Source organism: Hermetia illucens, chromosome 2 (genome assembly GCF_905115235.1).
Source record: "Hermetia illucens chromosome 2, iHerIll2.2.curated.20191125, whole genome shotgun sequence".
Taxonomy (NCBI): domain Eukaryota; kingdom Metazoa; phylum Arthropoda; class Insecta; order Diptera; family Stratiomyidae; genus Hermetia; species Hermetia illucens.
The window spans coordinates 145,891,359-146,094,902 of NC_051850.1; the positions used below are offsets into that span (position 1 = coordinate 145,891,359).

A 203,544-nucleotide genomic window follows, 5' to 3' on the forward strand; every position below is an offset into this window, starting at 1 on the left:
ATGATAATTTCACGAAGAAGTGAGCATAACTTCTGGCATTTTACCGTCTAATAAGGAGAAATATTCGTTTTAGGAATGACGGGGTCCTAAGTCCGCATCATAGAAGTGAATTTCTGTAAAAAAGGGATCCGTTCATACATGATACCCTATAAAAAAATCTAAAATGTTAAATCTTTTTGGATAAAATGACAATTGCAATACCTCAATACAAGCACTCATAGAAATTGCTTATTTGGCTATTAGTATCAAAAATCCAAAAGACAGTTCAATTGTTACACTCACGACGAAGGTTTTTATTTTGCATTTAAGGGAGTCATCCCCGGTGAAGGCCGTTTTTTTGGCCTTTTTTTGAAAAAAATATTTTGGAGGACTGGATAAAGATAGAAACGTGATTTTTTCACCATATGTTTGTTGGTATCTCTAGTATATGTGATAAATTTTCCAGCTTGATATAGCTAATTTTCGGAATACGTGTCAATTTATGCACCCATCTCCAAAAAAAGGTGTTTTTCTGCTGCCACGCTGGAGGGCGCTGTGTTCAGTTGAGGAAAAAAAACTAAACGGCATTTTAATGTGGACAGTATTCCACGGTCCGCAAACTAGGATAATTAGAAAATATTAAAAGGTAAATTTTTGGTGGGCTTTTGAACTTAATTTTTTGGATTTTGGTGTTTTTTTACGGCTTTTTTTATGAATAAAAAAAACGACCCGTCCGATTGCAATTATCCTAGTTTGCGGACCGTAGAAATATGTATTAAAAAAGTCGTGAAAATTTCAAAGAATTTGGTTGGATAGATTTTGAGCTATGGTGGCAGCCGATTTTCAAGATGCAGTTTCGGGAAAAACGCATTTGAAAATTTAAATGTGATTATCAACAGTAAAATTTTAATTCACCATTAATCTACTATACCTGGTCCCTCCGTTTCTTCAGAAAAGTCTTCTAAGGCCGATTGTTGCTCTCTGGTTTCAATTCTGCCTCTTTTAGCGAGGTCAGTCGATCGTCGTTCGGACCGCCAAATTCGCGCTTCATTACGGCGGTCGGCGTAAACCTGACATATGTGTCCAACTTGACATCCCATTGTCACTAGGATTTTGAGAATGCCATTGAATCCATCATTGAAAATAATTGCAACCAGAAAAGTGGCTATTTCTACGACCTTGGCCCCAGAATGAAGGTGTTTAGAAGCGAAAGTCCGGATCAATGCATTTAATGACTTATTGTTATTCTGGGTCTCTGCTCCTAAACATCTGTTCAAGAGATCATCTCGTGACAAATCTTCGTAGATTGGTATGATGACTGTTTGAACTTCTTCAGTCAAAGGTGCCTTCTTGTGGTGGAAACTATCCAGTTCTCCTTTAGCTTCCGCTTTGCGCCATTTGCACCAATTGTCCTCGCCTGCTGGACAATTTTGATGCTGAGGATTTTCGTCTCTAGAACATTTATGGAAGAAAGTTGCCCAAATTTCTTGCTTCATTCCTTCTATCGAATTTGCGTGTCGACGAATAGCTAGCCCAAAAAATGTAGTGAGGTCGGTAATAACCTTATTAGCAAGTTTTCCAGCCCCTTTTCAACCAATGCCTTTGTGATTCTTCTTTGCATTTCTAAGCCGCATTCCCATTCTTTTCCCGACATGTCCTACGCATTCCTTTTTTACTACTACGTATATTTTATTATTTGCAGAAACACCGGAGAAAACTCCAGCAAAATCCAATATACAATATACAGAACTTGTCGCAATTGGAACATCCATGTTCATGCTTGCTAAAACTTTATTTGCTGATGTTGATGCGAAGTCGTTTTTCTTCTCTGATAAGTATCGATTCCCATGAAATACTCGTTTTTTAGTGCGAGCATAACGTTGAACGTTAAAGCGATCTCCCTTCGTACGATCCATTTAAAAAAATCACTGAACACACAAACAACACAATACTTACAACAAAATATAACTGAGTATAGCTTAAAAGCCTTTCAGTGCTCACTCTAGACTGGATTACCCTTTTTATTCCAAACAGCAAATAAATTTAGACAATTGATTGGTTTTCCATCTTTTTATATTTATACCTGTGTTCGAATTTAAAAGGCTCAGGTAAAAAACTAGCAGGTAAAAAAAGATTTGATGCTCTTTCTCATCGAGTACTCTAGCCGCGGCTGCAAACTCCTTACCTGTTTAACCCTGTAATTTTTGAACGACTCGGCATATCGGAAAATCCGTTTGCTGTGACCGGTGACCCCCTTAACGGGGTAGGTTTGACTATTCAAACTTTACCATGATGATATAGAAAAATCGCACTTTTTATGGGAGGTTTTCGTCAGGTCTGAAAAGAAAGCCCTCCACCCTCCCCCACCTTAACTTCCCACCTCCTCCGGGGATGAGGTTGAAAATTCCACCTTTTTCCAGTAATAGTTAACATCTGATAATTTTGCTTTTAGTGGGAATGAAACTATCCAGTTTATGTTGCCATGTTTTCGAAATCTTGTTTTAAGACTAAAAACCGATAAGGTTTGAACTCGGCGTCCGTTACAAATTCTCGTTTTGCGCCACCTGAAGCAAATTTGTACAATTACCACGAATGCTCCACTGACAGCGTCTGACAGCGCATATAAAGAGTGTCACCTGATAAAAGACATTCAGTGGAACTTCTGTCACACAACTTTTTGATTAATATTCGGTCCGGTCGCATCAAATTTTGTGTGTACAAGTTTTTCTAGTGTTTACTGATGTGTTTTATTGTTTACTAAATAATAACGAAAAACAACTGTGTTCTACAAATATCTGCCATGAAATTATAATGAAACCCCACTCGAGACGACGCGATATTACCAATGGTTATCATCTAGTCCATAGTCCTTCAGTTGCTCTTCACGACAATAATGTCTGAGATTCTGGCCATACGCCTTTTGAGACGCTACAAGCCCTTCTTTCTCGTGGGCTTCCTCATACTCTGCATTCAAATATTTCTTGCCTACAAGTCGTTACGGATACCTCAGCTTGCCCGGCAGCATGACGGCAAGTCAAAAAGTCTAATGGATATCGGATCGAAGAATTCCAGGAACTACAATTCGGTGGCGGATGACGAGGATGCGAATAATAGTAATTTGAACGCCGTTGCCAGGGGTAGACAGAAATCTGGGGCGCCAGTTGCACTTGATGCGAATGCCCTTGGCTTCCAAGCAAGCTGCGAAATCACCGACAATCAAGCGGTTTCCGCGTTGCAACGTGCAAAAACTAAGGATTGTAGGAGGCGAATAGCGGACATAAGATGCAGCATACAACGCGGAGAATTTTATGCAAGTCGACTGCCAAACTATTGCCCGGCGGGGAATCATGTAGCCGGCCGATCGCTGGGTTGCTATAAAGATGAGAAGGAGTTCCGACTGCTCACTGGATACTACATAAATTTCAAGACCAATAACTCGCCTCGGAAGTGTATATATTTGTGCCTTCAGTCAGGATTTCCTTATGCTGGAGTACAACATGGGTAAGTACCACTTCTGATTTTAGATGTTAGATGACTGTGCTGATGTATGGTGTATGTATGATTTTCACTTTTTCTTTTAAAAGACGGAAATACTACATAGAAAACGCCAGAAACAAATATAACTCTGCAGATTACAGTCTAGCATGAATTCTACTTCTAAGTTCTTCTCTATAAAAAAGTATGCACTCAGTCCTCCATAACAGCCAAATAAGACTGCATTAATGAAAAAGCTTGACGGCAGCTTTGAGTAAATATGGTCTAATTGGTAATTGGTTCGCACGATTGACACTGTTTTGGGTTTGAAAGTTGGTTCAAGGCCGGGAAATGATATGATTTTATGTGTTTGTTTATTTATATAGCATCAAGTAAGGAATAAAGAATACACCCAACTGTTTTCGTTATTTTTTCTGGAGGATACACGTAAATTGCACTGCACCCTTTAGATACAGTGCCGTTCAAATACTTTGCAACTGAACTTCCTATTCGTGAAACATCAAATTTGAAACATCAATCAACTTTCCATCTAGTATTAAGTGTTCTCCCAGATGCCTCGACCTACTCTGTGCAAGTGCCGGACACTGTCCCAGGATGTGTGTAGAGGTTTCATCACACTCCGCACAAAACCTGCAGGTAGTGTCCGTAAATATCCCTGGCTTCCCTAGGTGATAGTTTAGCCAACAGTGAGAATTCGCACTATGATTCGGAGGTTTTTTTTGATGAGGTTTAAGCAATCCTTTGTGTGCATGGGTTCGTACCATCCAATAAGCACCCTGAATTGCTCCATTCCTGGTAGGCTCGCCCAGTATAGTTCCCTTAATCGTTCCTCTTCATTTCTTAATGACATAGCCATATACTCGTTGTAATCGGGGAGAGCCACAGGACCTGACGACATCGCATCTGAGCTCTGGAAAGCGAAGAGCTGCTACCCAACACTGTGGCTCAGTGAATTCTTTGATACGGGTATTCAGGAAGGAAGAACATCATTTGATTGATAAGAAAGTACAATTGTTCCTGTATGAAAAAAGAAAGGTAATCCAGCAGAATGTTCAAATTACTGTCCGATCCAGTTACTTTCCCATACCATGAAGATTTTTGAACGCATTATTGACAACCTTATTCGCGAAATCGTTGAAATAACCGTGAATCAAGCCGGATTTGTCAAGAACTGCGGAACTACTAACGCAATACACGCTGCGCGGTTACTCATGGAGAAACACCGTGAGAAGCATCACCATCTTTACATTGCATTTCTGGACCCAGAGAAAGCGTTTGACCGTGTGCCACACGAACTCATCTGGTATGCTTTACGACAACACTTCGTGCCAGAAAACCTCGTGCGCTAGGTTCAATTGTTCTACCAAGATCCGAAAAGTAAAGTTCGAAGTATGGCGGGTGTATCAAAACCGCTTCGTGTCTCTATTGGTGTTCATCAAGGAAGCGCCCTCTCATCACACCTCTTTGTTTTTCTTATGGACACCGTCAAACGGGACATGGAACGTCTAGCAACTTAGACATTGCTTTATGCAGATGATGTTTTCCTAGCATCTAATAGCAAAAATAATCTCGAGCAATAATAATAATAATCGTTGGCACAACAATCCATGTTGGATCAGGGCCTTGAAGTGTGTTAGAGCACTTCATTCAAGACCGTACCGGTACACTAGGAGACAATAAGGTCAGCAACTTGTCCGAAAATGGAATGATGAACTCATGCAACACGGTCTCAGATTGAATCTAAACAAAACTGAATTTTTGCCGACCGATCCCCATGAAACAGACACAATCACTGTCAGCGGCAGTGATCTGCCCCGAACCGAGTGATTTAAATGTTGCCCGCAGTATCGCGTGGTGTTGTTCCCATAGGCTCTTGGCCACCAGCTTCCCCGATAACCTTGAGTCGAACACGCTTTTAGATGATAGCCTGATTGGTGGCACTGAGAGTATTAAAATGGTGCTGATCTGCAAACACCTGCACAATCATATTCGCGTTTTGTGGGAAACGCTTGACGAATCATTAGCGCAACAAGGGACAGTATGTTCTACACACTCCTGTCGATGTAAGTTCGTATTAGGAGTGGACGATAAAGAGGTTCATTTCCTCAGTCCACTTTGTCCGCTGCTGGTCATCACACATTGTAGTGAAACAGCTTGAGCAGGCGGAGCTATGCCTCTGGTCATAATTGTGCCTAGACGTTAGCCCATCCTAACCCAATTCATCAGAGGACTCCCGCTGGTTATCCGTACTGAACCAATTTTTTCTTGTTCACTCAAATAGAAATCAGGCTAGTTTTCCCTCTGGAGTCTTCTGAATTGATCACATCAACACCTTACGAATCATTTTGGAATAGTGTGCGGACTTTAGATTTTCGCTCCAAGTGTTTCGACTTTGAGTAAGTTTTCGATAATGTGAACAGAGAATGTATCTGAAGAAACTGAAAGGTATTCTGAGAGCGACATATGATGGCGCAAAGTATGAGTGCGCCACGGAGGTAAAATCTCAAAGCATTTTGGTCCAAAGCGGAGTCCGCCAGGGTTGCATCTTGTCACCAATATTATTGCTTCTTGTTATTGATAACGTTCTTCATGCTGCCTTTTTCGGAGGACGTGAATGGGTTCAATGGACTGTGGCATCTTTCCTCAACCACGCTGATGACATCTGTTTGCTCTCTTATCGGGACATTGGCAGATAGATTTGAAGGCAGGTAGGCAAATTTGGAGTGAAGATAAACACTAACAAAACCAAGTTTCTCAGTCCGATAAGTCATCGCCTTCTTTCTATCTGTAGTAATGGTCAGAGCCTCGAAGGCGTCGATCAATTTGTATATCTAGAAAGCATGGTTTCGCCGACGGTGGTATCCAACTGTATGTTGCCTTATACATTAACAGCACTAGATCCGCTTACGCTGCTCTGGAAATGCAGTTATCTCGACACCAAGATCAAGTTGTTGTGTGCTTGTGTTCTTCCTGTGATCAGGAAGGTACTGCCTCCAGGCTTTAATTAGTATCTGTCTGCCTCATACTACTGATACTGATACTATTCCAAACGAAGAACTTAGTCGGCGCACAGGCCTGGTATTCGTATGCACTGTGATCGAACGGCGGAAGTTGCAGTGGATATGTGAGACATTAAGGAGAGACGTCAATTGAATTGCGGGTTACGTCATGTAGTGGAATCTAATATCTCAAGATGATCGAAGATTGGGTTGAGAGTTGAGAGGAGTGCAGGGATCACAGGAAATCGTACGGGGAGCTGAAGCGTAGGTGTTGTTGATGCGATTTATTCCACCAAGACGTAAAGGGCAAATATACATATTTGTCGGCATGTAAAAAATTCAGTGCGGATTCGGCAGTTTCATAGCCTTAAATACACCGAAATTTTCTCAGAGATTCTGAATAAATATTTGATAAAAATGAGGTTTCTTTGATATTTCTTTCTACAGCCCTGTTCTACATAAAAAAACCTTATTGAAGGTACATAGATGAGGTTGGCGATACAGTAGTTGATGATCTGGTGGTATGATTTTTCAAGTCTAGCGAACCAGGGTGGGAGAAGACCTAGACGGAGGATTTTTTGTTCCGGTTGTTCTCTGGTATTCTTCTGTTTACGCATCCATGATTTTTTTCGTGATTATCTTGAAGCCATGATTCGAAGTTGGTTAAAAGCTTGTATGGATATCAACTACAGACGCTTTTTGGCAGCTATCCTATTTTTAAGGTTTTGTGTAAAACAAAACCTTATTAAAGTTGGAAATGACTGAACTAATTGTCGCGAAATTTAGTAGCATTTAGTTCAATTGAAAAATGTGGTATATTTTGTTTCTTGTCGAAAGCAGGTAGCTGAAACGTCTATAAAATTACTTTTGAAAAGTTTTTTTGTAATTAAAAGGTGTGACGTGAAATTTTGTAGTGTTCTACGTAAAACAGTGCTCAAATTTAATTTTTTTAACCTAGATTATAGCGATGCCTTGTGAAAAAGTGTTAACCAAAGAAGGAAAAGGCCAACTTGCCAGAATAGAAAATTCGGGAAATTCTGAAATAATAAAAAAACTTGTTGTTTCTTTTTCGTTGTTGGAAAATTGATAAATCTGACGGAGTTGTGCGGAATCTCTTTAGATTAAAGGGAAAATACGGTACAAAAAAGCATCCGCTTGGAAATAAAAAAATCGGGAAAAGAGAAATCGCCCTGGTTAAGAAGGAAGCTACTAGAAAAAAAACTCAGTTCTTTCCAGATCGTGTCAAGATTATTTCTTCCTATTAAGGAGAGGCGGGTGCAGCAGATTTTGCATGCTGATAACAGCATTAAATATAAAAAGCCTGCTAAAGCACCTCATTTAACACCGACATATTATTATTATTCTGTTAAGGGAAAGTCGCACCGAACACCGACATATAAAGAGAGTCCTCTCAAATTGGCTAGATCGTGGATGAAATGGGAAGAAGAATGAAAGGCAGTATTTTTTTCGGATGAGAAGAAATTCAACCTTTACGGCCTAGGTGGATTTAGCGCATTTTGGCACTATCTAAAAAAATAAAACTCCTCGAATGAGTCGCAACTTTGGAGGCGGCAGTGTTATGGTTTGGGGGCATTTTCTTTTCTCGGTAAGCTTCGACAGTGAATCGTACCAACCAAAATGAACTCAGTAATTTATACTGAGCTTCTCGAAGCCATTTTGATGCTGGACTTAGATGAGAATAATAACATTGACAGGACTTTTCAAAATGACAACGCCGCGGTACACGTTTCTGCATACACGAAATCATTTTTAAATGACAAACAAATAAAAATTTTTGCAGTGGCCACATCGACGTCCTGACCTTAACCCCATAGAATATCTATGGGGGATGCAAATGACCTACGCCATCGCTCCATTTCAGGCAGGGTCTGCCTCGTCTTCTTTTTCTATCATAGATATTGCCCTTATAGACTTTTCGGGCTGGATCATCCTCATCCATACGGATTAGGTGACCCGCTCACCGTAACCTATTGAGCCGGATTTTTTCCAAAATCTGACGGTCATGGTATCGCTCATAGATTTCGTCGTTATGTAGGCTACGGAATCGTCCATCCTCATGTAGGGGGCCAAAAATTCTTCGGAGGATTCTTCTCTGGAACGCGGCTAAGAGTTCGCAATTCTCCACTCTACCCAAGTCTCCGAGCAATACATGAGGACTGGCAAGATCATTGTCTTGTACAGTAAGAGCATTGACACTATGGTGAGACGTTTCGAGCGAAACAGTTTTTGTGAGCTGAAATAAGCTCTGTTGGCTGCCGACAACCGTCCGCGATTTTCATCGTCATCGCTGTTATCGGTTGTGATTTTCGACCCTAGATAGGAGAAATTATCAACGGTTTCAAAGTTGTAGTCTCTTATCTTTATTCTTTCCGTTTGACCAGTGAGATTTGATGTTCTTGGTTGGTTGGTTTTTGGTGCTGACGTGGCTACCATATATTTTGCCTTGCCTTGTTGATGTGCATCCCAAGATCTCGCGCCTGCTCGATCTGGATGAAGGCAGTTTGTACGTCTCGGGTGGTTCTTCCCATAATGTCGATATCGTCAGCATAAGCCAATAGTTGGGTGGACTTAAAGAGGATCGTACCCCTCGCATTTACCTCAGCATCAGGGATCACTTTCTCGAGGGCCAGGTTAAAGAGGACACATGATAGGGCATTCCTTGTCGTAGATCGTTGTTGATGTCGAATGGTCTTGAGAGTGATCCTGCTGCTTTTATCTGGCCTCGCACAATGGTCAGGTTCAGCCTAGTCAGCCAATGATGTTCTGGGCATATAGGGCTATCCGACCTAGCAAGATAGCGGAGAATATCTTATAGATGGTACTCAGCAACGTGATACCTGGGTTTATTTATTTCAATAGGCTTAAAAGTGCAAGTGCGTATATAGAAATTGCGCAAGAAAAATATAATTTTTGTCAATTTAAAAAAAAAGATGTATTTTGCTAATTTGTTTTTGTTATTCTAAACTCAAATAAAGATACATTTACTATCATGTAAGCTTTCTCTAGGCTTCTATATAGTCACAACGAGCAATATATGGAGTGCGTATATAGAAATTGTAGTTAGTATCATTTTCCAACTCTTAAACGAAAATCCGCTTTCTAAAATGTTTTGTGTTGAACTTCAGGTGTCCAAACTTTGATTTTTGATAAGTAAGGTGATACTGGAATCAACTATGGCAGCCGATTACGATTACTATCTAAAAAAAAATAAAACTAGGTAGCTTTCTCCTACTACAATATATTTTAATAGTTAGTAAATACGTATTTCGAGAGCTACTTACTCTCTTCCTCAGTACTTAAGCTACCCTGAGTAGCTATTTTAAGATTGCTATCTCCTTTCCAAGTATCATGACGATGTTCATAGAAAATGCTTCCTTCGCCTGCATCAATGTATAATATCGTACAAGTATCAAAAATCTTCTACATCTAAGTCCTCCCCTTGTCTCTTGCCTGAGAGGCCTTCGAATCATCTCTCAAAGAACTTCAATTAGTTTTAACGGGGCGCCGCCTCTGCTCGTCTATACTATGGCCCCAAAAAGCATGGCTTTGGGCTTTTTTGACAAAGAGATATGTGCTGTAGTAGGTTTATAATCATTGATTATTTTTTACAAATGAAATAGTTATTTGACTCATTTTAAATTGAAATTTTCAATATTACGCGCGAAAGTGTGTATTTGCATATTTTATTATATTTCTGTTCAGAACAGCATTGTTAAATGCAGCTTCTCTGCCTGGCGATATACGTTTATGCGTTAATGACTTCATCTTTATTTTTTATTACTATATAATGTACACTTGGCAAATATTTGCATATTTTATTTTCTCTTATCATTCATTCGGAACTTATGTAAACGTCTCAAGGGTATAAATTATTAATATCATTGTTTTCTGTGATTGGTTAGAATGTTATGCTTCAATAAGTTGGAAATAATGTATATATGTATAATATTTGCTTGCAGAACTGAATGCTTTTGCGGCAATGATGAGCCCAAGTCATCTGCAAAATTACCAGATCCGAGTTGTAATATGAAATGTTCAGGAGATTCGAAGGAGTCTTGTGGTGGATATTTCACAATGAACGTTTTTGAGACTGGAATAGCAAGTGAGTAATCCTCTGTTGCATTTGTATTTCATTATAACTTTCCCAATGAATATTGATGACTGATTCAACTGATTCTACTTGCAGGATTTCGGCCTCAACCTGCAGAAACCGTTGCTCCAATGGGTGCCGAGCCCGTGCGCGTTGCATTTTTGCTTACACTAAATGGTCGTGCCTTGCGTCAAGTTCACCGACTAATCAAAGCACTTTATTCGCCTAATCATTTCTTCTATATACACGTTGATTCGGTAAGTTGATCTCTTGCTGTCTTGTTTCAATATCTCCCCCTGTGATATCAGCTCTAGCTTGCGTGAATTGTCGTATGACGGCGAGGTAACTTAATAGCGCTTAATTGGTCTGTCTTGGTATCATATATTTACACGAGGCATGAATTGAGCTTCAAATGTCCGATGTGGTTTTAAATTTTTTAAGTTGTAAGGTTTCTGAATGAAGTGTATTGCTTTCGTTTTGGCTATTTAAAGTATCAATAGCAGCAAAATGATTCCCCTTTTTGGATAAAAAATTGTATTCAGTGTCATCATCGCATCGACTATTGACTCAAATGGTGCAAAATTTAACTGAATTGGCAAAAATGAATTTGTTTGAATATATTTACCTTACTTGGATCTTATGTTGCTAAGGGACTTATGAATACCAATAAAGTTTAAATATTCCCCAGCTGAATTTTCCTGTTTAGTGGCACAGAAACATTTGTATATATAATACGCAAGTATTGACATTTATTGTATAAAATCAAATTCATTGCACTTGTTCTTACGGGGTGCTTCACGCTGTCCAATTTCAATTCAATTTATTCTACCTAATTCAGACCGATTGTAGTCATTGATTTTTCAGATAGAATGTTATGTGGTGTTAATTTTTCACATCAAATATGAAATTGATCTTAATGGACCTGAATATTGCAGTGTGTCTCGCGATAACATTATTCAAATGTCTGCTCCAGTTAAAATATGAATAAGCAATACTATGATCGAGCTTATTTATTCTTCGCTAGATTAACAATAAAATTATCATTCCTCCCAATCATTCTCCCCCTTTGTAGTGTTAATCATTGTAGAATGATGCGAGATGTAGAGTAGATCTAATTGACAATAGAAATGTATTTTGACTCTATATTTTCTGCGGAACAGAGTGCTGTGTGTGCGTCAAGGTCATTTGTTGCTGGAGCAGCGCCCCCATATCTTAATTTTTTCTACTTTAGTCAAAATTGGTTCAACCAAATGAATTATAGCTTCGCTGTCGAATGCATTGTTGGGTTTTGATTTTTTTGTTTTGTTTTCTTGCTGAGCCTTGGGATGGATTTTTGATCTTCATCTTCTCACTAATTTATCTACAATACAGTAGTTGTATCATCAGACAACAATCGTTTTAAGAACGAATTTCGATGCAGTTTTGAATTGGAATGTAATTTTTTTGAATGCACCATGCGTTCACCATAATTAGGTCTTCAGGAAAACTAAGGGATATATATCAAAGTTGTTAATTTCAAAGATTTGAAGATTGTATTTGCCGCAAGAGTTTGTCGGTAAGTTTTGCTGAATCACCCTAAATAATGTGGCAAACGTGGCGTGATTACGTTATATATTAGAGCCACCGTATGCATTTAACTATTTTTGAAAATACGTCGCGGTCATGCGAAAATACCAAATACGATATTGTAAACTAAGATATTCGGTATTTTAGAAAAACCAAAATAGTAACAATGCTGGGTCAGGTGTTCTTATTTAGTCCTGCCATGTCCTATAACTCTCTCTTGTGTACGATTTTCATTATTTTGTATATTATAAATTCCTAGATGCACAATTTCATAATCGATTTAATTTCCTCGATTGAATTATCATCATTAAATTTGATGTAAAGGGGCTATGAATATATCAACATTTTGGGCGTATGGGGATATCCGGCCTAGCATTATATTTATGAAGTTTTAATTACAGGTAACAGTCTGCCTCGTAATCATAGCGCAGTTCTCATTACAAAGTATTATTTGGAGTGGAGGTTTTATTAAGTCTTATTTAATTAGTTAATTTAGCTCGGCGGGAAGTCGTAGCTCTAAACACTCATTCCTTTTATTAGGCCCAATATACTATGGACTAGAACCGCCTATTCAATTTCAGCACACTTGACAGTGGATGGTCATATGCCGAATGCTAGCTCTGGTCTCTGTCAGCCTGATGACCAGAGATTGTCGAGGGCCCTGGCACCCACATAAGGAATGCTTTGTTTAGTTGGTCAAGTTTCATCAGCTACTAATGACAACCCTACACCTGCTGTTTTGCTGTGCTGTTGCTGTTTAGTGCTGACGATGCTGCTCGCAAACATCTTCTGCTGCTGATAGATAGAGAGGTCGGGTCCATAATCAATCCATAAAGGTCCATAATCCGGCTTTCCGAAAACAACCCTGAGCTCGATTCACCTTCAATGGGCTATGAAGAATCCAACTGATTACCAGCGGATCGATTCCATGCCTTCACTAGGAAATTTGATCACCTACTGCTCAATTTTGCCGTAGTATAACGACTTAAATTATGTGCCTCAATATAATATTTGGTTCATACATTTTCGATCCTAAACAAACTCAGAACGCAGTTTCGCATTTGGTTTATGCCATTTGCCTCTATGAGAAATCGCTTCCCAGTTTGCTGGTCTCGATCCCAGTATGGAAGGAATTGAACCATTTTTTGCTAAAGTGTCCGAAATCTCATTTCCCTTTATGCCGCTCATCACATTAAATTGAGTTACGAGTTTTATATTCTTGAACGATAAAGATTTTTGGGATGATCAAGCGACAGCTCAGCTTTCTCAAGCCGCCTCTGCTATCGCAGCAGATTCTGTTGCGCCTGTTCTTCAATGGCTTATTAAACAGCCAAGCTCTCATTGTTAGGACTGCACATACTACAGATGAAAGATCATTGTATATTGTGCTCTGTATCTGAAAGGGTTTGAATCTAAGCACTGAAAATGACGACAAATAGTCGCCGAAATATGATTATTTGCTGAAAATAAAAATTTAGTAAAGTGGAAACGATTTTTGAGTTTTTATTTTCTAGTAATGTGGACCTGATTATGGGAAGTTCTCTAAGGTTAAATAATCATTCCCTCCCTCCCTTCTGTCAAGACGTGGCTATTTAACCTAGAAGTCGGTCTAGATGTCAAAGGCTAGTGTAGCAGCGCGTTCTTTTTTACTCGTAACTACCATCCTCGTAGTGTTCCAGTTCCTTTTGCAGCCTTTTTATCTGAGTGAAATTATGCCGTGTTTCCAACGATTAAATAATTGAAATAATAAAAACTTGTTGTTTCTTTTTCGTCTTGCAAATACCGATATTTCGGAACCACTTCTTCCCTTCATCAGTGCTAACAAGTTAGCAATCTTGTTCTAACTTGTTAGCACTGATGAAGGGAACAAGTGGTTCCCGAAATATCGGCATTTGCAAGGATAAATATCCACACCAACGAAAAAGAAACAACAAATTTTTATTATTTCAAGCCTTTTTATATTGAAACGTTTTCAGTCCAAATCAATCGGTACATCGAAACAAAAATTAAACATTCGCTCCCTTCTTTAGATGACATGGTTTCTAAAGGGTAAGGGAAGAAAACGATGACAAAAGCAGAGTGGACAAACTGACAATGGAATATTTAAGAGGATGCGGGGGAGGTAAAATTAGAGTATGGACACGCACGAAGAGGCCCACATAGGTTTAGATCCATATAGTTGAGAATAATGTACTTTACTCAAAAATAGATTTTTGACATGTAATTACAGGCTCCAATATGCCGTGGTTCTAGCAAAATTCGACGAGGGAGACAGGGAAAAAATCTTCTGGAGAATATTGTAATATTCTATATGAAGCAGCGGATACATCGCTGTTATGACATCAAAAACCTCCGATTACATCCCTGGAATACTTCGTATGCATTAGCGATTGGGAACACTTTCACGAGAAGTTTAGTTTAATGGGGGCCTTTGTTAGGTTCATTGTACTATCCCCGGGGATCGCCTATTCAACGGCCTCTCGCCTATGGCGGCTCTGTGAACATTCACAAGAGACAGAATGCGCAGATTCTTCGTAGAAGAAAGCCTTACCAAGGTATCTTCGTCTGAGGTCTGAGGGGATCGGGCAGTTGTATACGAACTGCAGGGCCGTGTCTTCCTCCTCACATCATTGGCTGAATATAGAGGAGACCACCACTCGCATTTTTTTCCATGCGGTAATTTAAGGAGCAGTGTTTCGTTAAAAACCCTACCAAGGTTTTCATGTCTCACTTCTATCGGCCCCGGGTTCCTTCACAAAGTTTTTCGCCTGCCGGCAGAAGTTCGAATTTCTGCATTCCGTCGGGTGAATCCTTGCAATTTCCCCATTCAGAGTGTGCTTGGCAGTAGATGGCCGAGTATCATCATTGCGGGTTCAGAACCTTGGAAAACCAGTCTTTCAGCTTCCTCATTACCAGTGATGTTTGAGTACCCTGGGACCCATATCAGGATTGTTTTGTTCGGTCGGCAAAGTCGGCTGCCCGACTGTTGGAGAAAGTGCTACTAATTTTTTATCGTAAACATTCTTCTGTTGCCTGTAAAATGGTATATAAGTCTGACTGAAAGATTATCGTCATTTTTCTGAGGAATCGAGCCAGGTCAATAAAAGGGTTTCCCGACAACAACAATGCGCCCGATGCGTCTTTCATGACTGACCCGTCGCTGAAGATTATTAAACCTGTAATCCGAAAAGACTCGTGACCATTTATCGACTATTCTTCCTTTTTATGACTACGACGGAGTAAGTTTTTTCAAGCGGTCATCAGAGTCACTTGATGCTTGGCAGGAGGTTCCAGGTGGATGCATAACCGTATGATTGACCGGTTTTCCACGCGCCAATATTACCTAGCCTATAAGGCTCGTTAGCTGCTTTCCGTTTCACTTCAAAATGAATAGGGGTATATTCAGGACAGCTTCGAATGCGGCGATCGGCGTACTACTCATTGCTCCAGTAATACTTAGGCAACCGAGCCTCTGAATGTGCGTCAGCAGCTTCCTGCTGTTAGCAAAGTTCAATCTTGATCACCGTTTGGCGAAAGTCTCCAGGTCTTACCTATCGCAGTCCTGCCGGAACAGAGCAATCTGCAAGATTGGTATTGTTTGTGGATATGGTGCTTCCACGCTAACTTGTTAGTCGAAATGTATTCCTAAATATTTGACTGTTTATCCCAGCTGGATTTCCGCCCCTGCTAAGTTGGGTAGCATGTAGTTGCCCCACCTGACTTTAGAGCTCGGTTGAGGAGCACTCTTGTCGTTTTCCTCTCTTTCTTCAAATCCGAGTTCGATCATGATGTTTTACCCGTCATTGGCGTCTTGGGTTATTTGAATGAATTGTGATCATCTGGATTGTTATCTCAATTCCGGCAATGGATTTGATTTGTCCCCAGGGATCGTGGCTCAGACAATCAGTTCTAATTTGTACGTCGTCCGATCTGTCCTTTGTAAATTCCGAAATGGGATGGGTGGAGGTAGATCCATGCCTATTACGAAATCAATGCGCCTGTGATCCGAGCGTGATATCGTTTGAAACTCTCCAATCTCCGATAAGAGATGCATTGTCCGGGGATGCCACCGTGATGTCGATGAACTCTTGCTTGACCATTTTGAAGAAACCCAAATCGAGGATCTGCAATTCGGTTCCAACCAGATATTCCTGTAGTCTCGATCCTCTCGCGTTAATGTTGGAATTTCCCCAGTATATATGGTGGGCGTTAACATCACATCCTGCTATTATCTCCGTGCCTTTACTTTTTTCATATTGGTTAGCTTTGATATATGTTCCACTGGGAACTTCGTTTATGTCATAAGGGAAACAAGAGCATCATAGAATCTCCTTATCGAACCCTGTTGACTTTTTATGGACAGTTTGGTCGTTGGGGTGTCGCTATTACATAGGTCGTTAACCAAGATAGCTTGGAGGTCTTTTGAGACCATCTTGCAGGAGCGGGGTCTATCATTTCCATTGGCATATAACAAATCAGCACCTCGGAAGTTTAAGCCCTTAGTTTTCCCACCAACAAGCCATGGTTTTTATATGCGGTATATACACCACGTCTTACAGGTATTGGTCCGGCGACTAACAAATGCAGTCGCCGCTTTACAATGCTGCAAATTTATTTGAGAGGTATAGCACCTCATCTACAATCCAGATGAAGATGTTGTAATGTGATGGTCCCAAGTCCGCAGTAGGGCCGGCAGCTCGTTTGTTCCTGATCCTTCTTCATATCCGGTTTACGGCCGTAGATAATGAGGAAAGTTTTCGGCAGATCGACTCTTTCTCCTGTTTTGCTGCCTAATAGCATCCAGGTGGAGGTGTTGAGGTTATTTTGGACACCAACATGGTGTCCAAAATAACCCTTCCAAGACTTCAGCCCCATTACGCTCCTGTTCTGGAAGCCAGAAAAAGCACTTTTTAAACAATGACAGCGCGGAAACCCTCTTTAGGGTCAGTCGCGCACCCTCCCACACATCGTTGAAGGAGGAGCAGTACTGTCTGAGCCACTCTTTCGTATTTTTGTCGGCAAACTTTATCCGTAAAATTTAACGGTACCTGCCGTAACATTTAACTGTACCTACTGAAAACATAGTTTAAGCGCTTGCGAGGATTCAGTGACGACAAAGTATTCCTACCTTTTTTGTAGGAATAAGAATGTTTCTGTTAAACGAAGATTTTGTAGCTTCAATTGTGATTCGTTTTAAACAACCCCCCGACTCCATCCTTCAGCCACCTGGACACAGTTTTGTGAAATTATGAAAATCTTTACTCTTTTTGTTAGTAAATTACAACTAAGCAGATCTTGAATTCCTGAATTTTATTCTAATCAATTATGCTTCTTTTCAGCGTCAGGATTATCTTTATCGCGAGCTGCTCAATCTGGAGGCTAGTTTCCCAAATATCCGCCTTGCTCGCCGTCGTTTCTCGACGATTTGGGGTGGCGCTTCTTTGCTCACAATGCTTTTACAGTGCATGCGCGATTTATTTGCCTCAGATTGGCAGTGGGACTTTGTCATTAACCTGAGCGAAAGTGATTTCCCAGTGAAAACAACCGAGCGTCTCATTAAATTTCTAACAGCCAACCGTGGTCGCAATTTTGTCAAGTGTCACGGTAAGGAAACACAAAGATTCATTCAAAAACAAGGATTAGACAAGACATTCGTTGAATGTGAAAATCATATGTGGCGAATTTCGGATCGTGAATTGCCAGACGGGATTCAATTTGACGGAGGAAGTGATTGGGTTGGATTATCACGCAACTTTGTTGAGTATTTAACAAAGCCTGATCAGGATGAGATGTTGGCTGGATTGCTGAAAGTTTATCAACACACTTTACTGCCAGCAGAGTCTTTTTTTCATACCGTTTTACGAAATTCAAAATTTTGCGGAACGTATGTAGACAATAATTTGCATATAACGAATTGGAATAGACGTTTAGGATGTAAATGCCAATATAAGCACATCGTCGATTGGTGTGGATGCAGCCCAAATGATTTTAAATCTGAAGACTGGTCGAGAATTATGGGAACCGAACATAAATATCTTTTTTTCGCTCGAAAGTTCGAAGCAATAATTAACCAAGCAATAATACTACAAATAGAAGAATGGCTTTTTGGACCATACACAAGCGATTATGCAAATTTGAATGCATATTGGCAAAATGTATATCACCATCAAGACCGAAGCCCACCTCCGGATGATGTTGCTTTGACGATATCAAACAGTTTGATGAGACTGATAGGCAACTCCAATAATTTCGAACCTCTGGATTTGAAGGAAATTACTAACTTCAAGCTCAATGACGAATACGAAGGATTTATCTTACGTTACACAGCATTTTATGAAAACACAACGATCGAATTAGAGACTCGGATACGTCCAAACCACACATGGCAGGCTTCTCGGAGTTCAGCTATATCAAAACGTATTATCAACTTCGAAGTGAGCACGGATTTCGATCAGAAAGAACAGATTACGCGCAACTTTCCGAAATTTATGGGTCCAACATCAGAGCCGGTACTGACCTTCCGTTTCACTGGGCTGCAGCAAAACCATTCATATAATTTGTCCGTACTTTGGGTAGATCCAAACGGACAACTTCAAGATTTCAACGAGTTGCACATTGAAGACAGCCAATCGGAGACTATTAATTTTTCGAAATCAAATCTTAAACGTCCCCTGACACCGGGAATGTGGACTGTGAAACTTATCAGCAAAACTCAGATTCATGCACAAACGAAATTTCTCGTGACACCGTTGAGTGTTGACGGCAACAAACCAATTCGCAGGAATCGCGCGAAAGTTCTAAATGCCGGATCACGGAATGACATCTCCTATCCGAAAAGCTGGCGGCAATATTTACTATCGGACAAGGATACGGAGCGTCTGAAAGAACTTGCTAGTTCTAACTCTAAGAAATACGATGAGAGTCTTTTCGAGTGGATAGATAGTCTGGTTTCGAAATTCTTTTTAATCCGCGGGACGTGCAGTATCCATGGACTCGATGACAGGAGCAATAGGTTTGCAAATTGTAGAGACACATATTGGAGCTCTTTGGCTCCAGATCCGAAGAGTGATGTTTATTCTTTATTGAGTGTGCGACGGAGGTGAAATTTGTATATTTTATAGATATTTTCCGGAAATTTTGAATATTTCTTGTATATAATTTTTTGCATACACGAATTCAGAGCTGCTTTCTGTTACTCGTAAAAACTTCATCTTCCATTCTTGCATTTCTTTATATTGGCATAAGCACATTACTTGTAAGTAGATATTGATAAGACTCATTATCCAAAGATTATGAAAGCATTCGAGTCATGTGTAAATAATGATATAATTTCAATAATAGTAATTTGTAATAAAGTGTGGCATTTACCCTCAAAGCAAGGGTACCTTATTGTATTTAATGTGAACGAAAAGCTTAAGTCTGACGACATAATAAAACGAAAAATGCATGTTAATAGGCAGAGTTTATTGTAGCATTTTACGGCAGGACACCTAATCAGGAATGCATTTTGTGATCTGTTTTGTGTTTTTATATTTCCGAAGAAATAATGTTGTACTTTTACATGTACGTTTAATTGGCTGTAAGGAAAATTGGCAAAATTTTGATGTTTTGAAATTTAAATTTTAGAAAAATGAAAAATCTAATCAAAATATTTCGTAAGGAAGCAGGGTCAAAATTTAAACCTATTTTAGACTTGGTAAACCGTAGCAACATTTCTGTCAGGTACAGTACACCTAGTTAACCTTAAATTAGAACTTAATTGAGAATCTATTGGGCTTTTTTCATGAATATATTCTAAAATATTTGCTATTTCTGCTTCGATATTGTTTTAATGCTTCCACCTAAAACTGAATTGCGAAATCCTTTCTTCACCTGTTTGGATCATTTTGCACACAGATTCATCTAATACTAATTCTAGTGGACTTGCTCACTTCTACCAGAAACTCTACTCTCTGTCTTAATGCTTTCGCAACACAGCGCAGAAAACGTGTTTTTGATGTTATATGTTTTGATAATAACTGAATGTGATGTACTAAATTTAATTATAATACACCTTTAATGTATTCTCTACACTGTCCAGTATATTCATCTTAAAATACTTTAATCTACTTCTAACGAATTTGAACTAGTAATACTTCAAAGTGTTTCAATAAATAATAACGCTTCATGCTGCTGCGGAGATAAAATTTAAAGATAAATTGGAAATTCTATTATATTTTGAATATGTATTTATAGGCTTAGGGAGAACATAAGAAACCATGTATTGCCATAATGCGTATTGTATGAAGAAAAGATTGTTATGTAAATAATGTAATATATAAACATTTGAAAAAGAAAATAAATATTTATTTTGTAAGAACTGATTTTTGTTTCGATTAATTATTGATTGTCATAAATACCTATGCTCCATCGATGTTGGTTCCTGGCAATGTACTTATATCTACCCCCGATTTGCACAACCCACCCGTTTTTCGATCACTAACTAATGGTTCAGGCCAGGGTTTGTGGTTCTGAAGTTGCCATCATCTATTTCGTCTTGTCTTCTGTAATGTATAGTCCAAGCCCCACATATTCAATTTGAATGAAGGCTGTTGCTACATCTCGGGCTGTTCTTCCCTTATGAAAATATCGTCAGCATAGGCTAGCAGTTGGGTGAACTTGAAAAAGACAGTGCTTTTGGCATTTACATCAGGATCACGGATCGCTTTTCCAGGACCAGGTTGAAAATGATGCCCTTAGACTAGGCGAAAGACTAGACACTAGACCCTTCTACGTCTGGTCAAGGTTAGCCTAATCAGTCTTATCAATTTAGTCGGGAAACCGAATTTTCTCATGTCTGTGTACAGTTTTATCCTGGTTATGCTATCATAGGTCGTCTTGAAGTCAATGAAGAGATGGTCTAACCGATGTCCAGTTTTTCCGTCGCCCTTGCTGACTGCCCCCGAGTGAGTTGCCTTTAGTGGGACCTCCAACTCACTGATATTCTGATTGGCTTTTCAATCATCGTCGAAATAGTCGTACCGACTTTTTTTACAACTTGAGCCAAATATGTTTGTGACCGTACAAATAACGTTCTTCAGGTGGCTGTGAAGATTGTTTGTTGCTGCCTCATTCCCAGGGCCTCTATTAACTGCGGTTATTGTGGCATCAATTTCCCCTTTATAAGCGTTACGGAGAAGTTTGTTATGGATGGCTTCAATGTTCACTCTTATCTGATTGTTAGAAGAGATTCGAAATGGTGTGGTTATTTGAGTCCGGAGCACCATGGACGAGGTGATAGTGATTCGAGTCTATTTTGGCCGCGGTAGCAAATGTGCGCAGAATGCTCGCTTTTTCCAACTTGAGCGGTAATTCCAGCGATATAAGCTGGACATTCTGGGCCTAAGCGAAGTGAGATGGTGGGACTTTGGAGAGTACTCCCCTCCCGCTTGCCGCACTAATAGTAGTAGTGGTAGCCGGTTTCTGTCAGACTTCTAACTGCAAGATTCTGGTCCAAGTTAAGGAACATCACGATTGTACAATGCTACGCATCAGCAGAAACTTTAGATATAGTGGAGAATGATGCTTTCTACGAGTAATTAAAAGCAGTTCAGGGTGACATTGTAAATGTGATAGGTGTTCTGAATGCTAAGGTAGACTCTGACAACACCTCGCTCGGACATGTGATGGGAAAACACGGTCTTGGTGACCGCAACGATAATGGTGGGAGGTTCGTGGATTTTTGCAACTTCCACCGCCTCGTCATTGGTGGTCCAACTAAATAACGCCGTGCGGACAATCAGCTCGACCACTGCGCGATTAGCAGTAGATTTAGGAGTTATCTGCTGGGAATGCGTAACAAGAAAGCGTTGACATCAACCTCGAAAGGGATCACCATCTGATGGTCATTTAGGTTCACTTGGGTGTTGCGTTCGCAACTTCTCGTAAGGTTGGGGAGCTGCCACCACTTAAGTTCAACATCGACTGCTTGTATGACTAGTTGTCGCTCGACAATGGTAGAGCTATCTTGCTGATTGGGCGGCAGATATACTGAGTAATCCGCCTGACAATTGGGCCGCCATCAAAAACACTCTTTTTTCGGGTGCTACACATACGTCATCGAATCTGGCTGGCTGCGAAATCGTGAAAGCGGATCACTGAACGGAAGGAGTAGAAAGCTTTCTTGACTGTTTTGAGTGGCGGCGGACATGACACGATCGAACTCCGATACTGAGCGAAATCCTGAGAAATTCAGTTTGGTGTATGTCATGAAAAGAGAGAAGTTGCTATTGTGCTGGTCAAGGAAGCGGAAGATTCTGCAGATCGCAATGATTTCAGAAATGTATACCATATTACGAAAAATTGCATGTGGTCGCAAATCTTTTGATGATTCTGTGAACGACGTCAACGATCGACGATTATGACCAACTGAAGAGGTGGAAAGAAAACTTCACCATGGTTCTTGATCGTATCACATTCGTGTGGGTTTCCTCCTCTGGTGAATGAAAGGGCTAGTCACCGTGACATGTGGATGTGGACTGTTCCTCCAAACAGAAGAGAAATCATTTCGGCTATCAATGGCCTCAAACGGAGTAAAGCCTCCTGGCTTGACGGTCTCCCCGCAGAGTTATTTATCGTTGCAACTGGAGTTGCTGCAGATTTTTTGCTTTCACTCGTACATAAATCTTGTGAATCCGAGACCTTCTCAGAGAGTGGAAGAAGGGGATTATAGTTACGATACTAAAGAGATGGACTCAGTTTGAGTGCGATAATTATCCCCCTCGCACTCGCGTGCTCCCTGTCGACGCAATGCTAACAGCTAAAATAATCCTGGAACGCATTAAAGAACAACTCGAAGGCTTGATCGACAGTGAGCAGGCTGGTTTCCGTTCCGGATCCTCCTGTATTGACCACATCAACACCCTATAGATCATTTTGGAACAATACGCGGAGTTTAGATCTTCGCTGCACCTGCTCTTCATCGATTTCGAAAGCTTTCGAAGTGTGAACAGGGAGTGTATCTGAGGTGTTCTACGCAGGAAGGGCATTCCGGGGAAACTAATAGCTATTTTCAGGGTAACATATGATGACGCAAAATGTCATGTGCTGCACCGAGGTAAAATCTTGGAAGATTTTGAGGTTGAAATCAACTCTGCCACGGTTGTATCCTGTCATCGATATTACTTCTTTTTATTACCGGTGATGTTTTTTATGCTATCATGTCCAGATGGCGTGGAGGAATCCAATGGAAGGCGACATCTTTCCTCAAATACCTCGATGTATATATTATGTGAGAATACCCGCTTTGGCGTGATATTGACATTCAAAGTCTTGAATTTGCACAGAAGCGACAACTTTGAGCTATTATAACTTTGTTAGTGATTGTACGATTTCCACCAAACTTGGTACGATTGTACTCTATTTTATGGTGTATATTTTTTGGTTTGATCGTTTCTGAGTGTGGGTCCGTGAAAGAAATGATCACTTCGGCCCCCACATTACCCACCTTTCCAACAGATATCAAAATTAAGACTGTCATAGCCGTTCGTTTATATTTTGAAAGCCGATAATAGCAGGTTTCATTTTTTGGCAATAAATAACAGTGGTGGTAACTTTCTCTGTGGCGCCGCCATATAACAAAAAAAAAGAATTTTGACCAAACTCAACTTGATGTTGGTGTTGAAGTAATTGGATTTCCAGATTTTAGGCAAAACAGTTAATGCGTATTGCAGGTGTTTGAGGAAACATGGCATGATCTATTGTACGCCCTTACGCCACCGATAACAAAAGGTAGTAGGCAACAGAATGCAAATTTGTTGAGGCGGTGAAAGCTGCAGAGAGCCGCAAACTTTTCACAATTTTCATTTCGGCTACCAAGATGGTGCGTAACATTGCACTGTTGAGATGTTCTTCATCGTGTACGGGACCTCGTAGTTAATATTTTGTCTAATATCGGATCTAAACATATTAGGAGGCGCCTGGTGGATGCGGTAAGTATTAATCCCATACCGGATCTTTACTTCTGGCAGGCTTAGCAGAATACACTAGTATAGTGTAGAGGAGTGCTTTCCAGAGTCCCATCATCTTATTTCGTTACCAAAAGTGTCCAGCCAATATGACTTAAATTCTCACTGGAGCTAGAGCAAGCGAGTATTTAGGGAGCCTCGATACCGCTGCCGAGAAGTCAAGAATTCACACATACCAGAATCCAATCATAAACTGTTGATGAAAGCAAAATATCGCAGCCGAATCTGATTTCAAGGCGAAGTAGCCATTTCGAAAGCATAGGGATTGGGAGAATTGCAGGTTCCTGGTCAACAAATCTCTATCCCTTTTAGTCGTCTGCGGCAATCAGCGAATATTTCAAGTGAATTCTAAACACTTAAACTGACAGCTACTCCATGAGACACCAAAGTGTTACAAGGCCATTCAAATTACAGTGACTTTTCCTTCCTCCTCCCTAGACCGAACTTGGAACGTCTGTGGCGGCGTTGTCAGAGCCCAGCTTGGCATTCATATTATCTATTGCCTTTGCACGTGATTGCTCATAACAAACCTTTTGCTCCTCTAACATATGTATGTATATTGGAAATCTCTGCGGATGCGCACAATTATGCAATCAGAGTACATCATCACCAAATATCTGCTGTCTGATGCGTCCAAAGGCGGGGCACTCATATAGAAAATGTTTGTAGATCCCGCTCACTTATTACAGGATGGACACGTTTCATCTTGAAGAATTCCAATTCTGAATTATAGCTTTTCAGGATGGCCATAATAGCTCTGTAAGTCCTTTTGCATAGGATAAATTTTGCCGTATGCTTGTTCTGACTGGAAACGATTAGTGTATCTATAAGAATCTAGGCTCTACCACCTACCCAGGTACCCAGAGTAGGTCCACCGTATTGAATTTAGAAACAGTTCAATTTGAACAAGAATGATTTCAAATTGATCTGTCTGAAATTCTTTGGGTTTGAATAGTCATCTTGCCCAGGGTTCGGTATGAATACTACCTCTGCCAAGAAATAGACACGTAGCCTGGTTGGTTTTCTAAAAGAGTCCAACTGGACCAACTCATCCCTTTTAAAGACTCTGCACAGCCCTCTTTCGATTTCAGTTCCTCACAGTGCCCTCTAAAGCAGTATTGTTTCGAACACTTAACGAGCCTCTCATATTCACGCTGTGAGTTTCGGAACCAACCAGTCTCCATTCTTATTGGTTTTATAAGTACTATTCAGAAATCGTTTGGTTGGTTTATTGCCAAGAAGTTCATTGAACTTTATCCAATCCGCCTTACAGACTGTTCGCCTATAATAATGAATTGCAGGTATCGGTGATATGAAAATGGGACTTCGTCTAGCATCCATCGGTGTGTAAACAACTCTAACCACTTTGCAGTGTAGATTGTTACGTCAATTACTTCATTTGTTTTCAATTCCACAAACATAGGGGCGCACGCTAGGTTTGCAGTGATAAGACCAGCAGAAGTGATGAAATCAAGTAGCTTCTCTTCTCTAGGAGTGTAGTCGCCACTGCCCCAACAAAAAAGTTTAGCGTTCGTATCGCAACCTATTAAGAGTTCGAGAACACTTGATTCTGTATACGCTACCCAATCCTTTCGTTCTTATATCGGCGAAGGAGACAAAGAATTACATGGTAGGTAAGCAGAATCAACTATGATGTTTTTCTTTCCCCATTAATTTGGTGTTGTAAGATGACTGTAACTAGATCTTGGGAACAGTATGGTTGCTTCTAACCGTCTTGACATCAGCACATGAGCTCTCGGTCTTATGGATTTTCATCGTAAAAATCCTAGCCCCTTAACTGACCCCAATGCCACAGATTCTATTAAATCGAACCCATAGCTCTCGCACCCGAAAAACATAGGGCGATCCTGCAATTTTTTCAGTATCGCTGCCAGCAGATAGGAGGAGACTTTGGCATGATGCAGGCTTCTTAACTTGGACCAGAATCTCCCAATGTAAAGATCTTGTCAGAAACCGGCTTTTAGATCGAGAATTCATGTGTAGTTTTACTAGCAGGAGTACTTCCCAAAACTCCTCCATCTCACTTCGCTTAGGCCCAGAATATGCTACCTACAGATATCGTCGCAATTCTCGCTCAAGTTGGAGGAAACAAGCATTCGGAAGCCCTCCATAATGTTGTTGAGGAGTGTGTGCACATTCAAGAAACCAATGATAAACTGTTTTTGAAATTCCAAGGTCATAACCGTGCGGTCAGCCCTTATCCAAGGCGATTTTGACGATTTGTTAGCAAGATAGTTACGGAATTTGCAACTTTGCCTGGCACAAAAGTGTATTAGAGCACTTTCTGCTGAGACAGTAGCGCTATTGAGTGGTCAATTAGTACAATTAGTGAGGTGAATATCGACCATCCCTTACGACAAATTAGTGCTCTACGCTGAAATCATATTAGAGATTTGTTAAATCTTCTTTTTCTTCAGCCTTTGTCCTGTTCACAAGCGGGGTCTGCTTGTCGTGATTGGTTTCTCCATTTAGCTCTATCGAGTGCCTGATCTGGGTGCGATCTCGGGACTTTTAAATCCCCATCGTTTACCATCGACTTCGATGTTCAGACCAATCTTGGCAAGTGATTTCTAGTTGGCGAGAATTGCGTGACCATAACATCGAAGACGCCTTTCTCGCAATTTTTCCATGATCGGTGCAACTCCATAACGAGCGGATATCCGTATTTCGGAAGTGATCAAATCGTGTCATGCCACTAGTCCAACGCAACATGTTCGTCTCCATTACCGCAAGACGCCGTTCATTGCCTGTTATAGTTGGCCAGCACTCAGAACCATAGAGGGCGATTAGAGATTTGTTAAATGAATACAATTTTGAATGATTTGATAATTTCGTATACTTGGCTGTTTTATAAAGTGCATTAGAGAAACATTAGATCAATCAAATGATAGGAAACCTCGAAAAATGAACGATTAATAAGGACAAATTTCGATAGTTGAGTTCTGAGAGCAGTTTTAAATCAAGTGGGAGGGAACGGCAGAGGGCAAATTAGATGTGACTGGGAGTTGCAGAGAAGCTACGAATGTAGCATTCAAAATCTACAGTGGGTAATCTATGTATAATGTAATGGGTAGACTAAAGTAGGAATTCCAGACGACTCCTCAAAGTTAGTACCGAACAGAAGAGATAGGCGAATGGATATTTAGCAATCCCAAGAACAGATACGGGTAGGGTTCAGCGGATCTCACAAACTGAAGGATAGGATCGTTTGATTGAGAAGAATAGCGCCAAATTTTGAAGACTAAGGACCGACGGCAAGTTGTAGTACCGAATCCAAGGGCTTATATAGTCAGTATTTCACGAAGATTACCTTTTGTAATTAATGTCAGACGAAAAAATTATTAAAACTGGACAATCAGAAGGATATACATTAACCCCACGACCGGATTGTGTCGATAGTTGGTTATGTGAATTCGGAAGCTGATTTTTTTATACATCATTAGTTCTTTTCTTTTTCCGGTAATGCGTATCATTTAACTACTCCAATTCATTAGGAAATTATCATTCTATTCCTCTAACTCGATCGCGTAACTTTCTTTGTTTGCGCAAATTTTTCCTTTGTTTGCTGATCTATTTCTTATTTGGCAAGAAAATATAAAACAACTGTGCTCTGCAAATGCTTCCAATGAGACTTATCGAAAAGTCGCGATATATATTTTTGATAATTAAAAACTACTTCATAGTCCTTCTGTTGTTCGCCGCGTTAGTAATGTCTGAAGTTTCCGCCGTACGTTATTTGAAACGGTATAAGCTACTTTTTCTCCTGGGTTTCCTGCTAATTTGCATTCAAACGTTCCTTGCGTACCGATCATTGCAAATAGTGCAGCTTAAATCGAAGAATCTTGGAAATGTCCGTCCGAAGGTTACCAAAAAATATAACTCCGTTGCGAAGGGAGAAACCGCGAAACTTGATAATTTAAACACTCACGTCAACCGAACACTGCAACCCGGTGTACCACCCCCAATAGATCCGAATACGATTGGTTTTCAACCAAGCTGCCCAATAAGCGAGATTCAAGCTATCTCGGCACTGAAACGTGCGAAAACCCTGGAGTGCCGAAAAAAAATTGCAGATATACGATGTCGCTTACAACGTGGCGAATTATATCCATCCAAACTGCCAACCCATTGTCCAACAGGGAATTACGTAGCCGGCAGACACCTCGGCTGCTATAGGGATGAAAAGCAGTCTCGAGTACTTCGAGGACATTATGTTATTCTGAAGACGGATAACACCCCGGAGAAATGTATGCAGTTGTGCCTACACTCAAGGTTCCCGTATGCTGGGGTGCAGTTCGGGTAAGTCTAATTGTTTATTCGACGACACTGTCTTTAAATAGTTATTTGATACATTCGTGTATGGTTTGAAATAGCCGAAGCGTATCTAAAGATATTAGTGGTTAATTAAAGTGCCTGTTTGTTTCACTACCCGATACCCTCTTTTTGACGATCCTAAATAAGTGATTATAAAACTCAAAATTACCGAATTGTGTTCAAAAGATAATTTCGACTACAAATAAAAAATCCAAACCGATTCCGGTTTGTAGACGAAATAAAAATGTTTAGTAAAGGAAATGCAAACGGTTCGGATTTTTTATTTATAGTTACAAAACTTTACTTACATGCAGGCTTCTGCGCTGATGATAATTTCGAATAAGATTTCAATACAAAATTGTCCATTATTGCGCGGTTATTATACTATAGTAAGTCTATATATGAACCCCATTGAATTTTGTCTTTATAAAAGCGTCTCATGGTCTTTTGATTGTCCTGTTTCCCCCATGACCATAACACCACGTTGACCAATGCGTCTCTTATCGTTGGTGTATGCTACGAGAAAGTAACCGAATTTGAGGCCTTTAAAGCGTTTCTTCAAAAACGTTTGATACTGCTATTGGCAAGCTACCGGGTAAATGAAACAAAAACGATTTAATTTTCAGGCAAATTTATTTTATCTTCTTCAAAACTACATCCTACTGAATCAACATATGTATGCATTATTTCACTCAGCCGTTCATGCACCGCTAGAAGGGGGCCAAAGGGATGGCCTTTAGCTCCCTCGTCGTATTCTGCTTGTTTGGCTTCGCCTCGCCTTCGAAGCGTCATTCGGACGTTTATTGACTTGTCTCCATGTCAAACTGTGTGTTTAATGAAGGCCGGGTGATTATTCGTTTCAAAAATCACGTCCTAAGTAACCATTTGTCGATGTTATTTTGACGAGTCGGGATGCAACACGCAATGCAGTGTCAAGTTCACTAGCAATCTCTCTTGGGCTGGTATGACGATTTTTGAACATTTTTAAAGTTTTATGTAAAAGAAATCCTTATTAAAATCGGTTTACTGTCTGTTCGTCACACGCATTTTTCTCGGAGACTGTAGCAGCGCTTGACACCAAATTTGGTGGAAAGGTAGGAACTGTGAACGCCACGCATACAGTGAGAAGCATCCTTTTACGGCGAATTTAGGGCGAGGTCCCCATACATGCAAAATGGGGTGTACACTTTTTTTCACTAAATGTAGTCATTTGATACCCACGAAAGGTCCCAGTTAGTACTTTCCAAAGCTGATCTAAGTTTTGACATTTGTTGGGAAGGTGGGGAGTTCGGGGGGTCGAAAATGATCATTTATTTAACAGGGCCATTCTCAGAAACTGTCCAACCGAAAAATCTGAAAAAATCAAGAGGCTGCCACTATATGGTGGCTAGGCTCCGAAATACCTTTCATCCACGATATCTCTTCAAATAAAGTTAACAATATTATATTCCTATAATTTTTAGTAATTGGTTGCAGAACTCCCCTCAAGTTCATCATAGCGCCACCAAATTTTACAGCAATGTAGGCTATACTATAGAGCTTAATCTATAAAGTTTGATAGAAACCACACTATTACTAACAAAGTTATAATATGTCAAAGTTCTCACTTCTTTGGAAATTCAAGATTTTGAATGTCAATATCACCCGAAAGTGAATATTCTCATATAATATATGCGCATATTACGTTTTACCTATTAATGGAACAAATTCACGCCTTTATAGTCTTTATAGGAAAAAATACACCAAACGTTTCATACTTGAAGCGTCCAGCTTCCGCTTTAACGACTTATTTCCTTTTGTTGATATGCATGGGCATCCGGAACGAGACCAATCTTGTTCTATTGTATGGTGTATGGCCGGTTTCAAAGTCTATAACGTTGGTATGGCTGAACATTTGACTGAGCAGACTCTGCAGAGTTTTTGCAACCATTTAAATGCATCAGCATACGAAATTTCGTTAGCAAGACAAAATTTCATACAAACTCTTCGCTCATCAAAATTTTCTATATTAAAATACGACAAAAGATAAAATGTTGACTTATGTAAAAAGAAATGTTGAAAATAACCGGTTGTGCTATGCATGGTTCGTTTAAATTAAAATTTCCGGTACTTTTTGATTATATTTAAACCCTTGCGGGTATTCCGGATGTCACGCTCCTACCTCAGTTTGTCGGCCTAACACCTATTAGATTTTATTGTGTAAACTGGCAGTTACCTTTTACTGATTTTTTTCAATTCTCAGTTGAATACAAAAAGAACATCTTTTCGTGTTTACCTGATATGGCCCACATTACCACCCAAATTCGTCCGTTCTGGATCATCATCATCATCAACAGTGCAACAACCGGTATCCGGTCTAGGCCTGCCTTAATAAGGAACTCCAAACATCCCGGTTTTGCGCCGAGGTCCACCAATTCGATATCCCTAAAAGCTGTCTGGCGTCTTGACCTACGCCATCGCTCCATCTTAGGCAGGGTCAGCCTCGTCTTCTTTTTCTACCATAGATATTGCCCTTATAGACTTTCCGGGTGGGATCATTCTCATCCATACGGATTAAGTGACCCGCCCACCGTAACCTATTGAGCGGGATTTTAGCCACAACCGAACGGTCATGGTATTGCTCATAGATTTCGTCATTGTGTAGGCTACGGAATCGTCCATCCTCATGTAGGGGGCCGAAAATTCTTCGGAGGATTCTTCTCTCGAACGCGGCCAAGAGTTCGCAATTTTTCTTCTTAAGAACCCAAGTTTCCGAGGAATACATGAGGACTGGCAAGATCATAGTCTTGTACAGTAAGAGCTACAGAGACTTTTCGAGCGGAACAGTCTTTGTAAGTTGAAATAGGCGCTGCTGGTTGACGACAACCGTGCGCGGATTTCATCATCGTAGCTGTTATCGGTTGTGATTTTCGACCCTAGATAGGAGAAATTATCAACGGTCTTAAAGTTGCATTCTCCTATCCTTATTCTTCTTCGTGTTTGACCAGCGCGGTTTGATGTTGTTGGTTGATTCGTCTTCGGTGCTGACGTTGCCACCATATATTTTGTCTTGCCTTCATTGATGTGCAGCCCAAGATCTCGCGCCAAAGTCCGCCTGCTCGATCTGGATGAATGCAGTTTGTACGTCTCGGGTGGTTCTTCCCATGATGTCGATATCGTCAGCATAGGCCAGTAGTTGGGTGGACTTAAAGAGGAGCGTACCTCTTGCATTTACCTCAGCATCACGGATCACTTTCTCGAGGGCCAGGTTAAAGAGGACGCATGATAGGGCATCCCCTTGTCGTAGACCGTTGTTGATGTCGAATGGTCTTGAGAGTGATCCGGCTGCTTTTATCTGGCCTCGCACATTGGTCAAGGTCAGCCTAGTCAGTCTTATTAATTTCGTCAGGATACCGAATTCTCCCATGGCCGTGTACAGTTTTACGCTGGCTATGCTATCATAGGCGGCTTTAAAGTCGATGAACAGATGGGGCAACTGTTGTCCATATTCCAACAGTTTTTCCATCGCTTGCCGCAGAGAGAAAATCCGATCTGTTGCTGATTTGCCTGGAGTGAAGCCTCTTTCGTATGGGCCAATGATGTTCTGGGCGTATGGGGCTATCCGGCCTAGCAAGATAGTGGAGAATATCTTATAGATGGTACTCGGCAACGTGATATCTTGCTGCACTGTGTGATATCTCCCTTTTTATGTAGGAGACAGATAATGCCTCGTTGCCAATCGTCAGGCATTGATTTGCTGTCCCATACCTTGAGCACAAGTTGACGAACCACTTGGTGTAACTGGTTGCCTCCATGTCGATGTCAGGTCGATGTTCTGGTTGTTCAGTAGCTCATCAAAGTACTCGACCCATCGCTCTAATATGCCCATTCTGTCGGAAATCAGATTTCCCTCTTTGTCTCGGCAGGATGAGCATTGAGGTGTATAAGGCTTCATCCTGCTGACTTGTTGGTAAAACTTGCGCGCTTTGTGCGGTTGCTCCCTGTACTTTTCTAGTTCACAGACTTGTTGGTTCTGCCAGGCTTCCTTTTTCCGTCTGTGAAGTCGCTTCTCCGCTCGACGGAGTTCGTGATAGGTCTCTGCGCGTGCCCGCGTTCTTTGAGAATGCAACATTACTCGGTATGCGGCATTCTTCCGTTCCGTTGGTAGCTTACATTCATCGTCAAACCAGCTGTTCCGACTCCTTTTGCGGCTGGGGCCAAGTATGTTTGTGGCCGTATCCATGATAACGTTCTTCAGGTGATTGTGAAAATAATTTGTTGATGCTTAATCTCCAGGTCCTCTGTTGACTGCGGTTATTGCGGCATCCATTTCCCTCTTATAGGTGTTGCGGAGAGCTGTGTTGTGGATGGCATCAGTGTTCACTCTCACCTGATTGTCAGAGGGGATTCTAGGTGGTATTGTTATTCGAGCTCGGAGCACCATGCCAACGAGATAGTGATCCGAGTCTATATTGGCCCCCCTATATATTCTGACATTCATCAAGGTTGAGAGGTGGCGGCGTTCGATCAACACGTGGTCAATTTGGTTGAAAGTGGCCCCGTCTGGAGAGGCCCACGTATGTTTGTGGACCGCTTGGGAGCCAACGTATCGCCTGAATACGGACTCCTTCCCTGCATGGCTGTTAAAATCCCCAAGTATGATTTTGATATCATATCTGGGACAGGCTTCGAGGGTTCGTTCTACTGCCTCGTAGAAGGCATCCTTCTCCGACTCTGTAGTCTCCTCTGTAGGGGCGTGAACGTTTATGAGGCTTATATTTCTAAACTTGCCTCGTAAGCGCAGAGTGCATAGCCGTTCGCTTATGTTTTCAAAGCCGATAACAGTAGGTTTCATTTTTTTGCTGACTAAAAAACCTACTCCGAGCACATAGTTTACTGGATGACCCCTATAATATATGGTGTAGTAGCTCTTCTCCAGGAAACCGGTCCCTGTCCATCGCATCTCTTGTAACGCTGTTATATCAGCCCTATATTGGGACAGAGTATCGGCTACCTGCTCATCAGCTTCATCTCTGTACAGGGAGCGCACGTTCCATGAGAAAATGCGCAAATCGTTGATCCGTTGTCGTTGCCGGGTCCGTCGTTTTAAAGTCCGTCCTGTCGGAGGCTCCTGTTGTGGCTTCGTAACAAGTTGTTTTCCGTGTAGGGTTGTCAGCCCTACCCAACCCCCAACCTGGAGGACCAGTTGGTACAATTTGTCCCGTTTTTAGGCGCGGGAGACTCGCCTTCATCCTTCTCCGTCTGCAGCTTTTCGTTAAGAAAGAGTTCCCAGCGGTCACCACGTGGAGGTGGAGATAGGGTTTGGTAGTAGAGCTGTTGGTGTTGCTTCAGCAGGCATTTCCCAAGTTTTATGCTCCATCGTGGGTACCAATCCACGTTTCGACCTGGGACCTATACTACCCTTTGACCACCTCTGGATCGGTTTTAATTTTTTTAAGTGATGTCATCCCATTTCTCGAAATCATTTATAATCTTTTCTGTTGTTAATTTTGGCTTTTCAATTGCAGGATTGTTCTATTCCTGTCAATATGATAGCTATCGTCTATATGTTACCGATTTTTTTGGACATTTTCAAAAGTAACGTTTTTCCCGGTATTTTTACCTTGGCCTTTGACTTCTACTTCTTGCACCAAGTTTGCTTTTTAAGGTTTTCTGTAAAACAAAACCTTATTCAAAAACGGCTTACTGTCTATCTGTTTGTCTGTCTGTCTGTCCGTCACACGGATTTTTCTCGGAGGCGGCTATAGCGATTGACACCAAATTTGGTATGAAGGTAGAAATTGTAAATGCTCACGCATACAGTGAGTTACACCCTTCTATGTGGGATTTAAAGAGGGGTCCCATACATGCAAAAGGAGGGTATATATGTTTTTTTCACCAAATAGCGTCATCAGCGTATCAAATGAAAGGTCTTGGTTAGTACTTTCCGAAACCGGGTCTAGTTATGACATTAGCTGGAAAGGTGTGGAGTGCGAGGGGTCGAAAGTGATCATTTCTTTAACGGATCCATTTCCAGAAATTATCCAACCCAAAAGTCTGAAAAAAATCAAGAGGCTGCCACTATATGGTGCCTAGGCTCCGAAATACCTTCCATACCGATATCTGTTCAAATAAACTTAATAATAGCATATTACTATAATTTTTAGTAATTAACTTCAAACCCCCTTAAGTTCGTCCTAGAATCATGAAATGCAGCAATGTAGGCTACAGTATAGAGCATGATTCTACCAAGTTTGGTGGAAATCGCTCTATTACTTACAACTGTGCAAATTTAAGACTTTGAATGTCATTATCACGCGAAAGTAGATATTTTCACATAATATATGCATATATTACGTGCTAGGTTCTAATGGGACAAATGCACAATGCACAAATGGCTTTATAAAAGAAATACACAAAACCTTTCATACCTGAAGGGTCCAGCTTCCGGTTTCCCGACTTGTTATACACTCATATCACTGCTCGGATCTTTTGGTCTCTGGTTTAGGCACTAGTAATATGGCCGGATGAAAATTTTTTCAATAATAGGCTTCAAATCTAAGTCGATAGTTGATATTGTCGCTTCAGGGATATTTGTTTGTTGAACTAAGATATTGTTTGAGAGCCGTGCTATGTAAGCTTTTTAAGTTTCTGAGATCGACTTATGTGATTACCATGTTTTGGCTGTGGATCTACCTCAACCTTTTTGATAATATCAATAGATAACCCTTACTCATTTGGAGATGATAATTGCCTCTAGTTCCCCGTAGTAACAAGCTATTCTTTTGGGATTCCAGTTTACTTAACAAACACTGCACACAAGTGCAGTTCGTCGATAATTTTAGCCTTTTTCTATCTTTGTTCTTCTTATTTGAAAGAGCCGATATTGTCTTCCGGGTTTTCATTGTCCGATTGATTCGTTCAACTCTTTTTGTTGAGTACCGCTTCCGTATTTTGAAAGGGTGTAACATGTTTTGCTACCCCAATTTTCCTTGGCCGATTTCTTGCCACACCCCAGCCTTATTCTTTCTATCCAGTCAGTATATTTCAGAGGGTACTATTACCCTCCTTTATGAAATCGAAGAGCTCTTATCTTATCATGGAATGTGCTGAAGGCCGCTTCAAATTGATAAATGCCTGACACATCGCTGCGGTAATTGACATGGGAACTATGTCCTTCCAAATGCATTCCGCTACCATCCTCTCCATTTTGGATGTAGTTAGATAGTTTTTTTTAATCCCGGAGCTACTCCCACTTTTGCAGCACTACTTCCGTTTAATGTTATAGGTTTGACAATAGTGGATTATTTGATGATAAAGCTAAATTGGGAAGTGGCAGTAAATAAGTTGTCACGCGCCTAATTTCCCTTGTTATCCATGATAAGCAGCGGTAGAACTTACTTCCCAAACGAAAATTTGCCTCGGAGTTATTTGGTACATAACATTTGAAAAGGAATGCAGACTCCTAAAGATGCTTGATTCGGGACGAAGCGGAACCAGAAGTCAACAGCGTTGCTGTTAAGATGAAGGATTGACGGAATGGTCCTCACATCGTCTATAAACCATATTGTCTCTGCTGCAGGTAGAATGAATCAATTTTCATGAAACGGGTATTGAGAGACGTGATTCATAATAGTGCAATTCCTTCACATACTATTCGAGCTTATGCTGCCTAACCAGCGTGCTCTTTGGTGGCCTTTTCGAGCTGACATTAACCGCAAAGTTCATTTGGAATCGAAACTATTCTATGTTATCATTCGATGTTGTTTAAAATAGTGTCCTTTCAACGATAAATTTAAAGGCTTTAATGGAAATATATTTACAGGATTGAATGTTTCTGCGGTGAAGATGAGCCCAAGGAAAGAAGGAAGGTGCCAGATGCGGACTGTAATGTACCATGCTCTGGTAATCCAAATGTGGCATGCGGTGGCCATTATGCTTTGGACGTTTTTGAGACAGGCATCGAAAGTAATATTTTATGAATCCTTCCATTATCAGCGTAAAACCCAAATTTTGACTTGTCTTACAGAATTTCGGTCAGTCCGTGCCGAAAGGGTTCCTCCTGAGGATGCTGTGCCTGTCCGTGTTGCATTCTTGCTTACACTCAATGGACGCGCTTTACGTCAAGTTCAGCGATTAATTAAAGCAATTTATTCACCTAAACATTTTTACTATATACATGTTGATGCGGTAAGTTTATATTATATCTTCCTATAATATTTATTTTACAGGACAGTTGATGTGAGGCTAGAGAAACTAAAAATTTCGTTCCTGCATGAGCACATTGATTTTCTTGATAAGTTTGAATATTGTTCTCTAGATTGTGGACAAACAAACAAGTGAGCGAAAAAAATTCCGTAGTAGACCATAATTCTCGAAGTTTTAAGCAAAGTGAACTGAAAAGTCAACCAAAAGCAGATCATATACTTCGACCGGACTTTCATCATCATCAACGGCGCAACAACCGGTGTCCGGTCTAGGCCTACCTTAATAAAGAACAACTCCAAAGAACTTCAGACATTCCGGTTTCGCGCCGAGATCCACCAATTCGTATCCCTAAAAGCTGTCTAGCGTCCTAACCTACGCCATCGCTTCATTTCAGGCAGGGTCTGCCACGTCTTCTTTTCCTTCCATAGATATTGCCCTTATAGACTTTCCGGGCTGGATCATCCTCATCCATACAGATTAAATGACTCGCCCACGGTAACCTATTGTGTCGGATTTTATCTACAACTTGACGGTCATGGTATCGCTAATAGATTTCGTCGTTATGTAGGCTATGGAATTGTCCATCCTCATGTAAGGGGCCAAAAATTTTTCGGAGGATTCTTCTCTTGGACGCGGCCAAGAGTTCGCAATTTTTCTTGCTGAGAACCCCATATTCCCCGCCGGGGAGGAATACGTAAGGACTGGCAAGATCATAGTCTTGTACAGTAAGACCTTTGAGCCTATGGTGAGACGTTTTGAGCGAAACAGTTTTGTGCGCTGAAATGGGCTTTATTGGCTGACAACAACCGTGCGCGGATTTCATCATCGTAGCTGTTATCGGTTGTGATTTTTGACCTTGGTAGGGTCGTAGACCGTTGTTGCTGTCGAATGGTCTTGAGAATGATCCTGCTGCTTTTATCTGGTCTCGCACATTGGTCAGAGTCAGCTTAGTCAGTCTTATCAATTTCGTCGGCATACCCTAATTCTCTCATGGTCGTGTACAGTTTTACCCTGGCTATGCTATCATAGGTGGCTTTAAAGTCGACCGACCGGACTTTACTTCTGTTTTATAAGCGTGATTTATAACGGTTAGTTCGTGGGATGAACGCGGCTCCTGTTATTCCCTCTTTTTCATTCGCAACAAGTTATTAGACAGGGTACAAAAGCTAGACAAAAGAGCAAACTAAGATGAAATTAGCCTTAAGAAGGGGGATGACTGTAGTACAATTTGGATACATAAGTGTATGGGTCGAAGGGCGAGGTCGCACATGATTCTCCTTCGGCGACTGCTTGCAATTTCAGTACACTTGATAACCAGACCAAGTAGTTGTGGCAGACTCTCCACTTCTTATTCGAATAAGTAGCTTAATTTTTGATAGTATTTGTTTTCTCTGGGCGGATATCGAAATATTTTTTCTCTTTGATTCTAAGACTTAGCTGCTGCCAGTTTCATCTTTTACGATTTCGTCCAGAGTAAAGGCACTTATCAGACACTGACCCATCTCCACAATGGAAGCAATGACACTTTATGTTCAATTCGTGTAGTGCGATATCAACTGGATGTGAAATCAAGATTTCTCAGTCAGTTAAATGGTACAAAAATGAACCATTTAAAAGCAACGACACATGTCATTCATTCTCATACAAGATCCCCTTTCTCGGTGGCAGGATTCTTTCGAAGAGTTTAGATTACTAAGGCACAGATTTGGAATGCGCATTCAGACTTGTTTTTCGACTGGCTTTACCACCCTAAACCTGAGAAAATTAGGGGTTCTTGCAATGTTCTACAGCAGTTGATATTCCATGAATATCTCGAGACCAGTATTAAAATGTGGAAGGTGCACCAATAATAGGTTTCACGAGTTAAGTTTCAGGTCTACTGAGTTTTGGTGGTTCATTCCTGCTTCTCGAATTGTGGCCAGAATGCCAGTCAAAATACTTCACTGGAGGCTTAATCCTTGCTCTAAAATGGGAGTGTCATGTCAACTCATTCTGAAAAATGTTCTTTTAATTTATGAACCTTATGGTTTGTGAATAGTAATTTGCTTCTAGTATAAAATAAAAAGTAATTTTCGAGCATCGTAGTTGAAGTCTGGAGTAACTTAATAGTGCTTTCTTTATGGTGATTTTCACTGCAAAATAATTTCAAAATAACACTTAATTGAATTTTGTCGCCTTGACTACAAACATAGAGGTTTGAATTTCACCTGAATTGACACAAGTGGTGTGAGTTGAATGTTCTCTAATTGGCTCTTATCTGAAAGAAACGCTTTTTGGAAAATTAATCGAACTCTGTTTATGTTAATTAGATATAAAGAGTACAATTGGGAGTTTTATATTTGATTAAATTTTAAAATAAGTTTCCGCAATTTGTTCATACATTTCTATCTGCGCAAATAGAGTAGAAAATGGATGATCCGTGTTTTTGAAATTCAAATGTTTACTTGAACGTGTGTCTGGTGACATAATAATGTAACTTGAAGTAGGTCGTGGATGTTTTCCGGAGGAAAAATTATTTATATTATATTGGGACTATGAAGATTGAGTTTACAAGTAATAAGCAGGAAAATGTAAACTGTTGAAGCATGAACAGTTTTGTATTAGTTTTACTTGGAAATTGTGTACTATGGAGGGTGTCCCGTTTATGATGGTAGAAAATTTAATGGTGGATACTGCCGCTTGTTTGAGGAAAATTGGTCCATGGATGGCCACTCTATTTTTCACCATTACAGAGTTATAGGGTTTTTGTAAATAGTTTCAAAAGGCTTGACCTTTTCAAAATATCACAATTCCGCACTCCCTCAATCATTTAATCCCAGATTTCATACCATTTTCGGAAACTGGGAGAAAACATAGTCTTGGTATGGAGCAAATTTACATAAATATGGTGGTTCTAGTGTTTTGGTGCATTAATTTTCCATCGTTCGCATTTAAAACACAATTCGACTCATTGTTAGTTGGATAATTATAACAAAATTTGCACTATGTTCGTAGATCGGGGGTTTTCCAGTAAATTTTCAAAATAAAAATCTTTTATTTACTTCTTCGTAAAGTATTAAGCATCCATACGGTATAATCAATGTGTATTCGTGGTGTTTCTAGCGAAAAGATTTAAGGATGTTGATGGTTGTGGCGGCGGCTAAGGCGGTGACGCTGGTCTTGACGGCGGGGTCTGCAGTGACGGCGGCGGCTTCGAACTCTGCGGCGATGGTGGAGACGATTCCGGCCGCAAAAGAGGCTGCGGCAATGATGGTTGCTGGTGCTTCGGTGATGGCGTCTGGGGCTGCGGTGCCTGTGACGACAGCGGTGGTAGCTGCTGCGACCGTAACAAGAGACGTGGCGGCGACGGCGACAGCGGGGATGCCGTGACGACGGCGACGAGTCTATTTTAAAACGGCAGCGATAAAATGCACATCACACACTCAGGATTTGCATCACGGAATCTTGCTGGCACCGCGAAAGGCTTCTCAAGATCTCCTCAATTTCCCCGATTATTCTGTGGTACGGTGGCTGAGCTGGTGCTTTGACTCCTGCGGCGATGTTCGCTCCGGGGTCACCAATTTAGGAGCTTGTATTCTTTTATAATTCGAAATAGGTTTCTGACATGTTTTTCGTATTTAACAAAGTTCTCGTATTTAACAAAGTTCAATACACAATTTCAAAAAAGTACTCTTATTATAACTCCGAGATATTAGAAATTATACTGATTATACTGCTTTCCGTCCGTAACTATTTTCTTTCTGCACAAAACTCGTTCTTCTCACAATGACTGCCAACTGTCTTTTTTCTTATTATTATTATTTTTCTATCTGACGTTTCTCGTCACCTACTCTGTTCATCACTCTTGTAGCGTAGTCTCAACTGAGTGGAGAGCGCCGGTGACGTCATCTGTCCGCTGGTATTCGCGACATTCGAAATAAATTTCGAATGCCGCGAATCCTGCCGCGCCACAAGGAATTAAAACGTAACACCGTCTCCGTCGATAGCAGTGATTATTTTATTCGACAGGGTGTATGCACCCGTGCAGTGAAGAAGGAAACAAGTTGTTCTCGAAATATCGATATATGCTGAATAAAATAATCACTACTAGCGATGGAAACGGCGTTACGTTTTAATTCTTTATCGATACGGTATATTCCATCTAATTGCTACTATAGGCAGGAAAGAATCATTAGACATCTTTAAGAGCTGTGGGAGTGCGTCAAAAATGAGGTCCCTGAAAGAGCACTTTTTTATGATCTGCTATCGGAAAAACTCTTTTCCATAAATCATGCTACCAGGATGAGTAGATTAAAAATCCACAAATTCACCATGTGTAACATGCCTCAATAGTAAATAGACCTGAGCAATCCCAGGAAAACTTGAAAAGCGGCGAAAGTTAGGCAAGCACATCAGTCAATACCTACGTTCGTCGCATTGGATGCCATTTTCATTAGCGCAGATGCCGAAGATTGCCAGAATGGGTATATGGATTGATAATATATATTCTTTATAAATATTCACTTCTCTCCCTTTAATCGTCTCCAATTGATTACATCTAACAATGTTGCACCGTCGGTATCGAGCAGATAGAAATCATATCATATAAAAGTTGTTGGCCCATGTTACTAGCGTGTGGGATTTTCACATACTACCTACTACGCTTGGGCTTGTAGTTGCGCCTTCATAGCCTCTTTCCCTTTTCCCTGTTAACATTAAATGCACCCTATTATTTCGTTAAGAACATTCAAGTTTTCCTGGTTTATCAGCATTTGCTCCACTGTTTTTTCGGCATTGTCATCTCACCTATTGCCCTCTCTAGACTTTACTGTACCCCCAAGTATCTACAGTATGTTTCATGCCTATTGAAAAATTTGACTAGATTGTAGTTAATCATTCCGCGTATTCTCTGTGTCCAAACCTTAATATTGGGATTCAATCTGACGGCCTTAAATCAAACGTTTCCATCGATGTTCCCATCTACTTAGCGATTCCTTCTTGTCAGCGTTCCTCACGTGCTGATTAGTGACATTTCGTGGCTAAAAATGTCGATCGCCATCTTTCTAGCAATGGCATGGGTAGTATCGTCAAAGGCGAATCTGAAGACACTAAATACCCTTAATGTATTGGGACACGAAGCGTTTCTCCCGCTGCAGCTCTTCCAATGGCTTTTCAGTCTGTATATACATGTCTGTTTTGTTGAGCGCCACTCTGTTGCGTACGTCTGGCAACGCCCTGATGCAATGCACCAGCACTTAAGACAAGACTATTGACAGCCGACCCCTATGTGAGGTAGCACCCATTTGCAGCAATGCACCTAGCCGTCGAGCATATTTCCGGCGTATCACAGCGAGCGGAGCCGATTCTCACAACCCCTCTTCTATTAAAGAATTCTCTAGTCGATGGGTTAAGTGATGTATAGCCTTTTGCTTTAGAAATTCTTATATGGACCTTGCTTAATCATTTGCTTTGCCCTTAAGCTACTGGCGAAGAGTCCAAGGAAAAGAGGTCAATTCAATTACTCCGACAGATTTGTTGCAATCTCAGTACCAATCTTAGTAATCCCAGTACCAATCTCTGAAAAGGGTGTATGTATCAGTAAACAGTAGCTCGAAACCAACTGCAGGTCCGAATTGTCGAATGCTTGCACGTTGAAGAGGAACTGGTTGCTTTGAAAAGATCTAGTAGTGCAATAAAAAATCAGATCTCAGGACGCAATGGTGTAACAGATACGATCGGCGAAGATAGAACTGGTGCCTTGTCGGATCTAAATATCTCGTCCAGTACGTAATAAGAAATACGTCATGTAACTTTAAGACCGACCGCCAAGTTGAAGTAGATTGAGCTAAAACAAACTAAGAAAAAATGATTTGTAAGATCTTGGGGGATAACAGTAGGAATCGGAAGGACGAAAAAGTTTAGTGAGAGAAGGACTGAAGACTTTTGTAACCAAGATGAACATTTTATTGGAAAGTATGCACCGATGAGAGCTTAAAGTCATGTAATGAAAGGACAAGGCTGTTGTACGGAAGGTCGCGGTTCAAATCTCGCTGGCGGCAGTGGGATTTGTATCGTGATTTGACGTCGGATACCAGTTGACTCAGCTGTGAATAAGTACCTGAGTCAAATCAGGGTAATAATCTCGGGCGAGCGCAATGCTGACCACATTGCCTCCTACAGTGTACTGTAGTGTACCGTTACGGTCTTGAATGAAGTGCTCTAACACACTTTAAGGCCTTGATCCAATATGGATTGTTGTGCCAACGATTATTATTGAAAGGAAATACAGCAGGCAAGATTGTAGGTAAAGAAATGCAGACCAGGAAGACCCCCGGCAAATGGATATTCGATCTAATTTTGTTTCTCTAGTATGAGCCCCGAGCCCCTCATTTCTACCAATTACTCGACGGACCACGATTTTCACTGCAATTCACCGACTACTCTTCACAGAGATGGTGAGATGTTTCGATCGAAACAGTTTTTGTAAGCTGAAATAGGATTTATTGTTCTTCAGTTCGGGACAACCCTAGTGTATTTACTCGCAGATACCGATGTTTCGAGAGCCAGTTGTTCCTTTCCTCAGTGCTTATAATCTCTTGGCTGCTAAGGATTTCGTCGTCGTAGCTGTTATCGGTTGCGATTTTTAACCCTAGATAAGAGAGATAATAGACGTAGTCTGCTATCTTAATTGTTCTCATTTGACCATTGATGTTGTTGCTTCTTTTTTTTGGTGCAGAAGTTGGCACCATTTATCATCTAGGAATTGCAAGCGCAAATTTCCATATTACACGTTTCTCCAGGGAATGTTGGCAATAATGTATGGGTGATTGATTCGAAAAGTAGAAGGGCCTTAATGACGAGCTGTTCGTATGGGTAAAATGCGCGATATACCCATCGTCATGTCTGTCAGTCTGGAGGCCTGAAGTTAATTGGAGGTTGAAGATTGAAACAAAACCAAACAATATAGGTCTCTGTCGCTCCTGTATCCTGAGTGGAAGGACAATTCCAACCAACAATATTTTTTTCCTGGCTTCGTGCTACTATCAATTGTTGCAGACTCATTGGGTCGGACCCAGTGGGAGTGGGCAAAATTAATGTCCGAGTCGACTACGGCCAATCGAGAACGTAAAGCCATGAAAAAAGCCAATAGGAAAAGTGGTAAAAGTCGCAGTTTCGCCTGTTGAACTATGCTTCCAAGTGTCCAATCCTCCCGATTACACCGCTGAGTTTAGCTTGCATTGATGCGTGCAAGGGCGTGTCGACACCTATGTGCTGGTGGTCCTGCACAGTCAACTTTCACAAATTTGTCATTCAGTTTTTGCGATACTTCTACTCCTGTGACCATAGTCAATCGGGATAGATGTTCCGTCTATCAATACATCTCCGTTCAGGGTAAACCCCTTCCGCCAAAAATCAGTGGGTGTCATTACCACTTCCATTGCCTTTGTTCCAGGTGTTCTGACAGTGGTGTACTTTCTTTAAAAACCTTCTTTTCTAAATTGTTTTCTGCATTGAATGCCAGGGTGGTAGTCTAAATTTTGCGAGAACCCCTGGAAAAGCTTGTCAGCTAAATACCAAGGACTCAATCTTTAGCCCGACTCAATCTTTTGCTGCGTGCGACCAAAGTTTCTTGCAAAAAGAAAGCCATACAATCTTTCATATCTTAAGGGTCTAATTTTCAGTGGTTAAAAACTTTATTAACATATAACGCTAACCAAGCTTTTAGTACTTTTTAAAATTAACTACTTTTGACAAAGTGGGATTGATAATTTTTCATAAATTTTAATGCTAATTATTTTATGATTATTTCAGCGTCGTGACTATCTATACCGCGAGCTACTCAAACTGGAGGATACTTTCCCCAATATTCGTCTTGCCCGTCACCGCTTTTCCTCTATTTGGGGTGGTGCCTCTTTGGTCTCGATGCTGTTACACTGCATGGGCGACTTGTATCGTTCAGAGTGGAAATGGGATTTTGTGATGAATCTGAGCGAAAGTGACTTTCCGTTGAAAGTAATTGATCGTATCGTTGAATTCCTAACCGCCAACCGTGATCGTAACTTTCTCAGGGGCCATAAAAAGGAAACATTCAATTTTATTTCAAGGCAAGGTATGGAGAAGGCGTTCGTTGAGTGTGAAAATCGCATGTGGCGAATAGGAGATCGTGTCTTACCGGACGGGATTCAAATTTATGGAGGAAGTGATTGGATTGTCTTATCTCGAAGTTTCGTCGAATATTTAGTGAAACCAGAAGATGATGTAATGTTGGCCGGAATGATAAACTACTGGCAATACAGTTTAATGCCAGGGGAGTCATTCTTCCACTCGGTCTTACGAAACTCAAAGTTTTGTGGAACCCACGTAGACGATAATATGCATGTAGTTAACTGGAATAGGCCAATGGGCTGCAAATGCCAGCATAGGCACATTGTAGACTGGTGCGGATGCAGCCCGAATGATTTAAAACCTGAAGATTGGCCAATGATCAAGGCAACCAAAAACAAAGCCTTGTTCTTTGCTCGGAAGTTTGAAGCCATAATAAGCCAAGGTTTAATACTTAAAATAGAAGAATGGCTTTTTGGACCATATTCTAGTCACTATCTTAATTTGGATGCATATTGGGAAAGTTTATATCATCACCAAGATCAGAGTCCTCCAGATGAAACTGCATTAGCAATCTCAAAGAGCTTAATGAGGTTAGTAGGTGACGAAAATGATTTTGATCCTTTGGATCTGAAGGAAATCACCCATTTTAAGCGTAATGACGTATACAAGGGATTCATTTTAAGATACACAGCACTCTTCAGGAACACAACGATTGAGTTAGAGACTCGGATACAGCCGAGGCACAACTGGAGAGTTGCTCGTAACTCAGTTTTATCCAAATGTATTACCAACTTTGAAGTTAGCACTGATTTCGACCAAAAAGAGCAGGTAGGACGCAACTTCGCTAAATTTTTGGGGCCTACATCAGAACCGGTGCTGGTCATTCATTACAGCGATTTACCCCTGAATCAGTCATATAAGCTGTCTGTCCTTTGGGCAGACCCGGACGGAGAAGTGAAAGACTCTGATGATCTGAATATTGAATACAATGAATTGGAGACTATACAATTTTCGAAATCAAGCTTGAAGCGCCCTTTAGAACCGGGAATTTGGACTGTTAGCCTTGTAAATGACACTCATATATGTGCTCAAAGCGAATTTCTTGTGGTACCTCTGGGTACTGAGCGTGGGAAGCGAAGCCGAAAGCATCGAAGAAAAACTAGGACTGCCACTACACAGAATAATGTTTCGTTCCCAAAAGACTGGCGGCAATACTTTTTTGTGAGCAAGAGCACGAAGCGACCGAAAGTAGCTGCTCGACTTAAATCAAGGAAGCATGATGAAGATTTCTACGATTCGGTAGATACCCTTGTTTCGGAATTCTTTTCTATTCGCAGCACGTGTAGTGTCCAAGGTGCGGATGATGAGTTTGAAAACTGTAAAGAGACGGACTGGAGTACACTGGCTCCAGATCCAAAGAGCGATATCTATTCGTTATCGAATTCCCAGCAAAAGTGAAACATATATTTTATAGATAACCTTTTTGTTTACTTTTGTACTAGCATGATATTTGTTAGTAGATATTGTTACGACTCTTGACCTAAATATAAAAATTAAGACTAGAAAAAATTATGGATTCTTACGAAAACACAACTCTCGTTGAAATCTGACTTCTGTTCCAAGCGATACGATACTGTATGGAATAGAATCTTGGGATTTTTTTCATATCAATTGATAAAACTGTAAAATTAAACAAATTATGAAATAGGCTCCGTTGATTTTTAATGTGTATTGACGGTGTTTCCCCCTAAGAAAGAAAAGAAATTCAATTACAGACGCCGCTTCCGTCGTTAGTAAAGTTTTTTTTATTATGGCATAGACTGATATTTCGCTAGCAGCTTCTTTCCCTCATCAGTGGAAGGTGTAGCTGCCCCATACGTGGCAGCAACTATCCATGAACTACTCCGATTTAGTAGCACAGAGAGAACAATGGTGTGGAACAGAAGCTTGATAGCTGGTACTAAGTTAGTTGCATTTCCAAATTTTGCACAAAACAACGAAGGCAGATTTAATATTGTTAATACGTCGAACCACACCACCTTTGCGGACATCCACAGAGGGACAACGCTACTTGGATATATAAACTAATTCCCTCCTTTTTCAGATCCAAATCCATTTATTCAAGGTCCATGACCTGATGAGAGAGCATGCAAATGTCATTAGCGTAGTCGAGATGCTTGAGGAAGGATGTCACGACCTTCCACGTCCTCCAACCAAGGCAGCATGAAGGGTGTATAATAAAACAGAACGCTAAGAAAAAGTATTCGTGCCAGAATGCAACCGTGGTGCACTTTGTCTTTTACTGCAGATTTCCAATCCTAATGAGAAAAGTATGCATTACTTGTACCTTCATCTAGAGACATTTAAATCGTCTAGTTGTCGACAGGTCACTGCCACTGTTACGTCAAAAGTTCTGTTTCATACAAATTCAGTCTTCACTTTTGGGCAAGTTGTTCGAGATCGGCTTTACCGCGAAGTGCTAGGAAAACATCATCTGTATAGGATAGCATGTAGGACGGTGGACGCTAGATGTTCTGTATGATATTCAAAATAAAAATAAGAAATTATTAACGAAAATACATAATGGTGGTTCGGATCAGAATTACTGATGTGTACAATATAAAGTAGTGTATAAAAATCTCAGCTCATCGGTCCAACAGAAATTTAATTGTGCTTCCTACCAGTTGAACAAATGTGGTTTCGAGAAAAACATGACAACATTTGTTGGAAAGGCGGGTAGTGTGGGGGATCGAAGGTGATAGTTTTTTTTCACGGACCAATTCCCAGAAACTACCCAACCGAAAAATTTGAAAAAAATCAACAGGCTGCCACTATATAGTGCCTAGGCTCCGAAATATCCCCGTACCAATATCTGCTCAAATAAAGTTAATAATAGTATTACTATAATTTTTAGCAATTGACTGCAAACCCTCCTTAAGTTCATCTTAGAATCACCAAATTTTGCAGCAATGTAGGCTATAGCAGAGCATGATTCTATCAAGTTTGGGGGAAGTCGCACTATTACTATAATAACAAAGTTATAGTCGGTCAAGGGTGACACCATATAATTGCAGCCTCTTGATTTTTCAAATTTTTCGGTGGGGTAATTTCTGTGAATGGGGCCGTGACTGAAATGATCACTTCCGACCTCCGCACTCCCGATCTTTCCAGCAAATGTCAAAACAGCATCGGAAAGTATTAATCGAGACCTTTAATTTGATGTCCCATATGACTATATTTGGTAAAAAAGAGTGTACACACCCCGACATAGAATGGTATAACTCACTGTATGTGTGGACTTTTCCACCAAATTTGTTGTCAATCGCTATAATCGTTTCTGAGAAAAATACGTGTGACAGACAGACAGCTGTGGGAAGCTGTCAGGTCTTCCACCAGGCGCGACCTCAGTTGGCGGATATGGGCATACCTATTGATGTGTAAATATGCGTTCAAGCACTTCTTTTGCTCATTTCTGGTTGGCTATGGGAAGGATACCCAGGACATAAAACCACCATAAAAGACGAGAGGAAGGAAATTTACGGTGCAGGGGCTCGAAATTCCATTACCGGCGATTTCTGGGAGTGAGCAACCGGACTCCCGATGATCGATTTTCATCGACTACAATGCTTTGGTGGTAGACAACTTGGCCACCGTGGCACATAATGCGACAAATGATTTGGATTTGGAGAAGGAAGTGTTCAAGCGTAGTATCACCTTACCGAGAACACCGGTAAGAAGACTAAACAAAAATGGACTGAAGGCGGATCGCTGGACGACAAAAACGGTGATAACGTCCACCGCGTATATTCAAAAGGCGCGACAGCAGGAGGTACTCCAGAATCAAAAAGGAGACCCATTCGGAAGAAGTTCGCCAACTACGAGATCTCCACCAATGTTAAAGATGGTAAAGGATAAGGTACTGGCAACGTCAATAACCGCCAAAAGTGAAGGAGCAGAGCCCCCTTGGGGAGCAGAGTCCCGATTCAGATGAATTCCCCTTCACCCAGCTTGGGGCAAAAATAGTTGAGCTGTCTGAGTTTATTAAGGCCAAGCACAACGTGCATTATGCTGTAAAGAATATGGTGAGGGTTGTTAGTCTTTTATAATAGATGACACATGGAGGAAAAAAATACTAAGGAGACGCCGAACCCTGAAAAAAGGCGGACAGGCAACTCCGAAAACCAGCGCTAATAGTTCAGAAGCGGGAAAGCATAGAACGAATGTACGAACGTCGGTCAGCGCCAGTTTGCAAGACGAATGAAAACAACGAATGGACTAAAGTTACCAACAAAAAAGCGAAAAGAAAAGTAAAAGTGTGACTTCGTCCAGAGGCGATTGTTATCTCCAGGAGATACTTAAAAAGGTCGAAGTTGATACCGACCTAAACTGATGACTTTTGTACTCAAGTTAAAAACTCACTTGGGGAAAATGTCGCAGTGCGTGTTCAAAAACACGAGATTTACATATAATGTAAGGATCCCGACGAAGTGACATCGAAAGAAAAAATTTCCTTTGAAGGAGCCATTCAAGTTGGAGAACTTGTGGAGGAATCTATTGCGGGTTTACGAAATCCCTATGGCTTACCAGCGGAAGCAATGTGGAAGTTGTTGACGGTCGGAAAAGTTCGGATTGGATGGGTAAGCTGCCGTTTGAGAGAACCAACTTCACTAAAGAGGTACTTTAAATGCCCCATGTTTGGGCACTTTGCGAAGGCATACACCATCTGCATTGATCGACTCTTTCGATGCAAGTGTGGGGACAAAGGTCATATTGCCAGAGAGTGCAATAAGGATACCAAATGCTTGTTGTGCGAAGTAAAGGAGAGGCAGGATAACTGGCATATTGCCGGAAGTGGTAAATGTCCGGAATTTAGGAAGGCGCTGACTGCAATGAGAAAATGAGATTTGTTCAGATAAACTTCAATCATTGCCGGGTCGCTCAGGTTTTACTTGAGCAGACCACTTAGATGGGAATTGACATCATAAATTAACTGTGTAGAAACCGTGACGGTGGTATATGGGTCACAGATTCGACTGGTGGAGCGGCGATATGATATGGGTTTGCGGTCGACAGGCCATGTGTGGGCGAAAATAAATGGTGTATATGTATACAGCTGCTACGACCGACCAAGTTTGACACTGTCTATTCGTGCAAATGCTTGACAATCTTGTTCTCGATGAAAGGGGACGACGTCCAAAGGTGATTGCTGGTGATTTCAATGCTTCGACCCTGAGTGGAGTAGCAGAGAATCAAATGCAAGGGGGCGCAGTTTATTAGAAGCTTTTGCGTAGATGGACATAGTTCTGACTAACGAAGGTGTTGTAAAGTCTTTCAGAAAGGGTGTCGGGCTTGGTTGTAGACCTGACCTTTGTCAGCCCTGCACTGGCGCGTGGTATTTCTTTGAGGTATATGTGGAGCCACAGGGCAAAGAACCATCCTGTTCGTAACCGCGACAGATTTCAGGCTGGTCTGCAAAAGCTTTGGATGAGCAGACCTTCATAGAGGTGTGGTTAGACCAACCTGATAGAGCAGGTGCCTGTCCGTGTAGCCCAATGCATTACCAAAGCAAGTGACTACACTGGAGGAATGGTGAACTGGCCAGCATTCGATCAGCCTGCCGTTGAGCCAGAAGAGCAGCTCAGGAGGCGGTTGGTAGAATTGACCAGGGGCAAAAAGAGTGCTACGACGCTACCTTGTCGTAGTGGAAGGTCGCGTTTCAAATCTCACTGGTGGCAGAGGGATTTGTTATCATGATTGAATGTCAGATAATAGTTGATTTGGCTGCGAATGAGTACATAGAGAGTAAATCAAGGTAATAATCTCGGGCTAGCGCAATGCTGACCACATTACCTCCTACAGTATACTGTAGTGTACCGTTATGGTCTTGAATGAATGCTTTAACACACTTCAAGGCTCTGATCCAATATGGATTATTGACCCAAAGATTATTAAAAAGAGTGCGCCTATAAGGCAACCCGCAAAACCCTCATGCTCGCCAGCCAGCGAAGAGGAAATGCTTTAAGGAGCTCTGCTCAGAAGTGGATGTAAACCCATGGGGAGTGCTTATAGAATTGTGATAGGACGATTCAAAGACAGTTCTTCCTACCCTCTTGCTGAAGATCATCCAGGGGTTATTCCCCCGGCAGGAGAAGGGCACCGACAGATTCCAGTGACCTGAACAATTCTGTCAGTCACCAGGGATGAGCTGCTGGGTATTTGCGGTAGAATAGGAGACAACAAAGCCTCTAGCCTAGATGGAGAACCGAATAAGGCCCTTAAACTTGCCGTAAAACCCAGACCGGACATGTTCGCTTAGTTATTCAAGGCATTCTTGCCAGAGGGGATATTTCCAGGTTCATGGAGGCAGCAGAAGTTGATACTTTTGTCTAAGCCTGCTAAGTCTCCTCCTGCTTTTTTGCGGGAACATCCAAATTTCCGAACGATCTTTCCAATATTTCACGAAATTTCCCTTAGTTTTCCAATGATCGAAATTTGTCCTATTTCTTCGGCCTTTGTATAATAATGAAAAAGAAGAGGGAGTTTGGATATTTATCGGTAACTGCGCGATAATATGTATTTGGTCTAGGCTGCCTTAGTAAGGAACTTGAGACATCCCGGTTTTGCCCTGAGGTTCACCAATTCCATATCCCTAAAAGCTGTTTAGCGGCTTTGGCTTACGCTACCGCTTCATCTAAGACAGAATCTGTTACGTCTTCTTTTCTACCATAGGAGTAGGAGGTTTCTTCTCTTGAGCGCGGCTAAGGGTTTGCAATTTTTCGGATGTTGCCGAAGTTAAAAAGTCCGCTGAAAATTGAAACAGGATACTTCCTCGTGAAGACAATTCCAGAACGTTTTACAGTCAAAAAAATTTATTGTGCTAAATATCCTAAATACATAGATCATCGTCAGGATCTTCCTCGTCGAAATCGTCGTCGACATCAGGCGTATACAAGATCTGGCCTACATCCGCGTCAGTTGTCCTGTAATCGCAACTTTGCTATTTATCTCAACATACTAAATATAATTGCAACTTTATACCTTTCGTAAGGTAATTTAAGTGCGTTTCGGGCTACCATTTCCTCTTCCTCCAAATCGATTTTGAATGAGGCCTCTGGCTTCGGTTCAGGCTCTGCCGGTTTCTGAACTGATTTCTTAACTTCTCTGACTGTGAAATCCCCATTTCCCAATTGATATTGATAATACTAGAAATTAATTTCAGTTGTTATAATTTCGTGTAATCGCAGTACAAATTCCAGTACCTTATTCGTTACTACGCCTCCAGTCTTTCTTGTTATGATTGTGAGGTGGTTCCGGTCAAGCAACGTCACGATTTGGTCAGACAAATGTTCCAGAAATGGAACTACGAAGTGCTCGGCGATGTTTTTGGTTGTTGCCCAGAGAAACACTTGTTGCACATTAGAATTCTTCTTTAATTTGTTAACGAGTTGAAAGATTGATTTGGGGGTGTAGACGTTCAGCAGCTTTGCAAGTGGTTGGAGGACGATGTTGGTTCTGACAGGCAGATCTAGTGGTTCGTCAGTAATATCATGCAAAACTTTGTCTAGATGGTAAATGGGATTCGCTGGAATGCTTTGCACTGAGTTTTGCCCCTGCTGTTTCAGAAGCGCCTGAATGAGTTGATCCGAGAAGCGTTCCATGCCCACATTATCTGGGGATGTGCTCAAATGATAAGTTTGAAAATGAGAACATCATCCACTTACCGACGAAAAGGGTGAATTTTTGCTGATTGATCAGCAAGTTGGAAATCATTGCGTTTTCTAATTGGACCGCGTCTACCTGCTAAAATGTTTATTTACTACACAAAGTGACATTACTTTGTTTATGAAAATACACGTGAATTGTAATTGACAATCGGCACTTCGTAAGTAGAGGTATCTGGCGGAAATATTCGTCATAACATCACTTCACGATGACAGAAGAACATCTTGGTTGGAATCTTTGCTCTTTGTTAGAGTTGCAGTTAACGATTTAAATCTTGTTTGAAAACAAAATTTGAGGAGAATATCTTATAAATACAGGAGTTACTCTTCGTAGTGTAAGATTCAGCTGTGAGTCAATTCTTTTCTTTTTGTCTGAGTGTAATTACACGGTGTTTCTAGCGATTCATTATTTGAAATAATAAAACTTGTTTTTTTGTTCGCCAGTGTTGAATTTTATTTTCCAAAAACCGATATTTCGGGAACTACTTGTTCCCTTCATCTACCACACTGAAGGCATATAATGAACACTTGCAATTAGCAGCAATAGAAAACTGTATGGAATCTACCTTCGTTAAAATTTAACGGGGTTACGAATGTGAAAAGGAACGCAAACGTTGTTGATACTCGCTGCACTAGAGAGGAAAAACCAACGGTAAGAACTATTCCTAATCAAGTCATCTATTAGTTTCAACAATGAGGAAATAGATTTCCTAAACAAGGGTTGGAACTACGCCGTAAAGACCGACCTGCCAGTTGAACACGTTGTTGTAGATGTGGAAGGAGCTATAAAATTCATGGGTAACGAAGCGAAGGAGGAAATCCGGCACGGACTATCCAAAGCCATCGCTTACTAAACTAAGATTCAAAAGACTGTTAATTAGCGGAAAACCAATACCGTACGAGGACTGCAGAAGAAGTCGGTATACTACCTAAAAGCAGGCAAAAGTAATGCGATCGTAATTATGGATAAGCAACACTACGCCAATGGAAAAGTTGACTGGAGGAAACTGCTTTGAATTGAGGAATGACCCGCTACCAGGATCCATAAAACGAATAGAGAAGGCCCTAAAAGAATGCTCTCCAGTGGTTGATAAGCCAGCCCGGTTCAGGATGCCAAATCTCTCTTTACCCAGAATCCGATGCCAACCAAAAATACACAAACCAGGCAATGAGATGAAGGAAATTACTGCACATTCTAACTCCCCTACTTACAACATTGCAAAGTGGTTGACTGAGGAATGCCAAAAACTGGGGTCAACTAACGGGAAACAATCTGCCAAAAATTCGAAAGAATTGATTGAAAGATTGAGTGTAGTGGAGACTTTGGCGGATAATGAACGCCTAGTGTCATTTGATGTCAAAGCATTATGTAAAAAAGGCAATAGCAAAATTTGAAGAGTGGCTACTACGGTTTGGTTCGATACCAGAATGGAGGAGAAAGGCAAATATATGTTTGAGATACGTGGATGATATTTTGGCAGTGATCCCGGAAACAAGTATCCAGAATACGTTGGATAACATCAACACGCTATACCCTAAAATAACCTCCACTCATGAGATTGAAGTTAATAACCAATTGCCTTTCTTAATCAAACGTCAAAACGGACAATTTTCCTTTTCTATTTACAGGAAACCCACCAGCACCCAGCGGACAATCTCGTTCACTTCGCTCCATAGTTACCAGCATAAAATGGTAGCTTATGGCACGATGATCCACCGCCTTCTAACAATCCCACTCACAGAGGAAGACTCCCGGACGAAAAACTCTACATTATGGACACTGCAAGGAAGAACGGATACACCAGCACCACCATAGACACGATGATCAGGAGACACGCACGAAGGATAGAACGTAGTAATCTCACTACACTGTACTCTCAACAATCGACTTCTACCGCATTAAAAAGATCAAGTGTCACCTTCTCAATTCTGTCCAACCATATAAAACGGACATTGAAAAAGTTCGATATACAACTTGTAGGATCAAGTCGTATCTACCAGCTAAAATTCTAGCTGGCTAGAGAAAAGGACCGAAAAAAGGAAGAGGAGATGAGCGGTATATATAAAATGGCCTGCTCAGATTGTCCGAAGGTGTATATCGGACAAACGAAAAGGCTGGTTAGTACTAGATTTAGGGAGCATAAGAAGGAAGCAGTGTTGGCTATTAAGTACTCCCGAAAACCTACAAGATCTATGGTAACTAAACATATGGTGGAATGCGGCCATAAAATAAGCGCCGACGATTTGAAAGTGTTAAAACAGGTAAGGATGGTTAATTTTCCTTACCTGCTTTAACACTTTCAAATCGTCGGCGCTTATTTTGTGGTCGCATTCCACCATATGTTTAGTTACCATAGATCTTGTAGGTTTTCGGGAGTACTGGACGCCAATGAAAGCTTATTCATTAGCAAACAGCCGTTAGACATTAGACTGTATTCAGATTTAGGTAATTGCTATTCACCATTATTTCAAAAAATTTTAAAAAACTACTTAAAAGCCTCTTCTCCTTTCAGGATAGACAAATAAGTCTTCAAAATTTAATTAAATATTTCTTCTTTTTCAGGATTTAGATATAAGTCTTTAAAAACTAATTTAGCCATAATTAGAATAGTATTATAGATTTAGATTAGTAAATATAGCTAATAAATCCGCTGATGAGCAGACTTAGCATGAAGGAAACAAGTGGTTCCCGAAATATTGGTATTTGCAAAATAGAATTCAATACTAGTGAATAGTTTTATTATTTCAAATTTTCTTTTTGGTTATAACAGCGCTCAGATCCACGCAGCAGTTTAGTAATCATACATGTTATTGGGTCAAAATAAACTGAAATTCTCGATAGAATCCCGCAAAAGTCGCAGTAGGGGCATCGGCAAAAATTTTCTCAGCACTACTTCACTCATAAAATATGGTAAAAATAGAAAGGCCATTGATTGTTGTACGTCTCTTATTCACTCCTTTATGGAATACAGAGTATCCACACAATCCTTATCTCATCCCAGCTATGGTTGGAACATACTTCTATAAGTACCTAGGAATTTTGCAAGGAACCTATGCTCGAGTTGGTGATTTGAAGGAAGCTTTGCTCTCAAAATTTCTGCGACGTGTGAAATTGGTGCTGAAATCGCATCTCTCGGGACAAAATAAAATAAGGGCATTGAGCATATTATTATAGTTCGATGTTCAGACCAATCTTGGCAAGTGAATTCGCGTTAGCGCGAATTAGGTGACCATACCATCAAAGACGCCTCTCTTCCAATTCCATATCGATCGCGGATATCCTCATTTCGGATGTGATCAGAACGTGTCACGTCACTAGTCCAACACAGCATCTTTGTTTCCATTATCGCAAGACTTCATTCATTGTCGCTTATAGTCGATCAACACTCAGAACCATAGGGAGCGACAGGACGGACGGCATTGCGGTAAATTTTAGATTTGAGGCGTTCGTTGATATGTCGTTCGCAAAGAACACAAGTTGTCGAACGCCACTTCATCTAGGTTGTGCTAATGCGTGAAGCAATTTCATAACGCAGTTCTCCATTGGTTGATAGCGTTGACCCAAGGTATTTAAATTGCTCATTTCTGTGCAAATTACTGCCGCTGACAGTGATTGTGCCTGTTTCATGGGGATCGGTCGTCAAAAATTCAGTTTCAAGTTTTTATTATTTCAGATATTTCAGAATTCAGTTTTGTTTAGATTCAATCTGAGACTGTGTTGAATGAGGCGATTGTTCCATTTTTGGACAAGTTGGTCGAGATCATTTTTGCTATTAGATGTTAGGGAAACATTATCTGCATCAATGTTAGATGTCCATAGCAAGAACAAAGAGAAGTGCTGAGAAGGCGTTTCCTTCCACCAACACAGATACGAAGCGGTTTTGATACACCCACTATACTTCGAACTTTACTTTTTGGATCGTGGTAGAGTAGTTGAACCTAGCGCATGAGTTTTTCTGCCACTAAATGTTGTCGTAAAGCATACCAAATGAGTTCGTGTGGTACACGGTCAAACGCTTTCTCTAGATCCAGAAAAGCAATGTAAAGAGCGCGATGCTTCTCACGGTGTTTCTCCATGAGTAACCGCGCAGCGTGTATTGCGTCAGTAGTTCCGCAGTTCTTGACAAATCCGACTTGATTCACGGTTATTTCAATGATTTCGCGAATACGGTTGTCAAGAATGCGTTAAAAAGTCTTCATGGTATGGGAAAGTAACCGGATCGGACGGTAATTTGAACATTCTGCTGGGCTACCTTTCTTTTTCCATATTGGAACTGTGGTACTTTCTTACCTGTCAGATAGTGTTCTTCTTCCTGAATAACCCGATTAAAGAATTCATTGAGCCACAGTGTTCGGTTCCAGCTCTTCGCTTTCCAGAGTTCAGATCAGATATCGTCAGGACTTGTGGCTTCCCTCGATTTCATTTGTTTTATTGCCTTCTCAACTTCAGTTGCGCTGACAGTTATGTCACCGGGCTTAACGTAAGTACCTGTCTCGTGGACTTAATCCCACGGTGTTCTTAAGACACGGACTGATTATGTGACCACAATCAGAGCCCCGCCGCAGCAAGATACGATGGTACCAGTCTATACCGAGTGCATGGCTCATTCATATTGGTGGATGCAAGACCTACCTAAATCTCCACCGAATTAAGGCGTACGGCACCCGTGTTGAAACGCAACACTACGCCGAGGCCCGAAGGTCTCTTCTCGCTTGAGCACAACCACTTGGTTTTGGTTTGACCGATAGGGTCTTCCTCACCGCCACCTCTGAGCACCAAGTGTTGCGCTGGCAGTTGGAACTGCTCCAAATGTCGGCAATGATTGTAGTGGTGAAGGATGAGCAAATTCTTCAGTTAAAATCTGCTGGAAATATTCTCGCCATCTATCCGTTCCAGCTGGACGGTTGGTAAGTAAAGTACCGTTCTTGTCATTAACGCAACAGAAGTTTTCGATATCCTGTGTGCGTTCATTACGGCTTTTGGTAAGTCGATACAGATCTTTCTCGCTATCCCGAGTGTCCAGTTTATCGTTACGATTTTTGTAAAAGACAGCTCGGGTGACAGCGACCGCTTTTTTGCTTCCCGGTTGTTATAACTTTGCCAATTGTATTATTAGATGGAGTTTATTGGTAGATAGGTAGATTAGTATCCATTATCATGCCAAGTGGTTCTTTGGGAGATAACGAAGTCATATTATTTCTTAAAAAAGTTTTTACCACGACGAACACATTTAGCTCATTTTTCTTCGATTCTGTCGCACATTGTTCTAAGATTATTCTTCGAACCTTAAAATTTCTTCATGAAAAAAAACCTCATTGAATCAGCCACTTCGTGTGTTAACATGTCAAACATAAAAAATTTTGCAATTTGATTTTCTCGAAAGCCATTCCATTGGTGAAACTTAGTTTAAGTGCAGCTATGCTATGTTCATCCAGAGATCGCTGTGTACTGAACTGAGTCTTGGCTCCCACTTAAAAACGGAAGCGATGAAAGGCTGCCCGTAAGGAGGAGTGGTATCGTCATTTCTGTGTAGTATGCCACACTGCAAACAACTGTGTGTCTGGGTATTACCGGTGCCATGAGCACCACAGCAAAGGATAGGTGGTAGTATAGGTCCGAGGGTGAAACGTGGATTGGTACCCACAATGGATTATGAAACGCGCCTAAAAACGGGACAAATTGTACCAACTGGTTCTACAGGTTGGGAGTTGGGTAGGGCTGACAAAATAGCCTCGAACTCGATTGACAACACAACGACGTACCCGGCAGCGAAAACGGAATAACGATTTGAACATTTTCTCGTGGAAGGTGTGCTCCCGACGATGAATGTAAGCTAGCAAGAGATCGGGGTGTTGGAGGTCCTGCCAATGACAGACAAATGCTGCCACCACCAAGCATGGGAGTAAAAGTCCGTGCAATCCATCGGGTTAAAAACCATTAATCGCCATGAACCAATGGAATTACAGCGAATTGGTTAAATATAGAGGCGGTGAACTATACCAAGCGGTCCATCAACTGATGCTCAAGGTGTGGAACAGCGAATTAATTCCTGACGACTAACAACGAGTCATTATCTGTCCCGTACATAAAAATTGGGATATCGATGAGTATTATCTATAAGATATTCTCTGCTATCTTGCTACTTCGCCCAGAACATCATCGGCCCATACCAAAGAGGCTTCACTCCAGGCGAATCAATAGCAGAATAGGAAAAATTTGTCTCTGTGGCATGCGATGGAAAAACCCATGGAGTACGGACATCAATCGATCTTAAGGCCGCATAACCAGGGTAAAACTGTACACGGCCTTGGGAGAATTCGGTATCCCAACGAAATTGATAAAACTGACTAGGCTGACCCTGACCAATGTGCGAGGCCAGATAAAAGCAGCAGGATCACCCTCGAGAATATTTAACATCAACAACGGTCTTAGACAAGGGGATGCCCTATCATGCGCCCTCATTAACCTGGAAAATGTTAATTCAAGAGGCACCATTCTCATCAAGTCTACCGAGGTACTGGCCTATGCTGACGATAGTGACATTATGGGAAGCACGGCCCGCGATGTACAGTCTACCTTTGTCTAGATTGAGCAGGCGGCGCGGGATCTTGATAATTTCTTCTATCTACGGTACAAAATCACAACCGATAACAGCTATGACGATGAAACCCGCCCACGGTTGTTGGACTTATTCCTCGGAGATTTGGGTTCTTAACAAGAAAAATTGCGAACTCTTGGCTGCGTTGGAGAGAAGAATCCTCCGAAGAATTTTTGGCGCTCTACATGTGAATGGACTATTCCGCGCCTAGATAATGACGAAATTAACGAGCGATACGACGACAGTGTGTGGATGAAATCTGGCTCAATAGGTTGCGGCGGGCGGGTCATCTAATCCCTATGGATGACGATGATCCAGCCCGGAAATTCTATAAGGAAGACGTAGCAGACCTTGCTTACGATGGAGCGATGGCGTAGGCCAGGATGCCAGACAACTTTTAGGGATATCGAATCGGTGCACTGGGGTGTCTGGAGCTAAGGCAAACCTAGACTGGATATCGGTTGTCGCGGCGCAGCTCTAAACGCATTAATCAATTTGCAGCCCTTGGATTTGTTGACTCAGAGCACAACAATAAGAGCAGCTCATAGACTAATTTGACGTCAATTGTTTTCCCATAAATCTAGGAAAACAATTGACGTGGGGGTCACAGAGCATTGCAAGAGTGATTGGCAGAACTGAATCTAGTTTTCGCAATGATTTCTGATCTTTGGATCCCCATACATCTGTTTGATAGAAGATGTAAGTTATCGTGAAATGTAGAGAAAACTGGGACAAACTAGAAGAATGCGTGTCAGGATATACTGACATCTTCTACACCGACGGCTCAAAAATAGAACAGAAAAAGCAATCCTAATGGCGGCAACTTGGATGATTGACGAGCGGTTGGAAGGCTGGCGCATCGCAATCTGTCACGATAGTCAAGCTGCATTGCAAGGGTGGTGATTGATTCCTTCTGGGCGCGGAACTTTCCTTGGGAGCCCCGAAAGAGTTAGACTCAAAACTAGGATGGTTCTGTAATTTCGAGAAGGGTCTACATGATTTGCATCATGCATCTAGATTTTTTCTATACGTCAGTGGGGAAGTTTGTTAACGGTATAAGAAAAAGTTATGTCTTCTGAGCAGTGATAGCCTCCTCGCATAAACCTTACTATTAAATTATAGTGAAAACACTATTCACTTGTACCGCGATTGCAGACCCGCTTTTAATTTTTTGGTCGTATCAATAAGAAAAGAAAGCATATTACATTTTAGTATATTCTCTAAACATTTATTTACATTTCATTAGCTTTGTATAAAGTGTTTTGAATCTAGTCTCGGACTAGATCATTTGTATATTTTACATTGAAACATTTGTGTTACAGCTTCGCTTACAATTATTAATTTTTTATTACACACATAACATTTGTTTATGCTCTTTCGTTAGAAATATTGTTAATTCGACTTGGATTATTTTATTTTTCAGCTTTTCGTCGTGTTCTCTCATTTTCACATTTTGTTGGAATTGTTCATAACTTATGAATGGTTATTTCTGTGAACTGTGGAGATTTTTGTAGCTCGCAGTTTCATGTTTAGTATCTATTGCTCTCTCGATCGGAATATTTGCCGCTCATTTTGCTCACTGAATACCGATCTGAGTATCCATCATATTTGTCTGCTTTGTAGTTGATCTCTTGAGGTGTGTAACCGATATTCTTTTGCCAATGTTTGGTCCAGTAGAGATCCTCGTTTCGTATTTGCGATGGTGTCTTAACGTCTCGGCAGACGTAGACACAATAGACCATGCTTCCAATGAGGGTAAGGAAACCGAAAATCAGGAAGATAATACCAAGGACCCTGGAAACATAAGTGGTTAATTTTGATCAATGTAAGCTAATTGTATCTTTTACCAAACAAATAGTGGTTCGAAAAACTGTATGACAATAACAAAGCCAAGTGTAACTAGGATTAAACCTAAATTGAGTAGAAGCATCAGACAGCAAACCCCTTTCACATTCGGGCAGAAGGGATTTGGAGCTGACATCGCTTCAACTTTGGCACCTCGTAACCTTTGCGATCGATTGCTACGACCTGTTTTCGCGGATGACGCTACTGAGTAGATACTTCTCGGTCCACCTCGTGACTGTGATCGATGAGCACTATATCGGCTGAAAGTTGGGAAGAAACGCAAAATCAATGTCTGTTATCAAAGAATGGGGAACGACATGTTTTTGGTCATTTGACTCAGTTACCTTATTTCCGATGGAGCTTTATATGCTGCACTTGTGACATAAATATCGCTTCCATTATCTCCCCCATGATCGTAGCTGAGGGCTGATGGAGCTCGAGGTGGTATTCGTGTAGGTGGCGATCCTAAGGATCTAGGCCCTCCGTTGTCTACTCCATTAGCTCTTGATTTTCTGGATGTGTGATGAGGTGAGGAGGTTCGTTCGTTTGCTACTGTATATTCTGAAAGTGTCCTTTCAGATGGTGCTCTATGACTTTCCTCTCCGTCTGTTGAGTATCCTCGGTTTGAGTGAACATAAGGAGGATCAGGCGTCAAACGACCATGTGTTGCAACATAGTGTCCGCTTTTGACCCTAATTTTGAAAGAGATTAATATCTATGATTTGAAATTCTAGTGGATGAAATACTTCTTGACTCGTCGTTCATGCATTGTAAAGCTTTCGTTGTTTTTTCCTAGAATTCCTTATCTATTCAACAATATCCTATTATGGTATACTCTAGTTGTGGCACTTCGCTGCAGTGGGAGTGGTGGGTTTACTGTGGGATAGTTTTTATATCAAATGATAATTGCTTGGGCTGTTAAACTCCATTTCGTCTGGAAACAAAATAAAAAGTTTCATTGTAATTTTTTTGTTGATTAATGTGGCTAAAGGTTAAAAAGAGAGGGAGGGTGTCACTTTTTTAAAGATGATAAAGGATTCTACCGGAATATATTGGAAAACTGCGGATGTTCTAATTAAACACAGGTTGACCTTTGGCAACTAAAAAAGGAATAAAAGGAGAAAGTAAAAAGTAAACGCCTCTCCCGCGTGTGGGGCCAAAAATTCACAACGGATTGGATTCTTATCTGATATCTTCTCTCTTTCAGGTGTTATTAACACATAGGCTATGGGATCCTATTCTGCTGTGATATCTTTGGCCTAATATCGGAGTCGATAGAAATAGGCTTGAAGCTTGAAATTTTTGACAAACTCGTCTTGACTTATGATGAACGCACGATGTCACAAATTTGGTTGAACAATGTCGCAAATACGGTAGTCAAAAATGCGCTCAAAAATCTTCATGGTGTTGGACAGTAACCGGATTGGTCGGTAATTTGAACATTCGATTGGATTGCCTTTCTTTTAAAGGTTTTGTGTGAAACAGAACGTTATTAAAATCGATTCACTGTCGGTCTGCCTGTCTATCTGTCTGTCACATGCACTTTTCTCCAAAGCGGCCAAACCGATCCGAACGAAATTTGGTGGACAGATGGGAACTATGAAATTCCACGCATAAAGCGTGTGACATAAATTTAGGTGGAGTTTAAACGGCGGCTCCCCATCCATGCAAAGGGGAGTTTTCACCGGATATATTCGTGTGGGGTATCAAATGAAAGGTTGCACTGAACACTTTCCGAAAACGATATTAGTTTTGACACGAATTGTAAAATGCGCGAGTAAGGAGTCAAAAGGTATACACTTAAAGTGAGGCAGGACTCATTTTCGGAAACTACCCATCCCAAAAATCCGAAATAAATCGGGGTGGTGCGCTTAGATGAAATCTAGGCCTTAAAATATGTGCCATTTCGATATCTGCTCAAATAAAGTACCAATAGTATATTACCAAATTTTAGAAATTGATTGAAAAACCCCTTTAAGTTTACCTCAGAAATATCAATTTTGCAGCAGCATAGAGGATAATATCTTGCAAACACATGCCAAATTTCATGGAAATTGGGCCATTAAGTTATAGTAGTTCAAACTTAACAATTTGCGCTTCTAGAATCATGCAAATAAGATGCTGGCGTCATAATTAACGAGAATAATTGACATTCGCATGAAATATGGAAGTCGCATTGATGAGGAATCTACTAATCCCCAGCACTTTTTAAGGTTTTATGTAAAACAGTTATGTGAAATTTAAGCCTCGAAAGATGTCCCATTCTGATATCTGCTCAAATGAATTTACTAATAGTAAATTACCAACTTTTAGAAAATGACTGAAGAAAACCCGTGTAACTTCATCCAAGGAGTACGCGTGGTGGCAATTGTCAACGTTCACCTTGTATGCGTGAACATTCACAATTCCTACCATCGTTAGAATGTCACATTCATGCAAAAGAGGGGTGTACACTTTGTTTTCACAGAATATAGTCATGTGGGGTATCAAATGAAAGGTTTCGTTCAGTACTTTTCAATGCGCAAGCGGGAAGGTCGAGGGCTGAAAAGTGGTCATTTCTTTCATGAATCCATTCACAGAACCTACCCAACCGAAAACTACCTCCATACCGACATCTATTCAAATGAAGTTGGCATAGTGGCCGTCTTCTCTATAATCGCCGTTGAGGGTGCCCCGAAGTACTTTCTATTACCTCTTCCTTGATTTTTACTCATGATTTCTAATATTGGGCAACTTGACGTCACAGTGTCATTGATCGCTACTGTTTGCATTGTCTGCTGCATTTCCTCTGGTCTGTGGTTACTAGATGCGACTGGGAATCGCGTTACCCTTCGCTGTAGATGGCATTTTCCCAGCACTTATCCAGAGAGGCCTAGGAATTATCTTAGAGTCTCTCTGAGGGTGGTAAGGGGGAGCATAGCACTGGGTTACATACCAAGGGCATGGAGAAGGCGGGTAAAAAGGATCCTTTTCACCCTAAATCTTTCAGACCAATCTGCCTAACATCGTTCGTACTCAAAACGGTGGAGAAGGTCATAGACAACTATATTAGAACTAACGTTCTAAAGCGTAATCCCTTACATCACTGTCAACACGCTTACCGGGCAGGAAGGTCAACTGAAACTGCTCTGTATCAGCTGACAGAGGTACTACGGGACGCCATAGAAACAAAAGAAATTGCACTGTGCGCGTTTTTGGATATCGAAGGAGCATTCGACAACACATCGCACACTGAGATACAGGATGCCCTGAGCCGCAAAGGAGTGGGAAACACCCTGGCACTCTGGATGGGCAAAATGCTAGAAAGCAGACAAATAGAGGTATAAACAGGTACAAATTCTATTATCATGAACACCACTCAAGGCTGTCCACAGGGTGGGGTACTATCGCCGCTGATGTGGAGTATGGTAGTGGATGAACTCCTGGACGTGTTAACTAATACTGGAATACAAGTCCAGGGCTACGCGGACGACATTGTTCTAATCTGTAGGGGCAAATATGAAGATACCCTATGTGATAGAATCCAAACTGGATTAAGGGTTACTAGTGCCTGGTGCAGGAAGGTGGGACTGCGGATCAACCCAACCAAAACCACCATAGTACCATTCACTAGGAGGCGTAAGCTGGATCACCTGAAAGCCATAACATTACATGATATGGAGGTGAAACGAGAAGCAGAGGTCAAATATTTGGGAATCACGCTAGACCAAAAATTACTCTGGAAGACACATGTCGGAAACACTTGTCGAAAAGCCACGAGGCTCTGATGACTTGCAGATCCATAGCAGGAAAAAAATGGGGTTGCAGCCTGAAGATACTACTTTGGATGTATACTGCAATAGTAAGACCAATGATTACCTATGGAGCGGTAATCTGGGCAGAAAGAACCCAACTCAGCACACAAGCCAGGGAATTACATAAGCTCCAAAGGCTGACTTGCGTGTGTATCAGTGGGGCAATGAGGACATGCCCAACGGCATCCCTGGAGGTCCTTCTGGGATTAACCCCTCTCCATCTGCACATACAGATGCAGGCAAGGAGATCAATATTCAGGATGGCCGGTAGCATGAGTGAGGCGGGGAGCTGCCTAAATCGAAGGAAGATTGATATCCTTTCTAGGCGGTATCCCGAATTACTGATACCGAGGGACAACATGACAACGAGGTTTCACTTCGATAAGAAGTTTGAAACACGTTGAAGTAACAAGGCAAACTGGGAGAGCGTGGCTGCGACATACGGCTTAAACCAGCAACTGATTACTTGGTACACTGACGGATCCCTCATAGCAGAGTCAGCGGGTGCCGGTGTCATTGGTCCAAGGAAAATGTACTTTGAGCCAATGGGCAGGTACACTAGCATATTCCAGGTGGAAATTTACGCCATAGACAAATGTGCCTCCTTTAATCTGCAAAGGAACTACAGGGGGCAGAACATAGCTATTCTCACCGATAGCCAAGCAGCGATCAAGGCACTTAGGTCCAACCAGGTGAACTCTAAACTGGTATGGGAATGCCTTGAGAGGCTGAATACACTCGGCTCGTCCAACAAGGTCTGGATACTTTGGGTTCCAGGCCATGCTTGGCTGGAAGGCAATGAGGCAGCTGATGAACTAGCCAAGAAGGGAGCAGGGATGCCTTTACACGGGCCAGAACCCTTCTGTGGAATCGGAAACGGTTTCATGGCTATGAATGTAAGAAACGAAGAGAAACGGTTGAGGGAACTATATTGGGCGGGCCTACCAGGGATGGAGCAGTCCAGGGTGCTTATTGGGGGATACCAACCCATGCGCACAAAGGATTGCTTAAACCTCACCAAAAAGAACCTCCGAATCATAGTGGGAATTCTCACTGGTCATTGTCGACTGAACTACCACCTAGGGAAGCTAGGGATATCCACGGACACTGCCTGCAGGTTCTGAGAGGAGGAGGACGAAACCTCTATGCACGTCCTGGGACAGTGTCCGGCACTTGTGCAAAGTAGGTCGATACATCTGGGAGAACACTTAATACCAGATGCAAAGCTGAAACTTCTGGAAGTGGGGAACATACTAAAGTCCCTAACGGTTACAGGCCTGCTTGAGATACTATGATCAACAGGTACACTATAACCAGTAAAAGGGGCACAATAGTTCTTCAAGGACGCGGTGTGACTTTCCCTTAACAGAATAATAATAATTTAGTGTCAAAAAGTACTGGGAATTTTCAATTTAAATGAAGCACGCATGGCAGAACTGATTTCACCGGTAACGCATCATTAGTATCTGCCTGCCATCTTTTTAAGTCAGTCAATTTTTAACCTTGTCACATTTTAATATGAATAGTTTTTTTTAGCAAATTGATTGTTTGACCTCCCCCCGGGCACCACCTTGTCGTGGTAGGAGAGCCTGTAGTAGTTTAATACTACAGTAAGGGTGTCCAAACATGAAAATGGAAACAAGGAATTTAAACTCTTCAAGTGGTAAGAAGTCACAGAGTTTGAATCCCTCCCGGCCTTACCACATTCATGCTCCCTATGGATAAATCTGCAGAAAGCATGCTTTCCGACTCAATGGAAAGTTTACATTTAGTGTCTTCGCCAGAAAGGAAAATACGGGAACTCTCATCTTGGGAGAAACCGGAAATTCGGCTACAGCTCATCCGTCTGCGGTACTACAAACCAAACCTATCCGCAAACGGAAGAGAAAGGTTGGACAGAAGGGAACTTCAGCCACTAAGGAGGGGTGACTACAGGCTGAACCCTGCCTGTCAGAAGCTTCTTCTTTATCCTTACCGGGAGCAGCGGAAGAAAGGGAAGCTGGTGACGTGGACCCTACTTGTTTAACGCGAGGATGTGGAAATTTATCCAAGCGGCCCGGACACCGTGAATCTCGAAAGGACTCAAGCCTGCGGCAGAAGAAGGCACTGCGCAATCTGCACTGACAGCGAGGCTGTATTGATGGCGTTGAGTAGTTCTTTGAAGACCTCGAAAGTCGTTCAGGAATGCAGAGACTGTTTGAACTCTTTCTCTAGATTCAATACGGTGGAACTATTCTGGTGACTGTGGTGTAGAGGGAAATAAAATTCACACAGGTGGCAGAGCCTAAATGCTGGCAGACAACCAAACTTTTCCTGTCAGAATCGAACATGCGTCACGCAAAGTTTACCCTGTTGAGAAGGACGAGGACTTGCAGGAGTATTGTAGGCATTCTGACAGACTATAATTCACTAGCTGGGCATATGATGAGGATGATGCGTACCTCTCTAGTATTGAAAAAGCGGAATCCACGGAGTATTTCTTATGTGAATGCCTCGCCTATGGACGCATCAGGCATCAGATTTTTGGTGCCGATGTTCACCAGTTGTGACGGCTAGCATGACATCCACTAACGGAAATCCTGCGATACGTCAACGAATCCGGAATATTCCGTTAGATGGAGGAGGCGAGTACAATAGGACAACACGGCCTGAGTGTTCAAAAGCTATGGCTTGCAATAGCAATAATTATGTCCTTTCTGCGATAATTTCTAGGAAATGCTTTTTGATTGTGGGGGGAAATTCCATATACTTTAACGCTAATTTGAAAATTTCGACCTTTGAATGCTAAAAGTAATAACCAAAAATAATCCCTAAAGTGTGGGCTCTTCTCGTGATCAATAGAACCCACCTTGTTTTACATCCCCATCCTCCCTCTGATATAGCCCGTGGAAGTTACGTAATACCAATTACTTGATGTGAGCACATTTAATTTGCTATAGACAATGCAAGGGGACGAAAACGGCAAAAGGAAAGATACAAAAGGTTCCAGAAAATCAATAAACCCAATAAAAACATTCTTAATTGGAAAAGTTTTTGATACAATAATGTGCCGTCTTTCACGTTTTAGATTCCGAACATCTTTTAAATTTTTAACTTCTTTCCAAATAGTTTTTAAATATATTGACTTCTTGTTTTTCCATTGGGACCGAATGAATTTTCCCTCTCAGCATATGTATGTATGTAGGTAGATCCGGAGATCGAGGGGCCAAACAGTTTTAAATGCCAAATTCCAAATTCGCTTGGGATATTCGCTTTCAAAGTATCTGTTAACATATCAGGATGGATACCTAGTGTATCTTGAAGTAAATAGGATGCAGACAAGTAGCAGAAAAAATGCGAACTATGCGACTTTCTTTCGACTTTATATTTCGACTTGTCCTTTCTTTTTCTCGGCTATTAAAAGGACGAACTTCATTTTATTCTCGTTTTATGCAAAACGATGATTTGAAAATTCCGTCGTAATTATTTCCAGCAAGGACGAAAGAACTATCTGAAATAGGGCGTGAGGTAGGTGGCATGTTGAGTGAAAAGCATTCGGAAAATTCGTAAGATTTCTTCCTCCATTAATAGTTGGAAATTTTATGATTTCCATGAAGGGTAGTTTCTTCGCAGAGTTGTTATGATGTAGGTACTTCATTAGTTTGAAAACATGGTTCGTTAGCTACGGATTCGTTGTGATGGAAACGTGAATAGTTCAGAGTAAAGAGGTACTTAGTGTCTTTCGTTTTGTTTTCTTATTTTTAAGACGAAGGATGAATGTTCATAGAAGATAACGGAAGCACAGCGTTTGTATATTATTGTTGCTGCATATTTTGCTTTCGTGGATGGTTGCCCAATTTTCGTAGAGTATGAATAATGGCCAAACATGGGAATATGATTTCATGATTAACAAAATCTGCTTGTCTGTATTTCGATGCTGCTCATAAATTCATAGTAAGTAGTATTCATCGGTTTCGCAATCACCAAAGTAGATTTCCAAAGACCATTAGAAAGTTTATCCTATTGTACCGCGTAATATGAGGGTAACCTAATTTTCAACCAACTAATCCGATCCAATCGCAGCATCATTGTGAGCATGGTCCATAGTAAGTACATTCCTGCTAATCACCGAGAAATAAACAGTTTCACTGCAAATCCTCAGATAAGCAGTTGTTAATATCTGGGTAATCATATTTGAGTTTAAAAAATTAGCACTCATTATGAGATCGCTATCGGCACAAGTACCACTAGTTACATTCAGCGAATCCAAGGTATGTTGCGGAATCCATGATTTATCGAGAAATGGGAGAAAGCCGCCGTGGTCCACGGCTGAAGTATCTCTTCAATAAAAGATATGTATGTGAAGTAAAAGACAGGGAATTTATCTTATTGTTAACGTTGTACAATGATTGATTGAGAGGTGAATGATCTGCAGACGTCTTACAGATGTATTTACTCTTCATAATTGCATTATGATTTGCTAGACGTCCGGAGACCAACGTGTACAAATTAAATTCGAATTATTGTGTATGCTCTGTCAGTAAGCAAGCATGGTATTTCACCTTCATCTTTTTATAAGTTGAACTTTTTGCCTTTATTGTATTTATAAGACTTTCTCGCTTTGTATATATCATAATAATAGGACGCTACTTGGAGAATGTAGGTCAATGGGACTTTTCTCGGAAATTAATTGATTGAAATGGAATCTATGTCTAAAATAGATTTATGAGAAGGAAAAGGTTTTCGGAATTCCTATGACTAATGTATAGGGTAAAATCCCCGCTAGGTAATGGAAAAGACGGTTTTTGAACTGGGAGGCTCAGTTTTTCAATACGGAAACGAAGATTGCTTTATGCATTCCATAATTTTTCTGGAGGTCAGGATTAGAAGTCGGCTAGGTTTCGTACTATGGCAGACGAAACTCATCAGACGCTGCCTCACCTCTGCCCTGGGAGCAGCGTGACCGAAGCGGCTCGCAGGTGTTGCATGCTCCTTTTTATAATTCATAAAACACAACCAGGGTACAAATTATATTCAGCGTAAATCCCTCTATAGTTCGGACCAAAGCTTGGCCGCAGCTAGACAATTTGTTTTAGTGTTGAGGGGTCCCAAATCCTTACGAAACCATAGCCATATTCGTCCCTCTTTTGTTGTTTAATTGGTTCAGTTAAGCATTGCCAGAAGTGGGTAGTATTTGGATGGGGGCCCTTTAAGGAGTGTTTTGCTTTTTTATGATATTTTACCAAATTGTATAACAGATCCTGTCACCCGAGAACACATAAGAGGACACGTATTTGAATAATGAATTAAGTAGTTATTTCTTTCGCTCGACTTTAATTATTAGTTTCTAAACGCTGTTTGAATAATGCATAACCCTAGTCCAGTAAGTCGACTTTACTGGTTACTTCCGATGTGGTGATGGTCATACATATGGATCGTCAAAATTGTGTGCAATTGTATTCTTAGTAGGCAGCGGTTTGGTTATGCTTCAGGTTAAAGTTGCATAATTCGGAAAGACTTCACATAACCTTCGTGCGGTGGCCGCTAGAAACCGTCTTCGGACGTGTCAAGAGTGTGTAAGGCCGATCTGCGAATAAGTTCATCTAACTGACGATGATCTGCTTGCCTCTTGGTCATGTGTTAGGGGAAACAGTGCAATCGGTGCCAGCCGCAGCACCGCTGTGCTGAAACTAATCGTAGGGATTTTCCAGAGTGAGGCGGCAGATAGACTAGTGGTTTCTAGCCTGAAATCCATTGCCGCAAGCTGGGTATTGCGAGTACTCCTAACCCGGAACCTCCGATGTCGAGGAATCCCTCAAAACTAAAGACCGATAAGAACGTCGGTCACCGGAAACCGACTAAGAAGCGAAGGTCTGCTGGTGTCCTGCTCAAAAACCGGTACCAGAAAACCGTGCATATTCTCAGCAAGATTGCTAAGAATAAGAAGACCGGTACTATCGATGAGCGGGATGAAAAGGATCTTGCTAAAGATCAGGCGATTGTTAAGGAATATAACAGCAAACGCCTGGCAGACGAGTATAAGGCGTCCACAGCTTTCAAACGCAATGAATGTCAAGATGAGGTCGAACAAAAACACAAGCAGAGCAGGGTGTCCAAGAGCTCGGACGCTAAGCAACTTGTGGAGAAAAGTAAGCAGCAATGGTCAGCCGACGAGTCATGAACTACTACGTGGCCAGGAGCCACTCACGTGTGGGGCTGGCGAATAGCGCTTCCGCTAGCGGCAAACTAGCGCCGGAGGTGTGGAGATCGTACCTTCTGGGCGACAAAGGCGAATACGCGGGATCGATCTCTTGCTTTAATTCCATTCAGATAGTCCGTGGGTTCCACGGTATAGTTTGCGAGGACCAATTCTTCAGGGACTTTCTCGGTTCGTGCGTCGCTAAGATCGAGGCCTGGTAGGGTGTAAAGCTCAACATCATCCTCTATGACGAGATTCCCAGAGAGAGAGAGAGAGAGGTCGCTTGGGTAGTTATCAAGGAGAAAGAACCACAGACAAACACCTAATCTTTTCTGCTCCAAACGGAGAGTGCGGTTCAGAGTCAGGAATGCAAAGGCGAAAGTGCTCCTCTCTGCAAAACCGGACGATGACCTGGATCCAATCGATACCGCCGACGAGCTGTTGGAGGGGATGAGGATCGACGTTCCGACGGAAACTCACCAACCCACACAAGCAGATTATGCTGAGAGTAACACAAATAAATCTGCAGCAATTGAAGTGCGTTTCGGCTAATCTGTATGTCTTCCTCCTAGGAGAAGACATCGACATTGCACTAATAAGTCAGAGGCGACCGAACCATCAAAGGGCTCCAAACCAAATATTATAATTTATTCCACAGCACAGGAGGCGCTGATCAGGGTAGATCTAGAGCATGTATTCTCTAGAGGAAGAGTCTGCACGCTTTTCTGTGTCCGGATCTGAGTGCCAGCGTCCTAGTCGTGGTCAAACTGGAGCAGGCGGGGGCAAAGATCATGTATATTTACTTGGCTTACATGGCTTACGATCGATCAGCTCCGTCAGAAGAACTATAACATTTGACGAGCACCATAGAAACAAAAAAGGCCAACGTGTTGATAGGCTGCGGTGCCTTTGCAAGGCATACGCTTTGGGACAGCTCGGATATCAACCAGAGGATCTATCGGTGTGTAACAGGAGTAGTACAAAAACCTTCCGAGCTGGGGACAATGGGATTCCTAAGGTGGAGAATTGGAAAGGGTCTGACCAGAGATCCTAATTGGATACTTTTCGGTCTAGATCTCATGGCAGAGGTTTCGAAACCCTTCATAGACCCCAGGAGGATCGACTACAGGAAGTTTGGTCAAGTAGTCAAGAACAAACTCCGGTGCGCAAATTGGCAATATTGGCATGAGAGACGAACTGGAGTCAAAGGTCGAACCTGGAAAAGGCATTCGATACCGCCTTTAAAGTCTTGTGCCCTGCTAAATATAGCACTGAAATGTTCTGATAATATTGAAATCTTCCAATATGCGGCCAATTTCCTAATTTTGCACCCGGAGACGATTGGATTTCGACGATTCTAAATGCCTGCAGAGATAAGTCAATCTCTTTGTTGATGAATTCCGTTGATTGAGCCTACCAATTCACACAATCAAATCCCAACCTATATCCTCTAAGAGAAGCAGGGTCACACCCCTGCTCATTAAAGTTAGTTATCACATCCTTGCTCATGCAAGTCCACCAATTTCTTAGACAGGGAAATAAAGAGGACTTTTCGGTCAGAGATCATTTGAACTCTATTCTCCCGAAAACCTTAAAGGCCGCCAGGCTAATTAATTTTGCAACTGGTTTTTCTTGGGACTTCACACTCCAGAAGGCCCTCAATCTCTATAGATCGGTAGTAAAGTACTTTGAAAACAAGCTCTATATCTACTTGTATTTTGAGAGGATGCCTAGGGCTGACCAGAACCACCCCCTCGCAACAGATATTTGCTTTGGCTAAGGAGTCGCCGTCCCGTTTCAGGACGTCCCTCTTCGCGGTCAAAGAGCTTCTTAAACTAGAGGAAAGGAATATCAAAACGTGTAATTTTGTGGCACGAAATCCGGATGCTAACAATTGTTTATCCTCGATCTTTAGGTCGTTCCGGAGCTTGTTTGACACTGTAATTCGCAATAAAATTCAAATAAGGTTCACGTCATCTTGTCTTACGGTTTGGGAGGAACCTGTGGCGGAACCCAAGTGGTGGCTGCTTACCGCAAGCCAATGTCTTAAATCTAAAGGTTTTCTGGTCCTGATGTTGGATGCTGCCTTCAGGCGTGATGGTTCGGGCTGTGTGGTGGTTGGTCCCGACGAGATCCTGATCTTATGCTTTTCCTAAAACGTTAGTTCGGCTTTTGCGGCTGAACCTTTTGCTATCCTTCAGGCCATTAAGGCAACTTTCAGGATGGGCGAGGAGAAGGTTGCCATCATTACAGACTCTCTCCAGACTTATAAATTACTCAAACAAACTTCGCGGTCTCACTATCTAGTGGGTAAAAGACATGTCCTGGTTTCTAACCCCTGTTATAATTCACTGAAAATTCTCTAGCGTCCGGCTCATTTGGGACACCCATTAAATGAACTTGCCTATGTGGAGGCCCACAAGCCTCTGGGTTCGTATCCCACGAGCGGATGATTTGTTGCAGTGCCACGGGTGAAAGGACATTATGCGACTTTAACTATAATTAAACCGGAGGCCACGAACTGTCTTCAAACCAATCACACATACAATGATGTCTTTTTCAAGAGGTTTGGAAACTTAGCTTTGGACACTGTAACACTTTTAAAGTTAGGGAAACCAATGACCACCACATAATCTTTTGGTCTAAGGAGTATACTAGGTTCCGGTAGATAGTATAACAAGTAAAACCTTCAACAAATCGCTTCTGCTACCATCTTTGATTCTTGGCATTGATATATGAGAGAGAGTGCCCTCTGCGCTCCAATGGTTTGTTGTCGTGAGTAGAGTCATGGTGAACTTCCTTCCCACGGTCGTGCGTCAAGATTCACCGGCCTTCTGGTCTGTTCTGGGCCTTTCCGGATGGAGATTTAATATCATCAATTTATTTTCATAAACGCAACAACGACTAAACTCTCACAATCCTAAAGCATTATTGACTAATATTAGAATACATCCTGTGTTCCGGATCTCATCAACTATACACTATAACCTAAAATAAATCTTAACATGCAGCATCACTTAAATTAACATTATCTATTTAACGATTGCAACTCATTAGCGGCTAAACGCTCATAATCCCAAAAGATTAACGGCTAATATTGACAAGCTTGCAACATATTTCCAGTCTGTTCCGGTAAGCTCTGACACTCCTGTGTTTGTAAGTGTATCGGCTAATTTAATAAATTTGGCCTTTTGGGCCTAAACGAAAGTGTGTTTTTGGCAACATAGACTAAGTGCCTGCCATCAGGCCTATTAGTGTACTTCGTGGGTAGTATCAGGTCCTTTTTACTGTTAGCCTGCCGGGTCCAAGGGGAAAACAAAACCGAGTAACAACAATAACGTGTCTCTTCCCTTATTAGGCCGTTTGGCAGTTTAGCTCCCTTGGGATTGAAATTTTCGGTGGTGTCGACCCGCTTTGAAACTTCATGTCTTTATTGAAGTAGTTTATCCTGGGTGGGTATAATTTTTTTTACTATTGGGTGAAGGCACGTGATAAAATCTGTGTGCCCTTTCAGGGAGAAGAGCCCAGAACCCCGGTTTTGACCTTTTCGGGCTACTACCATTAGGGTAAGCTCCAGCACATGTCGTCCGGTTCCATATATTATCTCGTGCAGTTGGTGTTCAAGACTGGCAAACTTCTTACGGGTGTTTGCTTTGTTTGCAGCCTTGGTGCCAAGGTGCTGCAAAGCTGGACTCCCACCTAAAAAGTCCATAAATCATTTCCGTCTGAAGCTAGTTTCTCCAGGGCTTTCATTTTATCAAAATGTAGTGAACATATGCAGTAGCGGTTCCATTAGTTTAAAGGGCACGTGTCCATCAGTATGCTTTTTTTCAGAAAGAACGAGTTGAAACATGAGGTTTTTGGTTTAATAAGGTGAGGGAGGAACATAAACCTCTGTCACGTTTTCAAACTGGCAGTTGGAACTTCTGTAGAACCGCATTTAAGTTTGGTGAAAATACGTAGACTGTTTTCGGCCCTTTTTAGATTGTGAGGAATAGCTTACCACTTGTGGTTAACAGCAGTCAGTTCTAGGATATGTTGGGACTATATCGTGGTTCCGAACATTAAGAGCCTTATGATTTCAGGATATATTATTTTAGTGGTATACACCGATGATGTTATTCGTATTGCGTTCGGGTTGCTATAAATTCAAGCATTAGGTGCACGCTGTTTTGTTCATCTGTGATTGAGTCCATACACGCGGCGCTTGTTGCTGTTCGACAGTCCAACAGGCGCAAAGTAGACTCGGCATATTGATGCAACGGGTAAGCGGATGGATGATTGCTCATGGTTTCAACCTTGCACTGGAAAAAACCGAAATAGCCATCCTGATTAAAAAGTGAATTCCGACACTATCGTTCGACGAGTCAAAACCAACGGTAAAGTACCAGGGACTGACTCTTGACTCAAAGATGAGCTTTTTTGAGCAAATCAAAGTAGCAGCGACAAGGCTACAGCTGGCGTTTTGGCCTTAAGTCGGCTAATGGCAAATATTAGGGATCCTACGTCTAGAAGGCGACGTCTCCTGATGAGTCCTGCTCTTCGGCACAAAGGTGTGGCTGACGCTCTTGGCAAGGAGGTATATCGTAAGCGCCCGCGCAAGTACTGAAACGGGAGCTTTTCAGGTGGCATCTACGTACCGCGCTGTCTCTGAGCTGGCCGTGATGGTGATCGAGGGAGTGATCCCCGTTGCCCTTCTTGCTAAGGAGCGTCAAGACATTTACAAGTGCGAGGGAGAAGAGCCAACGGAATTACCTCCATTGGCTCTTCTCCCTTGCGCTTGTGAACGGCAACGCACCCTAGATGAGTTTTGGCAAAATGAAATTAGAGGCAGTTGGACTGCGCGGCTGAATTGCAACTTAAGTGCGTGGCTGAATCGGAGGCATGGTCAGACTGACTATTTTCTTACCCTGTTAAGAAAGATTGGAAAGGCACGATTTCCGGATTGTGTGTTTTGCAATGGAGTTATGGACGATCCCAGCACAATTTATTTTCTTGTGGAAGGTAGGATGGGATTCGTCAACAGCTCTATTTAAACACAGGGGATCCTTCTTCAGACAAAATTGTCGAGGAGATGCAGAGGAGCGCTGACGTCACTGAACTTTGTTATCCTATAAGTCCTGTCAGGTTTGATGTTCATGAAGGTCTTATGAAATCGTGTTGAAAATAGATGAGATCGTCCTCTTGCGAGTTTACTTCTATCGAAGTCTAGTATTACTTACGTTGCGTAGTATCTGATACATAAGTTAAATACGATGTAACGATTGAAATACAATTTCGAAAAAAGCAGAAAGTAAAAATGAGGTTTATTAATTACTTACTTTAGAATTTCAGGACAAGTGAAGAATGGTGCATTGCATCTGAAATATAAAGGAAAACTGGTTAGATAGTGAAATAAGCCTGAATAGACGGTAAATTTCAAATGTAATATTTCTATTCTATCGTTCTTATTTTAAGATGTGAATTTTCGACTTTCTATTTCTGATTTGTGTTTATCTAGATTCAGAAATTAAATGAACTTAATAAGTGAACCGGCGTTTCTTAAGGTATCCATCGCATATGGTTGAAAGCCCTGGTACCTCACGCTATATTCAAACAAAGAATCTGATTGCGTAATGAAACTCAACAGGTACCTGAAGAATGCCTAGTGAGTACGCACTATTGCATGCGGAGAGCAAAATTAACAGAAACAAGAAAATCACCATCAAAATGAAAGATTAATCATAAGAATAAATCAGAAACGATTCCATGCTCTAAAGTGCGCCATTATTCAACTTGTTGCCTTTGCCGATTGAACCTTGATGTAAATTATTGTAGACGAGCTGATTAACCACATCATTTGCTGATAATAATGGGCCACAATGACTTGACTCGTTCTAAGCTTGCAAGATTTCTAGATTACAAACGCCAAGACGATGATGACCACGACTGGCGATGTGAAGGACCAACAGAAAGAATTGGGAACAAAGACTCTTAACACTTGAATGGTTGCATTTCAATTGACTGGAACGTACGTGGATTCATGTGTGCTGTGAAATTTGCTGTTTTTCCATTTTGAAATAAAGTAGTTCATTTTTCATGCTATAATCATGGACTTCATTAGAAAACTGGAACGTAAGTTAGCGATTTGCACTGCTGGGGTATTAAATTTGGATTCGCCTAAATAAAATATAATGCCTGCAGATGATCCCTTGTAATCTTAGAACGACCGGCACTACGTTAATAAGGTCGGCTCGGAAAGAACCTCAAGGAGGAAAATTTCTTGAATGGCTAATCCAGTGAGTTTCTATAGAAGTCTAAGAGGTCTGTAGGTCTCTAGATAAATCTTGAGTGCCGTGGAAAATCGAGCAAAGCGCTTATAGGCATGGCGCGGTATCCTCTTATTTATAGTGATAGAATTGTTGAGAACTAAATGCTGTTCAAGTATTTGTTATTTCGCTCGGTAGTGCAGCATATAATTTATCCAGTTTCCACTTCACTTGCCGATACAATTTGTGATTCGTCTTTTGATTTTCTGTTTTTTGCTTTGGATTATTGCTTGTTACAAGTTGTAAATTACGGAGGCCATACCTTATGCTCATGCTGCGTTTCAAGATGAATCCATATTTACATTGCACATTGATTGGCCTGATTCAGTGTTTAATCTCCCATGCTTTGCACAATTGTTGATATAAACGGCATACGCATGTATTCGTATCTAAAGATAGAATGTAATTCGAGGTATTAACCGTTTTTTCACACTAAACCTATGCCGTACCTACATATTATATTGCAAGTCAAAACCTAAGGTATTCCTTGTAAATCACAACAAAGCAAGTAGCGCCAATTATGGAATATTATTAGATATATCATGCACTCGTAATTCTCAGAATAATTTGAAATATTTGAGAAGGATTCAGATGCTTGAATGGTTTTCAAATTATTACGCATATGCGTAAATAGTTGCAAAGAAAAATCCTGTGGTTGGGTAGTTTGCCAGAATGAGTCCGTGAAAGAAATGATCACTTTCGATCCCCTGCACTCCCCACCCTTTCAACATATGTCAAAACTAAGACCGGCTTCCGAATGTACTAACCAAGATCTTTCATTTGATACCCCACTTGACTATATTTGATGAAAAAAAATTTACAGCTCACTTTTGCCTGTATGGGACTCCCCCTTAAATTGAACATAAATGGATATAACTCGCTGTATGCATGAGTGTTCACACTTCCCACATTTTCACCAAATTTGGTGTCAATCGCTATAACCGTCTCCGAGAAAAATGCGTGTGACGGACAGTCAGAGAGACAGACAGGCGGGCGGGCAGAGAAACAGAGAGACAGATAGACAACGCAAAAGTCTGCGAACAAAAACCCAATTGCCTATTCTGCAGGCAAATAAACGACATTAACAGCGCCCATATCACAGGCAGCAGCACATGTCCGGTGTATAGGAAGCCGACCAACACAATGCGCGAATGAGGTTCCTACAGCTAAACCTGAACCATTGCCAAGCGGTTTAGGACCTGCACTCCTAGGTGGTATTGGAAAACAAAATCGACGTTTCTATTATCTGTGAGCGGCACAAAAATCTAGACAGTGGGGTTTGGGTCGCGGATAAGAGCGGAAAAACAGCAATATGGACATGCGGAAATCGAGCCATAGAAGGCACCACGAAGATTCTGGAGTGAGTGGCTCGATTGGCTTCACTAGAGGAAAAATAGGCGGAATATCTATTTACAGCTGTTATGCGGCTCCAAGCGTTACGTTACAGGAATTTCATTCTTTGGTGGAGAGGCTAGCAATGGATGCAAACAACCATAGCCCTAAGATAGTGGCTGCGATTTAGAACCATGGACTGAAGAATGAGGCAGCCGAGAAACGAACGCAAAAGAACGCATATTACTTGAAGTTCGTTTCTTTCTCGTCTGAATATTGCAGTTGCTAACACTGAATGCGTGAACATTTTCCAAAAGAGAGAAATGGGGTCCGTGATAGATGTCATTTTTGTTAGCAATGTTTTAGCTAAGGATTTCCAGTGAAGGAAGCGCAGAAGATAAAGCTTTACAAATCGGTGAAAAGTTCCGGCGAGCATGTGATGCTTCCAAGCCAAGGTGTGTTGTATCCCAGGAGTGAGTTCCGAACTTATGGAAGAGCTCTGAAATCGGAGAATGCCGCAAGGCCTGCCTATAGGCCAGAGGGCGTAGCCAGCGAAATATAAACCGATCTGGATACGAGCAGTTACAGTTAAGTCCTTGAGGGTTTTACATGAGCACCTGTCTGGATCACTTAATCCCATGGTCTTCTTAAGACACGGATTGATTTTGTGACCACAATCAGAGCCCCACTGAGACAAGCAACAACGGTACCAGTCCATACCAAGTGCATGGCTTAGCATTCATACTGGTGGATGCAAAACCTACCTAAATCTCTACCGAACTAAGGAGTATGGCACCCGTGTTGAATTGCAACACCACGCCGAGGCCCGAAGGTCTCTTCTCGCTTGAGCATAACCAACAGCCCCCATGAAGCTTCCACTAGGGGGCCAATTGCAAATAACCGAGCTGTACTCACATACAATGGAAGTTCACCCGAAGTATGAGAGCCCAAGAGCTATCTCGGTTTCCATGGTACCAGTATACCCCTATTAAGGTTTCGTGGCCAATTACCACTTCAGATGAGTCCCCGTGCAGACTCGGGTCTGATCGCCCTGATTAGGCCTTTGGAGCATTCACCTACTGCATCAGGGCCGGCAAGTCAAAGTGAGTACAGCGTCTCCCGGTGCCACCACTATGGAGGTTCTCCTTGGCCACTTGGTTTTAGTTTGGCCGACAGGGTTGTCGCCCTGTCTTCCTCATCGCACTTCTGAGCACCACGAGCAGTTACATGAAGAATACAAAAACGCTCGGAAGAAATTACATGTGGCCATAATAAAAAGTAAAAGCGAACATTTTAAGTGACTGTGTAAGGTGGCCTACAGTGGCGCCTATAAAACAATAATATTGTAAGTCAAAAGCAAGCGCTCTCCACCAATTTCTTGCCCAACTCTGCTTAATGGAATAGTAACGGATCTTTTCCCACAGAACGCGGGTACCGCTAACTTTCCCACTGTCGAAATAGAAACCGCCGAAGTTCCCATGGTGAGTGAAAAGGAGGTCCTCGAAGCTGCGAAAAAATTGTTGGAAATAAAGTACCTGGCTTGGATGGCATATTATGACTCTTAAGGCACCAGTGAAAATAGCTCCAAATATGTTTTCCGAGGCGTTTACCACATACCTTAAGCAAGGAGCATTTCCTACACAATGGAAGAAGCAGAAATTAATACTAATCCCCAGGCCAAACAAACCTTTGGTTGAAGTTTCGACCTACAGGCCGATATGCCTTCCTAATAATACTGGCAAACTATTCGAACGAGTAATATATAACAGATTACTTCCAATTGCCGAAAAGGATGGCGGTCTCTCCGAGAATTAGTTAGGTTTCCAAAAGGGGAGGTCTACAACGGATGCAGTTGTCCTAGTAGCTAACTCAGCTAAGACCGCACTGGACGAGGGCAAATGTTGTGCAGTGATCACACTCGATGTGAAGAACGCCTTCAATTCCGCTAGATGGGACAATATACTGAGTCCCTCATCAACTTAGGCGTGGCGAAGTACTTGGTGCGTATCGTTGTCGACTTCCTAATCGATAGGGTTCTGTGCTGCGAATCAGATGAAAGAATGAAATTATATCGAGTCGAGCTTTATGGAAATGAAGCAGTCTATGAGATTAAATCCTGGTTAGAAAATGCTGGTCTACAGCTCGCAGAGCATAAGACGGAAGTAGTACTTATTATCAAGCGGAGAAAGTGCACTTCCATGATGATCAAAGTTGGAACACAAACAATTTACTCCAAGCCTGCGCTTAAGTACTTAGGCGTTATGATTGACTAGATGTTAATCTTCAGATTGCATGTGGAGGGTACAGCAACCAAGGCATATAACATTGAAGGGCTGGTTGCGAGAATGGTACCAAATATAGGTGGCCCAAGGCCGAGTCGTCGACTACTTATTTCGAAAGTGGTCAGTTCGATCCTACTGTATGCAGCCCTACTATGGGCAGATGCACTGAAAAACATAACAAATAAGAGAAAGATTGGAACTGCGTATCGCATAAGTGTACTCCGAACATATTGCGCGTACAGAACAATATCCAATGAAGCAGCTTGCGCAATAACAGGAATGGTCTCGATTGAGACTCTGGCAAAAGAAAGACAACGACTTTACGATCGAGCGTATCTCACCGGAGAATCTCTTGCCCGTCGGCGACAGCTCGCACGAACTGAAACTGTCGCGGAATGGCAGGAGAAGTGGGACGAGCGAGAAAAAGGCCACTGGACTCACAAAATTATATGGCATGTCCGGAAATGGATCGAGCGACCTCACGGCGAGATAGGTTTCGGCCTAACTCAAGTCTTGACCGGACACGGAGGCTATCGAGCATATCTGTATCGATTTGGGCGTGATGATTCGCCATATTGCCCAAAGTCCCCAATTATTACAAAGGACGCAGAACATGTTTTTTTCTTTGCTCAAGATTCATTGGAAGCTACAACCGGGAAGCATTTTACACTCAAAAATATAATGGAACACATGGTGAAAGCAAAGTGGATATGGACTGAAGGCGAAAAGGTAATTGCAGCCATCGGTAAGAAGCTTAGGCAGCAAGAAGGCACCTGAAAGAATGAACCAGAGAGAAACACGAATATTATACGAGCGCAGAATAAATTCTGATCCAGCCCCGCGACGTAATACCAAATGGGAGTGCCGCAGGGAGAGTGGTAGGAGAAGGAGGTGGTTTTAGTGGGTAAGAGTCCCACATAACCGTGTGGCAGGAACCTGCGGTAGCTTTTGAAGCATTCCATCTTCCACCGGCAAAAAAGAAAGACAGATAGACAGGCAGACAGACACTAAACCGATTTTATTAGGTTGTTGCAAATGAAATGGCCGTTTTTGTACTAAAATTTGAAACGACTGTAAAGCATACAAAAATTTATTTATTTAATCAAAATAGGTGCCAGTCGATTCAGCGAGATTCAAGAGGATTTATGCCAGTTTTGTAGAAGTCCAACTGTCGGGTGTTGATAAATTCATCGAAGGCAATTTTGATGGCCTCTTCGTTCCTAAATTGTTTTTTCGCCAAAGTGGTAGTCGGTTGGCGAAAGGTCCGGTGAATATGGGGGATGAGGCACAGTCTCATATTGCAATTCGTTCAACTTTTGAACCGTTGTTTTGGAAACATGAGGTCGTGCATTGCCGTGAAGGAGTATCACACCATCTCTGTTGACCAATCTCGGCCGTTGAATACTCAATTTTTGGTGCATTTCCTCGAGTTGGGCACAGTATTTCTGTGCATTTATCGTTTCTCCAGGTGCCAAAAAAGAATAGTGGATAACTTCAGCTGTAGACTACCAAACAGTCAACAATACCTTCTTTGGATGGAGGCTCGATTTCGGCATATGCTTTGGTGGCTAATCAGCATATAGCCATTGTGCTGATTGGCGACGATTGTCTTATAATATTCACCTTTTATTACATGTCACTATTCTGTGCAAAAAGGGATCGGTTCTGTTGCGGGTGAGTAGAGAACTGCAAATTTTAATTCGAAGCGCCATGTTTTGCTCCTTAAGGGAATGCGGAACCCATTTGTCGAGCTTTTCCACCTTTCCAAGTTGTTGCAAGTGCCGAGAAACTGTCGAATAGTGTAAGCCCAGTTTCTCTGCAATGGCTCTCACAGACTGACGTGTCTCGGATTCGACTAGCAAACGCAACTCGTCGTTGTCAATCAATGGTCCTGATGTCCACGTGGCTCACTTTGAAGGTTTACGTCGCCTGACCGGAATTTTTCGAACCACCGCCATGTGGTTCGTTCGGTTACCATACCAACTCTAAATGCGCTGTTAATGTTGTTGATCGCCTCCGTCGTTTTATGACCGAGTTTGAACTCATACAGAAAAAGTATACGTTCTTGGCTCTTTTCCATCCTTTTTTTCCTTTCTATTCCCTGTTATCCCAAAGATAGTTTTACACAAAACCTTAAAAAAGGCTGGGGAGAAGTAAATTCTTCATAAATGGAATTTTAATGTTTTTCTAGAATGTCAATTATTCTCGTTAACTATTACGTCCCATTTGCCTGGTTTAGGATGCAGTAAATTGCTCTATGTGCTCTATGCCGGTGCAAAATTTAGTACACCTAAGGGGGTTCTTCAGTCAATTTTTAAAAATTGTTAATAAACTATTAATAAGTTTACATTTTGACTTCTTACTTGTGCACTCTATAATCTACTTCAAAACTAATACCAGTTCACTAATCGAGACTTTTGATTCGATATCTTACATTCGAATATCTAATGAAAAAGATTTGTAGCTCCCTCTTTGCATGAATGGGGAGCCCCCTTTATACTCCACATAAATTAATGTCACTCACTGCATGTATGGGATTTAATAGTTCCCATCTATTCAGCAAATTTCGTTCGGATCGGTTTAGCCCTTTTGGAGGAAAGCGCGTGTGACAAACAGACAGACAATGAATCGATTTTAATAAGGTTTTGTTTTACACGGAGCCTTAATAAGGAGCTTCTCAGAACTTGCATTGTACACCATAATCTTTTTGTTGCCATTCGATTTTTCTAATGTCCGAATCCTTTGAGTTGAATTTTGCCCCTCAAACAAAGTAGTGATTCATGGGGAGAGAGTCTAAGAGAGTTTCCATTAATTAGTTTGCATTTGTGGTTACTATCTAAGTAAATCTAAGGACAATTCTGCAATTTAGATCCATTTAATTATTCAAACCAAAGATATTTCCACTATACACATAATCCTGGCAAACAAAGGGAGAGTCACTCTGGTCATAATTTTCAATATTTCATCATCAAATATGCTCAGACGATGCCAACAAACCACAATGGGACTCCTTGAAAACAGCTCCAAGGTAAATGGAGCGCATGAGTTCCAGTATGTAATTGCACCCATTAGTCTATAAAATCGAACGCGTATTAAATCATTTAATTCCCAACATAATTCAACAATTATCCGACAAACACTCTATGCCTGGGCACAGAGCCATGAATCCTGCAGTGGTAGTTGTGGCGTAGTTGCAAGAGCACTATTGATTCCAACCATGTTAAGTTTGCCTTTTGCGAAGTACCTAATGGTCCTCGGTGAGCTTTCTGGTAGACATGTGATGTGGTAATACAATGAGTGGTCGTAGAGATTCCCTTTTGATGGGGTGGTGAAATATGGGATTTTGGTCGTTATCGTTAAAGAAGGGAAAGCATTCTCTAATTAAATGAATGCTATTTGATTATTAGGCCAACAAAAAGTAGATTTATGGAAGGCTAACCACTGGTATGTGAATTATTGTGTGAATTATTGAATTATTTGCCATTTTTTGGGCGGTAGTTTAGAAGTGAAAGGTAAATGAAATCGGTAAAAGTGCATTCTGATCCCTGGATTATTACCTCTTCCTTTCAAGTATCTTCTCACTCCAGGGAGTTCACATGCTTGCTATCAAAGTACCGGCATGTGCAGTGTTCGCTATACTATTCCTATCCAGTTTCACTGTACACCCCTAACGACGTCTCGTTAAAACTATGCTGCTGCTGTTAATTGTTCATTACTCCCAGATAAATTTTTAATGCACTCGAGACATTATTACACGGTACGCAGTACGAATTTATGTGATGCAATGGGAATAATCGACGACACAAGAAAGACGACATGACGGTGGTATGTTGTCACGGTCGGATATTGATAAGGAATGCCACCATGAAATGACATTAAAAGCCTTTAGCGTCCTGACGCGTGCAAATAAAACATGGCGTCCTTCAAGAGCGCTTCTTGCAACCGCCATACTTTCCTGTTGCACTGCACCGAGCATGTATGTGCGGAACGTAATGTCGTTATTTTTAGCGCGACAACTTTCATAAAAGCGGGAATGTTTCTCATGCTTGCTGCCTTGACAAGATGTTATGACAATTTCAAATCTTAATGATGCACCGAAGAGATAAAGCACTGAATGTCGTGAAGTTCACTGCGGAGGTTACGTGGTAGTATGTGGTGACTGCGTTCGTGCGCTCCTTGTTTGTACCTAGAATTTGTTGGGAACAAATTTGAATTCCTTCTGGAATAATTTTATCGTTTGCAATGACTTGGTTGCAAGTGGCTTAGGGAATTCATTATGACATTTTTCATTTTTCAGTTGAGTTTTTCGAACGATAAGATTTCAACAGTTCGGTGAGTTTGATCTTTTATGAAATTGTAATTTGCAGAGATTTATGATGTAATCAAAATATATGGGTTTGGTTTATGACCCCTCGGTGTATAATGTCTAACATCTGCAACATTGGCTTCTATGATGATTCTCAAGATTCTGCATTTCAAAAGGGTCTAACGGGCATGTAGACTAAGTTTATGGCCTTGAGAACTTGCCAAGTTCTAGTAATATTATAGAATTCAAACCCGTCATCTCTCTGAAACTTCCCTTTTCTTCATATACGGCAAACAGCAAATTTAGGGAAGAAGTTGCTTGTAGTAAATTTGATGGCAACATACAGGAACCCAACGCCAGCCATTTTCAAAGCCAAGGCGGCAGGAAGTCCGAATTATGCACCGCTTTTGTCATCACCTACTCACTGCAAAAGGAACCAAACTTCGAGTAAAATATGGTCATCACAAATAAGGAAGAAGAAGGAATAGTCGAGGGAACCATACTGGCCGAAATTACCAGGAACTGAATAGTCCAAGGAGTTCCTCAGGAAATATGAATCAAAGCGTTCCCAAGAGTGTTCAAACCACTTCAGGAAGAGCCTCAAGAACATAGTAGGAATACTCACGCGTTGCTAAAATTGTTACTTGGGGAAGCTAGGGATATCTGTTGACACTGCCTGCAGATTCGGTGAGGAGAACGATGAAACTTCCATACAAACTCTGGGTTAAGGTTCACTTGCGTGAAGTATATCAACCCATCTGGGAGAATACTTAATACTAAATGCAAGACTGAAACACTTTGAAAAAAGAAACATGCTAGAACTTCAGTTGGTTATAAGATAGTTCAATACTCTTTAATTAATAGGTAGGAAAAATAGTCCTTCAGGACACAGTGAAACCTCTCTGGATCTTATTATTAATTTTTGAGCAGGTTTTCCTGTCGATAAACCTATCGGTTAAAATCGTTACATATAATACTGGCCTTACGATCACGGTTAGAGAATCTAAAGTTTCCACTTTTGAACTTCAATAGATCGATAGCGAGCGTCAATCTAATTGACTACGGGGTCCATAACAGTAAATACATATATAAATATATAGATGTGGTTGCCAATCACCCCTTGGTGGGGTATAGCGCATCAACCATGTCCACACGCCTGGTTCAAATTCAAGATAGGCATCGGGCAATATCCAGTTCGGTGACATCGTCGACGGAAACCACGCTTCCCGGTATATAAATTGATTGACGTTGCATGAATTACGTTACCGATAGCAAGAAGAAATAATCTCGGTGACAGGATGCAACCCAGGCGGACTCCCCTTTGGACTTCAAAATCCACCGACATTTTACCTCGCCGCAGCACGTGACGTTTTCCATTGATCGGCATCACATATCGCCCTCATAATAACTATGTATTTGTTTCTCCTGAATGCCCCTCACGCGTAGAGCACTCCAGGTACAGTCCATGTTCAGCTTTCTCGAAATCGATGAAGATGCCGCGAAGATTTAAACTCCGCGTACTGCTCCAAACCAGCCTGCTCTCTGTCCATCAAGTTTTCTAGATATTCTTTGATACGTTCCAGATTATTTTAGCTATTATCTTTGCAACGGCATGGAGCACGGAAATAGCCCTCCAAGATTTCCGTATTAGTGGAAGCAGCAGATCGGCAGTAATTGCAGGTAGAGCGATAAAGAACGATGCGAGAAGATCAACAAACTAAGCAGTTTTACTCCGTTTGATTGCGTTGATGGCCAAACTGATTTCTCTTCTGTTAAAAAGAACATTCCGTGTCCGGGTGCTACGGTGCTGGACCATTTTTTCCGCAAGAGGAGGAATCTTCCCGGATATGGTACGGTTAAGAAACGTGCTAAAGTGTTCTTTCCGCCTCTTCAGTTGTTCATCATCGTGGATGAGAAGTCTGTAATGGAATAAAATGGATTCCTATGGTCAGAAGTGTGTGAGGAGTGCCCGAAAGCGACCTAGAGGGAAGAGCTATCTGAAAAACCTAGCAAAACGAAAGTTGGCGGAATTGACTGTGAAGGTCCGCCTGTCACGCGAGCACCTAACGATATATCCACACGTGAGCTAAATTTGGAAATAGAAATAAAAAGAGACGGCTTGTTCGCGGATGGGGGGCCCTAAATCTGCGGACCAGAGCACCGCGATCGAAAGGAAGGATCTGCAATCGATCACATCCTTCATCATTATTCCTCCTGCCGATGTTTAGTGAGGCGTGTCCACTGAGGTTCCCACACATCCCCGACATCCCCGACATCCCCAGGCTATTATTTTCGGGGATGTTCTTTTCCTTAAATGTTCAACTTCTTGTTCACAACTCCCGCAAACCTTATGGATGGCTGCAAAAGGCCATCCCAATCTCATGAAATTGTTGTAACTTGTGTGCAGAAAACTTTCGCCCACAGTGGTTATTAGCGAAGAAACAACAATCGAGTTGCTGCTCGTTGCAGAGCATTGGATAATAAAATTAAGAAAAAGGGATCGCGAGAATTTAATTTTTTCGTTTGTATTCAGAAATCAAAGGGAGGATGAATAATTGAGGACGGAACAGCACAACATGTAGCCGACTACCTCCGGATTCAAGAATTCATCTCACCCGTCACTTCATCCCTACAAAAAGAGAGGATATTAAGTTTTCCAAGAGATAGCCGTTTAACATAAAGGTAGAAAAGGAACTCCACAGAATCACGGACGGTAATACCTTTCAGCACAAAGCCGCAAAAGCCCGTAGATTCAAAGGCTTCTGGAAGGTAACCACCTACCAGACGTCAAGTCTCCAAGCCAAACACAACAAACGACTAGCTCTTGTGGTATACTGTCAAGGATGGGTGGGAACTTCAGAGGTCGAGCTTCACTAAACATCTGAAGCTGGAGGAACAAGGATTGAGGATATGATCCGCCGTGGATCCCTCCCTTTCGTTCGCGGCACTCGGATCCGAAGATTTACGATGCCACGCGCGCGGTTGTGTCGTCTTTTTAAGGTTGAGGTGAAACAAAATCTTATTAAAATCGGTTTACTGTCTGTCTGTCCGTTACACATATTTTTCTCGGAGACGGTTATAGCGATTGACACCAAATTTGGTAGAAAGGTGGGAACTGTGAACGGTCACTCATACAGTGAGTTACATCCTTTTACGTTGAATTTAAGGGGAGGGGGGTCCCCATACATGCAAAAGGGGGGTGTAAATTATTTGACCATCTATTATAGTCATGTGGGTTATCAAATTAAAGATCTCGGTTAGTACTTTTCGAACACGGACTTAGTTTTGACATTTGTTAAAAAGGTGGGGAGTGCGGGGGGCTGAATGGGATCATTTCTTTAAGGGGGCCATTCTCAGACACTACCCAACCGAAAAATCTGAAAAAAATCAGGAGGCTGCCACGGCAAAATACCTTCCACACCGATATCTGTTCAAATAAAGTTAACAATAGTATATTATTATAATTTTTTTTAATTGATTGGGGACCGGCCTTAGATTCATCCTAGCATCAATTGTGATTGTGATGTATAATACAGAGCATAATCCTACCAAATTTGGTGAAAATCGCACTATTACTAACAAAGTTATTAGGCCTACAAATAAGTTCTGTCGGTTTTCATAATAGATGGCGTAGCTTGTTTTTTATTCAATTGATCGACATTTCCAAACATTCATCGGAAAGCTACTGTCAATAGGCACAAACGTCAGTATAAATTATTTAATTGAAGTGTAAACAACAATACTTTTTTCATCAACGAAAATGGCCAATTTTGTACCAAATAATGTGTTTTTGCGGGGAGTTCTATTTCATTATTTTAATATGAAGAAAAAAGCAACCGAAAGTCATCGCATTTTGGTGAAAGTTTATGGTGACCATGCTCTATCTGAGCGAACGTGCCAGAGGTGGTTTGGACGGTTTAAAAGTGGCAATTTTGACTTGGAAGACGAAGAGCGCGCCGGACGGCCAACAATTTTTGAAGATGAAGAATTAAAGGCATTGGGCGGCCAAGATCCATCGCAAACGCAAGAAGAACTTGGAAAAACACTTGGAGTCACTCAGCAAGCCATTTCCCACCGTTTAAAAGCAATGGGAATGATCGGAAAGGTCGGAAATTGGGTTCCGTATGAACTGAAGCCAAGAGACGTCGAACGCCGTTTTTTCACGTGCGAACAACTGCTTCAACGACAAAAAAGGAAGGGTTTTCTGCATCGAATAGTTACTGGCGATGAAAAGTGGATCCATTACGATAATCCCGAGCATCGGGCAACGTGGGGATACCCCGGCCTTGCCTCATCATCGACGGCCAAAGCAAATATTCATGGGGAGAAGATCATGTTGTCTATATGGTGGGACCAGCTGGGTGTGTTATACTATGAGCTGTTAAAACCGAACGAAACGGTCACAGGCGAACTCTACCGACGTCAAATGATGCGTTTGAGCCGCGAACTCAAGAAAAAACGGCCGCAATACCAGCAAAGGCATGATAAAGTTATTTTGCAACATGACAATGCTCATCCACATGTTACGCAGCCCGTTAAAACATATCTAGAAACGTTGAAATGGGAACTCCTACCCCACCCGCCATACTCTCCAGACATTGCTCCTTCTGATTACTATTTGTTCCGGTCGATGCAGCATGGCCTGGCTGACTAGCACTTCTCCAATTACGACGAACTCAAAAAATGGCTCGATGAGTGGATAGCAGCCAAGCCGACCAATTTTTGGCGCGATGGTATCTATGAATTGCCTGAAAGATGGAAGAAAGTTGTGGCTAGCGATGGGCAATACTTTGAATAATGAATGTATAACCAATTTTTCACAATAAAGCTTCAAATTTAAACAAAAAACCGACAGAACTTATTTGTAGGCCTTATATATTACGTCAAAGTCAAATTCAAGACTATGAATGTCAATTTCACCCGAAAGTGGATGCTTTCACATATTATATGCATATATTATGTGCTACGTACTAAGGTATACACTAAACCTTTCATACCTGAAGCGTACAGCTTCCGGTTTTCCGACTTGTTTTATTTTCACTTCCAGTTGTAGCTTACGTGTGTTTATATCGTTAGCTGCACGTGAATCTCCGCGTTTCTGCATGTCTTTTTCAGAATCCGGTGCGGACCCGCCAAGTGTTGGAAGAATCGCATCACATTCCCGAGGCTGGCTAGCACGTGTCGAGGGAACACTCCGATAGATCTTCAGTACTTCCGGGTGGATCTTCACGGCCAATTTCGCCAACTTTTTCTTGTTCTGTTTTTGCTTTTGGAGAGACTTTGATTATCACAATTCATTTTAGTCATTATAAGTGGAGCCGCTGACATCCTTCACATACCAAAGATTTCATGATGCGGTATACATTTCTGAAATTATTACGATCTGTGGCATCTTCTGCATCCCTGACTAAGGCAATAGCATATTCTTGCTTGTCAGGGTGTGCACTATGCAGAACCTCGCGGGATCAGAGTTTGAGCGGTCAATAGAGCCTTCAACCCCTTCACAGTCAGCTAGATCTTATGACACCTCTTCGGGACATGGCCGACAGCCTGTGTAGTACCCGAGAAAAAAACATTTTTGATGACGGCCCAGTGCTTATCGATATTCTCAAGCGGATTGCTCAGTATATCTGAAATCCGATTAGCAAGATAATTCTCCCACTGTCGAGTGACTGCTCGATCATATAAGCGGTCGATGTTGAACTTAGGGGCTCGCAGCTTCCCAACCCTCTCGTAGGGTAGTGGCGAATGAAACACACAAGCGAACGTGAGCGATGATCAGATGGTGATCCCTTTCAAGGCCTCTGTTGTAACACACATTGAAGATCTAAATCTAATGCTGATCGCGAAGTTGAAATCCACTAGCCTCATGGCAGGCTCTGTGCTCGAACAATGTGCCACCGATGATGCAAATACGAGGCATTGGAAGTTGTATAAATATACAAACCTTTTACGGTGCTTCCCGATCACATGTCTGAGTAAAGTGTAAAGTTAACCTTGCCATTCAGATAGCCCTTTGTGATCACAATGCCATCATTAGGAAACCTCTTTTGAATTGCGTGTAATCGTTCTTCTTCGCTATATTGGAAGACTCCGTTGGTGCACAGGACTGACGAAAGGGTGACGCTTTTTAACCTGGACCGGAATCTCACAGTCAGAAGTGTTAGAAATCGGCTCAAGCTGGAGGAAGTGTGCATTTAGAGGACACTCACTACCGTTGTCGAAGAGCGTGCGAGCATTCCAGAAACCAATCATACCCCGTTTTCGATAGCCAATGGTCTTCGGCGTGAGGTCAGTCTCTGTCCGAGGCGTCGTTAACGATTCGGTAGCAATAAAGTTTCAAAATTTGCATGTTGCTGGCCCACAAACTATTGTCCCTTTTAGTCGATTCTTGCGACAAGCAGGGAAAACTTTGAGTGTATTCTTAAGTCTTAACTTACAGAGCAAGACTTTGGTACATACCACCATATTATGTAGGTGTTCTTCATTCTAGAGCGGAATCTAGAATCATTATTTCGGCTCCCAGGACCTTGCGGATGCATTCCACGCTGGTAAAGCTAGAGAAAGCAAAGAAAACCTGCTTTGCTATCTCCAGTTTTACCAAGATACAATAATACAGTCACTGGTTAAACTGATTAACGTCCGGCCTGTGTTGCTGGAATTTTCAATAAAGTTGGACCAACTAAGCTCTCTGGAGAGTTGCTAATGAAGGTAAAAGGTCGCAGTCAGGAATTAGTCCTCCTGAGAAGCACGGGGGCCATTTCTGAAGCTGTGTAAAAAATTTTCAGGTTGCTTCTATACAAATCTCTATCCTTTTTAAGCGGGACTTACGACAAATAGGGAGTACTTTGAGCGAATTTTCAACCTCCAAATCATTATCTCAGATAAGCATAAGCATCCCGGCCTGACAGTAAGTACTATTCGCCCGAATGCGACTTGTTCCATCTTAACTTTGAGACGTTGCCATTTAGACTATAGTGACTTTTCTCTCCCCATCTCTCAAATGGGATTGGTGCCGCCTATGGTGGAGTCAAGTAATAAGAGCTGTTGAATTGTTTTCCTACCGCCTCATATATGTATGCATGTATTAATTAACTTTCCTGCACTAAACTGGAGATGGCTGTAATTGCTAGCGACAATTTTGCTGCTATGAAGCTGATTCTGATTGGACTACCACAACCTCCTGCCTCCATAAAAACCCATGGTTCAAGTCGGAAATTGCAACATTAAACTTACAATCTAAGGAAATTTATTTTCCATATACATTTGTAATTTGAAATTCTTGGGGGTATCCACATATGGAATTAGCATATCTGGCTTCGGTCTGAACGGAAGGGTGTATTTAAAAGCCTAGTGCGACATTTTATTCTGTGGATTAGAGCCAACCAAAAAAATATGAATTTCATACGAATTCCTTTTAACCCTCCGTACGTGTGTAACCAACAATGTTTGCATATCAAAGAAATTGCCGTAGAACGGGAGACATTTCAAAAGCGTGTGTATCTATTCCATATTCGTTTCGTTCTCTGGTTTGTGTATTTTTGTACAATATATTTGTGTACCCACATGCATATAATATTATTTATCTGAAAGTTGTAAGGTGAATGGAAAAAGTTTACTTTTTCGAGTGAGGCTCTTAAAAATCCTATATCCACAGGAGAGCGTATCTTTATGTGTACTCCACAAGGTAATATTGTAATGGTATGTAGTGGTGTACGGATGTGTGTGCTAAGTCGTACGTTGGAGTACTTTACATCAACCTGAAATTCAACTCAAGTTGAAAAATATGATATTACGTATTCTTCTGGAAGAGGTTTTTGTAATCGTTATGCAACATTCGGTTTCAGCTGTAACCTCTTTCTCCCCAACCTTTTTCGAATGTGTAGGTAAAAGGCTAATATCCTGTCCATTGAAATTCGCTTGGCATACGAAGGGTTGCCTGCTGGGTCAATTACATTAAGATCCTGCTTGTCTTCGCATTATTTATGAACTAAAAAGTTAACAATTTAAATATCAAGATAAGGTTTTGTTGTACACAAAGTTAATCGAACTTAGTTTTAAGACGAATCTAGATGACATTCTACGACTAAAATTACTACCTGGGGAAGCTTACGATAGAGATATCTACAAGGCTGCTGCTGCTGGCGAACGATAAGAAAGTTGAAGCTAGCCCATTCATTCCGTGAGATGTATCCAATACAAGATTGATCAAAGTATCTTGTGGGTACCCTTTGTTTGTCATTAAATCAATTTTCAGCTCAATGTTAAATTAGCCGCAGGTTGTGGGGCATCGTGTATTCTAAATATGTGATAATGAGCTATTGAGTAGATACAAACGTGCTGGAAGACTACAAACGGCAGAAAAGATAAGACAGCCTTGACATCGGTTGAATGTCGAATCGATGGCAATGTGGGTTATCGGAAAATCTCTCATGCATAGTAATTTACTTAATTAGGCTCCTTTAGCGGAACGTTCTCTGCAATTCTGTACAACGAGCACGAGCTGTATTTATCGAAATCCGAGACTGGCTGCACTCCTAAACCCCAAGCCATAATATATCTGTTACTGAAATCCTGGGATTGTTCTGAATGTTTCAAGTAATGGCATTTGGTAAAACAACATATACGTAGATGCAGACCTACCGGTTCAATTATATCGTGCAGCCATTACTATCGGTTATTTATTGGAGCTATTCAGTGAAGTGTGCACAGATATTTCCAGTTGCCTACGTATCCGTAGTACATAGTCTAGGATTGAATTTCATTATTATCTGTGATGCTGAATCGATTGGGAATGCCAATATAATGGGTGGTATTTGCATGAGATTTTTTTTGCTCCGATTCTATGTTATTTCTGCATTCATTGTTAGATATTATGGGTACCGTCTCGTCCGTTTTATTTGTTGTTGATGGACAGTACGGACAGTACTATCAATAGAGTAATAACAATTTGCATTGCAAAAAATTCAACGGCATTCGGAGATATGCATTCTGATAAAATGTTTATTTTAGATTGTTTTGAATCGTTATGTTTTCAGTTTGAGTTTTTTTAATTGTCTAGAGTAGAATATCCCACCATTGTTCCAAACAGAAATCAATATATTTTTGTATTTTGGTTTCTATAGTTGGGTGGAGATATGCATATAGTAGCGTACCAGGGGAGGTTTGCGTGAGACCGCTTTCACTCCTCGAAACTTTTGCAAAAGATGATCCTTATGTAGAATTCATCATTCAACATTTTGTTAATTCAAAACAAGTTGAATAGAATGCGCGTTTGGGGGCGGTTCAGCTTCAGTGAAAATAGTAGTCATTTTACAATGCAAATCATATTGTAGTTAACAGCAAACTATCAAAGTTCGACCAGTTTTCCTCTATCTTCCAGACGAAATTGGAGCATGTTTTCGAAGTTTCGAAAGCATACAATTCAAAACACAGGAGCGTAGACAGGAAATTCGCTCTTGGCTTGGAAATTATGCGGAAAACAAGCGCTGGGGCAAAACTATGCTAACCTCCCTATTGTTCCTATTTTCTATTGAAATTTCTGTTTCGAACACTGAGAACAACTCCCGTCGCAGGGAAACTCCCCTTCCCCATTTTCGTCAGACCTGCCGTGGCAGAGGCGATCAAAGGGTAGTATAGGTCCCAGGGCGAAACATGTATTACCCACGATGAAGCATAAAACTTGGGAAGTGCCTGCTGAACCTTCACGTGGTGATCGCTGCGAGTTCTTTCTTAATGAAAAACTACAGACAGAGGAGGATGAAGACGATTCTTTCGCGCTCAAAAACGGGACAAATTGTATCAACTGACCCTCCAGATTGGGGGTTTGATAGGGCGGACAACCCTACATGGAAAACCAATATAACGATTTGCGCATTTTCTCATGAAACGTGCGCTCCCTATACAAACCGAATGCTGCCCAGCAGCTAGCCGATACCCTGATGAGGCTGATGCACTGGATAGGGACTGGTTTAATGGAGAAGAGCCACTACACCATATATTATAGCGGCCGTCCAGTAAAACATGTGCTCGGAGTAGGTTTCTTAGTCAGCCAAAAAATTAAACCTGCTGGTGTCGACATTGAAAATATAAGCGGAAGGCTATACAATCTGCGTTGGCGGAGAACAATTTAGAAATATAAGCTTCATAAACGTTCACGCCTCATAGAGGAGACTGCAGAGTTAGAGAAGGATGCCTTCTACGAGGTAGTTGAGCGGACCCTCGAAGCCTGTCCCAAGTATGATATCAAAGTCATACTTGGAGATTTCAACAGTCAAGTAGGGATGGAGCCCGTACCCAGTTGATACGTTAGCTCCCATAGCTTACATAAGGATACCAATGATAACGAACTGCGGATTATTCAGTTAGCAGTATCGTACGAAATGGTTCGACCATGAATGTAAGCTAGCAACGGAATCGAAGAATGCTGCATACCGAGTAATGCTGCATTCTCAAAGGATGCGGGCACCCGCGGAGACTTATCACGAACTCCATTGGAGAAGCGACATCACAAGCGGAAAAGGAAACCAGGGAGAACCAACAGATCTGTAAACTCGGAAAGTGCAGAGAGCAACTGCACCAGGCGCGGAAGTTTTACCAACAAGTCAGCAGGATGAAACCTTATACAACTCGGCTCATCCTGCCGAGACAAAGTGGGAAATCTGATTTCCGACAGAATGGGCATATTGGAGTGATGGGTTGAGTACTTTGATGAACTGCTCAGCAACCAAAATATCGGCGAGTTGGAGATCCCTCCAATTAAATACTACGGAACAATGCTGCCACCAAGAAGCATGCAAGGAACAGTCATCAAGAGACAATGAAATTACAGCCAAATTAGTTAAATATGGGGGCGGCCATATCTTCGTGCCGCAACGAAGCATGCAAGGAACAGGAGTCGTCAAGAGACAATGGAATTACAGCCGAATTGTTTAAATATGGAGGCGACCAACTATACCAAGCGGTTCATCCATTGATGCTCAAAGTGTAGAACAGCGAATTAATGCCTGACGATTAGCAACGAGGCATTATTTTACCCATACATAAAAATGGGGATATTGTTGAGTACTAGCTATTAAATATTCTTCGCTGTCTTACTAGGTCGGATAGTTCCACACGCCCAGAACATCATAGGCCCATACCAAAGAACAGATAAGATTTTGTCTCTGCAGGGTGCGATGGAAAAGCTGTTGGAATATGACCATCAGTTGCACCATCTTTTCATTGGCTTCAAAACGGCATATGATAGCATAACCAGGGTAAAACTGTACACGGCCATGAGAGAATTCGGTATCTCGACGAAATTGATAAGACTGACTAGACTGACCCTGACCAACGTTTGAGGCCAGATAACTCTTGATACCATTCAACATCACTCTTGATACCATTCAACATCAACAAGGGTCTACGGCAAGGGGATGCTCTATCATGCGTCCTTTTTAATGCTAATGCACGAGGTACCATCCTATTCAAGTCCATCCAACTACTGGTCTACGCTGACGATATTGAGATTATGGGAAGTACATCCCAAGGTGTTCAGTCTACCTTCAATCACATCGAGCAGGTTGCACGAGATTTCGGACTGCACATTAATGAAGGCAAGACGAAGTATATGGTGGCAACGTTAGCGCCGAAAACCAAAAAATGAACAACATCGAAACCATTGAAAATCTCTCCTATCTAGGGTCGAAAACCACAACAGGTAACAGCTATAATTCAAATCCGTGCACGGTTTTTGCAGCCAACAGAGTCTATTTTTCCTTACAAGACTACGATCTTGCCTAATGTATTCCTCGGAAACCTGGGCTCTTAGCAAAAAAACTTGGCAATGGCATCCTAGGAACCTTAATCTTCAACTTCCCATAATATACACATATTTCACATTTCGTTGTGATTTGTTGGGCCGTCGCAAGCTATTGCTAACGTCATATGTAACTAGATGGATGGTGAATATACTTAGTAGTCTGGTGGTTGGCTAGCATATAAAGTTGTTGAGAAGGATCTTGGTATCTGTGGGCTACTGAAATATTTCATTTTTTCTAGAGTGGATAATCCATACCTACATATATTAGGGACCAGCTATTTCTTTGAGAAATGAAACTCGAACGAATGATTTGATACTTTAGTCTCTCATGTGTCATTTTACAGTATTTCATGTGTATTTCAACCGATGCCAGGAAATTGAAAATGAAACAAAGACTGGCCATATCGTGCGAACTTATTGCAAGTGCACTCGTCAAATCATTTAATTTCCGATAGTGCAACATCTCTGGGGTATTTGGTTTTAGCTACTTTTGAACATAAAAGGATTTCCGAAATCTCAATGGAAATGTTTTACGAAAAATATTCAAGCCAAGTCTGTCAGGTCATAAGCTCAAATTAAACTATACCAGTTACAACTCGATTCTCTTCCATGGCCAATAAACCATTCGTTTTTTGCCTCGCTAAATATGGTATATGAATGTTCGACCCTATAATGGACTATCGTGGGGATCGGTAAGTTCGCTTTCAGCAAGCGACTCTTTCATCGAATAAAACGGAGGGGGCACTATGGAAAGATTCTTCCCCAGTGAGACCGTTCTTTTCAGAGTTCCAGTGGAGTCCCGTTTCAACGTGAGTTTTGGTGAGTTCAGATTACTGTTCGCCCATCATAATATTGTTGTCATTATTTGTTTTAGAACCAATTTAATTATTTCTTCTGTTATGTATGTCGCCTTTTTTGGCATATTTTATAGTAAAAAAAAAGACTACATATTGTTTTTTAAATGCCGAATAAAAAATTTTTATTGCTCATATACCGATATTTCGAGGATCAGTTGTCGTCTTACTCAGTGAATTGTTGTCTGACAAAAACAAAATTTAGTCTTTTTCCCCCCACTAGAAGTTAGCTATTTATGTGCAAATCAAACCGAATAGTGGGTTTTTCACCGCTTACACAAATTGCCAAGTTCACGTGCAGAAATATATCCAAAGTAATTCGATCCCGCTACTGCCTACGGCCGCCAAGACGGGGTCGCAAATTTAGGCCATGTTTTTGGTTCCTTTCAAGTCATTATTATTAAAAAAACATAAGCGTTTTGTAACACGTTTCTAACAAAAACTTTTAAAATATATGAATGAACGACCACTTATAGTGTTACTAAAATGCTACCATGTTAAAATTTCAATCAATTTCTGCCACAAACCGCCAGCTCCTGCGTCCTTGCGAGAGCCCGTATGTATCGGATAGAAATCCTCCTAGCATTCCCATTTGCATGTATAAAATTTCGGTTTAACCAGAAACAAGCGTTAAGAATGCATTCAAAATATGCAATATATAATAACAACAACAAAAATGGTTAATGATCATTCTTGAAATCCTCGAATTTTTTTATATTAACTTTGTAAATATTTAAATAGATTTTAGAGTTTGGAAGGCAAGTTAAAAAGTGGGCGGGTTTTGTAAATAAAATTATAGAAAAGAAAGTATAAATGATCATTATTCAATTTTCACTTTGGGTGGGAAATAGGGAATTTAAAGGACGGTAATAAAGGTGTTGAAGGAAGATAAGTTGGAGAAAAGCTAAATTGCTGGTTCTAAGTAAATAAGTCTGTCGTCCCCTTGTCACAGGACAAAATGAATCCCAGGATCCCAGAATCAGTGGAATGGTAAGTTCATGTTTGCCGTGGTAGACACTAAATTCTATATTTAGGCTTTACTACGGTATCAGATTTCTAGAGCTTCACACTCGCTCCTATTTGTAGTGTGCGGTGGAGTTCATTGGATAAATCGCTGTTCTCACTTCCTTTCTACTTCAAGTTGTTTTGAAATTTTTCGAAAGATATCGTTAATGTGTTTCGGGTGTTGTGATGACCATCTCGTATTTTTTTATCCATGTGGATAGTCGGAGAAGAGTGCTGACTTTTCCAGAAACTGAAGAGAAAACTGAAGCACGAGTTATATCGTACGAAAATAAGGACGCAATATACGTTCAATAATCAATGTGAAGGCATGGAAAATTATAAACGTTGTAGAATAATATGAATTTGAGACTCAATAATCAACTATCTAGTAATGAAAAATGAACAAAGTATTGGTGTTTTAATCAAGATAGATAAATAAGGAAGGACTGCATTTTGAGACGACTTCAGTGGATCACTCTCTCTTATCGTAGATTGCTATCTTCCGAAAAAGTTTAGTTTGTGGTATTCTAATCATATCTTTTGTTTCCGCATCCTGATTTCGTCTTCTCTATTTTTATTTTATACAATTTGATTCACTTTTTCATTTAGAATAGACAAATGATTTTTTTCGTTTACGAAGTACAGTTGTGGTAGTAAGACTAAAGATTTCCCAGTCTGACCAGCAACGGGAAGTATTTCTGGTTCTTATTCGCTTGGCGCTTGGTCGACGTAAGCACTGCTTTCCTTCTTTTCTGCTCTGACTTTTACTGCACTATTTTGATTTTATTTTATTATTCATTAGATACGTGGATGAACTTCAAGTGACTACCATCTGTTTATAGTACGCGACTGGAATTCTGATGCTTTCACCTTCCCTACATAAATTCCTTTGTAGCGTTGGGTGTGGTGAATATGCTGGTTGGAGGAAAACTGACAAAGTACACTCAGACCTAGAAACTAGGTTACTTTAATTTGAGAAAAATCTTTCTATTTATATTTTCAGGCAATCTTTTTATTCCCATTTCAGGGCAGAACATTACATCTGTTATAAACTCGTCTACTATTGATTACCTGAAAATAGCACCTGAGAAAAACAAAAGTAAAGTAATTTCTCCAATTTTGAAGCACAACATCTATCCATCAACATTTCGCAGCAACTTCTCATTCTCATACCATTCCAAAAATGGCTGGCTGACCTTCCAATTAGCCTCGGTATCGTCTTGCGAAGGCGTGCAATGTTATTATTTATTCGCAACGCTCCATGAAAATAAAAAGATTCACTGGGCGGTAGCAACTCTTGATTTTCGTAGTAACGCCGCAAAACAACGTGGGGTATTGTTTAACTATTTTAGGAGCGATAAGTAGGCAATAATTTAAGAAAATCACTTTCGTTTTCCGTTAGCCAGTATTACTTAATATGAGGTTGTAATGAACTTGCCACGATATCTTAACTTTGGTTGGTAAAGCCTAATTAGTGTCTTCGTGCAGTGAGGAAAGAGTGCTTGAGTAAGATGTTGATTATTTATGTCAACTGAAATTGATAGGCGTGGGACGACATAATAAGAGTAGTCTTGTTTAATCCGAAGTGGATTGAAATGGGCTTGTGGATTCAAGGGTTTAGTTGAAAAATTGGGATGCGAATATGTGTGTCAGCCGGTTCTCTTGGTGAAGACTCCAATGGAGATAACCATTCTGAAGGTGATAAAATTCGATTCGTTGAACTAATTTTCCTATTTTTTAACCAAAATAATTAGAGTCTTAAGGCAAGCAGCTTAAGGGAACTTTGCTCTCGAGCAGTTATTCTCCATTGACCTGGTCAGTTCCTAAGCTTCTAGAGAAGAAAAGATAACAAAGCCAAGAACCTACACCCTTTGGGATTTGCAACAAACAAGTGTACATAACTGTTCCGTAAAGATATGGAATGAAAGCCAAGTTGATTATTGGTGAAAGTAAGCACTGAACCATTGAAATCTTTGTGGGCGATTATATTGATGAATATCATCCGAGGAAAGCAGCGAGTCTGATGGATGTGCACGTCCGCAGATAATGGACTATGTAGACGGTTCCTTTGATAATGTACCAACACATTAGGCGGAAGAGCTGTTTTCTAGGACAGAATTTTTAGGAAATTTAAAAACTATTCCGGGCAGTTAGTTTAGGAAAATAATATATTGAAAGATTTATAACTCAATAGAGTTTAAAAGCCCCATTATAAATACTGATTGTCTGGCAAGTATTGTTCTTTAAAAAACTAATTTCTAGAATAAAATTTCCTTATTTTTGCCTCGTCTATATCTCAACATTAATGGATAATTTTATATTGTAACTCAAGTGGTTACAACAGTTTTTAAGGGAATTTAATTAAATAGTTGCTCAGCTGGTTTAAAAATTAGTCGAATGGGCTGACCCGTTTTGTAGTAATATTTTCTGGTAAATGAAGGCCAAGTAATCAACAAACTTCAGCGTTCAATCTTAGTTTTTTTCAAGATGTAAATGATTCCCCATTAACTGGCGTTTTATATTAATTGGTCCTTTTTTAAGGTTTTGTGTAAAATAAAACCTTATAAAAATGAGTTTACTGTCTGTCTGTCTGCCTGTCTATCTGTCCGTCAAACGTATTTTTCTCGGAGACTGTAGCAGTGATTGACAGCAAATTTGGTAGAAAGGTGGGAACTGTGAACACTCACGCAAACAGTGGGTTACATTCTTTTGCTTTGAATTTAAGGGGAGGTCCCACATGCAAAAGGGGAGTGTACATTTTTTTCACCAAATATAGTCTTGTGGAGTATCAAATGAAAAGTCTCGATTTGTACTTTCCGAAGTTGGTCTTATTTTTGACATTTATTGGAAAGGTGATCAGTTATTTAACGCCACCATTCTCAGAAACCGCCCAACCGAAAAATCTGGAAAAAATGAAGAGGTTGCCACTATATGGTGGCTACGTTCCGGAATATCTTCCATACCGATATCCTTTCAAATGAAGTTAATAATAGTATATTACTATAATTTTGCAGCAATGTAGGCTATAATATAGAGCTTGATCCTACTAAGTTTGGTGGAAATCGCACTATTACTAACAAAGTTTATAACTAGATTAAAGTTGTCATTTCTTTAGAAATTCAAGATTTTGAATGTCAATATTACCCGAGAGTGGATATTCTCACATAATATATGCGTATATTACGTGTTACGTACTAATGGCACAAATTCACACTCAAATGTCTTTATAAAGGAAATACACAAAACCTTTCATACTTGAAGCATCCAGCTTTCGGTTTCCCGACTTGTTTTTATTTATTCCGCATAACTAATTAATGTTTCTACGCTTTAAAGAAGTCATTAACTAATGAAAGAAGTGAAGAAACAACTCGCCTAATACAAGTCGTATCCTCGCAATGTACAGTACAATGCTGGAACCAATAATTGAACGATTCTTCCTCAGAATATCATGGTAATCAGTGGCTTTATTCGATATACTGCAGAAGCTTTGTCAAGAGGAGGAGTAAAAATATTACATCAGGGGAAGCATAAAACATAATCTTATTATCATGCATTTCCGTATTACATGAAATTCTTGGAAATCGGTTCTATGTAGCCTGTGGCACTTCGCTCAGTAAAGGAGATAACCTCTTTCTTTCCCAGATAGTTCGAGGAGTAATTATATTCTGAGAGTGTATCCTGAAGAGGCCGCCGAATACGAACTTTGTGATGCAGAATGATCGGGGTAGGGGCTTTCTGAGTAGGTCTGCAGTGAGATGAAATATACATGTTTTGAGGCATCATGACAATTTTTTCAGATTGTACTGCAGAGTAGTTTCTGAGAATAGGTGTTTGATTTGAATGTGCATTTAATAACTCCACTTCTCTTCCTTTACAATTAAAGCCAGAAAAAAACAAACTACTAGTCAGAATCTTTGATTCGTGGGATACATGCTGATATTTGAACAAAAAAAAATCTCGAACAATTAAGTATGGATTGATGTCATTACATGTATGGGAATTCCAACGCTTTTACCAAATTTTATGTATGTCAATAAATGAAAATAGTCCTTGAAGCTATTATCACCTCAATTTTATACTTGTAAATACTGGAAACGTCAATACTTTCTGAGAAGGGACTGGTAATAGATGTCACATTTGCTAGCGACACTTAGTTAAGGATCGCCAGTAGCACATCACCGAAAACTATATACGAAATGATGATTGAACCAAAGTCAAACAATGTAGCAGAATGAATTGGTCCTGAAAAAAAGCTGTGAGATGAGCACTCCAGAGATGTATCGAGAAAACGTCCCAAGAAGTTTTGCTATAAAATACAACGCGGCAACGAAATACAAATGAGAAGGCTTCACACATCGCGAAAAGTTACGGCGAGCATTTGAGTCATGCATGCTAAGGTGTAATTTCCAGAAACGTGTACCGAACTTTTGGTGGAACTCTGAAATCGAGGCATATTCCGATCTGCCTCAATAGTAGAAGGTATTCCAGAGAAACAGAAACAAATCTGGATACGAGAAGCTACATGAGTAATACAAATAAGAGCTGTCAAAAAACTAAAAAAACTAAACTAGCCAAACCCTATCTCCACCTACACGTCGGGATCGCTGGTAGTTCTTTCTTAACGAAAAGCTACCGTCGAAGAAGGATCAAGGCGACTCTTCCGCGCCTAAAAATGGGGCAAATTGTACGAATTGGACCTCCAGGTTGGGGGTTGGGTAGAGCTGACAACCCTACACGGAACACCGATGTTACCACTACACCATATATTATAGTGGCCATCCAGTAAAGCATGTGCTCGGAGTAGACTTGTTAGTCAGCCAAAAAATGAAATCTACTGTTATCGGCTTCGAAAACATAAGCGAAACACTATGTACTCTATTTTTTTTGAGAATCGTAGGGTCCTAAGTCCGCATCAACTTAATGCTGGACCGGACCAAATGGGGAACAACTTACTCCCTCTTTTTTTGGTCCACGGACCCTTCGCTTAGGGCTTGCACCCAAACTTTACAAAAATGTCAGGCGATGACGGCTTTACGGTTTCTTACCAAGGCAGAGGCAAATCGTCAGACACTGCCTCACCTCTGCCTTGGGAGCAGAGTGACCGAAGCTCTACATACTATATTTGCAGCTCTGGCCAAGCTCTGGTCAATAAGGCGAATTTGCACTCAATATAATTCGTAGTCATGTCTAGATCTGCAAATTATATAAAGGAGCACTCAACATCTGCGAGCCGCTTCGGTCACGCTGCTCCCAGGGCAGAGGTGAGGCAGCGTCTGACGATTTGCCTCTGCCTTGGTAAGAAACCGTAAAGCCGTCATCGTCCGACTATGCACTCTGTTCTTACATGCCAAATTTCGAAATATAGGCCTCATTAACGTTCATGCCCCTACAGAGATTTCACAATCGAAGGAGAATACCTTCTATGATTCAGTAGAACGGACCCTCGAAGCCTGCCCCAGGTATGATATTAAAATACTATTTGGATATTTTAACCGCTAAGTAGACACATAGCTCGTATTCAGGCCATATGTTGGCTTGCATAAGGATACCAAAGAGAATGGACTGTGGATTATTAAATTAGCGGCGTCGCACGAAATGGTTGTTGGAAGTATCTGGTTCTGGTCATAGACAGAAAAAGGAAGCCTGGGAGAATCAACAGGTCTGTGAACTCAAAAAGTGCAAGGAGTAATTGCACCAGGGCAAACACTGCCACCACCAAGCATAGAAGAAACAGTTCGTGCAATTTATCGGTTTAAAAATCATCATCAACAGGAGCCGATTTAATTACAGTCGAACTGGTTAAAGATCGAGGCGACTAATTACACCAAGCATTTCATTAACTTCTATTCATGGTATGGAACAGCGAATTAATGTCTGATGACTAGCAACCAGACAATTATCTGTCTCATACATAAAAAGGGAGACTTCACGAAGTGCAGCAATTATAGAGGTGCCACGTTGCTGAGTACTATCTATAAAATATTCTTCACTATATTGGATCAGATAGCCCCATACGTCCAGAATATCATGGCCTGTACTAAAAAGATTTCACTCCAGGCAAATTAGCAATAGATCAGATTTTCTCTCTGCGGCAAACGATGTAAAAACTGTTGAAATATGGTCATTAGTTGCACCATCTTTCCATCGATTTCAAGGTTGCCAATGATAGCATAGCCAAGCTAAATGTGTATCCGGCCATGAGGAAATTTGGAACCCTAACGATACTGACTAGGCGACCCTGACCAACATGCGAGCCCAGATAAAAGTACGGCAGGTTTACTCTCCAGACCATTCATCATCAACAATGGTCTAAGACAAGAGTATACCCAATTGTGCACCCTGTTTAACTTGGCCCTGGAAAAAGTGATCCGTTATGCGAGAGGGACCGTCTTAAGCATATCTCCTTAGTGCAAGCCGAAAATATTGAGCATTCTAAGCAGTATCTAGCAAGGCTGCATGGATGGTAGTAGGGAAGATCTCAATTGATATTCTGATGAAAGATGGACGACTTTTTTGTGATCGGACATATGCTTGCTGAGAGAATACCAGATAAAAGGCCCCGCGGGAATATTGGGAGAAGCGGTTTTTATGAGTAAGAGACTCATTTAACGCGGATAATTTTGAAGCACATTGGGTGATTTCAAATATCCAGTTTCGGATTATGCGTAGTCAGGGAGATGTCCATTTCCACTTTACACAATTTCTAGCTAGTACCGCGGATACCGTTAGTATTTACATCGTTTTGGATATGTTGTGCAGAAGCTCTTCCCCTATTCTTTCTCCATTGTCCTGGGTACGGCGTAGTCCAAAATAGAGATGTCGCCCTTCATCAATGTGTGATCAATCCACTGCCTCTTTCGTTTTTCCATCAAGACGTCTGCGGGTATCTGGCTGCTACGCCGACAAAGTATATTTCATATGACCTTCATATGGCGGTCACATTCCATGTACTGTTCCCATATAGTAGCACGACGGAAATATTGGCGCAGAACTGCTTCAACTATATGTTGGTGTTGAGGTAACTGTAATTAGATTTGGCGCCGTTAGTGCACCGTACTACCGCCGGAAGAAACAAATGCTTTGTGGATAAAGAAAGTGTTCAACATCCTCATTATCCTGTCTGTTAATGCAAATAGGAAGAGGGTGATGACCAGTCAGACTTAGAAATGGTTTGCCTCGTTTTTCAGAGCCATTAGGACTCGGTGAGAGAAACAGCAATTATCACCAGCGTGGATGAGATATATGAGTAAAGACGAGATCGTCCATGTTCACGTCACGATAACGAAAAGAAAAAGTATCCGAGAGTGCAAACCTTTCACATTCCGCTGTCGACTTCTGATTACTCTGGAAGGGTGAGTGATTCATGCCGGACACGAGGCTGTTTTCTGTTTTCTGTCTGCATTCCAGGATTATTTTGCTTATTATCTTGGTGATAGTAAGAAGTCCGCAAGTAGCTTTTCAACTGTTGTATTCAAAGCGGGTGTCCCTTTTTATTGATAGATAGGGGGAGTTGACTTTTACTTGAAGAAGCATTGTAGGTTATATCTTCATGCCTCTTCGACCAGCCATTTCTCACGAACTTCACCAGATCGTGATGAAGTAATCTTAAGCTCCGTGTAATCGATGGTGAGGGGCTAACTGTAAAATCCTTAAACGAATGATAGGAAGATTTGTGACCCCTAGTAAACCCGTTCTTGATGCGGTTTAAAATCGTTGCTGTTTGCAATATTTTTTCTCTAACTGAAAATCTTGGTGGTACTCGCAGGTACTGGATTAAGCATAACACCAACGCTTCTTGATTTGGGGACTACAGTCAGAGCAACCGGTATTACTGGTAGCGGAGGGTGCATCTACCTCCACTGATCCCAGGCCACAAATTGAGCCCACCAGCAGTTCTGTCCGTGATATGTGCATAACCACAGTGACTATGAAAACCTACAAGAGGCTAACCACAAATAATTGGGGCGAAAGTCATGAGGAATATTGCCGAGCAAGGTGTTATGAAAACCTACCTTTGCATTCAGATTATGCACCACGACTTTAGTTTTACATTTAAGACTTTATTAGGACTCCTCGACTGAATTTAGTTGTTCAAAAGAAGCCTCCTACTTCCGCGTATCGAAAGGTTGTTCTTAACACTATACTGTTAAAATATTGCCAATCCTGGACCGAAATCTCGGAGTCAGTATTTTGTCTGATATCGGTTCTCAGGATATGCAGATGTTCCTTGTGGACGGGGTTGGTATTATTAAACCGAAACCTCAGGGGTCGTCAGCGATCCTTAACGGGTCGCTTACGATACGGGCAGTGGCGTCCCCGAGGTGCTCGAGCACGTAGCTTTGACCCCCTAGCTAGCGTAACACCTGCGTCTTGGGTAGTAGCCCCGGAAAAGTTTTTCGGTCAACTGCTAATGATCGATACACGCGGGAACACACTGGGAGTCCGTGGAGCCGTCGACAACTCCTTGTCAATGTCGATGGGGTGATGTGAGCTTAGCTCTGCCAAGGTGGTAGTTGTGGCGTGTATCAGGACCCAGCCCCTTCGGGACCCTGGTTGGGTGGTGTGCACTGAACCGGTATTAGTAGGCCACGTTGCCCGAGCGGGCGCTGATCCGTCCGTTAGTTCCGGGATCAGCTAATCGTAGGTTAGGCCTCAGGGAACTGGGGCTTTGTCCTCGAGGGTATACCCGTTGCTGACAATTGTGGCCCGCACTCTTGTCTTGCACACGATGCGTTGGTAAACAACTTAAATGGCAAACAAACAAAAGAAGAGATAATGGAAGTGGAGAGTCAGCTGGCTTTGTTTATTCGCAGCTCGAAAATGAGCGCTTGCATCAAGGGTTGAAATACCCGACGAGGCATCGGGATGCGGACACGAAGAGAAGGACTCGCAAAGTGATGCGGCATCTGCAACGGAGACAGGAACCTAGAGCATACCACGCAGTGCTATAATTGCATTCCAGACGTAACCTTCGCGTCGGAATTACTGGTATCGCTGGTGGACGGGTGGCGAGTTCTGGAAGAATACATTGCCTTCGAAGTGGTGGACACTAACTCTCCCTGTGCGCTCTTTCTGTGCATGAAACCTCGCGAAAGTGAACACCGGGCGGTTTGCCGAAACTCTTGGAACAGGTGGGGCCGCGCAGGAGGGTACTTCTGGGGGCGGGGACGCTGCAGCCGACACTTTCGTAAATTCAGTTATGAACCTGATAACGACAGCCTGCGGAACCTCCATGCCCAGGATGGCATCGAGACGTGGCAAACCTTCTATGTATTGGTGGGCAGTGGTAATCGCAAAGCTCCGGAAGGAGTGCCACAGGCTCTACCGCTTAACACAATGGCTAAGCGACACAGAGGAGGCATGTACCATAGTGACGGAGTACTAATTAGCCAAAAGGAGACTCCGCAGCGCAATAAACAAAAGCAAAGTTCGCTACTGGCAGGATCTGGTCGACTAGGTGAATGGGGACTTAATTACAAACTGGTAACCCGAAAAATCGGAGCTGTGCGGAAACCCTGTTCACTTAAGGCCGAGCAGATGGACCGCATTGTAAGGGCACTATTCCCTACGCATCCCGTATGGGATGATGACGTCGGCGCGAAAGCCCAGAGGACTATCCACTTTTCTCTATAAAAGAGCTGGGACAGGTAGTCCTCTCTATGAAAAGCTAGAAGGCGTCACAGTACAATAATATAATACCGCAAAAGGGAGAAGTGTTCCCCAGGGAACCACCATCTTATTTCACAGGACTGCAGAATGAGCAATGCGTACAGCCGAAATTCCCCATCGGCGTTGGTAAATGAGTTCACATCTTTCAGACTGATTCTTGTCCTCCTTTCGTAAAGCGGGTTGGGACAATCTATCAGGAAGAGCCATGAATACAGCAGTCACGGGGTAAAACTAAAGCTTCAGTGAAACAAATTAGTTATTTCATTTGCAGACAGATAAATTGAATCAACTGTACGTGTTGATTTTTGCAAATTGCTTAAACATTTTTCGAATATTAACAACAAAGAAAATTAAATTTGAAATCATTGTACAGTTTTTCTCAATCATTGCTTTTATCTCCAATCATTGTGATCCAGTGAATGACTTCATACGAGGGCATTTACACTGGTGTTAACTCGATAACAAAACCAACTAAACTATTACAAGTTCAATCCGCTACTTCGTCTCTGCAAAAATCTGATAAAAACTTTTCCGAAAGCTGCAGATACTTCGAGTTCATTGCCGTACCGTGAACGTATGAACGTAGAAGTGCCAATGTACGAATAAAGACCATGTACACTACTGCACTGAAACGCAGATATAAAAGCCACTTAAATTTACCCACGTTATAAACAGATAAAAGTACGCTTCTTTGGCCTGTGAAGTTATTTTCTCTTGTCACGCTTGTTTGGCATCGCCATCTAACATTTAACGGGATTTGTTGTAAAGATACAAGTCGCAAGAAGCCGCCGCTGGACGAAGTGAAAATCGGTCTTGATGGTTTAATGTTGAGTGCAAAATGTTCCTAACTATTAAAAATGTTGTTACCATTATTCCAGTTAGCGGCAAACTATATGATGTCGATGACTGGATACCCCTTGGACGTTTACTGTTTCTTAATATCATTATTGTAGGGGAAGTTTAGGTTTACCAATTTCGAATTCCCATTGAAGTGAAAATTCAGTATCTCTAACAAAACTGACCTAAGATAAATCTTTTTTTGAGTCGAAGAAGCCGACATCTAATATAATAGTTCTTGGAGGCTACTTATCAGTACTGACATTCCGTTCTAAAGTTTTACGCTGGGGTTGCACGTCTTCGAATGTCTCCCAGGTGAGTGCTGTTTTCTAGGAAGCTAGAGTACAGTTACATCTTTCAAAGCCAGCAACGACTTTGTACATCTCCTTTGAAGCATACAATTAAAAAAAATATATTCTCAGATCAAATCAGCAACATGACAAACTGCAGCAAAGACTCTACTATTTCCCCCTTTCCCAGTGTCTTCCGTAAGAAGCTGCAATTTCAGGAAAAGTCAACAAAACGACGTGTAATAAACGTAACGTGCACGTCCATCTGATTGCAGTGAAAATTGCATTCAAAGTGCATTTCCCATTCTGAACTTGTTATATTACTTTTGTTGCTGCTATTTTTTGTGTATTGTCGTAGTTGGCTAGCAACGTTGCTGAGCATTTTAATGCCTGCATTCATCTTCAATCTAAAATCGCCCAAAGCACAACTGACTTTGCCTTTCTGCAATTGTTGGTTTTCTGTAACCAGGAAAATCGTATGCCACGTTATGGTTGAGAACGTGTTTTAATTGTCCAAGTTTGGCGTTCATTTAGATGTCAGCCTACGGGACATTGTACTCTGTTCGCAGTTGTACTCAATTTTGTAGGATTCCTTGTAAAGTACGTTCTTCAAGAAATTCCAATCATATGTCATTATCTGTAGGATGAGGCCAAATGTAGGCACTCATGGATACTCAAAGCTTAGTTCGATTTTTGAGGTCGTCCTAATTTATATGAAAACGCCTCCACGGATTCTATTTGTACTCGATTTTCGAAAAAATGAGATAAATGTCCTCCTGAACTACTTCTGTGTCCATTTTAGCAAGAATCTTCCACTTGACCTATTGTCTATTAATTGCATTGACACAAAAAAGCAACCTCAGCCCGAGTTTTAACACTCTCCAACTACAAGCACTCTCGCCAAGATACAACTTCAAAGATAAATTGTTAAAAGTGAACTTTTAAATGCGTTTCACAGAGACCACAGTGGTATCTTGTTTTCATTTCCGCTGTTGGTTTATTTATCCATTTTGATCATAGTTTCCCAGCAGAGTAATTAAGCATGTTAACCGCTAGATGGTAACATAAATATTTCTTGAAATGAACACCTTTCTGGAAAATTTAGATGGGAAATTTGATACTTAATGATTGCACTTTCAAAAAAAGTCAGGTTTTGATGGTAGTGATTTTTCAGGTCATTTGAATAAAAGTACAATTGGAATGGAAATTTTGTTTGTATTTCGTACAATTAGTTTTATAGCTGCATAATTGAACAAGTTGTAATCGGCACGTAATTTAATCACATGATTAGCTAAAAATAGAGAGATAAGGATTTAATATGGATAGTAATCTTTTATTGAGGAAGTTGAAAAGGAAATCACTTTTATCTGATGATATTCAAATGACCGAAAATATTTGGTATAAAGGAAAATTATCCCAGTTGACCACGCCGGTTTACTATAAAATTTCACTTCTGCAATATCAATTCAGTTTCAATAATTGCAACTTTCTACCCTCGGAAAGTCCTGGTAAAAGTGAAAACAATGCTACATGCTACATGACTGACACGCTACGCTGAAACCAGGGTTTCACAGCCCGAAGTCTGCTATCACAGATCATTCGTGAATCTAGTGCTGAAGTGTCTTTAATTTGTGAACCGTATGAAACATATAGTATGACAGCGCTTGTTGTGTCGAGTTGAAGAAATTATGACATTTATGGGACTGGGTTCGTAAGAGCAAGAATAGAGCAAGCGATGACAGTACAACCACGAAATAATAAATAATAATACCTGGTTCCGCATACCTGGCTAATCGACATCCTACATCTGTATCACATTGATTCGAAACTAATAAAGTTTTTGGCGACAGTCATGGAAGTGTGGCATACCACCTTATCAGTGCGTACATCTAAGGGTGCTAATACCTCAGAGCCCATCCGTATACGGAGGGGCATCTTCCAGGGGGATTCATTGAGTCCTCTTTGGTTTTGTATGGCACTGAACCCCCTTTCATGGCTACTGAATGATGCTAGAGGGCATGGTTTTGCAATAAAATATGGCCTACGTGCTAAGTGTGAATTAACACGCTTGATGTACCTAGATGACATCAAGTTGTATGCTGGTACTGACAACCATCTTAGAAGTCTGTTGCGAATAATAGACATGTTCAGCCGTGATATTCGGATGGAGTTTGGATTAGACAAATGCCGAATCCAAGCCATCCGCAAAGGTTATCACGAGCCGGACATAGCATTGGTGACTTCCACATTGAAGCTATGATCGAGACAGACTTCTGCAAGTACCTAGGAATTCTGCAAGGAACCCATGCTCGAGTTGGTGATCTGAAGGAAGCTCTGCTGTCCGAATTCCTGCGACGTGTAAAGCTGGTGCTGAAATCGCATCTCTCGGGAAGAATAAAATAAGCGCGTTGAATGTATTCGCTATCCTTTCACTGGCCTATGCATTCGTAATATTGCCGTGGACGAAGACCGACCTGGAAAATGTCCAGCGGTGCATACGGACAACGATGTCTAAATTCCGAATGCATCACCCAAAGTCTGCCGTGGAGCAGATTAACCTGCTTCGTGACATCGGAGGTAGGAGCGTGGTTGACGTGGCGGCACAACATCATCGCCAAGTGGACTCGCTGCGTGCTTATTTTTACAGCAAAGAGCAGGCGGGTCTCTTGCAAGCGGCTGTCTGTAAGGGAGACTGTGGACTGACTCCACTTAACTTGAAGGATCGATCTTTCAATCCTCTGAGTGGGGTGAAGTCGGACCAAGAGCGGATCAATGAATAGAAGTCGAAGGCAATGCACGGTAAACACGTGAATTGTTTTTGGCAGCCATTTGTCGATTTGCATTTGTCGAACAGATGGCTGTGTGCTGGGGAGCTCTTTGCTGAGACGAAGGGGTTCATGTGTGCCATTCAGGATGGCGTGGTCGCCACCCGAGCTTATAAAAAGCTCATCAGTGCAGAATGTGTGGTTCAGTGTTAGAGACGTTGGACCATCTCATTTCTGGCTGTACTGTTATGGCACCGGTGCAATACATCACCAGGCATAATGCTGTATGTCCATCAAAACCTTGCATACAAGCATGGGCTGATCATGGGGACATGTCCGGTTTACCGATATGAGCCGCAAGCAGTACTTGATAGTTCTGCTTACAGCATGTATTGGGACCGGCATGTTCTGACTGATCGCCACACTCTACACAACTAGCCTGACGTACTGTTAGTTGACAAGACGGGTCACTCCGCGTATATTTTTGATGTTGCTATCCCCCATAATAGCAACATTGAACGGAAATACGTGGAGAAGAAGGTGAACTATGAGCCATTGGCTCGGGAAATCAAAGAAATTTGGCGTCTCGAGCGGGTGGTTGTAGTTCCCATAATATTGTCAGCTACAGGTATTGTACCTAAATCTCTGACGGCTTCCCTTGATGTCCTGGGACTTTCGCACAGTCTGGTTCAAACCATGCAGAAGTACACCATTCTGCATACGTGCTCGATGTTGCGGGGAGTACTCGACGGATTCTCCCACTGACCTACCACCGGCCACCACCACCAGTGCCGCTTTAGTTTTTAAGTAGGTAGGATCGTCCGAGCCTAAATGCTTGGCACTTAGTGCTAGTATTAGGTGAAATCCGGCATCTGCCGAGATTGTGATAACTCGGAAATAAATAATAAAATAATTGCTGCCGATTTGAATGCGAGAAGTTGAAGAACACTAAGAGACGAATATTCCTTAAGAAAGCCTTTTCCGTGATTACCTTTCAAGGAGATGGGTAACCTCGAATGTAGCGATAATACATATATATCAGTGCCTGCGTGGCGAGTGAGATGATCCAGGACGATAATTCAAAGTATGCAGCTGTGGAGAAGGCGAGCCAATTGCATCGATTAGTAACCAAGGTGGCACCTGCAGTCCAAACCTAATTCGTAGTGATTTCCATAGGCAAATCGGGCTATAGACTGCTTGATTGTGTCAATTTTATTCGTTCTACTGTCTGTGGCCTTCGTAACTTCATCTTTCTGACTTCTTCCGTTTTTCACGTCTATCCTGGATTTTTGCCTTCATGGAGCTGATCGCATCCCAATCTTCCTAGCATGCAAACAGTCTCCGGACAAAATTTTCCCCATTAAAGTATTTAGAGTTAGAACTTTAATATCCGGAGTTTTGAAGTAAATCCTTGAGAATGAAAATAAGTTAGAGGACTTCGATAATTTGATCGGTAAAGCAGCTTCTGTTGAAAAGTTTGTTCGATTTTGAAATTGTTTACTATGCGGATAAAATTCAGGATATTTGCAGTGCGAGTGTAATTACAAAATATATTATATATATAGCCCCATACGCCCAGAACATCATTGGCCCATACCAAAGAGGCCTTACTCCAGGCAAATCAACAGATCAGATTTTCTCTGTGCGGCAAGCAATGGAAAAACTGTTGGAATATGGACAACAGTTGCACCATCTATTCATCGACTTTAAAGCCCCCTATGATAGCATAGCCAGGGTAAAACTGTACACGGCCATGAGAGATTTCGGTATCCCGACGAAACTAATAAGACTGACTAGGCTGACCTTGACCAATGTGCGAGGCCAGATAAAAGCAGCAGGATCACTCTCAAGACCATTCGACATCAACAACGGTCTACGACAAGGGGATGCCCTATCATGCGTCCTCTTTAACCTGGCCCTCGAGAAAGAGATCCGTGATGCTGAGGTAAATGCAAGAGGTACGATCCTCTTCAAGTTCACCCAACTACTGGCCTATGCTGACGATATCGACATCATGGGAAGAACCACCCGAGACGTACAAACTGCCTTCATCCAGATCGAGCAGGCGGACTTTGGCGCGAGATCTTGGGCTGCACATCAATGAAGGTAAGACAAAATATATGGTGGCAACATCAGCACCGAAGACGAACCAACCAACAACATCAAATCGCACTGGTCAAGCAGGAAGAATAAGGATAGGAGAATACAAGTTTGAGACCGCTGACAATTTCTCCTATCTAGGGTTGAAAATCACAACAGACAACAGCTACGATGATGAAATCCGCGCACGGTTGTTGCCAGCCAACAGAGCCTATTTCAGCTTACAAAAACTGTTTCGCTCGAAACGTCTCACCATAGGGTCAATGCTCTTACTGTACAAGACCATGATCTTGCCAGTCCTTATGTATTCCTCGGAGGAGAATATGGGGTTCTTAGCAAGAAAAATTGGCCGCGTTCGAAAGAAGAATCCTCCGAAAAATGTTTGGCTCCCTACATGAGGATGGATGATTCCGTAGCCTACACAATGACGAAATCTATTAGCGATACCATGACCGCCCATGAGGAGGGGAAAAAATTGCACAACTGATTTAATTTAGTTCTAAGTCTTTCTACTCCGAACCATTGACAGAATTTCGAGCTGGAGGGAATCACCCCTCCCTTCCCATATGGTTAAAGCTCTTACTATACAAGTAAATGATCTTTCCAATTCTCATGTATTCCTCGGAGACTTTTCTTTCTAGCAGGAAAAATTGTAAACTCTTGGCCATGTTCGAGAAAAATTGTTGTAGACAAAATCCGGTTCAATAGATTACGGTGGGCGGATCACTTAGTCCGTATGGGGAAGTCTAAAAGCACAACACCTACGGTAGAAAAGAAGACGTGGCAGACCCCGCCTCAAATGGAACCATGGCGTAGGTCAGAATATTGGGTATACCAAATTGTTGAACCTCGGCACAAAGTTCCTTATTAAGGCGGGTCTAGACCGGATACCGACTGTGCGCCGTTGATGATAAATGATGATCCAGACAAGCCGCCTTTGCAACCGAACAAGACAACGGTTAGGATGGAAAGAAAAGCCAAGCTCGCTAAGCTGATTATCTCCAGGCAGTAGTTTACAAGGAGGGGATTTTTGTTCTCCCTTTGGAATGACAATAATTATGCCGCTCTAACGGTCAGAAGTTTTGATTCTAGTTCCACTATTTGAAAACTACGTTCCTTACATATATCGTTATCATCCGTGGATTGTGTCTGGTTCTTCCACTGTAACAAAACATGTTTCTTCGAGGGAGTAATTGAAAAAAAAAATCAAATTTTAAAACCACTATATTTCTTATAATATTTGTAATGCAAAAAAATTAAATTCAAATCCAATTTGAAAAGATCTCCCTCAAAATATTCTCGGAGAAAAAAGAATTACAATTCAACAGTTTAAACGATTGTACAAATACATATCCGTATTTGGCTGAGAAAAGATGCCACTAGAAATGAAATGTACATAATCTGAGTGCATAAAGATATCCTTTCGTATGGTATTCATTTCACTCCAAATTTCCACTGTAAATATTTAAAAAGCATTCAAAGGAAACAGAGATATGAAAGTTTGCAGTTAACAAAATTAAAAATTCAAGTCTGAGCCCCACTCTGTTTGCATGCAGTGCATTGTATATCCGACTAGCGGGGATGCTGCACTCCATTGCATGCTATGCATTAACTTGGCACCATTCAATTGTAAGACATTGCAAGTATACATATAACATCTTAGAATAGCAGATAGCACGTACGCTGCAGAATGTTGAACAAGTTCTCTTTTTGTTATGGGGAATCCCATTTCGCTCTATATATTTGGTAAGAGTTGGATGATGCTTAAAATGGTGTTGCTGGGTCTTAAGATGTTCTTGGAGTTTCTGTGCAATTTCTGATAATTTTTTAGGGGAATTTTTTATTACGTAGTTTAGGTGATTTTTGTTTCATAGAATAGAGTTTCAGATGGTTCTTATTATTATATAACGCCAAACGTCAAAAGCCATGCATGCCGATGACTACCATCATTACGGGTGGTGGTGATCTAAAAGATAGATGTTGTTGCCATGAGGGTAAGGGCTTTGGAGGAGGGATTTGTGGCGAGTGTATTGTCACGACAATTACATGGTTTATTAAACGCCTATCGAATATTTCGCTTTTTTTCATCCCCACTGCCAATGACTATTACGAACCTCCAAGACACTAGAATCGAGTCAAAATCACGATCAACAAAGCGAGCTAGTTGGTTTTGGAATGTCTAAGTGCAAATGGAGATTCTCGAATGCATTACAAAGATCTTCATGATAAACTGGATACTCGGGATTGCGAGAGAGCTCTCTCTACTCGGGATTGCGAGAGAGCTCTGTAACGACCCCTAAGCAAACAGGGTATCGAATATTTTTTTCGGTTTAATGACAAGAATGTAGTTTGCTTTCCGTTTAACCTTGTGCCTCACAGACTCATCTGGTATGCTTCGTGCTAACATCTAGTACTAGAGGAACTCATGTGTTAGGTTAAATAGTTTTATTGAGGTCCCATGAATTAAGTTCATAGTGTGGCCGATATTAGAACCACTTCATGGCTCGGTTGCTGTTCATCAAAGAAGCATCCACTTCGTTCTCGTCATGGACACTGTCACGCAGGCCATCCAGCGTCATACACATTGATGAAGATGATGCTTTTTAGTCTGTAACTTGTCCAAATCCAATCACTTCATGCCACACGCTTGCCAAATGAATCTAAACATTTGTTAGTACCGAGAACTTAGTTTTTAAGGTTCTTGCAGCAATACTAGCAGTCAGCGGTGAACTGCCCTGTACATCAAATGAGGATATTCGACATCAATTTAGAGTGGCATCATCCTGGAAAAATTCTGAAAGAAGCCGTTTCGCTAGGGTCATGTAATTCGCGGTAGTGAGAATGGTCTGAGCATCAAAGTCAATATGAAACGACCAAGGGCTAAAAAAAAGAGGAAGAATTTTATTTGGGCGGTTATCAGTATCCACGGAAGAGGAGTAGTTTCAGGCCTAGATGTCATATAGCCTCCCTCGAAAAGTACCAATCAAGATTTTTCATTTGGAACCTATATGTCATGTATAGGAACCCCGTACCCTTAAACTCAACTCGCTTTCCTTCCAGAAAAATTTCGTGTCAGTAGGTATGATCGTCTTTGAGTGAAGTGCTTGTGAAGTATGTACGGACAGATGGAAACACAATAAAGCAATTTTAATAAGGTTTTATTTTCCTCAAAACAAGACGAATTGACTATTCATACAATAAATGGTTAATTTCATCCTAAGATCACACGATGTTCCAGCGATTCTAACTATAATAAAGGATACGATACTAGAAAGTTTGATGGACGTCTTAATATTATTAACCAAGTTATTGTAGGTCATTATTGTGTTTCATATAGGATTTTACTTCACGCTTGGATATCATAGAATGTCAGTATAACATATTATTGGCATACTAAATGCCAGTAGACCGGGCCAGAATATTATAACTGTAAACTACTTGAGATGCACTCAAACATCCTGTGATGGGTACTTAGATGCAGGATATTAAAGTATAGGTTTATATTAAGTTTCCTTTTAAGCTTTTGAAATTCATTTATGGAACGGGGCTGACGGAAAAAAACAAAGACTCACCGAAGTTGGGCGTTACAGAAAATGCTTAGTGTATAGATGGGGAAGTCTATGAACTTTCATCCACTATAACTGTTGTTGTTAATAACAGTGCGACTTCTGCAAAACTTGGCGCTGTCATGATCTATATTATAGAATAACATATATTACTTAAAATTTTATTATTCTAGGATGAATATATTTGCAGTCACTTTCTAAAAAATATAGCACAATGATATTATTAAATTTATTCAAACAGGTATAGGGGTGGATATATTTTGAGGCCTAAAGAAGCCGACGGAATAGAGGCGGAACTCCACTGGATGTGAGAAGGGCCTTCTACCCCTTCAGCTGCTTGTCTTCATGAACGAAGAGTCGACAGTTAACGTCTAGTCGATGACCGAACTGGACCCGAGCAAAAGGACAATTTTAATGACTGCCTAGCACTCATCAATACCCTCAAGCGCATTTCTTAGTGTATCTTCAGTCTGATCCACTTCCGAATGATGACTGGTTCGCGCAAGCAGTCGGTGTTGAACTTGAGGGGTCGTAACACTTCAACTCTATGAGAAGTGGTGGACGCCACACGCCTGTGACAGCAACAATCTCATTGCGCACATTCGGAAAATAACTCCAAATTCTATTGCTGACCGCATGGTGCTCAATCTGATTGCCGTACGGCGTTGGCCAGTTAAAGCTCAACCTCGTTGAAAGCTCTGTGCGCGAATGATATGTCACCAATGACAAGAAGGTGAAACCTACACTATTATCGCTGCCGTCACCAAGATAATGTGATTTGCTTCCCCTTCACATGTCCGAGCAAGGTATCGTCTGAGCCGACTTTGACATTCAGATCAGCCACCACGATCACAATACCATATTTAGGAAGTATCCTCCTCCACTATATCGAAATTTCCGTTGGTGCAAAACACTGTATATTTGTGATGCTCCTTAATCTAAACCGGAATCTTATAGTGAAAATTCTGTTAGAAAATGACTCCCGGGTTAAGAGAGTGCGTTTTCCACCAGAAATACACCGAATTCATGTCCTGCTACCACTTATCTTCCTAAAGTACACAAGTACATTGTCGCAAGAGGGAGAGGAGTACTCTCCAGAGGTCCGCCATCTCATTTTGCTTAGACCGGGAATGTCCAACGTATATCTCTGAAATTATCCCTAGAGTTGGAGAAGGCAAGGATTTTGGAACCCCTCGACGCCTCGATTCCAGTCCGTCTTCAATAGTCAAAGATCGTAGCCGTAAGGTCAGTCCCTATTTGAGGTGCAATTGACTTTGTGTTACCCGTAAAGTTTTGAAATGTGTATGTTCTTGGGCTAGAGATTTTCATCCTTTTACTCGTCTTTTACTACAAGCAGGGAAGAGTTGAGAGTATTCTAAAATCCAACTCATGGTATTTCATTATTCTTAATTTTATCCAGCCGGCTTTTTTCTTGGATGCAAACATATGCTTCCTTTTGATTCGGTTGTTTTCAATAATGAATTACGTTGAAGTCTCTATTAATGGCAAGTTTTTCTGCTCTTCGTTCTCTCCTCTTCTAGGCCCCCGAGAAAACTCCGGGTTTAGGGCATTTTTTGGCGTCATAATAGCGCTTGCTTTTTTATAAAGGGGTGATTTCTATTTCACCATGTGGGAGGGGTAGGGAGGGGATATTATAAATCGAGCTTCAAAAATAATTGAGGTAAAAGCGGCTTCCATATGAAGTTGTGCAACTGTTTTTTTTTCTTCATTTTAATTTTGCGTTCTAATTATCATATCATCTTTGGGGTTTAAGACCGATTCTGATGTAAGTATTAAATGTAAATTAGCAAAGCCAGGAGAGCGAATAAATAACCAATAACCCGACCTCACTCCGCGATCAGATACTGGCTTCCTTTCCTTTCCTTTTTACTGGCTTTTACTGAGTGCAGGTTCAATATTCATACCAGTGGATGTGATTGCTATCTAACACCTCTACCACAACTAAGGGGTACGGCGCTCGAGTTGTACAGTGCAACTCTACGCTTGAGCCATGAAACTCCTACAAGGGAGCCAACCAGAAATAATCGAGCCAGCACATTTTCCTGGAATCCTCCCGGAGTATATGTTTTCAGGTTGTCATCCCACTTCCCATTGTAACAAGCTACCTCCGATGCGGCTTCATAGCAGCAGATGAGTCCAATGCGGAATCCGATCTGAATGCCCTGCTTGAGTACGTGGAGACGACCATCCCCAACGGGTTGAGTGGAATCAAATGGGTGCGAAAAGTTGCAACGAAATTTGTCCACTAGTCAACTAACGCTCTGCGTACAACACAACACATAGGACTTCACAAGGCAACATTAACAGAAAACACAGGAGACTGGCGGCTGTGCATCCGGACCCTTTGCGGCCATTTGCCCATCATACTGTAGATGAAGCAGCGGCGAGGAACTTCCTCCGTCGTAGGAAAGCAGCAAGCGCGTACGCATTAGCGCATCGAAGTGTATCACTGCTAACAGGGCATTGGCTAAAATCAGAGATATCATTCACTACGTGAACACCTATGTCGTCTAGATTAATAATGTCACAGTACGCTAGATAGACACAGCGGGCGTGGAAACTGTCCCATGGGTCTGCGCCGCACTAAACTGCACTAAATTCCATGGATACCCTGCTGTGGCTCCTGGAGGACAAAAAAGTCTTCGCGCAAGCATTTGCGGACGACCTAGCCGTAATAATTATCGGCAAGTTTGCGGACACAGTATGTGATCGCTTGAATGCAACTCTGCATGTAATCCACAGCTGGTGCCTCCGCAATGGACTCACGGTGAACGCTAGGAAGACTGGACTAGTTATGTTCACTAGGAACGTCAGGGGGACAGCTATACGCTACCCCGCTTAGCAGGGGCGGAAATCCAGCTGGCACAAACAGTCAAGTACTTAGGAGTACATTTCGATTCCAAGTTAACGTGGAAGCATCATATCCAGGAACAATACCAGAAATCCTGCAGATTGCTCTGGTGCTGTAGGAATGCGATAGGTAAGACCTGGGGACTTTCACCTAAACGGATATATTGGATGTATACATCCATAATAAAACCCATTTTGATGTATGCATGCATCGTCTGGTGGCCAAGACTGAACTTTGCTAACAGCAGGAAGCTACTAACGCAGATTCAGAGACTTGGTTGCCTAAGTATTACTGGAGCAATGAGTACTACGCCGACTGCGGCACTTGAAGCTATCCTAAATTTATCCCCCATTCACTTGGAGGTGAAACGGAAAGCAGCCAACGACGCATATGGGCTCCATACCATTGGGGCGTGGAAAGGCGGCCAATCCAACGGGCATGGGTCTATCTGGAAATTCCTTGAAAAACATCCGGTAGCCCTGATGCCGACCGATCATATGGTTTCCAGATTCGTCTTTGAAAAGACGTACACTGTCGTAATCACCGAAAGAGAAGAATGGTCGACAAGTGGCCATGAGTCTTTTCAGATTGCAGACCTAATAATCTTCACCGACGGGTCAGTCACGGAGGATGGATCGGGTGCAGGTATGTTCTCGGAGAATCCGATTATAGAACTGGCCCAACCCTTCAGAAAAATGACGACCATATTCCAGGCGGAGATATATGCCATTTCATTGGCAGCAGAAGAATGTCTGCGACAAAAATGGAGGTGTCGCACCATTCGAATCTGTTCCGACAGTCGGGCGGCATTATCAGCACTAAATGGTAACAACATATCAAGCCAGTTGGTATGGAGTTGTCATCAGGTGCTGCTGAAACTTGGCCGACTGAACGAAACATTCCTGATGTGGGTGCCGGGGCACTCTAACATCGCCGGTAATGAGGGGGCTGATAGACTGGCTCGCCGAGGGTCTGGATCCACAATGGTGAGGCCAGAACCTGCTCTTGGAATCCGACCATCTACTGTCAAGTCTACTCTGAAGGGTGAAATTGCAAGGATTCACGCAACCGAGTGGAGAAATTTGGACTCTTGCCGGCAAGCGAAAATCCTTGTGAAGGAGCCTAGGGCCACTAGAGCGGCATTTTTGTTGTCCCTGAAGAAGTGGGATATGAAAACCCTAGTAGGGCTTTTGAGGGGACACTGCCCCTTAAACTACCATATGGAAAAGATTGGGGTAGTGGTTTCGGCTGTGTGCAGCCAATGTGAGGAGGAGGAGGAGACAGCCTTGCACTTTTTATGCAGCTGCCCGGCATCCTCAGATCTCAGACGAAGAATGAAGAATGAATGAAGAATGAAGAATCTGCACACTCTCTGCCTGTTCAGAATGTTCTCAGATTCGCTAAAGCCTGCGAACACTGTAGGCGGGAAGCTATTGAATAGGCAACTTACGGGGATAGTACAATGGGCCTAATAATGGCCTGAGTGCTCGGAGCTGCGGCTCCCCCCTTTTAACTAAACTAACTAACTAACTAAATTTGATTGTAGACTAGGTACGTCTCTCCTGATCCCGTCAGTCGTAGCAAGCCAGACTACCTCCACATCATGAGGAGGAACACCCAACAAGACCTGCATGGTGTCGGTTGAAACCGCACGACGTACAGGAAGACACGGCAACAACGCTACTCGCTAATAAGCATAGAGCAGTTTCCTGTCTTGCGGCGTCATCGCCAACTCATACAACTGCGAGGGCTCGTACGTAGGACATGCAAGGAAGAATCTAACATATATGGATCTAGCAACTATCCTACTTATACCCCGTTCGCACCGATTTTACTACGGGCAGGCGACGTAGGTTGCCTTTCAGCAACATCGACTTTAAGAGATCACGCGTTTACTTAGCACCCCGCTGCTCTAGCTCCAGCCGGCTGTTCCTCTAAGCAAGAGGGAAGATATCATCCGCGTAAGTAACGCATTCAACCACCAAATTAAGCTCACCCAACAGTTCTTTCATCATCAGATTCCATATCAATGGAGATGCCATAGATTTCTGTGGGCTCCAGCGCTCTACATTCACCCACACACGCTCTTTCATGTCCTGGACGAATGCTTTCCCACCATGGAAGTAACTCTTCCAAAGAGCTAATTCCCGTTAGAAGATCCGACAACACAGATGACCACCTCAGGTAGTCGCCTTTGAAATCTATAAGGATTCATAGGACGTATTTGCTATCAATAAGTACAACAAAGTTTTACACATGCAGCGCCATCGATGGACCTGTCAGTTTAGAAGCCATACTGCCTTTCAGACATCAGATTGGATGTTTTCAGTCACAATCACTGGACTATAATCCTTTCCAGGATCAGCTGCTGATGATATTTAATAACCGAAATTTCCTTTATGCAACTAATTCGCATTCTCCATAACATAGCCCGACATTACATCCTAGCTATCAACTTCACTCTTTCTAGCTGTGGCTTTCATTTCGAATACTCTCGGCCTATAAATGGTAATCAATCAATATGGATTCGAAGAACCAATTCGAACTGCATATGTATGTTAAGTCCAAATCTTTTTGACTCCCCAATTTAGGAGGCGGGGGCCGGGAAATATTCATGAGAGATTCCATTAACAGATGCAGATAGATGAGTAAATTTATGCAGATTTTTGGGTTTTGAAAATATTGGAGAAGGGATTCATGATTTAGACAAATTGTCGTTCGAAAATTATAGCCAGTGCTCTAGGTTGTTGGTTCCTAGATTCGTATTGACTTTTAATCACTATGCGCATAGTAATTAGCTTGTGTGAGGATGCATTACCGATACTTGTTGTAAAAAATAGTTCAGTTTTGCTAGCGATAATTGGCACAGATACTGGAAGTGTACTGAGGTGGTGCATTTTCATAATTTCCTTTCATACCCGGACGGCCATACTGGCTAAAACAACGATTTTCTTGATTCCACTTACTAGTTGCTGCAAATATTGGATTTGCATCTTAAGCGAAGCTCATTCAGACATCGTCGGCTTCTTTACAATACAAAGACTAAACACTTCCAGCATATTCGTACATATATATGTGTGTAGGGGTTTAAGACTCCATTTCTGAGATTTACAATGGTATTTCGAATTTTGTATTCTCTGCGCTGAAATGCTAGACTGGCGTAAAGTACAAAAGTACGAGGAGGAAAAAGTAGTGACTTAGGAGTTTTGCTTGTTTCTTATCTTTTAGTCGCCTGGCTCCATTCATCACTAGGCAAGAAAGACATGAACGACCCACCCGACACCAACATTTCTTCTGCATTAAGCCCAGAATGCTGAAAGGGTAGTGATAGTGGCAGGGCAACAAGTTATTGTAACTACAGTCACTACTTCTTGTCGACCCTTCCTTTTGTTGGCGAGAGGAGACAGTGATGGCTTCCATAGCAGTTTCGGTTTTTAGGACTTGAAGCATTACAGTGATTTTCTCTTTTATTGTAAACAAATTTTCTTGAACAATTGCTTCGAGAGCATTGGAAATGACAAGTTATAGGGCCATCATGTATAATTTTATGTTGTCGATGGAATATCAATTGATGGTGGCAGAGTTTGGACTGATTGTGTGTGGTATATATGCTTGGAGAAAAATATGATAATGGCGAGTGAAAGTTATTATAGGATATATATTTGGTTGCACGCAGTTGTCATATGTTGTCGGAGGTAATTGATATTGAGAGCACAAAGCGATCACTCAAAGCGATAACTATAAAAGCTTATTCTTCTGGTTTTACATGAGTATAAGATTTCATATACTCACATATCTTCCAGGAAATCTTAATAAATTTTGTGTGTTCAGTCACTTCAAGTGATATTGGGATATGATATTGCATGATAATGCATGAGTATCAAGTTCCATTGTACATAGAAAAATTTCATTAAAGGAATATACTTACAGCAGGGGTATATATCATAATTTGTTCGGATCCGTACCTAAAAAAGAGAAAAGGATATTATTCGGTATTACTTGATATTTTGCTTAACAACTTAACATCTTAGGCAATTTGCAATAAATTCTTTAAGTAGTCAATATAATTTATTTTATTTATATATGCTAAAGTATCCTTGTGGTGTACTATACTTTTAGTCATATAGCTAATAGGATAGATCCCATGATTTAGCTTTAAAAACCAAAAATCATAATGAAAAAAATTACAGAAGATAAAAAGTTGAGGGAGGAGACATACATACATAATACATATTTGTGCATATCTATTTCACACAATTTTTAGCCAATAAACGAAACTATCTTTCAAATCATTCTTTTATTTAAAAATTTGGCTAATTAACCATCTCCTAATTCACACCATCAACAGGACGACCAAAATAAATACGGAATTCAATAATCTTCTGAAATGCAAGAAAGCAATAGCAAGTATCAGCGAGGACATTAAGGTCCTGTGGTGTATCAACTGGAGCGTAACCCCTAAAAGCCATACAATCAAAATTTCATTAGCCCTAGACAACGTTAAACTCCCAAGAAAAAAGGTGGAATGGATGGTCACAATAAAGCCTTAAGTCACCTTACACGAGACTGGAACGAAACACACTCCATGGTTATTTCGACTACTTGAAAATTAGCATGAATATCCATGGAAGAAAATCAAAAACGCCTACACCTGAGAAAACACCAAAAAATGGAAGCATTTCGGAAAACACGGGCCAGGAGACCATAGAGAAATCAAAGGAAGAATTCATATTCAATTACTCAATATACCCCGCAAGCCGAAAAAGCCGACATTCGAAATAAATCCGGCGGCTACTAGCCCTCACTAAACGAATGGCCACAAGCAAAAAGTGTCGTTCTACTACTACAAAATCATTAAGGAGTTGAAATAGAAACCCGTTTTCTACTTACCAGCAAATACAGGAAACGCATGGGCAAAGAAGCATACGACGACTGAGCACGAAAAAAGTAAGAAGAAGGTAAGTTTCATATGATCAGGAAAATCCCTTCCCAGACTCCGCTAAAAGAGTGCAAAAGGCTCTGGCAGAATGCAAACCCATCATTAAGAAAGCCTCCGAACTGAAAGTCCCTAACCCATCTCTGACTAGAATCAAATCATCATCATTAATGGCGCAATCACCGATATCCGGTCTGTCTTATTAAGGACCGCCAAATATCCTCGTTTTGCGCCTAGGTCCATCAATTCGATATCCGTAATAATTATCTGGCGTTCTGACCTGTGTCATCGCTCCATCTCAGGCATCTCAGGTGGGGGGCCAAACATTTTTCGAGGATTCTTCTCTCGAACGCGGCCAAGAGTTCGCAATTTTTCTTGCTAAGAACCCAAGTCTTCGAGGAATACATGAAGAAGGGAAAGATCATTGGCTTTCTCGAGCGGAACAGCTTTTATAAGCTGAAATAGGCTCTGTTGACTGCTGACAACCGTGGGTAAATATCATCACCGTAGCTGTTATCGGTTGTAATTTTCGACCCTAGATTGGAGAAATTCTCCTATCTGTATTCTTCCCGTTTGATCAGTGCGGTTTGTTGTTTGGTTTTTGGTGTTGACGTTGCAACCATATGTTTCGTTTTTCATTCATTGATGCGCAGCCCAAGATCTCTTGCCACCTGATCGATTTAGATAAAGGCAGTTTGTATCATACATCTCGGGTTGTTCTTACCATGATGTGGATATCGTCAGAGTAGGCCGGTAGTTGCGTTTACTTAGGGTGCTCCTCGAATTTAACTCAATATCAACGATCGCTTCTCGAGGGCTAGGTTAAACAAGTCGGAATACCGGAAGCTCGCGCTTCGGGTATAAAGGTTTTGTGTTCATCTTATCTAAGAAATTTCAACGCACATTTTTCTATCCGTTTTAGTTACAAATCCAACATACTCCTTCATATTTTTCCAAACTACGAGACATACGTCCATATTACAGCCGTAGATATTACGCTCACCCTAAACAAACAAACTGCCTATTTGCGAATACTGTACACATATATGCACGTATATAAATTGATCGTACCCATCTTTCCGATTTACTTCTTATATCTATCTGAATTAGGCACTACCCGCAAAGTTCATTAGCACGCATATACTATATACCTATATACACACATGTCTGGTTGGAGTAATTGATATTCATATACAAATGACTAGAAACTAAAACAAAATAATTCTTTCCGCTCCCATCCATAAGAACTCATTTCGTTGTGGTATTGACGAATTGACATGTGATGATGACGTCATGCAGGTTGTAGAGTGCACGAAATTCACAAAAAATTGTAAAGTTTCACCCCCTATAACTTTGTTAATAATATTCGGATTTTCTTCAAACTTGACCAAATTATGCACCATGTTCTTCATTATACCTATGGTAAATTTTGTACTTCTGCGATGAACATAAGGGGGGTGCCGGGTAAATTTCTAAAATATGGAAATATACTATTATTAACTTTATTTGTGCAGATATCGGAACCGGATATATTTTGAGGCCTAGATTTCATAGAGATGCACTACTATGATTTTTTTCGGATTTTTCGGTTGGATAGGTTCTGAGAACGAGACCTGTTACACTTTTTGGGGGTCACATTTTGAGCCCTCACTCCCCTATGTTTCACCCAATATCAAATATTGAACCAGTTTCGAAAAGTACTAATTGAGACTTTTCATTTGATACCCCACATGGCTACATTCTGTGAAAAAAAAATTTGCAGCCTCCTTTCACCTGTATGGGGAGCCCCCCTTATACTTAACACAAAATGGCGCCAGTTGCTGCATGTAAAGGGAACGCCAGATCACATACTCTTACCAATTTTCGTGACAATCGGTCCAGCCGTTTCCGAATAAATCGGGTGTGACAGACAGACAGACAGACAGACAGACAGACGGACAGACAGACAGACAGACCTGTGCGGAGTTGCCAAATCTCCCATCAGGCGCGTCCCTTCGTGCGGATAAGGGAATGCTCGGCGGATGCGTAGGAATATATACATATACGCATCTGGAGGTGTGCGTGTATGGGCATGCTTATGCGCAGGCCGGGTAGGTGGGAAGTAAACGCCCGCCCGTGGATAAAAATTGGCTATGGGAAGGATACCCAGAAATAAAACCAAACATGGAGGAACAGAAGGAGAATAAAGTTACGGTGCAGGGCTTCGCAAACCCAGTACCGGCGGCTTTTGGGAGTGGGCAAGCAGGCTCCCGGCCGTCGATATCCCTCGACTGCAGTGCCTCGGTGGTGGATTACTTGGCCACCGTTGCATCAAATACTACAAGTAGCCTGGAGAAAGAGGCATTTAAAAGGAGTACATCACTCCCGAGAACGCCTGTTCAAAACCCAAGAAAAGATGGGGCACAAACTGGTCAGTTATTAGCCCATAGCGGGGTAACTACACCTGGTCGAAACATGTCGCAGGACTTAGTGGTTGATCCATTTAAGAGAAGCTCGACGATAGTGCGATCTCCTCCGAAATCAACCTTGATGAAGGAAGGAAATCAGGGAAGCTCTCGGAAGGCTAATAAGTACGTAAGCGCCCAATGTGAAAACCAAGCGGAGGAGCTATGTCAGAGTCCGGAAGAATCATCGTTTGCCCTACTCGGAGGTAAAATAGTAGAGTTGTCTGAATTTATTAAGGACAAACACAACGTGCACCAGGCCATCAAAAACATGGTCCGTACCATTCGGGTACTATACAATGGTGCCAAGGAAGAAAAAAACGCCTCGAAGAAATCAAGCGTCACCCAGGCAACACAAGTGACACCCCCTCAAAATCCAAAGGGCGGTAAACTTGAAAAGAGGAGTAGAGAATGCGCGAACGATTCTTTCGGATCCTCACAGGACGCGAAAAGGCAAAAAGGCCTCTCACCGGCAAAAGGCAAGGGAAACAAAGTTACCAACATCGTGGAAACTGCGGCGCCGGCTCCAATTGACCCAAGGGAGGCAAAGCCTTCAAAAGGGACCAAGGAAGCATGGACCAAGGTTGGCGGACGGAAAAATACGACGCAGAAAAGGAGATTACGGCCCGAATTAATCATCATCTCCAAAAAAGGGGATATGACTTACGCCGATATCCTTAGGAAGGTCAAATCCGTTCCTGAGCTGATGGACCTTGGAGAAAACGTCAGCCGAATCAGACGCTCCCAGAAAGGAGACTTGATGCCGGAGCTGAAGAAGTCTCCGGGCAAAACGGTGGAAAATTTCCTCGGCAAGGTGGAGAAGTCCTTAGGAGAAGAAGCTCAAGTACGGGCCAGAAAGCAGGAGCTTGTCATAGAATGTAAGGACATTGACGAAATCACGACCGAGGAGGATATCCGTGACGCCTTAGAAAAGCAGTTCGGACCACTTGGCTTGCAAGATTCCGCAATCAGGGGACTGAGGAAGGCATACGGAGGCACGCAAACGGCAACCATAAGCTTACCAACTGAAGCAGCGTTCAAACTGCTGGCGGCTGGGAAAGTAAAAATAGGTTGGGTCGTTTGCCGATTCAGGGAGCAGGTATCTCTTAAGCGCTGCTTTAGATGCCTGGAATTCGGCCACATAGCGGCGAAATGCACCGGTGACTGTGACAGGTCAAAATGTTGCAGAAAATGTGGTGGAGAAGGCCATATGTTCAGGGAATGCAAGGCTGAGCCTGAATGCATGTTCTGCAAGGAAAAAAAGGGCGTCGACTGTCGGCACGTTGCAGTCAGCAGCAAATGCCCAGTGTTTAGGCGAGCCTTGAATGCAGTAAAAAAATGAGGTTGATACAATTCAACCTCAACCACTGCGAGGCAGCGCAAGACCTTCTCTCGCAGACCATCTATGAGAAGGAAATCGAAGCTGCCATAATCAGCGAGCCCTATCGCAACAATAAGAGCGGTGCCTGGACTGCAGATGAAACTGGCAAGGCGGCAATATGGGCGTGTGGAAATCAGGCCATTCAAGAAGTGATGGAGTTTCCAGAAGTTGGATTCGTCAGGGCAAAAATAGCTGGTATCTATATATATAGTTGCTATGCTCCACCAAGCGCGACGATAACAGAATTCGAAGGAATGCTAGGTATGCTAGTCTCGGATGCAAGAAGTTGAAACCCCAAGATCATAGCTGGTGATTTCAACGCGTGGGCCGTTGATTGGGGCAGTCGCACTACGAACGCCAGGGGCCGTATCCTGCTCGAGGCTTTCGCGGAACTAGATTTGGTGCTTGCCAACACGGGAAACGTTTCCACTTTTCGTGGGACAGGGTCGGGCTCAATAGTCGATCTGACATATGTGAGTACCACATTGGCGAGGAGAATGACATGGTTTGTCAGTGAGCATTATACTCACAGCGACCACCAGGCGATTTTCCTCCAGATCGAATATGGGCCATGCGTCGATACGTGTTCCCGTGAGGCTGGAAACCGGGGCTGGTCCGTGAAAGGGCTTGAGGAGGATGCATTCATAGAGATGCTATTGGGAGGCCAAAGTCCCGGTGGTGCGGCTACGGAAAAGGTAGAGCAAATGATGGGACGCATAACAAGAGCATGCGACGCTGCTATGCCGAGGCGACGAGTTCTCGCAAAAAGGCGCTCAAACTTTTGGTGGAATGAAGAGATCGCGGTGTTACGGGATGCATGTTTTCGTGCTAGAAGGATCTGCCAACGATCTAGAGCAAGACCAGACTTCGACGAAAAACGGCTAGCATATGTGAACCTTCGAGGTAAGCTTAAGCAGGCTATACGGACCAGCAAGCGAGAATGCTTCAAGGAGCTTTGCACAGAGGCAGGCCAAAGCCCCTGGGGAACAGCGTACAGGATAGTTATGAAGAAGATGAGAGGGCGAACACCACAATTGACCTGCCCGCATCTTCTTCTCGATATCGTGACGGCGCTCTTCCCCCCGGATAAAGGGGAGCGCAAACAACACAAGCGAGCACTCGACGTCTACACCATACCTGCGGTAACTGAGGAGGAACTTACGCAAATTTGCCGGAGAATTGGTGATAACAAAGCACCCGGTCTGGATGCTGTTCCAAATAGAGCCCTTAAACTCGCTGTTAAGACCAGACCCGACTGGTTTATCAGCGTGTTTGAAACATGCATAATAGAAGGAGTTTTCCCCGACCGGTGGAAGAGGCAAAAACTAGTTTTGCTCCCGAAGCCGAATAAACACCTAGGACACCCATCATCATATCGACCGATTTGCCTTATCGACACGGCAGGAAAGATGCTCGAAAGGGTCATCTACAACAGACTGCTCCTTATCATCGAATACAAGGATGGACTATCGGAGCGACAATTTGGATTTCGTCAAGCCCACTCAACGATCGACGCCGTAGACGTTGATTTGAAGCTGGCTCGAGATGCAATGTCGTCTAAAAAATGCTGTGCCGTAGTGACGTTGGACATCAAAAATGCGTTCAATTCCGCAAGCTGGGAGTGGATAAAAAGTTCACTGGCTAAAACGGGTGTCCCTAGTTACTTGACTAAGCTCCTCAACAGTTACCTTTCGGAGAGGACACTGTGGTACGACACGGATGAGGGATCCAAGCAGTACACCGTCACCGCAGGAGTACCACAGGGCTCAGTCTTGGGTCCTCTCCTGCGGAACGTCATGTACAATGGGGTCCTTGTCCTTCCCGTGCCAAAGGAGGCCACGATAATCGGTTTCGCAGATGATCTAGCTGTGGTTGTCGTCGCGAAAGAACCTGAAGACGTGGAAATGTACGCTAACGAAACCATTAGCGCCATAAAAGCGTGGCTGGAGATGGTTCAGCTTGACCTTGCGGAACAAAAGACGGATTACCAATCGTAGGAAGAGGAATGCGATTAATATTCGCGTTGGTGGTCACGTCACCACTTCGAAGCCGGTTATCAAATACCTAGGGGTGATGATTGATGCTAAAATCAATTTCAAGGGACATCTGGACTATGCCTGTGAGAAAGCGGCAAATACCAGCGTATCATTAGCGCGGATGATGCCTAACATTGGAGGTCCAAGGTACAGTCGCAGATTATTTGTGGCCGGAGTGGTTCGCTCCACACTATTATACGCGTCACCAGTCTGGGAGGAAGCATTAGCGTTTGAGAGTAATCGTAGGAGAGTGAATATGACTTACCGCTTAGTGGCGCTAAGGGTGTGCAGCGCCTTCAGAACAATATCAGGCGAGGCAGCGTGTGTTATTGCGGGAATGATCCCGATAGACATTCTGGCAAGTGAGACACGCTGCCTGTACGAGACAAGGAAAATGAATCCTCTTGAAAAGGATGCAGAATGCCGAAAGACGGCAAGGCGAGAGTCGCTGGAGAAGTGGCAGAAACGGTGGGATGACTCGCAGAGGGGTCGCTGGACCCACACTTTGATTCCCCGTATTGAAGAATGGATCCAGCGACGACACAGTGAGATTAACTACCATCTGACGCAATTCCTGTCAGGACATGGCGGTTACAGGAAGTACCTGCACCAATTCAGGCTGGATGATTCTCCCTTGTGTCCTGAATGTGGTTGCACACCTGAGGACCCGGAGCATGTTATGTTCCACTGTCCACGATTTCTCTCAGAAAGGAGGAGTCTGGAAGACTCCCTGGGAACCACTCTAAGCCCGCAGAACATCGTCGGGGAAATGATGAAATCGGAGGGAAACTTGTGTGCGGTGAACACCGCCATCAAACGAATACAAGAGGAACTGGCAAGAGCAGAGCGCGCAAGGAGGACGCGAAGAACGGAAGGCGTGGTGGCGTAAAGCGCAGTCCACCCCGCGAAGTAATGCTTTGCGGCGGTCCCCCGGGGAAGGAAAAAGGAGAAAGTGGGGTGGTTTTAGTGGGTGAGAATCCCACACGCTGCTGCAACCTGGCGCAGCAGTGTCTTTCTAAGATTTTCACCTCCATCCAAAAAAAAAAAAAAGAAAGGCAGACAGACAGACAGACAGACAGACGGACAGACAGACATCGAATCGATTCTAATAAGGTTTTGTTTCACACAAAACCTTAAAAAGGTGCACCATAGGGCATCACCTTGTCTTAAACCGCTGGTGATGTCGAATGGTCTCGAGAGTGATCGCATATTGGTCAGCATCACTCTAGTAAGTCCTACTAATTTCATCGGGATACCGAATTCTCTCATCGCCATGTACAGTTTTACCCTGGCTATGCTATCATGGGCGACCTTAAAGTCGATGAAAAGATGGTGTAACTGATGGCCATATTTCAACAGTTTTTCCATCGGTTGCCGCAGAAAGAAAATCTGATCTGTTGCTGATTTGCCTGGAGTGAAGCCTCTTTGGTATGGGCCAACCTCGTTCCGAGTCGCCAGACATTGATTCCCTGCCTCAATATTTAACTAGTTCGACTGTAATTCCATCGGCTCCTAGCGACTTATGGTTTTTAAGTTGTGAAGTTACGGTGTTACGATTGGCTATGTTGTGGATAGCTTTAGTGTAAACTCTCACCTGGTCGTCAGAGAGGAGGTTGGTTGAGTTGTTATTCGAGTCCATATTGACCGCCCTATATGTTCTGACATTCATCAAGACTGAAATGTGGTGGTGTTTGATGAATACATGGTCAAATTGGCTGAAAGTTGTCCCATCTAAAGAGGCCCACGTATGTTTGTGGACCGCTTTCCGCGCAAACCAGATACTTCTAACAACCATTTCGTGTGACACTGCTAATTGAATAATCAGCAGTCCGTTATCATTGCTATTCTCATGCAAGCTATGGGAGCCAACGTATCGCCTGAATACGTAGTATGATTTTGATATCATACTTGAGACAGGTTTCCAGCGTTCGTTCTACTGCTTTGTAGAATGTATCTTTCTCTGACTGCAGTCTCCTCTGTAGGAGCCTGAACGCAAGTGCAGAGTGCATAGCCTTTCGCTTATATTATCAATTCAATCCATGTTTCGTTTTAAGACTTATACTGCCCTTTGGCCACTTTATTATTGAATAAAATGCCTCCCGGAAAAATGTAAAGGAGGCAGTGGGGTCAGGGAAATAATAGCAGAAACTAACCCAGCGACCCGAAATATTACGAAATGACTCCTGGAAGAACTCGAAAGATTATGCCTAAAAATAGGAAAACGGGTAGTGGGAAGCAGCAACGAAATTATCGTCAGACTCAGCGAGGCCAGTGGGATACAAAATCACGAAATACTGGTATTGTTCGACATAAAACCGTGCCGATGAAGGAAGCCCTACATTTCGTATTATGACACTGGAAAACTCAACCGAAGAAGGCCAAACTGTGTAGAAAACCAGCTTTCACATGCATAAGGGAGTTTTATTTCTCATTCAGAAATGAGTTCCATTAAACAACCTCCGGGGCAACAATGGGAAGAAGATGAAGAATCTGGAGAATGAATCCGAGGGAGGCATTTGGTTGGCTACGTAATGCTTACTGTTGGAGGGCTTTAGGATATTACACGTATTTAGATAATTAGTAGCTAGAGCTATTTTCCTAAAGTTTCCTAAAAGCGGATTCAGTTCATAGCTCAGCCGTTAAGGTGAAGACAACACTACTTTGGAAGCCAATACTAAGTTTGTCGAGGATTAGCACTGCTGTAAAGTCAATGTTTCCCATAGGGCCTAATGCATCTTATCCAATAAGGTGGAAACTTTGAGTGGCAAGTTATTGAGCAAAATGGTAGCGTTTATTAGCTATATGGGATTCTCAGTGCTACTACTGTTAGTGATTGGAATTTTTATAGAGGGGCCTTGTGCCAATTTGCTTGTTGAATTAGAGGCTAAACTTTTTGTATTTGGGATAATATCAGTGAAAATTTTCGGTCAGTGTAGTTTGACTTTAATGTTTTCTTCTGGCAGTAGTATAGGCACTACCACTTCTTCTCGGCTGCGATGACAACGCCCACCAGCGACATTAATCGAAGAGGTGAGCACCTTTGGGAATTCTTTCTCACTCATAAATCAGAAATACATAATATAGGGAACACACCAACATTCATGGCTAGCACCAGGTAAGAGTTACTAGACATATGAGACTCTTCGGAACACTTTGATGAGTGGCTTGGACGAGAATTGTCGGTTCACAGAATAATCAGATTCGACACTGAGGGCAACTTGGAAGTAAAAAGAATAAAAGCAATCCTCGGGAAACAGACTGGCACTCTCTACATAAGACACCTGAGAGACCACATAGGTTATTTACAGGTGAGCGGTGACATGAGGAGCAAAGTAGAGCAGAACAGGGGCGGAAGGCCTCAAAAGAGGAATCATTAACACATATGATGCCATTTGTGCGGCTAACACAGTTAAGCTATCAAGGGAGGTACTCCGGTGGAGCAGGAACCTCGCCAAAATGCGAAAGGAGATGTGAAAATGTTTCAGCCGGGTGGCAGATGTACAAAAGCGCACTGACGGCGCATATCAATGCGATCAGGGGAGCAGAACGAAATAGCATCAGGGAATTCTGTGAAGGGATAGAGCAATACATAAAAGCGTCCAGGTTATATAAAGCAAAAGCCAAAGACAGTGCAATGTCCCCTGTCTGTTTGAAGAAGGTAGATGGGACGTTTACCGAAAATGAGGAGAACAGGATACATCTATACATACATACATACGGCGGAAGGCAATACCATTGTGTCTAACACCCAAACAACTGAAAAAAAGGGGAAAGGTGAATGGGAAACTAGCGAAAGACTTATGCTTGAAAGCTAGGGTAAGATGGGCAGTAGAAACCTTTAAACCACTGAAATCACCACAGCACTATTTCAAACACGCCTAGAAATCATCTTGGGATCTCTCCTAAGAGTGGTAAGAGCTAGCATAGCCTTGGGATATATACGAAGGGCATGGGGGTGGGTCAGAGTGGTCTTTATTTCGAAAGAGGACAAAAACGATCTTTTCATCCTAAATCTTTCAGACCAATCCGCATGACATCATTCGTACTTAAAACAGCGGAGAAAGGCATTGACAACTATCTTAGAACTTGCTTTCTAACGCGGAGTCCCCTACTCGATGTTAGCTCGCTTACCGAACAGGACGGTCAACGGATGTATTACGGACGGATGTATTACGAGATGCCACGATCACTTGCCCAAGCAAAACGCATTTTGAATCAATAAGTAAAGGGACCAGCATATTTCAGGCGGAAATATACGCCATAGACAGATGTGCCTCCTTCAACCCCGAAAGAAACTATAGTGGCAGAACATTACTATTTTAACCGATAGCAATGCGACTATTAAGGCACTTAGGTCCTATTAGGTAAATTCCAAACTGGTAAAGGAATGCCTTAACAGACAGAAGACGCTCGGAACGCTTAATAAGGTCTGGATACTTTGGGTTCCAGGCACATTGGGTTAGAAGGCAATAAAGCAGCGATACCTTAGATTGGTCAGAGCCATTCTGTGGAATCGGAAATGGGCTCATGGCTACGACTTTGAAAAATGAAGAGGAATAGCTGGCAGAACTTTACTATGCGAACTTGCCCAAGCGTTCGAAAGATTGTTTAAATCTCACCAAGAGGAGCTTCCACATCATAGTGGTCATTGCAGGCTAAACTATCTTTTGGGAAAGTTGGGCAAATCTATGTACACTGTCTGTAGAATCTGTGAGGAGAGAAAGATGAAATCCCCACATATGTTCCGGGGCACATGTTCTGGGAAGCCAAGTATTTGAGGATGACTGTGGCTAGACTTGTGCGAATACCTCGTTTGAGGTGAAGCTCCCCTTTGCAACCAGGCAGCAGTCTGATGTCTTTAGCTTTCAAGATGGCTGAAAGTATCTGATTTTTCAGTCCTAAATTTGCGGTTAGGATTCTGCCTAAGAAAGTGATTTCAGAGTTCTGAGTTAGGGGCTGATCGTCAATTATTAATCTTCTGTTGTTTTTGAATTTATTTGAAAACATGATCTCATTGGATCCCGCAAAATTGATCGGTAAGTGCACATTGTCAAATTTCCTTCAGTTCGTGAAGGCGTAGAGTTTCAATGACTTTTTCTCTTGACAAGGTTTCATGGTAGTATCATTAATGGTTGGAACCACAGCCGTGTAAATGTTTAAAAGAGTAGAGCAGGAACAATCATCTTGGGAAGACATCTTTAAGGATTAGCGTCTTGTGTATTTACATTATTATTTCAGTGGGTACACTGGGATTGACTAATGTGTAATGATTCATATGCTATACGCTGGATAGAAATTTTCAAAAAATTATAATGTAAGTGGCTTCAGAAGGTATTTTGTGTGGGGTACTTGAAGTCCTTTCAACTGTCATGTGGATATCTACTAAATACGCTGCATATTGAAAACATCTTTCAGCTAAATAGAAGCATGTATTGGAAGCACTGCAATCAGTGTGGAAATTGCTACAAGCTCTGAAAACCTGAGTAAAAGTTCACAGAGGTAATAATTTCGACATTAACCCTCCTCTTTTTGTATATGTACACAAAGGCAGCATCTCAACTTTTTGATAGTTGGTGGTTATTGAAACGACTTGAAGTCCATGAGAAACCAATATTGTCTACAGTTTAGAATGAAGAGTGACGTCCGGTTGTACTGAGTGGACGAAAATATCTGGGCGAAAGGTGGAGAGGAGCTAAAATCGCACAGTTAATCTTAGAGGGAGGGATTATGAAAATCTTACAGATGTCAAGACTAAATGTAGAGCAGATTGGGTACATTCAACTATTAATGGATTCTCTGTCGGCAGAATGGTATCGAAGATATATAGTATTGCTTTCTCAGAGATTCAAGCATCGGGCGCTTAATTGAAAAATTACCTCCACATTGATTTTGTGGCATTAACAAATGGGTTCTGCTCGCCAATTTCTAGAGAAAGTAAACTTATTCAAAGGTGCGACTTTGAACTTGCGTTGCTGCTGATAGATATGTAGATAGATATACGATATACGATTTCTGAACATCGACTATTTATTCGGAACAATGATGTTAAATATTCAGCATGATGGACATTTAAGAAATTCTCTTTTCATTGCACTAATATCCTTGAATGAAGTTACAAACTTGCTTCATCGAGAAAGCTGAATTGGAGCGAAGATGGAGGCAATGTTTAGAGAACGAGAAAGCAAAACTGCTTCATGAAATACTCGTATTAGAGCAAAAAGGATATTTTATATGCACGTACTAAAAAGTTTGATGCAATAACTCTGCAGTTTTAAACATTTTGCACTGATGAAAGTTGACCTAGTTTCGTTCTTTTAAGTGCTCTTACCTTTCTCATATCCACACAAGTCAAAGGTTTAATTAAACAACATTTAAATTTGACCCCAAAGCGCAACATCCATTTAACATTTCATAGCAATTTCTACTCCACATTCTTATCTCACAACATGTCTATCATTTGCATTCAATTTATTTCTCTTACTTGGGACGAAGATCAAGTTTTCCTGTTAAATTGTTATTATTGTTGTTAGAATAAGTAGATTTGTATCTGGGTTCGTTGTGTGACTTTTGCATGACTGCTGTGATTGCTGGCTGGCGTGTGAAATAACTACCTTCGTGTGATTGCGTATCTGGATCTGGGATAAATTGTATCTGGCAGAAATTAGAAATCGGTCACACATTGCTTTTTACTTACTTATCGAGAACTTTCTAGGGAATTTATGGTATTAGACATAGTTAGTCTTTTCAAAGGTAGATCGCTATTAAATCATGAAACAACCTCAAAGTTTTTTGTGTCAATGATAGTCACTTTAGAATTCAGTTTCGATGAAAGTAAGCCAATGAGCTTTTCCATCATTTTGCACTTTATATTAACAACATTCGGAAAAAACATTCTAAAATTCAAGAAACGATAATAATAAAAATAGTAAAGAATGTACACAAAACATAAGGATATCAGCGTTACCAATGTATAAAGAGCTTCTCTCTCTACATAAATTTAAATATTCCAAATTATAGATCCAAACACAAAATATTCACAAGCTGGAAAGCAAAAGGAGATATTCATGTCGGTCCTGTAAATGTCCTGATTATTATTCTCGCACATTTACCGATTTGTTTGTTTATTCTTCAATACTAGGAGCATATATGTAAGTAGCATTTACACATTCTTTTATCGAATCTTCTGCCACGAATATTGGAGTGTCATTTTCATTCTTAGTTCATGTAAGAATTCCATACTATATAAAATAGATGTATCTCCATAGCATTCGTGGGTTGCTTTGTCCAAAAACCTACATACGAGTAGTATATGGCTCAGTCAAAGCAAAGATATTCCAGACAGCAATTAGATAGTATAAAATAGAATAGCAGGCTGCGAGCGGATTCCTTCCATTAGAGACTGGCTATCGAAGTGGACGGTGGCATGCAAGTCGAAAGATTGCCGGAAGATTTTATTGGACTACAATCAAAAATGAATTATGACAACGCGACGGGGGAGCGTAGCTATAGCACAATAAATATCAAAATACCTAAACTCGAGTTTGGAGATATGAACGCAAAAGAGGCAGCATGGTAACGAAACTGCCAATCTAAAAAGTTCAATTATAAGTCACGAACGGCAGCAAATCATTTTGACTATAACTGCGGCCAACCTGAACCTTAAAAGATGGATACTAGCGTATTGAGCGAGATGAGTTACCATTCTCAAAATGAGATTTACTTTCACGTGGTTTACTGTGCATTCCAGTTTTTTATGGATGTATGTATAAACAGTTATCTAGTTCCAACTCTTGTGGAATTCAAAAATCACGAAAGGTAGTTCAGGGTTTTCTCTCAGTCGCAATATACTTGACACTTCTCAAAACTCACTACGACCATGCGCCACATTTGCGATTACTAGTTTTAAATTTGTTGGCCAATATTTAAAAAACTGGCATCACCACTGTCTAAAGCGTCCTTTACATACATATGTGTGCATGCTGTCAAAGTCATGCCTCATGTTTAACAATGAGGATGAGCCTCAAAGAGGTCAATCCATTGTGTTGTCATTCTGTTCAGGACGAGGATGAGCCTTCGAATAGAAAGAATTCGTTACGGTAGCAGTTTATGAGAGGATGTAGGTTCTCCTAACATTATTACAGAACCGAAGCCTACCTAGATCTTTACTGTGTCAAGTACAAGGTAATCCTTTTGGGAAACGTAACAGCACGCATTTGTTCGTTTGGAGTCAACCAGAACCCTCATAAGTTCAACCTCAATAGCCTAGGTTACCTGGTAGTCTAGGCCACATATGGTGTGTACTCCCTCCCTATCCCTCTAGCTCATGTGACTTGGTACACCGATTAAGGAACTTGCCTAAAGTTATACCTTCGCACTTATCATTCAATGGATGGTGAAAGTTATACAGAGTGTCATATCAACATTATGCTTAGAATAATGCAGCATTTCCGTCATGTGAGTGTGCTACAAAGATTTCGCATACTCATCGTGGTGATCATACCATGTGGTTAATTGGTTGTTGGTCACCACTTGGCCTTTGAAATCCAAGATGCTGCCTCACAGTTAATAGATTTAGATCAAGCATCAACTGATATTATGAACATTGATCAAGGTGAACTAAAGGTACAATTGGGCATGAAGGGAAGAGGGATGCTAGCGTCAGAAAGAACGGTGACAAGATTAGAAAAGCTGGTGAAAACCAACACCAATATGAGGCAACAGCTAGGGTTTCAACAGTTGCAAATTAATTAACTTGGGAGAAGAATGAACTCCTCAACGGAACCCTAAACGGAACGAAACAATAAAACAATAAATAATAAAATAAAGTTAATATCTTGTTTGTCTTTCCTTACGACGAATAACTTCCCGCAATCGTCGTGGCATCGATTGGACCAAATTTTTTGTCGTTTCTGCGTCAGAACTCCTCCTTTGGGTCGATATCCTGATACAATTTAGCTTCGTTCGATTCCGAGTTTCCTGGCACTGGCATGCAAATATTAATATAGTATCGGTGGTCCATAGTCCAAAGTCCAAAGAGGTTGTATTTGTTTTCGTCTGCAAAAATAAAATCAAACCAAAACCTTGGGGGCCAGTTTATGTATTCCCGAGCAAATTGAAACCTTTCCTTGCGGTTCTTTTTGGGTATATATGGCTTTTTTCGAGCTGACCTGGCCTCATAGCTATTTGAAAATAGGTAATTTTTGATGGTTTGGGGAGTAACCTCTATGTCTAAATGTTCCTTGGTAGCTTTTGCCAATTTTGCGGCATTCGTCTTTGGTCCCTTTTTAATTTCCCTTACCAGCCAATTTTTTTGGTCGACTAGATCTGGGTTTGTTGCTAACTGAATTTCCTTCTTTAAACTTTTTAATTATAAAATGCACATTTGTTCTGAGTCTCTTCACTATTTCCGATATTTTGCTGTAGCTATCGTAGGTTCTGAGTTATTATGATTTTAGTGGTGTAAAGACGGCGATTTTTCAGGTTTTGTGTAAAACAAAACCTTATTAAAATCGATTCACTGTCTGTCTGTCTGTCACACGCATTTTTCTCCAAAACGGCTAAACCGATCCGAACTTGGTGGACAGTTGGGAACTATAAAATCCCTCGCATACAGCGAGTGACATAAATTTAGGTGGAGTTTAAAGGGGGTTCCTCTTAGATGCAAAGGGTAAATTTACAATTTTTTTTCATCGGATATAGTCGTGTGGGGTATCAAATGAAAGGTCTCAATTATTACTCTCCAAATCTGATAGTAGTTTTGGCATGAATTGCAAAGTGCAAGGTGTCAAAATATACGCGCTTAATGGAGGACTCATTTTGGTAACCACTCATCCCAAAAATCCAAAAAATCAGGAAAGTGCGCTTTGATGAAATGTAGCCCTCAAAATATGCCCCATTACGGTACCTGCTCAAATAAACTTAACAAATTGTATTTTACTAACTTTTAGAAATTTATTGGAAAACCCCCTTTAAATCATCCTTGGACTACCACTGCACCGGCATAGACGACTATATTTCGCATGTAAATGCCAAATTTCATGGAAATCTGATCAATAACGTCAGAGTTATAGCAGTTGACAATTTCGCTCGAATTTACTGCTTCAAAAACCATGCATATACGATGCTCATGTCATAATTAAAGAGAATAATTGATATTCGCGTGAAATATTAGAGTCACATGTATGAAGAATCTACTTCTCCCAATTTTTAAGGTTTTCTGTAAAACATTTACGTGAAATTTAAGTCTCGAAAGATGTCCCATTCCGATATCTGCTCCAATAAATTTACTAATAGTGTAGCGCGGCAGGATTCGCGGCATTCGAACTCTGCGGCGATGGTGGAGAACATTTCTTCCAGCTCGAGATCGGTGGACACAAAAAGGCGGTCTCCCTGTCTAGGCTGAAGCCCGTGTGCATCCCTAAACAACGGCGCGTTCGCTTCAAGGACTGATGGGGAACACAGTTCCGGATTCGGTCGCTGAAACCCCTCGGTTTCATCTGGGGGCGGAGTGATGTGGCGCGGTAGGATTCGCGGCATTCGAAATTTATTTCGAATGTCGCGAATACCAGCAGACAGATGACGCCACCGGCGCTCTCCACTCAGTTCAGACCTCGCTACAAGAACAGAGTAGGTGACGAGAAACGTCAGATGAAAAAATAATTGTAATAAGAAAAAAGACAGTTGGCAGTCATTGTGAGAAGAACGAGTTTTGTGCAGAAAGAAAATAGTTACGGACGGAAATCAGTATAATTTCTAATATCTCCGAGTTATAATAGGAGTACTTTTTTGAAATTGTGTATTGAACTTTGTTAAATACCAGAAATTTGTTAAATACGAAAAACATGTCAGAAACCTATTTCGAATTATAAAAGAATACAAGCTCCTAAAATTGTATACCTACCAACTTTTTTGCCTGACCTCTCCCCCCACCCTTAAGTTCATTCTAGGAGTACTAAATTTTTCACTGGTATAGAGGATGGTATTGTGAATACGCATGCCAAGTTTCATGAACATTCGACTTTTAGTGTCAAAGTTATAGCAGTTCAAACTTATCAATTTACTGCATCCTTGGCCATACAAATAAGATGCTGACGTCATAATTAACGAGAATGATTGATATTCGAATGAAATATTAAAATTTCATTCATGAAAAATCTACTTCTCCCCTGCCCTTTTTTGTATCTGTTGTTCGTTAAGTGCTTCACATTCGCTAATAATATTAAACTCCGAATTTGAACCGTGTAAACTTGAAATATAGTGCTTTCCATCAATTGATTTATTTAAATTGCTTTCTAAAAAAAATAGAGGGCAATGGAATTTTTAACTATATGACACGGAACTGTCATGCACTCGTCGCTCCTCACATCGTCTTCTTTTTCTTCAGTTTTCGTTCCGTTTACAAGCAGGGTCAGTTCGTCGTGATCGGTTTCACCATTTGGTTCTATCAAATGCCTGATCTGGATGTATCGCTTTAAACCCCATCCAGCGTATCAAGCCACCGTTGTTTCGGCCGGTCTTTTGGTTGCTCACCATCGTCTTTGATGTGCAGACCAATCTTGGCAAGTGAATTCTCGATAGCGCGCATTACGTGACCATACCATCGAAGACGCCTCTCTCGCAGTTTTCCCACGATCGGTGCAACCCCATATCGATCGCGGATATTCTCATTTCGGACGTCCCGCCACCAGTGCAATGCAACATCTTCGTCTCCATTACCGCAAGACGCCGTTCATTGTCTTTTATAGTCGGCCAAAACTCAGAACCATAGAGAGCGACAAGACGCACGACATTGCGGTAAATTTTAGATTTGAGACGTTCGTTGATACATCGATCACAAAGAACACTAGTTGTGGAACACTACTTCATTCAGGTTGCGTTAATGCGTGCAGCAATTTCATTATGCAGTTCTCCATTGGCTGATTGCATTGACCCGAGATATTTAAAACACTCAGTTCTGAGCAGGTTACTGCCGCTGACAGCACTGAGCTATTTAAATATTTCGTGTCAATGTTATCAGCCAATGGAGAACTGCGTTATGCTCCTCACATAGGGAAACACAAAACCTTTTATTCCTGAAGTGTCAAGCTTCCGGCTTCCTGACTTGTTTAGAAATTAATGTGCCTAAACCAGCTAAAGGGCTAAAGGAATTGTTGAATGCTTACAGTTGGGTGAGGAATCGCTTGGCATACAGTTTGTTCGTTGAAACATGCTGTATACCCTGTATACGCGAAGGATATAAATGCAAATTGTCTAATTACTTTTCTTACTTTCTGACAGCCTTTTATCTTCCACCTAACCTTCTGACGATATTTGTTCTCTATTTGTGGGTCTTTCCTGAATAGCTATGCAAAAATTCAACCGTGTAAGAGTCAGTTTGTTTTCGACAAAAATTTGACAGATTTGACAGCTCGCCCACGCCTTAGTCTTCCAGTAAGCCTTCTGACTGTCCAGCTATTGGTTCGCCGACAACAATCCAACTATTTCCAGCTAAACTTTTCCTTCTCTTAATATCTTCAGAATAATGTTTTCTCCACTCAAATTCGAATTGACAACACTCGTGTTCATTGGCACGTTCATGCTCTGATGGAATATTAATAAGTCAGCGTTGGCAACTGAAGGCGTAAAGCTGCAAGGAACCTAACAAGTTGTCAAAAAAGTTCTCCAATTTTCTAATGAGCTTTTAATAGCGCCACAACTACACTCCTTCTCAATATTGGCCCAATATACCAAGAATTCGGCTTCGAAGCTGCCTGTCGACTGTCAGCTATGTTTGTTGCAAATCAATTTCCCATCACCCTCGTATCGACATGGTCAGGCTAATTAGCACATATGGATGTGATATCAAGCGCAAATGCTAACATTGGACATTGGGTCATGTGAACAGGGACAGGTTGCGAGGAATGTTAGGAGGAAAGTAGAGACAGGCTGGAGGACTGTTAGAAGGTAAGTAGGCCTGGTTGATAGGGAACAGTTCTGCTGGAAAATTTTATCTGTTCGATTTTCTGTTTGTGTAATCCTATTTAGGGATTCATTGGAAATTTAGTCCTTTTTGAATAAATTTGATCACTAATTCCTTCGTATATATATAGGTATCGAACTCTAGTTTAGATTCGTAGACAATGAAATTTCTTAAAGAAGGAAAATCTCATTATTAGGAATTATGTCCAAGAAAAGTGGAATCATTTCTGGGTACCTACTGTGCTTAGCAGATCAGTAGCTACGTCCCCTAATGAAGCAAGTAACGTAACGATTCCTTCTGATAGTAGAACTGTTAGCAAACCATGTGATTTATTGCCAAATGGGCTTATTAAATTCCCATTTGAGCTAAGACAGTAACGGAGAGCACTGAAGCGATATTATGACAGGAGCGTTTGAGTAATTGTAATTCCTTTAACGCAAAGTAAACATGTTCGATTACCTACTGAGCCTTGTAATTCGATAGGCAATGCCATTTTAGGATTTCAGTGTTCTGTTCAATGGTTTATGTGTTGAATGGAAGGTAATAGTTTTTATACAACAACAGAAGATATAAGGAAACATCGGGTGGAATTCAATGTGATTGAGGAATGCGGTTTTTGGGTGATGTTGGATGTTCTTTAATTAATACATACATTTCAATGTCAGTTTCAACTGAATCAGAAAAGCTGCTTCCAATCTGATTGATTTCCGGTTTGCAAAAGGCTGCGAGAGTGCTTCGTTATTCTTTAACATTGGGTGCTACTCGATTCTGTATTCAGAAACCCCATTTACTGCCAGAACTACACGCTCCTCATTAACTCGGTTCATTCTGAGCTAACAATGCACGCTAGCTCATCTCGAAATTCTAGAAATCCCATTCCTTTGGCAAAAGCAAATCGAACGGATGCATTGTTGCTTCAGCATGATTACTCCGAATCTTTGGATCATCTTCAGCAAATTATCAATTAGTGAGCCAATGCCGAGTATTCACTTAAGAAACTCAAGGCTCCCAGCCATTGCAAAGTTTCCATTATAAATTAGCAACATCATTCCATGCTGTCTCAATGTAAGAACCAATGGCCATTTCCGCTTGTAACGTTTAGCTTTGCCTCATCTCCGCCATCCTCATTATATCTCGCCACCATCGCTAGCTCTATTAATTCCTTCTGATATTGACCATGTGCATTGAAGGAACTGTTAGATGCAAGTATCTGAGTATGATTTAGGTGGATGTTCATTAAATTTGAAAAGTCATTTCTTTTAAAACGATTCGGGAGATACAGATAGCAATAAGTGTACTGAGTATACAGTTACGACGCGGCCATTCGAAATCTATGATGACCAATGACTTGAATGTTGCGGTGTCCATCATAATTACGGGAAAATGGGGTACAAAAGTGGTTTCATTCAAACTTGATTGGAAGTTTAGTTAGTAGGTCATTTAACCACAAATTTAGGTTATTTGTGGGAAATTAAGGTCTGTTTGGTGACCATGCAAATTGGAGTTGGAATGTGGAATACTTTGGCGCAGTCAAGTTGAATGTTTCTTTGTTAGACGGAGGTGATTTGAGCTTTTTTGAAAATCATGTGAAAATCATGCTTTTCGTTTCTCTTGAGTTCAATTTTACTTTTAATTTGCATTTATAAATTGTGAATCAGTTTCATTCATTGTTTTCGTTACTGAATTCGAACACTTTTCAGTGTCCAGTGAACGGAACGGAAATGGGGATTTCGTTGTAGATTCAGAATCTCCATAAAATGGATGCAATAGTTTTAATTTTACCTGAGAATCATCTCTGTTGCTACCGAGGATATGCATATGCAATTTATGATAAGAATGCACAATTGAACGCTAAAGCAAGTAAGCGATGCTGACTAAGTAAATCATTTACTAAGTAACTAGCCTGGTGGTGGGGCAAAGAGCTAGCCACATTTTTTTTGTCGTCAGCTTTTATTAAATTCTGGGGTATCTATGGAAACGTTGTGACTATTTGCTGAATCTTGGGAGCGGCGTAGTTGTGGAGCCATTTATGCAAAGTCTAAGGGTGAGAGGCCCGCCATTTACCATTATGTAAAAGTAATAATAAAGTAATATTTCTTACATACAAGGAAAGAAAATCAAGTTGAAAAGCTGGACGCTTTAGGTTTTGTGTACTTCTAAAATATGTATATGAGTGGAAATTTGTCGTTAGCTCGCAAAGTTCGTGCATTTAGTATGTCAGGTGTGTCAAGCAGTGCCCTGCAGGATACTGATGCTCCGAGAGTAATATATCTCTCTTCGAGGTTGATATTTGGCTCTGCAGGAGCCAAGCCTCTCGTCTGCCTAGATCGTTAAGTAGTGGGGATAGTCACCCCGTGTACGAGGTGACTCTCCTATTAACAGGAGTCAAAAAACACATCCCCCAATCTAGGGTGTCATGCCAACCATGCTCATTGGATAGTTGCAGTCGGAATGGAGCCTTGCTGATAACTGGTTACCTCAGTAAGTAAGTTTGACCTTACCGTGCTATGGGGGGCTATGGCAAGGGGGATCTCCTAATTCCCATACTCGTGGGAACCAAATGAGTACACGAATGAGAAGTAAAAAGGATAAAACCAAACAAGCGGGACCTCATAAGGAACACAAACTTGCCCACCTGGCGGAGGCACATCTCCGAACCACTGAGAGCCAGGTGTTTACACCCAATAAGAGGGAAGTTTGGTCGTCAAGCAGTGCAATCAATCAATATTGGCACACTGCGAGGACTATAACCAACAAAGGCCGCTTCTTAAAAATTAGGGGCAAGCAAAGAGAGATCAGATCAGTATCTCAGACATTAGGAAGGAGACAGGTCACAGTGTCGCAGGTGCTAAATGATACCTGAATTATTTGAAGAAAGGTCTGAAGCCAGTAGAGGTCCTTAGGAAAGGTCAGGGCAGCCCTAAGCCATCTCAATTGGAGCCAAGAAAGTGGGGAACAGTGAAGATTCGGCCACATGAGAAGAATGCTCCCAAAAACAAAAACCTGCACTCAAGAGAAGGGAACTCCCGGGTAGGCCAGGCATGAAAGCAGGAGTCAGGAAATCTGTCATTAGCTATGTTAGTGCAGTCAAGGGCATTCGACTGGCCATACTACCAAAAACGTTTCCCGAACAAATAGTCATTCATGAGAAGCAGGAAACTATCGAAAACCTTGTCGTCGTAGATGTGCAAGGGATGGATTGCGAAGCTTGTGTTCACCGGGATACGCTTTGACATACAATGAGGCGGGGAGTTGCCTAAATCGAGGGAAAATTTATATTCTTTCTTGGCAGTGCTCCGAATTATTGATACCAAGGGATAACATAACAACCAAGATCCACTTCGACACGAACTTGGAAACACGTTGGAGTAACAGGGCAAACTGGAAGAGTGTGGCATTGACATATGGCTCAAACGAGCAACTGATTACTTGGTACGCTGATGGATCTCTCACAGCATAGGTAGCGAGCACCAGGGTCATCGTTCCAAGAAAAATGTACATTGATCCAATGGGTAAGTACATTAGCATATTTCAGGCAGAAATATACGCCATAGACAGATGTGCATCCTTCAACTTGCAAAGGAACTATAGGGGCAGAACATTCCCATTCTGACCGACAGCCAAGCGGCGATCAAGGCACTTATGTTAGGTCCAATTAGGTAAACTATAACCTGGTATGGAAATGCCTTGAGAGATTGAATACGCTCGTTTCTCACAATAAGGTGTGAATACTCTAAGTTGCAGGCCTTGTTGGGGTGGAAGGCAGCGGATGAACTGGCCAGGACGGAAGCAGGGACGCATCTACACGAGCCAGAAACCTTTTGTGGAATGGAAAATGGGTTCCTGGAAGAATGGCTGAGGGAACTATACTGGAAGAGCTTTTCAGGAATGGAGCAGTTCAGGGTGTTTATAGGGGGATACGAGCCTAAGTGCACAAAGGACTGTTTAAACTTCTCCAAGAAGAACCTCCGGATTATAGCGGAATACTCATTGGTCTCTGCCGATTAAATTATCCCTTGGGAAAGCTAGGAATATGTACCGACGGTTCTCTGCGAACGGTGTTGAAACCTCTATACATGTTCTGGGACAGTGTCCGGCTCTTGTGTAAAGTAGGTCGCGGCACCGGGGAGAATTCTTGATACCAGATGGCAAATAGAAATACTTGGAAGTAGGGAATTTATCAAAATTCCTGACGGTAATAGGCTTGCTTTACATACTATATTTAATAGGTTCACTGTAACCAGAAAAAGGGGCAGAATAGTTCTTTAAAAACGTAGTGCAATAGAATAATAATAACGCGCTCCCGTTATTTGGGAGCCGCTTTCGGATAATGTAGTAGCGACGAGATTCCGCTCTAGGATAAGGAACATTTCCACCTTTACTGGGCTTCAGTTGCAGCTTTATTACATTGTGATCAGCAGCAGATTTTAAAATAGTCATTTAGATGTGCGTAACGAGAGAGGCGTTGACATTGATCTCGAAAGGAATTATCGTTGCTTGGCGGGTCTCCTCGCTTATATGATGTAGCTGTCCTTCAATAGCTATCTTGTGTTCGCGTGGTATTTCCCTTGAACAATCCAGCTGAGGATATTGATGAGCATCAGGTCGCCGCTACTCAGGTGATCACAAGATCTGGTTGACTGCTAAGCGGTGATAGATGTTGATGAAAGGACCCTCTAATTTCATTGTGGCAGACTCTGTTGATCGCTGCGAACTGTTGTGAGCATTATGTTTTCGAGCTCGTTAGAACTGGAAAATGAGGCAAACAGAGTTGGACTGTGGCACCAGCAAAACCAGGATCCTGTCTTTTAACGGAGGCACCGAACTTGTTGTCGCGCGGCACATTAACAGCGCTAAATTCGCTAACGCTTCGCTTAACGGAATAACGATTTGCGCATTTTCTCATGGAACGTGCGCTCCCTGTACAGAGATGAAGCTGATGAGCAGCTAGCCGATACCCTGTCCCAATATAGGGCTGATGTAACAGCGTTGCAAGAAATGCGATGGACCGGTTCCTGGAGAAGAGCCACTACACCATATATTATAGCGGTCATCCAGTAAACCATGTGCTCGGAGTAGGTTTTTTACTCAGCCAAAAAATGAAACCTGCTGTTACCGGCTTTGAAAACACAAGCGAACGGCTATGCATTCTGCGCTTGCGAGGCAAGTTTAGAAATATAAGCATCATTAACGTTCACGCCCCTACAGAGGAGACTGCAGAGTCGGAGAAGGATACCTTCTACGAGGCAGTAGAACGAACTCTCGAAGCCTGTCCCAGATATGATATCAAAATCATACTTGGGGATTTTAACAGCCAAATAGGGACGGAGCCCGTATTCAGGCGATACGTTGGCTCCCATAGCTTATACGAAAAAACAAATGATAACGGACTGCGGACTATTCAATTAGCAGGGTCACATGAAATGGTTGTTGGAAGTATCTGGTTTGCGCGGAAAGCGGTCCACAAACATACATGGGCTTCTTCAGACGGGACCACTTTCCCCCCTCTGACAATCAGGTGAGAGTGAACACTGAAGCCATCCACAACACAACCCTCCGCGATACCTATAAGAGGGAAATGGATGCCGCAATAACCGCAGTCAACAGAGGACCTGGAGATGAAGCATCAACAGATGATCTTCACAATCACCTGAAGAACGTTATCATGAGTACGGCCACAAACATACTTGGCCCCAGCCGCAAAAGAAGTCGGAACGGCTGGTTTGACGATGAATGTAAGCTATCAACGGAACGGAAGAATGAGTAATGTTGCATTCTCAAAAAACTGGGGCACGCGCGGAGACTTATCACGAACTCCGCCGAGCGGAGAAGCGACTTCACAGACGGAAAAAGGAAGCCTGGGAGAACCAACAAGTCTTTGAACTAGAAAAGTACAGGTAGCAACCGCACCAGGCGCGGAAGTTTTACCAACAAGTCAGCAGGATGAGGCCTTATACACCTCGATGCTCATCCTGCCGAGACAAAGAGGGAAATCTAATTTCCGACAAAATGGGCATATTAGAGCGATGGGTTGAGTACTTTGATGAGCTACTGAACAACCAGAATATCGGCGAGTTGGAGGTCCCGCCAACTGAAGACGACGGACAAATACTGCCACCACCAAGTTTAGGAGAAACAGTCCGTGCAATTCATCGGCTAAAAATCATAAGTCGCCAGGAGCCGATGGAATTACAGCCGAATTGGTTAAATATGGAGGCGACCAGTTACACCAAGTGGTTCATCAATTAGTGCTGAAGGTATGGGACAGCGAATCAATACCAGACGATTCGCAACGAGGCATTATCTGTCTCATACATAAAAAGGGAGATATCACACAGTACAGCAATTATAGAGGTATCACGTTGCTAAATACCATCAATAAGATATTCTCCGCTATGTTCCCAGGCCGGATAGCTCCATATTATCAGAACATCATTGGCCCATACCAAAGAGGCTTCACTCCAGGCAAATTAGCAACAGATCAGATTTTCTTTCTGCGGCAAGCGATGGAAAAACTGTTGGAATATGGACAACAGTTGCACCATCTGTTCATCGACTTTAAAGCCGCCTATAATAGCATAGCCAGGGTAAAACTGTACACGGCCATGAGGGAATTCGGTATCCCGACGAAATTAATAAGACTGACTAGGCTGACCCTGACCAATGTGCGAGGCCAGATAAAAGCAGCAGGATCACTCTCAAGACCATTCGACATCAACAACGGTCTACGACAAGGGGATGCACTATCATGCGTCCTCTTTAACCTGGCCCTCGAGAAAGTGATCCGTGATTCTGATGTAAATGCAAGAGGTACGATCCTCTTCAAGTGCACCCAACTACTGGCCTATGCTGACGATATCGACATCATGGGAAGAATCACCCGAGACGTACAAACTGCCTTCATCCAGATCGAGCAGGCGGCGCGATATCTTGGGCTGTACATCAATGAAGGCAAGACAAAATATATGGTGGCAACGTCAGCACCGAAGACGAATCAACCAACAACATCAAACCGCATTGGTCAAACACGAAGAAGAATAAGGATAGGAGAATACAACTTTGAGACCGTTGACAATTTCTCCTATCTAGGGTCGAAAATCACAACCGATAACAGTTACGACGATGAAATCCGCGCACGGTTGTTTGCAGCCAACAGAGCCTATGTCACCTTACAAAAACTGTTCCACTCAAAACGTCTCACCATGGGGTCAAAGCTCTTACTGTACAAGACAATGATCTTACCAGTCCTTATGTATTCCTCGGAGGGGAATATGGAGTTCGTAGTAAGAAAAAGTGCAAACTCTTGGCCGCGTTCGAGAGAAGAATCCTCCGAAAAATATTTGGCCCACTACATGAGGATGGACGATTTCGTAGCCTACATAGCGACGAAATCTATGAGCGATACCATGACCGTCAAGTTGTGGATAAAATCCGGCTCAATAGGTTACGGTGAGCGGGTCACTTAATCCTTATGGATGAGTGTGATCCAGCCCGGAAAGTCTATAAGGGGAATATCTATAGTAGAAAGAGAAGACGAGGCAGACCTTGCCTAAGATGGAGCGATGGCGTAGGTCAGGACGCCAGACAGCTTTTAGGGATCGAATTGGTGGACCTCAGCGCAGGCCTAGACCGGATATTCGTTGTTGGGCCGTTGATGGTGATGATGATGAAGCATACCTACTAATTTGTACACCATATCTCCAAAAACCACTAGCCCCTGTAACTTGTGGAGCGCCACTTCCTTAAGAGAGAGTGTGTATCGACTTTCCCGACTATGTTGGGAATTTGTGTTTTTTGCAAATCAAATCTCATAACTGGGGAAAGAGCGTTAGAAAACGTAATTTAATGCAGATTTATTTTGTCCTGGTAAATTCAGGAATTGCAAACAAATTCAGGTATTATCACGATATAAAACAGTCGTCAGCGTAGCTTCGCATATGTTTTCGAAAAGCCAGTCAATTTGCTGATAATCCCCGTGAACTCATTTATATATGTGCAACCAATAGGTGAAATGTAATACAATTTATGTAAATTTAATCGAAAATCCGTCAGCATGTTTGCTTTTTTCCTCAAAACTTTACTCAGGCCAAGATGAAATTCATAAAAAGATTCACATGTTCACACGAGCGGTCTGTTTAAAACCAATCTATTATGAATACACTGCTTAATTTTAAATCATGCTCAAGATATCATAATTGGAGAACGTGAATTCGACAAGGCCATTTCACATGTGGAGGCGCCACAATAGAGCGGCTATGGCCCGATGCAGCCTATTCACCTCCGTCTTAGCCACCATAATCCATCAAGTAATAAATAATTTAATGTAGGTGGATTACTTCACTGAAGCAATTAAGAACACCGACTCAGATACAGTTCACAGATTTCACTTATACATGCAAAGCCAAGTGGGAATTTAGTTCATGAACCTGTTGAAGGCTGTTCATAAATAAATTTCATTAGCAATTAGGAGCCAATAATACGTACAAAGACATGCAACCGAGCTTCTGCGATAAATAAAATTATTAACTTTGTAGTGTAATGGGCGATTGTTTGGTTTCGAATAGATACCTCCTGTTCAATTATTAGTTATTATGTAATTATGCGTGAAATGGAAGACAAAAAACTTAAATTTTTTGAGCATTTCTATTAATTGTTATTGTGATGCTTTTTAACAGCAAACAACTCAACCTCGAAAGGTCAAGTGTTAGCTCCGATGTAATTTTCAATAATTCAACTCGACCAGACGATACTTCGGTTTGTAAGTTTAGGTTTTCAAATGCTTGGGAAATTATTTGAATTCTCCAATTTCACAATTAATTCGAGACAGACGGAGTGATGGAGAACGGTAGGTCATTTGGCGAATCAATTAGATCTTCCAAGTGGGAATTTCCGGAGCATAATAGTCCCAAGATGTTGAGCAGGATGTGAAATGTATTCCAATCCTTGAACATTGTTTGTTTGTATTGAATTATTACACGTTTAATTAATACCCTAATTACCAGTATTAATTTATTTAAATGCTGAGAAAGTTAAGGAATGGATTGAGGTTATTATTCTCCGGTTATGATTTACATAAATGCATTTGAAAACTGTATTGGTAGAGCGTTGATTTAAAAGCAACTTTGCTTGCCTACCGTAGTGTTTTTACGTAACGACATAAATAAGTTGTCTGATTTTGCTTCACCATCTCACTACAAACGGTATGAATACAATAGTGTCGTCCCAGGAGATTTATATATTTTTATTTTTTGGGAGCAAAGTATGTAAGTGAGTTTACGCACAGAGAGAGCAATGGTACGCCGTCGGACTACCAACTACACACCTCCCCGTCATTAGAAAACTAGCCTGAAACTGTTTGACATATTACTTCGGGCAAGCCCGAAGGAGAGAAGGGAGGAAGTTGTTGGTTCAACCTTTTGCTATCCGATCCTCCATTCGTCGAGCTCAATATTCTTCGCAACAAAAAGAACCCGAGCATAATGCACAACACGGATCCATCTGCCAGCGCTCCTCAGTGTTTCTCTGGTAAGGTTGCCTAAACAGAGTTCGGCCGTGTCTGCAAAAATTGGCGAAACCCATCCCACCGTTCACTCCATTGCAGAATACATAATCAGGAGATTGGGCCTTCCTAATCTTATGAGAGAGACTGAAAACTTCCGTGCGCACTTCGAAGTTTGGTAAGAAAACAGTCAATCTCACAATGCTTTCATTTCAGCCGCGAATCGAAATTGTCAAATGAGCCGCGCAGTCCATCTGCTTCGTGAGTTATTTTGCCAACAGAGTTGCCACTCGATAAGCGTAAAGGTAACGGGATCACTCCCGAGATTACAAACACCAGTGGCAAAACTCCCCGTCTCTGAACTTGGACAAAGCGCTTGCAGTACACCTGCTTGCCAAGGGCACCACGATCAGTCTCTATTTCCGTGTGGTAAAACCGAACAGACTAAGCTACTCCCATGATCCTAGTAGATATAAAGAGCACTCAAGATCGAGATTCCAGCTGCAGCCCTGTTCGCTGCTTTGATTTTTTCTAAGAAGCTCAATCCAGTATTAAACCAAGGTATTCAAACGTCGGATTTGACTCCATAGTCAACTCACCTCACTCATCAAGTTTTTTCCACAGCAAGGCGTAAGCAGTCAAGCATCCACTTGCCCGTCTAGCGTCTCATTGAGCAGGGGGCAATCTTTCAGATAATCCGTCAAAATTCATAAGAAATAGCTCGGTATGTGGGATGAGTTTTGTAATGCGCCTAGTATATCTGACTATACAACGGAATCGAAGTAATTTCTGACATCAAGCATTATGAGAAGCACTATACGTGGAGATCAGCGGCTGTGTGCCTCGGCTCGTTAGACCATAGCCACGACTTCCTTAACAGCAGCCACTTTAGGTCTCCCTACTCTTGGGGTGAGCCCCCGGCAGGACGGCTCGCCTAAACGGGACTATTTCTGATGAGTTTTCAGGCCATGTCAAACATACACATGGTCAGTATGCAGACAGCAGCTCAGGGTCTCACTTTTCCTTTGCTGATTAACGCCGCCCTCGCCACCTTCCAGCAACTCGCAACTCGCTGGGAGCAAATCCATTGGCGAAACCACAGTTTGTAAATTTCCGCCAAGATACCATCAGGATCTGGCGCCTTCTTATTTTGCATGGTGAGGGCTACCTCTTTGAGCTCTTTCATGGTAAAAAGCGGACATTCATCAATGCCTTCTGCGCTGTTGATGTCTACGACAGTGCTAGCTGCAATGCCGCTACCCCTAAAGCCCCCTCCAGCACGACCTTGCCTATTCCAAGAGCTTCGACGAATTTCCCGATGCTCACCCCCGCGACTTTCCACGCGTAGGGGAAGCACGTGTTGGTGCATGCCGACAGATAGCATTAACCACTTCGAACGCGATGTATGGTGGCAGAGTTGCATTCGTATTCGGAAAAGTAAATATCTCGGTATTTACACAAATGAATACGAATACGGCCGTATTCTCACGTCCGAAAATGAATACAAACGTATTCGTATTTACGAGTGCGAATACGAATTCTGCTGGATTAATAGGAGTATTTGCAAGTGCGAATACGAATTTTTGTATTGAAATGTCAGCATTAGCCTGAATAGCAAATATTAGCGCCTTTGTGATATGATCATGTTGCACATATGTACGGTGGAATCGCACTTAATCTCCAATAAGAAAATTAAAGGCGTGGTAGGTGGTAGGCGTAAGGTGTAAACAAAAAAGTATGTACTGTATATGTACACATAAACTAAAAAGATATTTTCAAGCCTGAAAAATTGCCTGGAAAGAGAAAGCACTTGAGAGCAAAGACATAACATATTCTTCTCTTTCTGTGCTTTTGTCAGGTAAATGTCCGTACCTGTATCAGACATCAGGCAGAAAAATGTATGTGTCAGACTGCCTTTTTCAGATAAATGTCTGTTTCAGGCGATGTCTGCTTCTGTATCAGACAAATATCTGAGGCTGCCTCAGACAAATGTCTGAGTCTGTCTCAAATATCAGACAGCAGGCAGACCGATCTCTCTATCTAAAGCAAACAAGTGATCGGCAATTGACTCACACAGTGGGTGCATATAAATAACTGCCACTTACGAAATATATAAATATTTAAGTTTCTAAATGGAGAATAGTCCAGTTCAAAGTGAACGCTTATATTTGTACGCATCTCAATTTGCCATTTCGGCTTGCAACTGGCACGCTTTGATTATAAATTACAAACCACATCATCTACGTGCGTACCATGAAGGGTTGTTTTGCAATTCATGCACATATATGTACATATCTACAAGCGTATCAGTTGCAAGCCGAAATGGCTAATTGTGGCTTTGTGGTCTCAGATCTCCAGCAACTCATCTCTGTTAACTACATATAATAATTACTACCGCATCCAAAGACTTTTGGAAGACGCCATTATGTACCTCTGTCTTTCTGGGAGGATATCTGTTAAACTATTTTCAGCTAGATAATCGGAGGGGATGAACGGATGACGCCTGCGTTTGAGTGGAACTCCTTAAAACATTCCCTGATGCTCTGCCTGAAAGCTAGCTTACGGTTTCTTTGGGCTTCCTATAGATTTGATCTATTCGTCCTTGTTAATCCTAAATACCGCCTTTTCATTATTCCACTCGTATTTTCATCTTCCCCTTGAAAATGTGCATCTTTTTCCGCTTTCTTATTAATAGTTCCCTGACTATCTGGCCTACCAAGCTCTTCATTAGAAGAATTGAAACCAAAAATTCTTCGGAGGATTCTTCTCTCGAACGCGGCCAAGAGTTCGCACTTTTTCTTACTACGAACTCCATATTCCCCTCCGAGGAATACATAAGGACTGGTAAGATCATTGTCTTGTACAGTAAGAGCTTTGACCCCATGGTGAGACGTTTTGAGTGGAACAGTTTTTGTAAGGTGACATAGGCTCTGTTGGCTGCAAACAACCGTGCGCGGATTTCATCGTCGTAACTGTTATCGGTTGTGATTTTCGACCCTAGATAGGAGAAATTATCAACTGTCTTAAAATTGTAGTCTCCTATCTTTATTCTTCCCGTTTGGCCAGTGCGGTTTGATGTTGTTGGTTGGTTGGTTTTTGGTGCTGATGATGCCGCCATATACTCTGTCTTGTCTTCATTGATGTGCAGCCCAACATCTCGAGCCTATCGCCGCCTGCTCGATCTGGATGAAGGCAGTTTGTACGTCTCGGGTGGTCCTTTCCATGATGTGGATATCGTCAGCATAGACTAGTAGTTGGGTGGACTTAAAGAGGATCGTACCTCTTGCATTTACCTCAGGATCACGGATTACTTTCTCGAGGGCTAGATTAAAGAGGACGCATGATAGATGTCGTAGACCGTTGTTGATGTCGAATGGTCTTGAGAGTGATCCTGCTCCTTTTGATTAGTTCCGCACATTGGTCAGGGTCAGCCTAGCCAGTCTTATAATTTTCGTCGAGATACCGAATTTTCTCATGGCCGTGTACAGTTTTACCCTGGCCATGCTATCATAAGCGGCTTTAAAGTCGATGAAAAGATGGTGTAACTGATGGCCATATTCCAAAAGTTTTTCCATCGCTTGCCGCAGAGAGCAAATCTGATCTGTCGTTGATTTGCCTGGAGTGAGCCGTATTTATGTATATTTAGGATAACGTTCTACAGGTGATTGTGAAGATCATTTGTTGATGCTTCGTCTCCAGAATCTCTATTGACTGCGGCATCCATTTCCCTCTTATAGGTGTCGCGGAGGGCTGTGGATGGCTTCAGTGTTCACTCTCACCTGATTGTCAGAGGGGATTCTGGGTGGTGTTCTTATTCGAGCTCCCCATGCCAACGAGGTAGTGATCCGAGTCTATATTGGCCCCCCTATATGTTCTGACATTGATCAAGGCTGAGAGGTCGTGGCGTTCGATCAACACGTGGCCAATTTGATTGAAAGTGGTCCCGTTTGGAGAGGCCCACGTATATTTGTGGACCGCTTTCCGCGCAAACCAGGTACTTCCGACAACCATTTCGTGTGGCACTGCTAGTTGAATGATCCGCAGTCCGTTATATTTTGGTATAAGCTATGGGAACCAGCGTACCACCTGAATACGGGCTCCTTCCCTACTTGGCTGTTAAAATCCCCAAGTATGATTTTGATATCATATCTAGGACAGGCTTCGAGGGTTCGTTCTACTGCCTCGTGGAAGGCATCCTTCTTTGACTCTGCACTCTCTTCTGTAGGGGTGTGAACGTTAATGAGGCTTATATTTCTAAACTTGCCTCGCAAGCGCAGAGTGCATAGCCGTTCGCTTATGTTTTCAAAGCCGATAGCAGCAGGTTTCATTTTTTGGCTAACTAAGAAACCTACTCCGAGCACATGGTTTACTGGATGGCCACTATAATATATGGTGTAGCGACTCTGCTCTAGGAAATTGACCCCTGTTGCACATGCATCGCCTTGACAGTAAGTTCTGGAAGCCCATATTGCTTCCGCCATAATGTTAGTCAACCATTTGCTTAAATGAACGTTTGTCGTGATACCATTTTGAGTTGAGTAGAGTAACCAGGATCCAACTCCCATCTAGCTCAAGCTGACCAAACGCGTAGCGGTATACTATTTCTTTAGGAACCATCATCCAAAGACCGTAGAAGGGACTGCGATATATCGATATTTCTAGCTACGGAAAGAGTGTCGGCAATCTTGATCCTACTCTCATAAAAGCCAACGGGCGGAGGAAGGCAACAATGCCATTGATTATGCAATAACGGGTAGCTGAGAATAAGAAATTCTTTTCCAATAAGCCTTGTAATACGTATTAATCGAAAAAAGATCGGGAATCAAGCAAAAAATTGTACAAAATCATCAAAATTGGCCGCTCTTCAGAAAGCAGGAAGGGGTTATATGAATTCTTGGTAACTTTTCGGAGTTTCAACTGACCGTGGGATTACCTAACCTGCAGGCAGACAACCACTACAAGCTTTTTATCTTGGGGCATTTGATAATCCTTTATGTGTATGCACATATTTTCACGAGTATATTGTTTGGATGTTCGAATGCACACTTTTACGGTTTTGTTTGTAAATTATAAATGTATCAAATTCGGTTCAATGTCTGTCTGTCTGTCAGTCTGTCAGACACTTTTTTTCTCTTAAAAGGCTACGGTGGGATATATATATATATACGCCTACATTAAGGAGAGTCCTCACACATGCAAAAACGGGTGTAAAATTTTTTTTCACCGAATATTATGTTGGATATCAAATGAAAGGTATCGATTAGTACTTTCCAATGTCAGTTTCAGTTTTGACATTTGTTGGAAAGGCGGGGAGTGGGAGGGGCCGAAATTGATGATTTCTTCAATGTACCCATTCTCAGAAACTACCCAATCGAAAAATGTGAAAAAAATCATGAAGCCGCCTCTATATCATGTTCACGTCTCAAAGTACTCTCCAGAGAGAATTATAGCAGTTCAGATAACTGAATTCGGAAAAGAATGTACTAGGAAAATCTATAGCAAGCCGCAAAATGTAAAATATAAGAATTTAAAACCTACTCTATTCGCGAATTATTCCCTGTGGAGAGTTGTCAGACCGCCGCTGGGTCAGAAGCGACAGTAAAAAGGGAGTTATCTTTGTTTAACATTTGAGAGTCGCTTTTCAACCCAACTCTTAGTTAGCGGAGGGTGATTTCTAAGTTCGAAATCAAGAGAATTGCGTCCAACGCTTTGTAGTATCTGCAGCTTCGCAAATCCGCCTTTTCGCAGCATTTGTCCACCGAAGCTACGAAGCTTTGGACTAGATGGATTTTACGACAACGAAGCCGGCAACGAAAAATGATGAACTATTTGTGCACTTTCTCATGGAACATGCGCCCCGTACAGATCGAAGTCTGCCCAGCAGCTAGCCGATACCCATTAACGTTGACGCCCTTTTTAACAGCCTTTTAACAGCCAAGTAAAGTACGGACGGAATCAGGTGAGAGTGAACACTAATGCCATCTACCGCACAGGTCTCGGCAACACCTAAAAGGCTGAAATTAATACAAAAATAATCGCCGTCAATAGAGATCTTGGAGATAAAGAATCGACAAAAGTTCTTTACAGCCATCTCAAGAACATTATCATTCAATTCGAGCACCCGCGGGACTTATCATCAGCTTCGTCCAGTGGAGAAGCGCAAAAAAGAGGCATGGCAGAGCCAACAGGTCTGTGAACTCAAAAGGTACAGAGCGCAGAAGTTTTACCAAGAAGTGAACTCCCGTTCACTGATTCGCGCATAATGGGCATATTGGAGCGATGGGTTGAGTACCTTTCCTCAATAACCAAAATATCGGTGAGTTGGAGGTCCTGCCAGCTGAAAACGATGGACAAATACTGCTGCCATCAAGCATGGAAGAGACAGTTCATGCAATCCAACTATCAATGCCTGATGACTGGCAAATGGGTATTATTCGTGCTGTACATAAAAAGGGAGATATCACGCATGGCAGCAATTAAAAAGTTATCATGTTGCTGAGTAACATCTACAAGATATTCTCGTCTATCTTACTAGGTTGGACAGGTCCATACGACTAAATCATCACCGGCTCATATCAAAGAGTCTTCACTCCAGGCAAATCGGCATCAGTTCAGATTTTCCCTCATGGTCGCCTATGGTAGCATAGCTAGGGTAAAACTATACACGGTCATCAGAGAATGTGGAATTCTGACGAAATTTATAAGACTAGGCTGACCCTGACCAACATTCGAAACCAGATAAAAGCAGCAGGATCACAATCAGATCATCCGACATCAACTACGGTCTGAGAGAGGGAGATGCTCTATCGTGTATCTTTTTTAACCTGGCATTGGAAAAAGTGATCCGTGATCCTGAGGAAATTGCGAGTGGAACCATTCTCTTTAAGTCCAGCCAAACTACTGGTCTTTGTTTACTACATCGACATCATGGGAAGAACAACCAGAGATGAAGAAACTGCCATCCAGGTCGAGCAGGCGGCGCTGACCTGATAGACTTGCTCATGCTGTATGCGAACGCAAATGATGCTGGAAGCCCCGGGTAAGTTTTGTTTTTGTAACGAGGCCCCTTCGAGGTAGGGCGCCTCCATACAAATTATAGAAAAATTTCAGGCAGCTTTTTTCTGTTGTCCCAGTTGATAAGAAATTTTGGATTCAAAGTCTGGGCCGAAAATTAGGGTAATATTGGGTAATATAGGAAGGTGGACCGGCAAGTTAAGTGACTCGAGGTTGTTCGTTCGCACCGGAGAGACTTCGTTTCGGAATTCGAAAAAAGGAAAAATTTTCGAATTGAAGTTTGCTCGTATGGGTTGAGTGAGAAGCCCGGAAATTAGACCTTTAAGGTCTCTGAGCTATACTTATATAAGTCAAAAAAGAAGAAAGAAATAAGGAAGTCGTTGTTGTGGGAGGACAGCCTGCCGGGGGGCGGCCTTGGTTCAATCGGAAGCGCGGTGCGGTTGATTTTTAACATCTTCCGCTGGCGGCCAAGTGTTGCCAGATACCGTAGTTGAGAACATGGTGCAGAGCGAAGAGGAGTGGATAGAAGAGTCTGCAGATTAGCTAAGGCTTCCTAAACCACGGGTTGTGTGCTCCTATTGCCCATAATTTGACTGAGACACGAGTCTTGTATTTTGTTCATCCGCGTATAGTACAAGGCCTATAAGCATTCAACATGAAAAAACTCTATTGTGCTGTAGAAACAGCAACCCTACTCTGCTCTGATTTTTTTCTGCGAGGGAACCGATATCAAAGCCACGTAGCCTCTAGCACACAGTTGTCTTCGCCTACAGAAGATTTCCTCCAACTACTATCGATGTTTTAAACAAGGAATGGTTTCTTGTTGCAGACTGTGTAAAATTTCACAAGAATGTCTGTCAAATCTCATAGTTTTCAGGGTAGGGAACTGCAGGGTTCATGATCGGAGATCTTCTCCGGATCCGAACTAGATACTTTCCAATCTGGTCAAGGCTCTTTAGAAAAAAAATTGAAATCGCTTTCAAAGACTTGTCCTCGATAAAATACGTCAGAAAGACATTACCCACCTTGGTTAACGAAGACCTGTCTTATACGATATATGAAGGAGGTCTTCTACATGGAGAACATCGAAAGTATCAGTAATTCCGCGAGACTTAATAGAATTCATGGGGGCCGCTCCCTTAAAATGTTAGTACGCCTTCCTCAAAAGCAAATCCACAGAGACTACTTTTCATGAGGTCATTAACATCGATTGGGCGGCCGTTAAATAACAAGCGGCGTACCTTACCTGCCTTTATATAATATAATTGAGGAATGTTTAACGTAATGGTCGTACCCATACTAAAAACCATGATTATTCAATACGGTCTGGGAAGTAGCCATTTAATTAGATCTGTAAGAAGAGCTGCCTTTGGGGTTGGCACTATTTCTCGGGCGCTTTCGAGAGGAAAGCGTTGGAGCTGGTTTTAGGTATGTTCCCCTCCGTCATCTGCGAGTTTATGTGGGCTGTAAGGGAATGATGTGTGGAATGATGTTACTTGCCTTTAGACGTACAAACTGCCTTCATCTAGATCGAGCAGGCGGCGCGAGATCTTGGGCTGCACATCAATGAAGGCAAGACAAAATATATGGTGTCAGCACCGAAAACGATCCAGCCAACAACATCAAACCGCACTGGCCAAACAGGAAGAATAAGGATAGGAGAATACAACTTTCAGACGTTGATAATTTTTCCTATCTAGGGTCGAAAATCACAACCGATAACAGCTACGATGGGGAAATCCGCGCACGGTTGTTGGCTGCCAGCAGAGCCTATTTCACCTTACAAAAACTGTTTCACTCGAAACGACTCACCATAGGATCAAAGCTCTTACTGTACAAGACAATGATCTTACCAGTCCTTATGTATTCCTAGGAGGGGAATATAGGGTTCTTAGCAAGAAGAATTGCGAACTCTTGGCCGCGTTCGAGAGAAGAATCCTCCGATGAATTTTTGACCCCCTACATGAGGCAAACGGCAATATTTATGGCAGTAAAAGAAGACGAGGCAGACCCTGCCTAAGATGGAGCGATGGCGTGGGCCAGGACTCCAGACAGCTTTTACGGATATCGAATTGGTGGACCTCGGCGCAAAACCGGGATGTCTGGAGTTCTTTATTAAGGCAGGCCTAGACCGGATACCGGTTGTTGCGCCGTTGATGATGATGATACCCGACTTCCACGTCCCGCGGTTAAACGAGCAAATATTATCTTTTTCCTCTAACGTAAAGCATCTGTGTGTTATTTTGAATGCAAAGCTTTATTGAAGACTAAATATAGAACTGATAGTTAGGACCTTGAAGAAGTCCTTAATACTCATTAATGAGACCTCTGTTCGAGAGTAGTTCTTCAGATGTATAGAACCGTGGTCCGTTCCATTCTAACGTTAGATTAGGTGTAGTGTGATGGCAGGTGCTGAGCAAGAAATATAATATTGTCATATTCATCCATCCATCCAGACTCAAGATTCAAAGAACCACACGCGGGGGGGGGGGGGGCCCAGGTGCTTTTAGTATTATTATTATAGTATTGCGTGTAGTGCGTACCATAGTCTTTCCGATCGCAGCAGCGATATCCTCCATGGTTCTTGCTCCAATCATGGCACTATTTAGGTTACACGGAGTGGCTACTTATACCTATCTACCGACCTCGTTAGCTATGGTTAGAACAGTTAACATCGATAGTGTGGTTATATAATTCAAGAACTGACAAGCTAAGATTGGCTTAAATATCAAAGTAGGCGAGAAATGACATATAATTTTTATCACACGAATTACTTGCCAAAATACCTTCGCTCGGTGCCACTCACAAACAATAAACAATGCTAGTGCTGGCCAGGTTTGGTAAGAAAAGTTGTTGTTAAAATTTCCCATGAGTTATGAGGGGCCAACATTAGGATAGCGAGTGGTAACTACACAGTGGAATTTTCAAGAGTCTTTGGTTTTAGTTAATAGTACTTTATGAAGAATATTATTTTTTTTGCATTTAGCAATCAGTGTACTTAATGTTCAAGTTAATAAAGTTGAGTGATAACTATTCAAATACAAAACAATTTCCACGTTGCGAATGCTTCCGGACTGCAAAGGCTTGATCTTAAGGTAAAACAGGAAGTTTTATCGGTAAATACTATACCTAATGCAATCTCCTCATATTGATGGCTTCATTTTCCTGCCGGAACTCTATCAATTACAGAGGAAGATATGCCATCCACACCATTCATGGGTATAACTTAACATGCAAATTACACGATACCAAATAACTACCTACTTTCCAATAAGTATCTGCTCGCATAGTGCATCATACACTCAGTATCAGTGTAATTGCTTGTTTTACCTCAATTAATTGTATTATAGCATGTTATTGCACAAGTGTGTTCATTGATCCGTATTTAAGTATCCATGTATCACGAATGAACGTTTTTTGCAGCTTTCCGGCAAATCTTCATGTTTTGCACGTACTTTTGGCCATTGGCACTTATCGAACTATTTTAGCAACAAATTCAATTTCAGATCCAATTTGGTTGGAACAAAGGGAATAAATCCTTTCAAAGTAAAACTTAAATCGATGAAATATTGAATGTTGTTATTAACAAATTTCGCAAATAAATTGAATCCCATTACTAGTTTATGTGGTGTTTTGAACCTTGATTAACTTCTGGCGTGTGCTTGGTTTCTTTTGAATTATGAATTTTTCTAATTAAAATTCCTATCTAGAGGATGAAATGTGCTTGGACTTTTGTGCTCTGCATGCTCTTTACCTCATTTCTAACTATACCTTATTGGCAGCTACTCTTATGCTGAAAAACAATAACAGACATGTTGGGAGTATTAGAATTATGATGAGGAAATGCCATGACCTATGGGCGCTTTATAGTTTGATTGATGTGGATCATTAACTCTTCATCGTGGTGTGGTAACCTGACACTCTGAAGCCCAAGATTGTTGGTAATTACAGCAATAACAAAATGACGTGATCTCATGAAATATTGGCATGAAAATCGGAAAAATGTATTCATGGCTAGTTACAAAAAACTGAATCTCGGTAGGTTCAATGGAGTCTGCTATTTTTCCTATTTCGTACTAACCCAGTGTCGAAATGGGGTTTTTAAACTTTCTTGGTTTAGTCGAAAAAATTTGAGGTTTAGATTCGATTTTGCAGAAAGGTTGGAATTTACTTTCATCGAATCATTATTTCAGATATAATAATGGTCGAATACTTTAAATTTTAGCAACTGTGGTAAGTTGCGAGGTTATTCAGATGTCATGCTCTCAGAAGGCGAGAAAGCTACTTGATAATGAGAACAAGTCGGGAAACCGTTTCAGGTATAAAGGCTTTTGTGTTTCCCTATATGAGAAGCATAACGCATTTCTCCGTTGGCTGATAGAATTAACTTGAGATATTTAAATGCTCAGTTCTGTTAGCGGCAGTGGCCTGCCCTGAACTGAGCGATTTAAATATCTCGGGTCAATGCTATCAGCCAATGGAGTACTGCGTAACGAAATTACTTCACGCATTAATGAAATCTGGATGACGTGGCATTCCACAACTGGTGTTCTTTTTGATCGACGTATCAGCGAACGTCTCAAATCTAAAATTTACCGCAATGTCGTCCGTCCTGTTGCTCTCTATAGTATAGAGTGTTGGCCCACTATAACAGACAATGAACGGCGTCTTACGGTGATAAAGAGGAAGATTTGCGTTGGGCTATTGGCGTGATATGTTTTGATCACATTCGAAATGAGGATATTCCCGATCGATATAGGGCTGCACGTAATTCGCGCTAACAGGAACTTAAGGGTTTTTCTTTTAAAAGTTGCTAATATAAATTAGTAAGTTAATTTGAGCAAATATCGGAATTGGTCATCTTTCGAGCCTTAGAATTCACATAAGTGTTTTACATACAATTTTAAAAAGAGCTGGGGAGAAGTAGATTCTTCATAAATGCGACATTAATATTTTACGCGAATGTCAATTAGTCACTTTAATTATGACATCAGCACCTTATTTGCATGGCTTTAGAAGCAGTAAATTCGCGCAAAATTGATAAGTTGAAGAACTGCTATAACTTTGGCGTTAATGGCCAGATTTCCATGAGGTCTAGATTTCATCTAAGCGCACCAGCTTGATTTTTTTTTTGGATTTTTGAGTTGGGTAGTTTCCGAAAATGAGCCCTGTCTCACTTTTAGTGTGTACATTTTGACTCTTTACTCGCGCACTTTGCAATTCATGCCAAAACTAATGTAATATTCGGAAAATACTAACCAAGATCTTTCATTTGATACCCTACACCACTATATCCGGTGAAAAATTGCCCGTTTGCATATATGGGGAGCCCCCTTTCAATTCCACCCACTCGCTGTATGCGTGGGATTTCATAGTTCCCATCTGTCCACCAAATTTCATTCGAATCGGTTTAGCCGTTTTGTAGAAAAGTGTGTGTGATAGACAGGCAATCAGTGAATCGATTTTGATAAGGTTTTGTTATATACAAAACCTGAAAAATTTTGGGGTTGGTTTTCTAATATTGATTGCATTTTTTTGCAATCGGGGGTTCGTTAAAATTTCAAAGTGTAGTAATATCATTGCATCATGCAGGTTTTATTATATAGTCGATGAGATCCGGAACAGAGGATGTATTCCTAAATTAGCCAAAATGCTATAGGATTATGAGTGTTTAGTCATTGTTGCGTTGATGACGCACGAATCCATGGAGGCTGTTCGATAATGTAACTGTATCCAACAAAGTGTGCAACAGGAAGTTCTCTGCGACTCTACTCACTACAGCGCAGAGGGACACGGATTTATCAATGGTTAGAACCCGTGGCGGTGGTGGCAGGAGTTGACACGCTGCATGACAAAAGGAAAAGTACCAAGCTTCCTTCAAAAAAAAAATAAAAGGTCATTTGTTGAAGGCTAAAACATTTGTTATACCATCTACACTTTTCCCGAACCCTCGTATATTCTTTACATTAGTTTCCCTAGCTTAACAAGTGGTACATTTGTCCGAAACTATGTTTCCAAAGACTTGACTGTATGTGTAATTGTTTTGAAAACGATTCAGTTATTCTTTCTCGGAAGCTGTAAGTATACGTGTAGCCTCCGACTTAATTGTAGGTAAAGTCGATGAATGTTGAAGAAAAAATGTCCTTTCACCCGCGACGTTGCCAAAAAGTACTCATCCCATTCCTTGTATGAGTATTTAGGATACCAGCAGTGGAGGGATTGACTGATCTCATGAGACACGAACCTAGAGACGTACGGGCCTCTTCATGGGCAAGTTCATTTAATGGGTGCCACGCATTAATCGGGCACCAGAGAACGTTCAGTGATTTGAAACAGGGGTTAGAAGCCAGGGCATGTATTTGGCCTGCTAGGTTGCGCGATCGCAAAGTTTGATTGAGTAATTTACAATACTGGAGAGAGTCTGTAATGATGGCAACCTTCTCCTCTCCCATCCTGAGAGGCACCTTGATGGCTCGAAGGACAGCAAAAAGTGCAGCCGCCAAAACCGAACAAATATTCAAGGAAAAGCGTGATATCTGAGTCCCGTCCGGGCCAACCACCTGTTAAAAGTATTAATTCAAACCTTTTATCTGATGCCTCATACGGTTATATCCAATTAAAAATATTTTTGCATCCGCTTTTTCATGTCCATCCTTTCTTCTTAAGCAGTCTAACCAGTTTCGAGCAAATAGCAGATAGACAAAAAGATAAGTAGGCAGACAGTGGACTGTTTGCAGCGATTTAGATTTGGAGAGTAATGTGTCCAAACGAAGCCCGACTCTAAAAAGAACACCAACAATGAAGAAGAACTACTATAGAGAGACGACCGCACGAATTGTTTCTTTACCAGGAAAAGGATCTAATCGAGATCTTCTTCAATGCCAAAGATGGAAAAAGATGAAGTTCATGGAAACTCTATAAATACTGAAAGCGGCGGTGTGTCTAAAAGGAGTAATACGGCGAAGACTCATAGCGAATAGAGCTCTGATCCGGAGAACTCCCTTTTATACAGCTTAGATAAAAATATTTGAGTGGTTCGAGTTTATTAAGGGCAAACACAACGTGCGTCAACCCATCAAAAATTTCGTAAACTCTATAGGGCGGCCTGTGAATTGGCGCATAAGAATACATTGCAAGTCTGCCCTGCTTGTCGTAAAAGGCGACTAAAAGGGGTAGAAATTTGTGGGTTAATACCCTGCAAATTTCGAAACTTTACTGCTACCGAAATGTCAACAGCGCCTCTGATATTGACTGAACTCTCGCCGAAAACCTTGGGGCATCATAAATGAACTACGATTGCTTTCTGGAATGCGCGCATGTTTCTCGACACCGGTATCGAGGGACCCCAGAATGTTCACTTTCTTCAACTAGAACATTGGTAGCACATTGTTGGAGCATAGAGCTTGCATAAAGTTGCTTGCAAGGGTTTCAACTGGCCGACATTGACCACTTTGTGAACAGCAGTAGATTTGGGAGTTGTTTTCTGGATGTGTATAATAAGAAAGGGGCTGATTTGGGCCTCGAAAGGAACAATCTGATGGTCGCTTGTTTTTGCTTGCGTTTTGCACCTGCCATTTCTTCTACGGTTGGGGAGCCATCTACGAGTAAGCGCTGCAAGTTGTTTTAAATAACACGCCTGTGAATATCGATGAGTATTGAGCCACCAAAAACGCTTTTTTCTCGGTTGCTACACAGGTCGTCAGCTGATTATGGAATCGTGGACGGAGACCGATGAAAGGTTGTCTCTATTGAGCGGTTGAACTTGGATACCCTGCCAAATCCCGGGAAGTTCATTAAAATGTGCGCTGTAACAGGGGGGAATTTTTTATTGGACTGTTCAGGGAAGCGCAAAATTGTGCAGAAAGCAATGATTTCAGAAGTATACACAGCATTACGAAAAACTTTTCAAGTCATCGCAAATCTCTCGAGGGTTTTGTGAGGGACGTTATCGATCGACTCCTCATCCACAATAACGAGCAGCTGAAGAGGTAGAAAGAACACTTCAGTACGGTTCTGAATCGTATCGCATCCGGTGAAGCCGTGCCTCTTTGGATGAAATGACTAGCCACCGTAACATGCGGATACGAACTGTTTCTCCAAGCAGAGGAAAAATCATCCCGGATGTCAATGCACCAAACACAGTAAAGTCGTTGGGCTTTATCGTCTTCCATCCGAGTTATTTATGGTTACACTTATGGAGAGTGGAAGAAGGGAATGATCGTTAAGATTCCAAAGAAGGTCAGCTACCTGGAGTGTGATATTTGGTATTCGTGTGCTCTCTGCCATTATAAAGTTAATGGCTAAAAAAAATCCTGGAGCACATCAGAAAACATCTCCAAAGCTTGGTCAACAGAGAGCAGGCTGGTTTCCGCTCCGGATGCTTCTACATTGACCACGTCAACAGCCTATGAATCACGTTCAAACAGTTCGCGGAGTTTAGATCTTTGCTTCATTTGCTCTTCATCGATTTCGAAAAAGCTTTTGATAGCGTGAACAGGGAGTGTATCTAAGGAGGAGAAACTAATAGCTATTATCAGAGCGACATATGATGAAGCATAAAATCTCGGAGGATTTTGAGTTTCAAAGCGGAGTTCGCCAAGGTAGCATTTTGTCGTCGGTATTATTTCTTCTTGTTATCTTACTTAAAATAGTTCAATGGACAACGATATCTTTACTTAAACGTCTCGACAACGCTGATGGCATCTGTTTTCTCACCTGAGCATGGACCATGGATTTAGAAAGAAAGGGCAGTAGAGCTGGACTGAAATAAACACCAACAAAACTATCTGCATTAATGGGCAGATCACCGAAGGCGTTGGCCAACTTGTATATCTAGAATATGTGGTTCTTACCCATGGTATCATCGAACTGGATGTCACCCGACACATTAACAATACTAGGTCCGCTTTCTCTGCCTTCTCGAAATCTAAAAATACAGTTATAATAACTCCAAGATCATGTTGAGTCTATTTAGTACTGATGCTCTTCCTGTGTTGCTATATGTGAGTAGCACATGGAAAGTGGCCCCATTATTACTCATAAGCTCTAGGCCTTTGTGAACAATTTTCTGCGAAGAATCGGCGGAGTACTTTGGCCTGATATTATTTCAATCGAGGAGGCGTGTAGGCCACCGCTTCATGGGCGATGTGACCAGGATGTGACAATTCCATTGCTGCTGTGGAACCCACTCTCCCAATATGGCGGGGTGCCAGCATCTCGGAAAGTCCTGGGGGAGGTGAAAGGCTTTTCAGCAAGCCCCGCTCCCCCTTTTAGATATGTGAGGACGCCCTTATGGTCAACGTGCTGTGATGTAATTGATCGCATGCGTGGAGGTTCGCAGTTCCAAACTTTCTACCGAACGTGAACTTGGCCGTATACGGAAATGTTAGCAACATCAGAAGGACACAGAAAGGAGCTCTCATGTTTAAGTTCTAAACTTACCCGGGGAGGAAATCTTTACTATCTTAAAGCAACAAAAATTTTTTTTAAGAATCGGGTGATTTCTAAGTCCGCCATCCACTTAATGGCAGATCGGACCAGTTGGAAAGCAACATGCTTTCCCGGTTGTGGTCCACGGAATCTTCATCCTTGTGCAAGCACCCGAGTTGCAAAATATATGACTTGCGGTTTCGTCCAGAGCAAGACATTAGACGCTGCCCCACCATAGCCCTGGGAGCAACGTGACCGAAGTGGTTTCAAGGTGGCATTTGTTCCCTTACATTAATTCAAACACAACGACATGAGTATGAGTTATAATGAACACAAAACCGCCTTGAAAAATTTTAGGCCTAAGCCGGCCGAGGTTAAACTAAAATCTTGTTTAAGAATCGACGGATTCCTTAATCCGCCATCCACTTAATGGCGGAACGAACCAGTTGGTCCTGGACGAAACCGCAAGTCATATACTAAAGCAACAGTTTAATTCAGGGTAACTTGGAAAAGAGTCCACTTCTAGGTTTGCCGTTACAATGGGGCTACCAGTGAGGCCAACCCAGAAGATGTTGCCCGCAGAATTGACTGGAATTAGATGGGCTGTATGCGGCATAATAGGTCACTATAACGCTTCAAATGCTTGATATTTAAAAACTTTTCGAGAATATGTACTAGTGATATTGATCTATCGAAGTGATACAGGGAGTGCAATAGAGATCCCAAATGCATATTGTGTGAAGCAAAGGCGGAACGTGATAGCCGGCATATTGCAGGTAGGCGCAATTCCTGGAATTTGGAAAGGTTAATTCAAATAAATCTCAATCATTACGAGACTGCCCAACGTTCGCTTCAGAAATTATGTCTGAAAGTAAATACTAAAGAAATCTTGATATTGGTATATGGGCCGTAGATACGATTAGCAGAGTGATGATATGGGCGTGCTGTAGCGAAGTGATATAATGTACTATGATTCAGTCGGCTTTGTGCAGGCAAAAATAAGCGCTTTATTTGTATATAACTGCTGTGTTGTCTCAGTTTATTCTTGACGCAAGGGCATAAAGTCCAATGTAGCTGGTCGGTTACTTTAATGTGTGGACTCGCGATGAGTGGGAAAGCAGAGGGTTTAACGAGAAACTTTTGCTAAATTAAATATTTTACTTGCCAACGTGAAGGTGATGTAAAGGGGGAAGTCTGGCTTTTGTCGGTCCTACACTGAGCGTAATATGCCCTGTCATGTTAGTGTGGAGCTCATCGATAGTAACCCTGATGGTAATAATTTTGGAACTATTGAGAGAGACAAAGAGCTGAAAACCTGCTTATCTAAAGTCAAAGTCGGAAAGGACGTCTAGCTGCATATGCAAACATTCCTGGATTTATTGTTAAACCAGCTTAATAAGGTGAGTACTTCTACGGAGATGGCTTCTCATATAATGCGCATGTAATATATTCGCACCAAGAATATGCACATTACCTAGCAGAAAACACAACTAAATTTTCGCTTACATGCCATTAAATCAGATGCGCGAATGGAGCAAAAGCAGCGCCCTTATTGGCACGGCGAAATTTGAAGCGAGAGAATGCTTTAAAAAATTCTGCTCGTTGGCGGGTGAGTATCCATTAGGGAGAGACTACCGAATAGTAAATGACCAATCCAGGAGCCGTTCGTCACCGCAGATCACGTGCTTTCTTCCATTGCTTAAAATTATTCAGAAGTTACTTTCCCACGACTTTCAATCATTTCCGGACGGAGATCCCCGCACTTATCAGGCTGCTGGGAATCTACAGTAGAATAATATACAACAAAACCTCAGGCCTACACGGCATACCAAATAAGCCCCTTGAACTGGCCATGAAGTCTGCATCGGACATTTTCGCTGAGTTCTTCGAAGCGCGCAGGAGACATTTCTTACATCATAGAAGTGGGAGAAGCTGGTAGTGCCGCTTAACACTGGTCAAGCTCGGCCGCAAATGCAATTCATGAAAACGGAAATACCCGCAATTATAATACTACATTTGAGTGACCCTAGATGTGTAAAATACATTCAATTCGGCCATTTGCAGTTTTACATGGAAGTTTTTGGTAATGGTTGGTGTTCCCGCCTATCTGATTGTTATTGTCGTTAGCTGTATGTACTTAATTTCTGTTTCTAGAAAAGGAAACGATGCTAGGTTATCCAGAAGACATAGCACTGGTTGCAGTTGCAAAGGATCTCAAGGATGCTGAGTTCCACTCATGCGGAACAAGTAGTGTTGCTAGGATTTGACTAAAGAGTCTAAGACTGGAAGTTCTGGAAGAAAAAACGGAAGCGGTCGTCACTAATAAGTGCCGTAATAGAAAACACTTCCAAGGCGGCTATTAAACACTTTGGAGTGATAATAGATGAAGACCCAATTGAAAGCAGTAGTATTCCATCGCAACTATGGTTCTGGCAAGGATGATACCAAATGCGCTGCGGTATATTTGTAGACTATTTATAGCCAAGGTGGTGAGCTCTATCTTACCGCATGTGTTCCCAATTTGAGAAACGGTACTACATGTTTTATGTAATGCACACAAACTGAGTGTATTCTACTGAAGAACAGCTCCAAGGGTATTTTCGTTCTCCAAGAGGGTCTCAGATAATGCAACATTCGTCCTCTCGGGAATGATGCAGGTTGACATCTTGGCAGAAGAGATGACAAATATAAATAACGCTAAGTCCTCTCCTTAGCAAAAATCGAAAGAGATCTATGAACAGATGATGACAGCAGTAGAACCGCTCCGTGTACACACAGGTTGATCCCTAACATCGGGGTGTGGCTGGAAAGGAAGTAGGAAATCAATTATAATATTACTGGATTTTTCACGTGGTGTGATGGATACAGCCAGTACTTTTAGTTAGGCATTTCACCTGATTGTCCAAACTGCGATGGGGTCTCCATGGAATCAGGGCAATGCATTCTTTCACCGCCTGAGATTCATGGAAGAAAGGAGAAACTAAGAGGAAACTCTGGGTCCAATGGTGCCATTAGTCAACCATTCCAGGAGGCGAGGGATTCGATGAACCTTAAAAGATCAAGAAATCGCAGGGCCATATATAAATGAAAGGAGACCTAGTTAGAGTCTGGTAACTTAACTATTATCGTAAGAACGCGAGAGCGCCTGATGACTTAGGACGAAATAATAATAGAACCCTTTGAAAAACTTTTGTATTGCAAAAATCAGGGAGAGACTTTCCCTTCTATTGGTATGCTTTTACATGAAATGAATGAGGACTCAGGACTTCCGAAATAAACAGAAAAATTCCAGATTTAAATGACAAAACAAAAACATTTTTCTCACAGCATATCCGTAATATTTGACATAGTTTGCATTCAAAAATAATAGTTTGAATAAAGAATTTAGGAAATAGGAAATGGTGAATTTATTCAAATGTCATGACAATATTACTCAACAAACAACATTTCCATGAATACAACTATGCTACTATTACGAGTGTCCGCAAATAAGTCCATGCATGCATACATTACCATATAATCACCTTGTAAACCTTGTCCACCATTGACTATAAACGTAAAAATATTTTACACCTGATGCTATCCGATGAGCTTTTACAAGGTTCCCAACGTATGTATATATTTACATGCATTTTTTATGTGTATTTAACCAAAGTAGAATATGGTATCATGGCAATGGATAGGGGAGAATGATGTTGTGGACACTTTATAATGGCAGAGAATGTGTGTGTTGACAATTCGGTGATCAATTATAAATTCAGATTTTTAATGAGAACAATATTTTTGGGACCGCTTCTGTTGAACATGCGGACATTGTAACTACTACATTGTGAATTTATTGAATTTTTGTCACATTATTATTGAAAATATAGTCGATTACTTTACTACAGGTTTTTATTTATAATTAGGTAGTATATAAGGTCAACTGAAACACTATATAATTTGAATCGGCTCAGTGCAATCGAGAAATTACTAAACGCGATAGTGGCGCGATAGGGTACCATTAAGAGGATTACAGTATACTTTTTGCGTGGGTCAGTACTATTGTACAACCGAAGCCAACGGATATTTTATGTTACATATATATAATCATTAGGATAGTCGGAAAGAAAGAAATCAAGCTTGAACGTCTCAAACCAGTTCAGTTTTCACTTTACAAAAATCTGACCGAACTAGGACATTACGAAGGTCTGTAAGTGTTTAAGCGTCTATTGGAATCAACCTAACTTTTGCATCCTTACAAAATTATTAAATCGCATCCTACAGGATTTATATCTGCGTTTCTTAAACATTCAACTACATCTTTTTTTCAGATGAATATCAACAGGCAAAACTGCAGATATTGATGTGGCACCAGCTTATAATTGAAGCACCAAAAACCGGGCGCACCATTACCAGCCAGTGGTCATATTTTTAAGAAAATCAGAGAGGTCGGCTCGATACTGTCAACAAAGATTGATACACTGAAAACCACCACAAAATTGTGTTGCTCTAGATTTCGCAGGTATAAGTTGAAGATCAAAATAAGTTAATTGGATTTAGAATAAGAGAAGTAGGTCATCGACAATTTCCGCTGGACGAGAACATACATATTTAATGTTAGATAAAGTGTTTGTGGAAATCGATATTTCTTAGTATCTCATCACTCATATAAAGTAGATACATATAATATATATATGCAAATTCATTAAGACAAATTTAATCGACCCAGAAATTGAAGTTGCAAGGTACTTTCAAAATGTTTGTGCTGGCTCTGGTTAAGGTAGCCTGCCGAAAAATGTTGCTAAAAAAAATAATTTGACAGTTTTCCTTCTGATGATTTTAGGCGCTTTAGGCTGGCTATCGTGGCAAAGTTGATGAAGTCAATGATAAAATTACTACTATAATAAGCATATGCGACAACGTACTTGAAATCCCTCATTGTGAATTGAATGTGACTATCTATATTGGATGTACATCGTGAAATGTTCCCCTCCGAGAATTTCGTTAAACTTCCATTAAATACAGAAAATTCGGTAACAACCGAATTTACCATAGGAAATATTAAACAGATGTCGTTGGAAATGTCATTCGAAATTTATTGTTTGTGTAAGCAAGTAAGAAGTGAGATGTTGAAAGCATCAACTCGAAATGCCAAGTATTCAAACGATTCAATGCGATTATGGACGAGAATGAGTTTTGACAGATCTCTAATTTACGTTCGTTAGAATTTCGACATTATGATATGACCATTATAGTTCTGGTTTTAGTCTAGAAGAACAGGAGTATTCGAAACTTGTTCTTGAAAATTTTACTGATGACAATTTACTCAAACGTTGCTTGGGAAAGAACACTCAAAATAAGAACGAGCTTTATAATATCGTTCGGACCGTTCTCAAACAAGTATTTACAAGTAAGGAAGTCATCGAATTGAGCATATTTCACTGGCTGGGTTCAATGAAGTATGGATAACTTTGACTAAAATTCTAGACATAATAGACTGCCCAATTAGCTTTAAATCCTTTGCAAATAAGTACAAAAGATGAAGAAGGGCCGACAGCTGCGTCGAAGGAAGCCCGTCTGTCCAAATAAGTAGCGCAGGAGGAACAGGCTCAGGAATATTTCAACTCAGGGGTTCTTTGTATGGTCCAAGGATAGCAAATTAAAGCTTATTTTTTTAAACAAATATTTATGTGGGTGCTTCATATTTTTTTCAAACTGTAAGATATATGTACATGTTACGGACGTAGATATTATGCTCACCCTAAACAAACAAACGTTGGCTATTACCGGATACTTTACCTATACATGCAGATACATATATAAATTGATCGTACACATGTTTCCGATTTACTTCGTGCACAAAAACATACATATGTACATATATACCGCTACTTTAAAGTATAAAAAGCTTCGTTAGCATATACATATAAATTCACACATACGTATCGTATGTCTGTCTGTCGAATCTGTTCTAATAAGGCTCTAATAAGGTTTTGTTTCACACAAAACCTTAAAAAGAAATATTTTAACGAGGGTAGTGTACAAAACTGCCAATTTTTTCGACTTTTTTCAATTTTTTATATTTTATTGATTTTTTACAAAAGGAGATAAATTGTCTGTTAAAAACCTTCCTTTTTGACATGTTTTTGGTTTTATTGTTTCAGACGTACTTTTGTGAGATGACAGTCAGCAATGGGATGATGAACCAACACCAACAGCTTTACTCCACCTCCATGTGGTGATTGCTGGGAGTTCTTCGTCTCCTTCGAAGAAGGATGAATGCCTAAAAAATGGATAAAATGTACCAACTGGGTAGGGATGACAACCCTACACGGAAAGCCAATGTTACGAAACCACGGAAGGAGCCTCGGACAGGATGGATTTTACAACGACGAAACCTGCATCGACAACGGATTAACGATTTGCGCATTTTCTCATGGAACGTGCTCTCCCTGTACAGACCGACTGCTGCTGAGCAGCTAGCCGATACCCTGTCCCAATATAAGGCTGATGTAACAGCGTTGCAAGAGATGCGATGGACAGGGACCGGTTTCCTGGAGAAGAGCCGCTACACTATATATTATAGCGGCCATCCAGTAAACCATGTGCTCGGAGTACGTTTCTTAGTCAGCCAAAAAATGAAACCTGTTGTCATCGGCGTTGAAAATATAAGCGTACGACTATGCATGACTAGAAATATAAGCCTCATAAATGTTCACGGCCCTATAGAGGAGACTGCAGAGTCGGAGAAGGATACCTTCTACGAGGTAGTTGAGTGGACCCTCGAAGCCTGTCCCAAGTATGATATCAAAATCATATTTGCAGATTTCAACAGTCAAGTAGGGAGGAAGCCCGTATTCAGGCGATACGTCGGCTCCTACAGTTTACATAGGGATACCAATGACAACGGACTGCGCAGTTAGCAGTATCGCACGAAATAGTTGTTGGAAGTACCTGGTTTGCGCGGAAAGCGGTTCATAAACATACATGGGCCTCTCCAGACGGGACCACTTTCAACCAAATTGACCGCGTATTGATCGAACACCGCCACCTCTCAGCCTTGATGAATGTCAGAACATATAGGGGGGCCAATATAGATTCGGATCACTATCTCGTTGGCATGGTGTTCCGAGCTCGAATAACAACCCCACCCAGAATCCCCTCTGACAATCAGGTGAGAGTTAACACTGAACCCATTCACAACACAGCCCTCCGCAATATCTATAAGAAGGAAATGGATGCCGCAATTACTGCAGTCAACAGAGATCCTGGAGATGAAGCATCAACAAATGATTTTCACAATCACCTGAAGAACGTTATCATAAATATGGCCACAAACATACATGGCCCCAGCCGCAAAAAGAGTCGGAACGGCTGGTTTGACGATGAATGTAAACTAGCAACGAAACGGAAGAATGCTGCATTCCGAGCAATGGTGCATTCTCAAAGGACGCGGGCACGCGCGCAGGCTTATCGCGTACTCCGACGAGCGGAGAAGTGACTTCACAGACGGAAAAAGGAAGCCTGGGAGAACCAACAAGTCTGTGAACTGGAAAAGAACGGGGAGCAACCGCATCAGGCGCGCAAGTTTTACCAACAAGCTAGTAGCATGAAGCCTTACACACCTCGATATTCATCCTGCCGAGACAAAGCGGGAAATTTAATTTTCGACAGAATGGGCATATTGGAGCGATGGGTTGAGTAATGAATGAACTACTGAATAACCAGAACATCGGCGAGTTAGAAGTCCCGCCAACTGAAGACGACGGACAAATACTGCCACCACCAAGTATAGAAGAAACAGTCCGTGCAATTCATCGGCTTAAAAATGGTGATGATATCGAAATCATGGGAAAAACGACCCGAGACGTACAAACTTGCCTAACGGCAAGACAAAGTATATGGTGACAATGTCAGTACCGAAAACCAACCAACCAACAACATCAAACCGCACTGGTTAAACGGAAGAATAAAGATAGGAGACTATAACTTTGAGACCGTTGAAAATTCCTATCCTATCTAGGGTCGAAAATCACAACCGATAACAGCTAAGACGATGAAATTCGCGCACGGTTGTTGGCAGTCAACAGAGTCTATTTCAGCTTACAAAAACTGTTCCGCTCGAAACGTCTCCCCATAGGGTTAAAGCTCTTACTGTACAAGACAATGATCTTGCCAGTCCTCATCTATTCCTCGGAGACTTGGGTTCTTAGCAAGAAGAATTCCGAACTCTTGGCCGCGTTCGAGAGAAGAATCCTCCGAAGAATTTTTGGCCCCCTACATGAGGATGGACGATTCCGTAGACTACATAACGACGAAATCTATGAGCGATACCATGATCGTCCGGTTGTGGATAAAATCCGGCTCAACGGGTTACGGTGGGCGGGTCACTTAATCCGTATGGATGAGGATGATACAGCCCGGAAAGTCTATAAGGGCAATATCTATGGTAGAAAAAGACAATGAGGCAGACCCTGCCTGAGATGGAGCGATGCCATAGGTCAGGACACCAGACAGCAGATAGGGATATCGAATTGGTGGACCTCGGCGCAAAACCGGGGTCTGTGGAGTTCCGTATTGATGATGGTGATGAAAGGGAAACAATGCATTCTGACGTCAAATAAAAGCACTAGAAGCGCTGGCAGCAGGAAAGGTGCACAAGGTTGACCACAGAGCAGTACTAATATCTATCAGGTAGGCTTAAAATGGACATAATCATAAATTACATGGGACTTTAGCTTTTAGTTTACGAGGTTAGGTAGTGGGGTTGCAGGTCGCGCAGATTAATACGTGTGTAAAGGACGAGCTCTTCTATTGAGATAGAATTCGTAAGCATGATGGTTACATCAAATATGGCATGTTCAAAACGACAAGTGAGGCAGATCCGAATTAAGGTGAACAGCATGAAACGGAGAAAATTCAGTGAAATGTGATTAAATCAAAGCATGAAATATTCCTCGATGACCTGAACATATGGGCACCTGAGTAAGTCTTTCTGAAATGCTGTAAAATATAAAAGCTGACTTGTTGCAAAATCAAATAAATTCCTAGGAGAGCTGAAGTCACATTATCATATATGTTTACTTGGTAAACTGGATTCGGTATTGGAGACAGTTTTTTTCCAGCAGATTTTCACCGACAATGATAGCAAACGGAGAGCTATCTGGTCTTTAATTCGGGGTCCGCAAGGTGCATTGGAAAAACCGATGCGTTAAATAATTTTATGGGACTAGCAATACCTGCTTCGACAATAATCCTGTTGTTTTTACTGAAAGTATTAAGCTTCTGCCACTCTAGATATCATAAGCGTTTCAAAAATTGGTGAATTTAAATCGGATAATAACAAGATACACTTCTTCGTGGTGCTAATATGAGTATACTGGAATGGAGGGCCAAAACAATGCAAGATTAGCGCAGGTATTCTGCGAGGATCTCATTCCAAACGGTATACTAAACCTGAAACCCCTGAAGTAGATGGCAATTATAAAATTACGGGTCACAGAACTGGTAATCTCGGTAAACAATCTTGAAAAGGTGTAGATATCTACAAATAGACCCGACACGTACACTAAAAAAGTGGTTGGGAAACGCCGTCATGAAAAGAGCAGAGCAACACCGAGTCAAAGGCACGGTTAGCAATAATCCATCCAATACGTTATGGTCGGATTCAATCTTAACTATTACTGCCATTTTGGTAATGGTAGAGTGCGTCTAGATACCACCTTTCCTTCTGGAACTTCGAGCTAGTCCTCCCACCCTCCCGCCTGAGTAGCCTTTGAGTCAAGCAAGCAGATGAGGAATGATTTTTTTTATTTGAAGAAGCCCTCTGCGATTCGGTCCTTCTACCAAGGAAGATCAATCTTCTTCGCATGAAAAGATGCCCCAACATAATGCGCGACATGGCTCCATGTGTCAGTGTTCCCCAGCATTTTTCTAACAATGTTGTCCGAAAAGAGCTTGCTTTTGTTTGCATAAAGTTTACTGTCGAATCCCATTCTAACATCTGCGGGAAGAAAAGGTGTGATCGGCGTCAAACATACCAGAATTATTGAGGGGTTGGATTAGAAGATTTCCAGAATTTAAGATAGGATAGCTTGAATTTTTCCAAAGTTTGATAGTAGGTGGGAGTGCCGGGGCTGGTAAGTGATAATTTCTTTCAAGGGCCCGTTCTCAAAAACTGCCCAATTAAAAAAAAATTCCGAAGCTGCCACGATGCCTTCATGGCAAAGTCAGTTTAAATAAAGTTAATAATAGTATATGGCTATTTTTTTACAATATTTTTTAGATATTGACTGGAAACCTTCATATTCAACGATAATGACATGGTAAATGTGAAATTCTCATTTTACAATTGTCTCACCTATGTTATATAGATGCGTGCGAGGTTCTAATGCTATAGTTCAGATGATTGTTAAATGACTCCACCATCTATTTCATACCTGCATACGTATATCTGAAGGCATTGACAATGAGAGCTCCTCACTTTTTTGTAACCATTTTCGTTTGTGAATCAGACACAATTAGTATTCAAACATCATATTGTTCGGTGACAAAACACTTGTATACACATCTCCACATGTCCACACACTTTGACTGAAGGTAAAAAACCAGTTATGTATTTTTGGTTTTTAACAAATGCCATTCTATGGCACATTCATGATCCCAGTTTAAATGCAAAGTCGCAGTTATGGATGACACCATGCCATTATATCTGCTTTGCATAAGTTACGACCATTTATACAAAGTGCAAATTTATCAGAGAATCTTTGCTATTTATCTAGAAGCTTTGCAGATCGATTTGCATAATGATAATCGAAAAAGAAATTGACGCAATTCGGTAAGCTTTTAAAAGATATTTTTCAAATGGCAATTCATCATTGGGTGTGGTACCGAGTTCGCATATTCTGAATATTGGGTAAATTTGAAGCGGAACTCTAATAGCGGAAAAGTTTAACTAAGCAGAATAGTAAACAACATTTACGCACACAGTATTATCTAGAAACTGGGTAGAATAGTAGAATACAAAATATGTAAATCGGTTGAAAAGGGTAATAGGGGCTATATATTATACGGATAAATTGCATATCAGTACTGTGGACCCTGAAAAAAAAGCACAATTTAGACAACATTTACACACAATTTGCAGAAGCGAATGATCAAGGAAACAGATAACCAGAATAAATTGTAAGAAGACGCAAGTATAAAGAGAGGAACGGACAAATAAGATTGAATTAATTTACTTTGAATTGACATTATTAAAACGCAAATCGAACTTTAATACGGAGAACATAACGTAGTTAAGAATATAATGGACAAAGAAGTTATGAAAGATGATAGAGAAGGTTCAAAACACACAAGAACACGGATAGGTACTATTTTGATGGAGGTCGGGGCAGCAAACGGATACTGCTCTAATCAAAAGCTGCTAGATAGTAATGTCAACTATGCAGAATTATGGGTAGTAATTGTCAGTTCGATAGCTCGTATTTGTAATCGAATCTCTGGGAAGTTCTCATGTACGCGATAAGATTAAGTTATAGTACGATAACTAAAGGTTATCCTCTGCTGCAATCATATTGCAATGAACGTTACTTTACGGAATGGTTAAACTGACCATCCGGACTAGTTGTAGACAATTACGGAGGCAGACTGATCCCAAGAACAGAAAATCGGTCGAAAGTTGATCGTGTAGGTTCGCTTGCAGCTCTATTGAAGTGTCTCGTCGACACACGCTTGCATGCCTCTATGATGGAACAGGCTTTCAACAGTTTCATTATAATATATACATGAATAGTTTTCTATTGCCTACATCTGTCCGCTAAGCAAACCGCACTTAATTCCATGCTAACATAGAGGTGTGCATAGCATTGCAATGCTAGATACAGGAAATAAGGATCAATGATCATTTGGTTTCCATTTCCATCCATCAGAAAATTATTGAATTTAGAGTTACGAGAAATTTTGCGTTGCTAGGCTTTAGGTAAAAAAATCGAAACAATGTTAATTTGAGTATTTAAACGACGCTAATTTTTATAGTAATCTAAAATCGGGGTGGGGTACAGGAAATTAGAATGGTAAAAATGATAAAAAATGTTACGTGGTGGGATAAAAGGGGAATACTGCGTACAATCACGCATGGCAGAACCGGTTATTTTCGTTTTTAAGGTTTTGTTTGTAAAACAAAACCTTATTAAAATCGGTTTACTGTCTGTCTGTCTGTCCGTCTGTCTGTCTGTCTGTCTGTCCGTCACACGCATTTTTCTGGAAGACGGGTATAGCGATTGACACCAAATTTGGTAGAAAGGTAGGAACTGTGAACGCTCACGCATATAGTGAGTTACATCCTTTTACGACGAATTTAAGGGGGGGGGGGTCCCCATACATGCAAAGAGAGGGTGTAAATTTTTTTTTCAACAAATATAGTCATGTGGGGTATCAAATTAAAGGTCTCGATTAGTACTTTTCGAAGCCAGTCTTAGTTTTGACATTTGTTGAAAAGGTGGGGGGTGCGGGGGGTTGAAAGTGGTCATTTCTTTAACGAACCCATTCTCAGAAACTACCCAACCGAAAAATCTGAAAAGAAATCAGGGGGCTGTCACTATATGGTGCCTAGGCTCCGAAATACCCTCCATACCGATACCTGTTCAAATAAAGTTAATAATAGTACATTACTATAATTTTTAGTAATTGACAGGAAACCCCCCTTAAGTTCACCCTAGAATCACAAAATTTTGCAACAACATAGGCTACAGCATAGGGCATAATCCTGCCAAATTTGGTGAAAATCGCACTATTACTAACAAAGTAATACTAGGTCAAAGCTGTCGCTTCTCTGCAAATTCGAGACTATGAATGTCAATATCACTTGAAAGTGGATATTTTCACATAATATATGCATATTTTACGTGCTACATTTTAATGGGACAAATGCACACCCAAATCTCTTTATAAAAGAAATACACAAAACCTTTCATACCTGAAGCGTCCAGCTTCCGGTTTCCCGACTTGTTTATTGTTAAAGTTGGGGGCACTTGAAGTGACATGTCAATATTTCAGTCCAATGCATCATTAGTATTATATTTACCTGGCGTCTCTCCACATCAGCTAACTTTTTACCTTTTGTCGCATTTTAATATGGATAGTTTTTGAACAAAGAGATTTCTTTTTCAATTTAGTGTTGTTAGTGGAATTTGTTGTACTGATAGATTGATATGTTAGAAAAATCCTTGGGAAAGTTTGCTCTGTCGAAAACTCAGGCATACGGGTCTCAAAATGGCTGTACAGTGGTAGAGGACTTGCCTCGTTCCGGGCGCCCATCCAAATTTTGTGTATAATACGTGTAAAAACTACATTGAAAGATGGTTGCTGAGGACATTATTCCTAAAGAGAATAATGACTCGACCTTCATGGAACGCTTCCAAGACGAGCTGAAGATGAAGGAGTACCAGCGGTGTACGGACGAGTGGCACACGTGTTCTGAAGATGATAAAATGAATTTGCTTGAAATTTAAGTGGTTTTCATTTTATTTATATATCCCCGGCACTTTTTGATCATAGGCCATGTCCTGATTTCGTCCACCCAAAATCGATGATCACGAATCCCATTCTTTTTCTCAGAATTCTAACAAAATAGGAAGTTTTCCGTATTAAAAATTTTTAATGCGAATTTCGATTTTTGCGGCTTTTCGGGGTTTACATATCATATCTATATCATTTTTTAGCTCTCTTTTCCTTAAAATTAGTGAGAACCGGGTTCATTTCCTCTTTGTGAATTCCGCTGACCCACGGAGACACGGACGTTCCATTTATTTATGTGACTTCATGATTTCGAGATGAAAGTATTCTACCACGAGAACAAGGAAATCAAATTTATTTTTGATTGAGTAGAAAGGAAACCATACATTGATGTAATCGAGTGTCAATTCTGCGATATCAGATCAGCGGATCGATCTTACTAATCTTTTACCGGACAAAGCGGTTTTTCACACATCATATCATAGTGAAAAATATCACGATGTCCGGTGGACCAGTAGTATCTACCCACACCATCCTCATCGACACATCCGGGGTAATTTATCATGTTTTGCTCTTCAGCTGATGGTCGATATGAAATCAGCCAGGCTTTAATTTCCAAATAATTCTTCAATGCCATAGGAACTAGCATTCTTTGCACTGAGTGAACAAACCAAAACATGCAAAGAAATAATGGTCAACCCCCGTCCAGTCGGAAAACTCGTATCTCGTAGACGCGATCATGGGGTCTTGCGAAAATCTTGGTAAAACTGTATTTGGTTTCTAGTTCAAGATGTCAAAACCCTCAACCAAACGTTTTGACATTCAATGACGGTCGGGTCTTTGAACGCTTGTAGATAGCTGAAAATATGGGCGCAATACATGTTTTCGGTTTTCTCTCGAAACTTTCATTTATGCAACCGATTAAATGGTTTACTGCTATTGTGTCGATATCGTCTGGCAATGGTGTACTGTTTAGGCCTGTGATTTATAACAATCTTTTGAACCTGAATGGTACCCTGCAACTAGGGATCTCCTTGGGGTCCTCAAAGCATGGCTGATTTGTTTCCCTAGCCTGGCTTTAGCTGGAGTTGGGCAATCGAAAAGAAAATGCTTAAGGGTTTCTCCCTCCTTTCCGCTGCTTTGGCAATGCGAATTGTAGGGTATGCGGAGTCTGCCGGCATGGTCCCTCATAGGCCCGTGTTTCATGAGGATCGCCGTAATCTTGAATGTATTTGCACGCGGCGGCACAAGAGTTCTCGAGCGGGTCCTATTAAAGGTGGGCCAAATCCTTAAAAACTTAGCGCATTTGGTGAGCCTTTGCTATCTGAGGTCCGTGGCTTGAACGTTCCACTAATAGTTTGGGCGAGTTCTTGCGCTGGCCCACCAGGCTGGAAACCACTGAGTACTAGGCTTTAATGGCCGCTTGGGTGTCGATCAGAATGGTTATGTTACGCTTGGGATGGGGGTATCATCGGTTCTTCCACTTGGAATATACTGGTGAATCCTGTGAGATCGTTTGACTCGGCGACGTTGAGTGGCCGTAGGGTTTCTCTGTCCAACATCTGAACTTACATAGTTTGACAAAACTACACGCTATAACGTATTTAATGTGGAGAGGTTGGAGGAGGAGAGGCAAGAGTACATTGGGTAGATTGGGATACCGAGTTGAAATCTATTAACTGTGCCTGGCTTTGAAAAAAGCATGGTCTTCTATTAGAGTACCTGCGTACTTACACGGCAGTGGAATGCTTTGCACTATGCACGCCTGAAATTTTGCTCTTAGGGCAAACTTGATATTCTCAGAGGCGTATCCAGCTAGAACGAGATCCCCAGGAAAAGGGTGACAATTTGCGATCCAGTGCTTGTGAATATCAGACCGTAGACGATACGTATATGTAGTTTTTTATTGTAAATAGTGGCACAAGACGGTAAAATGCTAAATTAGAGCTCGAGTATGTTAAAGAAAAAGTTATCGGAAGAGTTGGAACGGGTGACTACGAATTTTAGGGAAATGACGGTTCAAACTGGGTGTCGTTCGAGCGAAACTTACTTTTTGGCCATTTTATCTCAGACGTGACCCAAAAACCCATCTATCCTCCTAGTTTGGCACCCTATGTCAAAAAAAATTATGCATCTTCTTTTCGTTTGTATAGGAACCCCCGCAAAACTATATACAAAATCATACCTTTCATTGGAAAGAAATTTCAGAGTTTGCATATGTCGAATAAATTTCGTTCCAACAGGTATAGCCCTTTCCCAGAAAAGTAACAGACAATTAGATAAACAGACATTAAATCAATTTTAATAAGCTTTTATATTTACACAAACAAATTGAATCGCGTTTTCGTTTTCCTATCAACTCTCATTAGAAATAGCCGGAAGACGCCTAGATAGGAACCGAATTCCAAGGACTGCGTCTCATTAGTTCCATAGACAGGAGAGACATAGTGATGGATCCTCTCTATCGACCGTGGCATCCCCGAATTTCCCCATTTTAATATTCCAGGTTCCAGTGTGGTCCCAAAGCTCGAAAGACGGGAGAAAGACCAAAGTGTTTGAAAGGATCTTCTCACATTTCGGACCCAGGCATAGAGAAGTACAAGCGCGAGATGGAACTTTTTAATGGAGCTGCACTTAAGTGTTGGTAGACCTGCATGAAGAACTTTCGCCACTTTTTCTGTTCTTGGCAATAGTCAATCCTGATAGTCATGCTGGCCACCATCTTATTTGTACATTCATTACAGTATGCCAGAGGTGATAGAAAAATATGCAGGGATAAGCTATTCCCGAAAATTTTACTGTTTTTATTAAAAACAACTTATTTAGTAAATGGGCTCTAATTTAGTATTTATGAACTTAGATGCTTTTGATATATTTTAATTTAAAATTGGAAATTGTATTGGAAGACTTTGTACCCCCTCCAGAAAATTTTAAAAGTAGGCTGGTTTTTGCATTAGACTGTGTGTGCTAACCAATTGTCATTTCATTTGAAGAAGTATTGTGTTAAACATAAACATCTATGGAAAGGCATTGTTATATAGGAGCAGCCCATGGAAAAGATTGCCACTAGTATCCGAAAGTAGCATATCTTCATCAATTCCTGCATCAATTCTACGTAAGTACCGCCAGTGAAAAAATCGATGAGGGACATTGGGAGTGTACACTTTCAAGGAAGTCCGCTCATCTTTTCTGATTATTCTATGTCATTTGATCTGCCTATCGAGTTGCAAAAGGCAGTTGCATTGGACTACACACAGTACAGGTTAATAGGACTGTAAATTGTTTAGGAAGATTTGATATAGTTGATAGCCAGAAACCAGATACACTGCATCACCTGGAGTGTTTTTTTGCCAAACATTTACATACATGCGACGGTAATCAAGGGATGTTATCCTTGGCTAGCCCTTTGGTGCTAAGTTTTGGTTAGAAAGGATTCTTCTTCTTATCTTCTCTTCTACTTTTTGAATTTAGCATTCTGACCAATGCTATGCCCTTTAACACGAAAATGCACTTTCCAACGGTTGGCTGGAGCTTTTACATGTGACAGCGACCTAATTACTCCCCATTTACAGAAATTACTAGGCATCTTTTTGGATTTACGGTGACTTCTCTTAACTTTTCCTCGAACCTATTTTGTGTTTTAAGTTTTCTTTAGAAATTCCCATATCGACCGCAATGTGACTGTATTTAAAAGCACAATGGCCACTCTACCTGAAAATATGGTTTTAAGAGATAAGGATCAAGGAACTGAAGATTAATTTTTAGCTCTGCCGCTTTTGTGACATCAACAGTTAAGTATTTACTTGCTGAGCCTATAGGAAAATAGTCTTGGGAAATGTGCGGTGAAACGTGCGAACAATAGTGAGTATTTTAGATACGTACTTTGTTTGTTCAATGGCTTCGTGCCTCCACATAGATTAAGCTCAGACCTAACCTGTAAACAATCAATATTAAACAGGCATAAATATGTGAATTATGTCATAATTTCAGCATTCAGCAAAGTACAATATCCGTATCGCAACCAAATATACCACATTGAATCATCTCTTCCACTTATAGTCTTAGAAACCACGACCTTTATGGAAATCTTTACAAAGATCGGCTTACTTTTTCATGCCGCTCGTTACGCCCATTTTAACTGGCTGGCATCTGGCCGGAATGAGTAGTCATCATGGTGCCTACCTCTAACTACCTTTATATGGTAATTCGCATGAGGAATTGGATTTTCACTTTCGCTATCTTTTGTAGACACATCTTATGGATAAATATTCAGATGGCTTTGGCGGCATCAAACAAGTGTACACTGTACTCGGTTTTGTAATAGTAAACCTAGCCGCAGATACTGGCTTCAGTGCGTCGGTTGCGTACAGAAAATGTTGACTGCCTTGCGTGCAGTCAGTCCCCTCGGTCGTACCTCTATTTCTGTATAGTATTGAACAGCGGCACCTTCATAACACGGAAAATCTTCTTTTCATAATGCAACAAGTCACATAACAAATAGAAGATTTCACTACTATTATAAGGCGGAAAATGCACAAGGTGAAGTAATGAATTCAAGAATTCTATGGAAACATAGATACAATGTTTGTAATGATTCATCAGAGTAACACTATATTCAAACAGAGTTCAGAATTCATGACTACTGCATTTAAAATGGATGCTTCGATATGGGCTATGAAGCAGACGGAACTAGGGTGTTCAGAAGGTTGAAGATTTAGTAGAAATTATTGACGCATGCCATTGGCATGATTTTTTCTAATTCCATCTTAAGATTTTATGTGGAGCGAAACCTTACTACTTTGTTTTAAACAAAATTTTATTCAAATCTGTTCAATTGGTTGCCACCAACATTGCGCATGATTCGAAATGACGTACGGTCTTCTGGGATTCGACAGTGCACGAATGTACCAAGTGCAGATATGGGCGAAGCGTAACACATTCATTTTGCTCGACAGTGAAGCGGCCATTAAAGCCATGTATTCATAGTTGATATCCTCCTGGCTGGTGGGGCACCGCAGTGACTGAACAGGCTGAGCGGCACGGTCCAAGTCACTCTCCTCTGAGTTCTCGATTATAGGAATCTCTTCGCATTACTTAACAGCCGTTGACTTCAGATAATGAAGCCCCACTTTCTGTGGGAAGTCGTGCGAGATTTGGTGCTTCTATGGGATACTCGATCGCGAGAGCGCGTGCAAATGCGTATGGGATTACGGTGGTCTGCATGCTAGAATGCTAGAATTGGAGTCCTGACAGAGATCTCTAGTTGCATGATGGGGAGCTGCTACTCCTTGCAAATGGTACGGGCTGGGTTCTGGAGCTGTGATGGTCTTGGGACTCCCTAGTATTAAAGTGGCGCACTACAGCGGTAATTGGTCTATTTGAAGCAGCCGCTGATATCTGCCTATCCACTCCATTCACGAAAGACTATAATGAAGTAATGGAATTATGATAACTCGAGACGAGTTACAAATAGAGTACGACGAATTGGGGAACAGCAAAATTCGTGAAAAGCAACATCATATGCGGTTTCATTACTCTGTAAACGAAAGGGTGAGGCGATTTTCAGCGACGGGGAAGTAATGGAGAAACATTAGGAGTTATATTTCAAAGAACTGATTAACAGGGCAACTTAACCACTCAAGGCAACAAGAATAGTTGACGAACAATCTTCTAACGTTAGAATGTTTAGCACCATCATCATCACGAAACGGGTAATAACCGGCATCTGATATAGTTCTGCCTTTATGAGGAACTTTAGATATTCTGGTTTTGCGCCGTTGTCCACCAAATCGATATGCCTAAAAGCTGTCTGGCGCCCTGGTCTACGCATCGCTCCATCTGAGAAGGTATCTGGCATGCCTCCTTTGCCGGCTTATAACCGTCATTGACTTCGCTGCCTGGATTATCCTCACCCACACCCACAGATTAAGTGATCTGCTCACCATAGCCTATTGGGCCGGATTTTATCCACGACCAGCCACGATCAGTCACTAGGAGACAGAAAAACTGTAAAGCGCTACGTATTGATGGTATCCCAGCAGAACCTATTAAACAAGAAATACCTGCCAACAAAATGATTGGAAGGAGCAGCATTGAGCATGGAGCTCGACATGGAATGTATTTGAAAGGAGCGTTTGAGAGCAATTATTGGGGTTAAGCGTGATGGAAATTAATGGCGAATCAGGTAGAACTATAAGCTGCACGAAGTATTCGAGGGGCCAACATCAACAAGTTTGAAAAGTTACAACGGGTTGGCTACGTCTAACGCGTGGGCGATACTCGAATACCTAAAAGACTCGCAAGCGAAATACTCGGTATTTGAGCGAAAATCCATTAGGAAAACCAAGAAAATGCAGAGCGGATTCAACAAATTAATAGAACGCATCACTGGATTCAGGACTTTAAAGTCGCGATCAAACATTTGTAGGCGGTGTGTTCTAAAGACGAAGGCCTCAAACAGGCTCTAAACTCTCAAAGACGGTGGTGTAGTCGTAAGTCTTTTTGCTGGTAGCAGAATGTCTCTGGCGAAATTAATCAACCGTGCGGTTTTTGGGGTCAGCCATCACCTGGTAAGTTTGTGCGGGAGAACAAAGTGCAGAATTACACGGAGATATACTCAGGTAGGGGAAACTCTTTTTTAAGACTTGAGAAACTAAAGCGGCATTTTTTTGGTGCCTAGAAAGCCTCGTGGAAACCAGGTTAGTGGCTTCGACTAGCTGCAGCTAATATGAAGAAGAGGGTTAGGTGGATTCCTTATGCTGCTGTTTGGCTTCCTCAGTTTTAAGACGATGCCGTCTTTTTAAAAGCGGAATTCTCCCTATTTCTATTTGAATATATTTTCAATTAACAATCTTAAATCAATTCCAGTTGTTGTATAGAATTCGGGTGCTGCTTTGCAGGCTGTATATCTATACAGAAAAAGCTTCCGAAGGCAGCACCGACTGGACAAACAATATCAACCTGGTTGATGAAATTTGGAAAATTTGGAATTCAGAAGAGAGACCAAGTGAGCGGCCACCTTCCAATATTGACCAAATGATATCGTCCAAAGGTAAGGAAAACCCATTACCAGGCGGGAGCTTACGTAAAATTTGCACCTTATGGAATGGCGTTGAAATTCCAGGAGTGAATCAATTGACTGAGGTGGTGGTGGTATTATACGGATATGATTACTACTTCCTCGGCAATGATGTCTATAGTTTTAGGACAGAGTCATTGTCAGAAATGAGAATAGTTTAAACTCAAAGTTATAAGAAATACTGTCTATTGACACCTTAAGTCATTTTGTACATAACAGCTTGTAGTAAGTGGAAAACCGTTATCAGTCCTGGATAATACTTGCCTTTTGATTCTGAAATTTAAAAGTTGCGATCACAGCGAGTTTCCTCTTTGGATTATTAGAAAAATGTCTTTAGTATCAATTAATAATACCATCTCATCTACCCTTTAAGTCTAAATTCTTTTTGGCTAGACCATTGCTTGCCAACGTTCCCTTTGCTTTATCCGACCGGGCTTATGCCCGAGTACGGCCCAGATAGTCGTGCGCGCGTTGATTAGAAAGCACGTGTGGCAAATCCTTTTAGAATGGGGGACAACTCCATTGCGGGTTGTTGCATGCAATAGAATCTACTATCTTAAGACGGGCGACGAGAGGATCTCTAACACTGTAGTACAAAACTGTAGAGGAGAAGTTCGAGCTTCTCGAAAAGCCGTGGAGAGACACATATTGACAGGAATCGGTAACAATAGAGCCTGGGTGTGGTTAACGCACAACTTCGTATTATATTTTATTACTGTTTCGTTTTTTTTAAGAATGCCTATAAATTTACTTTGTGCTGTTGAATAATTTCTTGAAAATTTGGTCAATTATTTTCCTGTTTACTTCTCAATGGAATAAAAAAATTCTTGGCCTTGAGTTTCAATAGAACAAGAATATCAAAAAAGCTAACCTTCATCAATATTTAAAGAAGTAAAAAACATAATCTGTTCGATATTGTTTATTTTTGAATTGCATATAGAACACTGAGTAGAAAACAAATCATTCTTATTTAAGCCCACGCACAATTCTTCTTTTATGCACTTTTTTTCATAATCCATTATTTTGTTTATTAATCATTCAATCAGAAACCATTCACAGATACATGCTCACCCCCGAAAGTTACACAGCATTCATCAAGAAAATGTGATTTCATAAAGGCATGCTCAATACATCAATCATTCTCGGACTAATGGAATCAAATTGATGGAACCTTGACTTTTGGGTGATTAATAATTTTCTTGAGGCATTCAAATCAATTCCTTATTTTCACAGAACATACGCATGCAAACAAGGAGAAAGGGATGAAATCGTTGACAGTATTCACGTATCCAAATCAATATGGTTCTATGCACGCTAACAATGGAAATTTGATTCCTATGCGGATAAAATCCAGGCATTAGAAAATTGCTATTACGAAATATGTTTGTATACATGGTCATATGCTATATATATATGTATGGACAGGAATGTGAGGAGCAAAATTACGCAGGCCACCTCCACTTAGTCAATTTATTAACATGACAATGAACTGAAAATTCGTTTTATTACAAAACCCCACCGTTCTACGATGACTATCGCATAATACCCGTTGCAGTCACATCCATATTCCACTCCGACTCTCTTACGTAAAAAAAATCATTCATATTTAATATTTTGTAGCGACAAGTGTGAATTTCATGTTACCGAAAGCGTTTTGTTTAATTAGCCATTAGATCGTTAAATTTACATATCCAGGTAACAACAGCCCAGGTATTTGCATGCACGCATACCTCACAAACGCTAATAGGAGGCTGAATGTGGGTTATTAGTTGCTTTCAGCGAGTTCGTACTGGGGTGGTAAACAAAGGATACAACAAATTTACAAATTAGAGTGTATTATTGCGACAAAGCATTTGAGAAAATCTTGAGTAATCCAAAAATGTGTAAACTGATATTTTCAATTGAAAATAGAGTATCTTTCCATAACATGTTCGTACATATGAAAGATTATATATTTTTCCGTGGATAATGCAAATGCACATATTTCATTCTTTCGAAGATGGTTTTATTGACAAAATATTTTTTATGTGGAGAAAGCTCAAGCAAGGAGTGAGCAACTAGTAAAATTGTTCGAAAGTCCAACTTTCGAAATATTATATTAAAGTTCGAATCGATTCTATTTTTAAAAAATTTTAAAGGGTAATATTAAATTTAGACGACCACTAAAAATGTCAAACACAATTTTTAGCAATGTTATAGATGGATGAAATGGCCAGTTACCGTAACATGCGGATATTGGCTGTTCCTCCAAGCAAAAGAGAAATAAAAAATTGTATAAAGGCATTTCCTTTGCTTTCTATAGTTCGCTTAAATAACACCAAAAAAAGAAGAAGAAAAGTACTCGTTTTTACTTTGGATTTATTTTTGAAAAATGCAGTGCTAGCTTTATAAAAAGCCAGCGTTGTGTCCGAAACACATGTTTGTACAAAGCCAGTACTGCATTTTTCAGAAATAAATCTAAAGTAAAATCGGAAACTTTTCTTCTTTTTCCAATGGTTTTATTTAGAGAAACCATTTTGACCATCAGTGCACTTAAAGGGGGTAAAACCGCTGGTTTGGACTGTCTCCCCGCAGAGTTATTTATCATTCTTTCATCGTCGCTACAACTCCTCTTCATCGATTTTGAGAAAGTGTTCGATAGCGTGAACAAGGAGTGTACACGGCGTGCTCTACGCAGAAGGGGCATTATGGAGCTACATAGTAGCTATTACCAAAGCGACATACGATTGTGGAAAATGTCACATGCTCCATGAAGGTAAAGCGGATTCCGCAATGGTTGCATATTGTCACCGATATTATTTCTTCTTGTTTTTAAACGATTAGATTTTTATCTGCTATTTGTAGCCTAGCCTAGAATTGATAGGCAAGAGGTAGCTTCCTCCAAACTACAATTTTAAGTTTGCAATGTGAATACATATTTCGGGAGCATCTTATCCCCTTCATCAGCACAAAGCTTTGTAGTAGCTTGGAGGAAGCTACCTCTTGTCTATCCATTTCTTCTTGTTATCGCTGATGTTCTTCCTACCGCCTTATCCAGAGGACATGGAGGAATTCAATGGACGATGACAGCTTTCCTCAAACACCTCGACACCGCTGATGATATCTTTTACAAGTAGAGTTAGATTGTAGATAAACACTAACAAAATCAAAGTTTTCTGTCTGACGGGCCATCACACTCTTCCTATGTGTATTAATGGGAAGAGTATCGAATGCTTCGATCAATTTGTATATCTAGGAAGTGTGGTTTCAGCCAACAATGCCGATGAACTGAATGTCACCCGACGCATTAAGAGCGCTAGATTCGATTTCGTTGTCTTGTCTGAAATCCGGTAATGCAGTTATCTTAACATCAAAATTAAATTGAGGCTGTTCTGTGCTAGTGTCCTTTCTGTGCTACTATATGGAAGTAACATTATGAAACTAACTTCCACTGTTATTCAAAAGCTATTTGCTTGAACATCTATCTGCGTCTCATTGAAATATGCTGGCATGATACTATGATATAACAAACAAAGAAGTTGGTTGGCGTACAGGTCTGCACTCGCACGCGATGTGATCAGAAGGGCAGTGGATAGGTCACAGATTGCGGGGGGGGGGGACCTTGGGTATTTCTAAGGACAAAATCATTGACGACACCCAAGAACCATAAAATAGAATTTTCGAACAACAAACAATAAAATGATAGCCGTGGCAGCTTATTCAAATGGTCCTATACTAGATTGGGAAGGAATAACAACAATAACAGTGTACCTGTTCCAGACTTTCAATTAAAAGTGGATTGTAAAGAAGAAAGTCGATTGTAAAGAAAAAAAAGGAAGCAAAAGAAATAAATGTATCTGCCATTTAATTGACAAATCTTTTACTTTTATTTAAAATGCTCTATTGTCAGAATAGCGCGACTGAAGGCGGTAGCAAATAATCGCCCATAATGAGCTATAGGCATTTCATTTTTATCAGTCAGTAACACATTAAGACACGACACATTAAAATATTCCATTTCTAGTCTTTTTCTAGTCAATAAATACCAATCTACTCACTCTGGTCGCTTTGAAGCCCCAAGTTAACTGATCCCCCACAGAGGATGTGACAACCGAACTGAATGAAGTCTAAGATTTGGTTCGAGGTTGTATCACGCTCTTTCACATAGGCTTTGTTTTGTTCTGGGCGGACGAGTTTGTAAAAAGGAGAATAGCAATATATTGAGATACTTTTGCCCACTCTGTTCCCGGCACAGAGGTGAGACAGTGTCTGAAGAGTTGCCCTTTTCTTGTGGGTATCTGACACTTGTCGAGCTATCTTGGCTAGAAACATTGCTCCTCAAATGTTTCGATCGGCTATTAAGTTTATAGGAACTAGCGACCCTCAGTTTCAATTCTCATAGAAAAGTGGTAACATTTTACTTTCTGAATGAATGTAAATCGATATTTGGGAACCTTTACTTAAAACTCACAAAGGATTTAAGGGAATCATAGAAACCGATATAGCGTTGAACTGTCCCAATCGTCAAAATTGGGAAAATAAAGGTAGGAGACACCAAATAAATTAATGATACATTTAATAGAGATAGTCGACAAAGACAGTTTTTCGATGAAAATGCGAATCATACAATGGATTGGTTTGTGATTAGAAGCCATCTTTTCAATATAAATCAGTAGAAGAGTTTCCGCGCCTAAAAATGGGACAAATTATACCAACTGGTCCTCCAGGTAGGGAGTTGGGTAGGGCTGACAACCCTATACGGAAAACAACTTGCTACGAAGCCACAACAAGAAACTGGATGGATTATACAACGACGAACTCGGCAACGACAACGGACTAACGATTTGCGCATTTTCTCATGGAACATGCGCTCCCTGTACAGAGACGAAGCTGCTGAGCAGCCAGTCGATACCCTGTCCCAATATAGGGCTGATATAACAGCGTTACAAGAGATGTGTTAGACAGGGACCGGTTTCCTAGAGAAGAGCCGCTACACCATATGTTATAGTGGCCATCCAGTAAACCATGTGCTCGGAGTAGGTTTCTTAGTCAGCCAAAAAATGAAGCCTGCTGTTATCGGCTTTGAAAACATAAGCGAACGGCTATACACTCTGCGCTTACGAGCTCAATTTAGAAATATAAACCTCATTAACGCTCACGCCCCTACAGACTGCAGAGTCGTAGAAGGATACTTTCTACGAGGCAGTAGAACGAACCCTCGAAGCCTGTCCCAGATATGAAATCAAAGCCGTACTTGGGGATTTTAACAGGCAAGTAGGGACGTAGCCCGTATTTAGGCGATATGTTGGCTCCTATAGCTTACATCAAAATACAAATGATAACGGGCTGCGGATTATCCAATTAAGAGTGTCACACGAAATGGTTGTTGGAAGTACCTCGTATGCGCGGAAAGAGGTCCACAAACATACGTCGACCTCCCCAGACGGGACTACTTTTAACCAAATTTACCACGTGTTGATCGAACGCCTCCGTCTCTTAGTCCTGATGAATGGAGGAACATATAGGGGGGGAGGCAATATAGATACGGATCACTATCTCGTTGGCATGGTGCTCTGAGCTCGAATAACAACACCACCCAGAATCCACTCTGACAATCAGGTGAGAGTTAACACTAAAGCCATCCACAACACAGAACTCCGCAACACCTATAAGAGGGAAATGAATGCCGCAATAACCGCAGTCAACAGATGAAGCATCAACAAATGATCTTAAAAATCACCTGAAGAACGTTATTATAAATACAACCACAAAGATACTTGGCCCCCGCCGCAAAAAGGGTCGCAACGGTTGGTTTGACGACGAATATAAGCTAGCAATGGAACGGAATAATGCTGCCTACCGAGTGATGTTAAAGGAAGCGGGCACGCGCAGAGAGCGGAGAAGCCACTTCACAATGGAAAAAGGAAGCCTGTTTGAACCAACAGGTCTGTGAACTCGAAAAGTACAGGGAACAATCGCACCTGGCGCGAAAGTTTTACCAATAAGTCAGCAGGATGAAGCCTCACACACGTCGATGTTCATCGTGCCGAGACAAAGAGGGAAATCTGATTTCCGACAGAATGAGCATATTGGAACGATGGGTTGAGTACTTTGATGAACTACTGAACAACCAGAACATCGGCGAGTTGGAACTAAAGACCACGGACCAAGTATGAAAGAAACAGTCCGCGGAATTCATCGGTTTAAAAATCATAAGTCACCAGGAGCCGATGAAATTATAGCCAAATTAATTAAATATGGAGGCGACCAAATACACCAAGTGGTCCATCAACTTGTGTTCAAGGTATGGGACAGCGAATTAATGCCTGACGACTGGCAAAGAGGCATTATCTGTTTTATACATAAAAAGGGAGATATCAGACAGTGCAGCAATTATAGAGGTAACACGTTGCTGAGTACTATCTATAAGATATTCTCTGATATTTTGTTTGGCTGGATGGGCCCATATGCTCAGAACATCATTGGTCCATACCAAAGAGGATTCATTTCAGACAAATCAGCAACAGATCCGATTTTCTCCCTGTGGCAAGCGATGGAAAAACTGTTGGAATATGGACATCAGTTGCACCATCTTTTCATCGACTTTAAAGCCGCCTATTGATAGCATAGCCAGAGTAAAACTATGCTCGACCGAGAGAGAATTCGGTATCCCGACGAAATTAATTTGACTGACTAGGTTGACCCTGCCCAATGTGTGAGATCAGATAAAAGCAGCAGGATGACTCTCGAGATTATTGGACATCAACAACGTTCTACGAAAAGGGGATGCCGTACCATGCGTCCTCTTTAACCTGGCCCTGAAAAAAGTGATCCATGATGCTGAGCTAAATGCGAGAGGTACCGATTCTCTTTAAATCCACCCAACTACTAGCCTATGCTAACGATATCGACATCATGGAAAGAACGAATCGAGACGTACAAATTGCCTTCATCCAGATCGCGCAGGCGTGATAGGCGCGAAAATGTGGGCTGCACATTAATGAAGCCAATATAAAATATATGGTTGTCAAAGTCAGCACCAAAAATCAACCAGCCAACATCAAACCGCACTGGCCAAACGGGAGGAATAAAGTCAGGAGACTACAACTTTGAGACCGTTGAAAATTTCCCCTGTGTATGGTCGAAAATCACAACCGATAACAGCTACGACGATGAAATCCGCGGATGGTTGGTGGCAGCTAGCAGAGCCTATTTCAGCTTACAAAAATTGTTTCGCTCGAAACGTCTCATCATAGGGTCAAAGGTCTTACTGTACATGACAATGATCTTGCCAGTCCTCATGTATTCCTTGGAGACTTGGGTTCTTAGCAAGAAGAATTGCGAACTCTTGGTCGCGTTCGAGAGAAGAATCCCCCAAAGAATTTTTGGCCCCCTGAATGAGGATGGACGATTCCATAGCCTACATAACGACGAAATCTATGAGCGATACCATAACCGTCCGGTTGTGGATAAAATCCGGCTCAATAGGTTACGGTGGGCGGGTCACTTAATCCGTATGGATGAGGATGATCCAGTCCGGAAAATCCATAAGGGCAATACCTATGGTAGAAAAGAAGACGAGGCAGGCCCTGTCTGAGGTGGAGCGAGGGCGTAGGTCAGGACGCCAGACAGCTTTTGGGGATATCGAATTGGTGGACTTCGGTGGCAAACCGGGATGTCTGGAGTTCCTTATTAAGGCAGATCTAGACCTGACACCGGTTGATGCGCCGTTGATGATGAGTAGGTGATGAAGGCTTTAAGGTTTCTTACCAAGGTATTTTAAGTAAACCAATTTAACAGGATGCTAACATTTGAACTTTGAAAACATTGAAGTATAACGCATGTATATGGCAAATTTTCTTACAAAATTTAATAACATTCAGTGTGGAAGAATGAAATTTGCTTGGCTATTTTATTGAGCTCAAGTTTGTGTTAACTGTTGATAGTAAGTGTTAGCTATAAATTATAATTGACTACACTTTGATTTGAGATTCTTTAAACCTCAAAAATTAATTTATTGCTACATCGTCTCGTATATTTTCTACTAGTAGTGACTTGGTGTGGAGGTCAGTTTATTTCAATCAATGGAGCTATCAGAAAATCGATATGCGGCGCATCTATTTCCTGATTCATGAATATGGCAACGATTTTTACATGGTCGAAGAAGTCAATCCCGAAGTTTAATCAAATCAACATAATCAGATGGATTATTTCATAATTGCGCGAAGGCCATCCTTTAAGATTTCCCTTATTATTTTTGTTATTGCATCTTATCAAGTCAATGCTCGTTAACTACTGACCGGAAGAACAAAATTACTTTTATTTATTTACTTTGGCATAGACGCCTCGCAATTTTCTAGTCAATGCGTTCAAAGCTATTCACCTGATATTCAGATAATTCCACAGTTGTCCACGGTGTGCTGCTTTGATCAAACTAAGCATCTGCACAACAGCAACAATGCGACGGTGGGTACAGCTCTATTGCAGCAATCCACAAAAAGTTGATCACCTTCTGCGGTTTTTTAATCCACTAAAATGGTGAAGAGGATGACGTCGGTCACACGAATATGTAATTCAAGCCTGTGGGCAGTAGATATCAACTTTTCTTTTTATTTCAGTGATTTTATTTGCGTGCCTTGCACTGAGCCAACGAAACACACAACACCAGGAAATATTTAACGCTAGAGCTTTGAATTGCACGAGTAAAAATTCACAATATAATTGAAAAATTTCAGGCTTGTTTGCAAAATTCAATGAGCGGAAACAGAAATTACAAAATTATTCATCACATCACTGAATTGGAATGCATGAATTCAGACACAGCACATATAATCGCACATCATCTGGTTGTCCGCTTCGTTCTTGTCGTCACGTCCTGTCGACAGACTAGAATTCACGTTCAATTTCGAAATACGCTTTTCCCCAGCATCAATATCACTGAGGGCAAAAAGTATTCGCTTATGATCAGCAAGAATTCACTGTACCCAAAAACGAAAGACTTAAGACAGAAACCTTGCAAAAGATCAAAAATTAATGGAGCGGCGCGCGCAGCTTTGGTACCAAGTATCTCGTCATTCGCGGCCAACTAATTCGCGGTTCGTACTAAACGCAGTCTTGCAAACAAGATCGCGTCAGAAGAACCCCCAAAAACCCGCTTTCAGTTACCTTAAGATACTCAGAGTATCTCTGAGATACTCCATGTGAGAATAGAGTTATACTCAGTAAGTTAGCTTGAGTTGAATAGTGTTAGAAGTGCCGGCTCTCAAAAGCTAGTTGGTTTTTTGAATAGCTGAGAATGTGCAAGATACGTCTAGAAAATAGTAGGAGGAAAAAAGTAGGTGACGATATTATTTGAACACTTTGAAACGATAAATTTGCTTGAATTTGCGGAAATTAATTATTGAAAATCTGATCCTCCAAAAAATGGATATTATTGAAAAATAAATAGTGATGAGCGGGTAAAGGAATATGTGTTGATGCTTTGCTAGATAATTAAAAGTATAACAATACCTACAAGGAAGGGTAGAGCTAGATTTAGGTTGGACACTCTATCTTTGACTTAAAAGAGAATGGATTCGGGTTTACCACTGACATTTCATTCAAATAAATTCATCAATTCGCTGGGGATACTATCCGGTACCGGTGCTTTTTCTCCTCTACTGATAAGAACACCTCTCTCAGTTCTTTTGCAGCAAAGACAGGGCTTCTTGATATCGCCATCGCGGATTTGGTGGACCTGGATGATTTCCACCATCTTAGTTTGATTCAAGGAGCAGCTGATGGGTGACTTCCGAGTTTTTGTGGTGGCTGACTAGCAGTTTATTATTAATTTTTTCATGGTGAAATGTCTTCTTTGTAGTTTTATACTCTGTAGATATAAATATTACGTTAACTTGGCATCTTGCGTGCCGTGTAATCAGGGGAAAAAAAAGACAAATTTTATTGTTTTATGCCGAACAGTGAGTTTTTTACTCCTCATATACCGGTATTTCGAGCAAGGAGTTTTTTTCCGAAGTACTTATGGTTCAGCTTGTCCTTAAATACCTTAATCTAGACCTTAATTCCTAGTTAATTTCACTACATAATTAATCCAAAAAGCCAACTGTTGAGGTTTCCTAAATCAATGTTAATTATTATTTTTTTCAAGATTACGGCGGTCTGCATGGGGCACTGGTCCATAGGGGACCATGCCGCTAGGCTCGGCTTACCCTACAACTCGCATTGCCGAAGCTGCGGAGAAGGAAGGGAAACCCTCATGCACTTCCTCTGCGATTGCCCGGCTCTGGCTCGAGCCAGGCTGCGGACACTGGGTAAACCATTCTTTGGGGACCTCAGTGAGATTTCTAGTTGCAGGGTCGGAGAGCTGCTTTCCTTCGTGAATGCTACGGGCTGGCTCTGAAGATCCGAGCCAGCTGGACTCCGCTTCCCTGTTCCTATAACAACAGTCACGGTCTTAGGAGTTTGTGGCATCAAAACGGCGCACCAAAGCGCTAATTGGGCTCCTCGGAGCGGCCACTCATACCTACCTACCCCCTAATTATTTTTTCCTCCCGTATCTTGTGGATGACAAAACTCTCTAATGCATCTAATTTACAGAAGTCATTAACCTATTTAATTAATTATTAGGTTATCTTCCGTTATTGTATGTTTCTCCTCGATGATGTGTCAATGATTTGAGGGCATGTGTTGGTCTGCTTTTTGCTTTCGTTAGATTTTCTTTCCTTATATGTTCGTTGAACCTGGTTGCTATTAATCTTCTAGTTTGCCCTATATTTGATTTTTCACAATCGGTGCAGGTTATCTGATAGATTCCGCTTTTCCCGTTGCCTTCCTTGGGGTCCTTGACGCTTTCTAATCGTGTCTTCAGTTGATGTGGTCTGCTGGTAGATAGCACTTCGATGTCACGTTTCCTTAGGATGTTTTCACCTGGTAGCTAATTTGGGAATGGATGATAGGAACTGGACTTTTTTGAGATGGTCCCGCTTGTGTAAAAAATGCCGTCAGGTTATTCCTTTCCATTTTCGTCATTTTTTTACTGATTATTACTCAGATGGTCTTTCTATTGAACCCGTGCTTTTCTGCAGTTTCAATGATGTGATGATTGTTTAAACGTTCCTCTAATAAAGGTGTGGTTAGCATGCGATGGAACATTGCGTTGTACGGTGCCAATTTTTGTGAAATGGATGCTGTCCCCGAGGTGCCCGAGTAAGTAGTTATGACCCCATAGCTGGCAGTATACTTGCGCCCTAGGTAGTAGCCTTGAGAAAGCCTCTCGTAGAAGAGCGAACAGCAAATGACCCGTACACGTCGGAATACACTGGGAGTTTCCGGAGCCTTCGACAGCTCTTTGTCGCCGTCGATGGGGTGATGTGAGCCTAGCTCTGCTAAGGTGGTAATTGTGACGTGTATCAGGAGTCAGCCCTTTCAGGACCCTGGTCAGGTAGTGTGTATTGAACGGGTGTTAGTAGATCGCGTTGCCCGAGCGAGTGCTTATTCGTCCGTGAACTCCGGAATCAGCTAAGCGTAGGTGAGGCCTCAGGGAATTGGGATAGGAGCTGTGTCCTCGAGGGTACACCCGTTCCTAACTATTGCGGCAGGCTTCCTTTCACATGATGAAGAATACATATAAACCAACAAAAAAAGTCGACGATATAACAGGGAAGGAGGAAGAGCTGAGTGCATTTGGGCGCAGCACAGAAATGTGTCCGTCACCGCAGCAATCAGCGAAAGAGGCAGCGAGGGCTGATATACCCGATGTGACACTGGGACACCCAAATAGAGTGGAAGTCTTACCAAGTGGCGCGACTGACCGTGCGGGGATGGCAACTCCAGTAACATGTAGTGCCTGAAGGAGACTTTATCAAAGTAGTTTTATCATAGTTTCCTGGGCTCAAAAAAGAAGGCGAAGAAGGAAAAAAGGAAACAACTAATCTGGACTAAACCCTTTGCTCATTAAGTCGACGGAAGGCAGGACATTTGCCGAAGTCCTTAGTGAGATCCGCTACAGGATGAAACTCGAAGAAAACGGAGCAGAGGTGTCTTCCACACGGAAAACGAGGAGTGGCAGAGTCCTCGTCGAACTGGGCCCGAAGACGACTAGCAAAACTACGTTCTACAAAGCAGTCAAGGGGTTATTGGAGGTAAAAGCTCTTGTCTCTAGCCTAAAGCCCATGTGCTTTCTAGAAGTCTGGGATCTTGACTGCCTCACAGAAAAGGTTGAAGTAGAAGAGGCGATAAAGCGTGAATGTCCAGAGATAACGAATGCCCGGATAGGTATTACCTCTGTAAATGCTCGAGATCAAAAACTCGCCGAGTCCCCGAGCAATATGTGAGGAAACTGCAGGGTACGAATGCGGATAGTCCCCACCAAGTTCTGCAGGTGTCTGGACTATGGACACATGTCAG

The 203,544-nt window shown here is 41.5% G+C and overlaps 4 protein-coding genes across 5 annotated transcripts; 2 read left to right on the forward strand and 2 right to left on the reverse strand.

Moving 5' to 3' along the window:
• Positions 1–2,621: 2,621 nt before the first annotated feature.
• Positions 2,622–20,513, forward strand: LOC119648159 (xylosyltransferase oxt). The gene is made up of 4 exons (XM_038049734.1): positions 2,622–3,480; positions 10,454–10,596; positions 10,681–10,841; positions 17,490–20,513. The coding sequence occupies exons 1-4, from the start codon at positions 2,873–2,875 to the stop codon at positions 19,251–19,253; spliced, it is 2,676 nt and encodes an 891-aa protein (XP_037905662.1). The 5' UTR covers positions 2,622–2,872; the 3' UTR covers positions 19,254–20,513.
• Positions 20,514–27,872: 7,359 nt separating this feature from the next.
• Positions 27,873–46,378, forward strand: LOC119650201 (xylosyltransferase oxt-like). The gene is made up of 4 exons (XM_038052767.1): positions 27,873–28,475; positions 36,295–36,437; positions 36,499–36,659; positions 44,469–46,378. Exons 1-4 carry the CDS (start codon positions 27,886–27,888, stop codon positions 46,218–46,220), a joined length of 2,646 nt encoding a protein of 881 aa, XP_037908695.1. The 5' UTR covers positions 27,873–27,885; the 3' UTR covers positions 46,221–46,378.
• Positions 46,379–51,613: 5,235 nt separating this feature from the next.
• Positions 51,614–52,631, reverse strand: LOC119648922 (elongator complex protein 5). The gene is made up of 4 exons (XM_038050827.1): positions 52,484–52,631; positions 52,022–52,431; positions 51,801–51,964; positions 51,614–51,742 (listed from the first exon to the last, which is right to left on the reverse strand). The coding sequence occupies exons 1-4, from the start codon at positions 52,530–52,532 to the stop codon at positions 51,649–51,651; spliced, it is 717 nt and encodes a 238-aa protein (XP_037906755.1). The 5' UTR covers positions 52,533–52,631; the 3' UTR covers positions 51,614–51,648.
• Positions 52,632–60,288: 7,657 nt separating this feature from the next.
• On the reverse strand, positions 60,289–200,291 carry LOC119649908. 2 transcript variants are annotated; one of them, XM_038052306.1, is made up of 6 exons: positions 199,523–200,291; positions 76,221–76,259; positions 61,674–61,861; positions 61,272–61,619; positions 60,930–61,187; positions 60,289–60,876 (listed from the first exon to the last, which is right to left on the reverse strand). In XM_038052306.1, exons 3-6 carry the CDS (start codon positions 61,694–61,696, stop codon positions 60,612–60,614), a joined length of 894 nt encoding a protein of 297 aa, XP_037908234.1. In that variant the 5' UTR covers positions 61,697–61,861; positions 76,221–76,259; positions 199,523–200,291; the 3' UTR covers positions 60,289–60,611. The 2 variants fall into 2 exon arrangements, with proteins under 2 accessions (XP_037908234.1, XP_037908235.1); XM_038052307.1 differs by lacking the exon at positions 76,221–76,259.
• Positions 200,292–203,544: the final 3,253 nt, after the last annotated feature.

Bases quoted from the DNA above. Each gene is read 5' to 3' on its own strand.
- LOC119650201 (XM_038052767.1), top strand. From the start codon at position 27,886: ATGTCTGAAGTTTCCGCCGTACGTTATTTGAAACGGTATAAGCTACTT. The intron at 28,476-36,294 runs GTAAGTCTAATT...ATATATTTACAG, and splicing joins TATGCTGGGGTGCAGTTCGG to GATTGAATGTTTCTGCGGTG. The intron at 36,438-36,498 runs GTAATATTTTAT...CTTGTCTTACAG, and splicing joins TTTTGAGACAGGCATCGAAA to AATTTCGGTCAGTCCGTGCC.
- LOC119648159 (XM_038049734.1), top strand. From the start codon at position 2,873: ATGTCTGAGATTCTGGCCATACGCCTTTTGAGACGCTACAAGCCCTTC. The intron at 3,481-10,453 runs GTAAGTACCACT...ATTTGCTTGCAG, and splicing joins TATGCTGGAGTACAACATGG to AACTGAATGCTTTTGCGGCA. The intron at 10,842-17,489 runs GTAAGTTGATCT...GCTTCTTTTCAG, and splicing joins TCTATATACACGTTGATTCG to CGTCAGGATTATCTTTATCG.
- LOC119648922 (XM_038050827.1), bottom strand. From the start codon at position 52,532: ATGATTTCCAACTTGCTGATCAATCAGCAAAAATTCACCCTTTTCGTC. The intron at 52,432-52,483 runs GTAAGTGGATGA...GCACATCCCCAG, and splicing joins AAAATTCACCCTTTTCGTCG to ATAATGTGGGCATGGAACGC. The intron at 51,965-52,021 runs GTACTGGAATTT...ATTAATTTCTAG, and splicing joins GAGGCGTAGTAACGAATAAG to TATTATCAATATCAATTGGG.
- LOC119649908 (XM_038052307.1), bottom strand. From the start codon at position 61,696: ATGCATGAACGACGAGTCAAGAA. The intron at 61,620-61,673 runs GTATTTCATCCA...TTTCAAAATTAG, and splicing joins CATGAACGACGAGTCAAGAA to GGTCAAAAGCGGACACTATG. The intron at 60,877-60,929 runs GTAAAAGATACA...TTATGTTTCCAG, and splicing joins TTCGAACCACTATTTGTTTG to GGTCCTTGGTATTATCTTCC.